Source organism: Syngnathoides biaculeatus, chromosome 7 (assembly GCF_019802595.1).
Source record: "Syngnathoides biaculeatus isolate LvHL_M chromosome 7, ASM1980259v1, whole genome shotgun sequence".
NCBI lineage: Eukaryota > Metazoa > Chordata > Actinopteri > Syngnathiformes > Syngnathidae > Syngnathoides > Syngnathoides biaculeatus.
Window position 1 is genome coordinate 23,817,589 of NC_084646.1, and position 288,358 is coordinate 24,105,946.

General features: G+C 41.1%; 4 protein-coding genes and 1 pseudogene across 13 annotated transcripts in view; 3 read left to right on the forward strand and 2 right to left on the reverse strand.

Moving 5' to 3' along the window:
* The first annotated feature begins 7,626 nt into the window (after window positions 1-7,626).
* On the forward strand, window positions 7,627-30,565 carry rx1 (retinal homeobox gene 1). 4 transcript variants are annotated; one of them, XM_061824501.1, is made up of 8 exons: window positions 7,627-8,888; window positions 12,983-13,018; window positions 15,418-15,605; window positions 16,880-17,198; window positions 23,178-23,422; window positions 24,374-24,480; window positions 24,596-24,707; window positions 26,694-30,565. In XM_061824501.1, the coding sequence occupies exons 4-8, from the start codon at window positions 16,895-16,897 to the stop codon at window positions 27,144-27,146; spliced, it is 1,221 nt and encodes a 406-aa protein (XP_061680485.1). In that variant the 5' UTR covers window positions 7,627-8,888; window positions 12,983-13,018; window positions 15,418-15,605; window positions 16,880-16,894; the 3' UTR covers window positions 27,147-30,565. The 4 variants fall into 4 exon arrangements, with proteins under 4 accessions (XP_061680485.1, XP_061680484.1, XP_061680487.1 ...); XM_061824500.1 differs by lacking the exon at window positions 12,983-13,018; XM_061824503.1 differs by lacking the exons at window positions 12,983-13,018; window positions 24,374-24,480; window positions 24,596-24,707.
* A 7,377-nt stretch (window positions 30,566-37,942) lies between these two features.
* Window positions 37,943-95,212, forward strand: jak1 (Janus kinase 1). Of its 4 annotated transcripts, none has more exons than XM_061824491.1 (26): window positions 37,943-38,244; window positions 38,817-38,972; window positions 56,566-56,777; window positions 57,706-57,829; window positions 59,766-59,919; window positions 60,802-60,965; window positions 63,571-63,839; window positions 66,454-66,569; window positions 68,846-69,019; window positions 71,575-71,732; window positions 73,869-73,983; window positions 74,260-74,458; window positions 78,547-78,656; window positions 80,738-80,884; window positions 81,035-81,122; window positions 81,215-81,342; window positions 81,447-81,585; window positions 83,744-83,895; window positions 84,014-84,164; window positions 84,867-84,955; window positions 85,310-85,502; window positions 86,207-86,331; window positions 87,150-87,322; window positions 89,745-89,862; window positions 92,255-92,365; window positions 94,002-95,212. In XM_061824491.1, the coding sequence occupies exons 3-26, from the start codon at window positions 56,573-56,575 to the stop codon at window positions 94,113-94,115; spliced, it is 3,516 nt and encodes a 1,171-aa protein (XP_061680475.1). In that variant the 5' UTR covers window positions 37,943-38,244; window positions 38,817-38,972; window positions 56,566-56,572; the 3' UTR covers window positions 94,116-95,212. The 4 variants fall into 4 exon arrangements, 3 of the variants coding, with proteins under 3 accessions (XP_061680475.1, XP_061680474.1, XP_061680477.1); XR_009795676.1 differs by lacking the exons at window positions 37,943-38,244; window positions 38,817-38,972 and adding an exon at window positions 48,908-49,169 and having other exon boundaries at window positions 94,002-94,203; window positions 94,249-95,211; XM_061824490.1 differs by lacking the exons at window positions 37,943-38,244; window positions 38,817-38,972 and adding an exon at window positions 48,908-49,169 and having other exon boundaries at window positions 94,002-95,211.
* On the reverse strand, window positions 94,704-177,769 carry raver2 (ribonucleoprotein, PTB-binding 2). 4 transcript variants are annotated; one of them, XM_061824497.1, is made up of 17 exons: window positions 177,279-177,769; window positions 155,004-155,070; window positions 122,750-123,057; window positions 122,381-122,545; window positions 116,538-116,729; window positions 109,791-109,911; window positions 107,827-107,909; window positions 107,653-107,751; window positions 104,666-104,777; window positions 103,366-103,709; window positions 102,399-102,507; window positions 102,125-102,306; window positions 101,695-101,799; window positions 101,435-101,533; window positions 100,303-100,521; window positions 98,310-98,473; window positions 94,704-97,982 (listed from the first exon to the last, which is right to left on the reverse strand). In XM_061824497.1, the coding sequence occupies exons 1-16, from the start codon at window positions 177,558-177,560 to the stop codon at window positions 98,333-98,335; spliced, it is 2,628 nt and encodes an 875-aa protein (XP_061680481.1). In that variant the 5' UTR covers window positions 177,561-177,769; the 3' UTR covers window positions 94,704-97,982; window positions 98,310-98,332. The 4 variants fall into 4 exon arrangements, with proteins under 4 accessions (XP_061680481.1, XP_061680480.1, XP_061680482.1 ...); XM_061824496.1 differs by having other exon boundaries at window positions 94,704-98,473; XM_061824498.1 differs by having other exon boundaries at window positions 94,704-98,473; window positions 100,303-100,503; window positions 177,279-177,768.
* LOC133504198 (5S ribosomal RNA) lies at window positions 111,404-111,522 on the forward strand (annotated as a pseudogene).
* Window positions 177,770-190,496: 12,727 nt separating the features above from the next.
* The window catches only part of cachd1 (cache domain containing 1), a 107,734-nt gene continuing 9,872 nt past the window's right edge, over window positions 190,497-288,358 (reverse strand). Inside the window, exons 2-27 of the mRNA XM_061824489.1 lie at window positions 250,087-250,149; window positions 240,175-240,323; window positions 230,462-230,568; window positions 224,175-224,301; window positions 221,533-221,677; window positions 219,606-219,822; window positions 219,357-219,506; window positions 215,610-215,876; window positions 214,653-214,802; window positions 212,014-212,137; window positions 211,810-211,927; window positions 210,225-210,393; window positions 209,968-210,110; window positions 209,258-209,439; window positions 208,897-209,007; window positions 208,106-208,228; window positions 207,283-207,382; window positions 206,928-207,044; window positions 206,571-206,731; window positions 206,355-206,441; window positions 206,128-206,244; window positions 201,511-201,662; window positions 201,018-201,179; window positions 199,711-199,788; window positions 199,089-199,190; window positions 190,497-193,315 (exon numbers count right to left, since the gene is read on the reverse strand). Coding sequence (XP_061680473.1) covers window positions 193,071-193,315; window positions 199,089-199,190; window positions 199,711-199,788; window positions 201,018-201,179; window positions 201,511-201,662; window positions 206,128-206,244; window positions 206,355-206,441; window positions 206,571-206,731; window positions 206,928-207,044; window positions 207,283-207,382; window positions 208,106-208,228; window positions 208,897-209,007; window positions 209,258-209,439; window positions 209,968-210,110; window positions 210,225-210,393; window positions 211,810-211,927; window positions 212,014-212,137; window positions 214,653-214,802; window positions 215,610-215,876; window positions 219,357-219,506; window positions 219,606-219,822; window positions 221,533-221,677; window positions 224,175-224,301; window positions 230,462-230,568; window positions 240,175-240,323; window positions 250,087-250,149 — 3,666 coding nt within the window. The 3' untranslated portion in view covers window positions 190,497-193,070. The remainder of the gene's footprint in view (window positions 193,316-199,088; window positions 199,191-199,710; window positions 199,789-201,017; window positions 201,180-201,510; window positions 201,663-206,127; window positions 206,245-206,354; window positions 206,442-206,570; window positions 206,732-206,927; window positions 207,045-207,282; window positions 207,383-208,105; window positions 208,229-208,896; window positions 209,008-209,257; window positions 209,440-209,967; window positions 210,111-210,224; window positions 210,394-211,809; window positions 211,928-212,013; window positions 212,138-214,652; window positions 214,803-215,609; window positions 215,877-219,356; window positions 219,507-219,605; window positions 219,823-221,532; window positions 221,678-224,174; window positions 224,302-230,461; window positions 230,569-240,174; window positions 240,324-250,086; window positions 250,150-288,358) is intronic.

Consider the following 288,358-nt stretch of genomic DNA (forward strand, 5'->3'; position numbering starts at 1 on the left):
GTTCGATTACGAGCCTAGTCAAACTTTTTCATCTGTTGACTATGCTACTGACTGAGTTAATCCCCATTGTTTAAATGCACTTGTAGAAAATCGAACCTGACTCACTTATAAAGACTACAATTACTCGTGATCTTTCCAAGTAAAAAGTACTCACCCTGCTTTACATGAGTAGTACGATTCCTCTGTTTTATCCTGTTGGATTTCAATATGAAGTTTGTGAGGCATCAAACTTTTTTGCATCGATCGCCAACATTTCGATGTAATTCTGACATTGCGTCCTGCTCTGTCCAAAATCTCAATATAGTGTACATATCCTTGTGTGAAATAGTTGAGACCTCTCTGTAGAACTTTTTGGACAAGTCTCATGCATTTGGCAAAAAACATACCGCAATATTATCTGGAGTACGCGATAAAGAATCGACTTCAAACCTGTTCTGTTCAGTCGCCATTTTGGAAGCTTGTGGGAGAAGGCAACTGTAGCTAAAGGGGCGGGGCTTAAGATCGCCAGTTGGAAAGGTCCATTGGGCAAGGCAGATGGGCACAGCACACTTGGGTCTGCTCCTCTGTTTCTTCCCCAGAGGGATTTTTTCGCTTGCCTCTGTTGCTAGTGCTCATATCGACTCCAGTCCGTCTTTTAATGAAAGAGGAATGTTTCTTTGACCTGCTCCATGTGTAAAGTGTATTCAGACAATGTTGCGATTTGGCCGCGGCACTATATAAATAATATTGAATTGAAGCTTCTCATTTCTACATTAAATGTATTTGGTCAGCTTTCTTTTTCTCTCATCTTCTTTCTTGCTATCTTCTAATCTATCTTTCTTTGCACCTTCCTGTCAATTATCCCATCTTTCTACGTTGAAATATTTCAAGATACCTTTCTGTCCATCTCGTTATCATTTTTCTAGGTATCTTTCATTCTTGCACAATGCCAAAATGTGAACAAAACAGGCCAAATTGTTGAAAGAAAAAAATGGTGTAAAACCGGTCTATTCTATAAAAGTAGAGAAATGTGACGGTGTGAGAGATTGGTCATCAGTTTTGATAACCTACTGTCTACGGTATGTTTACAAGACTTGGTTTAAGTGCATATGCCCCCCAGGCCGCTTTGTAGCCAAAATGTAATGAAATGTTATTTTACTGCTGGCCTACAACCAATTTCACTTGAGGAGTCAGCAAAAAATGAAGTCTCTTTTTCTGGATTGTTGTCACATCGGATGAGCACGTTGGGGAGATTTAAGTCGGTGTAAGCTCAGTATTTGTCTCTGTCCCACGAGACGCAAACCCAAATTGAGGCTTGATCCGTATCACCCATTGAACCAGCGTCCTGGAGCATTGCTTCAATCTGCTCAGTGTGAAGCTTTTTTTTTCCCTTTCTGTTTTTTGTTTTTCCTCTAGGCCCGTAATGGGATGAGCTGCAATGTTCCACACAAGGATTTACCACAAAACCAAATGTCAAAAATAATGATGTTGATAATAATAATAATAAAAGATTTGATGGGGTTGCATGAAGGATTTACTTTTGCTTGCTGTGTACTGGGTTATGTTGTTGTGTCACAGGACGCTTTTATTGCACTCGCCATATGTTAATGGGTGCATCTAATACCTTCTAAGGTGGGCTTTCTACCTTACTTTGACAGACAACAAGCTGTCTAATGACCTTTAAGTAATGGAGAGCAATGGAACCTATTCACTAGTACTTAATATCCCTCTATCTCAAAACTGCCTTTATTGGTAGCTTTAGCTTTTTATCAATCACTTACTGTACATTTTAAAGATGTATTTACACCTGTAATTGCTCGTTTTCAAGTATACTGGTCATTGTTATGAGGCTTGAACCTATTTATTAAATTTCACATTTTCAAATTACCATAAGCACTTATATGAATGATTTACTATCCACTGACTGTTTATGGGTGGCTTTTAATTGTTGCATTCGTGGAGTCATTTAGGTAATTAGAGTAAAGGAGTTACATTGATTACTTGTCAACTAACCACAATCCCGCTAAGAACTGTACGTTTAGCCCACAGTGCCTTTTTGTGCCAAATAGGCCAACGCTCAGAATTAAGACGCATGACCTGTATGGTGCTGAATTTATTGGGGACTAGCTCAATTTCTATTCAAATTTTTTTCCTTAAAAAAAAAAAAGTGATAATTTCAGCAGACTGGAGGGCATTTTTTTTAAATAATATACAACCAATAAAAAGATAAAAATTATGTACTTTAAAAGTTAGATACACTTTGATACACACTGTGGTACATGTTTACTAATAGTTAATTGTTTCCATTGATTTTCCATACTTATCATCATTAGACTCACAAGGAGGCTGGATCTTACTCCAGCTATCTTTGGCCAGGACGTGGTGTACACCCTGAACTGGTCGCTAACCAATAGGAGGGCACATAGAAATAACAATTCACATTCACAGCTTTGGGCAATTTACAGTTTTTAATTAACCTACCGTGCATGTTTTGGGATGTGGGAGGAAACCAGAATACCTGAAGAGAACTCACGAAGGCACGGAGAGAGCATGTAAAGTCCATACAGGCGAGACCAGATTTGAACCCGCGTCCTCAGAAATGTGAGGCAAATGCGCTCGCCAGTCAGTCTCACCATGCTGCCTCGCTTGTTAATAATATTTTAAATAAAAAAAGGAGATCTGACACCATCATTGTCTTAATATACCTTTACAATTTACAGTAAAACAGGTCAAACTAATCAAGAGAAGCTTCATCATGCAACAAGACAATGAGATGAAACACACTGCCAACACAACAAAGGACTTCATTAGGGAAAAAGGTTGAAGATCTTGGACTGGCCAAGTGAATAACCAGACCATAACCCAATAGAGTTTGCATTTTACCTCCTGGAAAGGGGCATGAAGGGAGAAACCCCCAGAAACAAACAAGAACCTAAGGTGGCTGAGGTCTGAATAGAATTTCAAATGAAGAATGCAACAAGTCAATGCATCACATGCTTGCTCCAGTTATTGCAAGTGTCAATGTTAAAGCTAAAAATTAAGAGATACTCATTTGACGTAGCGCATTTTTGACAACAATACAAGAATATAAAAAAGGAACCATCAGTCATAGTCTTAATTAGGATCAAACAAGTCATAGTGTCACAAGAATGACACATAGTCATTCGTAAAAAAAAGTCATAAAAAATAATTACCAACACAGTGGTATTATTATGAGAACATATGAATAAAAATTTATGAACAAAAAGATGCAATAACATAACACTTGTTGTAATTGTACAAACAGTACAACTACGAGAAAAAAAATTGCAATGTAAGAACAATGGTGTACAGGAATGTAAGGAAACTTGTTAAATGCAATGCAGTGTAATTATATGAACGGGTCCGGGTTACTTTGTAATGAAAATTTTGGGCCCTGAAGCCCCATTAGTGGCAAGCGCATGCAGCTCTGTGTTGGTGAGCTATTCCTGCACGTTCGCATCCATATCGAGCGCACTCGTGAATCACATGACTATCACCTTCACTACCTCACGCTTCCCACCTTTTTGTTCATCTGCTTGCCCCCACAGCCTGTCTGTCCAGCACTCGGGCTAAGCTGACACTGCGCATTTACATGTTAGCTGCTTTTACCTTTAATAGGATCAGGGCGACTTACAGTATGTTGTCATTTGATAAAACCAAGCAGCTTGAAAACTACACTGCTGCCCCCTTCACCAATGTATGCACGGGATCACAGGCAAACAGTTGACTGACAAAGATTTGGAGGAACAAAATTGGAATGGGATAATCGCTGCAATCTTATTAAGACTGAGGCAGTCTAAGTGTAACTTGCAACTATTGTTTTTTCCCCCCTTCTTGTTTTGCTTCCTTTTTCTTACTAGTGAAAGGATGCAGATACTATTTTAGATGTGAAATATTCCTTTTGTTACCACTCTTTCTCAAAAGACTTTGGTGTCAGTGAACTGATTTTTATTTTTTTGTCTTGAGTTTGCAAGCCAAAATTTTAGTAACGAGCACTGGATGGTAGCAGCGAATTTCAGAACAACCAACAGTGGAAATTCTGCTGTGTTAATGATAACGTGCATTGCAAAATGCCATAAACGGGCTAGTGAAACTAAGATCAATGTTACGATACTGTATTTATGACCCTTTATGTTAGGGATATTTTACCACAAAGCTTGCAGGCACATGTATTCTGGCCCCAACCGTGTTCACTGGAGCATTCAGAAGCTTAGCTATGCAGCTGTAACCTTTTGTTATGTTTTGCAACAATTAGTTTGTGATGGGCGGCACGGTGGAGAAACTGGTTACAACGTTAGCCTCACAGTTCTGAGGACCGGGTTTCAAATCACGGCCCCTCCCCGTGTCTGCGTGAGTTTTCTCCGCACACTCCAGTTTCCTCCAACATCCCAAAAACAAGTGAGGTGTGATTGTGAGTGCGACTGCTGTTTGTCTTTATGTGCCCTGTGATTGGGTGGCGACCAGTTCAGGGTGTACCCTGTCTCCTGCCCGATGATAGATGGATGGATAGTTTCCAATGATCTTGGGACGCCCCTCTGCTCTGAACCATGATGATGCCGTATCTCACCGAGGCACCAGGGGTGCAACAATTAACAACTAATCAATTATCCAATTAATCTATTTTGATAATTGATTGTTTGGAGAAATTGTTTAACCTTAAAATCTCCAAATCTTCTGAATTTCACCCTCTCAATAGTAAATCTTCCAGATTTCTGTAGTCGTCCATGAAAGAAAACTGATCATCTTTGTGTTTAATTAAAATGAAACACAATAATGAACTTTTTTTTCTCCATTTTCTGCATTGTTACAGACCAATCAGTAACGCAATCATAATCAGTTCATAATCAATTTGAAATAACTTCCTGTTTTTTTAATCAAGCTATTTAGTAAAGGTAATATATTTTAATTCATCAATGAAACAAAAAAAAAAGAATCAACAGATTAATCAATTAAATAAAAAAAAATATTTGTTAGTTGCAGCCCATCTAGATGCACCTGAGGCACACTAGCTCATTGTGTAACATCATGGGAAGGCCTAAAGAAGTCAGCCAAGATATCAGGAAGAAAATTGCGGACTTTCTGTCTGGTTCATGATTTGGTACAATTTCCAGACGCTTGAAGGTGTCAGGTCGTGTATACTGAAGTGTGCATGTCAACCCAATGACTGAAGCAAAAGACCTTGTGAAAATTACGGTGAAGCTGCTAAGAGTGTTACTATCCATGGTGAAACGAGTACTGGGGTGAAAGACAACTGTGCTAGGAAGGAATCATTACTCAAAAAGGAAACGTTAAAAATAAATTAATAAATACAGAGACAAAGACCTTAACTCTTGGAGACGTCCTGTGGTCGGACAAAACCAAAACTGAACACTGTGGTCATGAGGACCATTTTTATAAGCCTGAGAACATCATCCCAACGTTGCAAGAAGGACCGGCACACTACCCAAAATACACTCTACTGTATTGTCAAAAGTATTTGCTTATTTGCCCCGACTATCACGTGATGCTAACTTATATCTCATTCCAATTCCATATGGTTTAACATGTTGATCCAGTCCTGCAGGTATTAAAACTTCAACACTTGTGGGAAATTTTTAGGAGTGAGTTTCTAGGGATTTTGCCCATTCTTGCAGGATGTACACTAATGTTGGATGTCAAGACTCGAAATCAACACAATATTCCTGGCAACTGCTATGAGAAGTTTACGTAAGAATATCCATAATGTTTGACCCGTCATCAAGTTTAAGGCAATGGTACCAATTACTAATGAAACATATTTGAACTAGGGATCGCAACCGGTTACAAATAACCAGTTATAACCGGTTTTCGTTTTTTTAAAACCAAAACCGTAATCGGACTTTCGAAATCGGTTAAAATTTCCAATCATTTCTTCTGGTTCCGGTACTCCACATTGCGCTTTTTTTTCAACATCATTTCCACTTTTTTCAAGTTTCGCTGTTCGGGTAAAGTTGGACTCAAAAGAACATTCAGTTAAATCAAAGAAACATCAAACATGGCATCGAGGAAACGCTCCAAAGTATGGGAGTAAACTTGTTTTATTGGCAGACATCAAAACACTACTTGCATAACGGGGGGAACTCTTTGAACTCGTCACTCCGGAAGAGCAACAACAAAAACAGTCCGTCCCAACTCGAGGTCCCGCGGGTGAATTGAACCCTCTGTACAGGGCACTTAACCACGCCTCCAGAAGTTACGTCACCCCACGTGTGCTAACCTCAGACAAACAATTAGCAAAAATGGCCGCGCAGGAAGAAAAGACGAGAGCGAAATTGTCCGATTTACCAGCTGATTTCTCACTCGCATTCTTAGCGAATAGTGAAATATCGTTGAAGAGCAGACAGCAGGGCTTCAAGTATTTCAGCGAGGGGTATTTCAATGGTATTTACATGCATATCGACGGAGAAACCATCGATATTAGCGCGAGATCTTTCCGGAGTGAGAGGAAGACCGAGAAGCCACATAATATAATATATTATAACCCAAAGACGAATTCGTCATTGACAGTTTCCTATTTTCGTGTTACATATCACACTTGTGTGCAGAATCTGTATATGTATCTGTATAGCCGTTTGTGATCCGCCGTATGAAGGAAAAGAAGAAGGCGAGGCTTGATTTACGAGTTGTTTCTCTCGTTTTCTTTGTGTAATGTCACGCGCTCCCCTCAATAATTATTCTTGAATTAGTGCCGAACCTACGTAAGTCCCGACCGAGTACGACAATCACTACTTTATAGTGTCCTCAAACATCCTTCCTTCAGTCTTGGTGTCTCGGTGCACGTCGAAGGCTTTTAGGACTCGCTAGTCCGGTTTAGCTTAGCTCACTAGCCGCCAACAAAGAGAAACGTTTGTGCAGTCAGGTCCTCGCAAAGTATCGCTCAACACAGATCAAGTGTGTCAATCATTCACACGTAGTTATGTTATGCAAGCGAAAAACTGCTAATTCATTTATATGAGATATGTATTGAAAATCAAATATCAGGCTTACCTTCGCGCAAACATATGTGTTTCGGTTGATTTTAGATGGATTTAGTTGATGATGCGGTCTTCCACAAAGTTTGATCCATCGAAGACATTTTTCGTACTGGGTCTTCGGTTTTGGAAAGGGTACGAATTGAACTCCACCAACTAGCCTTTCAGGATACCTGTCGTCACTATTACAAAGTCCGTGACTACACCTCTTAACCATATCTATTGTTAAGGAACCCAAATACGTGATAAAACTCAAACAAAAGCTACACTGGACCATGCGACTTTGTCAGAGGTAATGGCGGATGCCAACATTTATGCAGATCTCTGGCCTTTGATTGGTCAGCGACACGGATGACGCAATTTCTACGGAGGGGTCAATTATGTAAACACCACTATGATACCGGTTTAAAACCGGTTAATCGTTTTTTTGCTACAGCTGTTCGGTTAAAACCGGTTATGAAAGTAAGTGGTTTTTTGCGATGCCTATATTTTTATATATATATATATATATATATATATATATATATATATATAAAGAAAATAAAAGTGAAACATCTTTAAAAATTTATGAATTTTCTCTTTAGTCAGGCATCTAGGAAATAGAAATAATGTTGATATTTAGAAGTGAGTACAAACTGGAATGGTTTAGTCAGATTTCATGTCAAAAGGTTTTAAAAATAATTTTTATATTGCGCAAGGAGCGTTAAAAACATCACAACAAGGGCCTCCCTAACAGACTCATTATGATTGTGAAATCACATCAATGTTCAATTCCTGCATATTTTTGCATCATTACCGAATGATAGATAGCTTGTGAATTTAGATGTCAAGGACACAAGTTTTTTAAACTAATGATTAAGTTTCTGTAAAAAGGGGATTGGTGACAAAAGAATGCTTTTGCAGTATACAATTTGAAGTTTTGCTGCTGATTTAAGCAAGAATCATGGAAGTTGATGCACATGATTTACTATCACGGACTGCATAAAATAATGTTGCAGGCTGATTCTGGTCCCTGGACATTGAGTTTGACACCTGGAAATACTGTATAGTGCAAGTAAATATCTGGTTTGGTACTGGTGAGCTAATCATAGCTGGTACGTAGTAATGACCGCTATATCTGTCTGTTTAATTTACCTGAAATCAATCAAGGAAACCGAGTATGTAGATGTTCCCATTGTACAAAACGCCTTTGATACAGCAAAGTAATCTCGAATGAGGTTCATAGAAAGAACATCACACACAGGTTGCATTTTACTCACTTGTAGGTGGAACAAAATACAGACGATCGCAATCACTTTCTTACCCACTTGGCACCATCCACAATTATTACTGTGACATTTGTTGGGCCAAGTAAAGGCCGCGACTGCAAATGTTCTCTCTTTAACGTTATCTTTAGATTTGTTTGAGGTCACAGGAAATCTCTTTAGTGTCTTTAGAGTCATGGCTGATTTCTAGGACACTAAGCCGCCATCAGCGTCTTCAACTCGATGTCCTCCCCTCGTTTAAAGCAGCTGCTTTTATTCATGGTTACCAAACACACATCCATGTGCACTAACACACACACACACACCTCAGGCACACATAGTCGGGGTGTCATTATCTTTTGTATTGTCGCATATGGACCTCGTGAAAATATAAATTACTGTTTATGTCGGTTTTCAAATCACTGCAGCAAAAACAATAATAAATATCATATAATTTCTAATACTCTAGGTCCAATGCTTGGCTCACCAGACTCCAATCCTGGTACCGTGGGTTCAGTCCCCACTAAGTGAAGACGTTAGAGTGACTGGTTGTTTGTTTCAGGGTCAAGGGTGAGCTGGAGTCCGTCAAGAAAGGAGGGTTGTCCCCTTGACTGGTCGCCAGTCACTCATCAGCTCATTCATGAAACGGAAAAAGGTAAGAACAATTGATGGATGGATGGATGGATGGATGGATATTACATAATATGTAATGGATTGTGATCAGTTTTTTGGACCCATAGACCCAAGGTAGGAAAACTTTAACATTGAAGGGCAATATTTAATTTGGAAAACAGATAGTTGGGCAATGTCATTCTTAGATGAGGAAAAACAAATAATGAAATCTATGTCAAATATTTAATTGAACATGACATTAATAATCAATCTTTTTTTAACTGTATAATAAAACTAATACTAAATTAGTGTGCCGTACAGTGGTGCGAAAAAGTATTGCCGCTCAATTTATTATATTTTTAGTTATAGTTACACCTAACAAATGTAAAGAAATAAACCAAAAACACTTCAAATTCAGCTTTAAATTTTTTTATTTACCAAGGGTAACAAATCTCCAAAGCTCCTTGTGAGAAAAACTATTTGCCCTCGTTGTTTAATCATGAATTAACAGTAGCTAATCACATTTTTGGGAAAGCTGAGTTCCTTTTCACTGACTACACCCAAGTCTCCAGACTTGCTCAATCAAAAAATTGCCTAAATAAAACCTGTTTGAAAAAAAAAAAATCATGTTGGCCAAAAGCTGCAAAAAAATAAAGCCACGATCCAAAGAAATTCAAGAAGAGAAGAGAAATAAAGTAGTTGACGTTAGTCAGTATGAAAAGCATTACAAAGCCATTTCTTAAGCCAACCATGGTGAGAGTCATTATCTTCACGTGGAGAACGCATGGACCAGTGGTGAACCTTTGCAGGAATGGCCAGCCTACAAAAATGACTCCAAAAACACCGCGATAACTCATTCTGATTCTGACAAAGGGCAGGACAACTGGACAGGACAGGACTTGCTTGCCTCAGTTAAGATTAGTTGTCGTACCAGGGCTGACAAATTCCTCGTGTGTTTTTACGTACTTGGCCATTAAACCTGATTCTTATTCTGATTCTTGGGGCTGCTTCAGTACTTCAGGACCTTGATGACATGCTGAGATCAATGAAAACATAAATTGTGCTCTTGACTAGAAAATCCTGAAGAGAATCTTCAGCCATCAGTTTGTGATTTCTAGCAGAAACGCACTTTGGTTCTGCAGAAAGATTTTGGATTGAAGATTGAAATGCTGTGGGATGACCTTAAAGGTCAAGTGTCATCCCTATAAACATTCTAAAATAGATATTGTAATGAAAAATAAATATAACATTATTCCCTTCAATGTCTATACGAAAAAATAAATATGAGCGGAGAGCGCGTCATCTATGCGCAAAGTTACGGAAGTGTCATTCGACGACATCCAAGTGGTCGCCATATTGGCCACATCTCCTGTCTGTGACGTCACCCCAGACATTCGCCACTGAAAACACACGGTGGAGCCTACTATGGGAGACGAACACGCCCCTTCTAACACGGAAGCTCTTTTGGAAGAAGAGAACATCACACAACCAAGTGAAGTTATTGGGGCAATTTTACCCTATTGTTTCGAGCCATATTCAGATCATATGCAATGAGGGCCAAACCGCCTCCCCATCCGATCCACTTCCACGGCATGGATGAACCATCGCCTTGTCAGCCGGGGTGACTCATTTTCACCGTCAAGGTGGCTTATCATGACGCCAAGCTGGGCCGCTTTACGGCTTTGTTGTCACTCGCAGCTGAGTGCACCATAAACAATTATCACTGCCGCCATCAGCGGCGGCTATGAACAACCCTGTCGGCGATGGCGCACTCAGCCGCGTGCGATGACAACACCGTAAAGCGGCCCAGCTCAGCGTCGTGATAAGCCATCTCGGCGCCAAAGATGAGTTACCCTAGCCGAAGCCGTGACTGGTGGACGCGGCACCACAGCCGTGACCGGCAGATGCGGCGCCGAAGCCAGCGAAGGCGGAAGCCGTCCGACGTGCACATCGACACATTTAGCACCCCTGTCATACGTACACAGAACTTTTGTTACATTATGATAGACCGATTACGTGGTCCGCCCCAAACTATTTTTTTTTTTTTAGTAGCTGTATACAAACCAACCGGTCATTTGAAACACACGAAGCTCTCGTCCTTTGCACTCGTGCAATCCATTTTTCACGACGAACCGGGTCACTTGCAAACTTATGAAGGGTAAATCCATCCTCCCGAGTGTTCAAGCAATGTCCACCAATGCAATGAGCCAACATTTTGGCTAACACAAAGGAATAACGAGCTACCTTCCAGGAGGTAAAACTAATGGAAACAAACGAGTCCACTTGAGGGCGGTCCCTTCCTGCTTCTTCTCGAAAACAAATCCCTCGAGAGGATTTTCATGGCGGGAGTTACAAAAAGCCATATACGTCAAAATCATGTTCTGTGATGAAAAAATGCATGGGTCCATGTCGGCTGCTTTTTTCCATTAATAACACACTAAAAATCATGCATTTCATGACAGTGGCTCAAAAAAAAGTTTATGCTCAAAAACCCATCCATTATGCACTTTATCCCTAAATAGGAGTCCTGTACTAGGATGTGTTTGAATACCAACACTGGTTGACAGAATCAGTAGTGAGACAGTTAGTGAGGCGAACCCTGTATATTGTCTTTTCTTTCTCTACCTCACATTATCTAGAGTTTAGGTTTGTTATATCTGTCTATCTATATTTGTTATCCATCCACTAGGCACAGTGGTGCGCTCTGAGAAATCATGATCATTATGAAGTGAAGACGTTCGTTAAATATCGCACGTCACTGAACGGCTTACATAGAAAATGCAGTCCTCCAGATTGAACCCTGAAAATCTCTCAGGTCGGATGCTTTAAGATTACCGGCTCTTCTCCGGGGTTTAAACTAAATATGGCCAAGCTGCCCTGAGCCACCGTGCTGCCCAAATTGGGAAGCGTGGCAAGGAAGGAAACACAATTGGTACAATTCAGCTGGCCGGCTGACTCTGGACAATATTGTATTTCATGTAGACTTGTGAAATAATTGCCCGAGTAATGCTCAACAGTCCTTGGAGTGTTTCAAAGATATGCATGTTTGTTGTGAGCTAAGATTTGCAATTAAAGCATTTAAAGTAATTAAATGAGTCAAAGTAAAGAAAATATGTGTTTGGTAGATGATTTCTTTGGTGTAGCGACGCTTCTTGGCAATAAATCTTACACCATTGTAAAGGCTTTTCATGAGGCTTTTAAATGTTACCACATTTATATGGAACGTGCATTTGTGGGATGAGGAACAGATGTGCCGGCGCATGTGGGTTCCACCCGTGAATATTCTCTGCCAATGCTAACATTTTACTTCGCTGTTGCCGCTGACTCTTGTTTGGCGCGCTTGATGATTGAAATTAGATCGTGGTGTGGGATGCGGCATCCCATTTAACCAGCGTTTGTCGCAAGTGTTGACCACGAGCAGCGTGTTCAATGCGCTTTAAGTCAAGACTGCTTTTCTTGATATGGTCAGCGGTAAATCGAAGGAAGCCAATTCTGATGGCGACCAAACGTGACCACCAACACGGTTCACGCATGCGGTCCAGCCATTTCCATCAATGTTGAAACACAGACACAATTCTCATGTTTTTGGCTCGAGACGCCACCATAATGGATTTCAAAAGAAAACCAACTGCAGGTTTTCCGCTTTAATGTCAGCCCCACACAGTGCAGATGGACAATGACCCAAAGCATGCTGTGAAAGAACCAAATAGAGGAACTTTAGGCCATAGCCAAGTCAGTCAGCTGACTTGAAACATGCATTTGAAGGGAATTGTGGCAAAATCAAGCAGGAACTAAAGAGAGTTGCAGTAGATGCCTGGTAGAACATCACCGGGGATAGAGTCCAATTTTTGGTGATGTCATTGCTTTCCAGACTTCAGCCTGTAATGGACTGCAAAGGATTTGCAACCAAGTATTAAAAAGTGAGGGTTTGATTTATGATCGTTAGTCAGCCAATTATTTTTGGTCCCTTAAAAAGTGGGAAGCACAATAGAAACTGTTTTAATTTATACACCATTCATCTGGTTTCGCTCTCTCAAATTAAAAATGAAAGTAAGCAGTTCAATCTTCTTTTAATTTTCTTTCTTCTTTTCCCCTTATCTTTATATTTCTTATCTCTTTTTGTTTTTTCTTTACCAGGTCAAATACATTGGGGTTGCGTTTAGAGCCAAAAAGGTGGGAATTTTGTTTAATGAATTATATTTCAATTTCTTATGTCTGCTCTCAGCCTATATAACGGTTGGCTATATGGATGCATTTTTTTTCTGATACATTCTCTATTTTACTGTATGTAAAGATAATTATGGCAAATTAAAAAAAAATGTTCGATGGTGCATTCACTATATCAAGCATTATGTGATACTGTAGCTGGTTGTGTAGAGGACATTTTAATATCAAAAAACAAAAGGTATGTAGGGCTGCCATACATTTAATCTTAAAGGTCAAGTGTCATCTCTATAAACATTCTAAAATAGATATTGTAATGAAAAATAGATGTAACATTGTTCACTTCAATGTCTATAAGAAAAAATACATATGAGCGGAGAGCGCGTCATCCATGCGCAATGTTGCGGAAGTGTCATTCGACATCCAAGTGGTTACCATATTGGCTGCGTCTCCTCCCCGTGCCGTCACCCCGGACATTCGCCATTGGAAACACGCTGTGGCCCATACCATGGGACACGCCCTTTCAGACACGCTTTTCGAAGAAGAGAACATCTCAGAACCGAGTGAAGTGGCCGGGGCAATATTACCTTATCGTTTCGAGCCATATTTAGATGATATGCGCATCACGGCCAAACCACCTCCCCGCCCCATCCACCTCCCCGTGGCAGTGATAAAAACAGCAGAGGCCGTCCGTCAGCAGCTGATGCACGAAGCCTTCCGATGTGCACATCGACACATTTAACACCCCCGATTTACAGATAACGCCCCCCCCAACTGTTTTTTTCTTTTTTTTTTAGTAGCTGTATACAGTCATTTGGAACCCACAAAGCTCTCGTCCTTTGCACTTGTGCAATCCATTTTTCAGGACAAACCAGATCTTTTGGAAAAGTATGTAGAGCGAATTCATCCTCCCGAGTTTTCGAGCAATATCCAGCAATGCAACGAGCCGGCATTTTGGCTAAAACGAAGGAACAACGAGCTACCTTCCCGCAGGTAAAACTAATATAAAGAAACAAGTCCACTTGAGCGCGTTACTGCCTCCAATGTCACTTCTTGCTTCTTATCGAAAACAAATCCCTCGAGAGGATTTTCATGGCGGGAGATACAAAAAGCCATACACTTCTAAATTATATTTTGTGGTGAAAAAATAGATGGGTTCACACAAGCTGCCGTTTTTTCATTAATAACATACTAAAAACCTTCCATTTCATGACACTTCACCTTTAAAGTCAATAACGGTGTACACCAGGGTTGTCAAACTCATTTTTGTAGGAGGCCACATTGTAGTTACAGTTTCCCTCAGAGGGCCGTCATGACTGTAAAACCATAAAAATATTTAACCGCCTCATCATATTTACACATGGATTTTGTGAACTAGTTTTGGAACCAGAAATTAAGGGTCATGAGCTTTTCAACTATCGTTGATGCTTGGTTACACAAAAGTGCTTGTCAAAAATCAGGTCAAATAGTTCGCCGCAGAGTCCAAAGCAAACATGGTGAAGCAGCATTTAACTATTATGCTGCACACAAATGGAATAAGTTGCCAAGAGAGGTGAGGTCAGCCCCTAGTGTGAATGTTTTTAAATCGAGGTTGAAAACTTGTTTTTTCTCATGCTTTTTAGAATATATCCACTTTTTGATCATATTACTTGTATTGTATACAGTTTCATTTGTCTTTTTTTTAATATTTTGTTTGTCATTTTTATTGTTTTATCCCGTTTTAAATGTTTTATCTCTTTGTTTTCAAATGCCTTTAATCATGTAAAGCACATGGAGTTACTTTGTGTATGAAATGCGCTATACAAATACATTTGTTTTTCTTTGCAATATCTTATCATCATCATTTATGATATGACAATTTGAAATTTTGGTACATATTTTAACAAAAAATCATGGAAGTTGGTACACGTGATTTGCCTTCACGGGCCACATAAAACCATGCGGTGGGTCCGGATCAGGCCCCCAGGCCTTCAGTTTGACACCAGCTGTCCACGCCTTTATTTTCCTCACATCCTTGTTGTGTTTCGCTGTTTAAGATCTGGGTGGCCCACCATGTAAGCGAGCTATATAGATGCTAACAATTGCCAACAAAGGCGGCGTCCCTGCAAATCACTCGTGTTCCAACTTTCAAGTGTTCTAATGTCAAAGGTTCCTCTCCCTTGCCGATCCACACGATGCACTGAGGGAAAATCTTCAGCGTATCCCAAAAGAAAGTTCTTGCGTTGGGCTTCATTAGGCGGGGCCTCCTCCCGTGGCCGCGAATGAAATTGACATTTAACACAATTAGTTGAGCAGAAAACAGCTGCCAATCACAGATTCCAATTAATAAAGGCTCCTCGTAATCCCCTTGTTTCACCTCCCCATCCCTCTCGCCTCCTCCCTCCTCTGGTTTACTCTCCTCTCTGCAGTGCACGCTGGCTGAACTCCACTCCCCAAAACTTTCTTCGCACAGCACCGCCTGCACTCTTTTGCGTGTTGTATGCGTCGACTTTTTCAAAAGGGATGCGAGGTGAGCACGGTCTGAGGGTCCCGGAGGAGTGAACGTGGACGAGGGGAGCGCCGGCGACTGAGCAAAACGTTGACTTGTAAGCAGCAGGTAGGCGGCCGCGGGCTTCATTTGTACTCTTGCTTCTTTTCACTCACGCAGGCCTCCAGAGTCCTACTCATCTTAGGTATGAGAAGGGAATAGCACTACAATGTCTACTTATTCAGTGTCCTTCCATTCTGATCACGTATTTAGTTGATTTTTTTTTTTTTTTTTTTACCAATTTTTGTTTGTGGTAAATTACCAGTATGAATAGGTGCAATATATTGTTTCATGTCTTTGCTTTTTTAAAAGCCTTCCTATCGATGTACTGTACTATATTGTACTGCAGGACCATTGGGATGAATATTTTATATCACTAAAATAATGAAAATTAATATTCACTTTCAAAATGTCTATTGAGCTTTTAAAAAGTATATTGATCAATGATATTAATGTAGAGTAAGCCAAAGTTTATTACACGTACAGAAAAGCTTTAGTATTATTTTGTTATGTTAAAATACAGTATTTTCAAAATTGTAGAAAAACAAGTTGAGAAAAGTTCAATGTAATCATGTAAACCAAAAGAGGGACTATCATGAAGCTCATTGGATTTATATTTCTTGGGGTGTTCATAATTTGTTTTAATACATAGAAGACTAAAAATGTTTTCAAAAGTTAGAACAGGAATGTCAAATAACACATTGTTATAGATAGGTTGATATACACAGTAGTTTGTATTCTACAATCAAAAAATGGTGTAAGAATTTGTAAGTATCAATAACAAAGTGAAGGAAACACTAACGATGTTTATTACACGTGAACATTTTGGGGGTAATTAATAGTTTGTATAGGAATATGAAATTGTTTAGTAAAATTTCTTTTTTGAAAAAGTATATCAAGTATGTCAAATATTAATAAAATATTTATGGACTGTAGAGTAATTAATGAACCATATCTACAGTATTAAAAAAAAGTTATGTAATTGCTTTACAGAGACAAAGTTATCTGAATGGCCTTAAGTCCAATTTAAGTCCCTGGGTGGATATTTGGGAAACAGTCCCCAGTCTGTCATGATACCACAGTATATGTTTGTAATTCTTGGTTCGTTGGGGTGATTTCAAGCTTTATGAATACTTAAGCGGGCAGAGTTGTGCTTGCAATAGGTCCAGTTTATAATCTGAGGTTTGAGTCCTCATCCCCAAACTTTGAGACTTGCGGATCGCCACAGTGCCCAGCTAAGCGGGTTTAGACGCGCGTCAGGCTTCCTCCGAGGTAACGAGGTGATCTCTGACCTCCGATTTGGGCAGCGCCGCTCAATTAGGCCTCCTCCCCTCTGGCTGCAGGAGCCACACGCCTGGATGCATTTATCACTGGATACCATGAGCATGGTGGACGACAGCTGCCTCTCGCCCAGCAACTTCCACGACTTGGCCAAAGGGGGAGGCATCACGGTGGGGGGCCACGTTCACAGCATCGACGTCATTCTGGGATTCAGCAAAGAGCAGGAATCCCTGCTTGGCCCCGCCGGCATCCCGGGGCCGCAGAAGGTGGCCGTCGAGGGCGCGGCGGAGTCCGGGAAGCAGCACGAGTCCCACCCGTCCTACAGCGGCCACCTCGGACCTCTTCAAGACGATAGCTCAGAGCAGCAGCGCCAGTATCAGGGTGAGTGACTCTTGGCAAAGTTGCTGAAAGACAGAAATTCACTCACTCATTTGTGTAGCCGCCTCTTGAACGGACAGATTTCACCACCTGTAGGAGGTGTTCTTGAATTCACAAAACAAATTTGGTTGTCCCAAGAACTTTCAACACTCTTGAGAACATGGAATAACAACATTAATCAACTTTCTCGGTTGTGATATGGTGATACACGTCTGGAGGGAATTTCCTTATGGCAGTGATGTTGTCAGTGGTGTAGGTGGTGACCATATCGAACACATGTAAGGTTTATTGTGACGTGGGAGGAGGCTTCTGTTGCTTTTCCTGGTCAAAGTATTCCGTGATGAAATCGCTGCATTTGTTTTGAGTAACCCTGTACTGTTAATCGAGACCTTTAGCGCATCAGTGTGGGACTAATATTAACCGTTGTGCACAGAAAGAATGTGAGTCCTTTAAAATGTCTGTCTACGTGTGTAACTGCACTATTTGTGTTCGGACCACTGCTTAAAGGCTCATTATAAACCTTTTTGTCACCAATGTCAAACATGTGTTTTGGGATAATAGGTTAGGAAAGGCCTTTCCTTTCCACTGTAAAATTCTGGCAAATAAATTTCAAATGCAAAGTTTCTATAGATTACATTTGAACAAAAATAATGTTCAAAATACAAAATAGTGTTCCATTGTGTTAAGTTAGATACACAGTAAATGCAACAATAGCTAAAAGATGGCGCAAAACAGAAGCTTGTCAAGTCAAGTGAAAATATATCCGCATTATCAAAAAGAAATTAATAGAATTATTGTTTTAGGGTGACTTTGTAATTATATGCACTTTGAACCTTTGAGTTTCTTTGAAAAATCTTCTCCCATTGCCATCAGTATTTGATTCAGTCTGCAATAAAATTTTCACATATTTGCGTTAGAAATGCAGTCCTTAACAAAACAAACATTGTTTTATTAAATATCCTCCATGTGAAATTAAAAAAAAAAAAAGTTTACTGCCGTGGCAACTCCTAACGGGACAAGCCAAAAGGAGAAGAAGAAGAAGAAGAAGAAGAAGAAGACTGTTGTAGATTTAGTTATGTTGATTAAACCAAAGGGTAATTTAAATTTCACTGATTAAACCTAAAAACAAACGAAAAAAAAAGTCATCTTCAATTCATGTTAGCAGTGGTGACATCGGACCGGATTTCAAATCAACATGTTTCGTGCCTCTGCCATGTTTAATGTGTTGTATTAAGTGAGATTGGGAGATAAATCGCAGAACAAGATGGTGCAGGGCGTTTATGCCCCCCAGCCCCCAAAAGCCAATCCCATCTCCTTGTGGAATTGCCCCCTAATCTTCTCTTCGACTGTGTTCCAGATTAGAATGCGCGGACGTTCATTCTGTTGTGGCCGTCATGTTATGCGGACGTTTAATCTCAAGATATCTTCACGTATGACAGCCGGTCGTTGACTTTGGCGCACAGACACGACAAATATTCATTTTCACGAATTTGGGAATAATGCATGAAGAATGATTATCAGCATTCTCATTCAGCCTTTAACCACACGTGTGTTTGGAAAAACAACATTTTCAGTAGTTTGATTTTCATAATTCAATCTACCACCCCAAAGCAGAAAATTCCCAATGAACAAGTCTGTATTCCTTGTTAGAAAACACTTTGTCTCCATGATACTGGCCCACTCCAGTCCTATGGGTGGCGCTAATGTAATTACAAAATGGGTGCCCACCCTACCGTACTGTAATTTACACCTTGGTCAGCGTATTTATCCAGATATACACTCATAATTGTTTTTTTTTAATAAATTTACTTGCGAGACAAAAGTCAAAAGTAACTGAGTATTTGTATGCCCCTTTAAAGGCAGGTCTGGTCTGTTAAGTGCTACGGAGATCAACATGAGGGCAAACGGTCGACCATCTATTAACATTTGTCACTATAGTGTTCAGATATGGCGTCATATGAGGCTCCTGACAGGTGTGCTAAGCATGCCCTTTTGAATATTGTGTTCTTTTCGTTTAATAATCTGATTGAAATAGTACCCACAGCTTTTCCCATCCTCCCTCTATCCATCTAAACCTCTAAACTAGATTTCAGATACATGTAACAAAGTGGAATTGTTATGCAGTACATTGAAAAAAAATGTGTGACAAACCAATTTGTATGCTTTAGATTTCAGCAAAATGTAACAAAACAATTTTTATGCAGTAGGCTCTGGACAAGTAACAAAACAACAAAGACAAATAAATATGAAGTCTCAGTGGATATATAATACAGTTCTCTTGTAGTTTTGGTAGGTAAAGCTCTTATTCACATGTGAGTAAAATAGCCCTAATTCTATAAACATCATGCGATTTTATAAAAAAAGATTTCTTCTCACGGACCCCATGCAAATACACCAAAGACCAGTGGGGTTCCAAGGACCCCTGATTGAAAAACATTGTTGTAATCTATCTCTGCTGAATTAAAAGTAGAATTAAAATCACCTCTCACTGGGGAACACAATTTTTGTTGATTTAGCTCTGACATCTGTTTTTAACACATTTTTGGGTGCAGAATCCAAAAGTGATCTTTGTTTGTCTATATCACATTACATTTTTTGAACAAAAGTGAGAACAAAGGACATACATAGTTATGTAAATAAAACACCAAGATGAAATACAGTAGTTAAAAGTTTTGAAAAATTAAAATTACAGCCCCACATGGAATCTGATTTGTGAGTAAAGGTTTCCACCTGACATTTAACCAAATGAATTCACCAAGAAACAAATACAAATGTTTTTCTTAAAAAAATGCACAAAATAAAGTCATGTCTCCTGCGGATATATCTCATCACATCTCATTGTGAAACCATTTTGTCTTTGGTAATTAAGTTTTCCAAACGATGTCACCCAAAATTACACATTCCAAATGGAGATGCCCTACAGAAAAATACATATTTTAAAAATAGTCAATGAGGCCATTTGCGATGGCTGTCCACCCACAGCAATGACATCAGTGCTTGGTACACAGTATGTAAATAACTGTCCAGGGAAGTCAGGCCACTATCCCTTGGATGAGCAACTTTTCCCAAGTTGGGTGTCACTCACCCCGCCCCACAAGTCCTTGTATCCCCTCCCTCGTGCGCTGGCCGGTAAACAGTGGGCACCCTTCAGACCGGTGGCTGTGATGGGCCGACAAGCACAAGAGCTGGTTGCTGAACCACACCCGACCTCGGGCCTTTGTCCCGGCCTGGCCTTTGTCATGGCTGCTTAATGAGGGCTCGATAAAGCAAGCTCCGCATCCAGCATTGTTGCCACCCGCGCCCCAGCTCGCCACTTGAAAAAGCACCACAACCCCTCCTTTATGTGCCACCGGTGTGTCTCATTCACACAAAACAAGCTGGCTGCTACATGGCCCACTCGTTTGCTTTTTCCAAACAATGATGTCATACAGGCTCCCAAGTGGAACGCTCGAAATGAATGCGATCAATTAACGGTTCATTTCTGACTAGTGAAAAAAAAATATTTGACTTGTAAGGCAGTGCTTCGTAACCTCTTTGTGCTCCCTCGTTATATCGCAGTTCACCTGCTGAAGATTCAGTGCTTGATGAATTTTTTTTTCACATTTATATTGCGCATAACTCCCCATATTGTGGGGGTTTCATTTTGTATCCTGGGTAAAACACAATAAAAGGAATAAAAATATACATCATGTAGAGTATTACTCTGCATTACATTAAAATCTGTTTAGGAGTATGAGCGTGTTTATGGGAGTATGGGAAGATTAATAAGAGTCTGGGGAGGTTCACAGCTTTCAAATATTTATAATTCAAAAACATCTTAAAATACTTCACAGATTTCACATACTGTGGTGTTGGTCTGGAACCTAACCCTGATATAAATGAGGGTTAGAGTGCACATGAGAAAAATTCCACGGCACACCACCACACAAAAATGTTACAAAAGTATTTTCAGTATACTGACATCATGATGAGCTTGAAATGTATTTATTTATTTACAAATCTGGGACTGTTTAGTAGTTTTTGTTGTCATCATGTTGTAGTACGTGAATAATATCGTTTTAGTCGTTTTGCGAATTAAGTGAAAATGGATCATTTCTCACAACCCAGCTTATGATCGGTCACGACACTAATGTGTCGGCCACCATGGTTGGGCATAAGTCATAAGGGATTGTGAAAAGCAATTTATTTAAAAAAAGATAAGAAAACTAACAAAGCACCAAGAAGAGTGAAGCTCTCAAATGAGGTTAAACGATTAACAAACGGGAAAAGGGTGAGGGAGCTACTTCTTTGTTCATGAAAAACGATATCGCACTTTCATTTTGCACATCATGGATGGTGATATTGACGCCATAGTGACCAAAATGAGAAACAAAACAACTATTTGCATCTTGATCCGAATCCTAACGAAACTTTGATGAATTCTCGCTTGGCCCATGAAAGGTTTCTCTTAGTCACTGCACGAAGAGAAGGAGCAAATAAGACTATACCATTTTCTTTGTGCGGCGGGGGCAAAGTCCCATAGTTTTTGTATGCTCTGATTCCTCATTTAAATACCATTTGTCCCAAAATAGCGGCCCATTCAACTGCCGATAGGGGAGCTGCATCTTTTGTGATATTTTCTTTGAATGTTACTGCAGGAAAAAAAAACATTTAAATCAACTCACAGATGTTTCAGAGTTGGGGTAACCCGAAAACTGTAAATCAATTTAGAATAAATAGTTACTCAAAAGATAACTATATTTAATAGCATCTCGTTGTTTTTACCAGCTTCATTTAGAATTCTAAAAAGGGACATACTCTAAATAGTATTTTAATCTATTAGAAATGTACTCTCATCGTGAATGATACCACAATAATCATGAAAGTATTTCTGGTCCGACATACTGTATAATCATTCTCCTTCCTATTCTTCTTCTCCTACCGCAGCGTTTCATTTCATCAGTTTTACTTCAGGAGAAGATAAAGAGTGGAAACAAGTTTAACAAATCCGATTAGGAGTGTTTACGAGCCTCATTGAGGTTGAGAGGATTGATGGCTTCACTCATCTACAGTAGCTTAATGATGCATGTGCTGCGTGTCTGGAATGTTCACGGAACATTCTTCACTTCTACTTGATATTCACTTTTGGAGCTCAGTGTTACTTTTTCTTTAGGGAAACCTGCGCAAACTAATGAGATCAAACGCGACAGTTGCATCCCAAATACTCGACAGACCTCCACTAGTATTACGTATGCCTGAATTTTGAATGTGAGATTCACACATTTAGTGATAAGTGGGCACGAAAAAAATTCTATTTTTTTTTTTTCTCCCCAATTCTGTTTACTGCATTCATAGATTTGCACCTGCATGCGGATCTTATGGTATTGCTTAGTTTTGATTGACACTCTCAGATGAGTATTATTGCAGAATATGTTAATTATTGTAGATGTTTGGAGTACAATTGTACTGATTTGAGCCGCGAATTGATCAATACACTTCTGAGGACCTCCACTTCTGTGACTCTTCTAGTTTCTCTGCATCTCTGTTGCAAGTTACTAATAGAACTCTAGTATAAACTCATAAGTAACTTATACGGTATTTGAAGTCAAACAGTAGCCATTGATGCAATGCATGAAATCATGATCCGTAAACCGTTTATTTCTTTAATTTCTGTGTTTATGTTATGAAAGTATGCTTTACAAAGTACAATAGCGAAGTGCTATTTTTCTTCACAAATGTTTTTGCTGCTGTACTTTTTTTTTTGGGGGGGGGGTTGGGCAGGCTGGAACGGATTAATAGCTTTCCCATTCATTTCAATGGAGAAAGATGATTTGAGATTCGAGATTGGCAATTGAACGAATTAAACCTGTAAATGAAGTCGCCATTGTATTGTAACATTAATACCACTTCAACTGTGCCAATTAAATCCTTTTTTCCCGATGCATCCTTCATATGTACATGTACAAATATGATTGAAATAATTATTCTCGTGTGTTTGCGCAGATGCTGACCTGTTTAGCAACAAGTGTGAGGAGGAACTGAGGAAGAGCATCGAGAGTGACGAAGGCAAGTCACCCGAGCCGTGCAAGGACGACCAGCCCAAGAAGAAGCACCGGCGCAACCGTACGACCTTCACCACCTACCAGCTGCACGAGCTGGAGCGTGCCTTCGAGAAGTCCCACTACCCTGACGTGTACAGCAGAGAGGAGCTCGCCATGAAGGTCAACCTCCCCGAAGTCCGAGTTCAGGTAGGGAAGGGGTCCTCAAATCAAACTTAGTCAGGTTGGCTGCAAAGCAATTTCTCCATGCATAACATGCATTATGATTCAGTCATAACTCATTACTTATTGTCAAATACAGTAAAAATATGTGCGTACTCCCTTTTTCCACAGTGCTTGTAATCATTTAGGGTCACATTTTAATGGCAGGGCACATACATAAATAGTTTTTCAAAAATTTGTCATTGGGATTTCCTGGATTTTTTTTTTTTTTTTTACTTCACTCAACTTTATAAGGGGGACAACTTGCACAATTGGTGGAGAACACAAGTTTATTACTAGGAATCAAAAAAGGTCTAAATAAGAACTGATCCGAGCTCTGAGTTAGTGAAATACCATTTTACAATCCCAGCTGCAGGCTAACGTGCGGTGCGCCTCGCTTGCCAAGTCAAGCGATTGCATCAGATCATTACGCGGGTGGCAGCCAGCATCTGTGTTTCCAAACAGAAGAAGCCCAAAGACTTTGCGCTGTCTCCAGTCAGTCACTATGATCCTATCACATCAAGACATCCCATCATGCCCAGTCAGCAGAGCGCTTGCCAGATTACTTCTGTCCACGGTTTTGCCTAAACAAGTAATACAAGGACGGTTGCCTACGATTTAATTATGCAACATCAATAGTTCCTAAGCCTGTTCCTCACAGTGATCTGAGGTCCAATTTTTGCGGAATAATTATAAGAATTAGCCATTCATACAGTGAATCCAGAAAGAATTCAGTGCTTCACTTTTTCCAAATGGTCTTATCCCAAAATGGATTCAATAAAAAAGAAAATCTACAAAATGTAATCAATCACAACCCTAAGTGATAATGGGAAAACCTCTCGGACACTTTTGCAAATATATTAAGGATATCACAAATACTCTCAGCCTTTACCATGAAGCTGATCATGTCCACTGATCTTCCGTGTGATTTTTCTCCAGCTTACAATGAGTTCACCTGCTTTCAATGCAGTTTTTTTGGAGACGCTTTGGAAAGTGGTCCTTTTTCCACTGACGGTGCATGTCCGAGAAAAAAACTCAGTGTCTAAGTAAGTGTCATGATCCTGCCGCTCCAGCCCGGGAAAGCGGGTGCCCGCGCGGTCGCGCTAATTGGGAGGCACACACCTGCGCCTCATGTGGGCTGATTATCCCCTGTATATGTAGGACCCTGATGACGACAGGTCCTCCGTTGAGGTTCATGCCCCGTTCCAGCACTCTCGTATCCCTTATCGTCAACCCGTGTGTACCGACCTTCGCCTGTTCTCCGACCGACCCCGTAAGCCTGACTCCTTTGATACTCCTGCCTGCTTTGATCGTTCTCCTGTGTACCGACTCCTGCCTGCCCGCTGACCTGCTCTCTACGGCCGACGTGCCAACTACCGCTGCTGCACATGACTGCCTGCCCGATACCCGACCTACTAATAATCAACGTTTTTCCCAAATTACACCTGCGCCTCCCGACTCTTGCATTTCGGTCCTACCTCCGTTCCGATAGGTTGTGACAGTAATTGTCTGTAGGCATCATATTCGATGAGACTTGATGATGTTGCTTCCACAGCTGCATCAACAAAGTATGAGCCATAGGCTCCCCTAATGTCACTTCCATTTTTGGGGGTAATAATTATCAGTGTTGTGGAACGATGGACCAGCTGTAGAGTGTTGGCCTCACAGTTCTGAGGTCCAGGGTTCGATTCCGGCCCTGCCTGTGGGGAGTTTGCATGTTCTCCCCGTGCCTGCGTGGGTTTTCTCTGGGCACTCCGGTTTCCTCCCGCATCCCAAACATGCAACATTAACTGGACACTCTAAATTGCCCCTAGGTATGATTGCGAGTGCGGTTGTTTGTCTCAATGTGCCTTGCGATTGGCAGGCAACCAGGTAAGGGTGTACCCCGCCTCCTGCCCGATGATAGCTGGGAAAGGTTCCAGTACTTCCCGCAACTCTTGTGAGGATAAGCTAAGAAAATGGATGGATGGATAATTATCATTGTCATGTTTGAATTACTGTATTGTAATGAGTGTGGAGCATTTTAGGGGAAAAATATGTATATATCATTCTCATTTACTGTTTTTCATTTCACTGTTTGAGTTTTATAGCTTAAAAGTGTTTCTTTTGTAAATAATTAAACAAAAGACCATGTGGCTACTTCACATCCAAATTGGGTTTAAAATGGCATTGCAGCAACAGTACACCATTGCAAATTGTTATAAAGAGGAATTTTTACGCACTAGTATTAAGTATTCATCGTACAAGCATGTTGCCGTTGCAACAGCATGAGTGTAACGCATTTTTGTTTTCCGCATTTCTGTACTACAGCATTAACGTGATCATTTCAATTTGTCGCCAATGCCTGGATTAGCATTAAATTTCATTTTTTGCACTTTTACTGTGAGCTTTTGACATTGCAATGTATGTGAAACGTTAAAAAGTACATTGTCATGTGAATATTTCAATTGTTTTGTGGAAAAGACTGGAATTCTTAGATTGGAAGGCTAAATGCAGCTCAGTTGTCACATTGTGCATGATAAAGTTGAAACAACGGACAAGAAAAGGAGACTTCCACTTTTGCTCCCGCTATGCATCTCCTCTTATTTTTTTATTCTTTGGTACGCTGGCCTTCAGTGAGGATTTGCACTTAATCCTAAAGTCCCGGCTATGTCCCCCCCACCCCACCCCACCCAAAATAAATAAATAAATAAATAAATAAATAAATAACATCTGAACCATTCATGTTCCATACTGCTTATCCTCACTAGGCCGGGTGTGCTGGAGCCTATCCCAGCTGACTTTGGATGAGCAGGAGGGTACACCATAGACTGGTCACCAGTTAAGCATAGGGTACGAATAAAGAAACAACCATCCGCACTCCCATTTACACCTATGGGCAGTTTAGAGATTTCAATCAACCCACCATGCATTTTTTGGTGGGATGTGGGAGGAAACCGGAGTACCCGGGGAAAACCCAGGCAGGCATGGGGGGAGCATGCAAACTCCATGCAGGCAGGGAGGGCTGGATTTGAACCCGGTCCTCAGAACTGTGAGACAGGTATGCTAATCAGTGCGGCCCTAACATGAGGTCGTGGATCAAAATCCGGCCCTTCCTGTGTGGTATCCACAGTGCTGTCCTTCTGAAACAGAACATCCACAGCACATACAAAGTGAAATTTGAAATTCCAACCTCCACACACACGTACTGGAAAGGATTCTATGAAGTGAAGAGAATAGCCCTTTGGGAATAAATGAATATAATGCCTTTAATCTCCAGGTGTGGTTTCAGAACCGAAGAGCGAAATGGAGGCGGCAGGAGAAAATGGACGCCGGCACCATGAAGCTCCACGACCCGCCGATGCTGTCCTTCAACCGCCCGGCACCGGTCCACAGCGCCATGGGCCCCATGAGCAACTCCCTCCCCTTGGACCCGTGGCTGACCTCCCCGTTGTCCAGCGCCACGCCAGTCCACACCATCCCAGGGTTCATGGGCCCGGCTCAAGGCCTCCAGCCCAACTATCCCGGCCACGGCTTCCTCAACTCCGGCCCTCATCCGTCCATGGGTCAGGGAATGCAGAGCGTGGCGCCGCCCCCTTACCAGTGTTCGGCGCCGTACCCCGACAAGTTCCCGATGGAGGACATGGACCAGCGCAGTTCCAGTATCGCTGCACTGAGGATGAAAGCCAAGGAGCACATCCAGTCCATGGATAAAACCTGGCTGCCCATGTGATTAACAACAGGGGACCGATCGCTCCACCCAGCGCCAACATGGTTGCCTGATGCCGGTTACGACGTTACCCACAATGCAAAGGAAAAAAAGGATTCCAAACTGAGGATTTAGACACTTTCCTTTTACATTTTTATGATTCCTTTCTTTTTTATAAATCTCAAGGACATGATGTGTTTTGAAACTGCCCTTTTTGAACGTGCGGCAATTTTCCCGTTCCCATTTTCGGCTCTTTTGCTTTCCTTTATTTGTCAATTGTGTTGTTGTCTTTTTTTTTTTTCCTTTACAAATTGCTTTCTAATGCGCCAATCAGAATGGAAAGTACAAAAGCGTGTTAGAGCTACACTGATTGGATTGACTTTGTTGAACTATTTTGGACATTAACGTTTAAAAAAATAATAATTCCAAACAAAAAATAGACTATTCTGTCTAATCTTGTACATGATAACTTTGTTTTTGTTAAGTTACCAATGTATGCTTTTTATCTCCACAATACATATTTCCCCCCCTGCCCAAAAAGTGATGAACCTTTTCCTCTGCATCCAATGGGTTTATTTTTCTAAAATTTCAACTTTAGTCTCTTAAGATTCTTCGAGTATTTTGACATTTGACAAAACTTTTTAACTCCCCAAACAACCCAAGACTATGCCTTCGTTCTCATGAAATGATTCCCTTTTCTTCCTGGAAAGAAAATACTTTTGTTCTTATACCATTCCAACTTGGGTTTTCAAAAATTATGAATATGTCCTTCTTAGCACTACCTAACTCCCCCACAATTTTTTTTCCTACATTAGTTTTATTCCAAAATTGTCAACTACGTTTTCAATAGAATGCATCTGCTTCTCTAAAAATGACTTTTTTTTTTTTGCGTGAGGGATTATGACTTCCTGATTTTATTTTCAGATGATTTATTTCCTCTCCCAGCCTCTCCCCCCTCCAAAAACAAGTGCCCTTTTCTTGTTGCACTACAACTTCATCCCCCCCCCGAAAATATTTTTCTGATTAAAAAAATATCAGGAAATTCTATTCTCATACCATAACAATTAATTTTTCATGAAATTTTGAATGTCATTTTTTTTCTCATGAATGTATGACTTTCTTTTAAAAATATTTTTTAAATATTGGGTTGTTTTTTTTATATGTATATGAAATTCTAACTTTATCCTCATAGGAGTACAGCTTGGGTTTTTTTTTTGTTAAAAAAAAGTTAGTTTTTTTCCTGTGAAAAATGAACTTCATATTTTCTCATATCACTACATCAACTTTTTTTCCCACCATCATATCATTAAACTTTTTTTTTTCAGTGTGCACTGATACTCCGATTTCGGTCGATCGCTGGACAAGTTCCTTAAAAGTTTTTTTTTTCCCCTTACCCTTCTACAATTAAGGAGCAATTTGTCTTTTGGTCGTTTGGACGGTACTTTTGCGTAAAATAATTAGTCCTGTGGTGGGTACATTAGTAGAGCTGGTACCTTTAGCGGTAGATCTAGAGTTCTAGTGTACCCCTATTCCTCACATTGTGGGTGCATTTATGCCTGCAGCTCACTGATGACAAAAAATATAGATATGTAAAAATAATAATTGCGCAGAGGCTGGCAAATTGTGAGGTAAAACGGCACCTTCTAAGTGGGAATATACCAAAAAAAAATAATAATGATGCACAGTTGCGTTGTTGGTGTGCTGTCATGCTTTAATGAGAGAGGGATGGAATGTAGTAAATTTAAAAAAATGAAGAAGAGGCCTGCAAGAAAAAAAAGACACCAATAGGTGTTTTGCTTAATTTCTTGTGCTTGAGTGGCTGTTGGAGGAGAAAGGCTGTTGGCAGCACAGTTTTGGGGGGCTGCGTGTACGTGCGGGGCAGTGCTGGGTGATGCGTCACCCTACATAGTTCAGCCTTTGTTCAGCACAATTGATCCAAGTGTTTTCTCTTTGTCTGCACTCTAGTGAGGGGTGGGGTGGGGGCGGTCTCAGGCAGCACTAAATAGACCCTTGTAACCATTTGTGTTTCCTTCTCAATCAAAAGAGGGGACACATCGATTGGAGCTGCTATGATCATCAGTGACACTACATTGGTCTTTTCCATCCATCTGTCCGAGTTTGGCTCCAGTTATTGCAAAATCACAAAGTTCACGTTTGGAATACTGTTACTATCAATCAGTTGCTTTTTTTTTTTTTTTTTTTGCATTGTATGCTGTTTTCTTTTATTGCGGGTTATTGCTTCTTGCTGTCTGGACATCTGATTGGACCTCCCAAAATCAGGATTACCTTGCACAAGTAGAGCTTCCTCCATATGTGATTTGGAACCATGAATAAGCCAAAGGTTACGGACAAAACTGCACTACATGTCTATGTTTTTTGTTTTGTTTTGTTTTTCTAAAACCGAAAACAGGGTTTCTCTTTTTTTTTAATCCCCTGTGATGGTGATTTGTTTGTAGAACAATGTGTTATAGTCATAGCATCCCTTTCTTTCCTTTTATCTGGAACATGGAAGTGGGTACTCTGGAAAGACGTGAATCAAGATCTACTGGAAATAAATATAGTTTGATAGAACATGTGTCACTGCTCTTTCACTTTCATGTTGACCCGCGTGCCCATTCCCACCATTTTTTCCCCTTCCTTTTAGCCCAGTAAATCTGGCGCAATCCAAGATTACAAGAGAATAATCGTTATCATCTGACATCCATGCACAGAGACATTTTTCTTTCTTTTCCTTGTGCTTGTCACTTGTGCTCCAACTCCCTCTCTGTGTGTCTCCCCTCTTTCATTTCCCCCCTCCCCCCCAATCTTCCATAGTTGGCTGGCAGGGTGCCAGCCCGTTAGGAAGATGAGACTCCAATCAATCAGGGCTTCCCAGAGGGGGCGGGGGGAGGGGGGGTTCTCCGACCACAGGGCCCGGCTCTCTAATTGCCCCCAAGCGAGCGAGCGGGCCGAGCCGGCGCAACACATGTTAACGGCGGTAGCACTGCATCACTTTCTTGGACAGATGGACAGACATATGCACATACAGCAGGCGCGTGGATAAACAACAAAAGGGCACTGTTTACATGTTTCTCTTGAGCAAAGATATCAGCTGCTGTATCACACTTCACAGGGGGTTGTCGCTTTGATTAGCTGCAGCACTTAAAAAAAAATATCCTAACTATTGTGCAGGAAAGGTATTTTTACTCCTAAACTACTCCATTGACAGATGTTGTGTCATAATTTTTTGTAGATAGGATCTTGATTGTTTTACCTCCAAAAGCGAATTTCTGTCATCTTATTTAAACTCACACCGTTTTCAGTGTCAATGTGCATTTTGGGCCCTGGCCTTTGATGGGTGACTTAATCCACCTCTTAAAAACACCATGATCATTTATCAATTAAAGAAACCATCAATGCTATCCATTCGTCCACCCATATTCTGTGGGCTACAGGCCTGCGATCTTCGAGTGAGAGGCTTGGTACACTCTGGACTGGTCACCAACCAATCGCAGGGCACATAGAGAAAAACAATCATTCACACTCACAATCACACCTCCGGGCATTTTAGAGTCTTCACTTACTATCATGCACGTTTTGGGGATGTGGGAAGAAACAGGAGAGCCCGGAGAAAACCGACACAAGCACCCAGGAGAACATGCAAACTCCACACAGGTGGGGATTTGAACCCTGGTCCTCAGAATTGTGAGGCGATGCACTAACCAGTGAAGTACAGCTTTGTAGGTCAATTAAATGCGCGATCCTAAAATGGGCCTTTTTCAGCCGTGCCAAAAAAAGAGGGATAAACTTTTGCTGCAATGATGATGAAGAGCAAGGAGGGCACACAATATGAGAAAGTCAGAGTGGAACGAATTGAAAACGGAAACATGAAACAGAAGATTAGGCCGGAGAAAAGTGTGGGAGAAAGAGGGAGGGATGGAGGAGGTGTGGAGAGGAAGGTGGTGTTGCTGGGGTGGGGGGGACCTGCTCATTGGAATTAATGATGGAGAAAATCCCCCAATTAGAGCGTTTTCCTGTGTTGCAGGATGAGTTCAGCGCGGGGTCCTTTGACAGCCCCGGGGATTAGTACCCAGCCAAACCAGGGCCGGACCTGAACGGGCACTGACCAGCCGGACAACTTGGCACCGCTCGGTCGGGCCCCGCTCGGGGCCGTGGTCCCAGACAGGGGCTGGGGTAGGCATGCGTTGAGCCGCAGTTAGTGGCACAAAGAAGAGATCAACACGGTAAAGCTTCACATTTAGCCCTTACATACTGTTCGGGTCAAAGTGGACCTCTTTTGCCATTTGAAAAAAATACTGTAATTCTGACCCAAAATACACACAAATTCAAATGTTAAAAATGTCATTCTTTTGTTCGTGTGTTTCATGTATATTCAAAGTTTGTGTTCATTGAGGTTGTTCTGGGTTCAATTTCACCTATGTCCACTAACATGGATTTGATAAGTACCCATTGTGTGTTAAATCAAGGAAAAACGGTTCAACGGAAGTAACAGTTCAGGTCAAGATCCCTAAGGTATTGGTAGTGGTATTTGGTCACTCAGTCAACATGAAAACATTTTTATAAGTGGCTAAATATTTGCACATATAGTGTGCCACAACAATTGTCAAGTCTTAAAATGTGTTTCCTTCATTTTATACTTGGTGACTTAGACGTCTCACACACTGTTCTGTTAACCACAGTGTGTGTTGTGCATAAGTGCATCCGGATGGGCTATATTTACCCTAACACGTTCAACAAGTTATATAATTTTGAGTTGAAGAAAATGAAAAGTTGCTTATGTCTAATAATATTAGTTCATCTTGAAGCCATTGGTAAATTGGGGACCAAAGTTGCTGCGTAGCCCATTGATAAACTAATGCCCTAGGCTATAAAGTGCCAGTATTTACTCATATATTATATATCATAGCTATCAGCCTGGTCTGCTACACTCACCTGACTTTAGTGCAGGTACTGTGGTTTCAGTTCCTACTCAGTGACAATTGTGACATGTCGGCCAGGACTGATTGGCGACCAGTTCAGGCTGTAGGGCGCCTATCTCTCAAAGTTGGCTAGGATAGGTTCCAGCTCTGCCATGACCTTAGTGAGGATAAGTGGCTTGGCTCATGGATGGATGGATGCTAATTTTACAGGCTGTTACTACCTTAGAGAACCCAAGACATCCAAATCCTCTTTTAAAATTGTGACCCCATGGGTTCTCTACAGTTAAAATGTTAGGAACAGAGCACCAGCCAGCCCAGCCCATCAAAGTCAGTTGCAATAGCACACCAACAATACTCCACATAAAGCCTTTAACTTCACAAAAGCAACCACCTGCATTACACCATCTTCCTGAAGTCTTTTTCAAGCATGAGCAATCCAATCACTACATCAATGAGCTAACTAGAGGCAGAAATTCATCTGCAGGCACCTGCCTCATGCACTTCTTTCCTTCTGTAACAAAATGCTACAGTGATCGAGTTTAACAAAACAAGCCTACTCAAATGTCCTCATGATTTACCTCGTCATTGTCTGAAAAAATAAACATACAGACTTTCAGTAATAGCAATATTAACGTCGCAGATTCGTTTACGAAGGAAATGTGCTTGTCTTCCATTGGTAACACCAGCAGGGTCGTGAAGCTTTTGACCAAAATGTGTGTGCGTGTGCAGGGTTGCAAAATCTGTTAGAAAATGAAATACAATATCCATCCATCCATTTTCTGAGCCGCTGATCTTCACGAGGGCTGTGGGAGTGCTGTAGCCTATCCCAGCTGTCAATGGGCAGGAGGCGGGGTACACCCTGAACCGGTTGCCAGCCAATCGCAGGTCACATGGAGACAAACAACAGTCGCACTCACATTCACACCTAGGGGCAATTTAGAATGTCCAATTAATGTTGCATGTTTTTGGGATGTGGGAGGAAACTGAAGTGCCCGGAGGAAAGCCACCCAGGCACGGGGAGAACATGCAAAGTCCACACAGGGAGGCCAGGATTGGAACCCTGGACTTCAGAACTGTGAGGCCAGTGCTCTACACCTGCCACCACCACAACCCTTATGGAGATATTGACAGTGGACATGCACCTACGATGAAAATTTCAGACCCCTGCATGATTTCTAAGTGGGAGAACCTGCAATATAGCAGGGTGTTCAAATACTTATTTTCTTCACTGCATATGAATGGCGTCAGCTAAAAGACATAACTTGCTTCCAGTTTGCCACATTGATTGATTCCATTTTCAATGTCTGCAGTCTTAATATAAAGTTGACGCCAATTAGTCTGTAACGGTGTTGACTAAAGTCCAACTAGGACAGCCACGAACGCCAACGACACAATGCACAACAGCCCTTGTGTCCATTAAGAACAACAGGGTCCCTAATTACTAATTGATTAATTGCGCAGTCCATTATTTCACTCCGTTGCCCGGGCAGATCTGAACAGGCCGCGGCTGGAGTTAACAGTCTTATTGGAAAGACGCGTTGCTCGCAGAGGATAATAAGGGAAAATAGCGGAATTAATTGGGTTTGATTAAGAGAGCTTTTCGATGGGACACGGCTTTTTCGCATGACATAATTAGAGGTCACTTGTGGGGTGATGATGAGGGGGGGGGGTTGCTGGTTGGCGCCACTGTTGCCTGGGTGTGTCTGCGAGTGAGACAGAGGAGGAGCAGCATCATTCACACTTTTAGGACTGTGTGCATGCTCTATAGGCTCACTCACCATAAAAAAAATATTTAGCATAGTTCATTGGGCTCCATTTTGGGGGTCATTGAGCAATTATTACCAAGCCACCATTAAACAAGCCACCAGTAAAGGTACAGTGACAGTATTGTACAGTATGCGTGTGTCACAGGTTGGTAATAACATAATACTCAACTACAGTTAAATAACTTTTTTAGATAAATTGTACTTGTCAGAGTAGATTGAATGCAACATAATATTTTACTTTACATATATATTTTTGTTAAAAAGACACTACTTTTACCACTTTTGTTTTCATCTATTGTTGATTGCCTGCACCCTCTATTTTTTTCGGTTCATCAGAGAGACTTGCGCCTCGAGCGCTGTCCCACGACTCAGTTTCACCAATCCAACGTAACCACTAGTGATGTTTGAGTCCTCTTCACAAGGCAGTCACATGACCGCACACCAAGTCTGCGGCCTTGCAGTGACTCATTCACTGTATGAATGAAGCATGGCGGGAGCACCAGAGTCCAATTTGCAGTGAGAAGAGGCAGAACGCCTGTGGCCTCACATTCAACATTTACAGTTAAGAACAGCTGCTGTATGTCATGTCCTGTCATCTGTCTGCCTAAAAATGTCCACATTTCAGCCTACAAGAATTCCATTTTATACAGGAGAAAACACAGCTGTTCGAGCTCCGTCTGGTGAACCTTTCACGAGTGTAAACTAAGATGGCAAATTTAAGACCATCTATTGTGGCCTCAATTATTGTTCATTTTACAAAGCCGACATGTATTCCTGTTTTAGTTATATGGGAGGTGTTTAAATCCAGTGTTATGAGCACTGGACCGCCCCCACCAAAAAATAAGAAGACAGGCAAAATGTGATGTAATCTGATTACAGGAAACGACTGCAAAAAAAAAGAAACGTGTGCTCGACTGAGTTTTAATTTTTAAATAATCTCACCAAGGTTAGCTACCGGTATTACATACAGTGTTATTAGGATTTGACATTATTTACCATTGCTGGGTAGTTTTTTTTAACTTAAGGATACACGCAATAGCCCTAAATTTGCATTTTTATTCTGGGGGCTTCTATTTCTGTGATGATTCTTCATTCTGTTCAGCTCTAGTAAGTTTCTTTCGGCTTGTCCCTGCCCCAGGTGGACAAGAGGGTAGCGTCCCTCTGCCTTCAGGTGGGGGGACAGGTCCTGACTGTTGTTTGTGCCAATGCACCGAACAGCAGTTCAGAGTACCCAGCTTTTTGGGAGTCCTTAGAGGGGAGTCTGAGTTCTCTGAGGAAGGCTCTCCTCTATCTCTGCGGACGAGGTTACCGATGTGGTTAAAAAGCTCGTTGGTGGCAAGGCTTCGGGGGTGGATGAGATTCTTAAAGGCTGTGGATGTCGTGGGGCTGTCATGGTTGACACGCCTCTTCAACATCTCATTGGGGTGGCGGTCCCTCTTTATATGAAGAGGGACCGGTTGTGTTTCACTTTCCTCTGCCTCCCTGGTAAGGTCTATTCAGGGGTGCTGGAGAGGAAGGTCCATCAGGAAGTTGAATCTCAGACTCAGTGAGTGCTGGAGCCTATCTCAGCTGTCAACAACCAGGAGGCAGGGTACACCCTGGGTACATGGAGACAGACAACAACAACAACAACAAGGCAATTTAGAGTGTTCAATGAATGTTGAATGTTTTTGAGATGTGAGAAGAAACCAGAGTGCCCGGAGAAAACCCAAGCAGGCACAGGGAGCACATGCAAACTCCACATAAGCGCGGCTGGGATTGAACCCTGGACCTCAGAACTGTGAGAGCAACGCTTTACAGCTGTGCCACCATGCCGCCGCCTTCAAACATATTCAATGTATTGAAACACACAAACACACACAATGACATTACCGGGTGTTTATGTGATTTTTTTTTTTTTAATTGAGCAAGTTCCATACTTGCAGGCTTAGTGAAAATTAACCCAAAAAAATTGCAATTTGTCACAGTTAATTCATCATCTAACATAGGGGACCAATATTTTTTAACACATGGCCAGGTTGCTTTTGAGTACTACAAAAACGTATTGTGTTTATTTGGGCTATCTTTGTCAGCAAGTCACTGACGTAGTGGTACACACGCCTGACTTTGTGGTATCCATTCCCACTCCGTGATGGTGTTGAAATGTGCCCTGCGACTGAGTGGCCAACAGTTCAGGGTACAGTCATCCTTTTGCCCAAAGTTAGCTGGGATAGCCTCAAACGATCCTGCGACACCTGTGAGGATAAGTAGCTTGGATTGATAGATATTTGTCAGACATTTACATTTGTTTTATGATGTTAAACCTTATGGTGGCACTCCGGATTCCTCCCACATCCCAAAAACATGCAATATTAATTGGACACTTTAAATTGCCCCTAAGTGTGATTGTGAGTGTGGCTGTTTGTCTCTATGTCCCCTCCAATTGGCTGGCGACCATTTCAGGGTGTACCCCGCCTCCTCCTCATTGACAGCTGGGATAGGCTCCAGCTTTCCCTGCTAAAAATTTTCAAAAGAAATTCTATAGAATTGTATGGAATTTGTACAGAACAACTTGTTTTATAGAACTTTGGCTGTGATTTTCTATACATTTTCAACAGAGCAATAGAATTTCTATAGAAATTCTATAGGACTTGGGTCCTAAAGTTCTATAGTTGTTTAGAAATTCTTTAGAAATGTTCTATAGAATTTTTTTTTAGCAAAACTCCCCACGGCCCTCGTGAGGATAAGCGGCAAATAAAATGGATGGATAGATGGATAAATAAATACATAAATAAATAGTCAGACCGATGAGTGAATTAGATTGTTGGGAATGGATAGACTTTCATGGAACAAATAGCGCAATTTCTATGTAAATGTTCGTCAAAGAGCTTTGGTGGGCCCCTTTTTGAAACCTGAATGATGGCAATAGTGAATTTGTGGCGCCCTCTCTCTCGGCAGTGTGCGTTTTCCTCCATAGATTCAAGAGCAGGAGCCTTTCATTGAACACAAACCCAAGCACGTACATGTCCCATGGCACCACCATGCGGTCAACTATCATTACTGTGCCGTCTTTCGTTTTTTCAGTGTTTGTACCGCAAACATGAATGTGGTTCTGTGCATTAAATAACAAGTTACCCATTGACGGAATTATAGTGACAATTATGTTCACTGAGAGTAAGTACGAAATTGGAGGCCATTTTCTGCGGTCTCAGTGAAATGTCGAATTATCCAATGAGATCATCCTTTTTTATGTTATTTGATATCAAATACAAAAGATCTATTTTAATTACAATTTTTGAAAAAAATGAGGTAGGGTCTTATTGATATGGCCTCCGTGAATTTAATAAAATATGTTTATGTGATATTTTTTTAATAGTTGTAATTATGCTCTAAAGCGACTTGTAGCAGGCCGACTAGGCAACGTGACTCCGTGGCGGCCATGTTGGAAAGGTCGACATACCCATAGAGGCAGTAAATGGAGATTGTAATTAAGTCGTAACCTTCTTTTTTTTCAACCAATTTTCATGAGGTTTACTTTGTTATCATCATGAAAGCGTTTGCTATTGTAAAAGTAAAAATCCGCAAATTATTTTTAACTTGTGAAAGGTCATTCCTAATTCCATTGACGTCGTTTTTACGGTGTTATACGCAACCGTACGCAGCACAATGTACCTCATTGTAAATTTTGTACCTCATTTGTAAATAGCTTGATTTGATTCTAAATTTTCCATATTTTTAATGATGGTGGCACGAAAGTGTGTCTCCCCGTGTCTTCGTGGCTTTCCATGGGCAGGTGTACACCGCCTTCTCTCCAGATAATGACTGGGATACTCTCCAGCAGCTAATAATTTTATGGAAAAAATTGTTTGTAAAAATATATATATTGCGAAGGGTAAATGAAAAGGTATTTTCTACCCCCCCCCCCCCCAAGTAAAAAAACAAAACAGTTCCTATATTGTCTGTCATTTCTGCAACGACCCGTGGTTTCAATGATTTCTACTGTGTGGACTTGTTCAATACATCAAATTTGGTCAGATTGCGATCCGCCACTTGTTGACAAAATTTCCAAGACGATATCCCATCGCTGGCATTTGATCCGGAGAGGCACACCCGCCTCTGGCGATCCCTTCCTCAACAGGAATGATATACTTGTGGTACTTGTTGCAAGCCGTGTAGCACCGTCGCTGAGCTGTCAAATATTGCGCACGCCTTCACTTCGTAAGCAGACAAATCCATAACAAGCCGGAGGAGGATCAACCTGCTTCCGGTTCATTTCAAACATTATTTTTCCCTTCCGCAATCGGAAGTCTATTTTTAAAACCATGATCATCTTGTCACATGGCTTTGGAGAATTCAATAACAACAAAAAAATGGCGACACTCACGTTGCTCCGTGTGGTCTTGCTGCGTCATTAAAAATATTCATGTAAACACGGGACACTGAAGGGGTGGAAAGCAGGTAAGCGAGCCAAATGATACTATTATTTACCGATGCTTCCGCGGTGTTCATAAAATGACGAGCTGATAATAGAATCTTCAAGCATTCTGTTTGTTTTTATTCAGAAAGGGGTGTGTGTGCCTCTGTGTGTGCGCGCAAGGTTGGGCGTCAACATTTGGCTGCGTATCATTATCGCACTTTTTTCCTTATGAAAAAAAACATACTGATCTCCATGAAAAAAAAAAAATTTGTGCAATACCATCAATGCTGTTGTTGGTTTGTGTGTTTGTTTAGTTTGTTAAAACTGACAACAAACAAGGCTCCCATGCTCAAACTCATGTTTTACCCGAAGGCACTTTACAAAACGTCGCAGCGTTCCAGTCTTCACAAAACTGTGTAAAATTAACTGAGGTTGGCGGTCATTGTGGGGGGGTTAACGGCGGAACCTTTTGACTGGTTGGAATATGGAGTTGGCGACAGCGATAGCGCATTTGGCCGTGTTTTTTGTTGACGCTTATCGCCGTACACGACACGCGTGAACGTTGCCTGGAAGTGGGTTGAGCTGCGGGGTTAACGGAGTTGTTTACATGAAGTGCAGAGGGGTTGGACTGAGGAGGAGGAGGAGGAGGAGGAGAGGAGGAGGAGGAGGAAGACGAGGAGGAGCCGCCACGCAAACAGACACCACCCGCTGGGGCGGAGCCTGCGAGGAGACTCATAACAAGTCTGACGTCACTCGCCCTTCGGAATCGGTATGAATAATAAATTTGTCTCTCCCATTCCATAATGAGATTAAGCATTGCAATGCTTTGATGAGAGCGAGCCTTCTGCCAAGGGGAAGAAAAATATTTTTTAAAAATTGGGGGGGAAATTCAGTACGTTTTATTTTTCTGCACAAGGAATAGCATTCTCACCAATTTGTGTTATTTACAACAAAATGACAAAACTGACTTTACTTCGTAAAATGCAGATATGTATACAAACAGATGCTTTGGTAAACCATGAGAAATTGGTAGCTTGATTTAGGAGTTCAATTCATTCAACAACCAAGCTCCTAATTGTATTGGCTCTTAGATCAAATCAATTCACTCCAATAAATTGAATTTATTTTACTAACCTGTGAAAAAAAACAGCACCAGAATTTTCATTAGTTGGTTTTTAATTAAGAAAAACAACAAAATATTTTATGAAAACATAATTAAGTAGAATGGGAAGAAATAATCAGGTTTTATCAAAAGTAACTGCACTTTGGGACAAGCTGGAAGTCAAAACAACTATGTGCCTAACGCTAACCTTTTAGCTTTTAGCCTTTAAAGGGGGCGTGGCTTCGTGAGTGACAGCAACACATTGGGTTAGGTCTGGTAATCAAAAAGACAATCGGCCTGTTTTTGTCTCAATCTTGACCAAGGACCCCCTCCTTGAGCCGTCACTTTATCGTGGTGGAGGTGTTTGTGTGTCCCGATGATCCCAGGAGCTAAGTTGTCAGGGGCTTCTTGCCCCTGGTAGGGTCACCCATGGCAAACAGGTCCTAGGTGAGGGACCAGACAAAGTACGACTCTACAACCCCTATGATGACTACAAAAATTGGATCTTGGTTTCCCTTGCCCTGACGCGGGTCACTGGGGACCCCTCTGGAGCCAGGCCTGGAGGTGGGGCTCGAAGGCGAACACCTGGTGGACGGGCCTGTACCCATGGGGCTCAGCCGGGCACAGCCTGAAAAGGTAACAGGTAACCCTTCCCATGGGCTCACCACCTGTGAGAGGGCCATAGAGGTCGGGTGCAATGTGAGCTGGGCGGTGGCCAAAGGCGGGGACCTTGGCGGTACGATCCCCAGCTACAGAAACTAGCTCTCGGGACATGGAATGTCACCTCTTTGGCAGGGAAGGATCCCAAGTTGGTGCGTGAGGTTGAGAAGTTCTGACTAGATATAGTCAAACTCGGCGCTACGCACCACTTGGGCTCTGGCATCACTCCTCTTGAGAGGGGTTGGACTCTGTTCCACTCTGGAGTTGCCCACTGTGAGAGACGCCGAACAGGTGTGGGTATACTTATTGCCCCCCGGCTCAGGGCATGTACGTTGGGGTTTACCCTGGTGGATGAGAGTGTAGCCTCCCTCTGCCTGCACATCGGGGGACGGGTCCTGACTGTTGTTTGTGCTTATGCACCAAACAGCTGTGCAGAGTACCCACCCTTTTTGGAGTCCTTAGAGAGAGTGCTGGAGAGCGCCCCCTCTGGCAACTCCATCATTCTACTGGGGGACTTCAATGCCCACGTAGTCAATGACAGTTAGACCTGAAAGGGCGTGATTGGGAAGAATGGCCCCCTCGATCAGAACCCGAGTGGTGTTCTGTTACTGGACTTCTGTGCTCATCACGGATTGTCCATAACAAACACAATGTTCAGGCATAAGGGTGTTCACATGTCCACTTGGCACCAGGACACCCTAGGTCGCAGTTCGATGATCGACTTTGTGGTCATGTCATGGATTTGCGACCACATGTCTTGGACACTCGGGTGAAGAGAGGGGCGGAGCATCAACTGATCACCACCTGGTGGTGAGTTGGCTCTGAAGGTGGGGGAAGATGCCAGTCCGACGTGGCAGGCCCCAACGTATTGTGAGGGAATGGGAATGGCTGGCAGATTCCCCTCTCAGAAGGAATTTCAACTCCCACCTCCAAAAGAACTTGCTTTGGAGCCTGTCGTGGCGGCAACCCACAAACACGTTGGCGGACACCAACCGTGAGGGATGCTGTCAAGCTGAAGAAGGAGTCCTATAAGGCATTTCTGGCCTGTGGTAGGTATCGGGTGGCCAAGCGGAATGTGGCTTTGGTGGTCGCTGAGGCAAAAACCCAGGTGTGGGGGGAGTTCGGTGAGGCCATGGAGAACGACTTCAGGACAGCTTCAAGGAAATTCTGGTCCTCCGTCCGGCGTCTCAGGAAAGGGAAGGAGTGCACCGTCAACACTGTGTATAGTGGGGACGGGGGACTGCTGAACTAAACTCGGTGGGGAGAATACTTCGAAGACCTCCTCAATTCCACCAACACGCCTTCCCACGAGGAAGCTGAGTCTGGGTGCTCTGAGGCGGGCTCTTCTATCTCTGGGGTTGAGGTCACCAAGGTGGTTAAAAAGCTCCTTGGTGGCAGGGCCCCAGGGGTGGATTAGATTCGCCCGGAATTCCTCAAGGCTCTGGATGTTGTGGGGCTGTCATGGTTGGCACGGCTCTGCAACATCACGTGGACATCGCGTGGACATTGGGGACAGTGCCTCTGGATTGGCAGACTAGGGTGGTGGTCCCCCTTTTCAAGAAGGGTGACCGGAAGGTGTGTTCCATCTATAGAGGGATTACACTGCTTAGCCTCCCTGGTAAGGTCTACTCAGGGGTACTGTAGAGGAGGGTCCGTCGGGAAGTTGAGTCTTGGATTCAGGAGGAGCAATATGGTTTTCGTACTGGCCGTGGAACAGTGGACCAGCTCTACACCCTCGGCAGGATCTTCGAGGGTGCATGCGAGTTTGCCCAACCAGTCTACATCTGTTTTTTGGACTTGGAGAAGGCATTCGACCTTGTCCCTCAGGGAGTCCTGTGGGGGGTTCTTTGGGAGTATGGGGTACCAAACCCCCTGATACAAGCTGTTCCGTCCCCGTACAACCACTGTCAGAGTTTGGTCCGCATTGCCGGCAATAACTCGGACTCGTTTCTGGTGAGAGTTGGACTCCGCTAAGGCTGCCCTTTGTCACCAATTTTGTTCATAACTTTTATGGACAGAATTTCTAGGCGCAGCTGAGGTGTAGAGGATGTCCGGTTTGGTGGCCTCAGCATCGCATCTCTGCTCTTTCCAGATGATGTGGTTTTGTTGACTTCCTCAAGCCGTGATCTCCAGCTCTCATTGAAACGATCCGCAGCCAAGTTTGACGTGGCTGGTATGAGAATGAACACGTCCAAATCCGAGACTATGGTCCTCAGTGGGAAAAGGGTTGCGTGCCCTCTCCAGGTCGGGGATGAGATCCTTCCCCAAGTGGAGAAGTTTAAGTATCTTGGGGTCTTGTTCACAAGTAACGGAAGAATGGAGCGGGAAATCGACAGACGGATCGGTGCATCATCTGCAGTGATGCGGACTTTGTATCGGTCCGTTGTGGTGAAGACGGACCTAACCCGGAAGACGAAGTTCTCAATTTACTACATTCCTACCCTCACCTATGGGCATGAGCTGTGACCCGTGACCAAAAGAACAAGAACCTGGATACAAGCGGCCGAAATGAATTTCCTCCACTGGGTGTCCGGGCTCCCGCTTAGAGATAGGGTGAGAAGCTTGGTCATCCGGGAGGGGCTCAGTGTCAAGCCGGTACTCCTCCGCATTGAGAGGAGCCAGATGAGGTGGCTGGGGCTTCTAATTCGGATGCCTCCTGGACGCGTCCCTGGTGAGGTGTTCCAGGCATGTCCCACCAGAAAGAGACCCTGAGGATGACCTAGGACACCCTGGAGAGACTATGTCTCTCGGCTGGCTTGGGAACACCTCGGGATTCCTCCGGAAGAGCTGGAAGAAGTGGCTGGGGAAAGGGAAGTATGGGTATCCCTGCTGAAGCTACTTCCCCTGCGACCCGACCCGGAAAAGCGGTACATAATGGATGAATGGATGAATTGACCAAGGACATCAAATGACAGACTATTTTACATTTTATAAATCTTTATGAGTCTTTTTTTTAATATTCATGTCATTCATTATTTTAATCCCCCCCAAAAATCTTTTGCGATATGAAAAATCCATATGTGTGTACCCAGCTTTAGTCACCGTGTGACGGTGGAGACATGCCATGAGTTCTGGCCTACCTTCCGTAGCAGCTCACAAATGTTCTCATGTTCTGTTTTTGCTGTTTAGGTACAGGCTGAATGTGCATCAGCAACAGTGACTGCTGTTTCCTCCTTCTGAAGCTCATTTGTAATTCAAATTTTGCCATCCAAAAAGAAAAATCTACCAAGTTATGCTCCTTACCACAAAACAAAACAAACCAACTTGCTTAACTCAATTGTGCTGCTGGACTAAATTGGGGTCCTGTGGAAAGTCCCCGAGGTGGGCCCCCTGGATCCTTTCTCAATCAAATAATCTGGAACAGGGGCCACCAACGCGGTGCCCGCAGGCGAATGGTAGCCGGCGAGGACCATATAAGGCGCCCGCGAGGTATGTTCTAAAAATACCATAGGCCACAAATTGTTACTATTATTTGTTCTTTAAATTCTGAATCTGACTTGCTTACGTGAAATAAAATTTTAAAATACCTGTAATGTCATTTACTACAATAAATTAAAACAAAAATATTTTATGTACGTCTAATGAACTGGCACTGAAATTTGGCTCGAACAGGTCACATAGCCCTTTGTACGATCGGTGCTCACAAAGTAGCCCTCAGCCTCAAAAAGGTTGCTGAGCCCTGATCTGGAAGGCATTATTTTTCAAGGGTAATGTAAAATAAGTTTGATGTTTAATGGTGTTCACCTGTTTTGAGAAAATGTTTTGGGGTATATGTAGACTTCAAACTATTAATACAGTATAGGTAGTTGGAAATCTTTTTTTTTTTTTTTTTTTTAGGGGTGGGGACGTGCATCAGTTCCTCACTATTCACATCAGGGTTTGATGTCAACAGTATTGCAATCCCAAATTCACTACATACAGATTGAAATATTTTACATTATAAATATTTTTAATCAATTGACGATTATATTGTCAGCAGCTGAATGAAAAATGGAAAGCCAGTTGGACTCGATGACATACCAGTGGAGGTATGGAAGCAATTTGGTAAGGTGGCTGTGAAGTTTTTGACCAACTTATTCAATAGATTACTAGCGGTAGAGAAGATGCCAGAAGAATGGAGGAAAAGTATGCTAGTCCCTGTTTTTAAGAACAAAGGAAAATGTTCAGAACCGTGGAAACTGCAGAGGAATAAAGATGATGAGTCACACCATGAAGTTTATGGGAAAGAGTAGTGGAGGCGAGACTCAGGACAGAAGTAAGTATCTGCGAGCAACAGTATGGTTTCATGCCTAGAAAGAGTACCACAGATGCATTATTTCCCTTGAGGATGCTCGTGGAAAAGTACAGAGAAGGTCAGAAGGAGCTACATTGTGTCTTTGTGGATCTAGAGAAAGCCTATGACAGAGTACCAAGAGAGGAACTGTGGTACTGCATGCGCAGGTCTGGTGTGGCGGAGAAATATGTTAGAATAGTACAAGACATGTATGAGGGCAGCAGAACAGCAGTGAGATGTGCCGTAGGTGTGTCAGAACAATTTAAGGTGGAGGTGGGACTGCATCAGGGTTCCGCGCTGAGCCCCTTCCTGTTTCCGGCAGTAATGGATAGGCTGACAGACGAGGTTAGACTGGAATCCCCTTTGACCATGATGTTCGCAGATGATATTGTGATCTGCAGTGAAAGCAGGGAGCAGGCGGAGGAACAATTAGATAGATGGAGGTACACACTGGAAAGGAGAGGAATGAAGATTAGCCGAAGTAAAACAGAATATATGTGCGTGAATGAGAAAAGTGGAGGGGGAAGAATGAGGCTACAGGGAGAAGAGATAGCGAAGGTGGACGACTTCAAATACTTGGGGTCAACAATACAGACCAATGGTGAGTGTGGTAAGAAAGTGAAGAAACAGGTCCAAGCGGGATGGAACAGTTGGCGGAAGGTGTCTGGTGTTCTATGTGACAGAAGAGTCTCCACTAGGATGAAGAGCAAAGTTTATAAAACAGTGGTGAGATCCGTCCATGATGTACAGATTAGAGAGGTTCTCGCTTGGTGTGAACAGGTTGGATAGGGTTAGAAACGAGCTCATTAGTCGGACAGCAAAAGTTGGATGTTTTGGAGACAAGGTTCGAGAGAGCAGACTTCGATGGTTTGGACATGTTCAGAGGCGAGAGAGTGAGTATATTAGTAGAAGGGTGCTGAGGATGGAGCTGCCATGCAAAAGAGCAAGAGGAAGACAAAGAAAAGGTTGATGGATATTGTGAGGGAAGATATGAGAACAGTAGGTGTTAGAGAGGAGGACGCACGAGATAGGCTTAGATGGAAAAAGATGACACGCTGTGGCGACCCCTAACGGGACAAGCCGACAGAAAAAGAAGATTGTCAGCAGCTACGACAGCATTTTTTTGGGATACATCTAATAAACAGCAATAAATAGCAAAACCTTTTTATGCACTTAAAGTCCAATGAATGAGCAAATTAATTCTACTTTAAGTGACTTGCCTGGTGATGAGGGTACCGTGAACAGCAAAACCCAAACTTTTGTGACTCATATTGTCGATGGAAATGAGCTTTCTCCTCAGGAACCAATATAAAAGAGTCACATGTACAGATTGGCCAAAGATCTCAAAATAAACTAAAGCAGTCATCTAGCAGCCACCAACCACTGCACAATGGAGTGCTTTGAGAAATCATCAGGTGTTATGGGAAATTATCCAATTTAACTGTAATATTTAGAAAATTATCGTTTATTTATTCTCTCTGTGTGTCTTCAATTCCCAAGAGTATACCATATTTACTATATACCATAATTGTGTTCACCTAAACACGTCCCAATTTCACCGATTAAAGGCCTGGTACACACATGAGGATTTTTCAAATCCAAAATATATATTTTTTTAAATCTGTGACCAACTCCACATATAAAGATAAAAAAAAAAAAAATCAACAGTTTTGGTGATACTGCGTGTGTTGTGTTGGTGTAAATAGTGAACATGTTCATAATTTAAAATTGTCCTCCTTGACGTGTTTCGGACCCTAAAATTGGTACAAATCCACTCTTAACACACCTCGGACATAAGAGCGATTTTATAGGCAAATATTATGAGACACTATACTGTCTGGTGTTTGATGTTTATGGTTAGGAAGGGACAGAATCGAGACAAAAAAAATGCCTGATTATATTTTTGTATGTCTCAGGCTTAAAAAAATGTGATTAATTGAAATAACATCATCATAATTTCAGTAAACCTTTTGTGACGTTTTTGTTTGGTAGTGTGCGGTGAGATTTTGAGATGTAGATTATGCGCCTTGGTTCAATAAAGGTTGGGAAACACTGAACTCTCTAGTTCAGTGTTCCGTCGTTACTTCATTACAACAATGATAAAACTCCTTTAGTTAAGAAAATGGCCGGAATTGATGAGCCATAAAATAACACAGCTTTTTAATCATACATCATACTTTGTCAACATTGTAAAATATGTATTATGGACGGTAGTACGGTGCATCAGCTGGAAAAGCGTTGGCCTCACAGTTCTAAGGTCCCGGGGTCAATCTGCGTGGAGTTTGCATGTTCTCCCTGTGCCTGCGTGGGTTTTCTCCAGGCACTTCGGTTTCCTCCCACATCCCAAAAACATGCAACATTAATTGGACACTCTAAATTGCCCCTGGGTGTGATTGTGAGTGCCGCTGTCTGTCTCCATGTGCCCAGGGATTGGCTGGCAACCAGTTCAGGGTGTACCCTGCCTCCTGCCCGTTGACACTTGGGATAGGCTCCAGCACTCCCCGAGACCCTTGTGAGGATAAGCGGAAAAGAAAATGGATGGATGGATGGAGTATGGATGACGGATTATTTGTATTGGGTTGACCTGCAAAACGGGCAAAATAAAACCGCTGTGAATCACCATCCTACAGATGATAGTTGTATGACGCATGGAGACTTCCAGACATGACAGGCTGCCCTGGTTCAGTTATCACAGTGCTGATGCTGTCCCCATCGAAGGTACAGTACTGTGATAACTGAAGGATGGCTGCCAACTTGACACTTGCAGCGGACCAAGGGGCATTTGGCCTTTTGGCACAAGGAGGAATGCGACTATGGAAACAAATTGTCTTGCACTCGTTTATGTGGTCAGGTCCCAATGTGATTAAGTCACTGTAGTAAAATGTGTCACATGGCTATATTAACTGTTTCTTCTCGCTTCTATAATAAATATATCTTGCAATTTATTCAAATGTGTATTTGCATCTTATTAACTGAACATATGTGTACTTACTGTCATCACATATGAAACATATTTTCACCAACAATATATTCATGAGCAGTTGTGGGAAGTAGAAAGGTAGAAATATATTGTTACAGTACTGAAGTAGATTTTCCCGGTACAGTATTTGTACTTTACTTCAGTGATTCCCAAACAGTGTGCCGGGGTACATTAGTGTGCTGTGAGCGCTCTTCAGTTGTGCCTTGGGAAGTTATCCAATTTTATGTAATTGCTAAAAAAAAAAATTTATTCCAAGAAATAATGTATCTTATTCATCTATTTATGCCAGTGAGGCACAACGACAGACAGAACAAAAAAAATCCTCTTCTATTACTAAATGGCAGCAAGTACAGGTACATACAGTAGTTAATTGATCCCTTTTTGGAAGCATTAAATTTTGTTGGTGTGCCGTGGGATTTTTCAATTGTAAAAAATATGCCTTGGCTCTATAAAGGTTGTAAATCACTGCTTTACTTGACTATTTGTCTGGCAACTTTTTACCACTACTAGGGTGTGTTGTCAAGGTTTCTTTTCTCCCAAAATGGGGTTTTGAGTATTTCCATACGTCACGTGGGGGATTAGATTCCGGGACGTTGTCAATCTTTGCCAGCTGCGGGCCTGTGAAACCCTTGAGATTCTATAAACCCCAACCTTCTGGCATTTAAAGGTTCTCCATCTAACCTGAAAACCCTACACAAGTAAGATGTATTTATTAGATCATTAGATCTATCATTTTTTTTGTTGTTGTTGGTTCACAATGTTAGCAAAGCAGTGGGGACATATTGTTTTGAGAACATAAAACCCTCAGTCAACACGAGCTAGATAGTTGTGAGGGGGGAAAAATGTTTTTCTCTGTTGTACCAAATTATCAAAATGATTATTGTATATCTATGACACAAAGGGTTATTCTTTTTTTCAGTTTTGTACTTCAGTACATTTAAGAGTGAATCAGTTGTTCACTTTTTACCACTCAATTGTGAGTGTGTACATTTGGTACCTCTGGTCACGTGTATTAGAAGTATTGAGGAAATCCTCAGCGAGCCTTCCTCGAGGGCAACACCGTTGTCTCACTCTTATCTCAGATTCCCAGCAGTTTGATAAATTCTTTCATTCATTTTTCACACCACTTGTCCTTACTACGATCACGGGCGTGCTTGGGCCTATCCCAGCTGACACTTGGCAAGAGGCACGACTGAACTGAACTGGTTGCCAGCTAATCAGGCGAAGGGCACATATAATAAACAACCGTGCACTCTCTTGTTTACACCTACAGGCAATTTAGAGTTTCCGTTCCTGTTTTCGGGACGTGGGAGGAAACAGGAGTACCGGAGAAAACCCATAACGGGGAGAATATGTAAATTCCACGCAGGCCAGCCCGGATTTGAACCCGAAACCTCAGGCCTGTGAGGAAGATGTGCTAACCAGTCTTCCACAACCAACCATTTTTCTAAAACTCGCCAAACAGACAATTAAAAAGGCCAGAAACTATCCAAGGCAATGCAACCCAATGGGGCGAGTAGAAACAACATGGCGCCCTCAAACCATGTGATGTACATTGAACCAATGAGGTGCAGTTCGGTGAGTTGCGGTGCTGTCCAGACTCAGGTTTTGTACCAAAAGTCTGTCGTGAGCGTGAGTGACGGCTCAACGACCCAATGAGCGCTCGTGCTCTCACGTGTGCTGCGTGGTTTTCGGGAAAGGGGACGCTTCTTCTCAGGAAGTCTGAGCCGGACATTCTAGTGGCTGTATCGCCTCGAAACTCTGGCAATAATATCGGGTCAAAACCCAGCGTTGTCGATTCCGGCTACGTGCCTTGGGATTTTTTTCGTGTCACATCACCGATTAGTGATTTTTTAAAAGCCTTAAAAACAGGACGTTCAGCGCGGTTTGGGCGTCAAATGTTCGGAAAGAAACGGAAGTAATCTGCCAGCTGTCTGGCTACGCTTCCCTGGTAAGTGACTGCATCACGCAATGTTTAAATCGAAAACGATGTCATTTTTTTTGTAGGTCACGTTCGGACACACGGCTATCATTTCCCACGTCTCGCCATATTCTATAGTGTAAGCTTGTTTGCTATGTTTACTGGCTGATGAAATATTCTAAATAATATCCGCCAAGCCTAGATAAGAACCCCCCTAGTTCATGTTTACGTGCCTGCTCGTGGAGGAAAATGAGGCCCTGATGTACAGATGAAGCCCTCCCTAACTAGATGACCACGATGCCACTGCATGACAGCAGCAAAACCCGAAACAAAAATATGAGTTGGGTTATGATTCAAACAATTGATTAATGACTTGGTTAATAAACCTATAATTTGACATTGCTATGCGGATGTGTTTACGGTACTGTACTCTTGAAATCGGCACATTTCTCTAACGAAGACGAACTGCAAAACCATTGATGATCAGACCTCTCATCATAGCATTAAATTGATGTGAGAGCTGTCGTCGTATGGAAACTGGGATGGTCGTGCATTTCGGTGCACATTGGCTAGCAGAATCAATATAGTTTGTTGCAAGTGTTCAGAGTGTACATGCAGAGATTGTCAATATGCAATGTTAGGTTGTCGAAGTAGTCGAACAGTACAGTGTAGTACCTTTCCTGCCGGGATGACCTGGACTAAAGAGTTGGCCCTGGTATTTTTGTTTTAGAACAGACTAGTAATTTATGTATGAGCTCCCTGAAAAATATACATTATGATTTAATTAATTTAAGTGACTATACTGATCATGTTGATGATTTGTCCCAATAAGTAGAATAATACATGATACAACAAGTTATTTCTTTAAATCTGTCAATTTTTAAATGATCTCTCTAGCAAAGCATGTTTATTTGTATAGCGCATTTCAGGTAACTCATTGCGCATACATAGCAAGAAATATAGTCAAAAGTGGAAGTACTCTAAAATGCAGTTTTCGACCTGCATTTAAAAACATTCACATGTGGGGCTGATGTCACTTTGGTTGGCAACTTATTCCATTTTTTGCATCATAATAGCTGAATGCTGCTTCACCATGTTCTACAACGTTCCTAGAAAATCACAATGTCCCATCACTGGTGAGCTGTTTTCAGAACAGCCTGCCAACTATGCATGTGGTTCTGGGGGCTTCCTGGTGCCCATGGGCACCACTTTAGTGACGCCCTCATCTAAACCATTCAAACACTATTATGTGTGACCACGCCCACTTTCCTACTGATGCTTGCCGTTCCATCTTAACCCTTTCTGGGTTGGGGTTGCAAATTTGCAATGGGTTTAATATAATTGAACGTTTTAAGTCCAGAGTATCATTTTCTGAAAGTATCAGATTTTTCTCTCTGCAAAATTTTATTTGGTCCAGAGAGGGTTAATATAAACATAAATGTTTCAAATAATTAAACCAATTTTAATGTCACTCATAGACAACCCAAGGAAATATAAAATGCAGTTTTCAAATGATAATTCAATTTATTAATGCACAAAAACGTTTCAAGACCCTCTGTGGAAAAAAATAATTAACTCACAAAGTCATTGTGACTAACCACAAATTTGGGAAAGGTGAGTTCAATTTCACAAGCCATACTCAAACCTGATTACCACCATACGCAGTCACTCACATTTGACGAGTGCTCGCGCACCTTCGTGCCTGCCAATCTGCACAGTCAAGCACGAGAAATCACGCGCGTAAAATTTGTTACATGTAGAAAAAAACATATTGAAAGACGTCGCTTATTTTGTGTAGTCTTGACATCAATCTACGTGTTTATTTCATAGACGTTAACTAAACAAGCTTGCTCCAAATCAACCAGTGTTCATCGGGAAACAGGAAATGCAAGTTAACTGTACTGAGCTTGTACGGAAGTTAGTCCAAAAGTGCATGTTCAGAGCTGCTTCACGTAGTGCAACCGCATATACGTCGAAAGTCATCAACATAATGAGCCATGTCAAAGGAAATTCAGTTACATCAGGGGTGCTCATTTCATCAATTGACCCCTCCGTACAGGGCACTTAACCACGCCTCCTGAAGTGACTTCACGCCACGTGCGCTGACGTAAGACAAACAGTAAAAATGGCAAATACAATACATTCTGAACTGAGACAGACTCCATGCTTCTGATTTCATTCAAATCAACGATATATTATAGATTCGAAATACAATACATTCTTAACTGAGAGAGATGCCATGCTTCTGATTTCATTCAATCATTCACACGTAGCAATGTTATGCTAGCGGAGAACGTCTCATTCATTTATACGAGACGTGTATTAAAAATCAAATTTAGGGCATATCTTTGTGCAAACACAGTCTGGTTAAGCTTCGGCCGCGAGCCAGCAAGAAATCAATACGTTTGTGCAGTCCGATCATCGCTAAATATCGCTCAACAAAGAATAAGTGTGTCAATCGTTCACACGTAGCGGTGTTATGCTAGCGGAGAACGTCTCATTCATTTATACGAGACGTGTATTAAAAATCAAATTTAGGGCATATCTTCGTGCAAACACAGTCTGGTTAAGCTTCGGCCGCGAGCCAGCAAGAAATCAATACGTTTGTGCAGTCCGATCATCGCTAAATATCGCTCAACAAAGAATAAGTGTGTCAATCGTTCACACGCAGCATTGTTATGCTAGCGAAGAACTTCGAATTCATTTATACGAGACATGTATTGAAAATCAAATATAGGGCATACCTTCCTGCAAACCTGTGTTCCGGTTGATATTAGATGGATTTAGTTGATGATGCGGTCTTCCACAAAGTTTGATCCATCGAAGGCATTTTTCGTAGTGGGTCTTCGGTTTTGGAAAGGGTACGAATCGAACTCCACCAACTAGCCTTCCAGGATACCTGTCGTCACTATTACAAAGTCCGTGACTACACCTCTTAACCATATTTTTTGTTAAATAACCCAAATACGCGATAAAACGCTAACTAAACCTATACTGGACCATGCAATGTTGTCTGAGAAAATGTCGGGAGCAAAAACGGGCTTTGGTTTATGCAGATCTCTGGCCTCTGATTGGTCAGTGACGCAGATTGCGCAATATCCATGGAGGGGTCAATTGTGAGGCAGTGTGATGGCGTGCCCCACCCCCCCCACCCAAAAAAAAAAAAGACGTTGGACTATCATCCACCTCGTCGCTTGATTCAAGTGTGGCCAGTACGTTGAGGGCACGTACATAAAGGCGCGTTCTAGCAAGGCGGCCTCCTATTTACGGCAGTCCCGCGATGCGTGCTTTCCCCCGCACAACAACACATCACGATTGCCTACAGTAATGTTTGTTACACTGTATCGCTAGCTTGTTGCCACTAATGCCGATTATGTTGAACAAAACTTTCAGCATCTTCATTACATTGCGGGTATAGACTGTTCATGTTTATTCTTTGACAGGCCAGTGCATTTAACTTATCTTCAGATAAAGTTTGTCAGATCAAGAATTTTTATTGATGAAAAATTATAAATACGGTTTTATATCATGTTCTACTAATAATCAGTTGAAATTGGAAATTATCATTTCTGAGTTTGAAATGTTAGTTTTGTATTGATGTATTTGTTTATTTTATTTTTAATTTACAGTTATGTTGTATTAATCCAATAAGGTCTTGAGATTCCATCCCTAATCACACCTGCAACTTTATCTGGGAGCATGACCGACCACACCCGTAGATTTTTCAAATGTGAGTGACTGCATACCTGATGAATCAAGAAATCACTTAAATAGAATATGTCAAAGAATGTAAAGTAGGCTTCAAGAACTCAAGAATCAATGCATCATGTCATGATCCAAAGAATGCCAAAAAAAAGTGATTAAAATCCATCAGTCTGGTAAAGGGTTATGTCTGGACTTTTGTTAAATGGCTGTAAGTAGATGCAGCAATTCATGTATCTACGTTTTGTTTGTTTTGTTTACTTGGTTTTTTTTTTTTTTTTGGTGTGCTGCAAAGTTTTTCACTTGTAAAGTTTCTGCCTTTTCTCTAAAAAGGTCCGTATTCACTGCTCTGGTCAATATCATGTGTTCGACCGAGCGACAGCATGTTTACACACAACCATGAGCGTTAGCACTAGCTTGCTGGCCTATATAAGGTTTTGTTGCCTGCTTGCGAGCTGTATCACATTAAAATTACGTGAACATACCTCAAGTACACCTTACACGAATGTCCTCCCCTGTCCTGAGTAGCACTGGAGACCACAAACACACCCCCATTTTCTTCTTATAATACAGTTGGTGCGACCCATTCGTGTTGTCATCCTGACAGTAACGAGTGTATCCGGTCGCATTTGAGTTAAATAGATGAAGCTGCAATGATCATCTAAAACAGGATGCAGTGGTGTCGGAATACAATGTTTTATTGCTGTAGTCTGACAGTGCAATCGTGAAAGAGCAAATTTATCTTGTAGTCTGATCTGAGCATTACGTGCTGCCTCAGTCGCGTTCTCTCGCCCATGCCACTGCCATTTATTTTTTTAATAACCTTAATGGCCGTTCGATAGTTACAGTACTCCATCAAATGACCCAGAAAAGAATATAAATATCTCAACCTAAAAATAAACACGCTTTTGGATTCAGATATACTGTGCATAACAGCAACGCGGAGTAAATCACAGCCGGTCAATGATCGGATCGGTGATCGAAGAAGAGAATGTCTCACAATTGAGTGAAGTGATCGAGGCTATATTACCCCATCGTTTCAAGCCATATTTAGATGATATGCGGATCACTTCTAACTAACAACAGACTCCCTGACAGTATGTAGCATACTCAGGAGGGCCCGTGGGGGGGGGGCTCCTTTCTCCTCCTGCACCCGGCCAAAACACCTCCCCGGCCGATCCACCTCCGCGGCGGCAATGACCGACAGCGACTGCGATGAACAACACCGGCGGCATCCCCCGCAAACTTTTTTTTTTTTCTTTTTTAAATAGCTGCATACACAACTACTTGTCATTTGGAACCCACACAGCTCGGGTCCTTATCACCTGTGCAATCCATTTTTCATGACGAACAGGATCTTTTGGAAACGTGTGAAGAGTGAATCTTTGGAAGTAAATATGTGCCACCAGGATTTGCATTAAAAATGCCACTGAAAATTTTATGTTGTAAAAATTCGGCATCTAAAAAAATTCTAGTCTGTCTGAAATTCACCGTTGGTGTTGGGTTCTGACTTGAAGTAAGCCTGCCTTCTTAACCCAGCTAATCCAGTTACACTTTCTTAGTACGTGACATCACGTGACTAAGAAAGTATAACTGGATTGGCTGGGTGTTGTGTTCCCACCTAAAGTAACCCTGCCTTCCTAACACTGAATTTAGACAGTGAATTTCAGACAGCGATTTGAAGCCAGTTGAATCTCAGGAGACTGAAAATATTGCGTTTTAATTTTAAAGGTGGAATTTTTTTATATGGTGAATTTGTTAACATTGAAAAGTTAAATTGAAATACAACTATTCAAAATGTGATCACTTTGAAATAATGTGAATTTTACAACATAAAATTTTCAGTGGCATTTTTAATTCAAATCCTGGTGGCACATATTTACTTCCATATGAATCCATCCTCCCGAGTGTTCGAGAAATATACAGCAATACAACGAGACGGCATTTTGGCGAACATGCAGGAAAAAAAAACGCTACTTTCCCACCAGTAAAACTGATATAAACACACGAAGCCGCCAGTGTGGGCATCTGGAAATAAACGTCACTTCCTGCATCTTCTCCAAAACGAATGTTTCGAGAGGATCTTCATGGCGGGAGAGACAAAAATCCAAATATGACATCATCATGACGTGTGGTGAAAAACGGATTGGTCCATTCCGGCTGCCTTTTTTTTTTTTTCTTTTTTAAATAGCTGCATACACAACTACTTGTCATTTGGAACCCACACAGCTCGGGTCCTTTCACCTGTGCAATCCATTTTTCATGACGAACAGGATCTTTTGGAAACGTGTGAAGAGTGAATCTTTGGAAGTAAATATGTGCCACCAGGATTTGCATTAAAAATGCCACTGAAAATTTTATGTTGTAAAAATTCGGCATCTAAAAAAATTCTAGTCTGTCTGAAATTCACCGTTGGTGTTGGGTTCTGACTTGAAGTAAGCCTGCCTTCTTAACCCAGCTAATCCAGTTACACTTTCTTAGTACGTGACATCACGTGACTAAGAAAGTATAACTGGATTGGCTGGGTGTTGTGTTCCCACCTAAAGTAACCCTGCCTTCCTAACACTGAATTTAGACAGTGAATTTCACACAGCGATTTGAAGCCAGTTGAATCTCAGGAGACTGAAAATATTGCGTTTTAATTTTAAAGGTGGAATTTTTTTATATGGTGAATTTGTTAACATTGAAAAGTTAAATTGAAATACAACTATTCAAAATGTGATCACTTTGAAATAATGTGAATTTTACAACATAAAATTTTCAGTGGCATTTTTAATTCAAATCCTGGTGGCACATATTTACTTCCATATGAATCCATCCTCCCGAGTGTTCGAGAAATATACAGCAATACAACGAGACGGCATTTTGGCGAACATGCAGGAAAAAAAAAACGCTACTTTCCCACCAGTAAAACTGATATAAACACACGAAGCCGCCAGTGTGGGCATCTGGAAATAAACGTCACTTCCTGCATCTTCTCCAAAACGAATGTTTCGAGAGGATCTTCATGGCGGGAGAGACAAAAATCCAAATATGACATCATCATGACGTGTGGTGAAAAACGGATTGGTCCATTCCGGCTGCCTTTTTTTTTTTTTTTCATAAAAAACGATAAAAATCATACTTTGTGTCAGGGGCACTTTAAGTAAAAGAGTGGATCAGTTGGCAAGAATTTTCCTGTGTTATGTTCAAAAGACTGTAGTCCCATGACCTGATTAAAAATGCTGGGTTGCATCAGCAAGGACATCCGGCTTTGCCCAACAAATTGTGTGAATGGCTTGTCGTGATGACTCCTAATGTAACAAGTCAAAATTCATAATCAAAAGACAGTCGAGGTTGTTACCCACTTGTCCAAAGTCAGCCATCTGTGACCCAAATGAACAATCTTTTGAAATAGTTGTCCAGTCATCCTTACACATCCTCTGAATGAAACCCTGAATTACTGATGAATATCTACTGTACTGAGCAGCCATCACACAAATGCGTGGATCATTTTCATACGCTGCACTAAGTTCTATTTCTGGTTCTCTGGTCATCATCAAAGTTGCCTCTTTGCCATCACTGGCACAAAGTCCAAATTGTATCACCTAATTTTTTCAATTTAGATTTTTTTTCCCCCACTGTTCATTCACTGGTGTGTACAAACTTTTTTTGAAAATAGGTTCTGGATACTATATGTTTTGTCCCATAGTAATTTAATGTATATTCTCATGCCCTAATCTAGTTTTTGAATGTCACATCATTGGCTGATGGAGTTGAGCAGGCTACTCTGTGGAAAAATGAAGCGATCCAACAGGAGGACCCAACTCCCCTCTTCTCCGTCTTCCTCTTGGGGCTTGGAGATCCACTTTTATTTACCAGATGTACATCAGCTGGAGTTCTTCAAAGGTTGCTACACTTCAGAGGATCTCTGTGTGGAGGCTGCCAAGAAATGCTGTAAGTGACTATTGTTGTACTTACAATAATAAGACCCTGTTCCTCTGATTTGGTTTTAGCCATCCTTTCTCAGCCATTATCAAAGAGATGTTGGGTGGTGTATGGCAAGTTGGTACACTCATCTTTAAATGTAGTGTATGTGAATAGTGAGACAAATTCCTTTATTTTGGTTGTACAATAAAAATATGTGGGTTTCACATTAAAATACATGTAGAAGTAGATCAACATTTTAGCCTTATTTTCAAGGTAGTATATTTGCATCTGGATCTGAAACACAAGTTTGAAGATGCACTCTGCGCCAAGTCTTTTAATGAACTTGCCAAGGTGCACATACGTGATTTCAATATCAATGAAAATAATTTTCATTTTTTTTCCCCCCGATTCTAACTTAATTTATTCAGAGTAGTTTGTCTACATACATTTGGTCTGTTATAGCAAGCCCAGGTAAAATTCTGACCTAGGGACAATTTAGAGTCTTTAAGTAACCTACGTATGTTTTTGGTGGGAGGAATGATGGTGCGGGTGGAACCCAGAGTCCCTGGCAAAAACCCACGCTAGGACGGGAAGAACATACAAACGCCACACGAGGGCCTGTATTTGGATCCATGACCTCAATGTGCGGGCAGCATGGTGGACGATTGGTTAGCACATCTGGCTCACAATTCTGAGGAATGCATACAATTCCAGGCTGGGGACACAGTGACAACATTCGCTCAGATCGGGATATGAACCGGCAACCTAGTTGCAGGGCTTACTCATATCGCCCACACCACGTCTCCCAGTCTAGTTAAGCAAATGATAAATTGGAAGCAAAAACATTCAGAATTTTGTTGAGTCAAAATGGGAATACATGAATGAAAATGTTCCATATGGGATGGATTTGACAACACGTATGATTTTGTTTTCCCATTTCTCTCCCTTTCATCAGCAATTTCTCCTTTGTGCCATAACCTCTTTGGCCTGTACAATGAGGTGACTGGCATGTGGTGCCCACCCAACTATGAGTTCAAGATCACAGATGAGACCAGTATTAAGTTACATTACCGCATGAGGTGAGATTGAGCTCCGTTCATTGGAATGTATTTGAGGTCAATATTTATTCAGTGGAACCTCAGGTCATGAATTTAATTCGTTCATTGACCCCTTTTGGAACCCAAAACGTTGTTAAACTGGGGTAATGTTTCCCATTGAAATGAATAGAAATGCAATTAATCCATTCCAGCCCCAAAATGAAGTTATATCGGTATTTAAAAAAAAAAAAATCAGTTTGGGGTTATAAATTAATGTAGTGCAATATAGAAATAAGTGAATACAGTGTTATAAAGAAATGAAAAAGTAGGCTATATACAATCTGGTTTTGAGGGCAGATCAACGAACAGTGAGTTTAAAGAGAAAAAATCACTAATTCGATCACCAGATAGAGCATAGTGTCTATTTAAATGACTTGTTCATTTACTCTATATACTTGTGTACTGTATCCTGAGTATCCGGAAAAGTATTCTCTAGCATTTTACACAAAAGGTAAAACTTGAATGACCTCTATGGGGCTTTCAAGGATTGGCCACTGACATCAGTTTAAGTTTTCAGCCACATCAAACTGACTCTAATGAAATCACTTTATTGTAATTAAATTACTTTACACACACCAGACATTTTGAGCATGATTTGAAAGAACACCATCATACAACTTTTAATGCTTACGAAGCTTCTAGAACGTTTTGTTGCCTGCTTGCGAGCTGTATCATGACGGTGACACGGAGAAGATTTCTTTTATGGAGCACCAACTGATTGACCGATTGATAAATTATGACATTAAAGCCAATCAGGCATAAAATGGTAGCTATCGGCCAATACCAATCAAGCCGATGAGATTGATGTAAAATCTATTAAAAAACACACAAAATCAATATGATCACAGTTGATTGATAATTAACTTTAACTAAGGAGGAAAAGTGGAGGAGGACTCCAGCTCCCCATTAGAGAACAGCTTTCTTCCTTAATAACATGGGGAAATTCAGATTCAGGTGTTTTTTTTTTTTTTTTTTTTTTTTGGTCTGTTAATTTTGTAATTCATTGGTTGATTTTTTTTTTTTTTTTTTTCACAACAAATTAGTCAGGGAAAAGTTGTCTTTTCTGTTCAAGAAAAAAAAAAACATTTCTGAGAAGGGGACATCATGTTGTCATTTAAAGGCTGAATTACCTAGTTTACTTGGTTACCCAATTTGCCATGCATTTCTTTTAATCAATTTGATAATTTTATGATTGTCATCTTTCAAATTTTGTGCATTGATTAGCATAGGCTTTGGCATTGCTGCAACAGAAACCCTCATGAAAATCAGTTGCGAAATGACAGACATTTGTTACAGAGCACTGGCATATTAGGCACAATGTACATATATATTTCTTTTTTACTCTTTAGTGTATTATAGCACCACAAGTCTGAGAGGAATGCAAGGTATGTTGCATTCAAAAAGAATGAATACATTATTGAAAGATATGTTGTATGTATATATATATATATATATATATATATATATATATATATATATGACAACAATTTTGTTTCATCCAGGCATCCTTGCCTGCAGCAGCTAATTATACTGCAGTGGGGGCATGTCCTGCTTATAACGCAAGTGGCATTCCTATCAATACAATAGGGTGATGCAGGGATTACATGTTGTCTGTTTGGGTCATCACAAAAAAGTCCCACACTATAGAGCCGTCACATAGTTACAGTACTGCATCACATCGGTACATGTTGGCGATTATAGAGTAAATGTCTTTTGCGGAGCTCATCAATTACGTCAGTGATCGGATTGGCGAATTATGACATTGAAATAAAGTAAAAATAATATATATAAATAAATAATAATTTCAATGCTATTTATCGGTCAATACCAATCAAGCCGATCCAGTCGTCATGATGTCTACTTTTAATGGACTTTTGCATTAAGTATTTGCCTTTAATAGTTTTACTTTGCCTGTCAGGTTTTATTTCAGGAATTGGCATGGCACCAATGAAGGGGAGTCTCCAGTTTGGAGGCATTGCATCAGTAAAATTAAAGGAGGCCTGAGCCAGCAGAAAACACCCGAAGGAACACCACTCTTGGACGCCGCCTCGCTAGACTACCTTTTTTATCAGGTATTTTATGTGTTCATGTTCTTGTGGGAGGTGATGTAAAGGGGTGCTCAATGCGTCGATCGATTGCGAGGCAGTTTCGGTCAATCACAATGGCTTTCCGAGAAAAATAGACATCAGCCATATATTTTTTTTAAACTTTACTCACCGCGCATGTGCAAACAACGACAGTATAGTTCCGCGGCTCTGAAAAGCCATGGCTGATGTGTGGAAGGACATCAGAGATTGTGTTTCTCACTGCAGTTGGACGAATCCACTGACGTGAGTGACACAGCCCAGGTGTGCATTTTCATTCGTATAGTGTTTAGTGATCATCAACATGATCTCAGATAGTTACAAAAAAATGTTTAAAGTTAATTATGTTGTATAATATTCGCTCATGCGGTTATGCAAGGCACACAAGCATACATTTACAAAGAATCCTCAAGATACTTTAAAATAAATATGTTTTGCATTTTTTTTACAAGGTTATTTCATTTCATCATTGGTCACTCTAGAAAAAAAAACATAAAAAACATCACCCCCCCTCAATCCCCCACTCACACTTCATGCAGAGTTCTGAGTATATTTTGAACATTTGAACAAAAACATTGAACATCTTGAACCACTACTAAACATTTTGTACATCTAGTACTTAGTAGTAATAAGAGTCTGAGGCTACAAAAGATTTGTTGTCTTAGCAATGTGCCCTAGTGAAGATAAGTGGCACAAAGAATGGATGGATGTAAATGATCCTGATTAGTACACCGCCGGGCACCATTAGCAACAAAGATCTCCAGGAATTGTTATACCATAGCAAAGCTAGAACCTCCAGATGGCTGAGTGACTTTCGGTCAAATGTTAAACCAGTACAAATTGATGGCTGATTTTGTCTTTGTCTTCTAGGGTCAGCACGATTTTCACACGGGTTTGGTACCCCTTCGAACATGCCTGTCTGAGGCAGAGCAGCATGAGATTGAAAATGAGTGCCTGGGAATGGCTGTACTAGCCATTACCCACTATGCCATGAGCACTGGTGTACCCCTGTCCACTGCTTCTCAAGAACTCAAGTAAGAGATCCACTTACATCCATGAATGCCTTCAAATAATTGATTTTCCCAATCTTTCATTTTCTATACTGCAATTTCTGTTGAACTCTTTGAAGAGCTATTGCTGATGACATTAATTGGAATTGTATGGAGAACGAGGACAGTATGAATCTGAAAATGACAAAAAAATGTAATTATAATGCTAATATAATCAGAACTGATTAAATGTTAAGAATCTAAAATTTGGTATGCTTCACTTTAGCATCTGTGCACATATAGCATAATGGCAACCAGAAATGCAAAAAAATATGAGGGTAGAAGGATTTAAAATTTTGGTCTATAGTCAGGTACTATTTCATCTCTGAAGAAATATAACTTTGAAGAGCTAACCAGTTACAGACCAGTGTCCAATATGTCCTTGATTTTTTTTTTTTTTCAGTAAAATGTTTGAGAAAATTATTCATGAATTAAAGAATTTTATGATGACTAAAAGACTGCACAAAACTTTTCAGTCAGGATTTTAAACAAATCACAGTACTGAGACAGCATTGTTTAATAACAATAACTTAGTGAAAACTGGACTTTCTGACTGAAAAGACAGTCAGTCTGCTTGTTTTTCTCATTGGTTCTCTCTCTCTCTCTGTCTCTCTCAAAACAGAGTAGCGCTAATGCACACTTTTATCGACATTTGCGTTGATTTATGTAATGCTCTCCTTTCTGGTCACCCCAAAAATAACAAAAGATATTAATTATACCTAGCAACTATTGCAGAATTCTGCACCTGGTCTGCTGATAAAGACCAGGGTTGATTTTAAGGCACTTTTTATTAGTTTTTAAAAACACTTGCTAGTCTTACCCCCTGTAATATAGAAGCACTTTTATCAAATCAACCTTCGAGGACCCTAAGGGCGTCCGGTACTGTCCTTTTCGTACTACCCGGAGTCAATTCTAAGACCCGTGGCTATGTGTCGTTACAAGTCTGCGGCTCTTGTGGTAGAGAGCATTATTTATAGAAGATGTTTCAATTGATTGAGTCGTTTGTTTTGTATCTAATACAGTATTTATCAATAGTTTGATACAACATTTTACGTGCCTTTAGGTTACTATAATTTCATATGTACAATAAACCCTCCAATGTGAAGTAATATTACATATATTTTGGACATTAATTGAAAAAAAAATTGAAAATAAAGAAGATTTTTCAAATCCAAGCAAAATCTGGATGTGTGCCAGCTTTCACAGCAGAACGGGGAAGAAACATCCTTGACTCTGCCCCTGACGTCGCTGGTGCTTAGCATTACAGACCATTCGTTCTAGCTAAGCCAAGATGCCGACGTGTTGTGCAACAAAACTGAGAAAACGCACCCAAATTTCATTGACATTCATTCCGTTGACAGCTAGGATAGGCTCCAGCATTCCTTCGACTATCGTGTAGTTAAGAAAATGGATGGATGGGCATATATATATGTGTATATATATATACATATACATATATATATATATATATATATATTATATATATATATATATATATATATATATATATATATGTGTGTGTGTGTGAGCACACAACATTTCTTGGATATTAATTACGGCGATGCACGCATGCAAACCCCCTGCCACCCTCTCCCGCCATCCCCGCCGCCGGTCGAACGCGAGAAGCTGAGTGCTTGAAAAGTACAACTTGGGGAAGGAAAAAAAAAAAAAGTCTGGCCACGCATCAAATCTCCACGGTCCATATAATGGGACTGTTATTGTTCGTCGTCAGCACCACGCTCCTCCCAACATGTCGACGTCCGCCTGGGTACATTCTGGCTCAAACACTTGAACATTGTACATTATTTTTGTTTTGTATGCTCAATGGCGGGAATAGTAATAGCACGGAGCATTGACTCACTGTTATACTCTCTTTGTTGGCTCTGAGCACACAACACTTCTTGGTTACTATTTACGGCAATCCACGCATGCAGATTACAGCTGTGGCTGTAAATAATGTTGAATATTTGGATCGGTCTTCGGACGGGAATGACAAGTGAGCTCCAGCTAAGGTACAAATCTGTATGGAAGTATTCCTCCCGGCTTCCCGATCAACCGATATTGCTATTTATTCATCAGATAAGGATAAATCTGAAAAATCAGCGCTGGGCATAATGGTGTCCCATGTAATCGAGCCTTTGGTCCGGCGCCGTATACGTCACATCCGCGCACGTAGGTCACGTGACTCGCCAAAATAGCGGTGCCCATGAAAATTCGCAATTGCTTATAAACATCTTCTCAAAACACCATTAAATGAGAGAGGATTAACATCACATTTTCAAGATACAGTTCATATGACATGACCTATTGGATACATTCTTAATCCAAACCACCGCAATTCCCCTTTTAAATTGGGAAACTGCAAAAATATATGAATTTGAGAATGTAGCCAATGCTTTTCCACAGCACTGTAGATAGATTTGTTACTTTTGTTGACTTCAAAACAAAGCACATCTTTCAGGATTTACACCTTAAACTACTAATTCATTAATGATACATAATATTTAGGAAAGTTTCAAATGAGGCTTAATACCCATCAGGTACTTAGAAATATCCCTGATTACTTTTTTGTCTGTCTTCATTCCTGCAGCTTTAAGAATTTCATTCCAGAGGCGCTGAACGCCAACATAAAGCAGCGTAACATTTTGACCCGCATCCGCATCAACAATGTCTTCAAGAAATTCCTCAGTGAGTTCAACCACCGAACCGTCAAGGTCAGCGACATCACTCTGTATGACTTGAAGATAAAGTATCTGGCCACTCTGGAGGGGCTGACCAATGCTCTGGGCTGTGAGTTAATGGAGCCAATTTCCCTCAGTGTAACACAAGATGGAGACGTCATGAATGGAGGACATTCTGGTGAGACTTAACAGTTCATTGTTTTTTTTTCTTGGACACTGCATGTCATAGTATATCTTTGTCCTGGTCTCGGTGTAGCTAGATGAAGTGGCTTAGGAGAGGGAAGTGTAGGCTTCTCTAGTTAAAGTTCGTGTATATTTTTCAATGATTTTTTTTCGAATATTTGTGATGTATTATTGTTTCTATTGTTCCTCAGTAAATGTGAAATAAGAATTGAAATCATCAACACATTCTGTTTTTCTGGCTCAAGGCCTGAAATCCGGCCATTCCAATTTCTCAAACTTATCTAAGTCACTAGCAAAGATCTCTGCCGACCTCTCTGCTCCCGAGCCAGCTCTGTCAACATTACAAACACATGTGCTCTCACATGTGAGTCTTCAAAAAGAAGGCAACCAATCAGAAGAAAGGTGTCTTAAGGGGGCACATCTGATAAACTCTCTTTGGCCCTTGAACCCCCAAAACACATTTTATTATCATTAATCTACAGAATTTTACATCTTTTTTTGTTTTGTTTTTTTAGGCCAATTTATGCATTCTTTGGATAATTCTAACATTGTTAAGACACTTCCTTTTTTTTCTGTAAATAGAGGGACTTTATGGTGGCTAATGGGGCCAGTAGAATTGGATCACACGACCTCTTGTAATGTTCACAGTACTCACACCCAAACAAAGGCTATTTTTGATCACCCTGGAGTTGCTCACAGGCTGACTATTTTCAATTCTGGCTAATCTTCAATTAATTTAAAAAGGAGTGTTCTGTTTTCTTCCACGTCGCTCTGGTTTTGCTTTGCAATTTAAAGTTATGGAGATCTTTTAATCTATCCCATAATTATCTGTACCTCATTTTATATTTTCCACTCTCTGACTCCAAACAATGTTTTAACCCTTTAATCTTCTGAACAGTGCCTCGAAAGAACACTTTTCTCAGTGTATAACATGGTGCTGGCTTCATCTTGGTGGTGTTGTTATTCTCAACACACTGTACAGTACTCTACAACAGTGATTCCCAACCTTTATTCAGCCAAGGCACATATCTTACAATGTTGGTAATACACTAAGACGTCATGGTTTGAAATCATTAATGGCACGGACATTTCCCCTGCTTGAACCAGCACGTCAAGGCCATCTTAAAGGTCAAGGGTCATCCCTTTAAACATTCTAAAATATATAATATAATATATAGTACATAGTGAAATGAAAAATACATATTATTCACTCCAATGTCTACACGAAAAAATAATTAAAAATAAAGTGGAGAGCGCGTTATGTACAAAGTTGCGGAAGTCTCATTCGACATCCAAGTGGTCGCCATATTGGCTGTATTTATGGTCCGTGACGTCACCCCGGACATTCGCTATTGAAAACAAGCTGTGGCTCCTACTATGTGACACGCCCCTTCACAGACGGAAGCTCTTTTCAAAGAAGAGAACGTCTCAAAATCGAGTCAAGTATCAGGATCAATATTATCCTATCATTTCGAGCCATATTTACATTAAATGCGGATCACTTTGAACTAACAACAGATTCCCCGACAGTATGTAGTGTACTCAGCTGTGAGCAATGACAACACCGTAAAGCGGCCTGGCTCGGCACCGTGATAAGCCACCTCAGCGCCGAAGATGAGCCACCCCAGCCGAAGCTGTGACCGGCGGACACGGCGCCAAAGCTGTGACTGGTGGATGCGGTGCCGAATCACATACCAAAAACATGCAACATTGATTGGACACTCCAAATTGCCCCTAGGCGTGATTATGAGTGCAGCAGTTTGTATCAATGTGCCCTGCGATTGGCTGGCAACCAGTTCAGGGTGCACCCTGCCTCCTACCTGTTGACAGCTGGGATTGGCTCCAGCACTCCCGCGACCCTTGTGAGGACAAGGGGCTAAGAAAATGGACAGATAGATGTTTTTATTGCATCAACCTTTTAATTGCAGACACAGGTATAGCCTGAATCAGAGGAAATGAAATTTCGACGTGCCTTTGTTAGAAATATGCCAATGGATTAAATCACCTTTACCAATTCTATTTTCAACCTTATTTTTTTTTTCTTTTAAAAGCATGTCTATGAATTTTGATCTCACTGATCTCACACAGGTGCATCTGCTTCAGGATAATACATGGAGTGGAGGTGGACTTTTTTGCTGTAATAAAAACAGTGAAAAATAATAAATCTTTAGGTCATAAATTATCGATTACAATTATAATTTAGTGATTATGTTGTTCAATTGAACAGTATGTAGTAATATTTTTATCCCATCACAAAACTGCAATATGTGACCCATGCTAGTGTTCTTAACATTTTGAAATTATGGAAAATTTTTTTTCAGGAAGTGAATTTCAAGAAGTTGGTAGCTCTATTTTTTTAGGAAACGTCAGTGTAATCAGTTAGAACCAATATACAAAAGTCACTATAAATACCTCATTGTAATACTCTGATTTCAGACTTGATGCGCAGGATACATTTGATTCTGCAATTTTGATAGTGATGGAGAACAAACTGTAAATCAACTGTCACTAACCTGCGTCATTAAATATTTAAATAAATGTAAACCATACAAGTAATTTCTTAGTTTTACGTGCTTTAAACTAAGCTTTAGTTATGTCTGTGTTTACAGGTTACTACAACCAGATCCAAGGACAGAGCCAAAAACAGAGCATGGACACTTGGCATGATGTGCAAGTATGTGTGTCTGGTACAACAGGCATTTCCTGGAGGAAGAAGCCACCCACAGTAAGTGAAACTCTTATCATAAGGACCTTACGTCCTTGTAGAATAAGTAACCAGGAGGAGGAGGAGTTTCTTTCAGCTTGTCCTTTTCGGGGTCGCCACAGCGTGCCATCTCAGATGAACACACATTTGTTTGGCACAATTTTTACGCCGGATGCCTTTCCTGACGCAGCCCTTCTCAGGGAGTGGAGGCCCCAATGGGATACGAACCCACAACCCCTGTTTTACCAAACCAATGCTCTAACCACTGAGCCTCCTAGAATAAGTAACCAGGGCTTGACATTAACTTTTTTTGCTCACCAGCCACTTCTGCAAGTGGTTTTCAGGGTTATTAGTCACCATTTTGTTGTTTGATAATTCTATTATGATATTTATTGTCTATTTCTAATGATATGTACTAGCTTTTGAAAAGTTCTATTTTCAGGCACTGGGTATTTGCAAGCAGCTCAAAAGTAAATAATAAAGAAAACAAAAGTGAAAAAAACAAGTTACAATTTATTTTCAATACTCCAAACATACATTTGGTTCTTTGACTTAATACAAGGGACTAAACTGAGTTTCAGGTAACGATGTAGATTGTCTACAGATGGGAATGTAAGTGTGAATGGTTGTTTGTTTGTGTACTCGAGTGTGTGGGCGACGCTAGTGAGCATAAGCAGTACTGCATGCAAAATGAATGATTGAATGAATGTAGCTGCTTTCAAAATGTGCACTGAATCAAATTATAATTTAAATGTTATAATGAGGACATTAACTTGTCAATTTATATGCCCTGTTAAATGCTGTATACCAGTATGTAGTGAAGTGGGATGCTCTAATGGGGTTTGACATTTCATAAAACGATTTGTTGCCGTATTAATGTTCATTTATGGACACCCCACATAGTTTGTTTTTATAGGTTTCACGCTGTAATATTGTGTCCTATAGTAAGGGAACGCAACATTCATCCACTGATATTCTTGTTTGTTCCTTGAACTTGACTCAAGTTGAACAACACAGCCGAGGCCAGGTGAATTGTAATGTCATTGTAAGCCTGGAAAGAGAGGTTTTTGCTTTCAAAATATAGATGATGTTTTAAGGCATTTAATGCATCAGCACTGCTGGTAAGCAAGCCAGCTAGCCCACACCTGCCTTTTAAACTCTAATAAGCCAGTAAACTCCTCCAGCAACAAGTCACACAGAGTTTCTCTTTACACACATTAACAAAGTTGCAACATTTTTCACAGGAATAAATCCAGAAGTTGTTTCCTCAAGTGATGTCATCTATAAATGTCTCAAAATTGCCAGTCTGCGCATGTGGATACTTGTTGTTGCTGGTTTACACCAACTTCAAAAATGGCCTTTAGTTTGTCTCTCATTTTTATTTAACTAGTTATAACAGATTGTCACATGCAGAGATTAGCTAACAGAACCATCTTTGTCTGTCCGTCAAACCTAATGTATCCTAATCTGATTAAAAAAAAAAAAAACATTTATATTATAAAGATGTCTAGAAAGCCCATACTCCTTCAAAGATGATTGTATCAAAAAACTAACTATCATTGCAGTAAAGTCCAATCATTTCAGTAGTCATGATGAGTGCACTTTCTGTTTGGGGCTATGATTTTAAACATGTAATTTGGCTTATTTAGCTAATAACTACATTGCAAAATACTACAAATAATTGTAAGCGGTCCTTTTATATGGTGCTGGCCACTCTGAGTCACACTATCAAAAGTAAAGCATTTGTTTTGTGTTGTCCTTTTTTAAAAATAAATAGTTTTTGTTCATCGTAATATATATATATATATATATATATATATATATATATTATTTTTTAATATAACTTGAGTCACTTAATGTTTATTTATGTATGTATGTATGTATGTATGTATGTATGGCGTGCTATGGTCATGCTGTACCGGGGGGGAAAAAAAAAACGGTGTGACCAAATCCTGTGCTTGTAGTGGATAACTTTTGTAGTGTAGGTGTGTGCGTATGGGCATAGTGAATGAGACAGAGGACAAGAGCAGCAGAATCTACACACGCTGCACAGTACAAAAAAGGGAATATGATTCAACATGGCAAAGTGGCTAGTGGGAGTAACTGCTACCTGCCAAGGTGGATGTCATCTCAAACTCAGCTTCATATATTATCGTAATAAGGTTGTGTTTGCATTATTCTGATTGCGTTTCATTTTATGTTAATGAACTTGGGAATTCTGGTGAAAATTGCATTGTATATCAAAGCATCATTAGTCGATTAAATAACAGCATAAAATGTTTGTTACTTCAAAATAGATCCTGGTGATTTCTAAAGAGAAAGGCCGTTCAAAGAAGAACAGGATAAATGGAAATCAGAGAAAAAAGGAAGCTGATGATGGCTGGAAGAGATTCTGCGACTTCCACGAGATCATGCACGTTGCCATTAAAGAGGCCACAGTCACAATTCACAGACAGGATCACAAGAAAATGGTGAGATACACACCACACCAGCACACTGATTGAGTCAGGGTTTAAACTCAAATCTGCCAATTGCAAGAAAATCTGCTTTTCAGTCCCCACGTGAACTTAAAGGTGAACTTACAATTATGTTTTTAAATAGCGATTTAATTTATTATGGGAAAAATATTGAGTTATCCACCCTTGTGTGAAAAAGTAATTCCCGCCCTGCTAAATCAATGAATGAATGGTGGCTAATCACAGTTTTGGGTTCATTTTCACTGATCACACCCAAGCCTGATTACCTCCAGACCTGTTCAATCAAGAAATCACTTAATCTTAATCCGTCCCGAGAAAATAAAGTCAAAATCAAAAGATCTTAAAGAGGAGGCAACAAAATGACAGTTCCAAAGAAAGCGCACAACAATCACGAAAAAAGTAATTGACATCCATCACTCTGGAATGGTTTTGGTCAAGGTTTAGGATTCCAATGGTTTATAGAGAGAGCCGTTGTCCTCTCATGGAGAAAACATGGAATGGTGTTGAGCCTACCCTGCAGTGACTGCTCTACAAAGATTCCCTCATGAGAACAGCAATGAATCATTCAGGAGGCCATAAAGGAGAACTGCTGAGAACTTCTGAGAACTGCAAACTTCCTTTGCTCAGGAAAAGTCAGTGTGCATGACAGAACAAATGAGGAACAAACTGGGAAAAAATGACACCAATGGCAGTGTTTCCAAGGTGAAAAAGACTGCTGACCCAAATAAATATAAAGGCTCACCTTACTGTTGCTGAGAAGAAAAAAAAAATCTGCAAAATCAGAAATGGACTATTGAGATGAACATTTTTGGAAGGTAGCAACCCATTTCAGAAAAAGAACATCATATGAACAGTCAAACATGGTGGTAGTCTTGGGCTGCTTAGTTCCTTCAGGTCCTGGACAATTTGCTGTGATTGATGGAACCGTGAATTCTGTTCTTTAACAGAAAATCATGAAGCCCAGTGTTCAGCCATCAGATTGACCTCGAGTTGAAATGTGCTTGGTTTCTGTAGTAGGATGACAATCCAAAACACAGCAGCAAGTCAACTTCTGAATGGCTGAAGAAAATAAAATGAATGCTTTGGAGTGGGTTCGTCAAAAGTCCTGAATGGAATCCAGTTGAAATACAATGGCATGACCTTAAAAAAGCCCTTTCATGCTAAGGAAACCCTCAATTTTTTTCAAAATTAAAACGAACAAAAAACAAAAACTCAGGAAGAATGGGCCAAAATATCTCAAAAGAAATGTGGAAGACCCATGGCGACCCTTGATTTCATTTGTTGCTGATGAAGACAGCCCAACCAGTTATCAGGCTTCGGGGGCAATAATTCTTTCACACAGGCTTAGGTAACTGAATAATATATTTTCCCCTTCTTAGATAAAATCATTAAAAATACAGCAAGTTCATATGGGTTATATTTCGCTGATATATACAATTGTTTGGTGAGCTTAAACGTTGAAGTTGGAAAACTGCAAACAAGAATTTGAGAAGGGGGCCAATGCTTTTCACAGCTCTGTAGGTAGAATGTAACCTTTTTTTTATCTGCTCTATTTCCTATGAAAGTACATAACGTTTTGTTTTTGTGTTCATGACCATTGTAACAAAACCTCTCAAGTATTCCTGCTTTTGGCCTGTTGTTGCCATAGTTCAATCATCTGCTGTGTTGGTAAAACAAAACTTGTCTACTTTCACATATGCATTTTGTGACACGATATAGAGCCATTTTTAGATGGTCTGCAGTTGTTCATTTGTCTGAATTCTCCACAGAAGACTGACATGTAGGTTTTGTGAAAGTGCTAGCCAGTTGGTAGCTGTCTTGGGCATTTCCATTAGCATCATGGGGCCACAAAAAACGTTTGGATGGAAAAGTTAGCTTAGTAGCTTAAATTTGTTTGGTGAGCTATCAATACAATGGCACTGCCCAATGGCGTCACTTCTAAGTGATGCCCAGTAGGTGATCTCCAATTCCCAAAGGACTGTTCAAGCTTCCTTCCATTTATTTATCTGACACAAGTTAAGTTAAAATGAATGCCGAAAGCTCATATGAAAATAATTTCCAAAGATGAAAACAAATGTTTGTTTTGCAAACATAAGATTTCATTAATTTTTTAAAATTCTCTTTTTTTATCTCATTTCATTTATGAAAGTTTTTTCAATTTCAGTTTATTTTGCTTTTTTTCTTTTACTGTAATAGCCTTGAAACCATTCATGTCAAGATATTGTCCATGTCAAACACCGCATCTAAATACTCTCCTCAAGCACACTTAAAGAATAGTGCTGCTCCTGCTCTGCAACAGAGGTTTTAGCAGCAAAGTTTTTACTAAGTATTCCTTTATAAAGCCATCAATCCCTAGCTATTATGCAACAAAACTGGGTTTGTTAGGGACTTTGATAGCTTATACAGCATGTTACTTTGCAAAGATCTGTCTCTTATTTCCGTTTATATTCACTTAACATTAAACCATCAGAATTGTTTGGAATTCTCTTGCTTGTGTGAACTCTAATAAACAAGAACAATAGTGATGTTCACCCACTCTGTTTAATCAGGAGCTACGTATGGCATCTTGGACTGAGGCTCTATCCTTTACAGCCCTTGTGGATGGATACTTCAGACTAACAGTGGATGCCCACCACTACCTGTGCAAGGAGGTGGCTCCTTCTTCAGTGGTGCACAACATCAAGAATGGCTGCCATGGCCCTATTTGGTTTGTTCTTACAGTTTCATTGGTGCAGTTTTTTTTGTTGTTGTTGTTCTTTGTACAGCATTTGACAGTTTGTAATAGTTGGCTCAATTCAGCCACACTGCAATTTTTGCAGTCTTAAGATGGGTTTGCAGTAGCAAGGGTTGTTTTTAAATGCCATCAAATTGCATGAGTTGACAGCCTGTGATTGAACACAAGTAATGTAGTTCTCATGATTTTCTTTAAATAACGAGAACTATGATTTCACTGCTCACTGAATGTTTGGCACTATTCCAACAGCCTTTCCTTATTGGGGCACTAAATTGTGTGTTCAGCCCTAACAGATTATGTGTGCTCTTGGTGGGCTTGTTGCATGTGATCTACTAAGATTACCTTTTACTCAGACCTTAAACAGTAGGTGCACTTTCTCATTCTAACAGATTGCGCCACACTGTCGGCAACAGGTGTAAAAGAAGTTGAGACGGCCGTATTTAAAAGAGGGTTTTGTGCTTTAGTATTAGTTGTAGCTGATTGTTTTTTCCGTTCCAAATTTGTCAGAGCACGGAAAAACCCAAATTAAGTTTAAGGTGATGGAATGGGAAGAGGCAAAGACATTGCAGACTTACAAGAAAGAATTCGACATCATTCTTATAATCGTGGGAAAGCCAGCAACTACAAAATAGACAGATTTTGTTTAATTTAATTCATGGGCCATGACATAACTGTCATCTGATTGTCTAACAGATATGGGCATTTCTTTAAAAATGTGTTTAAAGGCTTCCGCACACCGAGTGACGCCACCAAAACCGATTTAATGTCGCTGCAGATTAAGTGTTACCTCACGGGGAAAATACATTTTGGGTTTAGTGAAGGGCATCAATAAAAATGAATAAATAGTATATAAAACGTCAAATATTGTGTTTTACAACTATACTTAACTCTATTTGTAATGTGTACTGTACTTGCTGATGAAAAAGCAAAGCTTTTGGCCAGTGTGTACGCGAATATACATACATACATATATGCTGGGTATTTTCAAATGAAGGGAGCCAGTGAGCATTCTTTCCAATATCAACACGCTTGCTTTTATTCTCAGCAAAACCTTCTCTCTTTAGCAACCTCCTTCTTCCTTAACTATTTACCTCTGTTTTAAGGTATGTAGGTGATGGGATAAAATACAAGCTACTGCATACACATCATGAAACGCCTATACAAGCTCACCGGGCATTCACTTGTGAATCCATCATATGCGGGATTGTGTCAGCAATTTTAGGTGAATGGCCGGTCCAGTTAGGTTTGACCAAACTGCGCAGTGTGCAGCAGGCCTAAATCAGCTTTTCTGTGGTCAACTGAGGAGGTGTGGGGATTTTTTTCCATATTGTCAGAAAATGAAATCCAGCGGCATGGAAGGTGTGACAAGAAATGAACACATCACCTTTTTCTTGAGCTCGAGCCAATCCATCCCCACTTTGGATTGGTACTCGTTGTAATGGGAAAGCAACAGAGAATGTGTTAGGGCAAGCGAGGTGACGTTAGTCCCCAAAATCCATCAATAGTTGTATTAACGTTCTTATTCGATCTTATGTGTGGTTATTCCCACTCTACAGCTTTATTTGTGTGTCTTAACTATCTTATTATTATCTTGTGTTATCTGGGCACATAACCTGTCTAGCTGACTGTCTGGTCATTTGTCATGTGGAGTGGAAACTACTTCTGCAAAATCCTATGCAGTGTTAAAGCTAAACATTAGGGTCTGCCACAGTAATGTATAAATTACTAAACAACAAGTAAACCTTAGTATGACTATCTGACTTAATAAGGCATCACCACTAACATTTATTACATATAGAATTTTGGTAATTCAGGCCTTAAGCATTTTGGAAATAACGTCAACTCCAAAAGCTAATTGTCTCCCCCGACCAAATTTCTGACCCATTGGAAATGAATCTGATTCTGATGGCTGTTTGACCAGTTAAGAGCATTGAATATGTTGTGCCACTGTTGGACTTTTGTATTGGCTGACAGTTGATTTATTCTTTTTTTTTTTTTTTTTTTTTTTGGTCATTTACACAATCATTTATTATTTTTTTGTGTCATACCTCCTCCCATTACATTTGTCTTACTTTTAATTGATTGAACACTGTTTGTTCCCTACACCAGTACGGAGTATGCTATCCAAAAATTGCGTCAGGAGGGTAATGAGGAGGGTATGTACATTCTACGCTGGAGCTGCACTGACTACCAGTACATCATCATCACTGTGGTGTGCAATGAGGTATGGGGCATCATTCCATGTTTTCTCATAGTTTTCATTAGTTTGCTGTAGGTCTCAGATAAAACACCTGTTATCATTGCTACTTAGATGACACCCATCTCTAACTCTCCAACAAACCAAACTCTTACACACCCCAGCCTACCTTGCAGACTGTCTCACTGAATTAAATCCTGGTTTATCGCAAGACATCTTAAATGTTACAGCGGGAAAATGCTCGAGAGTAGCCATTGGTTTTTTATTATAGTCTCACTATTTTACTTACTCTACTCCATTTAGCTTGACTTGAAGGAATCGCGCCCTGTGCGCCAGTATAAAAACTTCCAGATTGAAGTGACTCCGGAGGAGTTCTGCCTTTATGGCACAGAAACTGCAAGGCCGACTCTGAGAGCGCTATTGGAGCACCTGCAGGGCCAGAGTCTTCGCTCTGACAATCTCCACTTCCGCCTACTGCGCTGCTGCCCTCCTCAACCTCGAGGTAAGACTTTCAAAATCTGCTCAAAGTAGACACACTATTTAGAAATAACCATTTTACTTATCTCTTGAAATTGTCAGGTTGCCCACCTAGATTAAAAAAACATGTTTAACAATGTTATATGATTCCTTGTTGATGTTTCATTTTGTGATTTATTAATTCTTCTTCCGTACCGCTGATCCTCACTAGGATCACGGCTGTGGTGTAGCCTTTTGTTAGGTTTATCACCTAACTTGCTGGAATAGTTGCACAAATAACTGACAAGAAGTCGTCTTTCTTCTGATCAGGAGCACATGAGAGACAGGCCAGTTACAGTCTCCAAACACGTTCTGAACCAGCCTCTCACTTACACTTTTTTTTTTTTTTTTTTTTTTTTTTTTTTTTTTTTTTAAATTAGAAAACACACGAGGTCAATTGGAGGGTTGAGCAGATGAAATGAACAAAGGTACAGTTTTGGTGATGATGTGGCACATTCTTTGGTTATGATGGAGTAGTCCTTGGCCACTTCTAGGAAGATACTGTTGCATCTGTGTGTAGGAGCTCGTCCTTTGAACAAGACTCTTCGAAGCAAGGATGATACTTTGGCTTTGTTGCAAGTCCATAATAAATATATTAACGATAACTAACATTTCCCCCCTGTTTATGATGTGATTGCACAAATTCTTATACCATCTTGCAACTTCTCCTAACGAATACATTTTTATGAAAATGAATACACGCACACGGAGAATAGACAATCATTATTGTCGTCACAGTCATTCTTCACCATATTCTCTGCCACCTGTTTTTTCGTGGGTGACGTAGCAGTGTTAATAAGTTTCACAATGAGAGCACGCAGACAAGGAATCCGACAACATCCACACAAGGTCAAAATTGCTGGAAAAACAGGATTTGATACCAAATTTGAGGACATTTTCCAAAGGCATTCATCCAGGTCTCTCACACTGAGGTGTCAATACTTGAACGAGTCGTTCAGGGTTCGAAGCCCCTCGGTGCCATGACTCCATAGCTGTTTGTTGGCCTTCAATGCGCAACATTGTTCTCCGAACATAGCACAGATTTCTCAGGTCTCAGCCAATATACATAATGGTGATTAACTTTTAGATGGAAAATATACACATGGGAAAGTACATAATGCAAAAAAATAGGGCCAGAACTAGTGCATATGCAATTATTCATATTTCACATGTGTGCATATACACCAGACACATCGGTGTCAGAGAGGAAGAGTTGTAAATGTGGGTTTCCGGAGCCAAACTAAAAGATTTGTTTACTTCACTGAAAGAGAGTTTGCACGTCATAGATTGTGTCAGCTTTTCATGTTTTGTGTTAAACATGAATGCCTGGAAGTCCTCTGGATTGTCACTTTATTTACATTATTATTTATCATAACATCTACTATTTGTCCATTATTTGTCTGATAACCACTTTTTTGGACAAGTAATTCTTTTTATAACTGAAACAACTCACACCTCCCTAAACCACTAGAACCATGTCTATGAAGGTATGGAATTTATGATTTATAATGAGGAAAAATATTCTGTTGGGTATTCTTTATTCCATATAAAATTATAAATGTATTGTATGAAACAGTGGTGAGGCCAGCCATGATGTACGGATTAGAGACAGTGGCACTGAAGAAACAACAGGAATCTGAACTGGAGGTGGCAGAAATGAAGATGTTGAGGTTCTCGCTCGGAGTGACCAGGTTGAATAGGATTAGAAATGAGCTCATTCGAGGGACAGCCAAAGTTGGATGTTTTGGAGACAAGATTCGAGAGAGCAGACTTCGATGGTTTGGACATGTTCAGAGGCGAGAGAGTGAGTATATTGGTAGAAGGATGCTGAGGATGGAGCTGCCAGGCAAAAGAGCGAGAGGAAGACCAAAGAGAAGGTTTATGGATGTGGTGAGGGAAGACATGAGGGCAGTTGGGGTTAGCGAGGAAGATGCAGGAGATAGGCTAAGATGGCAAAAGATGACACGCTGTGGCGACCCCTAACGGGACAAGCCGAAAGGAAAAGAAGAAGATGAAACGGTCATCTTCTGAGGGTGCAGCTTGAATCTCAGGTGACTAATTTGTAGGAATGTTCAGTACCACTTTTCATCAGACTGATACAAGTAAGATTATTCATTCTTGAGTACACACCGATCGCACATTGTGGCTATTTAGACCTCCATTGAGTGGACTCAGTATAAAAGTGTCAATTGCATTTTAGAAATACCTTGGTTTTGTTATGAGTGTCCAGAAAAGGCCCCTCTGACAGTATTTTCTGCTTGACTCAGTTTTGTATCTGCTCTGTCCATATTTGGCTAAGACTGCCCCCTGACCTCTGATAGGTTGCCTCCATGTAGAAGACCAACTTGTGTTGGCAAATGTGTTTATGTAGACAGCACTGGCTCATGAGGCGGGGAGACATCGTAACTAGTAACGTAAATAAGCTTGAGAAATTGCACTGATGTAATTTCAGACCTCTCGCCAGAAAGCCTGAAAATATCTGGAACTGAGTAGTGTGTAGACAATTTGAATATTTCTCGTTTACTGAGGCACCATAGAGCCAATATTACATCCCCAATACTACAAAAAAAATTGGTATGGGATCACACACACACACACACACACACGCATGTCACATAAGGCATCACTAACACAAAGACACAATTGTGAGCAGAGACCTTTATTTCTGACATACAAGATGATTTCTCAGTGTGTCAGCTTGCTGCTGTGTAGTGTTAACTACTGGCAAAGACTTAATGTCAGCTTTTTTTTTTTTTTTGCTTTAAATATGGGTGACTGCATTTGGTTGTATTCACAACTACACAATACCTTGAAATAAGGCTAATTTTGGTACTCTCTCATCCTTAGTAATTTTTTTTTTTTTTACTTTCAGGTTGCAGTGTAGTAATTGATAGAATGTGAACACTAACTGAAGATCAGATCAAGAATGTACTTGCAATCACATAAATGACAGACAAGTGCTTTTATACCGCAATAGTTAAAGGCTCATCCAGTGCCTTGTCTTCCTCCCATACTACATTGTGATTTTTTTTTTTTTCTCACAATCGCCCACGCATGTACCATTCCTGCAATGGCACTCACTTAAAGGGAAGTTAAAATGAAACTGAGCAACAGAGAGATGCAGAGCAAAAGATAGACAAAAAAAGATTGAGTAATTTTATGAAAAAAAGTTTCTCACATGAAAAAGTAGTTATTTGCAACCAATTTTATAAGCTAATTTAAATGAAATCAGGTAAAGTCGTTTTCCCCAATGAAATAAATAGAATTGCAAAAATCCTTTCCATAGACAATCTTTTTACGTCGTTATATCAATGGAACAAAACAGAAAAGAATCAGGTGGTTCGATGTAGCATAATCAAATCAAATTTTGCATACACATGCACGCACGCACACACACACACACACACACCCAAAACAGAATAAAACACAGACCTAATTTTAAATGTCCTGAGTAATTTCCTCAGAAGTTGGATCAGCCTGTGATTTTGCCAGTATGATTCTGAATCCAGACATCTGGCAGTTGATGTTTTTGTTTTACATTTACCATTCACAGCTGGCGGAAGGTGTCAGGTGTGTTATGTGACAGAAAATTCTCTGCCTTAGGATGAATTGCAAAGTTTATAAAACAGTGGTGACGCCAGCCGTGATTTACGGATTAGAGACTGTGGCACTGAAGTGACAACTGGAAGCAGAGCTGGAGGTGGCAGAAATGAAGATGTTGAGGTTCTCTCTAGGAGTGAGCAGGCTGGATGGGAATAGACATGAGCTCAATAGAGGGACAGCCAAAGTTAGATGTTTTGGAAACAAAGTTAGAGAGAGTAGACTTCAATGGTTTGGACACGTCCAAAGAGGAGGGAATTGTTACAATTACTTACGAACGTCTCTACTAACAAAAACTTCAGGTTACGAAAAGCCTTCTGGGAAAAAAATTCTCTCATTACGTAGGAAATTCAGCATACAAAAGGAAAAGAATGTCGCAGTACATACTTGTTTTTCTTTAACCAGATTGAATACTTTTCATAGGAAATCAAACTGTGAAGACTCCTTAATGATGTGCATGTATGTGCGTTGCAGAAATCTCCAATTTGTTGGTGGTCACGAATGACAGAGCGGCAATAACACAGACACCGATGCAGGACTGCCAGGTCATTATTCATCGCATACACAAGGAAGAAATTGAGCAGGTATACTTTCACTTCATTTGTCCAAATGTAATATCAGATTAATTGTTCAAGTAAAACAATGAATATTTATACTATAAACTCAATTTATAACGCTAGACAATAATGATTGGTTAATAAGGGTTTCTCCTGCTGCACGATAAGTACTTTTTTAGTGGGTAGCAATAACTTATGTCCTGCCCTTTTTTGGAGAATACAGTTAACTATTGTTATTTGACTTAAAGTAATCAATCAGACTGGACAAGGCAGTCACAGGACACCGCGCAAAGCCTTTGTGGATCAATAAAACTGATTCATTTCAGCTGAATGAGTGTTTGAACTTGTGCATTACAGAGCAAATGGTGGCGGTGCACTAAAATACACTTATGCCATAGTGATAAAGCCAATATAACAGTAATGCGTTAAGACATGACAGCTTCATAAAAGTTTTGAGAGTTGCACAATTTACAGGTGTAGTCCTTCAAACTCTGAGGATTTGAATGCTTAAATGATCCCAACCGGTGATTTGGCCAGCCGTATTTTCGGTAGGCTCAAGCCCAGCAAAAACTTGCTATAGCCCACCCTATGAATTTATCCTCAATTTATATCCTGTAATTTGCGGCCTATAAGCCGTGACTTTTTTCACACACCTTCAACCCTGCGGTTTATGGTGTGATGCAGCTAATTTGTGCATTTTTTGTAACGGCCGCAAGGGGGCACTCAAGCGGAAAAGTGAAGAGTGAGCGTAGTGGAATATATGTGTCGAGGAAGTTACTTTTACCCGTCTGGCCCTGTTAGCACTGCAGTAGCGTGTTACTGCTGTGTCTCAGTGATTTTTACCCGTATGTTTTTTTTTTTTTTTTTTTAACCGGTCCTGTTGGCGTCAGCGCGGCGGTGCTAGCGTTAGCATTAGCGCGGCGGCCCGAGCGTTAAACTCTCTGTGTACCGTCTTTCTTTGTAAATATCTCATGTTTCAATATCTGTTTCAATGTGGGCACTTGTAGCTTTTACACGGCTGCGGACTATGTATGTACCAAATGATATTTCCTTTACAAATGTTCTGGGTGAGGCTTATAATCAGGTACGCTCTGTAGGCTAGGAATTACGGTATAATGTACAACCTCGATTCTCAACCACAATCTGTTCCAGAAGGCGGTTCGACAAGTGATTTGTTCGAAATCTGAATCGATATTTCCCATTACAATTAATGCAAAGGAAATAATGAGTTCCAAGCCTAAAAAATAGGCTTTTTAAAGAATTATTTTGAGCTTTTGCTTGCTTTTCCTGATAATAAACTGCATAGTAGAAATAAATGTATAGTTTAAATACTTTATGTAATGAAATAATTTAAGAAATATATTTATTTTTTGCTTAAAATGTATGCTTTAGTAGTATACTTTTTTAGAGTAGGCTAGGCTAGGAGTGCATTGCCATATCTATAGCGACTTGGCAGACCTTTTAAACTTTTTTTAAACAACAAAAGTGCAGAATAACTTTAAACAAGCAATAATGAGGGGGAAAAAAGCAAAGAACAATTGTTTTTTATTTTTACAAAAACATTACCACGTAACTCGAGTTAACGAAATCTTTGAAACAAAATAAAAATGCAGAAATGCTGATGGAACAGAGCATTATTAAAGTTCACAAGAAAAAAAGCAATGCAAAACTATCAACTATCAAATCTCTTGGGGTTGACTCGACTCCTCGAAGTTCTTTTCTTTTCCCAAAGAACATATCTAGTGTCACTTTTTTGGAGCCATGATTTGGGGGTTAATAGTCCTCAATAGGAAGAAAAACACAGTCAGTAAATGTAGCTACCGGGACATGTCTGCGTACTGAGGCTGTGTCATATACAATAACAAAGCGAGTCGTGGGTCAGCTGGTCTAGCCGTCTGCATTATGTTGATTCTGGCTTTTTCCGGGGGCGTTGCAATTCACTAACAAAGCCAGTCGTGGGTCAGCTGGTCGAGCTGCGCGCGCATTGTGTTATTTCCGGCTTTTTTCAGGGGCATTCGAGTATCAAAATCAGAAGCAAAAAAAAATTATTTGAAAACCGATTTGTGAATGCTCATGCCCACTGTTGTGGTATTCCTGCTGTGTATTAGGAGGAGCATCTTGGTCTTGGCACAAGAACAAACATCTTCTCTGGAACGCTGAGGGTAAAAAGCGATACAGATGCGGGTTACGGATCCTTTCAAGAGTTTAAGGTGGTGCTCAAAGTCCTCGGTTCAGTACACAGAGACATATCCCTGGTGAGATTCACATTCAAATGGACAAAATGTTCTACACTTCTGCTTATGAGGTCCCCTCCAGTTACTGGGCGTACTGAAACCTACAATGTCATCCACAAAAAGGAATGTGTACACTTTTCCATTTCATCATATTTGTCTTATTGTTTGTAGGCCTTCTTTGAAACGGCAAGTATGATGCGGCAAGTTTCCCACAAGCACATTGTGCTGCTGTACGGCGTTTGTGTGCGCCATCTGGAGAGTAAGTGCATCTGTTGAGCTCTAGGAATAATAAGTTTGTGTTGTGGAAGGGTTCTGTGTAGCAAATGTTTTTTTTTTTTCCCTGTGTGTCAGATATAATTGTGGAAGAGTTTGTGGAGCAAGGACCACTAGATTTGTTCATGAGGAGACAACAAAACCCACTTAGCACAGTTTGGAAATTCCAGGTGGCCAAACAGCTGGCCTCAGCTCTCAGCTATTTGGTGAGATAGTCATGAACCCTCTTTTAAGCATGTTTCTGTCCTTGCACAATATACAGTATGCGTACAAAAATATACCAGTACCAATTTTTCATTTTAACATGCAGGAGGACAAAAAATTGGTCCATGGCTTTGTGTGTGCGAAGAACATTTTGTTGGCTCGAGATGGCCTAGACGCTGATCAAGGAGGACCCTTTATCAAGCTCAGTGACCCAGGAATACCAATCACTGTGCTCACCAGAGAAGGTGTTTTTGTCTTACAAATTATGAAACCAAAACGCTTTGTAAACACTTTTGCTATCTCTCTAGTTTAGACTGATGTAAGCAAAAGTAAATTCGTCAATTTGAACCAGTAAGTACGCAGGCACGTTTTGACTTATGACTGACACTGTTCTAGCTTCATCCAGATACATAAAAGTTCTTTTTAAGTTAAAATAACTTATTTTAATGAGGATCTTTTTTTTTAATACTCATTAATTTGACTTATGAACCACTAGCCGTAGTATGTAACCTTTGATATATTGTATATTCGGAAAAAATAACCATAATGCTTAAGAACAGGGGTGCCCAGACTTTTTTACCACAAGATCTACTTTTCAAGCAGCCAGCCTCTCGCGATCGATGGGGTGGCTGTCTTTTTTTTTTTTTGATATACAATGACCAATAATGAAATAGAACAACCAAGTCACAAAGCTCTACCCACTATAAAAATGCAAAACATATTTATTTTAAAGTATATTGAGAATTCTTTGTGTAAATGTATTTGTGTGCCTTGCATAACCGCATGAGCAAATATTGCACAACACAACATAATGAACCATAAACATTTTTTTTAACTATATGTGCACTAAGCGCCATATGAATGAAAATGCACACCTGGCCTGTGTCACTCACCTCAGTGGATTTGTCCAACTGCAGCGAGAAACACTCACAATCTCCGATGTCCTTCCACAGCAGGCATGGCTTCACAGCGCCATGTTTCTTTCGGCTTGTCCCTTTCGGGGTCGCCACAGCGTGTCATCTCAGATGAACGCACATATATGTTTGGCACAATTTTTATGCCGGATGCCCTTCCTGACGCAACCCTTCTTAGGGAGTGGAGGCCCCAGTGGGATACGAACCCACAACCCCTGGTTTACCAAACCAGTGCTCTAGTCACTGAGCTATGGAGCCTCCCTTCACAGCGCCATGTAATGTACTCTTTTACAGTTGCAGAGATTTTGCTGTCCGGCCAATTTGGATTTTAGTACGTTCACTTTTCTCATTCTCAGCTTGCTTTTCGGCAGAATATCGGTGTCGTATTTTCCATAAACCGTTTGAAAATGCCGCGACACATTTCACTACACTAGCAGATGAGGCAAACCGATTTCGATAATGAGATCGTTAAAAAGTTGTCCGCCTCCCATTCTGGATGAAAGTGATACATTTTTGTCTTCTTTACTGCAGCATCCATACTCATGTTTGATAAGATTTCTTAAGCGAGGGCTAAAAATAGGGGGAACTTCCCAACTCGCATATTTTCCTGTACTGTCGTTGTTTGCACATGCGTGGTGAGCTAAAGGTAAAAAAAAAAACAGCTCTTTTTTTTTTCTCCCTCTCGTGGCACGCCGTTGCGATCAACCAAAACTGCCAGTGGATTGCGATCGACGCATTGAGCCCCCCTGCTTTAGATGTTAATGTAATGTGAATAGACAGGGCACCTTGTGATGTGTGCTTTGTGTGCACACCAAGTTCCAAAATCTGTAAACAATGTTGTTTGATTACTCCAATGAAATATAACCTAATGTGGACATCATATTGCTAGCATGCACACTAGCCTGTGTTTCAGCATTCATGAAAGCTAGCATATGATAGCGTTCACGAGGCAGTGAAGAACAAATGCAATTTTACATTTGTAACCAGAGAGAAGCTTAAATTCACCCACACACTGACTGATTTTCTAGTTATGCTTTTCCTTTTTGCTGTGGTGGGATAAGTTTGCTATTCTTCCTCACTGCCTCCTAAGCCCCTCTCTGTGGTCACATACATGCATGCTAACTCATACACTAGTTTGCATGCATGCTATTTATGTAACCAGAATGTTTTGTTGTAAATTAATGAAGTAGTCACACAAAAAATATTTAGAGGTTACAACTTGGTGCACACATATGATATGCATTCCATTTTGGAGAAAATGTATGACGTTTAAGTGCATCTTATAGTTGCAAAAATACGCTACATAACATACATAGGCGTTTTAATACTGTGCCTATTATTTGCAGATTCGCAGGGGGCGGTGTATAGACCGTAACCCCCGGAAATACAGTGGGAACCCTGTATATCACTTTGGACATAAATATTTCTGGAGAGGACAGTGAGTCATTCATTTGTCTTATGATCCTGACTGTTTACTTTTGCTCTTCAGAGTGTGTCCATCGTATACCCTGGATTGCACCTGAGTGTGTGAAGAATGTGTCTTCCCTGAGTATTGCAGCTGATAAGTGGGGCTTTGGCACAACCCTATGGGAAATTTGCTATGATGGAGAGGAGCCTCTTAAAGAAAAGAAGCTCACTGAGGTAGGGGGAGTAGAAGTCCACAATTCACTGTCTCGTTTTTGTATTCTGTCTCAGACTGATTAAAAGAACTGTCTTCATTCACCTTATCATCCTTTCGTATTTATTTTGTGTTGAGTAGAAGGAAAGGTTTTATGAAACCGAATGCCAGCTTGCCACCCCTGAGTACAGAGAGTTAGCTGAACTGATGATCCACTGCATGAACTATGACCCAAAGAAGAGACCTTTCTTCAGGGCTGTTGTCAGAGACATTGACAAACTGGAAGAAAAAAGTAAGCCTATATTGTATAAGGGCTACAAGAAAGTGTTTCTACCAAAAGCCTCAAGATTTCAGCCATATCCAGTGACATGCATCTTGTGGTAGTTTATGGAAGTAAATACTGGATAACACCAGGATTTGAATGGAAAATGCCACTGAAATTTTCTTGTTGTGGAATTCACATTGTTATTTCAAAGTCATCACATTTCCAATAGCTGTATTTCAGTTTCACTTTTCAATGTTAACAAATTCGCCATATGAAAAAAATTCAACCTTTAAAATTCAAACAATATTTTCAGTCTCCTGCTTTTCAACTGGCTACAGTTCGCTGTCTGAAAATCACCATCTAACACTCAACCAATCCAGTTACGCTTTCTTAGTCACATGGCGTCACATACTGACAAGAAGTAACCCTGCCTTCTTAACACTGAATTTAGACAGTGAAGTTCAGGGCTGGCTGGAAAGGAAAATGGAAACGCTGGATTTACACTGCAATTCTTAGTGCCCAATTCCAATTTATTGCCACTTATGCTTTAAGAAAAATGTTAAAAACCTATATATCTAAGATCACTGTGTTTACAGTCACTTAATGTATGCAGGAATGCAAATACTTTGTGCTGAAATGTCACTCAGAAGAGAGTCAAGCTGTCAGGTTTTCTGCATGGTTAATTCCAGCCGTAGTGTAACCAGGACTGTTCTTCTTTTTCTCTCGTAGATCCATCCATCAAACCACAGCCTGCACCTGAAGTGGATCCAACTGTGTTTGAAAAGAGATTCTTGAAGAATATCAGGGATCTGGGACAGGTGATCACTTTATGCTGTTTTATCATGTCAACGGCAGTTTAGTTGCACACTTTTTGATCGAGTCAGATGAGCAAACCATTATTATGATTATTTCTATTGTGTAATCAACCATTTTGCCTTGACAAAGACAGTGCTGCTCAGTTTTACCACTGTCTGAGATGTATTCATGTAACATTAATATAGGTTGATTATTGAACTCTTCTTATTTTCACTTATTGTTGCACTATGATGTCTTACTTCTTTTGCTATGTATTATAATACTTTTATTTTTATTGCTATACTCAGTCCATCGTAGTTTGGCTTTGATATATTTTGTTGTATTATGATTAATTTCTTGACTCGATCTTTCTAAAGGGACACTTTGGAACGGTGGAGCTATGTCTCTATGATCCTAGGGGAGACCGAACTGGTGAATTAGTGGCAGTGAAGTCTTTAAAGCCCGAAAACGGACAGGAGAAAGGCAACAATCTCTCGAGTGAAATTAATATACTGAAGGCCCTCTACCATGAAAACATTGTCAAGTACAAGGGAATTTGCTTGGAGGAAGGTAAGCATGTATATCAACGGACAATACTGCGTTTCTTTTTATTTGAAGACCTGAGCTTGAAGGTCTTTACACTGGCTTCCTGTCCATCAGAGGATGGACTTCAAAGTTGTGATGCTGATCTATAAAGATCCCAGTGGTCTAGGACCAAAATACATCAGGTCGTCCTGACCCAGTATGGACCCTCTAGACCCCCCAGGTCATCTGGATGCATTTTTTTAATCAGTTCGCAGTTTCAGAACCAGACATGGAGAAGATGCATTCAGCTTTTATGCTCCACAAGTCTAGAACGAAGTCACAGAATGTCTCAGATCAGCTGAAACATTTCACCTATTGTATTTAAATCCAGGTTGAAGACAGCCCTTTTTTAGCTGCATTTTAATAAAGATCCAATCCTGAACCTAATCATATTTTAACACGTGATTTATGATTTTATCAGTTCTTTTCTTTTTTTGTTTTAGTCTTAAATTATGCTTGTATTTATGTTTTGATATCTTTGTAAAAGCACTTTGAATTACCGTGTTGTGGAATTGTGCTATACAAATAAACTTGCTTTGCCTTGATGACGAGTTGACAACAAGCAGTTAACTTAAGGGGAATATTTCACCTACTTTTAAGAAAGTCTGTCAGAATTAGATTTTCTCCTCAGATTTGAAGCTATTTTGTGCTCTAACTTTGTGTCTCCATCTTCATTTGTGTGTGAGCAGGTGGTCGGGCCACCAAGTTGATAATGGAGTTTCTTCCTCTGGGCAGTTTGAAAGATTACCTGCCTGGCAACAAAAGCAAGATCAGTCTCAGCACCCTGCTCACCTACTCCACTCAAATATGCCAAGTAGGTCACGGGTACCATTAGGTCTCTTGCTTCTTCAGTCATGATGAACTATTTTGCATTTTACTCAGTGGTAGAAAAGCAGCTGACAGACAAAGTAACAGTGTGCCTTACGTAGCTCAATCTTTTTTTTGCCAATCCTCCTTTTTATGATGTGCAATTTGACCAATCTAATGTTTATTCAACAAGGTTTAGTGAATAGTAGCGATGTCTTGAAGCAGAGGAGACAGACCTGGTAGATTTAATTAATCTGCAGCAAACAAAGAGGTCAGAGGCATATCAAGCCCAAGTAATTTGCAATTGGCCAAGGTTTGCTTCCACAACTTCACAACAGCACCATTGCATGGTAGTTGTAGTTCCTTTTCCCCATCAGGGCACTTGGTTTGGTCAGGAAAGAACTTGGCAATGAAACCAGTCTATCAATCCATTTTAAGAGCTGCAAGCAAATAGCCAAATAAATACCACAGGGATGTTTGACCGTAAACATCATGATGGTGATGTACCAGCAGGTAAAGAGCAAATGTAACCTGTCTTTCGAAACCCACTGTTTCGTTGACTGGTCCGGGGTCTGCCCTTTTTCGCCCAAAAATACTGTAGCTGTGTTAGTTAGGCTCCAGCTCCCTCACAACCCTAATAACGACAGCCGGTATGAAAAATGGATTAATTAATTTAGTCACCTCATTTTTGAACACAGAAAGAAACTGCGTGGAGGCACCCTCAGGCAGGATTCACTCCACAGTTTTGCAGTGGTGCAGTGTAAATCCAGTTTAGGAGAATTTTGTGTCTGAACTCTTTGAGATTTCAACACCAACTGTTTTTAGGGAATGGAGTACCTGGGATCTCGAAATTACATCCATCGTGACCTGGCTGCCCGAAACGTACTGGTGGAGAACGAGCAGACAGTGAAGATTGGAGATTTTGGCCTGACCAAAAGCATTAAGGACAATGAAGTCTATTACACAGTCAAGGATGACAGTGAGAGCCCTATTTACTGGTAAATACGAAAAGAAAAACACAAAGTGTTGTCTCGTGACTGTGACTGGAAGTTTCTCTATGTAATACGCCTTGTGTGTGTGAATATTCGTTCTTTGAAGGTAAATCCCTCCCATGCCCTCCCGATCATTTTAGCTCACCAGTCAATAAGGTTTTCCTTATAGCTTTAGTAATAAGCAAATGATCAACAAACAAACAATGTCTTGAATTTAAAGGTCCACTGTCATGAAATGCATGTATATTAATGAAAAAATGGCAGCGGTATGGACCCATCCGTTTTTTTCACCACAAGACATGATTTTCACGTATACGGTTTTTTGTAACTCCCACCATGAAAATCCTCTCGAGGGATTTGTTTTCGACAAGAAGCAGGAAGTGACGTACAGGGCAGTAGCGCACTCGAACGGTCTCATATGTTTATAACAGTTTTACCTGCTGAAAGGTAGCTTGTTGTTACTTCAAGTTAACTAAAATGCCGGGTCATTGTATTGCTGGATATTGCTCGAACACTCAGGAGGATGGAGTTACCCTTCATACTTTTAAAAAAAAAAAGACCCGGTTTGTCGAGAAAAATGGATTGCACAGGTGCAAGGGACGAGAGCTTCGTGGGTTCCAAATGACAGGTAGGTGTGTATAGAGCTACTAAAAAAAATAAAACAAAATAATAGTTGGGGTGGGGTGTAATCTGTAAATCAGGGGTGCTAAATGTGTCGATGTGCGCATCGGAAGGCTTCCTTGTAGCAGCCGTTGAAGGATGGCCTCCGCAGGCCTTGTGGATCGCCGCCAGCCTCGTCGACAAGGCCAAGCCGGCCTGGTGGATCGCCGCCGGCCTTGTCAACACGGCGTCGGCCGGGGTGGGTCATTGATTTGGCCGCAGCGTCGTCGTCGCTCGCGGGCAGCGTTGTTTTTATCACTACCGTGGAGGTGGATTGGGCAGGGAAGGCAGTTTGGCCACGCCATCGTCATCGCTCTCTGCCATGGGCTCCGTTACCACGGAGGGGAGGTGGTTTGGCCGCATGCAGTTTGGCCATGATCCGCATATCATCTAAATATGGCTTGAAACGATAGGGTAATATTGCCCCGGTCACTTCACTCTGTTGTAAGATGTTCTCTTCTTCGACAAGAGCTTCCGCGTCAAGGGGCATGTTCGTCTCCCATAGTAGGTGCTACAGTGTGTTTTCAATGGCAAATGTCTCAGTGTGACGTCACAGACAGAAGATGCAGCCTATATGGCTACCACTTGAATGTCGAATGAGACTTCCGCAACTTTGCGCATGGATGACGCGATCTCCGCTCATATGTATTTTTTCGTATAAACATTGAAGTGAATCATGCTACATGCATTCTTCATTACAATATTTATTTTGAAATGTTTATAGGCATGACACTTGGGCATTAATAATACAATGAGTTCAAATCTTGTGTGTATATACATACAACTAAGTTGCGAAAAAAACAACCTTTTTTATGCAAATACTGCATACCTGCCTTGACTCGGGTATGAGTTTAAGTAACAGCCCATTCTCAATCTATTGGGTTCAATATGATGTTGCTCCACAAACATCAGTTGTAACAGCTTTAGGTCTTACAGAAAGGCTTTCCACAAGTTTTAGGAGTGGGTTCATGCTAGTGTCTGATCATTTTTACAGAAGCGCGAGAAGTGTAGTGTGATCTTACAAATTGATGTTGGACAAGAAGGCCTGGCTCTCCGTCTGTGCTCTAATTAATCCAAAATTGTTCTATAGGGTTGAGGTCAGGTTAGTAAATTCATCCACATCAAACTCTATTTACATGTATATACTAACATTTGACTTTAGTCACACTCATGCTCAAATAGGAAGAGGCCATCTCCAAACCATTCCCGCAAAGTTGGAAACGTTCAAAATATTCGTCCCTTAGTTCTAATGAATTGGAACGCTGAATTGGTCAGCATACCAACAGATTATTGCCTATTCCATGCTCCCAATTTTGGGGGAACAGTTTGGGGCTGCCCCCTTCCTTTTCCAACATGAATGTGCACCAGTGGACAAAAACAAGGTCCAAAAGGACATGAATGCCAGAGTCCGGTGTGGATGAACTTGAATGGCCTGCACAGAATCCTGACAACCCTTTGGAACACCTCTGGGATGAATTTGAGTGCATAAAAACATTACTAAGGACATGTGTTCATGTTGTTGCTTAATGTATGCTAGCCAAACCTTGGCTTAAAGTCTCATGTCATTGAAACACAAGTTTCAAATTGCTACAGTCTATTTTTTTTTTTTTTTTTTTCCCCCTCTAAAGAAGGTTTGTAAATTCAGAACTATGGAATAAGTGCCAATGCTTACAGCATTTGGAGGGGTTCTTATGTGTCACATAGTGTGAATTGTATTTTTCTTCTGTCATAATAATTTGAGTCCCTGTTCTGTATTTGTGTGGCTCAGGTACGCTCCGGAATGCCTGACTCACTGTAAGTTCTACCTTGCATCGGATGTTTGGTCTTTTGGGGTGACCATGTATGAGCTCATCACCTACTGTGACACCAGCAAGACCCCTCCGCAGGTGCTCACAGTCACACACATTCTACCCATTTTCCAGATATGACATTGGAAGCTACGCGGTCGAGCCCAGTCCGTTATTGGTCAAAGCCTTCCATTTGATACAGTAGGAAATGATAAAGTACACAGAATTAATCCATTCCGCAGCCAATCTTTCATTATCAAAGCGTCTTTATTGCCGTAATTAATATTTTGCAATGCTCATGTAAACGAAAAGCAGTGAGATTGTGTAAAATCAAAATTGAGCCTTCAATGAGGGAGTCAGAAAGTCAAGCTGAAGCTTGCTGTGATTGGCCTTGCACTCACAACATTCTTAATTTTCACATAAGTGTAATAATGTTGACTAACAGTAAAATAGAAAAGCAGAAATCCGTCTTCACTTTGACAATTGTATGGCATCTTGAGTGAAGTCTTATTGCTTTGCTTCGCATAACTCATTCTTGCCATCAAAATTGAAACAACCATGCCGCCGACTTAGCTTTAGTGTGATGTTTTTCCCAAAAATAATCAATAGAAAATTGAAGATTCAAGAAGACTCAAAAGTTGTACACCACTGAACACTAAAGTAGCAATCACGATCATGTTGTTAAATCAATACTTCTCTGACAATATTAGTCATATTTGGTAAAGGCAACTTTTTAACAGTTCATCTTTCATTAAAGATAAGTTTATAATAATAATAAATAATAGTATAATAATACTATTACAGATAATAGTAAAGATGTTTTAAATGTAAGTGATGAGTACAGTGTTGCCCTGTGTATTTATTTTTGAGGGGGAAGTTATGCTTCATTACCTGCTGAAAAACTCACCGATTCGCTGCTTTTCGGCTATCTGAAACACATGGCGGCAAAACACTTAATAGCCATCAAATGCCACAAGATAGCGCCAAAAGCCCCACTGCAGGTCCCTCTCTAAGATATACGTGTATGCACATGCAGGTATGGAAAGTATTCAGATCCACTTCACATTTTCATTGTTTGTGACGTTGCAACAATTTGATGAAATAATTTTTCCGAATTAATGTACACTCGGCACACCATATTGAGAGGGGGGAAAAAAGGAATTGTAGAAATTCTTGCAGATTAAAAATCATAAACTGAAATATCACACAGCCACAATTATTCAGACCCTTTGCTCAGGATGAAGTAGTTTAGAAGTACCCTTTTGAGCGAAACAGCCTTTTTGGGAGTGACACAACAGGTTTTCCACACTTGGGTTTGGAGGTCATCTGCCATTCCTGCTTGCAGATCCTCCAGTACGAGCTTCTGAGCACTACGGAGAAGATTTTCATCCTTGTATTTGGCTACATTCAGCCTTCCATCGATTGCAACCAGTCGTCCTATCCATGCAACTGGAAGAAAAAAAACAAAAACAAACAAACCCATTGCATGATTCTGCCCCCGCTGTGCTTTCTGGTTGGGACTGTCTTGGACAGGTGATAAGTAGTGCCTGGTTTTTCTCCATACCACATACCTTACCTAACCAGAGCATTTTGGCCTTAATCTATCTTGTTCTCATCAGACCTGAGAATTTTATTTCTCGCCATCGTGGACTTCCTTTTTTTTTTTTTTTTTAGTGGGCTCTTGCGTCTTCCACTGAGAAGATGCTTCTGTGGTACCACTCTGCCATAAAGCCCCAAACGGTGTAGGGGGGACAACACATTTTCAAACTGCCCGCGTGAGTTGTGCTTGAGTCTAAAGGCAAACGACGGCGTGAGGTCGGTGCGGTCACCGCACGTGTGAAAATAAAGAGGCCTTTATGGCTGTGTGATATTTCAGATTTTCTTTTAATGAATCTCCCAAAATTGTTTGTTTTTTGTCTATCAATATGGGGTGATTTGTGTACATTGATGAGATAAAGTGAACTTAAAGGATTTTAGCAAATGGCCGCAATCTAAAAAAATGCAAGCAGTTCTGAATACTTTCCATACATACTGTAGGGACTGAGCCCTGCTGCGAATAGTTCATATTTATGAGTAAATGATGAGAGAATATAGAGAGGGAAGCTCTATATGAAGCTTCTCAACTCACTTCAACATACTTACCCGGTACAAAAATGCCACTAAATGGCACCAAACCAATCCTGTTCTTGACACTTGGGTTTGGCCTTCGTATAAAAAGAACAACAGGGGATCTTTTCAGCAATTAATGACTCTTTATGATTATGACTATTAATGATTCATGACAATTTCTATTGGGGCTGTCAATCACTTGCTTTTTTTTGTTTTGCAATTTGCAGCAGGACTTTGTCCTTATCCCCAGTCTATTGGGGCATTTTATTGTATATTGTTTTCCCTCCCCATCAAAATGTCAGGTTTGCCTTTGAAAAGAAGCTGTTATCTTGTTCACAACTTTGACCGGACTCTACTTGAGTAGCTTGTTTTCCTCTTGCAGCTGTTCTCCAAAATGCTTGATCCAGCTCAGGGTCAGATGGTCCTTGTTCGTCTGGTGGGTGTGCTGGAGGAGGGGAAGAGGTTACCACAACCTGATGGCTGCCCTGAACCTGTAAGACACTTTTTCTTTTTTTTTTTTTTCCCCCAGTTTTTCCTTCCAACAGCCAAATGATTGTTTTTTTTCTGTCATCATAATTTTAGACTTTCCCTTGGGAATACGATACTTAATAAGCATCTCAATCAAGTCAGTAGTGGATCATTTTGGCTTATAGAATTTGTCCAACCGCTACCACATTTGAACCATGTAGTGGGGATCCTCCGTTTATGGTGATGGACCATTCCTACACGTCGTACATAACCTGATTTCGTCTACAGGTTGGAAAATACATAGGAGCTGATTTGGTGAGGTGAAACTTGATAGATGTGGAAGCCGGTCCACTAACTGGACCCATACATGTGTGTGTAACAAACAATTCTTTTTGTTTGTCTATCTGAAGTGGAAAAATAGTGTCAGGGTGGACACAAATATGTAACAGTGATTGATTACATCGCGTCCTTACCTTCTGGTCTCCATCACTTTTTCACCTGTTGCCAATCGTGCTGCGATGGAGCACCGGAGCCTATCCTGGCGACCTATGGGCGAGAGGCGGGGTACACCCTGAACAGGCCACCAGCCAAATGCAGGGCATATACGAAAATACAAGTATTCGCCCTCGCATTCACATCTACGGGCAATTTGTAGTTTGCAATCAACATCCTGTCCATGCTTTTGGGATGTGGGAGAAACCAGAGTACTCGGAGCAAACCCACGTGGGCATGCAGGGAACTTGCAAACTCCACACAGGCAGGGCCGCGATTTGAATCCCAGCCCTGAGAACTGCAGCAGATGTGTGTGATGTCGGTCACGGTGCCATCGCCACGTACATTACATAAAGGTTGAAAAACGATCAATTAGCAGGGGCGTACCTTTCTCCTACTTCCAATGCTCTCCAACAAACAGCACGGCATTTTTGACCATTAGATAACGCCACGATTACTTTCCAACTGAATGACTTCCAGCCAACAACTCTGGTGGATTGACAAGGGCCTCCCCCCACCCTTTTGTCCATTCAAAAGAAACAGTCCACATGTGGTCTGGGACAGGCCTCTAAATTGGAGCATGAATGCATTGGTACCTCTACTTACAAAATGAATCTGTTCCGGATTTTGCGTAAGTAGCCGAACAAGTCGCCAGTCAACACTCCATCATCACCCACGGTGCCACACACGCACAAAATTATTCCACCACAGCAAACAGAACAGCACAACCAGCAGACAACAAAACAACCAAAACGATGAGCAAAGAAATAATTGACACAAGGCATGCGCTTCAAACGCTATTGACATACATGTTTATGTTTAGCACCACAAAGCATTATGCCAAATAGCGGAATTAGTCGTCAACTTGTCATCCATCGCTCCTACGCTAAGGTTTTCATTATTTGTGGGGGTGTAAAGAATGTACCTCCCTCAAATAGCGGGGGAACACTGTACTGTACTGATATACAATTGTGGTATTTATATTGTCGTTCAGTATGAGGCAAAACTGCGCCATTCATACTACTTGAACACAGCTGTCATAAAGACCACTTTTGCCCCACTAGTAACATGTCCTTTCTCTTACTACTGAGGACAAAGAGGCTGCTAGTGGCTTATGTGAATGTTTTTGCCGTGTTGATGAAGCCAAGCGTTTTATTGTGTCCTTGCAGGTGTATGAGGTGATGTGCAAGTGCTGGGAGCACGCCCCCGAGAAGAGAATCACCTTCAAGCAGCTCATCGACGAGCTGAGCAACATGCAGCAGCAGCTTGGCTCTCCTGAATGAACAGTCAGCTTGGCTCAACGCCTCCCTCACACGCTCGCTCACTCGCTCGTCCGTCCTCTGGACTCACCGCCAGTCTCCGCCCCGCCAGGCTCCGCCCCGCCAGGCTCCGCCCCGCCAGGCTCCGCCCCGCCAGGCTCCGCCCCGCCACGCGCTACTAACCTGTAGGATCTCACTTCCGCTAGGCACGCTCTTCTCCAATGTTTGCCAATCCGATAATCGGCAACGTCTTCACGATCCCAGCTCGCCGTCTGACCCCAAAGACGCCGTTTTGGGCAGTTGGATGTTTGTTCCTATTTGTATTTAACTCCAAGCGTCGCTCTTCTCTCAATGAAGCCTCCTGAGCCATGGGATCATGTGACACTTTAGGTGAAGATTGGGCCAGAAAATCACCACTGAGTCATCCTCTTCAGGATTACGCACACCCGACCTGAGCTGAGGATCTCGTCGTTGTCCGAAATTGATAGCTCTTTCATCCTGTTTGCTCTTGAGTGGCACGTCCACGGGCTGCACTTCTTGTATGTATATTCTCCTTTGCTAGCTTGAAATTTTAGGTCTGATGACAAATGACTAAAAGTTATTTTTTCAAAAAAAAAAAAAAAAAAAAAAAAGAAACAAAACAAAAGTTGCAGGACTGACGAGTCTCACGTTACTTGTTAGTTCATGTGGCATTCTCAGTTGCAATGTGTTTGAAACATTTATATCAGCAATTGTGTTTTCATTTTAATGTGTACATGAAAGGCTTTGTGCAAGACTTTTATCGGATCAACGTGACGCAGACGAAAAGGACACACTTGAGTCCACACTTTAATTAGGAATAAAAAGACAATTCCCTTGGGGGGGGAAAAAAATAAAACAAGTTTGACTCATGGAAGGTAAAATGTCCACAGTTACACAATTGAAAAATAAATAAAACCACTGTCTTCTTTGTCTTTCCAAATGTAATATTAACTTGTGAAGATATACACGATGTGTGTGTATGTATATGTACTGTATGTAACCAGTGGAGGATTCCCTGGAAATACTGCATTCACAGTCAAAACATTCAGTGATATAAAGTATAGCAACTTCTACAATCAATATATCTGATCCCAAATAAATAAAAGCCTTATGTTTACAAAGTGTGAAGCGCTTGCCCTATTGTAAGTCTGCACGGCCAGCCCCATCCAACGTGGGTACGGTACAGAGTACTGGTTGGTACCTTTGCAGCTTGATCCATTTAGTCAACTAAGACAATACAATTGTGGACTTGAAAATGAACACAAAAGCCATGTAAGATAAGAATACTGTAAGATATTTTCATGAACAGGAAAATACTTTGGGATCTATTCAGGGGGTACTGACTGTCTACATTGAGGAAAATCAAAGGGATTTAAAGGCCCAATTGCAACTCTATACAGCAGAGGCCGGGAACCTCTTGTTTTTGTTTCCTTTTTTTTTTTTTTAATGTCACATGAAAATATTAACAAAATATACCAGTCAAACATCTATTGCTTTATATACTAGGTGAGCCAAAAAGTAGGTATACACTTTAAATCAACTTGTTTTCATACTCGTACGATGACAAATGGAAATCATTTGAGTCAAGAACAAAAATCTTGACGGTTCTAGAGCAATATTGGACCTTTACTGACGGAAGAAAGGAAGGCTGAAAAGTACTTTGAAGCAAGGGAAGAAAGGCTGCTATTAAAAAAAACCCACCACAGTAGGTCTGAGCTAGAAGGAAGTATGGCAGGAAAAGAAAGATGGAAAGTATTTGGGACACCAAAACTGGAAGATGGTATAATCATACAGCTAATAAGTACACGAGTTGAGATAATGACACAGAAGCCAATATACTCTATGGCTACAATACAGTATCGGGAAACAAGTAACGACAGTCATGTTGTGTGAGAAATATTCACTAAGCATGACAGCATCGTAAGACTAAAGTAGTACTGTATACAAGAATTTGAAAATGAACACGTTGGGCCAGTGGCCCTCAAAAACTGTTAACGAGCTCATCTGCTATTGCTTTTCAGTGCTGCAATGGCCACGTAAGTACTGCACTGTACAATTATAGCAGCAGCAGAATTAAAAAAAAAAAGTATTTGGGCAACACTGAAAAGAACAAACAATAACTCAACAAGGATGAAATGTAAATTGTGCAAATCAAAGTTGTATGAAATGAAAGGCATTACAAAATTTCGCCGAATTTTGTGAAAATTGAATTATGTGACTGAAGTCATAGTTACAGGTATTAGATTAGAATTGTTGTGAAGTATGAGGAGAAATAATACAAAATTAATAACTCCTCCTCTCCAGAATAGTCATGCTCATTTTTTCAACATATTTCTCATATTTTTGGAGTCTTTTCAGTGTGGCCCAAATAGTCCTTGGTGAGTAAGATTGTTATAAAACATTACTAGAGGAGTAATTATAATACATTCAAAATTCTACAGCAGTATAAGCCTTAGTTATTGCCATAACAAGCAGTAATACTAAAGTAGCAAGCCCTCATTGATAATCAAACTTGAACGAAGGATTTTTTTTCTTTTACAGACAATTAAAATTGACAACACAAGTAAGAAAAAAAAATTTCAGACACCATAACAGATTTACACTTGTGTGCTTTTGTAGAAGGTCATTGGAACGTGAGCCCCGATTCCAATCAAATCTGCAGCAACATTTAATCAGTATTGTGTACAAAGTAGACACAACACTGAGTGGGTGTCACACAAGAGTACACACACACACACACACACGTTTCTTTTTCAAATGCATTCTGGAAGAGCCGCTGTCTATTCCTTTGACAAGTAACGTACTACTAGGAGAGAAAAAGAAAAAAAACCCCTCCAAAACGTTTCCTGGGTGACTATGCTAAACATTTGCAGATGCTCTACTTTAGCAGCGGATCGATACATCGTCGGGAAATATTCGGAGCAGCCCTGCCAATGGACTGTAGTCCCCACAAGAAATGCTAGATTAAATAAACACACAAAAACAATAGCCATTGGAAATCATTCAATGTCCGTGTTGGGTTCTACCTTGAAATAGCAGTTTGCCCTTAAAACAAAATAAATGTGACCATGACCTCGTTCTTCTCATGAAGAAGGTTAACTTGGAAATGAAAAATAGGCGACAAACGTTTTTTGGTCCTGTGTGACTTCGAAAAGGTTGCAAATATACAACAAACTGGATATTTTCATTCTTGTGATATAGTATGCTCACTACAGAGCTGACAGTTCACACAAAAGTTCTTAATACACAACTGCGTGTTACACATGGCTTGCTCGAATGTGTATAGTACACACGTACAGTATATCGCTTTTAATCATGTATGTCAACAGAGCTCTTATTGGTCCGTGCCCTTTTTCCTTTTGTCCTCCCGGTGTTGGGATTCCAAAATGGCTGACACTTCCTACAGATAGTTTAGGCGTGCGCACACACACAAACACACAAAGGGAGGCACGAGTAACAGCTGCCCGTATTTTAAAGAGGAAGAAAGAGCAGTCGAAAAGAATCGGACACACCATCACTTCCAAGTGTTCGTTCCTTTTCTTTTAGCAGACACGTTTATATCATATGAGTACACTGTAATATCAGTAGAGTTGACATTGATTGCGGGGGTGGGACATGGGGTGAGTTAAGGCTTGAACTGGACAAAAGCAACAGCGTTTTATTTAAGGTGACAATCATAATTGCAATTTGGCATCTGCAAATTCATTTGAAGATTTTGGGGGGGAACCCGTTTTTTTGCAATAGTCGGGCCAAAGCAGTAAAGGTACTAGTTTGACACCATCTTGTGGTATCTTTCTTCTCATGAACTTCGTTGACGTGATTTGAGGAGGTTGATTAGACACAAGCAGGCAAAAGGCCTCCTTGTGGCACCTGTGGGCAATCAAAAATGGGGAGGAGATATTCGATTATTGGTGGGTTTTCACGATTGATGGCAGCTGTCCTCCTGCATGAGGGCCGGGGGGGCTCAGTTTACAAGGGTCGTTACATGATATTTCGAGGTCACGCCAAAGACGTACGTCATCACACAGCACAAGAAGACACGCTTAGTAACTTCTTGTTTTCTATTAATGGCATGAGCTGTTTTTTGGGCTTGCCATCACCTCCGCAGGAACGGAACGCTGTCGTAAAGCGAGCCCCCACCCTCGTTGTACTCTACAATTAAGCAGTATTCAAAGATTAGAAGAAGCTGCGACCCACCCCAGCGAGCGCATCACTTGACTCTAGAGCCTCTTCCTTTTGAAATAGTCAGCATACTGTCCCCCAAGGCCTTGGGAGTGCTGGCCGACGTAGCCACCATCCGATGATGTCACTTCCTGCACCGCCAACTGGGGATACTCCCTCTTGTGACCCCGTGTCTGGTTCTAAAGAAGATGGGGGGCGGGGGGAGGACAAATCACAGTTTTTTGTTAACTTGGTACCTCATCTCTCACCTGCAAAGTGCTGTAGAAAATAAATGGACAATAATTCACCCCCCCCCCCACCTCTCCAAAAAGAGAAGAATTTGGTTTCCACATTAGTGACGAGGTTCTTCTGTGAAAGGCTCACAAAGGATGTTTGGCTTCCGCGCAAAGTAGCTTGACAAAGTTGCGTGAAAATGAACTCGACAATAATGCAAACATGCTGTGTTTGTGTGTGTTTTAGGATGAGAGCAGGCTAGCGGGGTTTAGCTGTCTGAGAGGGGGCCACAAAAGGCAGTCTGTCCAAACAATGGCAAATCTCTGTGGAGACGGAGCTTCGGAGCTCAGACTTCCACATCCTGTCTCTTAATAGCATCAGCCAGCGCGCTCTATCCGAAAAGCTTCTCCTGTCAGCTGCTTCTACATGAAACATTAAATGGACGTGACATTAGCGACAAGTAGCATCATCGTCAGGTCAGCTAATGGACCCTGAAGAATCGGAACGGCAAAATCATTATGTTGTTACTACACTGCTTTCATAAAGTAATTAGTCTTGTCTTTGTATGCTCTACTGTGTGTTTAAAAAAAGGTTAGGGTTAGATATCATTTCAATATTATTCCAAGACAGTTACACTTGTGGCTCATCAACTTGTTTAGTCACAGAGCAAAGGAACAATTTCCATGTCCTCATCTTTTCTGGCTTAATTGTGCTCACTTTTACTATTTACAAGTCCTCCCCCCCCCCCCCGCGCCCCCACACGGGACGGTGTTTGTAACCCAAACACGTTGCCCAGATAATGCGGCGCGCTGAGATGGGTTAGCGAGTGTCGCGGCACAGTATCAAGAGGAGATAGCGGGCCAGAATGACCAGTGTCAAATTTTAGCCATCATTTATCGTAAAGTAAGTAAAACTGAGCGGTGGTTTTCTTTGCCATCATTGGAACACAAACACACACAAAAAGAAGAAAAAAACAAATCACACTTTTGAAGTTCATTCTTTTGATGTACATGGCGCTGATGATTTCTGTGCAATGTATTATCCCCCAAACTTTTTTTTAAATGCCAAATTAAACGACTTTGGAGGCTCCAATATCATATTTGGCATTTCGTGTTTATTTGCAAGTCCTTCCTATTCCGAGGGCTCGGCCACTTCATAATAAGGACTGCGAAGAGAAGACTTTCTGTGACACAAGCTAATTCATGTTCAGCCACTTGTTTTTCAGTGAGGAGCAAAATCCCAATTAGAAGCTACAATGGCACTTGAGTACAAGCACAAGTGATCATCATTTAGCAAATTATGCTCCCGTAGAAGGCCAGAATCCCTGAATGCTGGCATTAAGACTGACGCATGCTTTACAGACATCTCAAATAAAAAGTGACACTCTGCAGCAGACTTTGCAAAATCATGCTTGTAACAAACTGGTCATAGACTGCCAGAGTCTCTAGTTTAGGATCTGAGTAGCTTCATTTCGAAGCAAATGGCCATGAAAGTACAATGTGCCTGAAATACAAGTGTGTTAGTCGCCTATTCCATGATTTTGTCACAGAGGTCGCGTTTTCCCAATTGTCAACAAATAATAATGTGTCACTAACAGAAGTCCAATTGCAGGGCGAACCCAGCAGCCGCGGCCGCAAGATGAAATGTTTGGATTTTGTTATTTCACCTCTATTAAGGTCTCTTGAGTTGAGCCCTCATTTCAAAATGGATTCATGTGCCGAAAAATAAACAAAGCGTTTCCCGAGTCACACGCCAGCTTTTAAATTGGACGATAAAAAAGACATTTTCTGCTCACATAATAATAGGCGTTCCAGTCGGCGGTGGCGGCTTGCGCATGTACGACAGGATTTGGCGTGGCCGCTATCGGGTGCGGGCCCCCGAGGAAAGCGGGCATCAGAGGCAGGCTGCTGTAGGCTGGAAGCACGGCGGCGGTCGGTAGAACGGCCGGGGGGGGAGCCACGCCATTGTTGACGGCATGAAGGGCCGCGCCTAGAGGCTTACACACATCCACTTCCTGTTTAAAAACACTCAAAGTATATCACCAGTCTTCAAGAGAGCTCGATCATATTAACACCTTGAATTAACTTGTATTGTAAAATATCGGGAAAGGCGAGTACCAGTGCCAGGTATCGATATCAGCAGGTATTGGGTTTTCGTGAAGGCTGCCGATACTGGCCGGCGATACTTAAGGCAAAAAATTTAAAAGCAAAATGTGACATCAAATGAGTCTTCCTTGCCAGTAGTTGCTGCTAAACTCCAGGGTTTGACAGATTAGCGACCTATCATGTGCACCACAAAGTTTTTTGTCTGCAATCCGTTTGTCTTTACATGTATCGCATCAAATTTGTGTAAATTAATGATAGAGAGTAAGTATATTTAAATTTTTTAAAATTTGTCATGCAATTAATCCTACTTATGTTTGTAAGCATAGCGTACACAGGAAATTGACTATGCCACGTCAACTGAAATGTTATGTATCAAAGTAGTACTGGTATTGGTACTCACTAATATCAGTTACAATGCAAGGGTAAATACTTGTACTAGTATCGGCCTGGGAAAAAAAATGGTATCGATCATTTTTATAATATACAATGTGCCAGTGTAATGCAGAAGTATGCTAAATGCTACTTTTAGTGTCCTTTTGGGTTGTCATGACAATAACATTACACACAATTCAAAGGTAACAAAGAAGATCTGTAAAAATGCATCTTTACAATGAATTTAGTTTGAGGTACAGCATTGCGCTCATCCATCTCGAGCCTCCCTTATCCCAGGTGACTTGGGGAGTACCTGCAAACTCCACACAGGCCCACAGCCAAGTTTCAAACCCAGAACCTGAGAATTCTTTCGGCAAATGTGCTGCCCAGAAGTGCATTCATTGGACAGAAAAAAAGCAAATACTGCTCGATGCGCACTGCATACGGTACCTTGCTGCCGTAAGCGTGAGTAGCTGTGGACTGGTTGTAGTACTGAGTGACTGTCTGCATGTAGGAACTGTAATCGCTATAGGAAGAAACTGGTGGAACCTGAAACCACAATAAATAGACCTTATACTGTATTCAGTTTGAACACAAAAGTCTCCACATATTTCATGTAACCCGATTGCGTGTTCGCTCAACTTTGCTCTGCTTTGGAAACACGTTTTGAAGCACTTACACTAGAAAAAAAATAGCACACTTTTTATTACCTGTGTGTGATCCTTGGTGTAATCCGGAGCTGTGTTGTCCTGTGGTGCAGCTGAGTTGTACCCTTGTGCTGTTTGGTAGTGCTGGTACCACTGTTGCATGGCCTCCTACAGGACACACACACACACACACACACCACACACACACACACACACACACACAAGCACATCACGCAATTAAAACTAAGATTGGCTGGAATCCACATTTTTGTTATCCTGCACAGAACGCTGCCCTGTAAAGAGTATCCGGGAAGGAACAAAAAGAAAGGAAAAGATAAATAATGAAAAAGAGCAGCGTAAACATGAAACAGCAGGAACATAGAAAAATTAAGAAGGAAGCCAATAATAATCCTAATAATACAGTGCATAAAAATAGAAATGATGAAATCCAGGGTGCATCACAACTTTCCACGTTGAATCCATGCCACAGTACCTGCGTGGGGGCATGGTTGTACTGGCTGAAGTCGGAGGAAGTGTCAGTATTGTACGAGGTGGTGCTGGGAGGAGTTGCGTTGTGGGAGAAGGAGCCGCCCCCCATGGACACAACGGGGGTCGAGGAGCTGCCGTAGAGGCCCGAGGTTGGCTGCCCTGCCGGAGATTTACTGCCCAGTGACCCTGCAGAAAGGCGCAGGCGCCCGTGGAGGAGACACGATAAAGAGAAAGACCAGCAATTGCAAACGTGACAAAATTCAAAGTTGAAAGTCCACCTTGCAGGACAACTCCTGGCATTACACTGGCCAGATTCAGGTACGGGTTGGAGGGGAGTCTGACATCTTTGGGGGGCTCTCCCAGCAGAGAACTCTGGCCATTGTTGACCTCAAGAGAAGACATTTGAATGAAATCGCTAGTTGCTGCATCAATTCAGATCTGGCGATTGCCGCTGTCCACTTTTCTACAGGAATTCAAGTAACCTCAATTGAGCAACATCCTGACGTTAACTCAGAGTCACGATGACTTGGTTGAACCTTAGGAGGCTTGTGGACCTGAGAGGACTGTGCTTGCTGTTAATTACATTTTCCCTTCATTAAAAAAAAGGCTAGAGAGGAGACTGCCCTGGGATCTGGCTCGGTTCCCCGAAGAACTTGAATCACAATGGATGAGGATATGAACAGTCTCTACATTTTGCAAAGGAACAGGCAATACAGCTATCATGCGTGTTTGTGTACATGAAACAGAGAAGAAACAAGTGATATGCAACATGCCAACAAGAAAACTGTTAAAGTGAAAATATGGCCACCAGCCACGCATCCATTATCTGAGCTGCTTATCCTCACGAGGATCATGAGCATCTAGAGCCTATCCCCGCTATCTTTGGGAGAGAGGCGAGGTACACCCAAGACTGGTCGCCAGCCAATCACTGAGCACATTAAGACAAACAAAAATTCCAACACACATGTATACCGATGGGCAATTAAGAGTCTTCATTCAATGGTGAAAATAGCATCAAATAATTTAAAAGCAATCCAATTTTTTGCTCCAAATTGCTAATATTTCACATGTATATATAATTTTTGATTCATTCACTTTGAGCAGCAAACGTACAACTCCCTGGGTTCATCACGGGGTTGACTGGTAGAAATAAAATGGAGTTTCTGACGGGAATATTTTCACAAGTTGCTCTGAGACAAGACAAGACAGTCACAGTTTTGTCACAAAGTTGTTGTCTTTGCTCACCATGTTGGTCGGCAAGGAACCATCTGAACTGTTATGATGCCCTGCGGATGTGTACACTCCTGTTGGGGGTTTAGGCGGAAGTCCACACAGGCCCGAGTTACTTAGTCCCAAAGAGTAGTTCTGTCCCTGCGTCATGCTCCCCGAAGTGACAGCCTGCCTGTCACCAGAGCCGGAGGAGGAAGACGGGACGGAGGAAGAGGAGGCGGCTTGGGCCGTGCAGATGGACTGGATGCTATTTTGTTCTCCTGCACCAGGTCGGGGCTGCAGGTAGGGCATCACACCCGCTACTGACACCACTACTGCGGCATTGTGGCCTGACGCTGGCGCAGGCTCGTGGCAAAATTCTGTCAGTGAAAGGGAAACAACAAAGGGGGCAAAAAATATTGAAGGGATTGGAAAGTGAACATCAAAGGAGTGCAAGTCCATTGGTGCGTCTGTCCCCTGTAGCTTGGCTGCCTGGTCTGATTAGGAAATGTTGTTTTTTTTAACCACATACATTATCACTTACCTGTTTTTTGTCGCATTAACACACTGTGCTCACTCTCAATAGCCCCACTTAACTTCATGTACACACACTGCAATTATAAGTGTGTGCAAACAAATTTAGAGACCTGAGAGTCTCACCAAAATAAATAAATCAATAAATCTCCAGTAGTCCAATATCAGTGATACAAATGACATTCTGAGATCCAACAACCCTAATGTGAACCAACCTTTGCGGATGTGATGTCATAAACTTAATGAATAATCAATAAAACAATGAAACTTACTGAAACTGAATTACAAACCTGTACAATATCTTAATCCTACTTAGACTCTCAAAAATGAGAATTAAAAAACTATATATGAATACAAGTATACCTTTAGGTTCACTGAAAAGTGATCTCACCGTATAAAAAGTATACATTTTTTTAATTTTAGCTTTTGAAAATGCAATTCTGTATTGCATCACTCTGAATGGATTTGTAGCACAACATCTGATACAGATATTCCCAAAAAATGCCAACATTAATTTCTCTATATAAGGCATCAAAGACCAACTCAAAATTGTCACTGATTGTACAGAATTATACAATTATCTCAATGAAAACTTCTCATAGTTTTATGATCCTAAAGAGAAACAATAGCAATAATAGCTACTCTGGGGCGATCAAAAGAGAAATAGAATTCAGAAAAATATAATCAATAAAGGCAGCTTGAAGAAAATCTCAAAGAGACACGTATTTACCGCATGTCCACATGCTGTAATTTGTTTGTATTGATTACACTTGGAGTTTACATGTACAGGCGGTCTACTGACCTGAGGGGGGCTCTCCCAGGAGGCCTTTCCCAAGTGCGATGAGGCCTGGAGCCCGCAGAGGTAACGTTTTCTGCATAAGCAACCTGGATGGATCTCCCAACAGGCTGGAGGCCTGCGGAGGTGGAAGGAAAACGTTATTAGATCTGACATGTAAAAACTTTGGAAACCAGCAACACCATCAACCCATCTGACAATTACGTTGTTTCTGTTTCAGGTTTCAGTGAACAGCCCATAAAAACTGCTTCATGGATGACTAATTTGGTGTGAGTGTTGTTCTGTCTCCATGTGCCCGTCCTGTCATTCACCTCTGATCAGTTCAGGATTGAGAGTTGTATCGCAGTTCTGACCCATACTTATTTGGGATACACACCAGCTAAAACAAGATCCATTGGGACTCCGAACAGGATACATAGTAGTAGTCTATTGGCCGTTGCAGTGATCAAAGGTAGTATTGCATAGGCTTTACATTACACGATCAGGGGTTTTGGGGCTGATCACCCATGAGCGAGTTAAAAAAAAAAAAAACTTTTTGTGATATTCTTGTTTGTTTGAGTGTCGTGGGATTTTTTCAATTGTACAGTATGTGCCTTGACTCCAAAAAGGTTTTAATTCGCTGCTCTGGTCAATATCATGTGTTCTACAGAGCACCAGCATGTTTACACACAACCACTAGCACTAGCTTGCTGGACTACTTAACGATTTGTTGCCCGCTTGCAAGCTGTGTAGTATTGAAAGTACATGAAAATAGCTCTGCGCCTGTCCTGAGCACTAGTGACCACCAACAGACATTTTTCCCCTCCATTTTCTTATAATACAGTCGGAGCAATGCAGTCGTGTTGTTATCCCCACGGTCACGAGTGTATCCGGTCGCATTTGAGTTGACAACATAAAAGCTCCCTGATCGTAAAAAACGAGATGCGGTGGTATCCGAATACAAGATTTTATTGCTGTAGTCTGACATAGTGCAATCATGAAAGAGCAAATTTGTCTTGTCGTCTGAGGCATTAAGAGTCATCTCTTCCAGCAGTCTCCTTTCTCTCGTGCCGCTGACATCTTTTTTTTTTTTTTGGTAATAATTTTATTGGATGTCAGATATTTACAGTACTGTAATATATCAAAAAACACAAAAAGAATAAATAATAATAAAGAAAAAATACTACTCCATAAAAATAAATAGTTTTTGGTTTTAGATATACTGCGCACGATGGCGATACTGTCATGATCCTGCCGCTCCAGCCTGGGTTGTGCGGGTGCCCGCGCGCTCGCGCTAATTGGGAGGCACACACCTGCGCCTCATGCGGGTTGATTATCCCGTGTATATATAGGACCCCGATGACGACTGGTGCTCCGCCAGATCGTTGAGGTTCATGTCCCGTTCCAGCACTCCCGTATCCCTGATCGTCAACCCGTGTGTACCGACCTTCGCCTGTTCTCCGACCGACCCCGTAAGACTGACTCCTTTGATACTCCTGCCTGCTTTGATCGTTCTCCTGTGTACCGACTCCTGCCTGCCCGCTCACCTGCTCTCTACACCCGACGTCTCAACTACCGCTGCTGCACCTGACTGCCTGCTCGATCCCCAACCATTTAATAATAAAGTTTTTCTCCGAACTACCTTGCATCTCCCGAATCCTGCATTTGGGTCCTACCTCCGTTCCGATGGGTCGTGACAGAACGATCTGGCCAAAACAGGACCCAGCAGGAAAGACCCGGCATCGCCGGGACCGACACATGGTCGACCGACTGCCGGAGGACCAAGCCTGTCCCATCCGGGTAGTCTCCATGACGTCCTCCGCTTCCGTGTCATATGCTCCGCCGGCGAGCTATGAATATGTCCCGACCACGACCCGTCCGGCACCGCATATTCTTCTGGACTCTGATTTTTCGGACTATGAGGAGGACCTTGATTTGTATGACCGGCTGCCTGAGTACGACTCCGATTATTTCGATTACGAATCTCTTCGCCCGATCTTCAATCCCGGCCAGTTTGTTTCACCTCCCCGCGTTTCCAGCACCCGAGCGTCTTCGCCCGGTGGGTACGAGTACACCAACGACGACTGGTGCTCCGCCAGATAGTTGAGGTTCCAGCACTCTCGTATCCCTGATCGTCAACCCGTGTGTACCGACCTTCGCCTGTTCTCCGAGCGACCCCGTAAGACTGACTCCTTTGACACTTCTGCCTGCCTTGATCAATCTCCCGTGTACTGACTCCTGCCTCCCCGCTCACCTGTTCTCTTCGCCAGACGTCCCAAATACCGCTGCTGCACCTGACTGCCTGCTCGATCCCCGACCCATTAATAATAAACGTTTTTCTCCAAACTACCTTGCATCTCCCCAATCCTGCATTTGGGTCCTACCTCTGCTCCGATGGGTCGTGACAGATACAGAGTAAATGTCTTTATCAGAGCCGATCAATGACGTCATTGACCGGACCGGCGACATCAAGACCGATCAGCAAAAAATGTCATTTAACGGCCGATCCGATCAGGCCGATCAAATCAGTGTAGACTCCAGTTTACATCAGATTGCGATACTCTGATTCTAGTTTGCAACATGAGGAAGATAAATCAGGACACATTCTGCCAATTTTAGGAACAGTTCAGATTTTTTGTTTTGCATATAATTCTTCTGCATTTTGGCTTCATTTTCAAATATTTTAGTTGTCCAGCTGAGGTTGTATGTAACTAATTTTAAGAGATGTTTTTTTAAATTATTATTGTTATTACTATGTCTTGACATAAAAGTTAATACTTTTACAAAGTGTGCTTTCTTGTTCACTGTAAGTAATACAAACTTGAGGTCATGTAAAAACATGATTCCACGAATTCACTTGGGTACTGATCAAACATGGGAGATTCGAAACAGGGAGGAGATCAGAACTCATCTTATGGGCTTGGGCTTGAGTGATTTTATGTGCTGTAGATGAAGATAAAAATGTAGCTAATATTGCAAAATCACGCACACAAAGACTAACACAGGTGTCTTACACTGCTGATGCACTTGTCCTTTATGTGTAAAAGCTGCTGCTGAGCGAGCTGCATCTGCAGCAGGTTCTGAAAAACGAGTCCGTTGCCGAACATGGCCCTCTGCAAGCAAAACAAGAGCCAAAGTTTTAGCATTATGTCAGCACACACGCTCACACAGGTTGGTACGGTTGTGACCTGATGAGCTTTTCCAAGTGTAAGAAGAGCTGTGGTGAGGGGGGGTCTGAGGAATGGCAAGTTGCTATGACGCCCGTACTTCCCTGAAATAAAAAAGAAGCAGACAATCAAAAATAAGCTATGACTTCTTTTACAGTGGAACAGTTTGTTCTGGTCTCTTTTTCAAAATTCAGCATGTGTGACACACCTCTTGCACTGCAGCATGTTAAGATTATACAGGTGCAATTGTTGATTGCCCTAAGGACAAATGTTCCGACGCAGTAATTTCCCTCTTTGGTGATTGCCTGTCTGCCTACTGTTTCCGAGTAAGTGAGAAAAGCACTTTCTGCAATCTGGTGTTGATGATGCGACTTTAGGTAAACAACATGCCACCTCATAATAAGGCTTCAAAGCTAATGGCAGCTTCCTTCAGAATAGGTAGAGAAAGTTTAATATTTAATCACGGTCCTTATTTTAGAATTGAATTGTGCATGCTCTTCTTCAAAGAGAGATCCTCCACCTCTCATCCTCGCTTCTTCCGGCTCTCATTTGTCCCGTTAATGTCACACAATTTCATGTTAATACCTGATTAACTATTAATCAAATAACGAACCCCCCTCCAAAGCGCGCACACTCTTCAGGGAGTCTTTGATTGTCTTCCGAGCAGCTTGAAGCAAAAGTATCGCTTAGTATTAAAAAATGAGCTCAGGAAAGACCCCAACTGTCACAATTAGAAGATTATTCATGTTTTGCGTGCACAGCTGTCATTTCCACACTGACAAGGGAGTTCCTTTCGGCAATGCTGTGATGCTCAAAACAAATGAATCCTTAGGAGACTCAAACAGCCTAATTAGTGCATTAAAGTAATTGCTTGATCAAGAAAAATCTGGATTTAATTGTCTACCTCTGGAATTGTAAATATTGCACAGTTCTAATAGTGCGTAGCTCATAAGAGACCAGAAACCTTTTCAGTAGTTCCACTATTTTTTTTTTTTGTGAAACTGAAAAATTGCTTGTGAAGGAGGGTATTCCTTCATTTTATCACCAAATATTATATTTCCTCTGTGTTCTCATGCATTTTTTTGCGGGTTTCAGTTCAACAACTATAGTACCACAGACCTTTTTTAAAATATATGATTTGGGTACTTTAGCTAAAAAGAAAAAACAAATCAAAACTTTAGTATGCTAAAATGCAGGGCCATAATAAGATTTGTTATTCTTGCAATAGTCAGTGTATAATGTAACAATGTCTCACACCTTTTAATTGAGTCACACAACAACAACAACATAATCATAATAGGCTGTATTTAAGTGGTAAGTATTTTGTGTGGCACAAAACGTTCATAATTCCAACTGAACAGGTACCTCGGAACCATTCTTAAAATGTTGCACAACAAAATTCACCGGTAAAACATGCAGCTGCGGGAAAAACTAAACTAACTGGGGAACAATAGAGTCACGGTGAGCTACCCCAGCTGACTTTGGGCAAGAGGAAAGCCAGCCAATCACAGGGCACATAAACTCAAACACATTCACACCTACGGACAATTTAAGTCTTCAAAATGGCCCTTGCATGCATGAATTTGGACTGTGCATGTTACAGACACCCTCCCCTCTGAACCCTAAATTTGAACGGAATCCTTTTTAGATCCATCCATTTTCCAAGCCGCTTATCCTCACAAGAGTCGGGGAAGTCCTGGTTCCTATCCCAGCCATTGCCAGACCCTGAAGTGTTTTTTTTTTAATTGTATGTCCAAAAAAGCACCAAAATCTAACAAATTAATTCCAGGAATCCCTACAAAATGGCACCGGATGAAGACATGGATTTGCAAATGGCAACTTTGGTCTGGTCCTGTCGGGTTAGAATGCATCGTGCAGTGTGGGGCAGTTTTTAGAATGTTTAGACAGGAAATTATCAGAATTATCAATTGGAAACAATGATTTTTTTTCTATTAGACCAACTTCGGGAGTCCACTCGATCTCACCTCCTCTTTTCCCATTGTGATAAGGTCTCATGAGGATCTGTAAGGCTGCAGGGTTGGTCATACTGGCCAGCAGCTGAGCTACGTTTGGTTCTGGCAGCAGCCCTTTCCTGTTACTTAGAATCTGCAGGAAGATATTAAAATAAACAAATTATACAAAGACGCATGAGATTAAGAGAAGTGTGTGCAAGTCAAATCAAACTATGCTGCTGGTTTGATCTCGTCATGAAGTTGCTTGTGGTGGGTGTTGTCACGATTGCTCTCATTTACATCATCAGGATGTTTTTGGCATGTAAGCGCAGTTAATTTGGGCCACATAAAGAAAGAAAAGGACAAACTGAATGGATAAAGACAAAGCTGCAGGCAAACAGGATAAACTAGGAGGTAAATGTATATATAAAAAAAAACAGTAGGCGTTGCAAAAAAAAAAAAAAAAACTCGGTAACGGATTTATAAATTGATTTTAATTATTGTCACTGTCCTAGATTGACTGTTTGTATTTAATAATTTTCTGTGACAAAAAAAAAAACTTGGTACTGCAGGAAAAACTGTAGTGCAATAGGACAGAAATACTGTACGCAGAGGCCAAGCAATGGAAATCTTGGAAAATAAATTGCTGAGTGAGGAGCCTCAGGTACTCCTACCCAAATATCTTATTATTCTGCTTACACACCTTTTGTCCACAAAAAAAAAATCCACATCTTCATAAACTCTCCATGGTGTGCTGCTTGGCCATCATCATTGCTTGTCCGCCTCTATTCAAACCCAGCCTCTCTTTCTAGGAGTCTGATTTTATATGATGTAGTATACCTGGATAAGGGGTTAGCAAGAATATTTTAGGAGGGGCAAAATCTTGAATTTGTCAACTTTTGTAGTGACCAATCATTTTTGGTTTTGTAATTTCCATAGTTGCTATTGTCTAGTTGCTAAGATTACACGAGATGCTAAATTTGACGGCGATAGGACAGCAACATTTATAATCCGCTGATTCCTTTAATTATTAATTATTCACGTGAGGTCTTTACATAACGTCAATGCAAACAAGCAATAGGAACAAATTTGCGGCGGACAACACAAAAGGCATTTGAACCACTGCAAGTCTGGCAAATCAGAATTTTTTTTCTTGGCCAATTCACTCGATTTGGAGAATTTCTACTCGAGCCAACAATTTATATAATATCAAGAGTTGAGGAAACCTACTGTCCATCGGCATCAAGGATTTGCGGAAACAATGGAAAATTAAATTAGCATTGCCACTTGTGGACACCCAGAATGTTTTGATAACTCTTGCTAGCAATACCTGGAATTAACAAAAAAAGGAGGAGGCCTAGAGAATGGTGATTGAGGAACTTGCTGTATATGGTAAGTACAGTGAAGAAAACAAGTATTTGAACACCCTGCAATATTGCAAGTTCTCCCACTTAGAAATCATGGAGGGGTCTGAATTTTTCATCGTAGGTGCATGTCCAATGTGAGAGAGATAATCTAAAAAGAAAAATCCAGAAATCACAAGGTATTATTTTTTTAATGATTTGTGTGATACAGATACAAATAAGTATTTGAAAACCTGAGAAAACCAATGTTAACATTTGCCACAGTAGCCTTTGTTTGCAATGGCTTACGGCCACGCTACCCTGAGAACGCCAGATCTCTTCAGATCTCAGAAGCTAAGTGGGTTTGGCCCTGGTTAGGACTTGGATGGGAATCCGCCTGGGCATACCAGGTGCTGTAAGCTTCTCTCCCTGGCTAAAATGCAGAGGGGTTGCGTCAGGAAGGGCATCTGGCCTAAAACTGTGCCAAACAAATATGCGTTCATCTGAGATGACACGCTGTGGCGTCCCCTAACGGGACATCCTGGAAGGAAAAGAAGAAGTAGAGTCTTTGTTTGCAATTACAGATATTCAAGGTTTCCTGTAATTGTTCACCAGGTTTGCACACACTGCAGGAGGGATTTTGGCCCACTCTTCCACTCAGATGTTCTTGAGATCAGGCAGGTTTCTGGGCTGTCGCTGAGAAACACAGAGTTTCAGCTCGCTCCAAAGATTTTTTTATTGGGTTTAGGTCTGGAATCTGGCTAGGCCACGCCAGAACCCTGATATGCTTCTTACGGAACCACTCCTTGGTTTTCCTGGCTGTGTGCTTCGGGTCATTGTCATGTTGAAAGACCCGGCCATGACCCATCTTCAATGCTCTGACTGACGGAAAGAGTTTGTTCCCCAAAATCTCACAATACATGGTTGCAGTCATCTTCTCCTTAATACAGTGCAGTCATCCTGTCTCATGTGCAGAAAAACACCCCCAAACCATGATGCTACCATCCCAATGCTTCACAGTAGGGGTGGTGTTCTTGGGATGGAACTCATCATTCGTCTTCTTCCAAACACGGTGAGTGGAATTATGACCAAAATGTTCAATTTTGGTCTCTTCTGAGCACAAAACTTCCTCCCATGACACCTCTGTATCATCCAAATGGCCATTGGCAAACTTAAGAAGGGCGTTAACATGTGCTGGTTTAAGCAGGGCAACCTTCCGTGCCATGCATGATTTCAAACCATGACGTCTTAGTGTATTACCAACAGTCACCTTGGAAACGGTGGTCCCAGCTCTTTTTAGATCATTGACCAAGTCCTGTCGTGTAGTCCTGGGCTGATTCCTCACCTTTCTAAGGATCATAGCGACTAGGTGATATCTTGCATGGGGCTCCACTCCAATTGAGATTGACCGTCATGTTGAGTTTCTTACATTTTCTAATGATTACTCCAACAGTGGACCTTTTTTCACCAAGCTACTTGGCAATTTCTCCGTATCCCTTTCCAGCCTTGTGGTTTCTGGTGTCTTTGGACAGCTCTTTGGTCTTGGCCATGTTACAAGTTTGAGTCTTACTGATTGTATGGGGTGGGCAGGTGTCTTTATGCAGCTACCGACCTCACACAAGTGCATCTGATTCAGGATAATACATGGAGTGGAGGTGGACTTTTAATGTGCTGGTTTAAGCAGGGGAACCTTTCGTGCCTTGCATGATTTCAACCCTGACGCCTTAGTGTACTACCAACAGTCACCTTGGAAACGGTGGTCTCAGCTTTTTCAGGTCATTGACCAAGTCCTGTCGTGTAGTTCTGGGCTGATTCCTCAACTTTCTAAGGATCATTGAGACCCCACGAGGTGATATCTAGCATGGGGCTCCACTCCGATTGTGATTGACCGTCATGTTTAGCTTCTTCCATTTTCTAATGATTGCTCCAAGAAAGGATCTTTTTTCACCAAGCTGCTTGGCAATTTCCCCGTAACCCTTTCAAGCTGTGCGGAGTTGTACAATTTTGTCTCTGGTGTCTTTGGCCATGTTACAAGTTTGAGTCTTACTGATTGTATGGAGTGGACAGTTGTCTTTATGCACCTACCGACCTCACACAGGTGCATCTGATTCAGGATAATACATGGAGTGGAGGTGGAGTTTTAAAGGCGGACCAACAGGTCTTTGAGGGTCAGAATTCTAGCTGATAGACAGGTGTTCAAATACTTACTTGCAGCTGTATCACACAAATCATACATTGTGATTTCTGGATTTTTCTTTTTAGATTATCTCTCTCACAGTGGACATGCACCAACAATGAAAATTTCAGACCCCTCCATGATTTCTAAGTGGGAGAACTTGCAATATAGCAGGGTGTTCAAATACTAGTTTTCTTCACTGTATATTTATGTACATTTTTCACCACTGTCAGTTGGACTTTCCTGTAAAGCTGTTACACGTGGAATAAATGAAGCAAATTCAATGTGTAAAGAACTCAAAACTCAAAATTGCAAAAGTAAGGCAAAGTTTGCTTTGGATCCAGTGTAAACGCAGTTTACAGCACACTTTAACATCCACTAATGGAAATCACTCAATTTGGGGAGGTGGGAGGAGTCTTGTCCAAATGAGCCGCACCTCACCCCTCTTGCTTTCATTTTCCATGATGACTGGAAGAGGAGCTAGGTCGCCGCGACGAAACAAGTGCCTTGTCACGACGGTCATTTTTACTCGTGGAGGGAGGACTTCATTAACAAGCAACCAAATTACCCCTGTTAATAAGTGAATTAGCGAGCAAAGGACAGATGGCTAAACATGAATGCACTCCGCCCCACTTCGATAACTTTACATTGCAGATGATCAGAGGCTGACACTTATGACGCCGTTGGGGAGCATTTATATGCACTAACCCTGCACGTTTGTCTTTGATCTAAGCAGGATTTTGTGTCATCACTTGACAACTTCTGATCACCAGGTCATGGGTGAAAAAAGTGAATCTCCATTGTGAGCAATCCCGTTTTGTCAAATAATAGGATGACTATTGGTTCACATCTTGTTCAACAATGACTTCAAACTACTCCTGATTGAAGGATTATGCAAAAATCGTTGGGAAAAGATGACTGGAAATCGGACAGCGAGACATTTAGGAACAAAGCAGAAGCCGCCAATGGAAATTTGAAAAAAAAAAAAGAGAAAGAAAAATTCCTTTTTAGCATATGCAGGAATTGAATTCATAGAGCTGCAATGAAATCTTCCTGAATTCAATTCGACATACTCTTCTTCTTCATTGAGTGTGCAACGTCAATGCTGGATGTTTGGATTGCTATTTAAAATAACATTAGTTGCAGAGTTCTATTTCTCTTTTGATTGCCTTTGGCCCAAGTCAACCTCATTCCCAAACTCTGTTAAATCAGCAAGAGCAAGCAACACTGACAGGGATGCAGTGGGTTTAACTCCAACCTGTCAGAGGGGGAAGAAGAGTCTGCAGCACACAATGTGTACTGCCTATTTGCATGCGTCCAACAGCATGCGTGCGTGTGTGTGTGTGTGCATGTGTGTGTGTGTGTGTGGTGTGTGTGTGTGTGTGGGCGTGTGGATGGAGTTTTTGCCAGTAGCCAAACAGATTGATGCATGCTGACATTTTTTTTTCTAAATGAAGGAATAGCAATGAGAGAATGTTTTTGTCCTTCTCCTCTTTTCCCTTGTAGGATGCTTTCTCCCATTCACACACACACACACACACACGCATACACACACACACTTTCACATGCCGGAGAGGTAAGAAAGCTGCGAAGAATGAAAGGCGAGAAGCACCACATAGGGAGGCGGCGGCAGCCATCTGGTCCCTGCATTCTCAATCACGTTGACCAAGGTGAGAAATCAGAGGAGAGCTCGAGCTCGGGCTGGATTCGTCTCTCTTTCTCAATGTTAGATGTTTGTTTTGCCTTTGTACATGTTCACTAAAATAAACCTGATGTGGCCTTGGGGTACTTCAGTGAAGCCAAGCCTCTCACAATCTGTGGTGCTCATGACTGCTGATTCCATAATCCCCCTTGTATGCTCTGACATTTCCGCAAACTGGAAGTAATACATATTGTATGTTTGGGCATCTTGAAAAAAATAAATGCTTCCATTATGTTCGCATCGACATGGTCATGAGGGGCCGATGTGAAGTTAAAAAAAAAACTGACGGGCACTAATGTTGTGTATTCAATTTATATGGAAAAGCTTTTTTTTTTTTTTTTTTTCCAAAATTGACAATGTCTAATTATGTTCAATGTCCCAGTGATCTTTTGTGGGCAGAGCCTTGGAAACAATGCAAACTTTAACCCTCTCTGGACCAAATAAAATTTTGCAGAGAGAAAAATCTGATACTTCAGAAAATGATACTCTGGACTTGAAATTTTCGATTATATTAAACCAGTTGCAAATGTGCAACCCCTGCCCGGCTTCCATATGCACATTGTATTACTTGAATCGTTCTCCAGACTTTTGTATTTGTATTTAGGAAATTAAAAAACATTGAAATCTAAAATGTGTTGCAGGGTTTCCCTCTCTACTTTTTAATACGCTGTCCCTGTCACTACGTGCTTTTTTACTAACATGGATCATTACCCACGTTTTCAACCCTTTCTACTGTTGTATACGTGATCAAGTCTGTTGATTTAGGTTTAAAGTGTGTTGTCTCGGATTGGCACAGACTGTGACAGGAGGTTTATTTAGAATGGCTGGAGACAACTGTGGAGGCTAATCAAATGACAGAGCTCTAATTATCATGTCAAGACTTCACCGTCACATTCTTGTGTTTGAGGGGATACCACAGCTAAAATGACTTTCTCAGCCGTGAAGGTTTCTTGCATCTGTATCGTGTCAAGACTCAGTAGACCTGAACACTGACTGTGTGCTCACCAAATGGCAATGGAGACACATTTAAAAGTAGCTGTGACAGTGTCGGCACGTGCTGAGTCCACAAAAAGATTTGAATAGATTTTGAACTTTGAAGTTCTGAATTTGTTGCTCTATATTTATAGAGATCTGCTCTAATGAGGAGTTGTTTTCTCTTCCTATTTTATTCTCTATCCCAATGGTGAGTACAGATGCTGAAGAATGTAAAAAACACGATAAATATTCAAACTTGCTGCTAAAAAGCTGTATACAATAAAATTCATATAAAAACTGAATTTGCAATGTCAAGGCAAAGGCATTTCTTGTCAAACATAGTTCCATTACCACCATCCAGGTCTGTAACCCAATTCAAAAATAATATAATTTTAAAAAAAATCGTTTTGGAGGAACAAAGGGAATTAGGTGGGTGAGTCACTCACTCACTCACTCACTCACTGATGACCCTTGATGTTTCTTTTATGGTCTTCATGATTTGTCAGCACATTTGTCACTTCGGGGCTTTACTTTGAAAATGGAAAACTCCTGTTAATTAGTTTCTGAGTGCTCGTCTTACTCACCATACCCTGGGCGGCGATGAGTGCAGCCAGGGTGCTTCTTCCTGCGGTGCCAGGGGTACAGAGTGACAGACGAACCTCCTGTCCTCCCACCAGTTTTCTGTCCATCTCAATCAGCACAGACTCTGCCTGCTCAGCACACTCATACTCCACCACGCCGAACCCTCGTACCGGACTTCCCTCATCCTGAGCAAGCTGGGAACATAACGTAAATAATTTTACTATACCAATACCATGAATGAGATTTTGCAGCTTTGATTTTGAGGACCAATTCAGCAAGCTGCTTCGGTGGACAGACATCATTTGCGTTAAAGTAAATTTTGATGTGGTGAGTGATCTTTTAAATGAGAAAAATATAAACACAGTTTCTGCAATTGGCTTAGTGTGTACCCTGCTGCTCACCCGAAGCTGGGATGGGCAAGAGCACATCCACAACCCTATTGAGAATATGTGGAATTGAAGATGGATGGATTAATGGATGGATGGATGGATGGATAAAACAATTTTCTGATAGCATTCCTGGAGAATAGCTTATCCCACACTGTAGAATAATTTAAGACACATATCATCATGTGCTTACCTCACCGTACAAAGGAGCAGGTGATGACACAAGATACTTGTTTAGGTGAATACTTCTTTTTGAACAGTTCCCCAGTTATCCAGTATATAGTATGACCGTTTGTCTTTATTTGGGATGGATTTTTAGTCTTTATCATAGTAGTGGTCAATGGATGGCATTCGCAAGCTCAGAGCTCAGTGCTGACCAATGACTTTGCTTTAGTTTCCAGGAAGTAGTATTTTCCATCTTGCACAAGGCAGCTAAATAATTCAGGGAAGCTAATGGCTACTAATAGAAAATAATTGTTGACGACAACTCAATGTTAAAATGTCACACAACCTTTTTTGTGGCCGATGGCTATATTCAACCGCTCATTGTCTCAGAATGCATCCATTCCATTCATTATATTATTAACAGTTGATTTTAGCGGATTCCAAGTAACATTTACACAAAATATTATATTTTTGTGTTGCAATGATCAGTTTGAATAAATATCCGAGTAGATATACTGAGCATGAAAGCTAATGACTGAGCACCAGTAGCACCAATCTATCAAGTAGACCAAAATTTTAACTTCCCGCTTTACATCTACTCATTTGGCTTTTGGTGCCTCCGGTCTGAACAGACGATGCATCAAGGAAATAACAGGAAACATGGATGTATGTGGCAAGAAGTGGGTCGATTGGCCATTATCATCAGCATGGAAATGATATCAATCACTCTTCCACTTCAGGGAGAGATGGATGGATGGATGTAGAAAGAATGGAAGTGAAGGCGGGGGATGACGAGAAGAAAAAAAGATGGGTTGAGGATTAAGTGGGAAAGTAAACCAAATAAAAATGTCCCCATCATTATTCTTAATAAAATACGTATTCCATCAACATTTATTCAATAAACGAGCAACAAGCAAATTGTATGTGGAAATCAACTTTGTGTCCACATGCAATACAAAAACTGAGTGAGCAATCTGCAATGTAATGGTTTAGAAGCTGTTCTACCATACCAGGCTGGAAAAAATAATTGGAAAAATTCAGTGCTGGTGCAAACATGAATATCTCGACGATGCCTAAATGCAGTGGCAGATCTGTGAAGTGACAAAGAGTGTTAGCTGCCACCTCAGTTACCACCTCGATTGTCGGCAATGAACCTGTCCATCCACCCAGCCATTAGTTATCCAAACTGCTTATCCTCACAAGGGTCACATGAGAGTTGGAGCCTATCCCAGCTTGCTTCAGGTGAAAGGCGGACTAGACCCTGAACTGGTCGCCAATCAGTAGCACGGCAGATACAACACCATCACTGAGGGGGAATCAATCCCACGCTGCCCCCACCCAAGTCAGCCGTATGTACCACTACAGCATCAGTGACTAACCTGTCAATAATAAATTACCAAATTAAAATCTGATAGATGTATGTGGTATTTTCTCATTAGTTTATATAAATGTTCTAATAAGAATTCCCTCCCCTTAAATTGAAAAAAGGACAGCGCTTAACGTGTTACATAACACACCAGACACCTTCCGCCAGCTGTTCCAACCTGCTTGGACCCGTTTCTTCACTTCCTTACCACATTCACCATTGCTCTGGATTGTTGACCCTAAATATTTGAAGTCCTCCACCCTCGCTATCTCTTCTCCCTGTAGCCTCACCCCCTTCCCCCTCCACCTTTCTCATTCACGCACATATATTCTGTTTTACTTTGGCTAATCTTTATTCCTCTCCTTTCCAGTGCATGTCTCCATATTTCTAATTGTTCCTCTGCATGCTCCCTGCTTTCACTGCATATCACAATATCATCTGCGAACATCATGGTCCAAGGGGATTCCAGTCTATCTTCATCTGTCAGCCTATCCATTACCACTGCAAACAGGAAGGGGCTCAGAGCTGATCCCTGATGCAGTCCCACCTCCACCTTAAATTCTTTTGTCACACCTAAAGCACACCTCACCATTGTTCTGCTGCCATCATACATGTCCTGTACTATTTTAACATACTTCTCTGCCACACCAGACTGACGCATGCAGTACCACAGTTCCTCTCTTAGTACTCTGTCATAGGCTTTCTCTCGATCCACAAAGACACAATGTAGCTCCTTCTGACCTTCTCTGTACTTTTCCACTGGCATCCTCAAGGCAAATAATGCATCTGTGGTACTCTTTCTAGGCATGAAACCAGACTGTTGCTCGCAGATACTTACTTCTGTCCTGAGTCTAGTACATTTTTCATTCTTTGTACTGCATTTCTGACTTCCCCTTCACTAATCATTGCCACTTCCTGGTCCTTCACACTTGCCTCTTCAACTCTTCCTTCTCTCTCATTTTCTTCATTCATCAACTTCTCAAAGTATTCTTTCCATCTATTTAGCACACTACTGGCACCAGTCAACACATTTCCATCTCTATCCTTAATCACGCTTACCTGCTGCACATCCTTCCAATCTCTATCCCTCTGTCTGGCCAACCTGTAGAGATCCTTTTCTCCTTCTTTCATGTCCAACCTGTTGTACATGTCTTCATATGCCTCTTGTTTAGCCTTTGCCACCTCTACCTTTTCCCTACGTCGCATCTCGATGTACTCCTTTCACCTCTCCTCAGTCCTCTCAGTGTCCCACTTATTTTTCTTTGCTAATCTCTTTCTCTTCAGTAATATTGTAACTTTTTTTTCTTTTACATTCTGCTCTCTCTTTTCCAAGATGACTGAAGCTAAATTGATGTCTGGAGGGCTTATTCCTGGATAGCTGATTTATCGCTCTCAGAGTCAAGACTGAAGGTTAAGTGCACTCTGATCAGAAAAAAAGAATCTGTCCAACAAATACGTAGAAAGGAGAAAAGGCTTGGATAGTCAGACATTGTTATAAAATAGGACAAATAAATATTGCGAAAAAATACACATGCCCTATATAACTCGTCCTGAAGGAGCAAGAAAAAACTGTATAACATAAAAGCAACTTTAAAAAAAAAAAGTGCCTACCCGCAAGAGCAGGGGTGCTCAATGTGTCGATCGACAGTTTTGGTTGATCACGTGACGGCGTATCCAAAAAAAAAAGAAAAAGACGTCAGCGTATCATCCATCTCATTGCTTGCTTCAGGTGTGGCAGATACGTTGTTCTCATGCACATCAAGGCGCATTCGGGCAAGCTGGCCTCCTATTTCTGGTCTCTCTTTTGCTTTCTCCACTGCAGTTGCACCGATGCACATGTGCACCCCCTCGGTAGATCACGAGGGACTGGCTGCTTGAAAAGTAGATCTTGGGATGAAAAAGTCCGGGCACCCATGCCCAAGCGAATCACAGTCTGGTGCTTGCACTGGCACAGTTGCTCTTAACGAAGCAACATATATTATACATACATCATCTTCTGCAGCTGTTATTACTCCATTGCACCTTGGCATATTGTTGATGGTGATGTTATGTAAGAATAACAGCTTCCAATCCAGTAGGTGTTTTTTTTCTCATTTGCCTTGAGTCTTAATTGTTTAATCATTTGGGCTAAAGTATTGTGGTTGTGTTACTACCCTTTTGAATACCTGACATGTTTTACTTGTGCTAGCGTGTTTGTGAGCATGCTTTCATAGGATTTGAAAACTAAGTAATGTGCAGTAATATACATAAATGCATCGTATGTTATAAAAAGAATCACAAAGCCATAGGTGAAAGCCTGCTGGCTATGTAACAGTAAAACAACATGAGCTCAACGCCTACAAGGTACCACGGGACTAGAATGGTGGGGGTGTATTGATTTGTACGTGGCAGAGGCCAGAGGGGTGGAGCTAAAACTGGAAAAGCATTAGATGACATGGAGTACCCAGTGATGTCGAACCAGGTACGTGGGAGTGAAGTGGATGAAACAGAGCAAGTGATGTGGAGTGGAGCTGAAGTGAACAAGTTAGAAAAGAAGAACGCGCATACAGTAGAAGTCAGGGTGGATATCACAGCGGCCACGCCTCACCATAGAAACCGTTGCTTAGTGATGCTGTGGTTGGGGCCAAGAAGGACACTGACCCCTTAAATGTCACATCAACAATTTGCAGCTGAACAAATTAAAGATTTAAGGGGATAGGGTTTCTATCCATCCGTCCATTTTTTGTTAATGTTATCCTCACGAGGGTTGCGGGAGTGCTGGAGCCTATCCCATCTATTTTCGGGCGAGAGGCGGTGCTGGTCGCCAGTCAATCGTAGGGCACATACAGTATATCGAAACAATGTTTTGCACTCACAATCACACCCACGCACAAATTAGGGTCTTTAATTGACCTATCCTGGATGTTTTGAGTATGTGGGAGGAAACCGAAGTACCCAAAGAAAACTCAGCCAGGTACAGTGACAACATGCAAACGGCGCACAGGCGGGGCCAGATTTGAAGTCAGGTCCTCAGAACTGTCAGGTAGATTGCACTAACCAGCTGACCACCATGCCGCGAATACATTACTATGAATAATAACATTAAAAGTCAAATAAGAACAATAGAGTAAGAATTAGGTTAAGGTATTAATTTAACCATTCATTCAGAGTTTATTACGGAGAAAATAAACAGCAGCATATTTGATAATTTTTTTTATTGTATCTCATTATGGTAGCCAACCATGAATTTATGTCTGGAGGGACAAAATGTATGAGATTAAAAAATTTAAATTGACTCATAAATTCACTTGGCAATTAATCCAAAGCAACTCCAATTGATCCCCAATCCATTTGGAAAAGTCATATATCACATATTGTACATAATATTATTTATCTGTTCCTATATTTGAATAGAATCACAGCTAAATTTACAGTTTTGTCACCAATAATTCTAACACTTCCCCTGATGGCAGCTCATCAGGCCCTTTTTGACTGGTAGAAAGCTGTAGTGTGTCAGCACTTCCAACCGTAGTAGAGGATAAATGAAAACGGTTGGGTTTCCCACATCACTTCCTGTGTCAGTGAACATTTGTATCCATATAAGTGAAGATAACTTTCTGATACTCTAGTTAGGTGGATAACATATTCAGTTTATTTGGCAAAAAAATACTTAGATCAAACCAAGGGATTTACTGTCATCTGTGTTTTAGTTTGGATTTAGATTCAGATACCTTAGATTATTCTTAGTATTTCTTCATCTAACTTCATCTTTGGACTTTGTTAATATAGCATTTCTGCCATGATCCTGGTTTACCATCTTTATTTTTTAAATTAAACGGGTTCTCCACACCACAAAAAAAAACACCCTTGACATTTACAGTATTCTCGTCGCATAACCATTTTACTTTAAAAGGCCACGATATGCACATTATGTGCCAGTGCTTTTTACCTGGCAGAAGACCGGTTTGTAGGTTTCTGAGAAGATTTGAGTCATCTCATCAGAGTCACAGAGGTCAAGAGGCAGTCGGTCCACACACACACATTTGGAGTGCAGGTTCTCTTCCTGGCTCAACTGATTCACATCCATCCATTGCACCATCAATGAGCGATTACCCTGCAAAATTGCAGCAAAATCCTCAACTCTTCTCAGAACTTTGTCACATAAGTCCTTGGGAATACAGTATACTGTACAGTACTTGTAAGCATGTCATGCTTCCACCAATCAAAATTTTCCATACACTTTACTGACACCTTTAGGTTTTGGATTGTGAGAGGAAGCCTTCAATCAGCAAATATAAGTGCAATGCGCTTAACGTACCAGCGGCCGGCCCAGCAACTCAGAACGGGCCCGCGAAGCAGAGTCTTTCTTCATGTATTCAACAAATCCGTAGCCTTTGGAGTGTCCCGTCAGGTCGCTATACACCAGAAAGGAGCGCTCGATGTTTCCGTAGGAACGGACCAGCTCCTCAAACTGTTGGGCAGTGAAGGTGTGGGGCAGGTTGGTGAGGCAGAGCAGGGAGTCTGTAGGCTGCAGGGTGACATTGATCAGGCGTCCCCGGACAGTGCTGTGATGGAGGGAGCGGATGGCATCCTGAGCCTGGTCCCCGTTCAGCAAAGTCACAAAGGCTGGAGGAGTTGACATTATGGAGACAGCCACGAAGGAAAAAGACAGACAAGAGCCAACACAAAGAAATGAACAGAGACCAAAACAGATGTGTGAGAGACACACATACAGTCAAAGCAGACATTTGAAGGAAGTTGCCAGGAATTTTACAAAGAAGGTGAACATGGAAATTAAATCAATGACAGCTCAAATGCGGAGGAATATGACGAAAATGTGTGCAACGTGCGACCAACGTCCCAGACAGTCATAACGACAGACAGACAGTTACAGAGAGAAAGACAACACATTAGCGGTAAATCCAAAAGGGAGCCAAAATGTATGGGGAATACATGTGTGACACAAACATACACACTTAATCAATCATGGAGTAGTACCATCAAAGTGCAAAGAAATGCACAATTTCACTGTTGCCACACTATTTTTAGTTTCCTTGTTGTTGATTCTTGTTACTTTTTAATTTATACATTAAGTATAAAGTTTAACTGGCATGTTAAACATGGACTCTAATGGGGTTATGTAATTATTCATAAAGTCATGGAGGGTAAAGACTGACTCAGTGAAGGACTTAGAATACGTACTTATCTTAAATAATATTTACAATGAAACGTGAGACCTGTCAACTTTGTCTGGAATCCTACTTTGACCCGCTGCATGGCTGACATCATGCAGTAAGAAAAAAAAGTTATTTTGCTCTTCACATTGGAATTCCAGTGGTGGGAGCAATAGTTTGTGTGTGTCACTCACTGTCACGTTTACAGTATACAAACACACACGGACAAAAGAACGTACACTCGCAGTTGCCCTCATGCACTGTTGTCATGTCATGTCCGAACTAAGTAGTTGATTTAATGTGGCAACTAATATTTATCAATTCGTGTTGATGACATCATTCTGCAACTTGTGAGGCTTACATTACCAAGTGATGGGTACAGTTAAACTAATGCTTTTTTTTGTACTGTGGATAAGTGCTAGTCCTGCCACATGGAAGTTACTGAACGTACCTAAATACGTACGTTTTTGTAACTGTAAATATTGAAGGAAAAAAAAGTGGGTATTGAAGTAACTTTTAATCTCAATCAGTAAACTAACTGTGCAAACACTGGGTGCCGGGGGTGGACTGAACAACAACTATCAATTTTTTTAAGGTTATGTTTTGTTTAATGATAATGGTTTTCTGAAATGCTTGACATTTCAATCCACTTAAAGTCAAATTAAATGTTGTATTTGGCCCTTCATGCTTTCTTTAAAGAATTGTATCCATCTTACAATTTCTACCTGGGTAATCAAACCTATGAGCACAACTGTGTGTTTTTTCATTTACTAAATAGTAGGGGTATGAATTTAAAAATAAAAGCATGTACCATATTTTCCAGACTATAAGTCGCTCTGGAGTACAAGTCGCACCAGGCATAAAATGCAAAGAAAAAACATATATAGTCGCACTTGTCATGAACCAGCGGCAGGGGGTTGACCAAAATGCAGGACTTCCAGACAACGGCATAATGTTCACTGTGGCTTTATTACAAACATGTCAATACAAGGAGAATCTGTCCTACAAGGCAGAGGCACACAAACGTAAGACTCGAGGCGAGATCCATAAGCATGAAACGGGGTCCGATGACTATGGGGCAAACTAAGGAACACCCAGAGCAGTGGCCAGGCCTTGCTCATGACAGCACTGGAGTATAAATTGCATTTTTGGGGGAAATTTATTTGATAAAATCCAACACCAAGAACAGACATGTCATTCAAAATTTAAATGACAAACTTCTTCTTCTTCTTTTCCTTTCGGTTTGTCCCGTAAGGGGTCGCCACAGCGTGTCATCTTTTTCCATCTCAGCCTATCTCGTGCATCTTCCTCGCGAACACCCACTGTCCTCATGTCATCCCTCACAACATCCATTACCTTTTCTTTGGTCTTCCTCTCACTCGTTTGCCTGGCAGCTCCATCCTCAGCACCCTTGCACCAATATACTCACACTCTCGCCTCTGGACATGTCCAAACCATCGAAGTCTATTCTCTCCAACCTCGTCTCCAAAACATCCAACTTTGGCTGTCCCTCTAATTAGCTCAACCCTAACCCTAACCCTAACCTCAACATCTTCATTTCTGCCACCTCTTGTCTTTTCAGTGCTCCAGTCTCTAATCCGTACATCATGGCCGGCCTCACCACTGTTTTATAAATGTTGTACTTCATCCTAGCAGAGACTCTTTTGACACATAACACACCAGACACCTTCCACCAGCTGTTCCAACCTGCTTGGACCCTTTTCTTCACTTCCTTACCACACTCACCTTTGCTCTGGATTGTTGACCCCAAGTATTTGAAGTCGTCCACCCTCACTATCTCTTCTCCCTGTAGCCTCACTCTTCCCCCTCCACCCCTCTCATTCACGCACATATATTCTCTTTTACTTCGGTTAATATTCATTAAAATTTAAATGATGAACAATTTAAAATAAAAATAGAATAGAGGCAACAACAGGCTGAACAGTATGCTTATGTTACATGACACAACTGAGAACGTGCCTGGTATGTTAACATAACATATTAAGAGTTATTCCTGTAACTATAGCATAAATAACATCCCAAGAAGTTTACCAAAACCATCGATGTCACTTCAAATTCCCGGTAACTAAAATCCAATGAAATCTTCATCCCGTGTGTCACTTTTCATCAACTCCGGTAACTCCGGAGGTAGAAGATGCAGCGCTTCCCCTTCTAGGTTTCTTACGTCAGACTCATCGTCAGTTGCAGTTCTAATTATTCCAGCCTTTCTGAATCCTGACCGAATGGTTTTGGTTGTCACCGAAGCCCATACTTTGTCGAGCCATCTAATGACTTCCCGGAAAGTTGCATGGCGGATTCACCCGGAAGCTGTGCTCTCCATCCGTCATCCACTGCTCCCACAGGTTACGCAAGACTGCTTTAAAGCTGCGATTCATTGAGATATCAAATGGTTGGAGTATTTTCGTTGAAGCCTCCAAGGGATGATACCAAGTATGACGTTGAAAACATTTAATTTAATTTTGAACTGTGGCGTGCTGTCCGATGTAATAATGTGTTAATAATTTCACATATTAGTTGCTCTGGAAAATAAGTCGCACCCCTGGCCAAACTGTGAAAAAAATTGCGACTTATAGTCCAAAAAATACTTTGAATACAAATAAATTATTACATGTTCAAATAAATCCAGAACTTTAAATTTCTTTGAAAAAAAACAACAAATATATATAAATAATGCATGTTTTGATCATATGGGTAAAAGAAAAATCATTCATTATACAAATGCCTGACAAGTGCTGGGCATCAAATTAAATGATATTCTGGTATTCTGTATGCCCAGGTCAAAATAGCCATGAAAAGAGTTATTTTTATTCAGTTGACAAAGAGTAACTGAAAAGATGAAGTAATAAACGTAGTCTTGAAAAAAAACAAAACTATTGGAGGCAATCTGTACAGTAGATTTGATGCAAGATGAAGACGGAAAGACTTGCACACAGAACATCTCCACTTCACGACCTTGCCTTTAGAAGGCAGTCAGGGCCTGTACAAGGGCTTCACACCACTGTTTCACCCAAAGATGCATGGGAGCTCTTTATCACTGATGATATAATCCAAGAGGTGATGAAGTGGTCAGACTTGGAAGGATGTAGGGTAGCAACAGCTAGAGGAAAAGAATGAAAAAATGTCACCAAAGATGAATTCCTGGCTTTCATTGGATTGACCCTGATTGCAGGGAGTGAGAAGAACTGGGATGTATCCATCTGTGAGTTGTTCGGAAGTCCTCTACATAGTCCCATGTACAAGGCCACTATGGCTGTTGGAAGATTTGAAGACATTCGCTGTACCTTGCGCTTTGACAATAAGAGGACGAGAATTTTCTCTCTGCAAACAGATCATATGGCAGCAGTCCGCTATGTACGTACCTGTTCCTGGTTAACTGCAGACAGCGATTCATCCCCAGTGATTGTGTCATGGAAAAGTGTAGGGTCCAGTCACTCATGCATCTAAGGGTTAAGTTGTTATAATGCGGGCCTTTGTGACATTGTTTCCTTTCATACTTTTAAGTCCTTATCATGTGACACGATTTCCTCTAACGCTCTTGGGTCGCGAAAGTCTGGAATGTTTGGAGGAGTACCTATACAAGGACGAGAAAGACGGACAACAGGGCTTCTTCTTATGACTTTACTGCTGCTCTGGGAAACTATGCTACTTGGAACACTAACTACACGGATGCCTGCTGCCTTTCGTTTTTGGACCGGCTGGAACCTTTGCTAACTTGGAATACCCGCTGGGACGAACATTTGCTTGTTTGGGAACATTCATTCAACCTTGGTGACTTTTCACCGTTGTGGTTCAACTACTCTGTTCTTGAACGCCCATTTAGTGAGCTATTTCATCGTGTTTGTGTTGTGTTGATGTGTGTGAGATTAAATTGTCAGAAACGCAATACAACTGCCTTGCCGCATTTTGCTGGTTTGAACAAAGGGGACGTAGGTCTAAATTCACACGTAACAAAATTGGGGGCTCGTCCGGGATCAAATTCATTTGACATTTGAGACATCTGATTAACAACGTTTATTAATATTTTGGCATATTTGCAACTTAAACTGTGAAGCCAGCAAAATGGAGTTTAATCTTGAGCACTTTATTAGGTCCCCAACCCCTGAATCAGTCTGTGATTTGCGCAAGTCCAATCTCTTACAACTTGCTGGTCATTTCTGACTTGATGCCAAACCTGCTATGAGGAAATTCCAAATTTTTTAAATTGTTCTGAATCATTACATTGATGAAGTTTTTGTTCCTGATGTTTTGGCCTTGGTAAAAGAGGAAACATCAGCCATTTTGGAAGTTAAGAACTTAATAATTAATAATACTTACTCTACTTTGAGAAAGTTGCTAAAAACCTCAAGTGGCCTAAAGAGTCATGGACTATGCTACTGCAAATCGTCTTAAAGGGAAAAGCTCAGGATACGTATTTGACCCTTTCTGTTGAGCAAAGTTCTGACTGATTTTGTCAAAAAGACCCGACTATGAGTTAGTGTCCGAAGCGGCAGCATCAGAAATTTAGAAGTACTCAAAAAAAGGGACAACGAGAGATTTGTAGTTTGCGAGGGAAAAGGAAACTTTGTTTGATAGGTGGTATAGTTCAAAGAGGGTTTGGGATTGGCAGAGTTTGAGGTAGTTGGTTTTGATGGAGAAATTTAAGCAGTGTGTTCATTGCGATCTCAGGACTTATTTGGATGAACAAAATGTTAAAACCTTACACGATGCAGTGGTGTTAGCAGATAATTACTTTTTGACTCACAAGAGTTTTTTTTCAGTCTCCTGGCAATTCCCAGTATTTTCGCCAAAAGACTGTTTCTCATACAGAGTCAAGTGATAAGGCAGGTTCAAATTCAAATTCTCAGGTTCAAGGACCTGTCTGTGCCTATTGTAAGAAGCCTGGTCACTTGATATCTGTTTGCAAAAAGCTCATACAAAAATCAGTCCACTATTTCCCCAAAATGGCTGTGCATATATCACACCTCAGCCTTCCTTGCTAGTTGATACTGAGGAGAGTTTTGGTTCTGACAATGAACTTTCAGATTCTGAAGTTCCGGTGTAGTTTTCGCCTTTTATTCACAATGGTTCGGTTTCACTTATGGAAGATAATTGTACCCCAAGGCCCGTTAATATTCTGAGGGGCACTGGACCTTTGCATTTTCTGATTTCTTTTTTTGTTTTGCCTTTTTCTGTAGTCTTCAGGTAACTCAGATATTATTAAGGGTATAAGAGGCTGTTCTCTTGCTCCTATGCATACTATGAATTTGACCTCAGATGTGGTTTCTGACACCATCGAGGTTGGTGTTCTCGACTCTTCGAGTTCCAGGTGGTGATTTGTTGATCGGCAACGATCTTAAGGGGGCACAAGTTAGCGCTGATCCTATTGTCACAGTTTTCGTCCAATCCAGAGCAATTAAAGTATGACATTCCGGGTATTTTTCCGTCTTATGCAGTGACTCCTTCAATGTCAAAAGACATTTTTTCCAAGACTTCTTTGCTGAATGATTCAATTTTTGATCCATCAGATACAGTTATGGTTCATTCTTTGGCATGAGAGGCTGATGACTTATCTACAAACTCCTCAGGTCCTACTGATAAGTCCGAAAATATGTTAAAGAAGAAAGATTGCAACAACACTCTCCTCCCCAGTTACTGATTGTACAGTTGATGATGATGCAAGTGTCAATGACAATGTTGATAGCGATGTAAAGTTTGATTATCTGAGTGATAATGGTTCACCAAAGTTGTGCAATTCCGATGTGTTAGCTCACAATGATGAGAAAGTGACACATTTGTCAACTGACCAGAAACCTGAAATGTCACAATTGCTTCTCGAGTTTTCAGATATACCTGCCTGTACATGCCTAGGTAGTCATTATATAGATGTGGGTGATGCTGTGCCTGTGGAGCAACACCCACCACCAACCACCACAACCACTCTGAGGCACCAGTGCACTAGTTGAACTCTACTGACTGTCACTGGTGTCATGATCCTGCTGGTGCAGCCCTGGCTGCGTGGGTCGCGCTGATTTGGAGGCACACACCTGCGCCTCATGCTGGCTGATTGGCCCGGGTGTATATAGGACCAGGGGGACGACTGGTCCGGCGCCAGATCGTTGTGGTTCATGCCCCATTCCAGCACTCCCGTATTCCTGATCGTATTCTCGTGTGTACCGACCTCCGCCTGTTCTCCGACCGACTCCGTAAGCCTGACTCCTTGAATACTCCTGCCTGCCTGCTTTGATCGATTTCCCGTGTACCGACTCCTGCCCGCCCGCTGACCTGCTCTCTACGCCCGACGTCCCGACTACTGCTGCTGCACCTGTCTGCATCCCCAATTCCCGACCTTGGAATAATAAACGTTTTTCCTGAATTACCTCTGCGTCTCCCGTGTACTCCTGCATTTGGGTCCTACCTCCGTCTCGATGGGTCTTGACAACTGGGTTCAATTATGTCATTGGGTTCAATAATGTCATTGTAGCATGTACTGCAGCTCCTTCCGCAGAACCTCACTCTTCACAGGATTCACTCACGGTTTCCTCTAATGCTCTCGGGTCCTTTGTTACGCGAAAGTCTGGAATGTTTCAAGGAGTACCTTTTATAAGGATGAGAAAGATGGACAACAGGGCTTCTTCTTACGATTTTACTGCTGCTCTGGGAAACTGTGCTGCTTGGAACACTAACTACACGGACGCCTGCTGCATTTCGTTTTTGGACCGGCTGGAACTTTTGCTAACTTGGAATACCTGCTGGGATGGACATTTGCTTGTTTGGGAACACTCGTTCAACCTTGGTGACTATTTGCCGTTGTGGCTCAACTACTCTGTTCTTGAATGAGTAGTTATGAGATTGAATTGTCCGAAACCCAATACTTATGTGTTTGCCTTGTCACATTTTGCTGGTTTTAACAAAGGGGAGACGACGTTGATCTAAATTCACACGTAACATTTGTTACTTTTTGTGAAAATGAAAAAAATGTTTTGCTTCTTTCCCCCTCATTATTGTTTGTTTAAAGCCCAGGTGTCATCCCTATGAACATAATAATAAATAATTGTAATTGGAATGAAAAATAAATATAACATTATTCACTTCAATGTCTACACGAAAAAATGAATGTGAGCGGAGAGCGCGTCATCCATGCGCAAAGTTGCAGAAGTGTCATTCTACGATATCCAAGTGGTCGCCATATTGGCTGCTCCGTCCGTGACGTCACCCAGACATTCGCCAATGAAAACATGCGGTGCACCCTAACTATGGGAGACAAACGCGCCCCGTCTAAGACGGAAGCTCTTTTCGAAAAGGAGAACACCACACAACCAAGTGACGTTACCGGGGCAATATTACACTATTGTTTCGAGCCCTCAGGGCAATATTACACTATTGTTTCGAGCCATATTCAGATGATATGCAATCACGGCCAAACCTCATCCCCATCCGATCAACTTCCGCAACGGAGGTGAGCCACCGCAGCTCATCGCAGCCAGGCGGTGTGGCTTATGTCGGAGCCGACCCGGCCTGCTTTAGGGGGGTGTTCACAGACGCCGCAGTACTGAGCAACACAGTTGAGCCGGGGCGCTTTATGCGCGCACGCGGCTGAGTTCTTCAGAGCCGCCCTGTCCCCAAAGCCCGACGCGCAGCCTTCGCAGAAGCAGTGACGAACGTGTCGCCTCAGCTGGTGTGGCTGATTTTCTGCGCCGTGGTGGCATATAATGGAGCCGAGCCATGCTGCTTTTAAGTGTGTTTTTAAGCATGTTCTTAGCCTCCGCACTACTTGTTGAACACCGTCGAGCCGGGGCGCATTACTGCCTACCTGCTATTTGGAACCCACGAAGCTCTCGTCCTCTGCCCATTTTTCACAACGAACCGGCTCTTGCAAACTTATGAAGGCTAAATCCATTCTCCCGAGAGTTCAAGCAATGTCCAGCAATGCAATGAGCCGGCATTTTGGCTAACACGAAGGAACAACGAGCTACCTTCCCGGAGGTAAAACTAATGGAAACAAACAAGTCCACTAGGGGGCGCCTCTGTCCTGTACGTCACTTCCTGCTTCTTCTCGAAAACAAATCCCTGACAGGATTTTCATGGTGGCAGTTACAAAAAGCTGTATACGTCAAAATCATGTTTTGTGGTGAAAAAACACATGGGACCATATTGGCTGTGGGTTTTTCATTAATAATGTACCAAAAATCATCCATTTCATGACAGTCACACTTTTAAGTTATTCTGCACTTTTGCTAATAAAAAAAAAAGTTTACAAGGCTGGGGGCCGAGTTACTACAGATAGGGCAACGCACTCCCATCATAGTCTACTACTAAAGCATACATTTTAAGCAAAAAATATATTTCTTAAATTATTTTATTGTGTAAAATATTTAAACTATACATGTATTTCTACTGTGCAGTTTATTATCAGAAAAAGCTAAAAAATGCTTTAAAAAGCCCAATTTTTAAGGCTTGGAACACATTATTTTTTTTCGATTAATTGTAAAGGGAAATATCTATTCAGTTTTTGAACAAATCACTTCTCGAACTGCCTTCTGGAACGGATTATGGTCAAGAACAGAGGTTGTACTGTAATTCTTTCTCATTTCTTATCCCACACCACGTCGAAGGACCTATTGATACCTTAAGACTCTGACTAAATCAATTACCTCAAGCCTCATCTAGGAAACATGCATAGACTCAGGACTGGATGTTTTTAAACTAAAGGTCCAATCTTCTTTAGAATTAAAGTATCAGGAACCGTTTTTGTTCTCGTTCTCGTTTAACTGTAATGAAAATGTGACATGAGATGTGTGGGCTGGTGTAAATTTCTGCACAATACTTTCACCAGCAGTGAAAGGGGGTCGTCATACTACAAAAATATCTTGAAAATAACGTTATGAATAATAGGATTACAATTAGTGTGTAGGCAGTAAGGGAAAATTGCAAAACTTGAGAAGAAAAAACTTCACGGGAGCGTCATCATGTTAATGATGGGCTTTTGCTATTGTTTGAGTGAGGACTGCTTCATCAATGCAGTGGGAAAGTAAGGATGTCAACTAGAGTATTAAATCCTCTTAAGGTGTCATTTCTTAAAGTTACACGATGTTCCCAGTTGAAGAAGTTAATCAAAATCAGAGGGGCTTTAAACAATATGTCAGTCCCCTCAAGCCGAGAGGACACCATTCCTGTTTTATGCATGGTGGCTCTAATGACGATTATCCTTTATGTTGGACCAAATTACGGCATCATGTGGTTTCAGGAATTTTATTGGCATAACAACATATTGAGCTAATAAGATAGTAAACAGAGCTTGCATCTTGCAATAATAAGGACCGAGGGAAAACTTGAGGCTTCTTCCAGTAACAGCAGAATGAGAAATGTAGAGGATGAGACAGTGAAGTTCAGGCAGTGGAGTCGATTAATAACGGCGAGCCTCTAACTACTATAAATAGATTTCCTGTGACACCGCGAAACTCTGGAGGTGGCCGCCATTTTGGTGGTCGGCGCATTGTTTGAATAGAAAAAATTGATTGATTGAAAATGGTGACTTCCAGTGTTTGGCTGTAACAATAGAGGTGGGAGGGACAAAAGTATAATTTCACGAATTACTGATGCCTTTGAAAACAGGGCGTGAAGACTGCACATTAACCGAAGTTAACCGATTCAAGATTGGTCCATCTGGGGTAAATGTAGTCAAATATGGTGGCGACAGTGTGATGTTCTAGGGCTGTTTTCCCCCTTCAATTCCTGGACAACTGGTTGTGATTGATGGAACCATGAATTCAGCTCTTTGAAAGAAAATCCTGAAGGACAATGTTCAGCCATCGGTTTGTGACCTCAACCTGAAGTGCACCCAGTTTCTACATCAGGATAATGATCTAAAACACACCAGCAAGTCAACTCTCATGGTCTACATTTTGGTTGGGTTGGTTTTGCTTAATGTTTTCCTGTGTTCCATGTTTTCCATGTGTGCTCGTGTTGTTAGCTGTGTCCACCTATTCTTGTTAAACTCCTTCCTTAGTTTGACCAATCACCTCCCTCCAGCCATTCCTGTCTTGCCCGAGTGTTCCTCATTCTTTCGGCAATCTGTGTGTATTTAACTCCCTGGTTTCTTTCAGTTCTTATTAGTCCATTGTCGATGTCATTGTTTGTTCCGGAAAGTCTCTGTCCATGCCCACCCCAGTGTCCCTTTTTCTAATTATGTTTCATGTCAAGTGCTGGGTTTAATCAATGATTTCTTTGTTACTCTCGTTTTTGGTTGTGGGATCTTGTGTATTTTGGCCATTTCTTGGAAATTAAATGTATTTTTTGAGACTCCTGCACTCCTTCCTGCCTTGCTTCCCTGCACTTGGATCCTCTAGGATTTGCCTGGTCTTCCTCGGATCCTTAAACTCGAACAGTGACAAATAGGACCGACCACAACAGGACCCAGACGGAAGAGTGCGACGTCACCTGTCACGCTGACAGTTTGATTCCCCTCAACCTGCCATCAATGCCTCCATTCCTCCAGTAAGCCCTGTCATTCTGTTTTCTGTCCTTTTCAGCTGTGTCCCGCCACTCATGTTTTTGTCCAGTCTCCATTTTTCCAGCCTCTGTGAGACCAAGTCTGAGTCTTTTCCCTCTGATCTGTACTTGGCCACGCGTTTGGCCATCTATCATGGACCACATCTAACAAAGGCCCCCAAGTAGAGGTTGAATATTGTCCTCCCATCCCTCCATTCCTAAGTCACTTTTTTCTCCAGTGTCCTCAGCTTGTCCTACGTCTGTCACATCAATCAAATCCAGCCCCTGAGTTACCTCATTCCGTGCCATTTTTGTCTTCTCGTTCGGTATCACCTGTTTTCCCAGTTCACCTTCCCAAGTCCCTGTTGTTGGATTAATTGAATATAAAGTTAGCTCATATTTGCTCTCTTGGTTGTTTTTAATGCTTCTTTGCTTAATGTAATGCAATCAAGAGGCACATTGGGTGCCATGGAAACTTTTGCTATGATGTGCTTAAACAATGTGATGCAATCAAGTTACATTGAAACACCAGACAGTGAGGTGCCGTGGAAACAAAAGAGAGTGATGCAGCAGACAACATAAAGACTGACGATCTCGAGACCATGGTGAAGACATTGCAAAGACTCACATTGGCTACTTTTGTCACGGTTGCTATTTTGTCACATTTGCTTTGTTGTGTTGCGGGCCGTGCTAAGGAATAAAAATGAGGATTCGTGGAGATGTGGGGAGAATGGGATGGAGATTGTGAAAGAGACACATCCCAATTTCCCATAACCAAGAAGTTCCTCTTGTCTTCCTTCCTTGAGAAATTGTACTTTAAATGTCCTGGGTTGCATGAGCCTGGCTATCACCGGATGCTATATCACCGAACATGTCACTGACCATGTCCCTGAAGAAGCTGCCCCTGACCAAGCAAAAGGCTGCGTAAAGCTGACACCTGTGCAATCTTGTCATTCTCGTACCCACTCCTCCCAAACCTCAAAGGCACCAGAGTGAGGAAGCGACTGCAGACCCTGTTCCTGTTAGTCAGCAGCTGCAGCAGCCTACCGTTCTTGCTCCTCGGCAGCTGGGGCAGGCTCCCATTGTGGATCTTTTGCTGCTGCGGCAGGCTCCCGATGTGGCTCTGGCAGCTCCAGCAGGCTTCCATTCCGGCTCCTCAGCAGATGCGACAGGCTCCCGTCCCGGCTACCTGTTAGCTGAGCCAGGCTCCAGTTCCTGCTTCCCAGCAGCTGCGCCAGGCTCCCATCCTGCCGGCACTTAACCTGTGGCCGCCGCCAGTCCTGGTGGAGATTGACTGCAGCTGCCACCAGTCCCAGCGGCGCTCAACCTTCACCTGCACCTGTTCCTGTGGCCCATGACCTGTGGCCGCCACCTGTTCCGGCGGCGCTCGACTAATAGCCGCCACCTGTTCCAGCGGCGCTCGACTAACAGCCGCCACCTGTCCCTATTGTCTAGCCCCTGCTTTGCCAGTGGGTTTATCATCATGGACGTCCACATGAATGTCTCCATAAAGACCCTTGTTGGTGTCCTGACCGACCTCCTAAACTGCTCAGTCAAGCACTTCACGTTGGGTGGCGTGGCTAGACTTCTCATTATTGAAAACGCCAGATTTGCAAGAAAGAGGTTGTTCGGTATTCCTGCTTTCCTCTTTGTCACAGCTGTACCATCAACCTTCCTGCAATACCGTGAGATTTCACACAAAATCGCGATAATTAGTGTATCCTGAGAGGAATGGTACGATAGAATCAAACCGTGACATATACGATAGAAAACATTTGAGTGCACTTGACCAAACAGGGCAAGTTAAAGTTTCCCAAGGCCAAATTTTTTTCAGGAAAACTTAACTTCGAGCCCTGATTTGTCAAGGAAAAGTCATAGATTGTGGATTTTTTTTCCAAATCAGCATAAGTGATTTAAAACATCAACTTCAAGCCCCAGCTAGTTGCCCTCCTTTCTGGTAGAATACTTGCGAAAGTGTGAGGATATAGTGTACTGTATGAGGCTCAGAGCTGTTTCTTAGCATTTCAGTGCTTGACAAGACCCTCATCTTGTTTGTCTTCTGTGCACATTTACTGTACGTATCACTCAGCCATACTTCACTGCAGTAAGTGCACATGTAAACACTTGAGATGCACTGTATCCTCCTCTACTCTCTCCTCCCCTCAACCTCAGAGCCTTTTGTCTCATTATGACAGATCTCCCACATTCTTTTTTTTTTTTTTAAATCACCAGCACTTTCTCTCGATTTTGTTCACACTTGTTTGCACCATTGCTATCAATCAGTCACTACTGAGACGTGTAGTTTGGAGTCACATCTATCAGATTCCTTTATCCATTGGAAACATTCATACAATGAGAAAAATCTGTCGTCGAACACTTTGCGATTATGCAAGTTCTTCCACTTTGAAAACATGGAGGGGTCTGAAATTTTCATTTTAGGTGGATATCCACTTTGCATTTTAAAATCGTTACGTAGCATGTTTGTTGCTACTCCACCAAAGATAAGAAACGATTGCCCGTGAGTTTTGTTTTAACTTAAACCAAGACAAAAAATGTCAACTACAATGGCAAGTTGTGCAGCTGCTTTTAAAAGAAATGTCATCACTCGTGCCATGACGCCGCCAACCCGGAAGTTGTGCCGCAGTCCGAAACAACGATAGCTCGCCTCAGTGGCTTCAGGTGGGTATAAAAACAAGATGAGCTCTAACTGCGAATACGAGCGTTATGAGCATATTAAACAACGGGAGACTGCACACAATTGAAATGGTCGCTTTTTTAAGAAAAAATGTGCCCATTATGCTTGTTTCTATGTAGCCTGAGCTCACGTTGTTTTGATAGCCACCTGACGCCATAGCTTTCCTATGGCGTCAGGTGGGCGAGAGGCTGCACTGCAGAACCAAAACTCTTCCCCACAAAAACCATGGGTGGCACAGATGACATGCTGTGGCAGCAAAATAGGATCATTATTCATGAATTCAGGAGGCACCAGAACTGGACCAAGTCACCAAAGGTAGCTACGATGGATATTTTTCAGATTGGAGATGAGCCACATGTTGCTTTTGATGTCTTGGCCAAGGATGTGTAATGTAGAGGATAAACTGCACTATGCACAAACGTTTTATGCACAAATATTTTATGCAATTTAATGCAGCGTTAAATATTTAAGACTGTAATATGTGTTATCATCAGTATTAATAAAATGTTATGCCATCATTGAACATTTATTTTAGTTGGTTGAGGGATTCTGTTCTGATAATTACAGGGACCAGGACAAACGTGTCCTGTGGTCTGTCCCAAGTTATACATTACCGCTACATCTGCACATGCACAATAATTATTATTAATGACTGTTGTATGGACAGTTTTCTGAAAAAAATACAAGTACAAACCTAACGAAATATAAATACAGATAATTCCCAATATTCTGAGCATATGGGTAGCACCAAATTGGTGGTGCGTATTGTACATTGGTGGAAGGGTTTTCCTGATTTTTTTTTAAGTCAACTCTGAGGGTGCGCATTATACTTCAGGACCCATTATACTCGAGAAATTACAGTAATTAATATTTTCTCCAGCCTGTTTAAGGTGCATAACGTCACCTTTGTACAAGATGAGTATGGAAGAACATGAGAAACCTGCTCTGAACCCCATTGAAGACCTTTGGGATGCACCAGAATAGAACAGAACGAGTATGGAATCCATCAAGCTGCTGAATATTGGCAGAAATTGGAACACTCAATTGTATGAACCAATTCCAAGCATTCCAAACATGCCAATAGCAATTCCACAAGTATACTGGTCATGAACAACTGAGATGTTTTAAACTTTCAGGAATTGTGCACAAACTTGCAAAATTGGGCAATGCATTATCATGGTGAAACATGAGGTGATGGGCAAGCATAATTGAGTGACCAACTCTAGGCAATGGAAATGTGTTGGACCAAAGCATTGGAGACAACCTTAGTGCGCTTTTCATTTTTTATACACACTTGCATTTGCACAAAGTTTAAAATCATGATATATAGTTTGAAAGTATACTTCAAATGTTAGGATTATAGGCTCATGACCAAAACATGGCATTCGTAAAGACAAGATAGGGCGCAACAATACCCCAAATTAAGTGTACAGTGGTGCCTCGGTTCTCGACCACAATCTGTTCCAGAATGCTGGTTGAAAAGTGAAACGTTCGAAAAACGAAGCACGTTTTCCCATTTTAATGAATGGAAAATTAAATAATGCGTTCTAAGCCTGAAAAAATGTTTTTTAAAGCGTTTTTTTTAGCTTCTCCTGATAAGAAATTGCATAGTAGAAGCACATGTATAGTTTAAATACTTCATATAATTAAATCATTTAAGAAATGTATTGATTTTTTTCTCAAAATGTATGTATAAAATGTATCTGTAGCGACTCGGCCCCCAGCCTTGTAAACCTTTTTTTATTAACAAAAGTACAGAATAACTTTAAACAAACAATAATGAGAGTGAAAAAAAACAGACAAATAGTTTTTTATTTGCACAGAAAGTACATAACGTACAAAAAATTTTACTTGCAACTAGAGGTTGGGTTAATGGAACAAAAGAAAAAAAATTGATGGAAAACAACTGTTTCAAATGTCTTCAGTGTGCGTGACTCGCCCCTTTTAACAAAGAAATAATCTAATGTAGACTGTTTCTGGCGTCTTTTGAGCACCTTCCTGAAGTGGCTCATAACAACGTCATAGAAATTTTGCAGTGCTCTGCAACATCACATGCTTTGAGAGCATCCTTGTGTTTCAGAATACTGCTGATCGTCGATTTCGCCATGCCATACATCTTCGATAGCTCAGAAACATGCACACCAGATTAGTATTCGGCTATCAAATCCTTCTTGAAGTCGACAGTTTTATGCACCACTTTCCTTTTATCAGCACCAGCAGTTCCACTTGCCGTCTTTGGAACCATGATCGGGGGTTAATATTGCTCAATTGGAAAAAAAAAGTCACTACCGGGACACGTGGAGTGTGTGGGTCAACTGGTTGCGCGCATTACGTCGTTTCCGTTTTTTTCGAGGGTCCGTTCGAAAGCACAATAACAAATTGTCGTGGGTCAGCTGGTCGGGGCCTTTGAACACCGATTTTCGTTCCACAACTAAAGCAAAAAAAAATCTCGATTTGTATGAAAATAGAAACGTTCGAAAACCGAGGTACCACTGTATATGAAACTGATAGTCCTTTCATTTTTAAAAAGTTCGTGACTCCTGGTGTAGAGTATCATAACAAACTAACATAAAGTTGGTTGATACCATTACAAATACTTGATAAAAGGAACAAATACACTAATAAGTAAGCTCTGTGCATTGTGAATAGTGTCGTTTATGATCAAGTACGTTACAGAATAATGAAATAATGGTCCAAATTGTTGAATAAAGGCAAGACTTTGCAATGGGAAAAAAAGTCACCATCATCAGGGGGATTTTTTTTTAGTGCATTTTCGTGTGTGTGTGTGTGTGTGGTGTGTGTGTGTGGTGGGGGTGCTGCTAGATGAGATTGGGTTTTATAAAAAAAAAAAAGTTAAAGAAGAGTCAAGAGTGTTCTTTTTTTGTCAGACATTTCACCTTTACTCCAAAACGATTCTTGAGCTCTAAATTTTAGGTATAGTGTATATATATATAGTGCTCAATGTGTCGAGGCAGTCTTGGCCGATCGCGGGGCGGCGTGCCCCCCCCAAATAAATAAATAAATAGATAATCTGCGCACGTATGCAATTGTTCACCGCTGATAAAGTCTCTTCGCAGATATTCTGTCAGAGTATGTGAATAATCGAAGAAAAAGTGGTTAAACTGGACGAGATTTTCTCTTTTCGAGTGGGAAAGGTCTGGTCTGAAGCCAAAGTAGAAAGTGCAGGATGAGATGGTGTGTAATTTTAAAATTCCACGTTAGCACAGCCTGATCCAGGATGAAAACACAGACAATACAGTGCACAAAAAGCTAATTCTGTATTTTAAATATATATATATATATATATATATATATGTACAATCATTAGTACATTCCTAACTTTTTTCGTTTATCTTTAATCAAGATGTTATCTTATACCTGTTATAGAAGATGCATTAAGTATTTTGAGTGCATTAGTTTAAGCAAGGCGGCATGGTGGATCAGCTGGTAAAGCATTGGCCTCACAGTTCTGAGGTTCCGGGTTCAATCACGGACCCGCCTGGAGTTTGCGTGTTCTCCCCGTGCCTGCGTGAGTTTCCTCCAGGCACTCCGGTTTCCTCCCACATCCCAAAAACATACAATATTAATTGGACACTCTAAATTGCCTCTAGGTGTGATTGTGAGTGGGGCTGTCTGTCTCCATCTGCCCTGCGATTGGCTGGCAACCACTTCAGGGTGTACCCTGCCTCCTGCCCGTTAACAGCTGGGATAGGCTCCAGCATTCCCCGTGACCTTCGTGAGGATAAGTGGAAAAGAAAATGGATGGATAGATAGTTTAAGCAAAACATGGGGTAAACCTGGTTTGTTACCTCAATAATGCCATGGCTCTCCCCTTGCCACAACTGTAATCTGTTGTGGCATGCATTTATTCATCACATTCTGAAGAAAGATACAGTATATGCAGCCTCATTAATAATTTTCAAACAAAAGTATATACTTAATCTCTGGGCTGTCCCATGTGTATTTTTTGATGGGTTATAAATTACTGTAACATTGGTGCCAATTTTAATAGCAAGTCCAACTAGGTCCCTGTGCTCTACTTCACGCTTCATCTACTGCTGCTTCAGTGCATTGTGAATATTTTTCATCCCCCATGCCCCAAAAAAAGCCAAATCGACATACAGGACGTACTATGTTACGGGAAGGAGCATTGATACAAGGCAACATCCCCAGCGCAACATGGACCAATGAAGGAAAAAAAAAAAAAAAAGAAGCCAGATCAGCTTTTGGGAGCTGATTGGCTGCTGTTTGCCACGGTTGCTTTGTTTATTGACTCTTGTTTGCTTTGTTTATCACATTTTCTGTGTTTGTTACGTTTTGGACCGCCTTAAGGTAATAAAAAAAGAGGATTCGTTGAGAAGTGGCAAGAACCGGCTGGAGATAGAGAGAGAGACACATCCTGCGTTCTCCTCGTGAGCAAAAGTTCCTCTTGCCGGATGAGGGGACACCACATTGGCGAAACGGAAATGGCGTCACATTGGTGAAACGGAAGAGACTGAGACGGAGGTGACGTCACAATGGTGTATCGGGAACATTCTGCGCTCTACAGGACAAGATATCACACATATACTTTGTTCGTCACTTTCTATACTGCAATAAAAATGTTATTGTTTTATTGTTAGTGATTCACTCCTCACTTGTACTGTTATAATTTTTGTCTCAAGTATGTAAAGTACAAATGCTCTACTGTTGATTAAACATTCTGGTACCCACACAGCGCTTCGAGCAGAAGTCTCCGAGTGATGAATGGTAACTATACAGTAATATAATACAGTAAGTGTTTTATAATTTATATTATACATTTATAATACTATATATATTATATTTATAAGGTTTATTATTAAAGATTTAACTAAATACCTCTTTGTCTCAAATATGCAAAGTACAAATACTGTTTACTTATTTTAAACATTCTGGTGCCCACATAAACATACGTACATCCCCCACTACTTTGTGGTTTTTCACCTTTCGCGTGTGGTTCTGGTCCTAATTAACCATGAAAAACATGGAATTACTGTACTGCAGACACGTCCATTTCACTGATGATCCTTAAGCGATATATTTCGCAGCCCTAGTGTACCCCCGAGTGTGAGTGTGTTTTTGTTGGCAGGTCTAGTGAATGAAATGAGCATCCTGCATACCAATCAGACATTCACTTGCCGTGGTAAAACAGCATGTTTATTATTGCTCTATGACATTCAATAGGCAGAAGATTGGTGATCTCTAAAGACTTTATACTTGTGCGTGCGGGCATCACGCTGATGTCACTGCGGGTCTCCTGCGCTTAGTTTGCTTTTCTACTCGAGCGCAACCCATGTGCTCAATTTTTTTTTTTACCTGTGCATGGCGGGTTAAGCACAAGCTACGCAGAGATGCTGCACAGGGCAATGCGTAGGTCATGTGATGGCCGCACGATCACAGGTGTATAAAGTACTCATTACTCCCAAGTGACATAACTGCGGGACTATGTGTAGAATAAGAAGAATACCTTAATGGCCTGTAGAAGAGGACGAAGCTACCTATAACGTGGAGAAGACGGCGCGTGTTTTTGGTGCCCTCAAAGCAGAATGAAGCATGACACGCACGCATTAAACGTGTAATATATACTTTTAATTCAAATAATTTTAAATCTTTAACAAATATTGGCCACAAGCGAAGGTCTTCCTTTTGTGAGGTCTGCCAGTGGATTATAAACGCGTGTAGGAGAATGCAAGAATCTACTATCACCAAGAGATTAAAAGGCTGGACAGCTAAGTGAGGAGAACAGCACAACTTCAGGAATAGCTCGAGATGAAAATGACATTGACTCTTGACACTCTTCAACTCCAAAACTGAAGAAGACAACTTTAGTGGTTTCAGTGAACAGCAAGAGAATAAATTGAAACAATGACAAATCTGTTATGCTTTATCCGTTTTACTGCTATGTCACAGTCACTGTTTGGAAACAAGATGTGTAAATAAAAATTTACAAAGTATTTCTGTGTGAATATCTAATTTCATAATGTACCAGTACATACAGTATATATCCGCAGTGTATGGTCAAGCGCGGCTCATGTATGGGTGGGGGGCAAACTACACAGAGTAGGCACGGCTTAATATCTGGTGCACACTATCGTCCGGAAAATACAGTACTCTGTTTTAGTGTTGTAACAGACACGGTCTCCAGAGAGAAATAGAGACCAGAATCAGAAGGTCTCGATCTCTCCTTGGACAAGACAGACCCGGGATTTCTCTTCGAGACCAGCTGTCATGAACCTCCGATGAGGGGGCGGACGCAAATGCAGGACATTGAGGCAGAGGCATAATGTTCAATGTGGTTTATTCGGGAAACTGGGTAGCGGTCCGACAAAACTCCAACTTAAATAGTTGGTCTAATCACAGTGCCTCATGTGAAATAGCTGTGACCGGCAACAGGTGTCAGCGATGACACCGCCTGGAGCGGTGGCCAGGCCACGCCCCTCTTGGTCTTGGTCCAGCCTTGCTCATGACACCAGCATTAATCTGCTATTCTTCAACTTCATTAATGTGATAAGGAGAAACACTTGATAAAACATCTTTCATTCATGTGTTACTAATCATCACCAGTCCTGTAATGATTCCAACCTTGTAAGAATTTTATTGAAAAATATGCTTAAGATTTGAAATTTGTGCATGTTGTGCTTTGAAAGAGTTGGAGACCCTGTGTTTTGGGGTGTCAACTATTTACAAGAAAATTTCAAAGTTGGAATGCGCTGTAACTGCTCAACATTGTCATTGTTTTAAAGTGCAACAATACTCATATGCTCTGCAGAAAATGTATAAAGACAGAACAATATCATATTGAATTCTTCAGCTATATCTTAAGGCTAGATTTTCGGGGTGGCTTATGAAGTCTATACTTTCTACCAGGACCCCTCCCCCACTATATAAACACCGAGCAGTGGCCATTTGGCACATCGTCATTTCTTTTAACCTGAACCATTACTATAGCGTATTATGTGTAATTGACCAGGAAATTATGCCCACAACTCGGACGAAATCTTCCCTGAAGTGTAATGTATTTTGTCTTAGTTGCGCTACAGTGTCTTGCCATCTGGCCCTGAGTGTGTTGCGTTGCAAGGCAGCGGCAAACCAGATGAGATTCGCAGCTCCATGGTCCATTGCTAGCACGACAGCAGTTAGACAAACTGCTGGTGGTCTTAACAGCTGTTAGGGGTTTTATTCTCACACTTGCCGGCTGCATGTTGTGGGGCAACTAGGAAGGAGGGGGGGAAAATGTATCCATGAGGATTGGTGCTATTCGCGAGGCTATGGCCGCTCATGGCACACCCTTCGGCAGCCACAGAAGCCCCACTAAATTTCAAACAAGGGAAAATTGTCTTGGCAGAACGGGCTTAAAGTCACTATGCCAGCTCAGAGGCAGGTTCTCTGCAGCTCATGAGAGCCAGTCCAATGTGAGTCGCTTGGAATTCTCTCTCTGCTTAGGAGCCGTGAGAGAAGGAACGTATTTGATTGACAGCTGGAAGGTTCAAGGAGGCAGGGTTTCAAGAGCATTCAGCGAGATGACCACAGCGTCTGGAATGTGAAAGAACGTCTCAATTCGTGACCATTTTGAATCCTGATTTCACACACTTTGCAATTTTTTTCTTCATTTATTCACTTTATGGCTTGTTAACAACTTTTTTTTCATGATGTGTCAAATTTACAAGCACTTTTATTAGTTTGTTTTTTTCTGCTTTTGGTTTTGTCTCGGTCTTAGCGTGTCTCTGTTTTTGTCTTGACACTGTCTCGAGTCCCATAAATCTTGGTTTTGGCTTGGTCCTGGTAAATTCGGGTTCACCCGATTGTTGGTTTTGGATAGTGAGGTCTTGAGGATACCACGGCAGTTTGTTTGGGGTTTTTTTGTAACATTTGGAATAGTAAACTAGAGTTTTGAGCCATATGGCTATGTTAATAATATTTTCAATTGATATATGAAGATGGAGATGAATGTGGATTAATTTAATATTACAAAAAACAAAGGAACTATTTTTTTGGGGGGGGTTATAAAGTCTGCACTTTGATTATACTGTAGTATGTGCACGTCAGCATGTTAATCAAAGGGAATATGAGGACTTATTGTGCATGTGTGGAATGTGTACCGAAGTGAAGCTTGAAATGTAGCAAGAATATAACTGTGTACGCATCTGCAGCACATAGTGGTTTGAGAATCCACACAAGGTAAACTATGTAAGCGTCAAAAAGAGGGTCACTTTCAATCACATTATTTAATACATTGCCTGTGTTGGAGGAAGCATTGAAATGTATAGACTAACACAAACAAGACCAAAGGCAATTCTAAATCTGATATGCTGGGGAAAAGAAGGTTTGATATTCATATTCTAAAAGCCCTGTGTCAGCCGCATCTTCAAAACAGGTCCCCTTGATTACCCTCTTGATCTTGGGAAAAAAGAAGGGAAAAACAAAATCGCACAGAGCTTGGTGAATTGGAGATTGCTCCAACATGGCAAATTTCTGAGTCAGCCAGTTGCTACAAAATTAGGACATTCTGAGCAGGCTTGTAGGGGTTAAGCAATCCCAAATTGTTCTACAACAATTCTTGTCTCTCACACTGAATGGAGAAAATGCGTCATGATTTCTTTGTAGGCGCCTTGGTCCATCATCTGACCCACATTGAAGTGTGTGTGTGTGTGTGTGGTGTGTGTGTGTGTGTGTGTGTGTGTTGTGGGGGGGGTCGTAGTTTTGGGTTTGAAATATACCTTTTGACCCCAGTCCTAGAACGTTTCTGACATGCTTTGTATATACAGTATATTTGTGTACACACATATATACACAACAACTTATAATTGAAGAGACATTTACATGTTACAGAATAGCAACACTAAATAGCAGACAAAAAGATTGAATGACAATCAAAAATAACAGAAAAGATAGATAGATAGATAGATAGATAGATAGATAGATAGATAGATACATAGATACATAGATAGATAGATAGATAGATAGATAGATAGATAGATAGATAGATAGATAGATAGATAGATAGAGATAGATAGATAGATAGATAGATAGATAGATAGATAGATAGATAGATAGATAGAACTTCATCAAAAAAACTTTTTTTTGGGGGGGTGACAGTCTTCATCAGTGAATAGCGTGGTGACAAACACAAAAGCTTCTATTCAAATGCTGGGACTCCCAGGATCACCCTCACTATTGTACTCTCACATCTGCAATTCCATCAACTCGTTTTTGGAAATGCCAACGCATGCCTCTGCACTTGTGCTGGGCTGTGGCAAGTGACTCACATTCTGGGGTGGGTGTGTCACATGAACAGGCTGGTGATTGACCTCCATTTTCCAATGTGGGACTGAAAACGTAAATGTGTGTATGTCCATCATCATCAACTAGTGGTGTTACTACTGATTGTAGTTTAGGGGCCACATAAAGCCTAATGTAATGTCAAAAGGGCAGGACCACTACAATTTTGTCATCCATCCATGCATTCAATTTCCGAGCCGCTTATGTTCACGAGGGTCACGGGAATGCTGTATCTTATCTAAGCTGTCATCGGGCATGAGGCAGGGTACAGTCTGAACTGGTTCCCAGCTAATCCCAGGGCACATAGACATAGACAGCAGTCGGATTCACAATCACACCTCACGGCAATTTAGAGTCCCCAATTATTGCATGTTTTTGGGATATGTTCTGTTTTTCTCACTGTTTAGTTACTTTCTAACTTCTTCCTTGCTAAAAATTGCTACTTCCTGGTCCACAACATGATCCATTTGTACTTTTCCTTATCCCTCATTTTCATTAGTTAATTATCCTATCCAACCCACTAATGGCACCGGTCAAAACATTTCCATCCTCTATCTTTTCAAACTGGGCGGTCCGCCCCTTAGGGCCAACCATGAACACTTTCCGTTATTAAGTGGGAGCTCATTTTACGACCAAGCACACAAGCCCACACCTGCCACTGAAATAACAATAAATGAAATGATGAAAGTTGTTACATTTTGGCATTTGCAAATTGAGCTTTTTGTTTATTCTTGGTGGCTTGATAAACTCGCCAGTGTAATTTTTCAACCGTAAAAGTGAACACTGCAGTGACTTTTGATTATTGTAAAGTAAGCCTTTAGATATTTATAGAAAACCTGTGTGTGTTTCATCTCCAAAAGAGGGGACTGCTGCAAAAAATGTTGGGAACCACTGATCTACCCTGCATGTATCCTTCCCATCGCTATCTCTCCAACTGCCCTAGATGTGTAGCTACTTCTCTGCCTCTTTACAACCTGTCTTACTAGTTAACAGATACTGCATCCTGTGTTTTGGCCTTTGCCTTATCCACTGTACCTTGACTTTACAGTGCATCTTCCCTCATGGTGTATCTCCCTGTATTCTTGTCTTCTACCCCCAGTCCTCTCAATCTCCTATTCTTAGCTATCCTCTTTGATAATTAGAAATGAATAATTAAAACTTGTTATATTAAGGTTCGATGTGTATTTGCACCATACAGCAGTCTGAACAATACATTGGCTAGATTTTCACTTAAAGGTTGCCATCAAAAAAGCCATTAGAAACTGTCAAAAAGCAACATTCATGTCATCAAATTCCGGCGACTCATATTGCACAACAAAAAATATATATATTTGCTTATGGTGTGAAAACAGTGGAAAGAACAAATATGAGAACAATAGCAGTTAAGATACTGGTTGATGGATAAAAAAATAAAGTAAAGACTTTAAAGAAGAATAATATGCAAAGAAAGTTTTCATGTAAAATCAGTGAGCTGAAAGCATTAACACATAGAAAGAAGAATATTGCAGACAAAACAGTTGTACCACTGATAGTCGTGCGTGTATTAGGATGGTGGGTGATGCAATGCAGCCACAAGAGCCTCGAGCACAACCACAAATGGAAACGTGGGGATATGAACATATGCACAGCATGGCATACTGAAACATGCACATTAGCACTGAAAGGCGCACTGCAGGACACTTTAAAAAGGACAGACATAAACACTCCCATCATTATGGCCTAATAAGTCCAACCGCAGAGGCTGATCATGAACAGATATGGTCATGAGGTGAAGAACCATCCCAAAGCTTCTGTGAGAACTCCATTTCAGTGAGATTAAATATTTGCTCACTGGTTTAACTGCAAGCAGACTGAAATAAAAAGATTTATGCTTCAATGTGAAGGGGTTAAAAAAAAAAAATATATATATATATATATATATATTTGATTAAAAAAAAAGATTAAAGTGCCAGCTGGCTTTGGACGAGAAGAGGGCACTAACTGGAATTGTGACCAATTAATGACACCACTCGTAAATTATAGAGACTATCAATACTCAGACACACACTTAACCTAATGCCTAGATTAGATTACAAAACAAATTTGGTCTTTCACAATTGCACTGTGTCAAACAACTGCGTTAAAATGCAGAGATGAGACTATGCAGAGTTCTCAGTTTAAGACGGTCTCGACCTAAGACGTTTCGACTTTACGACACCCGAGTCTTGTCCGCCACTATGGTCCCAGCACCATAGTGTTTCTGCTTAGCTCATGCATATGGCTTATCTGTGTTTGTGCGCTGGGAGTTTATTTGCCCTTTTTGCCCACCTTTTTACACATTATGGCCCAAAAGAAAAAAGATCGGGGGTTTTGACTGTGGAACCGAAGCACATCATTAAAAAAAAAAGATGGAGAAAGGATTTACACCGACAGACATGACGTACACAAAGACCGTGGCAATTATTATTAATGACAAAGCCCGTATTTTAGAGAAGGGTTTCACCCCTATGAGGGATACAGAGATCACGAAGCAATTTTTTTGTCAAGAAAAAAAAAACGAAGCAACGTTCTTCGATCATTGCCGAGAAGGTAAGATTACTTACATTATGGATCGAGGATCAGCATCAACATAGGCTTAATATCAGCCTCATGTTCATTAAGGGAAAAGGCACGGAGGAATTTACCGCAAGCAATGGCTACCTGCCCTTGCTTACTTAGCAATAGCTGAGTGCAGCCTGACTTCATTTCTCACCATTCCAGCCTCCCTTCCCTAATACTAAGTGACACTTCTTATATAGTTTTTTATTTTAATGTATTTTAGTTTTTTTACATGAAGTACCAATACTCATCCATTTCTGAGTCACTCATCCTTACGAGGTTCACGGGAATGCAGAAGCCAATCCCAGCGGTCATTGAAAATTTTTACCTTGACGGTGAAATCCGACTTAAAGTGGGCCTGTTATGAAATTGATGATTTTTGGTATATTCTTAATGAAAAACCCACAGCTCATATGATCCCATGTGTTTTTTCACCACAAAACATGATTTTGACGTACACAGCTTTTTGTAACTCACGCCATGAAAATCCTCTCAGGGATTTGTTTTCGAGAAGAAGCAGGAAGTTTTACCTCCGGGAAGGTAGCTTAGTGTTCCTTTGTGTTAGCCAAAATGCCGGCTCGTTGCATTGCTCGACATTGTTTGAACACTCGGGAGGATGGTATTTACCCTTCATAAGTTTGCAAGAGAACCGGTTCGTCGTGAAAAATGGATTGCATGGGTGCAGAGGACGAGAGCTCCGTGGGTTCCAAATAGCAGGTAGGTGTGTACACAGCTACTAAAAAAAATAATAGTTTGGGGCGGACCACGTAATCGGTCTCTCTCATAACATAACAAAAGATCCGCGTATGAAATTTGTCGATGTGCGCGTCGTCCAGCCAACAATGTCTCACTTCGCCTCGTCTTGATTGTGTTCATCGCGTACTGCGGTGGCTTTGAACATACCCCTAAAACCAGCATGGTCTCGGCTCCACCTCCTCCTCATATGCCACCACGGCGCCGAAAATCACCCGCACCGGCTGAGCCGCCGCGTTCGGCGGTCACAGCTTCTGCGAAGGCTGCGCGTCGGGGGCGGCTCTGAAGAACCCAGCCGAGAATGCGTTACTCATTCGCGTGCGCGCATAAAGCGCCCCGGCTTGACTGTGTTGCTCAGTACTGCGGTATCTGTGAGCACCCACCTAAAGCAGCACCGCTCGGCTCTGTCATAAGCCACACCGGCCGGATGCGATGACCCGCGGAAGTGGATCGGACGGGGATGCGGTTTGGCCGTGATCGCATATCATCTGAATATGGCTCGAAACAATAGTGTAATATTGCCCCAGTAACTTCACTCGGTTGTGTGGTGTTGTCCTTTTCGAAAAGAGCTTCGGTGTCAGAAGGGGCGTCGGAAAAATCCAAATATCTCTGTTGTTCGGCTTCCATAGTAGCAGGCACTGCGCGTTTTCAACGGCAGAAGTGACGTTGACATCAAGGACAGAGGATGCGACTAATATGGCGACCACTTGGATGACGAGGGACACTCAATTGCGCAACTTTGCGCTCACATTTATTTTTTCGTATAGACATTGAAGTGAATACTGTTATATGTATTTTTCATTACAATATGTATTTTAGAATGTTTATAGGGATGACAGCCCCACTTTAAGTCGAAATTCAAGTTAAGTCGCGACTGTGGGAACAGATCTCAGTCGTAGACCGAGGACTCCCAGTATCTGTAATTCTCACTGATAACACCCAAGGCTGATTCCCTCCTGAGCGCTTCAGTAAAATAAATAAAACATTTAAAAATCACTTACAAATAATCCCTCCTTACAGAAGCATATTACTGCCACACCCAAAAAAAAAAAAAAAAAAAAGCTACGGCTATATGCTTCCATTCCTCCTAACAAAATGAAGTCATACGTAAGATCTATAAAAAAATAAAATAAAACTGAAAAACAACAAACTGACACGATCCAAAGAAATTCGAGAACAGTTGAGCAATAGTTATTGATATCAGTCTGAAAAGGGTTATCAAAGTTATTTCTGTAGCTTTATGATCCCAGCAAACGTTAGGGAGAGCCATTGTCCTTACAGGGAAACGTGATGAATCTCTCCAGGAGTGGCCGGCCTAGAAAGATTACATCAAAAGAACAGTAATGACTAATCCAGGAGGTCTTCCCCCTCCACTCTGCCTGTCTCCCTGGATTTTAAATGCACCACACACACACTCATCCGCCCTTTTTTAATGCAATACATACAACCATCTCTGTGGGGTTAGCAGTTAGGCAGTCGTGCCTGGCAGCCCTACTTCCCCCCTGCTTTCCTTCATTCGGCTCACTGGCCATCCAGATTTTAAATACACCACAACACTGGGAGGGCACTGATTCACGGCCAATGACCGCCAGTTGGGGACCTGGCAGTATTGTAACGTTTTAACTTAGTTGCATGGCTGGTATCCTGAGGCTTCCTTGTGTTTCCCCCCTTTTATACTCCTGTTTTTTCGATTTCTATAATTTACTTAGTTGCCACCACACTTCAGTTGTATAGCCAGGGTCATGACTGTTGTCCTGCATGGTTCTCCTATCCTTGTCCTATCCTTCCATCACAGGGTATAGCGCCACAGTCTCATGCACCATCCTTATTTTATGTTCCCTTGTTGTAGATCCATCCTGTTAACAAATCGCGCTGGCCTCTCTCTCCCCACTCTAAAATTCTGTTCTGTTGAATTGATGGACTCTGATTCTCAGTTAACTTCAATTATAATACTAAGAAAACATAAAGAAAGCTTATTAAATCAACTGTTCCGGCATGAAGGAGATGCAGATTCTCCATTCTACTTCATCTTGGAGCCAAACAGGACAAACAGAAAAAAAAAAAAGGAAAACCACTCAATATGTAGAAAGTGAAGGTCTTGTTTTTTTGAGCTCATCATAGCAAAACCACATCCTTGCTTTAATGTATGATTATTGTAGGAATTATATTTTTACCCAGTGGCTCATGACAGAACCCTCCGATTTTCTCATTCTCATATAAACCGCTTTCACACTGCATTCCTGCAAAATTGTCACAACAGAGGTATGACAATCAAGTCGGGATTTATTCAACTTTCCCGTTCTAACTCAAATTGCCGAAGTGCAGGTTCATTGTGACATGTCCCATTATGATCGTGAGATGTGTGGTGATGTCGGTGCGAAAGCGACAAATGCTTTCAACCCAGGGCAATGTGGCCGGTAAGTGTTGCGTGTTGAACTCTGGTAGCAACTGGTAACGTTCTGCCTTGGTTTCGTCTCTGATACGGTGTCAGTAACTTACAAATTTCTAGGTCAATGTCAAACCCCTATCCCACAGGACATTGTGTATGGAAAAAGATGGAATGAAATATAGATGGCCAGTGTGTTAGGAGCCACAGAGATCCAATGATGTTCTCAAATGTTTTCTGCAATGAAGGTCCTTGATTTGAATTGAGTGGCGCTTCATTGAAGTAAAACAAGAGGGGAAAAGAAACTAAAGTAAATTCAGGACAAGAAGTTTTTTTGTTTTAAGGAAATAAATATAATAATTATTAAGCCACTACCTTCCACCACCAAAAGATCCAAACCAGCACCAGTAACTCAACCGAACGAGCTGGTGTTTATTCATTAGGCATTGTGACGACAACTCAGATCTTTATTTATCTCCTATTATAAGTGTTGTCATAGTGCTGTGGTGGCTAAAAATAGTTGCTCTAAGAATTCCCTGGAAGGGAAAACTCTTTTTAAGGGCAACGAGTCTGTGAGTGTTCATGCGTGTGTGTCAAACCATTACAGGAAAATGGAAAATCCCAGCCAGAAACACTTTGATTTAGTGATTTTTTTTTTTTAAATAAAATACAATATCCTAATTGATTGGAAATGATGGAATTGTGTGACTGTAAGCAAACTTTGCTCCTTTTTACTTCTTATTTTCTGTCTGACAGAATGTAATCCTCTGATAATGAAACATAATGGCACATTTATGTATGAAATTGACAGTTTAATACAATATATACTGAATGAATTTTTTTTTATAGCAGCACTTGGAAAATGGTCCAACTTTTCCTTCTCAGGCATTCCCATAGGTTTTGTGATTATAAGCGAGAGTCATGGAGATGTGTAAAGTGAGTGCATACACGGCTCCACATACTAAATTAACAATTTGGTGATGTCCCTTCTCCACAAAATAGAACCAGCCAGGGGTGGTGGTGCACAAACATTTTGTTTGCATGGGTGAGTATCTCTTGTTCTGACCACAAGTTGTGCCAAGCTCCCCACAAATGTCTAGTTACAACAGATAAAGTCAAAGTTGCGCATGATCCTCATCTGCAAAGAATACGACAGTTATGATTTCCCTCTCCCTTTACTCCCAGCATGTTTTTCATTGCAGTACGGGTACCCGAAAAAATGAAGTCAAGGCAGCCGCAGCATGTTCTGTTCACAGTTTCTTACTGTGAAATGCTAACTCTCCGGCAACATGCTGAGAGGTCCAACTTCAAAATGAAAGCTGCATGTATTACTTAATTGGAGTTAGGTGGGATAGGCTCCAGCACTCCCATGACCCTTGTGAGGATAAGCGACTATGGAAAATGGATGGATGTCAGTGCCAGGACTTAATGAACCCTTAAAGCCCAAGTGGCATCCCTAAAAACATTCTAAAATAGATATTGTCATGAAAACTACATATAACATTATTCACTTCTATACGAAAAAATAAATGTGAGCGGAGAGCGCGTCATCCACGCGCAAAGTTGCAGAAGTGTCATTCTACGATATCCAAGTGGTCGCCATATTGGCTGCATCCTCCATCCGTGACGTCACCCGGACATTCGCCAATGAAAACCCGCGGTGCACCCTAACTATGGGAGACAAATGCGCCCCCTTCTGACAAGGAAGCTCTTTTCGAAAAGGAGAACACCACACAACCAAGCGAAGTTACCGGGGCAATATTATACTATTGTTTCGAGCCCTCGGGGCAATATTACACTATTTGTTTCGAGCCATATTCAGATGATATGCAATCGCGGCCAAACCGCATCCCCGTCCGATCCACTTCCGCAGCGGAGATGAGCCATCGCGGATGAGCTGGCCGGTGTGGCTTATGACAGAGCCGAGCCGTCCTGCTTTAGGGAGGTGTTCACAGACGCCGCAGTACTGAACAACACAGTCGAGCCGGGGCGCTTTATGCGCAAACGCGGCTGAGTGAGGCATTCTCGGCTGGGTTCTTCAGAGCCGCCCCCGTCCACAAAGCACGACGGGCAGCCTTCGCAGAAGCAGTGACCGCCCTCAGCCGGTGTGGCTGATTTTCAGCGCCGTGGTGGCATATAATGGAGCCGAGCCGTGCTGCTTTTAGGGGGATGTTCACTTGTTGAACACCGTCGAGCCGAGGAGCATTACTGCCTACCTGTTATTTGGAATCCACGAGGTCTTGTCCTCTGCACCCGTGCAATCCATTTTTCACAACGAACCGGGTCTCTTGCAAACTTATGAAAGGTAAATCCATCCTCCTGAATGTTAAAGCATTATCTAGCAATGCAATGAGCCGGCATTTTGGCTAACACGAAGGAACAACGAGCTACCTTCCCGGAGGTAAAACTAATGGAAACAAACGAGTCCACTTGGGGGCACCGCTGTCCTTTACGTCACTTCCTGCTTCTTCTCGAAAACAAATTCCTCGAGAGGATTTTCATGGCGGGAGTTACAAAAAGCTGTATACGTCAAAATCATGTTTTGTGGTGAAAAAACGCATGGGCCCATATTGGCTGACGTTTTTTCATTAATAAAATACTAAAAATCATCCATTTCATGACAGGAGTCCGTTTATGATGCCTGCGCCCCTGGCGGCTGGCTGACTAGGTTGCTGACACTCCTGCAAATGAAGCACTTCCATATGCAGCGTCCGTATTTTAGATGTAAAATATTGCCGACGATCCGTCTCATTTTATCATGGCAGCCAAAATTGTGATCATGATTAAAATTTGAACGATTGTGCAGCCCTGAAATATGGCAACAAATTGGGAAGTTGGCCAACCACACTTGCTTTAAGACTGAGCTTGAGCACACTCCACTGAATAATTATAAATCCTAAAGATAATTTTGGCAGAAACGTACATGATGCATACACGCAACAAAATGATGGATTGAATACTTTGTTTTATGTTCAAATACAAGTGGTAAAACAAGTAAATAAATGATGCAAAAAAGGCCTGTCAAATTTTAATTCATGTTTGTGGATGTTTGTTGGTGTATTAAATATTTTAATACATTGAAATGGAGCAATATAAAATTCCAATGCTAATAGTTTTATGCTACAAATATGCTGTAAGTTGTAAATGTACATTTTTGTAAGTAATAAATACAGATGAGTACATTGTGTGTGAGTTTTACCTGTGCCTTTATTGCGATCAACAAAGCAGTACTTAAGTTCATATTCTTTCAGGATTTCATGGACCTCCTGAAACAGGAGAGAGGAAACATTAGCCACAACCTCATGAACCAAGCAATAAAAAAAAAAGTTTTCAATTAAAATATAATTAGGTGTTTAAAAAAATTAAACACTGCTTGGACGGATAAAGAAAGGTACTTGTTAAAACTGCCAATGAATACACAGGCTCAAATGTATTGCAATATTCTATATCTTGCAAAAAAGGTTTTGCAGATATTGCAACTGTAATTGTAATTATATTAAAAGACTAAAAAGAAGGTTGCCATCACAACAGTGCTTCATTAAATTAATACGTTACATTCTTCTTACAGATATAGATGTATTGCTGGTCGCAGTAGAGCAAAAAACACAAAATGACCATCAGACATATATGGTAGTCATTACAATTGTTTCATAATATTCTTCTGTGTTGTCACGCACTGAAACCTAACCTTTTGGATTGGTGGCTGATTGCCAGTGTGTAACTGGGCTTCACTTCAAAATCAGAGAGAAAGAAATGAAATCTGCAACATAAAAAAAACCTGATATAGTTGCTTTAATGAAAGCAACAATTACACTGTTATGCAGTATATCACTTACATTGACACAAAACAATTGCTTTACACCATTTGAGATTTTTCTAATACGTTTCTGTTTTCAAGCCCAATAACCACAATCCGGCCCACTCACAGCAAAACAAGCATGTTCCAAATCAGGAATGGCCATGTAAGGCAGCCCAGAAAGACCAGCTCAGTGACCCTTGAAAATCAAGCAAAAATGTAACTGAGAAAAGGAGAAGGTATGATCTTTCTATTCAGTGTTGACTGACATGTACTGTCACAAATTTCTAAAAAAAAATGATTTGATTAATTTAGTAAGGTTTCTGTTCAAAGTTTCAAATTCAATTTGTAGTGCATTAAAATATGAATAAATTACAATAAATTGATATAATAAAGGCATGCTTTTACACAAAGTTTTGAGTAGATGAGTTTTGGCCCATTAGGAACTCCATCAATTTGGATTTTAAAATATCAAATACTATTCACTTATGCTATCTTATCTTGTGCTTAAGCGACAACATAGATGAGAGGGATTCAGGCAGCTGCTAGCCAAAAACTCAGCACACAAGTCACTACGGCACTTGGTCATTTTCCATCACACGTCTCTCTTCAGGTAGCTTTAGTTTTTTTCAGCACCTCCTTTGCGACACAAAACTCTTACATGCAAGTCTGGTTTACACTGTACTGCATCTACATTAGTTTTACGATGCAGAAGACACACACAAAAAAAAAACAATACAGTTTAAACATAATATAATGCACATAGTTAACCTTGGATTTTTTTCTGCAGTCAGACTATTTTATTTTATTTTTTTCAACACCCAAAGCAAAAAAACTTGGCACTTCTTTCCTTCTTTTTTTTTTTTCTTTCTTTCATTTCAGTGACAAGATAAAATAGCAGAGATGTGGACTTGAGTCACATATTTGATGACTTTGCAGGTAGACTTGACAATATAAGCTAAGTGACTGGTAACTTGACTTCAACTTGAACACCAATGACTCATGACTTCACTTGGACTTGAAGCCACTGCCTTGAAAAGACTTGCTACTTTTGAGCGACGTTGAGCTACTTTGAACTACAATGAAGAACAACTGTCAACATATACAGAAACAACAAGGACATTTAACATAACAATAAGGATGCTAATTATTGAAAAAAAATCCATATTGTATTGCGGGAATCGTTAAGCTTGATGTCATGTATGCTCGCTTTTGTAAGCATGAGCTTTGTGAGCAGTAATGTAATCAGTTACACAGGAGGCCGGGTGTGTGCTGTTGGACTTCCTATACATAACAGTCTGGTTTAGTCTGAAGTATTCTCAAGAACCAGTTGTACTGTATTTATTTATTGACTTTACTTATCAATCTGAATACAGCTACTAGCATTTACTCAACATGAAACTGCAATCTTCTTTGTGTCCTTATTTTCGGCTCTTTATCACATTCTATTTTATCCCTAGTGTTCCGACTGAGATTCTACAGTTGGAAAAAATTGTACCTTTACTAAAAGATAAACGTGTGTTGGGCTTTTTAAAAAATAATTCCTTATCTGTTTGATACTCACAAAAAATTAAACCAAAATGTATTTAATTTTCTGTTTGAAATCGAAAATGCAATTTCCTGATATATGCACAATGTGAGTTTAAGAAAAATACTATCTAAAATAGGAAACAAATTAGTCAGTCATCCATCCATCCATTTTCTTTGCCACTTATCCTCACGGAGGTCGCGGGGAGTGCTGGAGCCTATCCCAGCTGTGAACGGACAGGAGGCAGGGTACACCCTGAACTGGTTGCCAGCCAATCGCAGGGCATATAGAAATAAACAGCGGCACTCACAATCACACCGAGGCGGAATTTAGTCTACAATGAATGCATGTTTTGGGATGTGGGAGGAAACCAGAGAGCCTGGAGAAAACCCATGCAGGCATGGGAAGAACATGCGGACTCCACACAGACTGTGAGGCCAATGCTTTTCCAGCTGATCCCCCGTGCCGCCTGGTCAGTCATTATTAGGTGAAATGTTTTATTTTCTCGTCTATTCATAGTTGCTCTCATTTCAAGCACACTGTATATTTTGTCTGTATACTTCATCATTCCAATAGAATTGTCAGGGAAATACTAAAACTACTAATTGCATGATAACAGGATGCAAATACTGTACTGAGTTATGACATGTCAGTTTAATCACTTAAGACGTAAAAGTGAGATAAATTAGGTCAAAGCAGAGCCTTTTCATACAAGCTCAATGAAGTTGGGATGTTGTGTTGGACAAACGAAAACAAAATACAATGATTTGCAAATCATGTTCAACCTATATATAATTTAATACACTACAAAGATATTTCATGTTCAAACTTTTGTTTTTAGCAAATAATCATAACATTGAGTTTTATGGCTGCAACGTGTTCCAAAATAGCTGGGAGACGTGGCAAAAAAGACAGAGTTGAGAAATGCTCATCAAACACCTGTTTGGAACTTCCCACAGATGAACAGGCTCATTGGGAACAGGTGGGTACCATGATTGGGTAAAAAAGAAGCTTTCCTGAATTTCTGAGTCATTCGCAAGCAAAGATGGGGTGAGGTTTAACTCTTTACAAACAAGTGCATGAGAAAATAGTAAAACAATTCACGGACCATGTCCCTCAATGTACAATTGCAAGAAATTTAGGGATTTCATCATCTGTTTTCCATAATACAGTGGTACCCCTACTAAGCGCTTTTTACATGTAAATAGCTTAATCCATTCCAAGCACCCCACCACTCACCACCGGCCAAAAACAAAAGTACATAGTGCAAAGAATAATGTCAATTATGTTCATTTACCTTTGGCTTTGGGGAACTTTGCAAAAAGGGTGAGTGACAAGCAAAAGGTATCATGGGGGACAGAGGAGGAGGCAAACATTTGACTGCCGAGAGTAAACATACGTACGAATGTACGCATGCACACAACTTAATTCCACTAAAAATTCTTGGGGCTCATGGTGACGAAAGATGAAAAAATTTGCAAAAACAAACAAAAAAAAAACTAAAAAGTTTTACTTTTCCAATGTGCAACAGCTTGTGATTCGGTGACACTTGAGCGTCCAAGGAACACGAAAAGCATCATGGGTAAAGATTGACATCCTTCCTAGCCAAAGGGATGCCACGAAGATGCTGCAGCGATAGCCAATGGGAGAGCAGCTGTATCCTGCAACACATACCAAGATACAGGATGTGCATCATGGGTAAAGGCTGACATTCCTCCTAGCCAATGGGATGCCTAGAAGATGCTATGGTAGAGTGACATAGAAAACAATATACAGGATGTTTATGTTCGGTGGAATTAGGGGGTTACAGCACCAACCTTTTCCTTTCATATCCTGAAATTTCTTTGCCGAGTAGGCATTTCGTAACCTGAATTTTTTGTTATAAGAGACATTCGTAAGTAGAGTACACTGTACCACAAACTATCCGGAGTGGACGCAAAGTTCAAAACCCAGAATCTGTGATGGTATGGAGCTGTGTTAGTGCCAACGGCATGGGTCACTTACACATCTGTGAAGGTACCGTTAATGCATACAGGTTTTGGAGAAATATATGCTGCCATACAAGCAATGTCCTTTTCATGGACACCCCTGCTTATTACAGCAAGAAAATGCCAAACCACAATCTGCACGTGTTACAGCAGAGTGGCTTTGCAGTAAAAGAGTGTAGGTACTAGACAGGGCTGCCTGCAGTCCAGACCTGTCTCCCATTTACAATGTGTGGTGAATTATGAAATGTAAAATACGACAACGGAGGGCCCAGACTGTTGAACACCTGAAGCTTCAAAGGTTCAACAATTATCCTCCCCATTTCACAAACGTTTATTGAATGTTGTTAAAAGAAAAGATGATGTAACACAGTGATAAACATGACCCTGTCCCAGCTTTATTGGAATGCGTTGCAGCCATAAAAGTTCATGATTATTTGCAAAGGCAATAAAGTTCATCCGTTTGAACATTAAACATTTTGTCTTTGCAGTATTTTCAATTAAATATAGGTTGAACATGATTTACAAATCATTGTATTCTGTTTTTATGTTTAACACAAAGTCCCAACGTCATTGGAATTGAGTTTGTAGAATATTTAAAAACCTACAATCTGTCAATAAAAAGTGTTTAAAATTTTAGAGAAACACAAAAGATAGACTCGTGACGAATACAACATAAGAAATATGACTCACAGCAACAGACTGCAAACCACAATGATTTGACAAGGATTGAAAGAAATGAGGAAACTGGATACAAGCAAACAAACGACAACAAACAACACCTGGACAAGACACGAGTGGCTGGAGGGAACTGACACAACATTAATGAGGTGATGAGAAAGGGGGAAGACATAACCCAAACGAGCAGACAAGACATGAACATGTAACGGGAAAAATTGACAAAACATGACAAACTAAATCTATCCATCCATCCATCATTTCAGAAACTTATCCTCACAAGGGTTGTGGGAATGCAAGGAAAGTCTATCGAAACTATCTTTGGGCAGGTGGTAGGGTACAGCTTGAACTGGTTGCCAGTCAATTGCAGAGCAACAAACTAAATCAGAACATATCATGACATTAACGAATTCATGCTAATCATGAAGTCCTCAAAGTCTCAGATTACTTATATCATTGGTTTTCAGATGTTGTCTCCTTGGGATTTGCATTTTCCTGTTGTTACAAAGTCCAAATAGCCAAAATGGGTGCCCGACCCACTTTTGGGTCCCGACCCAACAGTGAAGTAACACTGATATTGAATGTTATGGCGATTACTGTGGAACTCCAAGACGTGCAACACACAGTACTTAAAGTGTATGGAATGTCTAATTTCTAACGCAAATGAACTTATCTAGACAAAAATATATGTTCAACTGTACCGTAAAATGCTTAACCTTTTTGATGTTTTTACCACAAAATATTAGTGTTTATGAATTAAAGTCCGCAAACTTTGACCTAGTTTCCCATGTCTGGAAAAAATGTGTGTGGCTGACCTCTGACATCACTACAGGTAAACACATCATAATGCAGATAGTTTCTCATACAAGCACGGGCAGATCCATCGCACTGTACAATGAACGGCCGGGTGGTCACGTACCTATTTACTAAATACACGGCGTTTACATAATTTTAAAACAAGACTGAAAACTTTGGTTATACATTTAGGATATCAAAGCCTTTACTCTTTGTCACTTTAAGACTAACTAAACCAAACAAGAAATTCACAAATGCTTACCAGCCTCCAACACGAGGCATATCCTGCTCCCTGCGTGCTCGGCACTTTCTTCATGGTCAGCAATTTCGTCAGCATTCGAACGTATATGCTGTCAAACTGGCTCAAATTGATAACCTTTAACGTCTTTATAAAGCTCGTATTCTTCCCCATCTTCGCGGGACCCTTCAGAAAAGTGTTCATCGCTCGAAATATCGGAAAATTCATCATCGTTTTTACAATGTATTCCAATACTCGGCATTGTTGTCACCGGTTCTGACATCACATTCCAACTCTGCTGTTTGTGCTTCGTTTTTATGGCAAATCCAGTAATGTGGGATAATTTTTTTGTCGATAATCAAAAAATGAAAATATTTCCAGATTTCAGATTTGAATTCTACATAAAAAACTGTGTAATATTAGCAAAAAGGTGCATTGAGGACCTTCCATACACTGTAACGGCCCACATTAAGACAATAGTCGTTTAATTTTTATTCCATGGTATTACGGTACGGTATTATTCAGAATACTGTAGTATTTTGAATAGTTCTGGCAGAATATATTCTTTGTGAATTATTTTGGGGTTTAGTTTTTCCTTAAAGCAAGGCTGCTATGTGGCCATCAGTGGGCCACCAGGAGGCATGAGAACATACACCCGTATGTGGGGGGAGGGCAGGGTCGGGCTGGGGAGGACACTCGGGCAAGTGTCCCGGCATGCTGGCCTGCGCTCTGGCCTGCCATCCCTTTCTCCCACGAATTTTTAATGCATTAAACACTGTCCTTTCACACAATTTTAGGGTCCGCTAGTTGACCTCGGTGAGGGTGAAGATTGTGTGTTAGTATTGCCCTGTGACTGTCTCGCCTCACCCCCACCATTTTCTCCAATTTTAATCCGTGACACTCCACCAAAAACAATCACGGTACAGGGATAATGAGCCCCAGTTGGGGACCTGGTCACCATAGTAATAATGTAGGTGGTGGGTTTTTACATTTCTCTTGGCTTGCCTCCTGGGGCCTGCACCCTCCCCTTCTGGTTGTCAGGCCCCTCTCTCTCCTCTCTTGGTGCCCTTACCCATCCTTGCTCACGACGGGCACTTGACTATGATCGATTTTAGGTGGTTGCTGGCTCCTCCGTTGGGCCCTGTCAGTGGGCGGGGCCCTATTGCTTTCCGAGGGTGATTGAGACAATAACAGTGGGGGTGCTTCCTGGGTGTGGGTGTGGTCATTTTCCAGTGATTGTGCTCCTCCTTTTGGGACTGGTCGCGCACTTTGGTCGGGCTCAGGACCTTCCCGTGTCCTGGTGGGGTGTGGGATGGGGTCGGTGGCGTCCCCCTGGTTGGGTACCTGCTTGACTGGCTCATTTCCTCGCTCCTCTCTTTGTGGGTGGGGTTGGGGGGGTAAGCCTTCCTCGATGTGCCGCCTCAGCAACAACATAAACCATTTGACTAACATGCATATAATGTGGTTTTCATTCACTAATAAGTTCAATAGACACACTACAGGCTTTAATTGTTTTACGATCAAAAACAACAACACGTTACACTAACATAACTCACAGGTTCTTACAGGTGCTTACACAATACCTACCGCACCACTTGTTAATAGCACTGCCTCGATCATTTTCCCCTTTTTCTGTCCTCTTGGTTAGTTACTGCATATCCTCACACCCCCAATCTACAAATAACTGTTATAATGTTATCCATCCATCCATCCATTTTCTGAGCCACTTATCCTCACAAGAGTCGCAGGCATCCTGGAGCCTATCCCAGCTGTCATTGGGTACACCCTGAACTGGTTGTCTGTCAATCACAGGAGACATGGACATAGACAACAACACTTGGGCCCAATTTAGAGTCTCCAATCAATGCATGTTTCTGGGATGTGGGAGGAAAACGGAGTGCCCAGAGAAAACCCACACAAAAACCCAGAACTTGCAAACTCCACATAGGCAGTGCCGGGATTTGAGCCCAGTCCTCAGAACTATGAGGTCACTAGCGCTAGTGTGCCGCCTGTTGTAATGTTACTTGTGTTCAAATATCTAGACACTATTGTTGTGCTGTGGTTCTCACCCCTAATCACCTTCTTCCCACTTTCCCTCTGTCTGTCCCCTCAAAGCCTTTTCTGTCTAGGTACATTTTCAATAAACATTATTTATTAAAAAAAAAAGTTACTGTTGTTGTAGTGCTATATTCACCTGACTTTGAGGCAGCCAGCGTGGGTTCAGTTCCCACTCAGTGACGGCATATATATGTGCCCTATGACTGGCAACCAGTTCAGGGTGTAAGCAGAGTGGAAGAAAGAAATCCCTGATTGTTACACACTGTTTTTTACACCGTGAGGCCTCGTAGCCAAACCTTTACCAGCAGACCTAATAGCTGTGTTGTACCCCTTTCTTGCAAACAAAGCTATTTTGACATTCCTCCCATTTTCCATAACGTATGTCTGTGAGGTGAGCTTTTCAAGCATGACTACTATAAAATGTCAAACCAGAGAGAGACAAAGCTGTTGAGGAAAAGCTTCATGGATGTCTTTCATCGATTCCTGCTAGAATATCAGCTCTTTGTTCATCCAAAAAAGCCCAGGTGTCTCACTGAGTGAATAAAATATGATTATTAAATGTATTTTGTTTGTGTTTGTTTAATATCTATTCACTGTGCTTTAGTGAGAAGGACTGTATATTGCTAATATAAGCAACAGATTCATTTTTACATTTTTTTGCTGGTGGTGTGCCGTGGGATTTTTTTGAATGAAAAAAAGCGTGCCTTGGCTCAAAAAAGGTTGAAAAACACTGTACTGTACTAGGGTAGAAATAGCCATTCGCCTGCTGGATTGTAAAGAGAGCAGGACTTTAAATTAAACAGTGCTTATTTGGTGCAGTGTTTAATTGGGAAACAAAATGAGGTGGTTCACCGATAAGAACCTTTTAAGAATAACCTTTCAATATACAGTAAAAGATGTGAAAAAACTGAGCAAACTGGCAGTGAAGCTTTCAACCATTAAAGTTAAGTAGCCTCTTGTCGTGGTTCATGATGAAACACCAAAGCAGCGAGTGGAGCTTAATATACATCAATAAGTACAGTTCACCATCCATTAGAACCATTTTTATAAGATTGGTGGTATATAACGGTCACACAAACCATTAAACACATTACTAAAATTTCAGATTAAGTGTTCTTCTCTTAGAAATGGCCACTTGCATAAACGGATTGAAAACATGATAAAACAATGTTGCAAAAGCAGTTCCTGTAGCTATAAACAATTTTTTATGATAAATGGTTCCGTGGTTATAGGTTTTTAGAAGTGTTGTCCCAATTTTAAAATTTTTATGCAGGATAACCAGATGCACCCAAGTGCCATGTACTGAGGTACCAGTTACAGTAAAGCAAACAAAACGTGACTTTTATATGGTCGCTGGATTCAGCAATTTATTGGTACTATATATATGTAACTAAGTAATCTTTTTGGAGCAATGTGTAAAGTGCCCACAATTCTAGTGGAATTTTCTAAAAAAAAAAAAAAAAAAGAGAGAGAGAAATAATAAAATATGGGGCGGCAGGGTAGATCAGTTAGAAAGCGTTGGCCTCACAGTTTTGAGGTCCAGGGTTCAAACCCGGACCCGCCTGTGTGCAATTTGGATGTTGTCCCCGTGCCTGCGTGGGTTTTCTCAGAGGCTCCCACATCCCAAAAATATGCAACATTAATTGGACACTCTGTGATTGTGAGAGCTGCTGTTGGTCTCGATGTGCCCTGCAATTGGCTGACAACCAGTTCAGGGTGTACCTTGCCTCCTGTCCGATGACAGCTGGGATAGGCTCCAGCACGCCCCGCGACCCTTGTGAGGATAAGCAACTAAGAAAATATGGAACACCACAGCTGTACAGCATTGGCCTCACAGTTCTGAAGACTGAAGTTCAAATCCCCCCCCCATACATGACCCTCGTGAACAAGCAGCTCAGAAAATGGATGGATGAAAAGAAAATATGGAAGAAGCTCTACAAATTCCTTCTCCATGACAAACAAATTCACGAACCAAATAATTGACCACACCGGCCTTCTCCCAAATAATGTTCCATTTGAGCTATTTAAGTCAAGCTTTTAGGGCAAGTGAAACTGACTGAAATTCATTCATTCATTTTCTAAGCCGCTTATCCTAACGAGGGTCGCAGGAGTGCTGAATTTATTTTTCCCATCCTGTTTACAATTAGTGCTTTGTCTTCTGTCTATGTTTCTCTCTGCCCTCTAAAAACCTTATTCTGTTCGAATGACTGATTCTGATTGTCAATAAACATCAATTATAATAGTAAGAAACCAAGGCAGCACATTAAAATCTCCACTGTAACACAGTAAAACTGTTCCGGTATAAAAGGGATACAGATTCTCCATTCTGCCTGATTTAACAGCTGAAGAGGACAAAAAAAAAAAGAAAGAGAATTTGTTCCCTAAGTAGCAAACGAAATGAGAAGGTTGAGGGTGCCTGTAGACTTCCATGCAAGGATGACGACGATGTCAGAAAATGGGGCCTCTCGGGGTAAGTATTTGACATTCCTCCTCAATTTAGTTCTGGAGATTCAGCCACTTAATATTGAAAAAGTTTTGCGTCAATGAGTTTTATGGTAATTATTCAACACAGAAACTTGTGATTTTGCAAGCAGATGTGACTTTCACCGTCAGCAGAGTCCTATTCAGTACAGTCTGGAGGGGACAATACGCACTTCCGGACGAAGGGTTTTCGGTATGTGATTTACTTTGCATTGATGCTGTCTGTGTGCGTGCCTGTTGAGCGCTCACCCACTCACTGCTGTAAGTTGTTATGCCTTCAAAGTGTCACTCATGGACGTGCTAAAACATAAGACCACTTACGCGGGTGGAGCATTTAAAAGGACGAACATTTGAAGAAATCTGTTGTGTTGATTAATATTGGTTGCACCATTAAATATAACTGAGAAAGTAAAAATTACAAATATTTTAGTTGAAACATCTCATACTTTTGAAGGAAATAAAAACAATTTGACCAAGCTTTTCCTGTGCTCATCTTTGATATTTCATCTAAAACTCTCTCAGCTTCTGTATTTATTGTATCATGACCTGATGGGTGAACTGTTCTTTCAATAACAGATGAGAATTTCTTCTTCTTCTTTCCTTTCGGCTTGTCTCGTTAGGGGTTGCTACAGCGTGTCAACTCAGATGAACGCATATTTGTTTGGCACAGTTCTACGCCGGTTCCACCCCCTCTAAATTTAGCCGGGGAGAGAAGCTTACAGCACCTGGTATTCCCACTCACAATCACACCTAAGGGCAATTTATTGTCTCCAATTCATCTTCCTAAAAATATGATGAAAAATTGAAATCAGCAATGGCGAGATATGCTGAGAGCAAATGAGGTTATACTTTTTTAGTCTAATTTGAAAGCCGCGCTGACCAGATTTTATACAGACGATATCACACAAACGCTTACGCCAATAAGACACAAAGCTATTTCTCGAAAATCCACATTTCTAAATTTTGGGTGTATAGCTCTCAGGTTGAAGTATCATTTTGTGGAAATCTTGTCACTGCCAATTCCATCACTTCTTCAGTTTGCACTGTTCTCCCAAACGTTTCATGGTGAAACCCCGCTTTTAAATACAGTGATGTCCACCACTTTACACCTGTTACCAACAGCATAAACAAGAATGCAGCCCTATGGGGGCACAAACCAGTGCAATCTGTAGGCCGGTCCCAAGCCCGGATAAATGCAGAGGGTTGCGTCAGGAAGGGCATCCGGCGTAAAAACTGTGCCAAACAAATATGAGCGTTCATCTAAAGAATCCCATACCGGATCGGTCGTGGCCCGGGTTAACAACGCCCGCCCCCGGCACTGCTAACCTGCAGGGCGTCGGTGGAAATTCAGCTACTGTGGGTCGAAGACAAAGAAGAGGAGGAAACCGGATCCAGCGTCAGAAGAAAAAAAGGAATGCACAGAGCCTACAACTGAGTGTAGGGACTTTGAATGTTGGGACTATGACAGGAAAAGCTCAGGAGTTGGTTGACATGATGATTAGGAGAAAGGTTGATATTCTGTGCATCCAAGAGAGCAGGTGGAAAGGTAGTAAGGCTAGAAGTTTGGGAGCAGGGTTTAAATTATTCTACCACGGAGTAGATGGGAAGAGAAATGGAGTAGGGGTTATTTTAAAGGAAGAGCTGGCTAAGAATGTCTTGGAGGTGAAAAGAGTATCAGATCGAGTGATGAGACTAAAATTTGAAATTGAGGGTGTTATGTATAATGTGGTTAGCGGCTATGCACCACAGGTAGGATGTGACCTAGAGTTGAAAGAGAAATTCTGGAAGGAACTAGATGAAGTAGTTCTGAGCATCCCAGACAGCGAGAGAGTTGTGATTGGTGCAGATTGTAATGGACATATTGGTAAAGGAAACAGGGGCGATGAAGAAGTGATGGGTAAGTACGGCATCCAGGAAAGGAACTTTGAAGGGCAGATGGTGGTGGACTTTGCAAAAAGGATGGAGATGGCTGTAGTGAACACTTATTTCCAAAAGAGGGAGGAACATATAGTGACCTACAAGAGCGGCGGTAGAACCACGCAGGTAGATTATATTTTGTGCAGACGATGTAATCTGAAGGAGGTTACTGACTGTAAAGTAGTGGTAGGGGAGAGTGTAGCGCGACAGCATAGGATGGTAGTATGTAGGATGATTCTGGTGGTGGGTAGGAAGATTAAGAAGACAAAGGTAGAGCAGAGAACCATGTGGTGGAAGCTGAGAAAGGAAGAATGTTGTGCGGCCTTCCGGAAAGAGGTGAGACAGGCTCTCGATGGACAACCGAAGCTCCTGGAAGACTGGACGACGACAGCCAAGATGATCAGAGAGACAGGCAGGAGAGTACTTGGTGTGTCATCTGGTAGGAAAGGGGAGAAGGAGACTTGGTGGTGGAACCCCAAAATACAGGGAGTCATACAAGGAAAGAGATTAGCGAAGAAGAAGTGGGATACTGAGAGGACTGAGGAGAGGCGAAAGGAGTACATCGAGATGCGACGTAGGGAAAAGGTAGAGGTGGCAAAGGCTAAACAAGAGGCATATGAAGACATGTACACCAGGTTGGACACGAAAGAAGGAGAAAAGGATCTCTACAGGTTGGCCAGACAGAGGGATAGAGATGGGAAGGATGTGCAGCAGGTTAGGCTGATTAAGGATAGAGATGGAAATGTGTTGACTGGTGCCGGTAGTGTGCTAAATAGATGGAAAGAATACTTTGAGAAGTTGATGAATGAAGAAAATGAGAGAGAAGGAAGAGTTGAAGAGGCAAGAGTGAAGGACCAGGAAGTGGAAATGATTACTAAGGGGGAAGTCAGAAAGGCATTACAAAGGATGAAAAATGGGAAGGCAGTTGGTCCTGATGACATACCGGTAGAGGTATGGAAGCAATTTGGAGAGATGGCTGTGGAGTTTTTGACCAACTTATTCAACAGAATACTAGCGGGCGAAAAGATGCCTGATGAATGGAGGAAAAGTGTTCTAGTTCCCATTTTTAAGAACAAAGGGGATGTTCAGAGCTGTTGGAACTATAGAGGAATAAAGTTGATGAGCCACACAATGAAGTTATGGGAAAGAGTAGTGGAGGCTAGACTCAGGTCAGAAGTAAGTATCTGCGAGCAACAGTATGGTTTCATGCCTAGAAAGAGTACCACAGATGCATTATTTGCCTTGAGGATGCTCGTGGAAAAGTACAGAGAAGGTCAGAAGGAGCTACATTGTGTCTTTATGGATCTAGAGAAAGCCTATGACAGAGTACCAAGAGAGGAACTGTGGTACTGCATGCGTAAGTCTGGTGTGGCAGAGAAGTATGTTAAAATAGTACAGGACATGTATGATGGCAGCAGAACAATGGTGAGGTGTGCCTTAGGTGTGACAGAGGAATTTAAGGTGGAGGTGGGACTGCATCAGGGATCAGCTCTGAGCCCCTTCCTGTTTGCAGTGGTAATGGATAGGCTGACAGATGAGGTTAGACTGGAATCCCCTTGGACCATGATGTTCGCAGATGATATTGTCATATGCAGTGAAAGCAGGGAGCATGCAGAGGAACAATTGGAAAGATGGAGACATGCACTGGAAAGGAGAGGAATGAAGATTAGCCGAAGTAAAACAGAATATATGTGCGTGAATGAGAAAAGTAGAGGGGGAAGAGTGAGGCTACAGGGAGAAGAGATAGCGAGGGTGGATGACTTCAAATACTTGGGGTCAACAATACAGAGCAATGGAGAGTGTGGTCAGGAAGTGAAGAAACGGGTCCAAGCAGGTTGGAACAGCTGGCGAAAGGTGTCTGGTGTGTTATGTGACAGAAGAGTGTCTGCTAGGATGAAGGGCAAAGTTTACAAAACAGTGGTGAGGCCGGCCATGATGTACGGATTAGAGACAGTGGCACTGAAGAAACAACAGGAATCTGAACTGGAGGTGGCAGAAATGAAGATGTTGAGGTTCTCGCTCGGAGTGACCAGGTTGGATAGGATTAGAAATGAGCTCATTAGAGGGACAGCCAAAGCTGGATGTTTTGGAGACAAGATTCGAGAGAGCAGACTTCGATGGTTTGGACATGTTCAGAGGCGAGAGAGTGAGTATATTGGTAGAAGGATGCTGAGGATGGAGCTCCCAGGCAAAAGAGCGAGAGGAAGACCAAAGAGAAGGTTTATGGATGTGGTGAGGGAAGACATGAGGGCAGTTGGGGTTAGAGAGGAAGATGCAGGAGATAGGCTAAGATGGCAAAAGATGACACGCTGTGGCGACCCCTAACGGGACAAGCCGAAAGGAAAAGAAGAAGACCAACAGCATAAACAATCTATTACAGTTTTGGGCCCGTTATTTGGCAGTATCTGTAGACAACTTCAGTGTCTCAGGTAGTGCAGATCCTGCAGAATACCATATTTGTATACGAGGATGGACCAGCGTACGGGAAGACCAGGGATATCCCCAGTGGGACTGGGGATGGATATTAAGACAGACCAGAGTTGAGATTGACAAGAAATGAAAAGGTGGTGGTGGGAAGTTGAAGGAGAAAAAAAAAAAGAAAAGAGAAATTCCTTGAGGAAAGTGGGAGTCATCAGAAGCTTATTTGGCGGTTGTTGGAGTTTGGCCACCGCCACACAGGAGACAGTTGCCAGCACAAGCCGCGGTGAGTCTGCCCCTCAAAAGCTGAATATCACCAAACACCAAAACATCTAGGGATATAACAGTAAGTTATATTTGAAACTTTGTGTTGGTTTAGGTAAAAAAAAAATATTTGGCTAACATTACTTTTCTTGCTAATGGCACCCAGTGCCTACTATAACCTCCTTGTGTTGGCCTTCATTTGACAGAGTTCGAAATTAGCATCGTTCAATAACCAGAAATGTTCTATGATTGTCAGCCTGCTTACTGATAGCTATTTTCTGGTTGAAATCAAGCTTTCACACTCCTTGAGCTGACTCTGCCTCTAAATGAATATAATTGAATATTCCATTTATCTTAAGTCAGGCTGTCTTGGAAATAAAGTTAGTGTGCATGATGTGAATATCTCTTGAAGATGGATATTTGATAAATTCTGTGGCATTATTGTGGATGTGTCTACCTTAAAACCAAAGTGTCATCCCTATAAACATTCTAAAATTGATATTGTAATGAAAAATACATATAACATTATTCAGTTTAATGTCTATACGAAAAAATAAATGTGAGCGGAGAGCGAGTCATCCATGCGCAAAGTTGTAGTAGTGTCATTCTATGATATCTAAGTAGTCGCCATATTGGCTGCATCCTCTGTCGGTGACGTCACCCGGACATTCGCCAATGAAAACACGTGATGCACCCTAACTATGGGAGACGAACACGCCCCTTCTGACACCGAACCTCTTTTAGAAAAGGAGAACACCACACAGCCGAGTGAAGTTACCGAGGCAATATTACACTATTGTTTCGAGCCCTCGGGGCAAAATTACACTATTGTTTCGAGCCATATTCAGATGATATGCAATCGCGCCCAAACCGCATCCCCGTCCGATCCACTTCCGCAGCGGAGATGAGCCATCGCGGATGAGCTGGCCGGTGTGGCTTATGACAGAGCCGAGCCATCCTGCTTTAGGGAGGTGTTCACAGACGCCGCAGTACTGAGCAACACAGTCGAGCCGGGGCGTTTTATGCGCGCAAGCGAATGTGTAACGCATTCTCGGCTGGGTTCTTCAGAGCCGCCCCCGACACGCAGCCTTTGCAGAAGCTGTGACCGCCGAACGCGGCGCCTCAGCCGGTGCGGCTGATTTTCGCCGTCGTGGTGGCATATAAGGAGGAGGTGGAGCCGAGACCATGCTGGTTTTAGGGGTATGTTCAAATCCACAGCAGTACCCGATCAACACAATCAAGACGAGGCTGAGCGAGACATTGTTGGCTGGGCGACGCGCACATCAACACATTTCATACGCGGATCATCCGTGGCGGAGATGAGCCATCGCGGCTCATCGCAGCCGGCCGGTGTGGCTTATGACGGATCCGAGCCGTCCTGCTTTAGGGGGTTGTTCACAGCCGCCGCAGTACGCGATGAACAACACTGTCAAGCCAGGGCGCTTTACTGCATTGTGGTCGCAGGCGGCTGAGTGAGGCAGAGCCGGGCCGTGCTGCTTTAGGGGGTTGTTCATAGACGCCGCAGTACACGATGAACAACACCGTCGAGCCGGGGCGCTTTACTGCGCGCACACAGCTGAGTGAGGCATTCTCGGATGGGTTCTTCAGAGCCGCCGCCATCCGCAAAGCCCAACGCCCAGCCTTCGCATAAGCTGTGCCCGCCAAACCCGGCGCCTCAGCCAGTGTGGCTCATTTTTGGCGCCATTGTGGCGTATAATGGAGCCAATCCATGCTGCTTTAGGGGGTTGTTTATAGCCACTGCAGTACACGATGAACAACACCGTCGAGATGGGGCGCTTTACTGCGCGCACGCGGCTGAGAGAGGCATTCTTGGCTGGGTTCTTCAGAGCCGCCGCCATCCGTGAGCCCGAAGCGCAGCACGACGCCGTCCAACGCGCACATCGACATATTTCGTACACGGATCCTTTGTTACGTTATGAGAGACCGATTACGTGGTCCACCCCAAACTATTTTTTTTAGTAACTGTATACACACCTACCTGTTATTTGGAACCCACAAAGCTCTTGTCCTCTGCACCCGTGCAATCCATTTTTCACGACGAACTGGGTCTCTTGCAAAACTTATGAAGGATAAATCCATCCTCCCGAGTGTTCAAGCAATGTCCAGCAATGCAACGACCCGGCATTTTGACTAACACGAAGGAACAACGAGCTACCTTCCCGGAGGTAAAACTAATGGAAACAAAAAAGTCCACTTGAGGGCGGTCCTGCCATGTACGTCACTTCCTGCTTCTTCTCGAAAACAAATCCCTCGAGAAGATTTTCACGTTTTGTGGTGAAAAAACGCACTGGCCCATATTGGCTGCCGTTTTTTCATTAATAACATTCTAAAAATCACCCATTTCATGACAGTAGCCCTTTAAGGAAGTCAAATATCCTTAAGCCATCATACTGTACTACAGCTAATCTTTTAATGTTGTTTCACTAGTTAAATATATATTTACCAATACTAATTAGGGCTGAACATTCCATTTTCCAAGCCGACAATTTTGAATAATAATCCAATTGCATTTTTTATTCTTCAGTATTGTAATTTTAAAAATTTAATATTGAAAAAAATTTGCAAGGTCCTCTTCCTGTGTATTTTTTAATATATGTTAAGCAATAAATTCATCTGTATTACAAGAAACTACCAAATTTATTATACATAAATCGTTTGGTCTTCTAGGTTTGACTTACACAAAAATAAAGGAAAATGTATCATGAATCAATTAGACTCGTTAACTGACTAAACGCTGACATTAAGGCGTTCACTATGACAGCTTTGCAAAATTCTACCAAACAAGTGTAGCCTAAACATACTGTAAGCCAGTCAAACAACAACAATGCAAAAAAAATCAAAAAGTGGCTTATGACGTTGACATGACTCAAATTTTCATATTTCATGAAACAAAATGTAAATATGGACTGCTTGAGCATTGAACTTGTACTAGCACTAATATCAAATACTCACATCTTTTATATTCATCATATTATATTAGTAGTATTAATGCAGTTTGTGAATTCCTTACATACTACTTATTTTATATACTGTATTGTAGTCTGAAGATTATCCTGGAGACACTGGAAGACAAGCCCAGGATATCAGTACTCATAATTTAGTCATTATTTCTGCCAGGATGTCATGTTAGTAAAATTTCTATAACGTGAATATCCATATTTCGTTGTCATATGTCGATCGTCATGTTCATTCCTCTTCTGTACTATTCAGTGATTGTCAAAGTGTGGTTTGTGTACCACCAGTATTACACCGGCTCCCTCTATTGGTACAGTATGTGAAAATCTGACTTCAATGTTCAAAATATTAAACTATGTTACAGTGGCATAAACATTTTTTAAAAATGTAATCCAGTACAGTATATTTGTTAAGTCTAGGTCGGTTTTATATAAAATTTAAGTTCATTACAGTTTAATTTAAGAATGCTTTCCAAATATTTAGGTACGCTTAATTTTTGTGTTCAAATATTTTTATCGAATTCATGTACATGTGATGGTATTTTAAAAAAAAAACACTGTTAATGTTCAATCTGTGTATAATGTTACAGTTACGTATTGAATCTACTCTCTAAGGAAGAAATGTCTGCCTTGTTGATGAACACAGACTTTGATGTGACTGTATTGTAACGTTGGGCATTCTGGTGGTACTTTGAGATCCAAGGACTGTATTTTTGGAGGTAACACTTTGTTCAAACATTTGAGAAGCACTAATCAACATCAACCACTTCAACTCAGCCTCCTCCATTTAAAAGCAATACAATGGGAAGTACTTGAGATTGAGTGAGTGAGTGAGTGAGTGAGTGAGTGAGTGAGAGTGAGTGAGTGAGTGAGTGAGTGAGTGGGTGAGTGGGTGAGTGAGTGAGTGAGTGAGTGAGTGAGGAGTGAGTGAGTGAGTGAGTGAGTGAGTGAGTGAGTGAGTGAGTGAGTGAGTGGGTGAGTGAGTGAGTGAGTGAGTGAGTGAGTGAGTGAGTGAGTGTTGTCATTCAGTCACTGCAAGACAACAAGCAAACACAGAGAGAGAATAAGAAGCAACTGAGCACGATTGCCATGGTGTTCATAAATGTTTTTTTATGCATTTTGACATACACTTCATCACAGTTTTGTGATTGTGGCTCATCGCTTGAAGTTGAACTTCAGGTGTGGACTTATGCCTTATGCTGCCTTATGACTTCATTCTTCTTGGTGTGAAAATGGTAGTCCTTACTCTGTTCCTTTCATTTTTGTTTATATCTGTAGTTTTAATTTTTTGAGAGGTTATTCATTAATGCATGAATTATGGTACAAAAGAGGATCAAATGTGTTTACTTTTTTTATTTATTTATTCATTCATTCTAATCATGGGGTAACATGAATTGTTTGGCTCCCCACAGCGTACATGAACTGGGGCGGTCTGTCCATGACTCCAGGGCCACTTTTTCCGAGTCTGCCCCGCTTATATGTGCCATGGCCAGAAGGTTTGCTCCCAGCACTGCGTCCTAACTATGTCGGAGATACCAAGAGTCCATCCATCCATCAATTTACTTCACCGCTTATCCTCACGAGGGTCGCGGGGGAATGCTGGAGCCTATCCCAGCTGTCAACAGGCAGGAGCCGAGGTATACCCTTAACTGGTTGCCAGCTAATCACAGGGCACATTGAGACAAACAGCCGCATTCACAATCACACTTAGGGACAATTTAGAGTGTCCAATTAATGTTGCATGTTTTTGGGATGTGGGAGGAAACTGGAGTGCTCAGAGGAAACCCACACAAGCACAGGGAGAACATGCAAACTCCACACAGGCAGGTCCGGGATTGAACCCAGGACCTCAGAACTGTGAGGCCAACACTTTCCCAGCTGAGCCACCGTGCCGCCATACCAAGAGTCAGGTGAGTATATCAGAGGGGGCCTTTAGGAGGACAACAGCCTGGCAACATCAATGCTATCTTCTGTTTTGTGCAGAAAGACCAGAACCACTCGGGCACATATTCCTGCCCAACGTGTAATCTCGACACGTGCTCACGGTCTGGTACACTAACATTCTTCATTAGTGTCTTGTTCACTTAAGAGAGGATAGCAGGTTCACAGTCATCACGTGACAGATGTGAGGCTCCGGAGAAAGTTCTGCTCGTGTAAACATTACTGTCTGTAATTTAACACCAGTACTCATGAGTACCTCACAGGGTTGCACATGATCAACATAATGTCTGTAACAGCATTTAAAATAAATAAATGGCACTGGGATAATGCGCTCATTGTAACGCTAATGTGCCCGTCAGATACAATCTCAAGGAAGTTTACCAATATTGTGGTGAATATCTAAGACACAATATAATTTAGATGTTATCATAACATATATACTGCATTGCTTGTATCACCGATGGGCCCCTCTAAATATATTCACTGCACTGTTGGTCGTCATGCCTATTCCCAAAATGCTTCCTGTGATGTGGATAGTCACAGGACAATCTTGGGGAGGGAAGGGGAGTCAATCCCAAATACATGTACAGTAAATGCAATGAAACATTCACAAATGGGGCAGCAGGTATCAGTGAAGACCAGAAAGAAGATGCTCACTCCATCAGAGAACATATCATAAGTATTCGACCGAGATGACATCCATCCATAGATCAATAAACTCATGGAGGATTTTGTTAATCATGCTGCTGTTCTTCTTCTACGTACAACTAAATCAAGTCTCGTCCGTCATGATGTTGAATTTTATTGATGCTAGTGGAATGTTTTCGTTTTGTTTTTGCACATACATACACTACACACCAATGGAACTGACGAGCTCACTACCCTGTACTGTCCCGTCCAGTTCTGCCTTGTTGCATCCCTTCACAGGCTGCCAGGCCACACAAAACACAATCCATTTCTCACGCAATATTGACATTTTCACATAATTCTAACTTGTACTGTTACTGTTGTTTTTTTTTTCCTCTGTTCTGTCTTTTCTCTGTCTGTCCCCTCTCAAACCTTGTCCTTAGCAAATACATTTCCAATACAGTACATACCTACTACAATACAAATAGAGTAAGTATAAAACTTTAAATTTCCAAACAGTCCATACAGAGAGATGGTGAGAGAAAGCAAGTCTGAGCCAATTAAGAGAACTGCAGTCAGTCAGTAAGTCAAGTCAAAAACGGGCCTACTCCTTTAAATATTTGGAAAGATACAGTATCCAGTATTTGCACATTCAGCAGGGCAGACATCATGCCGCTCTGCTCAGGCTGTCGACACATAGAGTACAGCATTAAAATGGTTCTGACACACTGACATAGTGGAGACCACAGAGAAAGAAATTCTACTACATCTAATCCCTGGGTTTTATTGGAACGCTTTTTCTTCTCATGCACTTGAAACAAAAACTACATGGATCGGCACAAATCCCACTCTATTATTACAGTGAGGTTTGCATGCTGACATGCAACTGAAAGACCATTTCATTTCATGTAATGTGTGCAACAACAAATATGTGAGCGCAGATGTGAGTAATTGTTCCATGCAGACATATTAGAAGAATTTTTTGACATTCATTTCACATCAAGAGTGTGAAGCAAAAGCAAAGCATGGCTCAGGGGCCACATACGCCCCACTGAGCATTTATATTTGTAGTATTAGAGTCCTACAGTATTTACTGCATTAACTTTGCTATGTTTTGTACGAAAATTGTTTAATTAATTCATTTGTATTTATTCAATATGCTAACTAATTAAACTGATTTCTTTTAAATATAGTAATTAGCTCATTGTATGTGGGGAGGTAGGCAATTTTAAACTTGAGCTAATTTGATCAGACAATTGGGTCGTTAAACTTGACAAAAAGGAATTACAATTAGTAGTCTATCATTTTATATACATAATACCATTTTAAAACCATAAATTAACTTTTTTTCTTTTTAACCTTATTTGACATTGACCTGGCCCATTTGTCCATTTTCATGATCAAATGTGGCCAATCTACCCACTCGTGAGCTAAAGGCTCAGTTCACCTTAGTTGGATTTGTTGTTTTAAAAAGGACAAAAGGAATGGAAACCGAATTAATGTACATTAATGCGATCGGTGTCTGCAAGGTGGTTGTACGGTCAAGTTACAATTTTGGAGGAACAGTCTTATCAGTGAAGCGCTTCTCGGTGTCAAGCAAACATCCCACGCAACAAAATCTCAGCGTGTACATTTGTACGACACAGATGGAGACTGAGAGCGTAAAGTAAAAGTATTCCGCGGACGGCCAAACATACTGTTGGGATAACTTAAAGCGCCGGGCTCCCCTTTGACTTTGACTTTGGAGGATGCAAAGTTTCCAAAGTAACGCACCTGGTTGGTCGCGTCGGGCGGGAGGTTCTTCATGAGGATTTTGCGCCTGTTGCTGAGCTCCTGGCGAGTTTTCGCCAGCCTCTCCTCGATCACCTCCGGCTCCAGTTCCGGCAAGTCGCGGAGGCTTGTCCATGGCTCCGAGGGCTGCGCTCCCCCCGCCGCTGCCGCATCTTCTTTCGCCGCCTGCTGGCTTTCGGGGCTATTCATCTCCGGGGAAAGGGCACTCTCCCGGGTTAGACAGGAGTGGACACTCGGCGGCTGGATGGATGACGCTGCCGCCATTTTGGATGTGTGAGAGCAGAGTGAGGTGGACAAGCGAGAAGCGGAGAGCAGGTGGGAAGTGTGAGCGTGAGTGAGTGAGACACACCAACCAAACAGCCTCGACTAACTTGAGAAACATGCATGCCCAAATTGTAAAGCTCCACAGCAAACTTTAAAATGGCACCTCCAAAAATTCTTTGTCGTCTCTCCAAGTAACATGACAAGAAAAAACATGAAAATAGAGTAGCAGTGTTGGAGAGCATTTTGAAATGATTAAATGCAAATGTAATACACTGAAAACGTGAACAGTAATGAAATGTACTGTACCCCATTGAAAAAAAAAAACAAAAGGCTCTGTAATATTTTGCAGTTTCAGCATTTAATTGAGTAAGTAATTCTTTAATTTCCCAAAAGTCTGTGTAACCACAAGTGGTACTCATACCAAACTTTGAGAACTTACACATGATGTAGATGCAATAACAAATGCCATACTTCACAAATGGAGGGTAAAGAAAGGTTGTACAATTTCATTTCAGGTACATTTTGATGAACAAGCATTTATTGGTTCTGGTACATTGACTTGTGCGTTTCATTCATTATGTGGCCCAAATTCTTCACTCATATTTCTCACATCAAGTCACACGACCCTGTTGAAATGAAATGAATTGAAATGCTATTAATCTGTTCCAGCCTCATCCAACCATCAGTTCTCAACAGCGCTTATCCTGTTCAGGGTCACAGGGTGCTGGAGCGTATCCCAGGTGACTTCAGGTGAAACCCGGAGTACACCCTGAACTGCTCGCCACTCAGTCGCAGGGCACATATACAGTGTAGACATACAACCATTCGCACTCACATTCACACCATCACAGAGTGGGAAGTGAACGCACGCTCCCCGCACCAAAGTCAAGCAAGTCCGCCGTCACTGTTCCCTGTTCCCGCACAGCAAAATAACATTTGTGCTGCATGTTTTGAGGAAAATGGTACTACAGTGTAGATAAGAAATGGAAAAACATAATAAAATAAACTTTTTAGACAAAATTCTCCCACACTAGAGAGTGACTTGTCCCTCATCTGAACACAGACAAAAAAAAAGTATGCAATTTTCAATGACAATTAAAATGTGGTAAACTGATGTAATTCCTCCTTCCCTAAAAAATGCAATGCATGTTAATTTAACACAATTGAACCATGTGCAACCAATGTACAGAACCCAATCACATACAATGAAGTTGGGACTACACTGAAGATGGGACTTTGTGTAATACATACATACAGACATACAGAATGTAATCCATCCATTTTTTTTGCTATTTATCCTCACAAGGGTCGTGGGAGTGCTGGAGCGTATCCCAGCTGACAACGGGCAGGAAGGAGGGTACACCCTAAACTGGTTGCCAGCCAATCGCAGGGCACATGGAGATAAACAGCCACACTCCCAATAACACCTAGGGGCAATTTCGAGTGTCCAATTAATATTGCATGTTTTTGGGATGTGGGAGGAAACCGGAGTGCCTGGGGAAAAAAAAACCAACACAGGGAGAACATCCAAACTCCACACAGGCGGGGTCGGGATCAAACCGGGGTCCTCAGAACTGTGAGACCAACGCTTTACCAGCTGAGCCACCGTGCCTACAGAATGAATAGACACCAAAAACAAGATATTTCGTATTCAAACAGAGAAACGTTTTGTTTTCGCAAATATTCACTCATTTGGCTTGCCAGCAGTCTCGACCAGTCTCCCATTAAAATGTCCGGCGCATTATGAAGTGAAAGTACCCCAACTGAGACCCCAGACTGTTGAGTAACTGAAGTTATACATCAAGCAATAATGGGAAGGAATGTCACTAATAAAGCTTCAACAGTAATTACATTAAATTAAATTTAAAAGGAAAGGTGATGTAACTGTGGTAAGCATGCGCCTGTCCGAGCACCCCCGTGACCTTAGTGAGAATAAGGATCATAGAAAATGGATGGCTGCTTTTAGCCCTTTTCATGTGCTTTAAACACATTGAAATCTGTCATTATCCAAACAGTATTTATTTTTCCATTTAAACATATTAAAACATGTAAACATAAAATATCCCTCCATTTTCTAAACCACGTATCCTCACAAGTCTCACGGGAGTGCTGGAACCTATCCCAGCGAACCCTGAACTGGTTGCCAGTCAAACCGTTCATGCTCACATTCACACTTATGGGCAATTTAGAGTCATCAGTGACCAGACTATGCATGTTTTTGGGATGTTGGAGGAAACTGGAGTACCTGGAGAAAACCCACGCAACACATGCAAAATCCAGACAAGTGGAGCCAGGATTTGAACCCTGATGCTCAGAACTGTGAGGTAAATGCGATAACCAGTCACCCATCGCGCCACTGAATTAAGACCTTATATTTTACAACTAGGGTTAGGGTTAGCTAACCTAACCTCATATTGTCTTGCTGAAATTAAAAAAAAAAAAAAAAAAAAGTCAAAACTGTCTTAAAATAAGCGCAGTAAGATGTTTTCACTTGAAATAAAAAAAATTCACCCGGTAAAACTTTGCCTTTTTTGAACTGATTACAAACGGAAAGTGAAACAATTCACATGTCCAAATACACAAATGGTACATAAATGATTGAGCAAGTAAACTCGACACTGACGCACAATATGCAAGTGACTTGCCAGTTTCCCATCTTGAAGCACATCTCTGACACCCCCAAGTTCCCTTAAGAATTTTTTGCAGGCAGGCCCCTCACTCTTACATATCCCCATTTTCGCATTGCTGTATCATATTTTGTCTATGTGCGCACGTGTGTGTAACTGGAGCCTATTTAAACAGAGACAAAGTCTTCTTATGGTGGCCTGTAAGTGCAAAGCAAAACACTTACAGGCCACCGTATCTTCTTAATCCTTGGACCAATCTACAGTTAAGTGCACATTTTATACAACGTTGGAGACACAAAATATCATTGAAGTCTAATTGACAGATTTGTCCTAGTAAAGGCACTGCCTGTTTGCCTCTATGGATAATGCAACTCTGAATGGTTATAAGCTTCCCTCCTCTCTATCCATGTCATCAAGTGAATGCCAAGCGAGCGTGGCTGCCCACGGAGGGTGAAAAGCTGCTCCTGGCAAACAGTGGGAACACGGCTTCCCTGCAGAGTCCTCACAATGCCCGTATAGCTTCTGCAGACTGCATGAGCATCTGACAGACACACACACACACACACACAAAAACAGTGTAATCATACATTCACATTCACATGCGCGCTAACATGTCAGGAAACACAAGTCAACCCATTCCGAAAAGTCCCCAGCGCGAAGATACCCTGCTCTATTACAAGATATAGAAACCAAAGCCCATCTTCCAACCTCCATGTTCTCCCTTGCCATCTGTGTGCAGTGTTTCTTGGCAGATATAGGGCCAGACAATCACATTTGTCAGTGGGTGAAAATGATCCCGTGTTGCCAACTAACTGAACTGTGTTTGGGTTTTTTGTATGAGGGACTGGAAGCGTGTGTGTGTGTGTGTGTGGGGGGGGGGGGGGGGGGATAGTCCAGTCCAGCAAGCAATAATTAACTTACAGAGATATCAGAAGGCATTTCAGCCATGTTTCTACAAGGACATACAAAGAAATTTGGATCACCATCGTAACACTGATTTTGTATTGGTTTCCATAGCATGCATGACAGAATACAACACACTAATAAACAAAGAAAAAGAGAAATGTGATAATTACACATGCTGAGTTAAGAATCACAATGCCACTTTTTTTTTTTTTTTGCCCCCCTATGGCACTATTACATATCATTGCAACAAAAAAAGGGAGTATTCAGTTTCAACGGATGACACAGTATTTGGCCCCACACTACGCTAGTGTACCTAAGTCCAAGGATGCTGAAAATTGTGTTAGTAGTGGCATGATATTTTGGGACTTTTGACAATGGAAAAAGAAGAAGAAATAGAATATCCTATTGTCCAATTTACACAATCGTGCATCTTCAGTGGCCTCTTCTGAGTTTCACGAGCACTTTCACCGACTTCTGCCTACAAAACCCAATGCAAGGTGACATAATGTGAAAAATATGAACTAAAATTGTCTATGCATTTCTGAGTTCCAGCAAGGATTTTTCTGGATCCTCGTATGAGGTGCTTTTTGAAATGAAATTGACACTTTTATTCTACATCCATGTTCACTCTATGGAGGTCTAAATAACCAAAATATAAGATGTTTAACAAGAATCATACACTGTATTCTACAGTCACATCTAAAAAGGATATTAAACACCTCTGTGGGTGCTGACAGATTGGGGGACATGAATCATTGAATAAATGTTCTGACAAGAAAGCAAGGACGTGTCTGTCACACAGCGTGATTTTGAAATGCATGAATCCCTCCTTTCAGTGTTGAGCATAATTCCGATGAGACAAACATTGTTGATTTCTCACTTTCCCTTGGGCACACAAGCACACACGTATGCACACACAGCAATAAAATAGCTCACATTTTCTCCGGGCACTGCGGTTTCTTCCCACATCCCAAAAATCATGCCCTAAATTGCTTGTTTGTGTGATTGTGAGTGCGACTGTTGTCTGTCTCTTTGTGCCTTGCGATTGTCTGGCAACCAGTTCAGTGTGTACCCTGCCTTTTGCTTGAGGATAGCTGGTATAGCTCCAGCATGCCCGCAACCCTAGTGAGGATAAGCGAAACAGATGATGAATATATACACATCCATCCATTCATTTTCTGAGCTGTTAGAAACAAACAACCATTTGCAATCACACCGAAGCAATTTAGAGTCTGCAATTTTATACATACACACGCACACACACACTGTAACGGGCTTATGCTTTACAAATGAAGTAGAAAAGCAATGCTAGTCCCTCACCAATTTTATAAACCAGAACCCTGTCGGTTTTTGAGCCCGTCAGCCATTGATTCATAGTGTTTCCAAACGGGTGGGCGTTCAGAGAAAAATGCTCGCTGGGACCGTGAGTGTGAAGGCGTGGGTGAGCAGAGTGGCGGAGTGGCACCTGGTGTGCGCTCGGTGGGCGTCGGAGGGGAGGGGGGAGAAGAGGAGGGAAAGAGCCCAGGGTGAATTCTGAGTGGCACCGTGGTTCTTCCATGTAGGAGTTGATGGCTAACGTATTCCAGCATTTACTTCCACTGCATTTCTGCCGATATGCGAGCAGAAATCTCACGCTGGGGTCCAAAGTGGGTTTGTCTGTGCTCCCTAGTTTTGTAGCATTGCTATTACTTCATTTAAAGAAGATGCAGGGACTTGTGACCTATTAAAAATAGCTGACCAGAACACATGGGGAAGATAATACAGAGGGTTCCCAGTCCAATCGATGCCCTGATTGTGGTCATCAGTGCACAGCAAAACCTGAAGGGCACGGATAGTTTTGTCATCGGCCCAGCATGTAAATCATAAAGCCTTTTTTTCTCTACTATCTATCAAAATTTTATCCATCACTTTTTTTCTGTCCACTTCAAGTAGTATTAATTGATCTTTATGTTCAATATGCAAATCCGTGTGCGAGTCAAAAGTACTCACCCTCTGCACTTGAGTGGAAGTACAGATACTTGTGTAAAAACAAGTTTGGTTTAAAAAGTAAACTTCTGTACTTAAAGTAAAAAAAAAAAAAAGTACAAAAATACAAAGATGAAAAGTACAAATGCCAGTAAAAATGGGGGGGACACACTTTACTTCTAAATGTACTTTTTTCAGATTAGTATTACTAGACAACAGAAGCTCGTGGTTTTTAACACAGTTGCCATAAATCATTGTTATAAACAACATTATCAAATCAGGACCCAGATGGGCAATATCTTGCTTCATCATGAATGTCTCCCTTGTTCCTTCATGTTATTGCCGTCTCTGTTTTCCCACGTAAGAAGATCCCAATCAAGATCTTTGGCTTTTGCCATCTCTACATTTTTAATACTATGTCAGAATCCAAAAAGTTCTATTTTGATTTAGTACGGAGTAGAAATGTAGAATTTCAAAAGTAGGGAGTAAAAGTCTTCTTCTTTTTCTTCTTTTACTTTTGGCTTGTCCTGTGGGTCCCCACAGCGTGTCATCTTTTTCCATTGTAGACTATCTCCTGCATCGTCCTCTCGAACACCCCATCTGCCCTCATGTCTCCCCTCACAACATCCATCAACCTTCTCTTTGGTCTTCCTCTCGCTCTTTTCCCTGGCAGCTCCATCCTCAGCACCCTTCTACCAATATACTCACTCTCTCGCCTCTGAACATGTCCAAACCAGTCTGCTCTCTGGAATCCTGTCTCCAAAACATCTAACTTTGGCTGTCCCTCTAATGAGCTCACTTCTAATGCTCATTTTGGTCTGAAAAATTCGGAAATCCTCAGATTGGCGGAAAATTCTCATCCCTTTGTTTCTTCAGTGCCACCGTCTCTAATCCGTACATCATGGCGGGCCTCACCACTGTTTTGTAAACTTTGCCCTTCATCCTAGCAGAGACTCTTCTGTCACATAACACACCAGACACCTTTCGCCAGCTGTTCCAACCTGCTTGGACCCGTTTCTTCACTTCCTTACCACATTCACCATTGCTCTGGATTGTTGACCCTAAATATTTGAAGTCCTCCACCCTCGCTATCTCTTCTCCCTGTAGCCTCACCCCCTTCCCCCTCCACCCCTCTCATTCACGCACATATATTCAGTTTTACTTCAGCTAATCTTGATTCCGCGTCTTTCCAGTGCATGTCTCCATCTTTCTAATTGTTCCTCTGCATGCTCCCTGCTTTCACTGCATATCACAATATCATCTGCAAACATCATGGTCGAAGGGGATCCGAGTCTAACCTCATCTGTCAGCCTATCCATTACTACTGCAAACAGGAAGGGGCTCAGAGCTGATCCCTGATGCAGTCCCACCTCCACCTTAAATACTTTTGACACGCCAACGGCACACCTCACCATTGTTCTGCTGCCATCATACATGTCCTGTACTATTCTAAGATACTTCTCTGCCACACCAGACTTACGCATGCAGTACCACAGTTCCTCTCTTGGTACTCTGTCATAGGCTTTCTCTAGATCCACAAAGACACAATGTAGCTCCTTCTGACCTTCTCTGTACTTTTCCACTAGCATCCTCAAGGCAAATAATGCATATGTGGTACTCTTTCTAGGCATGAAACCATACTGTTGCTCGCCGATACTTCTGTCCTGAGTCTAGCCTCCACTACTCTTTCCCATAACGTCATTGTGTGGCTCATCAACTTTATTCCTCTATAATTCCCACAGCTCTGAACATCGCCTTTGTTCTTAAAAATGGGAACTAGAACACTTTTCCTCCATTCTTCAGGCATCTTTTCGCCCGCTAGTATTCTGTTGAATAAGTTGGTCAAAAACTCCACAGCCATCTCTCCAAATTGCTTCCATACCTCCACCAGTATGTCATCAGGACCAACTGCCTTTCCATTTTTCATCCTTTGTAGTAAAAAAAAGTAAAAGTAAAATGTAATTAAAGCAAAAACAATAAAAATTACACATGTACAGATCCCTTTCAAAACTTCAAAGATCCCCTTCCATCAAAACTGCATTTTTTTTTAATTTCTGATTATCTTTAATGTCCTATCAGGTTTGCAAGGTCATTTAAGTTGAAAATGTCAAGAATGTTGTTTTTTAAGTGATTCTACTTGCTCTTTTATGCTTCACATCACACCATTGCATTGATTTTTGACATGTAAATAATCTTTGCTCTGATTGGATCACTCATTTTAACCAAACATCGACTAGACAGAGGCTGTTAGCGATACCTTAGCAGCCAAGCGTTCACAGCCGTCTTGTGTTTGGATCATTCGACGTGGATTGTTACTTTTGTTGTGAAGTAGAAATCAAGGTTTGGATCGTTTGCCCACTACTCAAAACCTCCAGGGGGTTGGGGGGGGCTTATTTTTCATGATTTTCAAGCCCAATTTCACATATACATGGTGATTTTTTTTAAAACAAACATTTATCGTGGAAAAATAGATTTCCTAAAAATGACATCATGAGAGGCCTAGTGAATACAGAACAATTCTGGTTCTGAAATACTTGGGAATTTCCTCCTAAATTAATTGTAGGCATTTATTCCTCAAATTGTCTGTTTGGCAGGTGACGGACATTATACTTGGCACAAGACAGCCATTTTATCATTCAGCAAGTTTGCCCGAGAAGAGTGTGCATGCGTGTGTGTGTGTGTGTGTGTGTGTGTGTGTGCAAGTACTTGAATAATTGGCAACTTTGAACGTCACAAATAAACAGAAATCGATCTTGTTGCTTGCTTATGTCTTTTTTGCTTTTAATCAAAAAAATGTACAGAAATTTCAAACTTAAACCGGATCACCAACTCATTTTGATCTATGCTATGCACAAAACAGGAGAACAAAAAAAGAGGAATTTTCATGGAACGGGACCTTTAAGTACAGTTACTTCCCACGTCTGAGCCTAATGGTCATCATCGAGCTCGTACTCTAGTTCTTGTCAGCAGTTGTTAGCAATGTGAAGTGGAATGAAATAAAGTGCTCATGAATGCGCAAGCAAGGCTGTTGGCATGATCACCCGAGGCAGACGCCTTTAGAAAAGTAGGGCTCGGAAATATGCTGTGAGTGCACGCCTGCTGTATTTGCTGGCAGGGCAGAGAGTGAAACGACCCAAGGGTTCTTGGACACTGAGCTCTGTGCTCTAATTTACTGGGTTCGCTTGGCAAAGTCAAGCAGGAGACTAGTGACAGTAGAGGAGGAGTAGAGAACATTGTTTTTTATGGATGGGTCCGTGAGGATGACGGTTTTACTGTGGGATTATTGTGCACTCGCCAGTTTGATCCTGATAGGCGCTATTTTGAAGATTACGACTGTATCTGATTTACAATGGGATGATAAGGGGCCTTTTACACAAGGCTACTTTCAAATAAAGAGATCAAAACTGGGCAGTTTTGTCTGCTTGTTTACATAACAGTAAATCTATTTCCACATTTTTGCCAGACCCCCAGGCATGAAGTCTGGCCACGCAGAGCCCAAAAGGGTAATGCAGCATCCGCTTTCACATGAGCTCATCTCAGTACTGGAGTGCTGGAGAGCGCTCCTGCTGGGGACTCCATCGTTCTGCTGGGGGACTTCACTGCTCACGTGGACAATGACACCAAGATCTAGAAGGGAATGACTGGGAGGAAAGGCACCCCCGATTCGAAACAGAGCGTTGTTCTGTTATTGTACTTCTGTGCTCCTCACGGATTGTCCACAGCGAACACTGACGACTTGTTTCCACATGTCTTGGACACGCAGCATTCCACTACCACCACCTAGTGGTCAGTTGGCTCTCATGGTGGGGGAAGATGCCAGTACGAACTAGGAGGCTCAAAAGTAATGAGGTTCTGCTGGGATCATCTGGCAGAATCCCCTGTCAGAAGGAGTTTCAACTCCCACCTCTAACAGAACTCTCATATGGGTCATGTTTCACACCTCCATTGTTGAGGCAGCCAACTGTATTTGTGGCCATAGGGTGGTCTGTGCCTATTATGGCAGCAATTCCTGAACCCGTTGTTGGACACCAACAGTGAGCAATCCTGTAAAACTGAAGAATGAGTGTTTTTGGGGTTATTTTGACCTGTAAGACTCCTGAGGCATACTGGCTGTTCAGTCCCCACACGACCGGTTATCAGCGTTTGGTCCGAATTGACGGCAGTAAATTGAACTCTTATCCGGTGAAGGTTGAACTCCGCCAAGACTGCTCTTTGTCACATATTCTGTTCCTAAATTTTATGGAGAGAATTTCTAGGTTCTCATGAGTAATAAAGGGGGTCACATTTGGTGGCCTCAGTATTGCATCGCTGCTTATTAAAGATGATATGGTTCTGCTAGCTACATCAGGCAGTGATCTCCAACTCTCACTGGAGTGATTCGCAACAGAGTGTGAAGCGGCTTGGATGAGAATCATGATCTCCAAATCTGAGACCAAGGTCCTCAGTTGGAAAAATATGGCGTGGTCTCTCCCGGCCGGGGATAAGCTCCTGGCCCAAGTGGAGGAGTTCAAGTATCTTGGGCTCCTGTTCACGAGTGAGGGAAGAATGGAGCAGAAGATTGACAGGCTGATCGATGCAACATCAGCAGTAATGCAGACTTTGTATGGGTCGGTTGTGATTAAGAGCCGAAAAGCGAAGCTCTCAATTTACTGGTCTATCTACATTCCTCCACTCACTTAGGATCACTAATCTGTGGGTTATGAGTGAAAGAACAAGTCAAAATGAGTTTCATCCGCAGAGTGTCCAGGCTCTCCCTTAGAGATAGGATGAGAACCTCGGTCAATGAGGAAAGGCTCAGTGTCAAGCCGCTGCTCCTCCTCATTGAGAGGAGCCAGATGAGGTGGCTGCGGCATCTGAATCAGATGCATCCTTCCCACCCGGAGGGGACCCCAGGGATGGACCAGAACATGCGTCTGAGTCTATGTGTCTCAACTGGGCTGGAAACATCTCCGGATCCCTTTGAAAGAGCTGGATTGTGTGGCTGGGGACAGGGAAGTCTAAGCATTCCTGCTAAAGCTACTGCCCCCGTGGTCATACCTCTGATAATCGGTAGAAAATAGATGGATGGTAGATGGATCTGTACATGAAACACACACTCTGAAATTGGTTCACTGCTCGCATATTGAATTCATCTTCCCTGTCAAAAATAAGAAGAGAGTGAATCAAATGTATTTCAAGTACTGCACAGGTAATATTTAGAAATTAGTTGACAGGCAGTGTTGCACCCTGCAGTCGCCAGATCTTGAATCGATTCAGAATCAATTTTGAATTGAGGAGAGGAATGTTGCGTTGTGACGATTAATCGGTATTCTTAGGCACCCCTATTTTGAATTGTATTGTTAATGAGATCACAGGTTGAATTTTGAATAACTCATCAAGGGTCTACTTACATAGCTTTGTCTTCTTCGACTATCACCGTATTTAGTGCAATTGGAGAGCTTCTTCAAAAAAGGGGACGTAGCCAAGTAATGAAACTACAATATATCAAAAAATATCAGCAGACCTATTTAAGTTAAAGGTTTCTTGATAGTTGATTTGCATGGCCCAAAACCCATTCTGCACAATATGCCGCGACAAACTTTCAAATGAGGCAGAAGAAACCATCAAAACTGTTCCACTAAATGGAACCGAAGGACCTGAAATTCTTTTTTATTTTTTTTAAAGGAAGAAAAAAAAAAGATTACACCAAGATGCTACCACCGCATGAAGAAAGAGAAGAATGTATACTTATCATTTTGTCCCGTTTTTGGGCCAGTGTGAGAAAATATATTTGAGCTATCGCACCCATATCAAGTGTATTGTGTTGATTTTACTCCCACCTACTGCCAGAACCCCAAACACGGCAGCAAATTTAAAGTGCCACTAAGCGGGCCAAGCAAAGGATTGGAAATTCTACACACCGGAGAAGAGTAACATTAACAACCGTGTCAAATTTGAATGAATGAAAGAAATTACTTGGGGGAGAAAAAAAAAAAAAAAAAAAAAAAGGACTTCAAAATTTCTGCTGTCACACATTGTGGGGGTGTGGAATGGAGGGGGCAAAAGAAAAAAGGGTGGGATAGCTCGTATGATGTAAAGGTACAAGGTAAACTTTTATTGCCAATTCTACAATATTCATAGCATATACAGCGGCTTAAAATGATGGTTCTCAAGGGCCCACTGTGCTACAAAAGATGGTAGAAATAAGCATCAATATGACAAAGGTAAATAAAACAATGGAATGAACAGTAGAAAAAGTACAAATTAAATGTACAAATGAAAAGATTAGAAGACATGCAAACACACAAGTCAAAGTCTGAGCACCAAGGCACGATCGGAGTTGGGGTCTTGAACCCAGGTCCCTCATGGTGGCAGGCGACGATCGTCTGAATACTTTTCATACCGACTGTAGTTCTGCCCATCAAGCAGAAACCTCCGACTGTATCTGTGCCTTGGGATATGAAAATGGATTCAAACATACGACAAAAAGACACAAAAACACCATTCAGCTGGCACTTGAGCCCCCTGGCTCGAGAATGGGGCCCCAGTGACCTGAGTTCAGGCAAGACAAACCTCACTCCATTCAGGTTTTTCCATCACCATTTCGCTGTAGTTTGTCTGGCCCTCACATTGGACCTGTTTGCCACGGTTGATCTAACCAGGGACGTGAGGCCCCAGACAACTTAGCCCCGAGGATCAGTAGGACATACAAACCCCTCCACCATGGCAGCTTCCAGGAGGATTGTGTTATATCGGTGTATGTCGTTTTGTTTTGTGTTTTCAATGAAAAGTAGAATGTTTGTAATATGTTCCAGCATCAAAGTGTCCTCGTCACTTCTGTACATGCAACACGTTCAAACGACAACTCAGAAGCTCAAAATTCTTTGAGCATCCAACAAATCAGACCATGAGCAACCTCGCTTCTCACCCAACTTTGGTCTGTGTGACTGTTTTCCCCTTTGCAAAGCTCACGGTGGTCATCTGTGGGCCCATTTTGAAAAGTGGAGAAGGCTGGGAGAGTACATTCAACACAAGGGGTTGGGGGGTGTACTTTGATGGGGGACAAAATACCTTTTATGACACCAAACCTGAAACATCAGTTTTCCCTTGTGTGAAGTGTAAATACCTGTAATTCAATTGCAGTACAATCACCCCCCCCCCCCCCACACACACACACACAAAAGGACAGTACTTACCTTCACAATGAATCTGGAAAGTGAGGTCACTCTCTTCAGTCTTCAACTTGGCCAATCTTCCAGTATGCATTCTATTGTTCTTTTATGAAAGATGCTGACTTATCACTTTATACTTACCATAAACGCGTGCTCTACACCACGCCACGCTCTCTTACTTTCTACTTTGGACGTTATAGTGTATTTACATAAGGTACAAATATTCGTGTGAACACAGAAAAAATGTAAAATGAATTTTATCACATTCACATTGCAGTAAATCTCAAGTTGATAAATTTTTATGACACAGTACATTGGGGAGTGATGCACATCCTTCAGTACATGATTTAATGTTATGTCTGTAGACTCGCACACAGGACATATAAACAGCTGGTAAAAAATTAAAACTGACACTTTCCAGGGGAAAAAATGCCCAAAGACAAGAGTTTAAAATGATTTGGAAACAAAAAAACAGAATTTTCCAATACATCTGCCTGGACTGGAACTATGACTTAAGTAAACTGCAGCCAAAGCATTCAATGAGCAAGAATAGTCTAATATTCAGGAAGAAACGGGTAGCTATTATTACGAGAGTACAAAGATGTACTAGGGGGACTGTTATGAGAATAATCATCATATTAAGAGACAAGTGTTTGTGTGTAACAAAGAAAAGTCTAATATCATGAGGGAAAAGTTGTAATTTAATGTGTGCAGGTATCAGTTCATGCTCTTAATATTGCGACTATACTCATAAAATTACCATTTTTCTTCATTTTCTTGCATCTCACTTTAGAGATGATTTTAAATACAATGCTATTATCATGAAAATCACAAACTGTGTGATTCAGTCTTGCAGTATTTTTTTTTTTTTTTTGGTTTCTCATTGGTGTGATACTAATCGACCTCCTTGCTGGTTTGACGGATTCGCATTGTGTTTCTAATTCTGGAAGCACACTACAGTAATGAAAATTAATGTAGCATGTCGGGCTTGCATTGCTCATTGCTTTAGTTCTTGGTCTGCGTAAAAATGTACCGCTCTCCACAATAAGCTTTTGTAGCTCTGACAAAACACCTTAAAACTTTTGAAAACCTCATATGAAAAAGAAATCTTCCATGTAATAACTTCCATCCAATATGGACCTAAACAAAAATGAACCCTAAAACATTATTAACAAGGCATCCAAAATATAGCAAGACACCGTGAACACACACTTCCATATCGACCTGATTATCAGAAGATCGTTTGAGGATTACTTGGCAACAACAAAAAAATGCCATGGTAGCTAGTTATGACTCTCCCTTTACACTTCATAAAGTATCTCTGTACCAAAAAGTCAAAGTTCGATCGCACAAACAATCGAGGCCACTGAGCGCAGATTGGGTTGTGTGACTTCATCAGGAGGAAAAAAAAATCGAAGTGGATTAATCAACTATTTTCTCTACCTTGAGGAAAAATACAATCAAAATGCACGCACGCTAACAAAAAGTAAACAAAAGCTCTTGCCGTCATTCTTCTTGTGTGTATCAGCAACCACATAAAGAGAAACGTCCACAAAAAAAAAAAAAAAAAACACATTTGAGTGGTTAACCACAGAAGAGCTGGCAGACGGGCCTCTCCTCAGTAAAACAGCAGCAAATCCCCTCCCATTCTTCTTCAACAACAATTTTCAACTTGGGGCATTTCTGAATTTCTAAGACCGGTAAAATTCTGCACACACACCAAAAGTCTCCCCAGGTGTCAGAAAACAGTGAAAACCCACCAGCGTTTGGTTCTGCTGAACTTGTACCGGCTATGGTAGTGACACTGCAAAGGCTGCCAACTTTCTTGTTGTGAGAGAACACGGAAAGAATGTCCCATCCAGAAAAAAGTTCCAGTTGAAGTACGGAAAGTCGTTTGAGCATTTATTCGCTATCCTTGATAGCCATCTTTAAGTCCATGTACTAGTACATAGTTTGTCCTCACTAGTAGACAACACCGACACCATTGGTAATTTCTCACCAGTAGCACACATTTGTCAACGTGTGTACAGGTTTGTCTATCCAGTAACATCTGGTTGCTCTACAAAGTATGCAGTTGTAGAGAAGGAAAAAAAAAAACTACCTGTAAAACTACTAGTGTACTGAATATTCTTAAGAGGGAAGACAAAGAGTGGATTAGTACATGGAATTTTAAAATGGATATCTAATACATGCTCAAATGGCTTGCAATCACACAGAACCAGATTAGGGCTCATTGTTTACATACCAATGAGACCCCAAAATGTGTGTGCGTGTGTGTGTGTGTGTGTGTGTGTGTATAGATGGGGGTGTAGATAAATATCACATCATGACTGCACGCAGGTCTTTCATCTGTCTGGCAATCATGAATAAATACTTTTTTTTATCTTTAACTGATTTTTTTCTTGGTCTGTAAATGAGTGAAATATATTTTTTCCATTGTAAAATGGATGAATATGGATGAGATTATACAGTCAGAGGTGATAAGAGGTGGTCCTGTCAACCAGCAGTGATGGCAGCTAAGAACTTTGTGGCTCAGTTTCAGATAAATCCGCTGCTTCGTGTCCATGTTGTCCCTCCACGGGGAAATTAAGCTTCACGAGTTTTTAGCCAGCGGATGATCCGACGAACATCCCCGGAAATGTGCTTTATTTGTTTTTTAAGATTTCTCTTAAACGAGTCCAGAAGCCCCGATTCCTTCAAAAAAACAAAGTAAAAAAGAACGCTTGCTAATTTTCACTTTGTGTAAAACACACGTTGCGTTCAGGTCTGTGGGGTAGGGAGGGGAGGAGTTACTGGCAACGGCGACGAGCTTGTTGTGGAGTGTCTAAATAATGTTTCTGAAATTCCATCCCAATGGCGGATCAGCACTCCGCATCCACACTGTGAACGGTGACCGCCGCTTGGAGGTGGTGCGTGTGCAGCGGGTGATGGTGTGTGTGGGTGTGCCGGTAAGGGTAGAATTTGTGGCTAAGTAAGGCTGCCGTCTGAGGGGGGGTGTCCAGCTCCAGGTCGTCGTCGTGGATACCGACATCGACGCCGGCCGAAAGCGGGTCGTTGTTGCCCGATGGATTTTCGCTGTCCTCTTGAGGACTCATGGTGCTGTAGCCTGGCGAGAGCACATGAACATTTCAATTAATATGCCAAGTGGTCCAGTTTATACTCTTCTGCCGCTACATTGTGCTTCATCTTTTGCATTCGCTTTCGCTACATCAGGAATATTTCAGCAATCTTTTTTTCAGCGTAGCACTTTGTGCCGCAATGCACCTGGGAGCGGGAATATGCTGCTCCTTTGAAGGCAAGTAATACACTTTTGTAGTGTTGTAATTACAGTAAATATAGATGAAAAACATTTCTAGGTCATAAAACAATCAAATAAAAAACAGTAAACACAGCATGCCTTCATAAAAATCAAAATTTGATGTCAGAATGGCTTTAAAATAAAGACGACCTTGTTTAGTCAACTGTTGAGAGTTGAGAATTTTGTCTGTGTTCTGGAAATGATGTTGATTTTTCACATTTCAAAACAAATCAGGCAAAATGGGTCATTGCCGCCTTAAGAAAACTGTTGTCAGCTAAGCGTTTTCACGGTTGTAAAAATATTGTATAAAGTAAAAAGGGGACTGCGCCCTCCCAACAATAGCAAAAATATGTGGTCTTTAATCCTCCCGTCACATAAAAATGTTGACAGTTGCTCATAGATTTCACAAGATGGGAGCAAATCGCTACTTTTGTCTACATGAAACTTCTCAGATAACTTCAATATATTTCTGTGACACCAAGACGCCACAAACTGTGGCAAATTAATACTTATTATTATTACTTTGGTCTGAGCAAAATAAAGAGCAAATAGGTGAGTTTTTAAAATAACCATCAAATATATTTTATGAAATGCCATGCACGGATGATAAAAAAAAATTGTCAAAATGCGAGCTCCAGCAGGTGCGATGGTGGTAGTTGCATCAGATGTGTAAATAGTTCACAAAATGCACAAAATATGCCAGTGATTGATGTGTGGACATTACCTGGAAGACTGCGTATTCATCTTCTCACTGTTCTATTTCACATATTTTAATAAACTAATGATTTTTGTTTTCTTCTTACTGATCAAAAAATGCCCTATTTATTGTAATAACATAAAACAGGGGATCTCTTAAAAATTAGAAAAAAAAGACAATAAGCAAACACTCTTCATTGGCACCCAAATAAAGTAAAGACGGCTATTTTCCACCTTATGTTGTCACACAGCAATAAAATGCTAAAGATATCCATTTTTCATGATTTTTTCAGTTTCTTGAGCACACGTCCAGCCTGAGCTCACCCGCAGAAGGTTTGCCAGCATGTCAGTGACAGTAACTGGGCCAGTGGGACAATGGATGGATCCGTAAGAATGATTGACAGGTCCCTTTTAAACAATCAGTGACCGTCATTTTCTGAACTCTGCACGAGCCGCGATTCTTTACCCACAAACAAAGAGAGTCCGTGTTTACTTTAAGCCTCTGAATTGCGAGTGTATAGTCCTGCTTACATCCGATTCGGAAATATGGTGCTTCGATCTGCCTGGGGAATGTGTAATGGAGACGAGCACTATCCAGAGAGATGACTGGGAGAATATATCTGATGCGCTTTCCCACCCCAAAGCGTATTTTAGATAAATGGAAACGGTGGATTAAGGCTTGTGGCCGACCTCACGAGCAGTTGAACCTATCGAAGATATATCAGCAAAAAAAGCAGTCTGTTCCAGCGTAAGCTATTCAATTAGTCGGTGTAACACCAATAGAGGAAGGAGGAAGCTCTACCTGAGTCGGGCGAAACTCAGAGCTTCCAGCTGCACCTCGACTCGGCTCTCAAGCGTTCTCATCTATGATTATACAAATATTTTGGGCCTACATTTACATGTACAGTACGTACGTTCAGACCGATAGAGGACACGCATACTGCCATAATTTATGTAAATTAATTATCCACTCTGAACGGAGATACCATTTCGAATCGACATGTTTATGTAGCGTAAAAATGCAAACTTTACCCTGCTTTGCATGAACAATAGGCATCAGAAATCTTATCGCATTCGATGTCCAACATGGACGCACGCATGGACGTACGGACAACACATTGCAGAAACTTTAACTGGCGTTCCCGTTTGGGAAACCTTGACATTATGAATATATCCCTGTTGAAAGTAATTCAGGCCTTTCTGGACACTCTTTGTTGATATTTCTGATTCCATGGGCAGAAAGGAAACAGAAATTCGCTCGAATGAATTGCTCATAGCACGCTGCGGCTCCACTGTGTCTGCCATTTTGATCAGTAGCTTGGGGTGCATAACAACAGCATCTAAGCAGACATGGCTTAGGTGCCGTGTGCAGATATATCCATTGGTGGGCCACAGGAGAAGTATGATGATGATGATGATGATGATGTGAAACAATAATACTAACCCTAACCTACAAGATCACAGCACAAAAATGCACAAAAGAAGCTGACACAAAACCTACAATTTTTACAAGTGACAAAGATTATTTATCCTATCGTTAAATGCAAAACGTTACGTACCAGAAGTTCAGAATGCGGACCCATTTTCACTTGGTTGTTCAATTTCACACTTGATGGCTCGGCAGGCACTCCAGACAGCCAACTATTTGTCTACGTGCCATTAAAAACTCAAATTTACCCTTTCAATTAAATTGATACAAATTAAGGCTGTAACATTAAGAGAGTAACGACTATATAAACAAGGATGCTATGTAGAATAAAAACTAACGTGTGCTTTTTAAGACTTTGTAGGAGTGTTCCGAGCAGCTCAGTGCAAGGCAATAGTTTGAGTGGCCAGGTGTAGGAGGACACCTTTGAACCAGAACAGAGAAGCAGCTGATTTAGAGTGTCTACTTAGTAATGCATTTGCTTTTATTCCCTGATGGACTAACACCCACTCTCTCACCCACTCTATTATTTTCTACCTCATCTTTCTTGGAGCCATCGCATTGCACTCAAATGTCGCATCTTTCGTCATTTTTGCACGTTGGGGCAGCGGTGAGTGGAATTACCCTTGAGTGAGCCACTGAATTACTGTGACATATTCTACTCTTGATTCCCTCCATGTGGAGCAGTATGAATAGCACAGAAGGCATAGGGAGCATATACTCGTACCAAAGAGAGACTTGCTATAGGAATGTAAGCCATGCACTGACTCATTTGGCTTCCACTAAAGATGATCTCATCCTCTCTTACACAACACGTTTATCTCTTTGTCATCCTCGCACATTGCTGCTTTTTCTTAAACCCCGCACAAGATTCGCTTAGCCCACTCTTCATCTTTATCATCTGTTCTCTGTCATCATCGATTATGCAACAACGAGCAGAGACGCTCTGGAGCGATGCCTGATGTGGGCATGATGAGCCCACGTCAATGGAACTGTCCATCCACCCACATTCGGTGAATGTGAGAGCCTGACTGCTAACACACAATAGGACATGTTTAGAAACAAGTTCCCCCACGAAGGTCGACTGTTTCCTGTACAGTGGAAGCTCCAAAGTAAAGCAGTAAAATGGGCCACTAAGGTCCATCCATCCAATGCCCATAGTGCTTACCCTCAGGGTTGCGGATGAGCTGGAACCTAGCCGAGCTGACTTTGGGCAATATGTCAATATGCACTGGTTGCCACCCAATTGTAGGGCACCTATGGCTAAAGAACCATTAAAGCTAATGGCAGTGGACAATGATGTGTCTTCAATTAGCCCAACCTTCATGTTTTTGGAATGTGGGAAGAAACTGGTGATACCCCACGCAGGCACGGACGGGCACACCATCCAAACTCCACACAAAATTTAAACTAGAACCTCAAAACTATGTGGCAGGCCAGTCATCCACCAAAACAAGAAAAATGATAAACAGCAAATGGAACATGGAAAAAAGCTATACATATGCCTGTACACAGGACACCTGTCCTTGATCCATCCTGCTATACCAATTATCTGGTTCACGAGTCTCTCCCTGCCAGGGCCATTTAGTCTTCAATTAACCTAACAGAAGGCACTGTGGGAGGACTCCTGCTGCGAGCCAGCGGTGCTCAACATTCACAGACTCGGCATGCACTGCAGTCCCATCATTACACCTACAAGAAGTGAAAAAGTGAAAAATAACAGGCCAAAAAAACAGAGTTGCGCTCCATTCTAAGCATCTGTGGCTCTCCTTGAAAAACTACAAGGTTGAGGGTCTATTTTTCAAGAACATTTGCAAGTTCACTGATTTTGGACAAGAGGGCACAAAATGTCTTGACAAGATAACTAGTTAAGGTTTAGGGGGAATTAAGCGGTCTAGTCCAATGAAACAAATTAATTCAGTGATTTAGAGATGTGTCCCTCCACCTTTGTGGTTGCTGAAGCAAAAACTCGGGCATGGGAGGAGTTCAGTGAGTCCATGGAGAAAAACGTCCAGAAAGCTTTGAGGACATTCTGGTCCACCATCTGGCGTCTCAAAAGGGAAAAGCAGGGCACCGTCAACACTGTACAGTGAGCTAAGGGCACTGCTGATCTCAACTCGGGACGTTGTGATTCAGTGGGGAGAATACATGGAAGACCTGCTCCACCAACACGTCTTTTCATGAGGAAGCAGAGTCTGGCTTCTTTGAGGTGGGCTCTCCTATCTCTGGGGTTGAGGTCACCAAGGTAGGCCCCAAGGGTAGGTGGGATACAGCCGGCGTTCCTACAGGCTCTGGATGTTGTAAGTCTGTCCACGTTGACACACCTCTGCAACATCGCATGGAAATTGGGGACAGTGCCTCTAGATTGGAAGACTGGGGTGGTGGCCCCCTTTTTAGGAAGGGGGTCCGGAGAGTGTCTTCCAATTACAGGGGGAATTAAACTCCTCGACCTCCCTGGTAAATGAATATTCAGGGGTGCAGGAGAGGAAGGTCCATTGAGAAGTCGAATTTCAGATTCAGGGGTGCTGGAGAGGAGGGTCCATTGAGAGGTCGAATTTCAGATTCAGAAGGAGCAATGTGGTTTTCGTCCTATCCGTAGATCAGTGGGCCAGATCTACACCCTCGGCAGAGTCCTCGAGGGTGTATGGGAGTTTGCCCAACCAGTCTAGATGTGTTTTGTGGGCTTGGAGAAGGCGTTCAACCATGTCCGTCAGAGAGTCCTGTGACTGGTGTCAGAGGAGTTTGGGCCACATTCACGGCAGTAAGTCGGACTTGTTTCTGGTGAGAGACTGCACTTTGTGAGCTAATTTGTTCTTAACTTTTGTGAACAGAGGTTAGGTTAGAGATCGACAGATAGATTGATACAGTATCTTTCTTCAGTGATGCGGACTTTGTATTGCTCCGTCGTGCTAAAGAAGGAGCTAAGCCTAAAGGCAAATCTATGTCCCTGCCCTCAGCTTTGGTCACAAGCTGTGGGTCATTAACCAAAAGGGTGTCCAGGCTCTCCCTTAAGAGATAGGGCGTCAACTGGGAAGAGCTTGCAGTAGTGCCATTGCTATTCCAAGTGACAAGCTTGGTCATTCCGGAGGGTCTCAGTGTCGACCTGCCGCTGTTCCTCCGCATCAAGCGGAGCCAGATGAGGTGCTTAGGGCATCTGATTCGGATACCTCCTGGACGCTTCCCTGGTAAGGTGATCCGGACATATCTCACCAGACGTAGACCCCGGAAACAACCCAGGACACGCTGGAGAGACTATGTCTCTCGACTGGCTTAGAAACGCCTCAGGATCCTCCCAGAAGAGCTGGATGAAGTGACTGGGGAAAGGGAAGTCTGGGTGTCCCTGCTAAAGCTACTGCCCCCGCGACCTGACCTCAGATAAGTGGTAGAAGATGGATAAATGGATTAAGAGATGTGTCCCTGTACCTTCGTGCTAGTAGGAGATAATATAAGGTGTCTTACCATGGTCACTCTCTGTGCCAGATCTGCCCCAGTACCTCCGTCGACGTTCTGGAGTGTGGGTGTGCCTCTCGATCACCGCAGCAATAAATCGAGTATTACTTACTGAAAGGAAGGAGACCATAGATGATTTATAGGGGACACATTGTGAAAAACTGAATTTCCAGAATTTTCAAGTGATGTTACAAAAAAAAAATCTCGCTAGATTTATTGCCTTTGACTTCTTTGAAAAATAGTCAGCAGGGGGATCTGCAAAATCACAATATTGAGTGGCTTTCCTTTCATCGCAATGTCATAGCGCTGTCAACTGTCGTCAAGGGGGGCGCCTGTGGATCTGTTGTTTGTACGCGTAAACAGCCAGTACCAGCACCATGATGCATTCCATTTACATGTGACAGAGACTTTCAACCACAGTGAGACTTGTGGATATTAAATGTGCTGTAATCTTTTATCTGATGTGTATTTTAACCGAAAACAAAAATGTCAAAGACCTTTTATTAAGACACTTGGGAACTGTTTTAAATTATTTTTCAAAAATGCTTGACGTCTATCCTTCAATAAGCTCTCTTCACACACTTTTTAATAACCAACATAACCAACGAGCGATAGGGCAAGCACAACTTACTTATGCCTCGGTCCTCATGGCTGTCATCATCCCTCTCATCTCTGTCATTATCCAGGTTGGACATTCTCACTGACATTTCTGGTGCAACAAGGGTTTAAAAAAAGTTCGGTCAGAATGAAAAATGATTCTATGTTAACCTGAAAATATGTGAAGCATCACACTGTATAAAACCTAGGAATCATATTTTTAAAATTTTTCTCACATCACAGACAACAATTAAATATTTTTAAAATGAAATCTAGTTGGGGCGGGATGGTGGCTCAGCTGGTAAAGCATTGGCCTCACAGTTCTGAGGTCCCGGTTTCAATTCAGGACCCGCCTGTGTGGAGTTTGCATTTTTCCCCGTGCCTGCGTGGGTTTCCTCCGGGCACTTCAGTTTCCTCCCACATTCCAAAAACATGCTACATTAATGGGACACTCTAAAGTTCCCGTACGTATGATTGTGAGTGCGGTGTTTGTCTTAATGTGTCCTGTGATTGGCTGGCAACCAGTTCAGGGTATACCCCGCCTCCTGCCCGTTGACAGCTTGGATAGGCTGCAGCACTCCCCGTGACCCTCGTGAGAATAAGCGGCTAAGAAGATGGATGGATGGAAATCTATCAAACATTTGAAAACAATGCTTCAGCAAATGCACGTGTTAATGCAAACAAAAACGATCTGATCATCTGATTTTGTCTCGCCAGGCAGTGGATATTTTAGAGGCTGAGAATTGTGCATAAAGGTTGAACTCAGGTTGAACTTACTTCCACGACAAAATTGTAGGCAGTTATAGTTCAGTATAGTTAACCCCCATATATTTGGGGCTTGGCAATTGCAAATTCTCATTCTCACAGATTTCTTTTTTTTTTTATTCACAAAACTAAAAAAAACACATTCACACATTTGCTGTTTTTGTGGAAGTGTGTTAAAGTGAGTTGAGTCTGATTTAGACAAAAGTATTGAATTGTCATGATCTTGTAGCATCTTAGTGCCAAGGAACTGTATTGAAGTGAGATTCATTCAGACAGAAAAGTATTGCTTTGCCACCCTCTTGTAGTATTGTGGTGCCAAGCAAGTAAATTGTTGTGAGTTGAGGAGCTTCATTTAGGTAAAAGTAGTGTTTTACTGTCACTTTGCCACAATGTTGTGGTATTGTGGTGCCAAGCATTAAATTGTTGTGAGTTGAGGAGCTTCATTTAGGCAAAAGTAGTGTTTTACTGTCGTCTAATGGCTCTAATCGGGGCAGGGCTTGGTCCCTCCTCAATTCCCCGTGAATGGTAGCCTTCACTGTATATTTGTCCAAGACGCAGGTGATGCTCATATCATACCTTGTGCCGCCAGTGGCGACATGTGCTGGTGAGAGCGCCTGTGGATCTGATGTCTGTACGCATAAACAGCCAGTACCAGCACCATGATGCATCCCATAATACCCCCAGCAACTGGACCCACAGGGGCACTCTTGATCATGTTCAGAGATGTCACCTCTTCATCTGAAGAAGAGATAGAGAAAAAGAGGCGGTGATCAGAATTTAGTTAGAAAGACACCTTAAACACCCGATGTGACAATAAGCCAGAATCATACAGAACAATGGCTGTCGAGCTACAGGTACACTTTGTATTCTCATTTTTTTTTCTCACTAAAAAACATCTAAATGCTGGCAGGTACCAAAGACATTTCTGATGGGAAGAAAAAATCATTTATTGCATTTCTGTGGTCTACAAACACATTTGTGCAGCTCCATGAAAAAGGATGGTGTTATTTATTGATACTGTGTAGAGAGCTACAGAAATCCCTAACTAGGTGGGCATTAACTGACTCACCAAGGAGGCCCATGGTGTCGACATAAGGACTCTTTGCACCGACAATACCCCCAAAGCACTCCTTCTGTAGGGCACAGTATGGCTTGTCTAGATGGGTCTTTCCATCGCTGTCCACCATGCACCACTCACAGTCCAAAACACCAAAGCAGTCGCTGAAATGACATGCACATAAAATGATCAATTCCTCAACATATTGCAATATTTCCCCCCACAATTCAATAGATTACGAAAATGCTCTGAATTGATTCTCTCTGTGACCAGTGAGAAGCACTTTGTGTATAATTCATGTCGGATGAATGGAAAGTGCACTCAACCAAGACATCGACAAAATGGCAACTTAAGCAAGCAGCAGCGTGAAGCCAGTGACTTGTACTTTAAATTGCCCTGAAAGAGGCCCAAAAATATGTTGTGTAAAACCGACACGACACAGAAAACATAGTCCACAAACCACACAATGAATGAATTGATTTTTTTTTAATTGAAAAGTATGTGAAATCAGCTTTCAAAATGGTCAAGAATTGAGACATTCTTTGAGGTTCCAAATGGTTTAGGCGTTTTGCTGTTCACTCTCAAAGTCTAACCACCTCCAGCTGTCCTACTGTCTTTTATCGCGGATTCGCTGTCCCTTGTTTGTAAGTAGTGCGAGAGAGGGGCAATACACAGCGCACGCTTTTTCAGGCCCCAGAGTCATTCTGCCCCTTTGTTTCCATTGAAACGCAGCAGGCTTTTAGTCGATGGAGCGACTTTCTCAGCCATGACGGGTCGCAAGGAGGGGAGGCAGTAATCATCTGTGGTACACGCAGTGATGTGGGTATATGGCCGCCGAGTTGCAGCCTTCGCCGGCCGCGGACGGACTTTTTTTGTCCCCCCTCCTACTCGCCTCCGATGCGAGTGGCTGAGCATTGATCGCTGGCATGCAGGCAGGGGCGGGGCCACTGTGTGGCGGATGCTGTAGGGTTTGCCCATGCCTCGCTATGCAACAATTTGTGGGGAGACGCCAGAGACACTGTTGCCAAAATAACTCAGCAAACATTACACTTCAGATATGTGTTATTTTGACTTGTGGACATACTTTGATGGCGAACTGCACATTATACTGGTAGAACTGGGTTGGGTCTATTATGAATGAGGAAGTGGCAATTCCGCCAATTGGCCACTGCATGGATTAAAGATGTGTTTATATACATAAATCATAAGCCTAAACCTCAACATTACGAGGATAGTTTATTGCCCATTATGCAAAATCAGAGCAATATCAAAAGGTGAAAAAGAGCTTTAATCTATATCTCAACAAGTAGTATATTGTTCTCAATCTTTGCACATTTTCAGCACTTATCACAAAACATAATAAAACTAAAGAAGGATTTCAATTTTAGGGTGTTTAAAATGTGATTTTCGGGGTTAGTTTGGATTCCTCTGTAAATCGAGAACACAGGAATTGGACAGAAGACACTTGAACCACAATACGGAATTCTAACACGAAAACCAGAAGTCACTGTTTCAAACCTGTACAGATTTAAGCCGTTTTGGAGCTCTTTAATTGGGCAGAAAGAGCGACTGACCCCTATATACGTCACTACTATGTACTTCTCCTCAAATTCATTTCTAAGAAGTCGGAATTTGTGTCCATCGTTTTGGAGCCTAGATCCCTGCAACATAAGCCACACAGGTGGCAAAAGAGCAAACTTGTTGACAAAAGCAACATATATTAATGGCGTTTGATGAAGAAAGTCCTGACAATTGTCACATGTTACTTATCCATCCATCCATCCATCCATCCTTCCATCCATCCATCCATTTTCTTTCCTTTATGCACAAGCACAGCATTCACAAGGCAAATGATGCGTCTGTGGTACTCTTTCTAGGTATGAAATCATACTGTTGCTCGCAGATACTAGCCTCCACTACTCTTTCCCATAACTTCATTGTGTGGCTCATCATCTTTATTCCTCTATAGTTTCCACAATTCTGAACATCGCCTTTTTTCTTAAAAAATGGAACTTTTCCTCCATTCTTCTGGCATCTTCTCTCACGCTAGTATTCTATCAAATGAGTTGGTCAAAAACTCCACAGCTACCTCACCAAATTGCTTCCATACCTCCACTCGTCTGTCATCAGGACCAACTGTCTTTCCATTTATCATCCTTTTCAGTGCCTTTCTAACTCCCCCCTTACTAATCATTGCCACATCCTGGTCATCCTTCCTCTCCGTCTAGTCTCTCGCTCACCTCTTTCCGAAAGCCCTCACAACATTCCTCCTTTCTCATCTTCTACCACCTGATTCCCTGGTCTACCTTTGCCTTCTTAATCTTTCTACCCGCTACCAGAGTCATCCTACATACCACCATCCTAAACTATCGAGCTGCACTCTCCCCCACCACTACCTTACAGTCAGTAACTTCCTTCAAATTACATCATCTGCACAAAATATGATCCACCTTCGTGCTTCTACCTCCGCTCTAGTAGGTTACTCTATGTTCCTCTCTCTTCTGGAAAAAAGTGTTCACCAGTGCCAATTCCATCCTTTTTGCGAAGTCCACCACCATCTGACCTTCAAAGTTCCTTTGCCGAATGCCGTACTTACCCATCACTTCTTCATCACCCCTGTTTCCTTCGCCAACATGTCCATTGAAATCTGCACTAATCACAATTCTCTCTCTGACTGGGATGCTCAGGACTACTTCGTCTAGTTTCTTCCAGAATTTCTCTTTCAACTCAAGGTCACATCCAACCTGTGGGGCATGGCCGCTAATCACATTATACATAATACCCTAATATTCATATCAATAATATAATGTCAAATTTCATCCTCATCCCTTCATCTGATACTCTTTTCACCTCCAATACATTCTTAGCTAGCTCTTCCTTAAGAATAACCCCGACTCCATTTCTCTTCCCATCTACTCAACTACTGGTAAAATACTTTAAACCCTGCTCCTAAACTTCTAACCTTACTCCCTTTCTACTTGGTCTCATGGATGCACAATAAATCAACCTTTCTCCTAATCATCATGTCAACTAACTCCAGAGCTCTTCCTGTAATAATCACAACATTCAAAGCCCCTACACACAGCTGTAGGGTCTGTGCATTCCTCTTCTTCTTATTCTTCTGCCGACTAAGCCGCTTTCCTTCTCTTTTTTGCCTTCGACCTACATTATCTGAATTTCTACCTACGCCTTGCAGATTAACAGTGCCAGGGCGGTCGGATTAAGCCCGTGCCATGACCTATTCATGATGGAATTCGTTTGATAAACGCTCATATATGTTTGCCACAGTTTTATGCCGGATGTCCTTCCTGACACAACCCTCTGCATTTATCCGGACTTGGGACCACACAATATTGGGCTGCAGATAGTCAAAAAAGCAATCACATAAACTAAGTCAACACATAAGGTAAACAATTCACATACAAACTAATCTAGAATTCAAGTTAAAACTCCAAATAGAAGCAGTCAAATAAACAAAGTCAGCACATAAGTAACACAATTCACATTCTACCTAGTCTATTTTAGAATGAAGTTACATTTAAAAGGGTATGTGGGTAAGAAGGTTCGAGTATGAAAAATGTAAAGGATATGACGATTTAAAGGATATGGGGATGAAAGAGATTCAAACCAATGGCTCTCACTCACTCCAGGAGTTGCAGGTTGAGTTGTCCTAACGATCCTCTTTGTACACGTCGTGTAGTTGAACAAGATTATGCAGTTACTCACGTTCGATGCTTCTTCAACAACAACGGTTTGATCACAAGTGCGTCTCATTGTTAGCCAGCGAAGCAAAGGTAGTCTGGGCCGAGGGGCAAGTTTAAGACGGCCTTTGTACTTGTCCAACCTCCTCACTACTTGTACTCAAGGACCTCGTTGTGTATGATACGTAGATATCGCAGGTCGCGTCGGTACTAGCGAATGATGTTTTCCTCCTCGGCAAATATTTGATTACTGATGCGTCTTGTTGTTAGCAAGCTAGGCTAAGCTAAGATAGGCTGCGCTGCTTCAAAGGCGAATGAATATGGCTCCTATTTAAGTACTAAGAGTTCACAAATGATGATTCTTAGTCCACTGAATTCGTCACCAGGGGCGTCCCACGTCAAGTATTCACAACATTCAGTCCCAATTTAGCGGGATTTATTTATTGTACGATCAGGTTTACCGGAGCCTCCTCATTTTCGCTGCCACTAGGTCAGTGACCAGAAGCAGACCTTATGATTGGTTGGTATTATACTATAATGCAGGGGTCACCAATGCAGTGCCCGTGGGTGCATGGTTGCCCACGAAGACCAATTAGGGTGCCCCCAAGCTATGTTCTAAAAATAGCACAGGTCACATATTGTTACTATTATTATGATGATTTGTGCTTTAAATTTTGAACTTGAGTTATTTACATTACTGTTTAAAAAAAAAAAAACAGAAAGTATTTGTAAAGTATAAAGAGTTTTTTATTTTGGAAATTTGCTGCAAACAGGTCATGTAGCCCTTCATACAATCGGCAGTCACGAAGTACGCCTCAGCCTCAAAAAGGTTGGTGACCCCTGAATTGTCATGCATCTACTAAAATCAACTAGAATCCAATAACTAGATGATTATGTGCATGTATTCTAATGAAGAGTGCATGTTCACCTGCTACTGTATCTCTGGCTGCAGCGGGTGTTGATACATTGAGGGAGTGTGTCCTGAAGACTGGGATCGATCACATTCAAACTGATTGGTTCCTGATGAACCTCACAGCTAGGATTTCTGTCAAATGCAATACAGGAAATATATTTGGTGTCTAATTTTATATACAACACTCAAAAAGATTTACAAGAAAAGCACTAGGAGATGTAGTGTGCATCAGCACTTCTCACCGGTTTTCAGCATTGGTAAGGTTACCAGTACACTCATTCACCTCCAGAGGGCACTCACATGGGCACTCACACTCATTCTGCTCCATTCTAAAATGTAAAAAAAAAGATAGAGCTTGAGGGAAGGAAACACGGACTTTTTAATATTTTTTCTTACGGAATTTTTCATAAATATGCCCTTCTAAATTGGACTGAGGTAAGGGTCATGTGATACTGTACCTGTGGCAGTTGAGACAAAGGCGATCCACTGTGCTGCAGGCGCAGAAAGCTAAAGAATCACAAGTCTCATTGACAATACCGGCAAAGGCGTTGGTGCCAGGTATTCGGGTCAAACGATACTTAGAGCAATGGCTGCCGTGGACAAGGTTGGTCAAATCCCCCTGAGTGAAGACAGGAGAAGTTAATGTAAATATGACAGGCATTAATTTGGATCAATTTAATGACTAGGCCCTGTCAAATAAAGGTCAGATAAAGGATATCTAATAGTCATAGTCAATAGTCATCGGTTCTTCCACCAGACATTATGACCACGCGATGGCAGCATTACATCATGTCAGAAATGCATTCCTTTCTTACCATGATGCTAGTGTTGAACTTGTAGAAGCGCTGCACAGTGCGATCACTGAAGCTGTTGCATAGGTTTTTCTTCACAAAGTTGGGATGGTTCAGTATGTCATTGGCAACCAAAGGCTCCTGATAAAAACAACAGCATGTTTCTATTTTTCTTTTTAATCCATAAAAATGTGTACAAAGTTAGTGGGGCATACAAATTGGGTATGTGCAGCATATTTTGGTTCGGCAATACAATGCAATACTTTAGTCAAAATGACATATTTCTTGCCATTTTGTGATGGTGTTTATGATTTCAGTATCCATTTGTACAGTATTATAAGTGTACATATAAGCTTTGTCTTCCTTTGGGTTCCTTTACCTTGTGTGTGATGTGCTGTTGCTCAGCAGGGGCATGGCCTTTTGGGTCGATGAGAGTGGGATGGGCCACCAGATAACCTCTGTCCTCCATTATAAAGCACCTACAAGACACACACACACACACACACACATATACATATACATATATATATATATATACACACACACACACGCACACACACACGCGCACACACACAAACATGCTCACGCACGCATGTATACATGTGCACACACACACACACACACACACACACACACACACACACACACACATGCATACATATATTTTTTTTTCCGTTATCATATTCAGCTAAAAAAAAACATGGTATGTTGTTTTATCCCCCCCTCTTCTTTGGACCCAGCACCTAAGTGCACTTATTCTGCCAAATCCGGCTTCTCAATACCAAAGCCTTTCTCACTTAATCCCGTTTTATATGGCCTCTGAACGAAAACTGAAAGGAGGTGAAAGGAGTTGTGGCTGGGGGTAGTAGAAAGACAGGGAGTGGTAGGATGAGGAGGAGGGAGCAAAAGAATCAGATAAAGTAAAAAAAAAAAAAAGAGAGAGAAACCCCAAAGAAAGTATGTGGGGCCGATGATGCAGAAAGGCTCATCTTCAACATAAATGGAAAGATAATCATCTTATCCTCTCTTCCCACTTTTTATTTTCTTGGTCTTATGAATTCATTTATTCAAAAAACAGAAGAAACTGAGAAATTTGATAAGAAGTGATGGTAAAGCAAAAAAACGGGAAGAGAATCAACAATGCACACAAGGAGGAAGAAAGGAAGCATCTAAATCTTCCACCTAGGTCATAGTCTACCTACCTGATCTTGTTTCCCTTGTCCTGGTTGCAAATGGGAAGAAGATCCAATAGAACTTTATAGAAGTAGCGTAGGGTAAAATCTATACCCATCACTGCAACTGCATAGCCAGGGGACATCTGAGAGCTAGTGAGAGAATATGAAAGACAACCAAAGACATAAACAAGTAAAAACATCTTCATTCCATTAGAATACAATTATTTAGCCTCAAAGTCCATCACATTACCATTCTGGAAACTAGGTTTACACTAACTACATCTTGATAGTCAAAACACGATTCACTAATCCAGATTTATCAAACCATCTGATACTGTCAATGTATGTCCTAGTAAATAGTTTTCTACACAGTTTTAAGTGGCGCTATGCCTATCACACATTTAGGCGCACTGAAATGGAAAAGTAAACAGGCTAACCTAAGCTGCAATTTCATGCCTTTCAAAAGCTGCAGCTACAAAAGCCTGTGTTGAAAGGTTTGTGCGGTTATTGCTACAGCATCTTGGCAAAGGGTGTGGGTACCGGTTGCATTCAAACAAGGCATTTGTGGAAAAACACCATGTCCTGTTTTGTTCATTTATGGTTTCATTTATGGTATCCTACCTACAAGACACCTTTGGATTTTCTTAAACATTCAATTTAGCAAGCAGACAAAAACATGAAATTGTAGCTGCTGTACCTTATAGGGAAGTTGGTACCCAATTTTTAAATGGAGCTTAATCAATCAGGGAAGACATCTGAAATCCTTTCAAGGGCAACTGTTGTTTGTAGTTAATAAAATAAACCATCCACCTTCTTACCTTGAGGTATGGATAGTGTGGCTGATGGTAACAACATAGCCGGCGCCACCCACATCCAAGTAAGGCCCAGTGAAGGTGATGAGGCCCGGGTTAGCAACAGCATGCTGGTACCTGGTCCACAAAACAGCATGTAAGAGAGAGAGTTCACATTTATGGCACAGAATATAGAAGAAATACTAGGATTTAGCACGGGAGCATTTTTTTATAGGAGCTGTAGAACAGCTTTATTAATTTAAATCTGTCTGTAGCAGTGCCCAAGTATATAATAATTAAAAACATCTTGACTCAACAATGACACACACACACACACACACACACACGCACACACACGCCCCTTCACTCCATCCAAAATAAGCCTCACCATTGTCTGCGGGTCGGGTCAAAGGCTTTGTCCATCAATGATCCTGGGTAAATCCGAAGCACCCCACTGGGCGTTGCTATGTAACGCCTCACAATGTAGCAGTTGAGGCTACTCATTTCCATTAGTGTCATCCACTCATCCGTGACGTGACTGGTTGCCATAACCTCGTTCCTGACAGAGGACTGTGGTAGGGCACAGGAGGGATTGTGAGAGTCGAGGCAAGAAGGTGAGCACGAGGGACTTACATTTGAGGAAACAGTAGGAACATAAAATGAGAGCATGAAATTTCAGGTTTGTCAAAAACAGGTCAGCTGTCCATCATATAACCTTTCCTTGAGGGCAACAAAAAAAAAATTGCATCACTTTATTGTTTCAGAGAGTCTAAAAGGGGTGATATGGTCACTTGAGGGGTCCTTCAAGACGTGCCTGGGCAACAGAGCAGGTAGTGCGGTTGAGTTCAAAACCCTTACCCCACCCACCCCCACACTAAGAATGCAAACAGCCTGCCAAAACCACATGGGGGTTTTGTCTACTCCTTGAGGATGCAGAACTTCATTGTATAGTACAGATTTGAACGGTGGAACACTCAACTAAAACCCCCGCTCTTTTGAGACACATCTTCATTAGTTGTTAGTGATTCAGTCATATTTGTATTACAAACAACATTAATGAAGGCATCTTTTCCATGTGTGTTTCCTTTAGACGTGTACCTTGAGGCCCGGGTTGGCGATGAGCCTAGTGTTATCACTCAGGTAGGCCGTGTAGTGCTCCACCATGCGCTTTGTTTCTGGCTGACTGAGGTGCTCATAGGGAGATGAGAAGCTACCAGCTGCCAGCATCACTGTGGGGGATTCTGAGAAAGGCAAAGAAAGGGACAGAGGGACTGAATGTGAGATGAACGGGTTTCAGAGCTGGCATACAAAAAACAACAACATTTGGAGCTTTGAGGAATTAAGCTTCCTCTTACCAACACTTGCAAGCTGTTTAAAATGGAGGCAAGAGCTGGGCTGACCCAATAGGTCTAAACGATGGTACAGGAGCTTGGAGCTGGGAGCGGTGTTGAGGTTTTTGAGGTGTTTCACTGGAATCTCTGGCTGCACGTACACTATGCACAAGATGAACGACGTGTCCTGAACCTACAAGGCAAGAGATTCATATTTAACAGATAGGTGTTTAGGATTGATTGCATATTGAACAGATGCTTAAGACCCTCCTTACATGATTAGGGTTAGGGTTTTTCAGTCATTGTAAAAATAAATTATCACCTCATTAATTTGCAAAGCTGATGAATAATGTTGTAGTATGCATGCCAGACTGAAAATTCATATTTTTTATTATTTAAAAAAGATATTGAAAATGTAGCTCTTCACCCTCGACAGGGTCCTCGAGAGTGCGTGGGAGTTTGCACAACCACTCTACATGCATTTTGTGGCCTTGGAGAAGGCTTTTGACCGTGTCCCTCGGGGAGTTCTGTGGGGGGGTGTCTTTTGAGAGTATGGGGAACCGAACCTCCTGATACAGGCTGTTGGGTCCCTGTACGACCGATGTCAGAGTTTGGTCCACATTGCCGGGAGTAAGTCGGACTCGTTTCCTGTGAAAGTTGGACTCCACAAAGGCTTCCCTTTGTCACCGATTCTGATCATAACTTTTATGGACAGAATCTCTAGGTGCAGCCAAGACATAGAGGCGATCCGGTTGGTGGCCTCAGTTTTGCATCTCTTGCTTTTTCCAGAAGATGTGGTTCCGTTGGCTTCATCAAGCCATGATATCCAACGCTCACTGGAGCGGTTCACAGGGATGAGAATAAGCACCTCCATATCTTAGACCACGGTTCTCAGTCGGAAAAGGGTGGCATCCCCTCTCCAGGTCGGTGATGAGATGCTGCCCCAAGTGGAGGAGTTCAAGTATCTAGACAGATTGGTGCTGCGTGTGCAGTAATGCAGACTTTGTATCCGTTTTAGTAAAGAGAGAGCTAAGATGAAAGGCGAAGCTCTCAATTTACCAGTCGATTTACGTTCCTGCCCTCACTTATAGTCACAAGATCCCCGATACAAGCGGCCGAAATGAGTTTCCTCCACAGGGTGTCCAAGCTCTCCCTTAGAAATAGTGTGAGAAGCTCAGTCATCTGGGAGGGGCTCAGTGTCCACCCGCTGCTCCTCCGCATTGAGAGGAGATCGATGAGGCGGCTAGGGCATTTGGTTCAGATGCCTCTGGACGTCTCCTGAGTGAGGTGTTCTGGGCACGTCGCCACCAGAAAGACATCCCGGGGTCGACCCGGAACACGCTATTTCTCTCAGCTGGTCTGGGAACGCCTCAGTACCCTTCCGGAAGAGCTGGATGAAGTGGCTGGGGAAAAGGAAGACTAGGCATCCCTACTAAAGTTACTGCCCCTGCAACCCAACCCGGAATAGTGGTAGAAGATGGATGGATATTGAAAATGTAATATACGCAATTGTTTCAGAAGGCCTGACTTGCATAGTAATGCACAAAATGTTTGACTGCACTCAGAAGTTGGTAAAAAAAAAAAACAAAACAACTCTCACGTTACCTACCAACTTCCAAGCGTAGCTGACATTGTACGCAAATTTGCTGTTGTCTCGGAGTCGGTTAGTGTGCCAGGACAAAGATGAATTGACTGGAACAGCGATGACCTGGCTGCCCAGTGGGAGGCTACCAGAAATAAACAGCATTTGTAAATAACAGAACTGGTGGAGGGTCATTTTTTTTTCCATTTCAAGTTCCACAGCGATTCTCACTTGAGGATGTTCCTTCGTACAACATGGAATCCAGGAATATTCTCATAGTGGATAATGTCTGTGTGAAGAGGAGGCTCAGTCATCAGGTAAGGCCGCGTCAATGATGGGTGCATCAGGGTATAACCTGGAAAAAGTAAAGCTCCCCATTAAAATATGCTTACGCAACACACACACAGAAAAGACTACAAACTAGACATTTTTATTTCCTGACTAATTGCATGTGAATGATGACATGCTCTCCAAGGTAATTCAGAAATAATTTGTTTTTATTACATCACACAGCATATCAAAGTGCAACCACCATGTAAATACGATCTCTCGAAGCTAGCAGCTGTAATGGGAGAATGAAACACTGATTGGAAGATATTTCACCATTGCTCTTCAAGGAGTGAACGTCAGACAGTAAATCTTTTGGGCAATGGTGCTGCTATAAATTTAAGAAAACACTGAATCCCCTTGCCATTCACACAAAGCATTGGATGGTGTGACAGTCAGTACATGGAAGTGTGGAAGCTGTTTTAAAAGCATGCCGCAAACTGACTTTTCTTTTTCTTTCTTTTTTTTTTTTTTTTTTTTTTTTTAAATCGTGCTTAATAACAGGGATACAAATCTAAACTCAAATCCAATTAAAATATGCCATAAGCAAAGAGAGTTTACAAACAGAGGTTACAAACAATTTAGTATAATCTAGACTGTAATAATTCTGGAACAAAGAAGGCCACGAAGGACAATGCAGCTAAATGTTAAAAGAGGTTTTACAGCATGTGATTTTCGTTAGGTGTAACACACTACAAATATTTATAGTCAATCAGACTTTTTTTTTTTCTTTAGTATCCGGGCCTTATCAGAAAAAATGAGGACAGAGATCTGGCAAAAAAAAAAAAAAATCCACATAAATAGCTCTTTTAAAAACTCTCCTATAGCTATATTCAACTTTTCCCAGTATTGTCATTACTTAAAGCCCGACTGACATTAAATGCATAATTTTTTGTACGTTATTAATTAAAAAAAAAAAAGGCAGCCGGAATGGACCCATCTGTTTTTTTCCTCACCACAAAACATGATTTTGTCGTATATAGCTTTTTGTAACTCCCGCCGTGAAAATCCTCTCGAGGGATTTGCTTTGGAGAAGAAGCAGGAAAGTGACGTTAACAGTATATACTAGTTTTACCTGCTGGAAGGTAGCTCTTTGTTCCTTCGTGTTAGCCAAATTGCCAGCTCGTTGTATTGCTGGATATTGTTCGAACACTCGGGAGGATGGATTTACTATTCATACTTTTCACAAAAACCCGGTTTGTTGTGAAAAATGGATTGCACAGGTGCAAAGGACGTGAGCTCCCTGGGTTCCAAATGACAGGTAGGTGTGTATAGAGCTACTAAAAAAATAATTTTTGGGGACGGACGGGACGGACATAATCCTCTGAGAATGTAACAAAAGATTCGTGTACGTAAGTTAGCCGTTCTAAATGTGTTGATGTGCACGTCGGTGCTACGTCTGCTGATCACGGCGTCGACGCTACGATGAGCCACCCCAGCCAAAGCCGTGATGCTCATCGAGACAGCAAGCCGGGCTGCTTTACGGCGTTCTCATCACTCGCGGCTGAGTGTGCTATTGTCAGCGGCATTGTTCATCACCGACGGCGTCACGCCCGGGCGATGAACGCCGCCGATGGCCGCGTACTCAGCCGGGAGTGACGACAGCACTGTAAAGAGGCACGGCTCAGAGCTGATGAGCCACCCCGGCCGAAGCCGTGATCGGCTCGTCGCAGCCAGGCCGCGGTGGCTCATTGCGCCTGAGCCTCGGCATTGTCGTCGCTCGCGGCTGAGTACGCTACATACTGTCATGGAGTCTGTTGTCAGAAGTGATCTGCATATCATCTAAATATGGCTCGAAACGATCACTTCACTTGATTAGGAGATGTTCTCTTCTTTGAAAAGAGCTTCCTTGTCAGAAGGGGTGTCGGAAAAATCCGAAATCCTCCCATAGCAGGTGCCACTCCATGTTTTCAATGGCAAATTTCCCAGTGTGACGTCTGCTGATGACGTTGCAGGCAATATGGCTACCATTTGGATGTCGAGTGAGACATCCGCAACTTTGCGCATGAATGACACGCTCTCCACTCATATTTTTTTTTCGTATAGACATTGAAGTGAATAATGTTATTTGTATTTTTAATTACAATATCTCTTTTAGAATGTTTATAGGCCTGTCACTGGGGCCTTAAATATCTTCCTTCTAAGAATATATGTGTAGTGTGGAGTATTTTCCAAAAATGTACAGTGATATTTTAATGCAAGCTAATAACTCACGGATAAAGCTATATTTACTGAGCTGTTGCACTAATAAGCTAATTTGGTATTCACATGTAATTTGATGGAATTGTATTTTAAAGAGGAGGGAAGACTGGGGAAAAAACAACAACTGGGGGAGCGATGTTTAAATTCTGCAGCCAAAAAGTGATACAATTATGAATAACAATTAAACGTTCTGAGGACTAATGCAATTTGCAGTACCAATGCAACAGGTTTTGCCTTTGACAGTTCATTCCCACCAAAACATTCTGCAGGAGCTCTAAATATTATGGCATTAAGAATAATTTATTTAAATGTAAGTGTTAGAAGACTTTGTTAGGAAGGACCTTTGTTGTCGATGAGGAATGTGTATGAAGCCAGAGAGTCTTGATAATACGTGACATCCTCCAAAATGTAGGCAAGGTTTACATCCACTCCGACCACACCAAGGAGCAGGTTCCCGAAATAACAGGGCCGACTCACAGTCATAATAAAACCTAGAGAAAGCGAACGCACATTACATGCAGCATTTCAAATCTGCCACAAATCTTATCTTGTGGTTAAGTTTATCTGCAACCACTGTCATTCTAAACAAAAAACACACAGTAAAATTGGGAAGCCTGTTCTCACCAGACTTAACCAGGGTTACTTGTAAAATGGAATGTACAAAAAAGTCAAGTCAAAGTACATGCATTTTGCATTATTGTGAAGCATTTCCCACCACACTTGTGCTAGGTGCAATATTGAACTCACTAAATTATAAACTAAAAACTATAGAATTCTACTGTTTTGTTTTTTTTTAAGGACTGTTGCAGGTCGTCAACACGTTTCTTTATGTGAATCATAAGCCTAAAATACAACAACCACATTCAAATGCATCATTATAGTGACTTTAAATGCACTTTTATGCTATAGTTGTCAATACAAAGCATAATTTTTGTTGTTGCATGAATTGAACTACTCCAACGTAAGGATAAACAGTAATATTAATAACCATGTGCTGATGTAAATTCAATGTTTTAAAATGAAGACAATGGGATAGATAGATAGATGGAATTATTTAACTGAAACAAACCACAAAATGTTGTTGTAATCTTCATGCAAATAAAAAAAAATTCCTTTTTTAGTAGTCTTTATTTAACTTGAGTTTTAACAAAATAATACCAAGGTTTTTGAGATGTTTGTAGCGTAAATGTTGTGAACTTTTTTGGCTATCAAAGTACAATTTAAAGTGTTAGCAATAAGGGTAATATATTCTGTCATATTGTCAGGCTTCAGAGTTCATTCAGGTCTTGAGTACGCACCGTCTCCCATTGGGTCAACATAAGGCAGACTGAACCGGACGAGGTCGATCATACGGTTGGGCAAGTTGATGTAGAAGCGGCCCACTGAGGTCTCCAGGTTGCTAAGCTGGTTGAGGACCATCATGCTGCCCTTCACAACAGGCATCATGGGAGCTGCGGCTGATCCAGATGAGGAAGCCACAGGAAAGCGGTCAACGCCATACTTCACTGAATTCTGCTCTGCGAGGTCTCGTAGGAAGGCCAGCTCCTTCAGACCTGTTATTCCCTCTGGAATGAGAGGGCAAGACATGGCAGTGGCAGCATGCTATGATGTTATACCTAAATTAATGTATATAAATGCAGATCTGGAAATACCAGTGCCGTAAAAAAGTACTGGCCCTTTTTTCCCCCACTTAAATGTTTCAGATCATCAAACAAATGCAGATGGACAAATATAACCTTACATGGTAACTTGAATTACAGCTTTTAATGGGTGATTTTAATTGGACCTGTGTGAAAAAGTAATTACTAGCCACCTCTTGTCAAATCATGAATTACTTGTGGCTACCCACAATTTTTGGTTAATTTTCACTGATTAGAACAAATCTTGAGTACCTTAAATCACTTAAAAAGTTTCTGTCCCAAAAAAATTAAGTCAAACAAAATATCTCAAAAAAAAAAAAAAAAAAAAAAAAAGCTATAACAAAATGACACGAACCAAAGAAGTTCCATAACAGTTGAGAAATAAATATGAGTCTGGAAAGGGTTAAAAAAAAATGCCATTTCTAAAGCTTTAGTATTCCAGCAAACCATAGGAAGTGCCATTATTCTGACATGGAAAAAACATGGAATAGTGTTTTTTAGGAATGGGCAGCCTACAAATGTTACCCCAAGAAAACAGCAATGACTCATCAACGAGGCCACAAAGGAACTTAAGACAACTTGTAAAACATTCAAGCCTTCCTTGCCTCATTAAGGTTAGTGTTCATGACACCACAATAAGGAAGAGACTGGGTAAAAATGGTAACAATGGCAGAGGTCCAAAGTGAAAATCACTGCTGAACAAAAGAAAATTAAGAAGGCTTGTCTTACTTTTGAAAAACAACATCTGAATGATTCCCAAGACTTTTATAAGATCATATCAATCAATTATATTTACCGATGAGATTAAAGTTGAATTTTTTGAAAGGTGATTGTCTTGTTCCATCTGACGTAAATGTAGCACAGCATTTCAAGAAAAGAACAGTCAAACATGTGATGGTTGTTTAACTATGTCACGGTCAGGGCTAGTGAAGGGCGAGGAAGGCACGGCAAGGCGTGGAGGACCCAAATGCAGGCAGCCAAGGCAGGAATAGAGGAATCTGAAAAATCTTTAATTCTAAAAACTATAACGTCAAAAATAATCAAAGCAAAAGTATTACTTAACTAGGAACAAAAACTGAGAACATGACAAACTATTTCAGGTCCTGGATAGGTCGCCGTGATTGATTGAACCAAGAATTCTGCTGTTTAATGGCAAATCTTGAGGGAGATTGTTCAGACATCAGTTTGTGACCTCAAGATGAGGCACACAGGATAACAATCCAAAACACACCAACAAGTCAACTTCTGACTGGCCTAAGAAAACAAATTACATTTTGGAGTGCCCTCACCGAGAGTACGCTTGAAGACTTGAATTTGATCGAAATTAACTAATATGACCTCATTAAGGCCGTTCATGTTTGAAAACCCTCAATTTTTTTTGCTGAACTCAAACAATTCAGCAAGGAAGAATTGGCCAAAATATCTCCACAGAAATGTGAATCCATTCCCTGTGATAGAAAAAGTTTGATTTCAGTTGTTGCTGCTGAGGATGCCCCAACTATTAGAGGACCATTACGTTTTAATACAGGGCCAATGTAGCTTTCATATTTCATATCTATTTTTAATAAGAAATGAAATCGTTTAAAAACAGCCCTTTAAGTTCATTCGGGTTATATTTGTCTGACATTTACATTTGTCTGATAATCTTTGACATTAAAGTGGCAAAACTATTGAAAAACATGAGAAATTGAGAAGGGAGCCAATACTTTTTTACGACACCGTACTGTATGAGTTGGCTGTCACTGAAAATAAGTAGCGTTAAAGAGTACAAAACTGACATGTATGTGTTAATGTCCAGTAGAGTTGAGCATTATTTCACGCCTTGAATAGTCATTTAAAGGCAAAACCTGAATCTTGAAACAGTTGGACAGGGCACAGAATGTCTGCTACAATCCCATCACTGTCTGGATTACCAAAGAATCCCTAATTAATGTCAAGGCTCATCTGTGACATGCTAACATGAGGCAAAGTCATCACGGGTGGCAATGTCAAATGAACACAAAGCGGACACTTGCTGACAGCACAGCTTCCCTTCAATGAACACAGAAGGCAAAAATTGGGCTCAACATTAGAAAATAGCAGATTACCTTCTCTACTTTAGCACCTGATGTTTTTAGCCAGCTCACCGAACATATTGAATTGAGACCCTCAGAACTAATGAGCAGGACATGCAACTCGGGAGATGATAGATATTTCCTTCCTTTTCATCATGGAGCTCTTTAAATTGGCCAGGTCCTCTGTCAGTCACACACATGCACAATGAGCTATTCATCCTTTGAAGTCCCATTCGCGCCCCTCTTAGATGTACCTGATTTACATTCCCCGGGTGCAAAAATTATTTGTTTGCTAATGCATGCAGTGTATGTGTGTGTTGCAGAGAGGGGAGGCACTTACAAGGGGCACGTGGACAGACAAGGACAATAAAATAGGGGAAAGAATCATGCACAAACAAAATAGAGGCCTTTGAGGTTTTGAGCACTTCTCTTTCCTCCAGTCTTCTCTTTACAGTACACGCAAGAAGCACATATAAAATAGCCTGTTAATACTGCTACGTCTACATCATGAAGAAGAAAGATGTACAGGTGCAACTCAGGACAGTTTATCAAACAACCATGTTGTTATGTTTCAATTATTCTACTTGAAGAATACATGCATCCATCCATTATCCAACCCGCTTATCCTAACAAAGGTCACAAGAGAGCCGGAGCCCATTCCAGCTACCTTCGGGCGAAAGGCGGACTATACCCTGAACTGGTCGCCAGCCACTTGCAGGGCAGATATCGACACCATCACTGAGGGGGAATCGAGCCCAGGCAGCCTGGACCATCGTCAGGCGTGTGTACCACTACACCATCAGTGACTCTACTAGAAGAATACATTAGTCTTAATTTATCCTAGTAAATACCTGCCACATTGTGTTTTAGCAAACCTGCAACAGCACTGTGGCAACAACATGAAAGAATTTATCAGTTGATCCCTGCCTATTCACAGTGGGGCACCCGTAAACTCACCTATTCTCAGTTTTTCTTTTTTGTTTATCCCTAAGATGGAGGAGAGGCCTACTAGGTGACATCAGGAGCTCTGATTCCAGCCCCACCTGGCCGTTGATGCAGTAGTAGCGTCACCCCTTTTGTTTTGTATGTGTTTGGCTGCTTGTCCCATTCATTCAAGAGATGGTTGGATGTCCATCAGCTAAGCTTTCTCATAAACCGAATTTTGGCTTGAAACAGGAAAAGGTATAGTTCATGCATTAAACTAGCATAATAATGCCTGAAAGCTTAAAGTTCAGCTAGAGAGTGAAGCAATTAAGGGAATACACTACAAGCCGATTGCGATTTCCCTTTTGTATTGAAAACAATAATACTTATTAAACCCATATTTTTTTTCCAAAGCTTAGGAATTTACCATTCATGAGTGCATACGTGAGGATCATGACGGAGTTGTTGAAGTGTCTGTTCTCTTCTTTGACCACACTGAGGGTTGCTTTCTTTTCCTGCTCTGATGACTCTCGAGATGTAATCCCAGAGGACAGGTAGATGATAACAATGTCTGTGCCTTGTGGAGGACAAGAACACAAAAGTCATATAAAGAAGCCAGTTTGTTACGTGAAAAATCCCTTGGTGTTTACATCATCATATGCATTAATTATCTTACTGGTGCTCTGCTTGCTGAGGGTGCTGGTGTTTCTAAGAAGCTGAAAAGCCCTTTGGAACCCTGCTGCATGTTGTGTTGTCCCATCAGAGGATTTGATGTTTGAGATGAAGGTGCTCATCTTCCTCTTTGTCTCACTGGTGGCTGGAGAAAGAAGACTCTTATAGCACTGGTCCAGAGAGCAGGAGCGGACCATTTCTGCCACTGACAGAACGGCAATCTAGACAGGAATGATAACGGTATCATTAAAGGAGTATTTTGCACTTTTAAAACTGCTAGCAATACTTGAACGTACTCTCATTTCAGTCAGCATTGAGTCTCTGGCCCAAAAAATGCCCCCAGCTCACCAACTTGGACAACAAAGATGAACCAGCAAAAGACCGGTTCATCGCACTCACCAGCTTGCCTAAGAGTGCTCAATTGTCAACGAGCATTGACAGCTCACTGGAATTGTGCTGGAGAAAGGGACTGCTCCATCCCGCTTGCCTGTGACCACCTCGTAATGCGACTCGAGTCCGGCAGTGAGCACACAACATTACACGAAATGTTACCAGTTTGATGTTGTATTTTTTGGGGAATGTACAGTCAATTGTAAATATATGAGAGGTGATCGATTCACTTGACGACTCGGTGAAAATGGTGACGTGATGTATGCAATGGTGTGACCTGCTCGCCTGTGACCACCTCAGAATATGACCTGGCTTCAGCAGTGAGCACGCAACATTACACGAAATGTTACCAGATGTATTTTTTGGAATGTATAGTCAATTGCAAATTTATGAAAGGGGAGTGATTCACCCGATGACTCCGTGAAAACGGTGACATGATGTGTGCAATAGTTTTCAACCATTTGGCGGTCCGTGTATATTATATACAAACATTATATATCTCGACCATTGTTTGAAGAAGAGCCGTGTCCAATTCCGTTTTTAGAACTTTTGTTGCTAACTGTACTTAAATAACCTGGCCAAGATACTGTAGTAGTCTACTCTGCAAGAGGCTTTGTATGTCCCCATGAATCTCTGTGTGCCTTGTAAGCGTGTGCATCTGATTGACAGACTTAAGTAATACCTCCTGTTTCTGCACTCTCTGATTGGGTATTCTTGTTCCACTGTGTGCAGTTGTGAAATAATGACAAATAAATTAAAAGCCATTAGATGGGACCAAAGAGTATTTTGGGTATTTTTCAAAACAGAAATTTAAGAATATTTTTCCTTGATTTAACAGATCCCAACTTAATGGACTTGATAGATAGAAAACCGTGTCCAGTTGGAACTCCAAATCACTGCTTTTTTGCACTAGTAAGTTAAGGTTTGACAAACACAAAAATTCTTCAATTTAAAATTTAATTTTAATATATATTTAGAAAAATGTTGACTTAAACTGTTTTTAGCCCAAGGAAAAAAATACCAAATAATTTTATACTGTAACGGTGTTTTTACACTTACAGTATAAAATTGTTTAAAATTGCTTCAATTAAAAGTAAACTCAAAAACTTTGCAACCTTCTAAAGCATTTTAATATTTATTTATAAAAATGTTGAATTGTGCTGTTTTTAGCCTATGAAATACAAAATTTATACTGTAATGGCTTTATTAGGCAAATACATTATAAACTTTAATATTGCTTCAATTTGAAAATGTTATTTAATGGATGTACCCTCCCTCAATTAGTCCATTGAATCAAGGTTCCACTGTACTGTATCTGATTTCATTTTTAACTGCACTTAAAGGAAGGAGAGTGGTAATGGAACAACATCATTATGATGCATAATAATAATAATCAATGATAAGAATAATGATTCATACGTATGGTGCCTTCCAAAAAACCCAAGGGAGCTTTACACATCTAATCAATGTTTTGTTATATGAAAAGATGCAATATTCATACAGTAGTATAGTATATTTGAATAAAGGGTTGCTTTTCGTACCTTGTCATGTTCATCTATTGCGTTCAGGATAACCAACGCTGAGTCTCTGGCAATTTGAAGTTGAGTTTCAGTAACAGATGCGCCGTGATCCACCATCACAACAACTTGTTTAGATTGCGGTCGTACTGCAGAAACATACACGGGTCTGCGGAAAATACACACAAATGCAATGTAAATGTATTGATTCAATACTCATTGATTCAGAAATTCAGGAAAATAATTTCTATTAAAGGAATACTCCACTGAACAATGAAAAGCCTAAATCCGATAGGTCATGTCATCTGTACTGTACCTTGAAAATTTTAGGTTAATCCGATATCATTTAAAAAGTGTTTTGAGAAGATTTTTTTATTTATATTGATTACGAATTTTCATGGGCGCCGCCATTTTGGTGAGTCACATGACTTAAAAAACAGGAAATGACGTATCCCGTGTGTAAACAAAGTAATACAAAATCAGGGACAGCGCTGATTTCTTGGATTTATCCTCATCTGATGAAGAAATAGCAGTATCGGTTGATTGGGAAGACGGAGAAATACGTCCATACAGATTTTAACCTGTGGCTGTAAATAATGGTGAATATTTGGATCAATCTTCGGATGGGACTGACGTGGAGTCTGACGAGCTAACTAATCACAGGCGCAGAATGGTCGAACACAGATCGTGTCGGAACAACTAATTATGGAAACTTTTGACAAGGGTCGCTCAAAGAAAAAAAAATGAAGAGGACCAAAGTTTTCGAAAAGAATGGATAGCCTTTGTGGAGAGGGAGGGTTCTGCTGTGTGTTTAAATTCACAGATGGGGAGTATGCCAAAGCATTCGTACTCGACACTGCCAATCAACATTTTGCGAACTTCGCATGAAGACAAGATAATCAAACGAATAAAAGACATGCCTTTGTCAGCAAGAACTGTTCACCATCGTACCATTATGATGCAAAACAAATTGAATTACATTCACGATAAACAGATGGAAGTCTTAACGCCTGCATGACGTATGAAAGCACAAGAAGTCGCATTAATGGTAAGACATACTTTTGTCATCATTGATTAGCAACATCATAACAATGTTATTTCAAAGAATTTAGAGACTTATTGTACTCTAAAAGTGTTGGTTTTAATGCAGTGATACACCTGTACTTATGTCGTATGGCTCAGGGCGACCACACTTCGCTAGCCAATGGGTCCTGAAATGTTTATTTTTCTTACTGGGCGGAATATGCCACTGAGCCTTCCTCGGATTATTTCTATCCAAATTGTGGCAAAATTTCACAATAAAGGAGTGCATTTTCACGTGTCCGATGGTAGTGGTACTGCATGTGATTAATCTACAAATCGGTCACGATTTCTTTGTTTATGCACAGAATATGTCACTTCTACGCAAGTAGGTCATTTGACTCGCCAAAATGGCGGCGGCCATGAAAATTCGTAATTGCTGACAAAAATCTTCTCAAAACACCAATGAATGATATTGGATTACCCTCAAATTTTCAAGGTACAGTACATACGACATGACCTATCGGATTAAGGCTTTCCAATGTTCAGTGGACTATTCCTGTACGGTAAAATGGGTATTGATTTAGCAGAAAAAAGGGAATTTTTATGGTACCTCTATGGCTTTTTCTTAATAACAACATATTACAAATTAGAACACAAATCTCTAAATAATTCCAATAGCCATATGTTGGCAGAATAATGTAATTTTGAGGCAATTGTATTGATATAAAATACCTGCTGGGTAATCCCTTTATTATTAATAGTCTTTGTTAACTTCACAGTTACATTTTTGTCCTATTTATTATGGGTTTTTATTCAGTGTTTTTCTGGATGAGGTACAAGGAATCCCAAAGGCTTGAGGGTGGGGGAGCATCAGTGTGTGTGGTCTTTTTGGACAATAACACAAGGTGAGGTGGAGTAATGTACTGACAAAAGCTCACTCACACTCAGAGCAAGACAAGGAATATGTGCCAGTTTACTACCTCAAACAAAAACAAAATACATTAAAAATTAATTAATTAAGATTAAAAATTGGCAGAGCGATGTTTTTACCAAGTATGCAAAAACAAAGGTAAAGGACGCAATTGAAAGAGATGTCTTTCAGTGGTAGTCAAATGTGTGAAATTCCACTAGGGCTCAGTATTACCAAGCCACATTCCTGCAAATGCTATGTGTGGTCAAGAAGCATGCTGCCAAAATGCCGCCTCGGGCCCTCACAGCAGCTGGCATAGAGGTGAATGGGTGATGAAGAGGAGCAGGGATGAAGCATATTGCAAGGAGAAGAGTAGGAGAGGGTGAAACCGGATGGGTAAGAGGAGAGAGTGTGAGGAAGAGAGGCAGTGCATGGTGGCACAGAATCAGGAATTTGAGTCATAATAATAGAGGGTGAGGGAGTGGAGGATTGAGCATGACAAGGTGATCGATAGTCGTCAGAGTCGTAGGAATGAGGATGCCTGTCGGTGAGGATGATGAGGAGAGGGGATATCAGGTTGCAGAGGGTGAGGAAGAAATTCAATTTGATTGAGAGAGACGTAAGGAGTGCAGAGTGTGAGCATTAGGTAGGCTAATATGGCTGAACGAGTGTCAAAATGATACTACATACAAAATATTCATGGAGGGAAAAGTTAAGCAAAATTGTGTTTTACCTGCTGCGATGTTCATAACTTCCTTTACAATGGAATTTGTGGGCCGGGAACACAGTGAAGATGCCCTCCTCGGAGCTGAAATACTGCCACTTGATCCCTGGGTTGGATTTCAGGTTGTCTGCCAACACTGCAGAAAGAAAAACAAAGGTGACAAAAACTGAATTTACAGGGCTGATGATTCAAGGCAGTTATTCTGAACTGACTTATTCTCAAAAATGCATTATTGAATAAATAAACTGCAAAATTTAATGCACAATTGATAGTAAGATCTAGGAACATACATCTTTACATACACTTTGTGCTACTGATGAGACGAAAAAGGATAAAACATTTTTTTTTTTTTAAATGTGAATATATATAAATTGAGGAGTAAAGACAAAACCTCTGTGCAAGTTGGTGACAATAGTTGTTGCTGACAATTGGTCACAGACTTGATCTTTTTTTTAAGTACAAGATAGATTTGTAATTAATATTAATTGTTACAGTATTCACTTTAATGTATTTTGAGTTGATCGGTATTTAAGTCAATATTTTACTGGCCTAAAAAAGTGGACACTAATAATGCATACACAAAACATGACATTTAAATAAAGATCACCAATGTGGTGTCCGCAGCCATCAGGTAGCCCCCAAGGACCGCATGAGGAGCCTGTTGTAATAACAGCTACTTTTCTAAAGAAATTAAAAAATAAGAAATACTGCACTTGTCAGTGAACAAATCCAATAAGAGCCAATAAAAGAGCTCTATAATAGATTCTGCCTTTGTGAAGAACACTGGATTACAAAAAAAAATTCTCAGTCTGGTTTTTGGAACTGACAATTTTGGATCACTGAAATTGTTACAAAATTTGCTCACTGGAAATGGACAATTACACAATGCCAAACATGAGTACCTGTAAATTAAATACATGCAGATGTAGACTTTACACTGATTTGATCACCCTGATCGGATCGGCTGATAATTGGCATTTTTTTTTTTTTGCTTATCGGCAGATCGGTTTTGATGTCATAATTCGATGATTCGTTAAATGATTGGCTCCAAGAAAGACATTTACACTGTTGCCGTCGTGCACAGTATATCTGAATCCATTTTATATAGTATTTTTTTCAAGCCAAGACACATACTTTATTATTGAAAAATCTCACAAACAAAAATGTCACAAAAGGTAGATACATTATTTTGTGTATCTACAAACTGCTCTAATAGAAGACCATTAATTTGTTCAGTCTGTCAGGCAAGAGCATTTCACGGAAACGATCGTTTCGTTACGGTGTCGTTACCCAGCCTGAGAAAACACGGAACCAAAAGTCTGTTTCCCAGATCTCTGGGCTTACTTTTAATAAAATTCGCCCATGTGTGGAATGTAAAACAAGTTCTGTATAAAACGAACCTACATGAACCTCTTTATTTTTAATGATTAAAACGCCCAGCTTTGTCAGTGTGGTTTACAAACAGCACCGGTTTCCGCTTCTGTGCTACGCATGGTTTGTTTTTTAAACTCGCTGATGGGTCCCAAAAATCCTGATTGTGTAAAGCCAGTGAACATGTAAAAAAAAACATGTGGCCATTGTTGAAAAAGTTGACCTGACTGAGCAAAATCAGTGATATTTGGATTCAGCACATCAAAATTGCCCAAATCAGCCAAACATTCTTAGACAATAAATTTGCTCTTCACCAAGGTAACACTCAGTTTGACTAACCCTGTCAGAGAACGTATTGTAATTGTATTTTGCAATACGAAAGAAATGTATCACTATCTGCTAGCTAGAGCGTGTAGCATAGTACAGTATTTTACAAAGAAGTAAAATAGTAGAAAGCAGGATGGGGTGCAGTTTTACACCAGTATAAACTGGAACTACCGTACTATAAAAAATAATACTACACAAATATACTGAAAAATTTTCAGTACATCTTCCAAATGTACTAAGCTAAATGTATATTGTAATCACTTTATGAATTCAAATTCAGACAATGACCTCTTATAAATTCCTAACACAGAACAACAATTATTTATTGATTGACTTATTTATTTACAAGCAACAATCACCGCAAGCTGAGAACAAAAGCAGTCCAGCTATTAGTAGCTAGTAGTTTATCTACAGCACTTACTGTAGATTTGAAAAGGATACTTCACACACAACACCCATCAACGTCATCATTATTTTGTCATTGTTATTGTTTTTTTTTCCCCACAGTTTTAAACGTTTTATTCCTGTATTCAAATCCTTTTAATTATGTAAAACACATTGAGTTACCTTGTGTTACCTTGCACTATATAAATGAGTTTCCTTTGCTTTGCTTTGGTTACTAGACAAGTGGGGACATCTAAGCTATTTTTAACTGCTGCTATGAACACACAAGCGTAACTTAAGTGTTGACATACAGTACAATCCACATACCAAAACAATGAATGAGGATTGAGAATAAGATGGTAGAGGGAATATACAGTGCATGCAAGTGAAAAAACAGTTTTAATCGTAGTCTTCTTTTAATGTGCTACAATTGTATCTGTATTAATGTGTTTTTTCGACTTTTTTTTTTATGGTATCTTCATTCATGGTTCGCATTATCTTCATCAATCCTGCCATCCCCCTATAGAAGATTGCTTATACTGGTCTGAGACAACTAGGCAAGAGGCGTTAGGGTAAATTGAATGTCGCGTGGGAGATTTATAATAAAAACCCAACCCTGCTAATGGTGGTGGTCTCTGAATGATTACATGGGAGAAGAGCAGTCTTGTATGTCTGGGAAAAATATGGAGCAATGCAGGAGAGGAGAAACGTGCGACAAAATGTGACAAAAATGGGAACAAGGGGGTTTACCACCAAAACAGACTCTGTGGTTGCAGAGCTCAAAGCTTTACAATGGTACTAAGTTCCTAACCCCATCATTAAAATTATTTTAACTACAGTGGAATCTTCAGGGGAGGCCCCATAGCTCAGTGGTTAGAGCACTAGTTTGGTAAACCTGGGGTTGTGGGTTGTATCCCACTGGGGTCTCCACTCCCTGAGAAGGGTTGCGTCAGGAAGGGCATCCGGCGTAAAAATTGTGCCAAACATATATGTGTGTTCATCTGAGATGACACGCTGTGGCGACCCCAAAAGGGACAAGCCGAAAGAAACACAGTGGAATCTTAAAACAGGACATACAATTTGCAAAACAACACTTTCAAGGGAAGTTTCAAACGTCAAACAGAAATCACTGAATCACTGTCATAGATATGTGAGGCCACCAACTTCAATTTAACAACCACCTTATGAAGAGGTGTCAAACATACAGCCCAAGGACCAAAATCGGTCCGCTAAGGGATACATTTCAGCCCATAGGATGAAGTTGAAGATAAAAAAAATTATATTCATACTAATTCTTGAATTATTATGCACCAGTAAAAATGGAATTATAATAATTCCTACATTTTGACTTGATTCATTATTTAAGTGCTATAGAGTTTGTCCATGTGACGTCACCATTTTCAAGGCACCATATTTCCGGTCAGTCAAAAAAAGCTGCTCGACAGTGTGGGGGATATTGAACCGGAGCAGAATATTCATAATGCCCGAGACTTGTTGTGCTGTGGGTTGTTACAACAGATGAGACAGATATTCAAAGAGATCATTCAATGGAATATCAGCAGAAAAAAACGATAAAAGATCGATGGATTTCGGCAATTAAATGTAACGGTAAATACACATGACTGTGTAGCGATCACTTCACTTCAGGTAGGAATTATTCTTCTCAATCTCCAATTCCCAATAACTATTTATAATGCCAAGTTGGCTCAACTGAGAACAAAACGCTAAAAAAAAAAAAAAAAAACAAAAACAGGGAGTCGTCTCCAACATACACGAATCATGTTGCAGCCACACGTTAATCTTCGGTAAACCTCTCCCCAACAGACTTTTTTTTCCCCCAATATGCATTGTTCTCAAATGAGTCCAATGTGTATTTAAATAAAGAAAATAAACCGTCGGTCACACAGAGGTTTACCGAAGTTCAATGTGTGGCGGCAACACGCTTCCGAGAATGGGGGCTGAAGCCTATCCCAGCGGTTTATTTTCTTTTTTTTAAAACGCATTGGACTCATTTGAGAACAAAGCATATATTTAAAAAAAAAAAAAAAAAGTCTATCATGGAGAAGTTTACCAAAAGTTTAACGTGTGGGCCCAACACGCTTCGTTTACGGAGGAGCCGACTCACTGTCTTTTTTTTTTATTTTTTTAAACACATTGGACTCATTTGAGAACTATGCATATTTAAAAAAACAAGTCTATCATAGAGAAGTTTACCAAAGTTTAATGTGTGGCCGCAACGCGCTTTGTGTATGGTAGAGCTGACTCGGTGTCTCCCCCCCCCCCTCAATCATAGTCAATGAATGAGAGTTTGTGTAATACCAGGGGTCATATATTTAAATATTGGTATTTGTATTGACAAAAATCTGAGTGGCACCATCACTATGTGGGATTTATTCTTGATTGAGAACAGATCCAGCAACTGAGTATTTGTATGTGTTCTGACTTTTATACGCTTTCAAACTTTTCTGTGTAAAACTCAACAATTTACTCCCCAGATACATGCGTACATCCAGTTGTCAAAGTCAAGCAGAAGCTGGTTAATAGCCCAATTACTTATCGGCGAAAACATCGACTTCGGCATTAAATATGCATCCTTTATGTCAAGTGTCTCATTTTTCTACGTATCGTCGTTTATTATCACCTTCTAAATGTTTAACGATATTGGACAAAACTCTGGGCGTCGTGCTATATGACATATTTTTGCGTAGTCTCCAACCGACTTATCATTGAAGAATGGTTTGTTTGACCGGCACTTCTGGCCAGTGACGTGATTTGATGACTTGGGTGCACAAGCTCCATACCCTAGTTTTCTGTTCCAAACACCTGTGATTTCCAGTCTGGTGCTTTAAAATACAATGATAGTGATCAATGATTGTGCACAATGTAGATTAACTATAGTAAAATATTCAAGAAATTTTAGGTTTGTAAAAAGATGAAAAAAATATCTCATTAAATATAAAGATTTTCCTCATGTATTAAAAAAGTGGAAAAACTTATTATTTTAAGAATGGTAAAATTTGGCGGCACGGTGGTTCAGCAGGTAAAGCGTTGGCCTCACAGTTCTGAGGACCTGGGTCCAATCCTGGCCCCACCTGTGTGGAGTTTGCATGTTCTCCCCGCGCCTGCGTGGGTTTTCTCCGAGTACTCTGGTTTCCTCCCACATACCAAAAACATGCAACATGAATTGGACACTCTAAATTGCCCCTGGGTGTGATTGTGAGTGTGGCTCTTTGTCTCTATGTACCCTGTGATTGACTGGCAACCAGTTCAGGGTGTACCCTGCCTCGTGCCCGTTGATAGCTGGGATAGGCTCCAGCACTCCCCACAACCCTTGTGAGCATAAGCGGCAAAGACAATGGATGGATGGATGGTAAAATTTTTGTAGTCTGGCCCTTTTAACATCAAATTAGACGGATTATAATAAATATATTACTAATACTAAGACTGATTGGACTAGCAGTATGTGAGGGTGTGCCCCAACAATGGGACATGGGAGAAAATACTAAGTTCGCGGATCAAGAATTTAATTACTTAATTGCCAGAGGGACAAAAAACTGTTTGAATGTCTGCTAGTTTTGACTTGCATTGATCGGTAGTGTTTACCTGATGGAAGGAGGGCCGTAAGACATGATCAACACTAAAATTTTATTTTATTTTTTTTAAACAGCAGCTTTGAGTAACATTTTGAAATGTTTTCCTGGATGAGGAGCCAAAGGAGAGTTTTTGTTCGTTCACAGGTAAAAGGGGCCTTATGTAGAATACATAGGTAAAAATTATGTCTTAAAAATGGCACAACAACCTGCATGTCTGGCAATACTGTTATCCATTTCATAATCAGACTTTTTGTAAAAATGATAATCACCAGCTTCCGCATTTAATCTGTGAATTCACATTTCAGTGAGGACACAGACAATGGACAGAGAGACATTAACAACAGTTGGCACAAATCATTAGCATCTGCATCTGGTCATAGGCAAAGAATGTGTGTTTGATGTCTGGCTGTTTAAAAAAAAAAAAGTGTATCCAAGTGTGTAGAACAGGAGAAGAAATTGGAACCTATTCAAACATCCTCTCTGACACACAAAGCTGATTTTTTTTTTTAATTCAGAAAATTTGCACATATCCTTAAATGAAAGAAAAGTCATCTTGTTAAGAACCACCTCTGCAAAGGCCAGTGCAAGAAAACAAGTCAGAAGCATGTGCAACAAACACACCTGAGTTGAGGTCTCTTCCGGGGTTGAAAGCTCGGCTGTTCACTGTTGGCGAGAGTCTGTCACAGCAGATGGTCTTGGATACATTGGTGTTGAAATTTCCATCAAATCTAAAAGAGGGACAAACAGGCACAACATTTAAGGCTTTATGGAAGCCGTCCAAAGTGGAGGTGCAACTCTGGCTTCTCTCTCAGCACAAACAGGTTTACTGCTGTATGTAGACTTGCATCGAATAAAACTCAACTCACAGATATTGCATGCACCCCCGACTGGGTGCTAATGTGCACGTGTTGGGGTTTCAACATTGCTATTGGCTTCAATCATAAGAATTGTGAATTAAATTAAATTAAAGAAAACATCTGGTGAAAAGTTATACCCTGGGTTTTTTCCATTTAAACTACATTCATCTGTTACCCAGACCTCTTATTAAAGTCGGATTTATGACTTGTCGGGAATAACATTTTCCAAATTTCCCAAAATGTGTTTTCCCCAACAAAGCGATGTTTCTAGAACACATCGTCAGAAGGTGTATATATATATATATATATATATATATATATATATATATATATATGAAAGAATTGAAACCTAATTCTCCATATTGACAATGTTTTTTTTTAATAACTGCCTGTTGATAGTGCACTAGTAATGCAATGTGATAGATTCTATTTGGAAATTGATTATCCAATAAAGGATTACGATAATAATGTAATGATATATCGTAATTTCTCATGTACAATACACTCGCATATAACAAGCAGCCTCCAAATTGACTCCAAAACTCAGGAAATAACTTTTTCCAATTTATTACGCGCACCTAGGTTTTCAAATCAATTTATATATTGATGTGCAATAAATATATGTATTGTCTGATCGACTAACAGACTTAAAATCAGCATTTTAACAACTAGACAACAGTACTAGGCACGCTAGGACATCCTCTGTTTGCAAGCCGAAATGATCACATTAACCGACATCGGCTCACTGTCAGGGGATGTCTGATCCCATCACTATTAGAGCCAGCACGCATGGGGTCTGGCTGGGAATAACCTGAAAAGGTACAGTGGGGAAAGTAAGTATTTGAACACCCTGCAATATTGCAAGTTCTCCCACTTAGAAATCATGGAGGGGTCTGAAATTTTCATCGTCGGTGCATGTCCACTGTGAGAGAGATAATCTAAAAACATAAATCCAGAAATCAAAATGTATGATGTTTTAATGATTTATTTGTGTGAAACAGCTGCAAATAAGTATTTGAGCACCTGAGAAAACCAATGTTAATATTTGGTACAGTACCCTTTGTTTGCAATTTCAGAGGTCAAACTTTTCCTGTAGTAGTTCACCAGGTTTGCACACACTGCAGGAGGGATTTTGGCCCACTCCTCCACACAGATCTCTAGATCGGACAGGTTTAAGTGCTGTAGTTGAGAAACACGGATTTTCAGCTCCCTCCAAAGATTTTCTATTGGGTTTAGGTTTGGAGACTGGCTAGGACACACAAGAACCTTGATATGCTTCTTACAGAGCCACTCCTTAGTTTTCCTGGCTGTGTCCATCGGGTCAATGTCATGTTGAAAGACACAGCTACGACCCATCTTCAATGGTCTGACTGAGGGAAAGTGGCTGTTCCCCAAATTCTCACATCTCTTACATGGGCCTGGTCATCCTCTCCTTAACACAGTGCAGTCGTCCTGTCCCATGTGCAGAAAAACACCTCCAAAGTATGATGCTACCACTCCCATGATTCACAGTAGGGATAGTGTTCTTGGGATGCAACTCATCATTCATCTTCCTCCAAACATGGTTAGTGGAAAAAAAAAAAGTTCCATTTTGGTCTCATTTGACCACAAAACTTTCTCCCATGACTCCTCTGTATCATCCAAATGGTCATTGGCAAACTTAAGATGAGCCTCGATGTGCTGGTTTAAGCAGGGAAACCTTCCGTGACATGCATGATTTCAAACTATAATGTCTTAGTGTATTAACAACAGTCACCTTGGAAACTGTGATCCGAGTCCTTTTCAGGTCATTGACCAAGTCCTGTCGTGTAGTCCTGGGCTGATTCCTCACCTTTCTAAGGATCATTGAGACTCAACGATTAGGTATTGGTTTGGACATGTTCAGAGGCGTGTGAGTGAGTATATTGGTAGAAGGGTGCTGAGGATGGAGCTCCCAGGCAAAAGAGCGAGAGGAAGACCAAAGAGAAGGTTGATGGATGTGGTGAGGGAAGACACGAGGGCAGTTGGGGTTAGAGAGGAAGATGCAGGAGATGGGCTAAGATGGAAAAAGATGAAACGCTGTGGCGACCCCTGCTGGGACAAGCCGAAAGGAAAAGAAGAAGAACGTTGAGACCCCACAAGGTGATATCTGGCATGGGTTGCACGATTGAGATTGAGCGTCATGTTTAGCTTCTTCCATTTTCTAATGATTGTTCCAACAGTGGACTTTTTTTTCACCAAGCTGCTTGGCAATTTCTCTGTCGCCCTTTCCAGTCGTGTGGAGTTGTACAATTTTGTCTCTGGTGTCTTTGGAGAGCTCTTTGGTCTTGACCACGTTCCAAGTTTGAGTCTTACTGATTGTATGGGGGGGACAGGTGTCTTTCTGCAGCGAACAACCTCACACAGGTGCATCTGATTCAGGAAAATACATGGAGCGGAGGTGGACTTTTAAAGGCAGACTAACAGGTCAGATAGACAGGTGTTCAAATACTTATTTGACGCTGTATCACACAAATAAATTGTAAAAAAAACATACATTGTGATTTCTGGATTTTTCTTTTTAGATTATTTCTCTCACAGTGGACATGCACCTACGATGAACATTTCAGTGGTTAGGGTCAAGTGGGAGAACTTGCAATATAGCAGGGGGTGTTCAAATACTTATTTTCTTCACTGTAACATGGGTCCCCCTTCTTGTGGGCTCACTGCCTGTGGGAGGAGCCAGAGGGGTTAGGTTCAGTATGAGCTGGGTGGGGGACTTGAGGATTCCAATCCCCGGCAGAAACCGGCTCGGGGGGATTGGAATGTCACCTGCCTGGCAGGGTATGAGCCTGTGCTAGTGTATGAGGTCAACAAGTTTCGACTAGATAAACTTGGGCTTGTCTTTACACAATGCTTGGGCTCTGGTACCAGTTAATTAAGAGCGGTTGGACTCTACCACTCTCAAGTTACTTAGGGTGAGAGCAGCTGAGCAAGTGTGGGTATTCTGATTTCCACCTGGTCAGCACCTGTACATCACAGTTATCCCGGTGGATGAGAAGGGAGCCTCCCTCTGCCTTCGGGTGGGGGGACAGGTCCTGATTGTTGTTTGTGTGGATCCACCCAAAAGCAGTTCAGAGTAACAACTCTTCTTGGAGACCTTGGAGAGGATGCTGCAGAGCGTTCCTGCTGGGGACTCCATCGTTCTGCTGAGCGACTTCAATGCTCATGTGGGCAATGAGAGAACTGACAAGGGTGTGAATGGAAGGAAAAGCTCCCCTCGATCATAACCCGAGTGGTGTTCTGCTATTGGACTTCTCTGCTCACCACGTATTGTCCAGAATGAACACCATGTTTAAACATTAGCGTGTCCACACATGCATACAATTGGCTTTGGGAGGACCCAGATGAGGTGGCTCAGGCCTCTGTTTACAAATGAGGTGCTCTGGGCACGTCCCACCGGTAGGAGACACCGGGGACAACACGGGACACGCTGGAAGGACTACAGCTCTCGGCTTGCCTGGGAACACGTCGGGATCCCCATGGAAGAGTTGGTGGAAGTGGCTGGGGAGAGGGAAGTTGGGGCTTCCCTGCTATAGCTACTTTGTCTGCGACCCAACCTCGGTTAAACAGAAGAAAATGGATGGATGGATGGATGGATGGATGGATGGATGGATGGACACTGAAATTAAACAAATAATCTACAGTTGTTTCAACTATAGTAGTGATCTCACAGAGGCAGACTGTCATGACTTGTGAGTAGGGCACAACTACAGTGACTTAGCTTTAACCTGTCTTTCCTAGAGAAATAAGAATTAGGGGACAAGGAACCTAAAGAAACATTGACAGAGGGACAGAGGGGGGTCATTAGTGCAGACACAACAGTAGGCAAGGTAGTACTCAACCTATGAACTTATCCACACCTAAGATGCACCTAAGATTTGATAATAATGTGTTGTTGTTGTTGTGTTGTTCTTTAAATACACTTAAAAGTAAACCCCTTTATGCATTGTTTATCCTAATTCTAAGCATTAAGCTCCAATAAATATGCACTCTTCAGATTATTTTTGTCTTTTTTGTATGTGTTCACACACAAAAAAGTGCTTTCTACTGCACATATCTCTGGAATTAAGGACTGACAAAGGGGGAGGTATGCAGCGATGCTTCCTGTTCTGCACTGCACCAAGACTGAAAGCTTTGATCCTTCCATCGCTTCAGTCTGACTCAAACTCCCCCGCCCCCAGCTCAGCAATACACACATGTACACATAAAACACACCCGCTACACACTTATTGGCTCCCTCTGCTAGGCGACCTAGCCCTGGCCCAGTTTGATTGGCAGGTGCTGTGATGTACAGCATGCGTTTGTACTTCACTCATTTAGTGTCCCATAAGGCCAAAGTCATTACTATTCTTCTTAAATCCGGTTTGCATAGAAGGGGTGGGCAGGACGCTCAGCAAAATGTGCAGCAGATAAAAAATACATTTGCAGCTGCTTTGAATTCAACATCAAGAGCGAGTGAGAGAAAGCAAACGAGAGAGACGGAGAGAGAGAGAGCCAAGGAGAGCGAGAGAGAGAGAGAGAGAGAGAGAGAGAGAGAAAGAGAGAGAGAGAGAGAGAGAAAGAAAGAGCGAGAGAGAGAGAGAGTCTTCCATTCTTAACAGGAATCTTAATGACAGCAAAAAGCAAATATCTATTTTTGCCTCACCAAGGTGACTGAAACATTCCAGCAGTTTTCTTTGCAAAATATGGAATTTAATTGTTAAATTGGTGTTCAACTGCAATGTTCGGAATCCTTGTATTTTTTTTTTTATTGGTTTAGCATGTAAATGTAAAATTTTCATGTGAAATCCTGACTTGATTACCATACACCTGCCCTTAAGAGGAATGTTCTCAAATCACTAACTAGATATAGGCCTGAAGCTGTACAAGGTAGCAAGCACCAGTGACAGACTGGCACATTTATTTAAGAATTCCGACTGACTGCATCTTTTTTCAGGGGACTAAATGATATTACAGCAAGCGAGTACATTTTTCAAGCGGAATCTTTCCCCCCAACTACCCCCCCAAAAAAAAATCAGGTGTCTGTGTGATACCAAAACAGAATGCAACAGTCAAATTCAGGTGTTACATTTCCTCCACACTGTATAATCTATTAGATTGAACTAACCCACGCAAGGGACTATCAAAAATCGCTGGAAGCAAATTTATTTTGAAGAGGCACACAGTTGAGCCAGAGCCCAGATCAAAATGAGTGTGGATTTTCAATCCTTCAAAGCACAGCAGTGGCTTAGTCAAAGGAGGAGGTTTGTGGAAACTGCTACAATACATACAATACATTCGACAGAACAGGATTAAGTGAATTTTTATTTGGGAAATTACACAACTGCAGCTTGGAATAAGGACCCATCTCAGAAAATGTGATTTGAGAATGTTTTTTTTAAAAGATTATTATAGCAATATTACTTTAGGGTTTTAAGAATGGAAAGTCAGTCCAATATAATGTCCCCTATAATCATACCAACAATGAATTGAACTTCTTTTTTTAGTTTCCCATTAAAATAATCCATGAGACACGTATCCTCAAGGTTCGCGGGATAAAATAATATCTATTTCATAAATATAATAGCTTGGGTGGCACGGTGGAACAACTTGTTAGAGCGTTTGCCTCAGTTACGAGGACCAGTCTGTATAGCTCAAATCTCGGCCCCGCCTGTGTAGTGTTTTTGAATGTTCTTCCTGTGCCTGTGTGGGTTTTCTCTGGGCACTCCGGTTTCCTCCTACATCCCAAAAAAATGCATTAATTGAAGACTGTAAGTTGTCCTTAGGTGTGATTGTGAGTGTAACGGTTGTCTGTCTCAATGTGCCCTGCAATTGGCTGGCAAACAGTTTAGGGTGTAGCCTGCTGCCCGATGACAGCTGGAATTGGCTCCAGCGTTCCCCCCTTGTGGGGATAAGAAGCTCAGAATATGGATGGATGGATAATGGCTTGTAAAAACTTAAGTCTGTTTTACAATTGGATAACATCCTTTATAATTGTAGGAATGGTTTTAAAAATCTGTTTGAATATATTTTGTACATCATTGATATTAAACAAAATTAAACAGAATTTTGTGCATTATTAGAACTTTGTTGGAATGTTCATGTTGAAGTGGTCTACTTGTCAATTTCCGATGACAGTGTTTCTTAGTTATTTATAATGGGTTGAAGGCAAAATTCTGACAATCAAAATGATGGATTCAATTTCAGCTCTTATAATTACAAAAGACAATAAGTGCTGCCCGGGCTGCTTCAAAGCACATTTCTATTCAAATGTCAGTAAAACAAAACACTTGGAGACAGCATTTTATAAGAAACACATCGGTTTGTATTTTCTGGTGCAACCAATTATAAAGTGAAGGCAGTGATTGTTGCATACTATGCTGAAAGTTGAGTACTGACCTAAATGGTCTTCATCTAAAATTATAGCCTGCTAGACAACTGATACACACACATTGAATCTACCACTTAAACTCATCTGAGACTCCCCAGACACAGAAGCTTAACACGGAAAGAGTGTCACCTTCTTTAGCCCACACCATGCCAACTCCCACCCAACACCAAAAGCTGGGAGAGCTCTTTCAAGGATCACCTATGAATAAATTAAATGTGCAATTATTTTATCGAGTTACACAGAAATAACCATCACTCATAAATCCCCAGCAATATTTAAAATGTATGTCGTATTCTTAAATCGCTATTAAAATCATAATCCACCAGATAGCGATAGTGTGAATATCATTTGCATAACTGCCTCCACCCAAAAAAAATGAAGAAAAAAAAGCGTGATGCAAATTATGAATCTTCTCTGATCTGCAAAACTAAGGAAGTGAGCTCACACATATCCCATATCTCAGCAATCCGGCAGACATCAGGAAAAATTTAAGTGTTTGGCCTTTTTCTTACCCTACGGATGCTGCTTTGAAGTTTTTGGACCTATCACACACTTTGCGTCATCCTGCAATGTCCAACCTACCCCGCTGGCGACTGAGCTCCCACATTAATCCTACCCAGGCCCTCCTCCATTTACTGCTACTATTTTTTCAGCGTGACCGTCTGCAAAACAATGTAAATCCACGGCTTAGGGAGTGGACACAGAGCTACACATATAAAACTCAGGAGCAGGTGTGTGCATTATGACACGTGCACAGTTTTGCTACAGGTGGCCATTCGGTCCTGTGCCAGGTAGCCTCCCGAATACAAGTCTAAGATAACCTTGCAGCAAGTCAAGTTTGCACTGCAAAACCAAAGATTCAGACAGCAATAACTGCTTACGGGGCGACGAGGGAAGTAGACAGTAAGAGAGATTGAGAGGGTTGAAAGCAGGAGGCAGCTGCACCACTGTAGATTACATGTGAAAGCAGTATTCCTCCTTTGCTTGATTTACAATTTGGTTTTAGCCCCCTGGAATAAGTGATTGGCTGAAATCATCTTCAATGTAACTGTACCCTGGGGCAAATTACTAGGAGTGTTAGTGCTATAACGCTAAAAGCAGATATATTCAGACAGCACTTTTTCTGTTCTTGAAATAATCCCCATTTTCACAAGCCATCAAAGACGACGCAAACATATGCACGTCAGGCAAGTTGTTGGCGATGCGCAAGCCTAATGAAACATTTCATGCATGCAAACCAACAACCATGAATGAAACAACAGCCCTTCATTTTGGCATTTGCACTGTGAGTGAGTGGCTGACAACAGTGATACACATACTCTACAATTATAGGGCAATTAAAAGTTGATATTCTGAAAGCTTTTAGGTATGCATCCTATAGCAGATTTTCAATGACCGATTTCAGAATGCCATGTATAGTAAACAGTCCTTTAGTTGTTAATGTTGAAAATGAAAGTAGTATATACTGTGAAGAAACTGAGTATTTGAACACCCTGCTATATTGCAGGTTCTCCCACCTAGAAAACATGGAGCAGTCTTAAATTTTCATCGTAGGTGCATGTCCACTGTGAGAGAGATAATCTAAAAAGAAGAATCCAGAACTCACAATGCATGATTTTTTAACAATTTGTGTGATACAGCTGCAAATAAGTATTCACACACCTTTCTATCAGGTAGAATTCTGTCCCTCAAAGACCTGTTAGTCCGCCTTTAAAAGTCCACCTCCACTCCATGTATTATCCTGAATCAGATGCACCTGTGTGAGGTCGGTAGCTGCATAAAGACACCTGTCCACCCCATACAATCAGTAAGACTCAAACTTGTAACATGGCCAAGACCAAAGAGCTGTCCAAAGACACCAGAAACCACAAGGCTGGAAAGGGATACGGAGAAATTGCCAAGTAGCTTGGTGAAAAAAGGTCCACTGTTGGAGTAATCATTAGAAAATGGAAGAAACTCAACATGACGGTCAATCTCAATCGGAGTGGAGCCCCATGCAAGATATCACCTTGTGGGGTATAAATGATCCTTAGAAAGGTGAGGAATCAGCCCAGGACTACACGACAGGACTTGGTCAATGAGCTGAAAAGAGCTGGGACCATTTCCAAGGTGACTGTTGGTAATACACTAAGACGTCATGGTTTGAAATCATGCATGACACGGAAGGTTCCACTGCTTAAACCAGCTCATGTCAATGCCCATCTTAAGTTTCCCAATGACCATTTGCATGATACAGAGGAGTCATGGGAGAAGGTTTTGTGGTTAGATGGGACCAAACTGGAACTTTTTGGTCATAATTCCACTAACAGTGTTTGGAGGAAGACGAATGATGAGTTCCATCGCAAAAACATCATCCCTACTGTGAAGCATGGGAGTGATAGCATCATGCTTTGGGGGTGTTTTTCTGCACATGGGACAGGACGACTGCACTGTATTAAAGAGAATGACCACGGCCATGTAAGAGATGTGAGATTTTGGGGAACAACGACTTTCCCTCAGTCAGAGCATTGAAGATGGGTCGTGGCTGGGTTTTTCAACATGACAATGACCCGAAGCACACAGCCAAGAAAACTAAGGAGTGGCTCCGTAAGAGGCATATCAAGATTCTGGCGTGGCATAGCCAGTCTCCAGACCTAAACCCAATAGAAAATCTTTGGGGGGAGCTTAAACTCTGTGTTTGTCAGTGACAGCCCAGAAACCTGTCTGATCTCGAGAAGATCTGTGTGGAGAAATGGGCCAAAATCCCTCCTGCAGTGTGTGCAAACCTGGTGAACAACTGCAGGAAACGTTTGATCTCTGTAATTGCAAACAAAGGCTACTGTACCAAATATTAACATTGGTTTTCTCAGGTGTTCAAATACTTATTTGCAGCTGTATCACACAAATATATCGCTTAAAAAAAAAAAAAAAAATCATACATTGTGATTTCTGGATTTTTCTTTTTAGATTATTTCTCTCACAGTGGACATGCACCTGAGATGAAAATTTCAGAAGCAACTTTGCAGACAAAACACATTTTGGAGAACTACTCAAGTGGGAGAACATCATGACAGATAAGGCAAGATAGCGAAATAATTATGACTCACTCCATCATAGATGTTGGTATGGCGCAGCAGTCCTGTATTGCAGTGAGAGGAGAGGTGAGGTGAGCCGTGTACGAGGCCTCCACCACCTGTTTGTTCCTGTTCACCACATCAAGGTAGCGGTTAAACTTCTCCCGAATCTTCTTGGCTAGCTGGACAAAGGGAACACAGTCATGTTACAACCAAAACAGGGTTCAACAAAGACTTGCCAGCTTTTGAGTTGGACTAGAGAGTCTTGCATATATTAAAAACACAGGGCCCTAGAAAAGCTAACATTTTATATTGACACATATGTTGCATAATCAAAGTTAATGGTGGAGGCCGTTTAGTTGCTTACAATTTTTACAATGAAGCAGTAAATTTTTTATAGACCTCCATCACAGTTAAAAATGTTTAAAACTGTTGCTTTAACTAGACCCACCCTCAGCAAACATTGTTTTCTCCTCCCTTAATGAAGACGTTCATCCTAAGGAAAACTGATTTTTGAAAATGGGAAAAATGCATGTCTCCAAAATGGCATGCCTATGGAATGTACCATCACCATACAATAGGCAACTTAGGTGTAATGCATTCTTACTATGCATATAGTGGTGAACTTAGTACAATATTATCAGCATTAAGCATGTTAAAATAACTAAAACACCATGTACAGGTATAAAGGGTTTATGATGATGACATGATTCTAGAACCATTTCATCCATCCATCTATCTATCTATCTATCTATCTATCTATCTATCTATCTATCTATCTATCTATCTATCTATCTATCTATCTATCTATCTATCTATCTATCTATCTATCCATCCATCTATCTATCCATCCTTCCACATCCATTCTCTATTTGCTTATCCACAGTAGAGTTGCAGGAGTGCTGGAGCCTATAACAGGTTACTTTGGCGAGAGGAGTGTGTAGGACTGTCACGATCAACTCTTTTGAGAATCGATTATCCTATAGTCAATGTTGATTGACTGAGTAATCTCTCCCCCACAAAAAAAAAATCTCATTTCTCATTTCTCAGATTTGAAAATATATTCCTTTAACTGCATGTGTCATTGTCTGAAGCCAAACAGTAAAGGCCAACAGTACATTCTAACTGAGAAAGGTAGGGTTACAGTACATTCTAAGTTCTAACTGGTAATTATTGGGTACATTACATTGGCTAATAAGTATTAAAAGAACAGGTTACGTTAGTATGTTGCAAAGCTTGTCCAGCCTGCATGAGAATGTCCTATCCCGAGATGATGTGGTAGGTCATTTCCCCATTTGCAATAATTGCTACCACTTGATTTTTGGCATTTTTGTTATAAAGTTCTTCTAAAACTTGGACATTCTCTTTTTAGAGTAGTGTATTTCAGTACTGGTCCTAAGCTTCCAACTACAGATATGACGGTTAGATATGCCAGCACCCGAGAGCAACTCAACTGTCATGCCTATGGTAGCCATTTTAAGGAGGCCCCATAGCTCAGTGGTTAGAGGATTGGTTTGGTAAACCAGGGGTTGTGGGTTCATATCCCACTGGGGCCTCCACTCCCTGAGAAGCGTTGCGTCAGGAAGGCCATGCGGCATAAAAATTGTGCCAAACATATATGTGCGTTCATCTGAGATGACACGCTGTGGCGACCCTGAAAGGGACAAGCCGAAAGAAACACACATGATGCAGTGTTGATCTGAAACACATGTAGATACATAAACACGATTGGCACTACCCAAACATGTTTCCAGGCGGCGGAATTTTGTTCCTGGCAGTCCACATTTTTGCATCAACTATTTTTTGGGGTCGACTTAGCGGATTTTTTTTTTTGTGGACTGAAAAAGTGTTTCCTGACTTTTTGCAGTTTGTCACACTTAAATGTTTCCCATTATCAAACAAATTAAAATGTGTAAAATACTTTTGAAATGAAGTTTTTCATTATTAAGGGAGGAAAAACCTACATGGCCCTATGTGTAAAAGTGATTGCCCCCTAAACCTAATAACTGGTTGGGCCAACCTGAGCAGCAAAAACATGAATAAAGCATTTGTGATAGCTTGCAATACTGTAAATCTCTTAGAGCGCTGTGGAAGAATTTTGGCCCACTCATCTTTTGGATAATTGTTGTAATCAGCCAAATTTGACACTTTTCAAGCATGTACTGCTTTTTCAACATTATGCCACAGAATCTCAATGGGATTTTGATCAGGAGTTCAAATAACCCAATTAAAAGACTTATTTTTGTTTTTCTTCAACCATTCAAATGTGGACTTGCTGGTGTGTTTTGTATTCTTGTCGTGGTGCAGTACCCAAATTCATTTCAGCTTGAGGTCACAAACTGGACTTCTCAGGACTTTTTGGTACACAGCAGAATACATAATTCCGTTTATTACAGCAAGTCTTCCAGGTTATGAAGTAGCAAAACTGCGCAGCAGTTGTGTTCATCTTGGACTTCTGCCATGCAGGCCATTTTTACCCAATTTCTTTCTTATGGTGGAGTCATGAACACTGATTGTAACTGAGGCAGGTGAGACCAGCAGTTCTTTGGATGCTGTTGGGGCTCTTTTGTGACCTCTTGGATGTGTTGTTGCTATGCTCTTGGGGGAACATAATTTCTTGTGTATAATATGCACCCGTGTATAATGCGCATGCCAAAATTCAACCTAACCTATCCCAGTTATCTTTGGTTGAGAGGTGGGATATTCCTTGAACTGGTTGCCAGCCAATCGGCGGGCACAACTCAACTAACAACCATTTTCACACATACACACACCTACGGGCAATTCAGAGTCTTCAATCAACCCATCATGCATGTTTTTGGCATGTGGGAGAAAACCCACGCAGATACAGGGAGAACATTCAAACTCTACACAGGCAAGGTTGGGATTTGAACCCCAGTCCATAGAACTGTGAGGCAGATGTGCGATCCAGTCTTCCAACTAACCACCTGGTGTGACTATGAATTAGGTTCAAAATCAAATTGTTTTGGAAAAAAAAACACTTTGTGGCTGCAGTGGGTCAACCAAATAATTTTAAAGATACAACTTTTATATAATTTCATATGGATATTTTTCAAACCTTTGGTGGGAAAAAATCTTAAAATTAATTTATTATTCTTAAAAGCACGGTGTACAATACATATAATTAAGGGGCTAATCCTCCAGTTGAGCGAAAGACCAAGAGTGTGAAATAGCATTAAATAACCCTTAGTTCTACAGTAACTAAAGCCATTTGTTTGAATCCAATAATCAAATGCCAGTAAAAGTTCTGTGAGTGCTCTGATTTGAAAGAGGAACTGGACACTGCTATGCAACACACTGACCACTTGCTCACCTAATCAGGCCACTATTAAATTCTGTCAGGGCTTTAACAGGAACCTCGTGCTCAGCCTACAATTACTTGCACAGTAGAACACATTCATACATACAGTTCCTAAGATGTGCACTCAAAAATACTGTAGACAACAAAGTTAACAAAAACATATGTGCTTACGTACATCTGTGGCTGCATACCAATTAGAGGCAATAAAATTACTATAGAAAGGGAAAAATTGGCCAGTGTTCAGTTGGGAAGAGTTTCCATGGTTGGGGGGGAGGGACTGACTAGTAAAAAGTATAAGCTCCAGTTTTAACAGACTGACTTAAACCAGACACTTTGAGTGTGTGAGCTAGAACTTGGGTTACAGGTGGCCTTAGCGCAGACAAAGAAATCCATTCCAAACTCCGCTCTTCACTTTGACCACATTGTCACAAACACAGGGCTCATCTTTCCTCATACTCACCGACCCAACCAGTTTAAGGGATTATGAAACCCGGGGTACGTTGCAGCGAGACACTGGTGTGGCGTGCACTGTGAAGTCTCACACTGAGAATTTTGATGACTACCAGACAGCATTCAACCACAACCACTGGCAACAGTGTTATGGCGACACTGACTCTTATTTTTGAGAGCATGAATGAGGTTAATTTCAGGATGTTCAGGGGTGTGATGATAACCGCATGACCTCAATACCACAGCAAGGAGCAGTGCCACCAGAGTGGCTGACAGAATCAACCAAAGTCAATATGGGATTTTTGACTACCAACAACAAAACAAAATGGAGGGGGCGGGGGTCTGCATATTTTTCTAAATGGTGGATTATGGCGCATTATGAAAAAAGACATCAGATCTGAATTACGAAGCATGTGAAAGGGTGGGGAACATTCTGAGGGGAAACACATTTTCACTTTTAATCCACCACCGAAAACATGCATTGAGTCAAGAATGAGGCAACGGTATATGTAGTGATTTGACTTCCTTTCATTAAAGATTTCTATCCATCTAAAAGATGTTGACATCATCCCAAACGAGATTACTTTTTTTCCTCTTAGGATTTCTTCATTTTCTCAGCATGGTGTCTAGGTCAGGAGATAGTTGAAACTGTGCTTTTAAATTACATTAATATTTGAATAACAACTATGTTCCTTTTGTAAAACCCACTGCGTTCCTTGTTCCATGTCAATGTGTTCCACTAGTATAAGAAGAATAATTCCAGTGAAGTTGGGACGTTGTTTTAAATAAAAACACAATACATCCATCAATTATCCAACCTGCTTATCCTCACAAGGGCCGCTGGAGTCCCAGAGCCCATCCCTGCTTGCAAATCTTGTTCAACCTATCCATTCATTTCCTTACCCGCTTATTCTCATGAGGGTTGCGGCAGTGCTGGAGCCTAACCCAGCTGTCAACGGGCAGTAGGCAGGGTACACCCTGAACTGGTTGCCAGCCAATCGCAGGGCATATAGAAACAAAAAGCCACACTCACAAACACACCTAGGGGCAGTTTAGAGTGTCCAATTAATGTTGCATGTTTTGGGGATATCGGAGGAAACCAGAGTGCCTGGAGAAAACCCACGCAGGCACAGAGAGATCATGCAAACTCCACACAGGCGGGTCCAGGATTAAACCCAGGACCTCAGAACTGTGAGGCCAACGCTTTCCAGCTGCGCCACCATGCAGCCCATGTTCAACCTATATTTAATAAAATATAATACAAAGACAATTAATTCTCAAATTGATAAACTTTTGTTTTTGCCAAATAACAATTAATGTGAAATTCTATGGCTTCAAAACGTTCCAAAAAACCTAGGACAGGGTCATGTTTACCATGATGTTACATCATATAGGTTGAATTTGATTTGCAAATCATTGTATTGTGCTTTTATTCATGTTTAACATAACATCCCAACTTTGTTGGAATTGGGTTTGTACATTATTGGAGCATTGTAGATTTTGGGGGAAATGTTTGTACAAGCACTGAACACAAGCTTTCAAGAGAAATCTAAGTGTGATGTGTCCAAAACACACACAATATGAAAAATGTTCTGGGTCATCCACTATTGATCATAGAGGACCAAAGCAGGCTGTATGACAAGATGTCAAATGTATGGCCTGTTTGTTGTAGCCAAGGGGCACTGTTGTGCCCGTCATGCAAGGTTTTGTTCATTTATATATATATAAAGACTCTCATGCTTTTTTTACTTTGACACTAACACCAAAGAACCGGAAGTGCTGAGTCTCATGATCATCGGCGGAACATGCCTCCATTATACCAACGGGTGTGAAAATGTTTGTACAGTATATTTCTGATTTGTGAAATTGGATGTGTAAATGAAAACACTAGAAATTTCACTAGTTTTTGTGATGTCATTTGAGATTGCTTATACGATTTGAAAATGATTTATGACAAGATAATCAATAAATTTGACTATTTTCCTAAATGTAGTTGAAATTATATGCACAAAAAAATTGTAAGGAATATAATTGTCAGTGTATCATATGCGTCTACAGCAGTCGCTCACATTTGAAAAATATACAGGTGTGGTTAGTCATCCCCGCAGATATAAAGTTATGGGTGTGGTCCACCAATCATGCCCACAGATATAAAGTTGCGGGTGTGTGTTGTTTGTAATTATGAGAGCACCCCTTTAAGAGTGGACGGGAGCGGTGTCAGATAAACCAGAAAGTAGAAGTAGGCTGCGCAGCAGCTCGTTGCTATAGACGGTGTGCTTCTATGTTTAAAAAAAAAAAAAAAAAAAAAAAAAAAAAAAAAAAGACGTCAAGTTGTGCTTCACTGCGCTGCATCGGTTTTCATGTGCGCTGAGTATGTGCGAGAAGTGCACAATAGCGCAGCTTAGAGGGAACATTGGTCAAGACTACACAAAATAAGCGACGTCTTTCAATATTTATGTATTTCTACTCGGAACAAATTTTACACGCGTGATTTTTTGTGCTCGACTGTAGATTTGCGAGTGCAATGGCACGCGGGCGCATATGCGCCTGTCAAATCACAGTGACTGCTACGGATATGCTGGTCTGGCCCACATGAGCTCAAATTCTGTTGAATGTGATACACCAAGTAAAATGAGGACATACTTTTAAAATATGTACTGTATTTTCTACTACAATATTTTTTTTATCATCTCATTATCCTGTGACCCTCCGTGAGGATAACCGGCTGAGAAAATAGATGGATTGATGGATGGATGACCTCATAGTGCAGTATGTACATGCAAATAAATGTACAACCCAATTTACAAACAGTGTGCACTGCACTGAGGACTGTGTATTTCAAATGTGCATAATAGCCCTCATCCAGGTAGAATGTTTGTTTCAATGAATATGCAAAATGCAAGATTTACACACTATTTGGGACAATACTGTGAGAAGAAAAAGTAAATAAAGTAGCACACAATACGTTTTAATTAAAGACTCAAAGTTAAAGAAATCAACATTTATTAGACAAAAACATGTCATTTTCAACACAGAAAAGCGATTAATCAACAAAATACTCAGTCTGTTTTATTTCTGCTATGCTAATTTTCTGTTCCGATGCAGTGCGTATGTGCACTAAATTAGACGCACTTTCAAACATCCCGTTCTATATGCATTATTTTATAATAGTAGAAAAGGTCATGAATTTCAATGGGAACACTGTTTTTTGCTGGTCTCTTTTTTTGCCAGTCCATCAAAGTCTGGAGTTAGTTTTCCTGTGGCAATTCTCAGGATAGAGCTGAGGTTTTCATGTAGAGGTTCATAATGCTGAAAGTCTGGTCACACACACCTAGGTCGAGCCAAAGAACACCATTTTCTGTGCCATCCTCCGGAAGTTTGAAAACATGGATTTGTTGAGTGAAGCTAAAGTCATTCAGTTTAAGAGACCTTGAATGCCAGCAAAAAACTTGCCTTGGTACTTTACTCTTGAATTGTGGTTTGTCGGTGAAAAAATTCTGCTGAGTCTGTAAATTAGCCACCAACCTCTGTGCAGTAACGGCCCGTTCTTGCATTGACTATTTGCTAGCATAATTTGCATCCTTCATTGCAAAGTGATGGCTGATATTGTACTCTTTAAAAACCACAACAGCTTCTTGGCATATGAGACACATTGCCGTTGATCGGAGTTCAGTGAAAAAACATGTTGTTGTCCACTCTATTAAATACTCGGCACTCACTGTCCACTTTTCATTTCTTTTGTCCGCTTATTTTTACAGAAGGGATCAAACGGCAACAGGAAAATGAGTGAAATCAAGAGTACATTGCACTCCAATAAAGGTCCACCAATGTAAAATGTATCATCTATTGGGGAACACTGGCCTTGCAGGGACAAGATGAAATGAATGATGTTAATTTTTTTAAGTGGATAAGCTTGTCGGGCCGTATCGAAAAGACTAACAGGCCGTAGTATGCCCATGTACCGTTTAAACTGGGGATAATAATCCACACCTCCCTCCCCCCAAACAAAGCATGCCCCAAAAAATTGAAAGCATTTGCCTTAACTACAGCAAAGCTTGGTACAGTATTATTCTATTCAATACTTAATAACACTCATTCAGAGTGAGTCCTGCACTCCTTTTAAAATATAGGACTAGTAAAAATAAAAACTCAATTAATCAAGCACTTATTTTGCCTTCCAATGTTGTTTCCCGTAAGATAATGGCTTGTACATCGGTTTATTAGGTAAAACTGTACCCCTTGAAGAAGCCATAAAGTCTTAAATAGATCTGAAAAGAACACATTTGCCAAACACTCACAGTGTGGAGGGAAAAAAATCATGTAAATAAAACTTTCCGCCAGCAGTTTTATGTTCATAACATCCACTCTGGAAGAGTATACGAAGGAAGCCAAACAGAGTCAAAAGAAAGAAAGAAACCCAAAAGCCGATAGGGGGGACAAATGTCTGCATATAAACCCAAATATTCTTTTCTAGGCGATAACACTCAAAGATGTCAGATGCGCATGTGTACGGCTATTTTGCTGCATATCCACTTCTAACTGAATCTCACCCTGGCAGAAGCACAGAGTCCCTGTGCCCAGGAGAAGACAAGCCAACTATGCGAGAGAAGCCATCTGAGGTAGCAGCTTTTGACTTCAAAAATGTTTATGGATAAAATATGGCCACGAACTGAGATAGCCAAACTAATAAAGTTAGCCCTGCTGAAAAGAAATGAGCCAATGCCGTTGGGACTAATTATTATTTATACAGGAACCGACATTTTCTCAAGAGAATTTTGAAAGGGATGTTTACAGCAACATCAAAGTCTCTGCACCTGTGTGAGCTCTGAGCACATGTGCACACCTCCATAATGACGCACTCAAAAAACAGACGAATACTACTGCAACACTAAATAAATTTAACTGACATGTTGAATGGTATGTATATATAAGATATGAGGGCATAATACTGTTTTTCCTACCATGACTTAGAAACCTGGATACACCATGTCAAACAAACACATCCACAAGGCAACAAATTATTATGCAGAAATATTATACAATGGTACAATTGAGCACAAGGGCCACATTTAAAAGAAAATTAAATTGGTAGTATAATGAACTTAAAAAATCCTCAATCTTGTCTGAAAAAAAAAAAAACCCTCAGCAGCAGTCAGTATGAAACACTTAACTGATAAATTTTAATCAAATCTGCGACTTAGTATTTTCCTTCATCCAGCCATCCATTTTCTGACTCGCTTATCCTCACGAAGATCGTGGGAGTGCTGGACCCTCTCCCAGCAGTCATCGGGCAGGAGGCAGAGTACACCCTGGACTGGTTGCCAGCCAATTGCAGGTTAGCAGGTTACTTTAGTGTAATAATCGGTGACAATTTTGCAAATGGTGCAGTTATATCTCGAGCACAAGAGAGGTAGGTATTGGTCAACAACAAATCTGCAAATAGTGTACAGTGATGAGACTACAACAGTGAGTACACAATGTTTAAGTGGCCCGACAGAAATAAAAAGACGTTCTTTTTAAGTCTTATATTACACTGCGTTCTATATATGACAATACGATATTAGCTTATTATTTTAATTATATATTATATGAATTAAAAAGGCAATGTATCATACAACCATGATAGAAAGTACAATTATATGCAATACAATACACACACCCTGCAGTCACAGCAGAAATACAAACATCAAGCTGTTTATTCTTGCTGGTGGCTGTTTACCCTTTTTCTCACTTTTCTGAGATCCCACATTAACATAATTATTATTCATTTACGCTTTCATTTATTCATGTAGAAATTCTTGCAGTTTTCCCATCCACACTCTCAATGTTACTTTCGTCAAATGTCCTTAGTTCTGATGCCATACTATTACTCACCTACATGAAAGTCATTGCTCTCTTTAAGTCATCAGACTGAGGACAGCTCGAACCTTGTATTGTAAGCAGTGGGAGACGACAACAGGAGAGTCGAAAAAAAGGCACGCCAAAGCCAATGAGCCAGAAGCATCAGAATTGTAACACCTTTCAAAATCACCCCGTCTCCGCTTGAACCGGACTGATAACGAGACTATGAATGGGCGTGTGTGTCTTCCTTTGAATTAAACTGCCCGAAGCAAGACCAACACACCATTTGTGTCACAAACACAGAGGGAATGAGTAGGACCTTTTTTGCTCACCTGTTGGACTTCTGTCTCCCCGTTTGATGTCTTCTCGGTGTACACAAAGGAGTTGAAAATCCTCTGGAGAGAGTGAGACAGAGAGATAGGGAACAAAAGAGGAAGGATCGATCAATATTTGGATCCTATTTCCCAAAACCTCATTGCATGCTGGCTCAAATATCTATTGACCTACGGTGTCAAAAAACATTCTGATTTGATTTGGATTATCTTGGGTTCATGCAAAGCAAAAAGAATATTAGTGTTGTAGAAATGAACTTAATTTTATTTTTGTTTTAGATAACACTGTGTGTGTAGGTATTTAGGGATGTACTGCAGTTCATAAGTATTTAACAGGTAACCATTTTCAAAGGTGCTATTTACATGAAAATTTCACTAGATGTCAGGAACAACCCAAATAATTCAAACAAAAAAATAGAACAAATAATCTCAGAAATTAGGTTGTGTGTATAAGTGGCTTGGAAAATGGACAGATGAATGTGAAATGAAACGGAAAAAGTGCTGAACACGCCAACTCGTATTTATTTAATAAATTTGGATCCAGAATTATTCTTTGTCTGCAATGGCAGCTTCAAGACGCCTCCTATATGGGGAAACAAGTCGCATGCATTGCTCTGATGTGATTTTGGCCCATTCCTCTTTCACACAAGCAGTCTTCAAATCTTCCGTGGACTTCCTTTATTGATCTTGAGTTTCAGTTCTTCCTATAGATTTTTAATTGGATTCAAGTCAGGTCATTGGCTGGGCCATTCTAACAGCTTTTATTTTTTTCTTTGAAACCTATTGAGAGTTTCCTTGGTAGTATGTTTTGGATCATTATCCCGCTGAAATGTCGACCCTTGTTTCATTTTCATCATCCTCGTAGATGGCAGGAGACTTGTCAAGAATGTCGGAACAATTGCTTATTAATCCTTCCTTCAACAATGTGAGCTTTAGCAGTACTATTTGCCAAAAAGCAGCCACAAACCATGTTCCCATCTCTGAACTTCACTTTGGGTGATGTGCAATGCCATTTGTTCTCCAAACATGGTGTGCATTATGACAGTTCAATTCTGCTCTCATCTGAACATCTCATATTCTCCCAGTATTTAACTGGCTTGCCCAAATGGTAGTCAGCAAACTTTAAATGAGCGTTGACTCACCCCACCCCACCCCCAGCAATGTGAATGTGGAGAAAGACCATGGCGGTGGAGTTCATTACTCACTGTATTCTTTGTGACAAAATTAACTGCTAATTCCAGGTCTTTTGAAGCTCTCCACGGGTGGTCCTTGGCTCTTGGACCACTCTCCTGATTATTCTTTCCACCCCTCTGTCACAAATCCTGCAAAAAGGACCTGATCGAGGCAAATTTATGGTTGTATAATTGGCTTTCCGCTTGGCCCCAACCATGCTCACTGGAACGTTCAGAATCTTAGATATGTGCCTGTAACCAATGCCATTATAATGTTTCGCAACAATTAAGTTGCGACGATCTTAAGACAGCTATCTGGTCTTCCTCATCATGAGATGTGTCTTAACTCACACATTGGCAATGAGTCCTAATCAATTGGGACTGAAAATGCTGATATTCATGTGCACTGACGAGGGGGTGGACTATTTGATTATTGATAGATTTGAGGAGTTTTGTGGCTTTCCGTGCCTTTTGCAGACATTTTTTCTACTTTCTTTGTATGTATGTAACATCAGGTGACATTTTCACATCAATAGCACCTTTGGAAGTGTATTTAGTGAGAAAAATGGTGACGTGTTAAATATTTCAGCCACTGTATGTATGCATTTCGGATAGCACTTCTCACTGAATACTGTATTTTTTTTAATAGTGAAGGGGTAGTAGGTAGCAGTAGTGTAGCACTTCTCACTGAATACTGTATTTTTTTTAATAGTGAAGGGGTAGTAGGTAGCAGTAGTGTGCCATGGGCTGATTTCAGTTTATCAATAATGTCAAGAAGTAGACTGTCAGGTAACTAAACAAACACCAATGTTTGTTCCACAGTAACAGTTGTCCGATGGTTTAAAATGACCAAAATAGCAATGTGAATATCTCTTTGCCCATCTATTGCATTTCCAATTGTACATTAGTCCAAAAATGACTGAACTACTGTATGCTCGACTAAACACAATGGCTGCCAGTAATTTTGTATTTGAAGTACTTTGAATTACTATTCATGACAAACAAACAAACCGCATGAAACAAGAATGGTCCCTCAATTGGTGAATACTTAGCTATCTGCTGGGGAAAATATATTCTGTACTCAGAGGGCAGAATAAATGCAAGTTGTGCCACAACAAAAATAATGTCATGTTAGGAGCATGCTAAGGGGTGTGCTTGAGAAGAGCACATCTGAATACTGTTATGAATCACTGACACATAAGATCATGAAGTCAATGTGTGTCAATGTATTTGATTTAAATATGTGAGCACTTAACTCCAACATAGAGCAAATAAAAATAAACAGTAAATTTTGTTGAAATGAAGGGTCGATCTGAATAGGCAAGAACACACAGCTCCAGCAATAGGGAACACACTTGGCCATTAAAGCGCATTCTGATTTGCAAATTAATTGCATCACTGTTAAACCCATGTGTTAATAAAAAATAATAATAATAAAAAAGTGGTTTATGGTGCAAATTTGATCATAGTATGAAATTTGCAGGGTAATTCAGACATATGTCTTCCTACTAACCCTAGTATTATTGACTTTTGTGCATTTGTAGCTAATATTTGCATGATTATTGCAATTAATTTTATCCAACCAACTATTAATCTATGAACAAACAGCCCCAGGGATGCCAATGTTTTTAGTCAGAACTCACTCACATTTGAAAAATGTACGGGTGTTGTCAGTCATGCTTGCAGATAAAGTTGAGGGTGTGATTAGGGATGGAATCTCAAGACCTTAAAATAAGTTACTGGATAAATATAATTTAACATAATTGTAAATTAAAAATAAAATTAACAAATACATAACTGAAACAGAAAAAAATTTAAAACTCAGAAATGATCATTTCCAATTTCAATTGATATTGACATGATATAAAAATGGTATTTAACATTTTTCATCAATAAAAATTCTTGATCTGACCAACTTTATCTGAAGAAAAGTTAAATGCACTGGCCTGTCAAGAAACAAACGGTCTATATGCGCAATATTTTGAAAATGCTGAAAGTTTAGTTCAACATAATCGGCATTAGTGGCAACAAGCTAGCGATACATTGTAAAAAACATCCCATTCGGCAATCGTGATATATTGTTATAATCTAGCGTAATTTACAGTGGTATCTATTGTCAATCCATTGATGAAAGCTAGCAGGAGATGATATATATCTTCCTAAAGCATGTAGAGGGGAAAAGTTTTCAACTTCAAGATAACGCGTACCACGGAAAAATGACCGTTAGAACTCAGATCAAGTCAAAGTAAATTACAATCTCATACTTATTATAGTTACCGGTGCAGAGAGGAGGGGGGAGTGCACGCGCGCATTGCCGTGGCTGCCATAAATAGGAGGCCGGCTTGCTCGAATGCCCCTTTATGTGCATGCACTCGACATATTGGCCACATCTGAATGAAAAGGTGAGGTGAATGACAATCTAATGTCTTTTTTTTTGGGGGGGGGGCACCGTCACATGATCACCCAAAACTGCCTCACGAGCGACGCATTGAGCACCCCTGGTATAATTGAATTTCCTTTGACATGGCTCATTATGTCGATGACTTTCAACATAAATGGGCTCGCAGTACATGAAGAAGCTTTGAACATGCGCGTTTGGCATCACTTACGGCCGTGCTCTGCACGGTTAAGTTGCATTTCCTGTTTCAGGGTGAATACTGATTGTGTAGGTGCAGGCTCGTTTAGTTAAGAACGTTTATGAAATAAACACGTAAATTGATGTCAAGACTACACAAAATAAGCGACGTCTTTCAATATCTATTTTTTCGACTAGTAACAAATTTTACACGTGTGATTTTTTTGTGCTCGACTGTGCAGATTTGCAAGAGCGAAGGTGCGCAAGCGCGGTCGCGCTCATCAAATGTGAGTGACTGCAGAACTATATGAAGAGACACCCTTTTTTCCCCTGACTTCCTGACATCAAATCAGACTAAGCAATTCTCATTTTATTTCATTTATCATTACCAAAATTATTTTACATTTCTAAAGGCGAGAATAAAAATGTCTTAAGACAAATATATTTAATTTGTAGAATAAATAAATAATTTACTTCAGTGGTTGTCAATTTAAGGCTTTAGGACCCACCATCTCTCCTTGTATAGAGAAGCCACGACCCAAATTCCAAAATCTTAATTGAATGAAAAGATGCTGCAGGTTGAACCTGACATATCACAAAACAGGACAGTGTGCCAAGAAATAAAATTTAAAGATAATTAAAAATCGTAGTGATAATGGAAGAATATATTCGCAATAAAACTCAAGTGGCTGAAATTTTGTTAAAAATTTAATGTTGAGGATACAGTGAAACTTAACTTAATCTAACTTCAGTAACATTACACAAACATGAAATAAAGATCCAGCAGTTTGCAATCATCCATCTATCCATTTTACAATCTGCTTAACCACAAAAGGGTCACGGGAGTGCTGGACCTAACCCAGCTAAATTTGGTCGAAAAGCAGACTACACCCTGAACTGGTCGCCAAATTCCAAATATTAATAAATGTGACATTCAAGTACACAAAATACAATTCAAGTGGAACAATATCTACTGTCATTTAAAAGACATATAATTTTCATTTTATCCATCATGAATTGATCAAGCATCTGTCTCACCATATCTGTGGCTAAAGTTAAAAAAAATATATATATATATATATATATATATATTCTGCTATTCTCTATGGCTTCTTCAACTTGGCAATACAATGTGCCCCTTCGTAAGACGTATAGAGTGCCTGTTCCTGTTTCTCGCATAAGATATAAAGAAACTTTGGTGACCTCCTCAGGTCTTTATGTCTTCTTTGAAAGCGTTCAACAGTTTTGTCTTGATGAGATGGTTGTTTGGTTACCAAATACCTTGAGCTTTGATGACTTCGTGCTTTCTTTTGCCAGTACTTCACTGCACAAAACACACTGAGACCATTAGCCATTTTTATCCTTAACACAACCCCAATTTCAATGAAGTTGGGACATTGTGTTAAATAAATACAGAATACAATGATTTGCAAATCATTGTTCAACCTGTATTTTATTTAATGCACTACAAAGACAAGATATTTCATGCTGAAACACAAACTTTTGAGCAAATCATCATCATAGAATTTTATGGCTACAACACATTCCAAAAAAGCTGGGACACGGGCATATTTATCAGTGTGTTATATCACATTTTTCTTTAACAAGATGTTTGCGGTAGTAATGGATAGACTGACAGATGAGGCTAGACTGGAATCCCCTCAGACTATGATGTTCACAGATGATATAGTGAGGGACCAGGCGGAGGAACAATGAGAAAGATGGAGGCACGCACTGGAAAAGGAGAGGAATGAAGATTAGCCGAAGTAAAACAGAATATATGTGCATTAATGTGAGGGGCAGAGGAGGAGGAGTGAAGCTCCAGGGAGAAGAGATAAGGGTGGATGACTTCAAATACTTGGGGTCAACACTACAGAGCAATGGAGAGTGTGGTAAAGAATTGAAGAAACGGGTCCACGCGGGGTGGAACAGTTGGCGGAAGGAGTCTGGTGTTCTATGCGATAGAAGAGTCTCCACTAGGATGAAGGGCAAAGTTTATAAAACAGTGGTGAGGCCGGCCATGATGTACGGATTAGAGACGGTGGCACTGAAGAAACAACAGGAAGCAGAACTGTTGGTAGCAGAAATGAAGATGCTGAGGTTCTCACTTGAAGTGAAAAGGGAGGACATGAGGACAGTGTGTGTGTGTTAGAGAAGAAGATGCACGAGATAGGCTTAGATGGTAAAAGATGGCATGCTGTGGCGACCCCTAACGGGACAAGCCGAAAGGAAAAGAAGAAGATGATTAAACATTTGGGAATTGAGGACATTAACTGTAGTAGCTTTGAATGTGGAATTCTTTCTATTCTTGCTCTATGTAGAGCATCATTTGTTGAATAGTCCGTGGTCTCCATTGTCATATTTTACACTTATTAATGTGCCACACATTTTCGAATGGGAGACAGGTCTGGATTGCAGGCAGGCCTGTCTAATACCCGCATTCTTTTACTACAAACCCACAATTTTCTAACATGCAGAATGTGGTTTGGCATTGTCTTGCTGAAGTAAGCATGGGTGTCCATGAAAAAGATGTTGCTTGGATTACAGCATATGTTTCTCCAAAACTTACATGTACCTTTCAGCATTCACAGAAGTTACCCATGCCATTGGCACCAACACAGCCCCATAATGTTTCTGGGTGTTGTTGATAAATGTCTTTGGCAATGTCCCAATTGGAATTGGGGTTGTATAAAAATTAATCCATATTTTGAAATAAAATCTGTCGTACCGCCATTTTCCATTGTCCATAGTAATTAGCATGTTGGGAACAAACCATAGCTCTTCTATCGGTAACTCGATCGGAGTCCATTAGATTACAAGGCATGAGTGCCAGCTAACTTTAGGGATATGAATAGCAGGTATTCCAAGCCATTAAAAATTAAACCACTGTCATTTACATGTACTTTTGCCCGCCAGTAAAAGTCTGCCAACACATTGCAAACATGTTCCACCATCTGAGAACCACTGCTTGAGTTTGTAACTGACCATGTAGCTGCCACTTGTTTATTTTATATAAGACTAACCTGTATCTGATCAATAAAACAACCAGGTCCTAATTATGTTAACAATAATTTCCCTTGAGATTATTGACTAATTCGGAAATGCTGCAGGCAAAAGATAATGCAATTAATTGTTGGAGACATGCTTACTATTGTAAAACTGCCCCTCAGAATGACAAAACCTGTTTAGGGATGCAGTTACTGTTTGATTGCCCCATCACTTTGACAACATTTCTTATGTTTCTGCATGTGTGTTGAATGTTTTTCTATGTGGTTTGCATTAAAAAAACTACAGAGTTGAAAATTTAATTTCTCCTTGAGGACCATGGGCCAATACCATCTGATTTGGGGTGAGAGGTCAGGTTGGAGTGGTCAACATTCTATTGTATGGCAGATACAGAAACAACATTTCACACTCACATTTTCACTTATGGGCAAATTAGCAGCTAAATTTTTCTGTGGAGGTAGGAAGGTTTGGGAGGTAGGAAAGGCAAAACCTTCAAAATGCACACAGCCCAGATTTAAATCAAATGTTGCATAATGTTTTTTTATTTTTAAATTACATCTGAGGTCGCACGATGGAGCACTGCTGACCACATCTACCTCACAGTTCTGAGGACCCGGCTTAAAATCCAGTCTCACCTGTGTGGAGGTCGGATGGTCTCACTATGCGGTTAATATACTAGATAAGTGATTCCCATCCAGTGTCCATGAGATATTATCCTCTTGTATGGGTAATTATGCAATTTGACTTGGTTAAAAAAAAATGCTTACTATAAATTTATTCTTTTATCTAGCTATACCACCATTGTATAGAGACAGGGAGAACAATTAAATGATGTTCCACTCAATAATAGGCACACATTTAACCCGTGTGTCCATATTTTGTGACATTTTTCTATGGTTGTTGTGGAATGACATTTTTCCAATGAAATGAGTCCCTTAGTTCAACAAAGGTTGTGACTACTGAGATTACTAACCCACTGATTTCTCTGGTGGGATAAAATTATTAACCCATGAATAAAAATATCTTATTCAATGGGCAGTTGTGTGACAACACCAATACAGTGCAATAAAACCCATTCACAAATTCATCAAATAAGGTGGTCTTTTCCTACCTCGCATCAACACTCCATTACTATACACGCACACAAACACTAATTAATTATAAGAGTGTACCTAACACTAACACTGTGATTTGATGGCCGTGTACGCGCCCGCGCGCCATCGCACTTGCAAATCTGCACAGTCGAGCACAAAAAATCAAGTGCGTAAAATTTGTTACGAGTAGAAATACATGGATATTGAAAGACATCGCTTATTTTGTGTAGTCTTGACAAATGTTCCCTCTGAGATGTGCCACTGTGCAATTGTTGCACACTCAGTGCACATGAAAACCAATCCATCACAGTGAACAACTGGCTCTCGCCTTTTTTTTCTTTTTTCTTAACACGGAAGCACATGGTCCCTAGCAAGCTGATGATCAGCCTACTTCTACTTTATAGTTTAGGTGACACCGCCCCCTCTGCTCTTAAAGGGGTACACTCATAATTAAAAAACAGAACACACACCAGCAACTTTATATCTGCAGGCATGACTAACCACACCCATACAATTTTCAAATGTGAGTGACTGCACTTCCTAAAGATAGCACTAATGTTAATGCACGGGGAATAAAGTAAGCAGGTGCTTAACTGTAAGGAGCACCACTGCACAACGACTACAATTTCCTAGTTCTATACTGCACCCTGTTCCTGCTGCCTGTTACAGTAACAGAACAGTTATTACACCGTCACGGTCAATGTCTAACAAACTTGATTTCTTTCACATTGTTATCATTGGCCATGAACTTTCTCACCTCTGAGTTAAAAGCAATGATAACGAATGGATGTCATCTGCTGCAGCTCCAGATTATTTTCTAAACATCATCTGAATTTGAAGCATTGCTTTCACAAGCTCTCATCAGGAAAAGTGTGCCAACGTTGTGAAACAGTGTACTGTTCTTCGCAGGCTTCATGGAATTAAAAAAAAGAAGAAAAAAAAACAAGGACATGGGTTTTACAATGTCAGATAATCAGGAAAAAGTAAACACAAACGAGTGTAGAACTGAACTAAGTGAGAAAAACTCCTGCTGTTGATTAGCACTCTTTTCACTCCAGTGCCTCCACTGTTTGTTGTTGGAGCTGCAATGTGGTTTTCACAGCTATGGAGAAGTCAGAGAGGAATGTGTGCCTCCAAAAATTGAGAAAGTTGAAATTGCCTTGACCCACAATCCAACGCTGACTTGTCCACTGCACAAACATTCAAAGAAATATGGATACTTAAGACCGACCCATAACTTCCTGCTGACTGCACAATACGGAGAAGAAAAAAAAAACATTAATTTTGTTTATGTCTCAAATTTAAAGAATAAGTGTAAATGTTAAACAGGAAAAAAATGTCATGTGATGCTAAATGGTAAAAACCTGAATTCCTGAGGTTACTCAAGCTTGCTACACACAAAGACAATGAACATGTTATTGTGCTAACCCTAACCATTTTGCACATTCCCAAACAAGCATGTCAAACAGCAGACAATCTTAAGTCCTACAATATTATCCTCTAAGATTGTCCGAAGATCTGATACATTTTAATGTGTGGATTTGTCTCGATTTTAGGGTCTGAAACAGGTCGGATGACGAAAAGTCTGTGTGTGTGGGGAAGAGCAGACTTCTTCCAAGTTAGGACGCGCTGTAAATTGGGATGTGGAAAGGAATCTGGCCAATCCAGAGGCACCCTGAATCAAAAAAGGAAAGGACTGTAAATAAAAATAAGCATGTATTCCGTGACACCGAAGGGGGTGGAGGGGTTAATAGAAAAGCAGGCTTTTCTGATTACAAGAAATATTTTACAAAGTAAGTCTATTTTTTGTGGACAATAGGCTTTATGGCAATTTTATCAGCCTGATTAGTATCGGCTGATAGTTAGCATTTTATGCTGATTGGCTTTAAAGTAATAATTCACTCATTTGATCAATGACGTCATTCGGCCCCACAATAGACATTTACTCCACGTTGCCATTGTGGACAGTATATCCATCCATCCATTATGTCAGCCTTTTATATTGCTTATATTTTTTATTTTATATTTAGTTTTCTATTGTGTATCTTTTGACATAGTATTGTAGACAGCCAATGAAGTTATCGTTTAAAAAAAAAAAAAAAAAAAAAGACAACACGTGTCAGACAAACAACACATGATGCCCAGATCACACCTGAAGATAAACTTGCTCTTTCACGATTGCACTATGTCAGATTACTGCAATAAAATCTTGTGTTCCGATATCACTATATTACATATTTTATAATTTTTAGGCTATATCTTGTCAACTCAAATGCGACCGGATACACTCGTTACTGTGGCGACAGCAAGAAGTGTGGATCGCAACGACTGTATTATGAGGCCATATGCAGAAAAACGTGCGTTGGTGGTCACCGGTCCTGAGGAGAGGACTTTAATTCAAGGCTTGCTTAAGGTATGTTCACGTACTTTTAAGACAATACGGCTCCCAAAAAGGCACAAAAAAAAAAAAAAAAAAAAAAGCCTGATATAGCCTAGCAAGCTAGTCCTAGCACTAATGGTTGTGTGTAAACATGCTGGCATTCTGTCACATCATGACCTAAAGTTTCAGTGTGGGTGATATAATTTCATAAGTAATTAAGTAATGTAATTATGGTATGTTAGCACCCATTACTGGTCATTATCTAATGTTGATTTGACCTGACTGAGTAGAATACATGATCTGACAAGAGCAGTAAATACCAACCTTTTTGAACCCAAGGCACATATTTTACAATGAAAAATTTCATGGCACACCAACAAACAAAAAAAATAAAAATAAAAATAAAAAAAAAATCACAAAAAGTAGATAAATTAATTAGCTGTGTCGTCTATGCCTCAGTGGCATAAATAGGTGAACAAAGATAAATATTTTATTGTAAACATTTTTTGAGCAATTAAGGACACAAGTATACAAAGTAAATGAATAGTCATTTAAAATAACATTTCTCAATCTTGTGATCAGATCAGTGATCGGTTATCACTTTTTTCAAACTCCAGAGATTTTAAGTTCACCGTTGAACAGAATGTGTGTGTGGGGTTCTGTGTTACCACCGTACACCACACACACACACACACACACACAGTATGACCAGATTTTTTTTAATCACTGTGTGTCGTGTCAGACACATTAAAAAAGTGTGTGTACCAGGCCTTATTAAGCAATTCCCTACGTAGCAATCAATTCGCATGATATATTACTTTCACTCAATTATGTCAGCATAGCTTTTTATGAAGTTCAATATGAAAGGGAGCGAAATTCATGATGTACTTTTGAGACAATGGCTCCAGATAGTGAGCTTTTTAAAATTAAGCCACCAGGGAAGCAATGCAATCATTCTTCTCTCTTGATGACAGGGCTTTTGTGTCAGTAGACCAGTTCTTAAATCCCTCCAACTAGGGGTTAATCAAACCACAGTTGATTGGCTCAGAGGAATTCTCAATTTAAGTAAGTAAGTTTCTTTCGGCTTGTACCGTGAGGGGACACCACAGCGTGACAGGACAGATGAACGGTCATATTTGTTTGGCACTGTTTTTATGCCCGATGCCCTTCCTGAACCCCTCTCGGGGAGTGGAGGCCCTATGGGATACAAACTCACGACGCCTGGTTTACCAAACCAATCCTCTAACCACTGAGCTATGGGGCAGGAATTCTCAATTTGATTCAAGTCACACTACACAATACAAAAATATTTTTAAAAATCTACCTTGTTTCACTCATTCATGTGTCTGAAATGTGGGCTTTTTGTTTTATTCCAAAGGGGTCAAACATGCAATTGAAACAAGGAAACCAGTCTTTCAGATGGAATCCTTTTATTATTTTTGTGTAGAATATCCAGTCATCCATTTTCGTAGCCGATTATCCTCACAGGGGTCGTGGGAGTGCTGAACCCTATGCCAACTATTTACGGGTAGGAGCCGGAGTAATTTCTGAACTTGTTTCCAGCCAATCACAGGGCACACAGAGACAAACAACCATTCACACGAACAATCACACCTAAGGGGAATTTACACTCTCCAATGAATGCATGTTTTTTGGATGTGAAAGAAACCCTTGCCGCCATGGGAAGAACATGTAAACTCCAAACAGGCGGAGCTGGGATTTGAACCCCAGGCCTGATAACTGTGAGACAAACATTCTGTTTAATTCAGTCTAATTTCTCTGGTGCAAGATTCTCAAGGGGATAGCAGAAGAGATTACTTGACTTTTCAGTGGTTATTTTTTTCTTATTTTTGTGTATCTGGAATTCAGTCTACAGGTGATATTGGTCAAAAAGTAAGAATCATGACGGGACTAGAGGCAAAGAAAAGAAGGCAACTACTGCAATGGTCCATGAGAAATAAAAGGGACATACTGTAACAGAGTATCTCTTAGTGGCACATGATTTTGGAGTTGTGCTCAAACATTAATCCTCTTTTAAGAGTATCAAAAAGCCATTTTTTTGTGTGAACACACAAGAGACCACAATGGGTTTATCTAAATGAATGTTATTCATATTTCTATGGAGAGTGAACCCATCATGTAGCCTCAGTCATGTAAACCTAAGCCTGATCATTTACTCTTTTACCACTTTACTGTTAACAACTAAGATTCTGTATATTTCCCATCACATACTTGGACAAAATGTACATTTTGTTGATTCAAATTCAATTAGTAGATAAAACCTTCAAACTCATGGGACATTAACTGCTCCTTCCTCCATGTTGCTTGTTTAGAACTCAGCCTTTTTCCTTCAGTGCATGGCTTTTCCTTTAAACCTTCTTCCCTACCTCCCTCCCCCGAGTCAACTCTCCACTCATTGCACCACAAATAGATGAAGTCTGGAATGCAGCATCAAAGCCTTGCCTCAGATGTGTGTGCAATACTCCCCTTGTCTACAACCCTGTGTCAGGACCTTCTCCCTAACTTTACTTTCCCAAATTAATTTCCCCCTACAAAAGCTACAAAGACAAGAATCTGACAGTAGAGAAAATGTATCTCTTTGTTCTTCGCAAAGCAAACAAGTTTTTTGCAGCATCACAATACAGATCTGAGGGAAAAAAAAGGGCAAATAACTTTTTGTTGTGTTAAGAAAAGCTACGAGGATGCAACCCAGGAAAAAAAGTTCATTTTTTTACATTTAGACTAACTGTACCTTAATTGAAAATTTGGCCAATGTGACCACCACACACTTGGTAAATTTAATGTTCAATCTCTGGTTCCCCCTCTTTACTGTCATCACCTTTGAGCAAGCTACTGAATACCACTTTGTTCCTAAAATTGCAACAGAGCTGATCCCTTTGTGTGGAGGGGGAAATTAAATTACAGTACCATTAAGGTAAATAAATGCAGCTTTTTCCACATGAACTACAAATGATGCAAAGTTATCAGATCAAAGGTTAGGTGCCATTGAAAGAACGTAAGAAAGATGATTGGTTAAGAAAATAGGGATGTTTGAAGTAGCTCTCTAAATGGCACTATGATCACAATGAAACCATTTAATTAATGAATCAATTCGTCTCCACTTGCTCGAGGGCAAGCTCCTAGTTGCCAAGCTGTACTCTTATAGCCCGACCAGGCACAGCCCAAAAGTATAATGTGGGTCACCCTTCCCCTGTGCTCACCACATTTGGGAGGGATGATAGGGGAAGGTTGCAGTGTGAGCTGGGCGGTGGCCGGATGCAGGGACATTGGTGATCTGATCTCTGGTTATAGAAGCTGGCTCTAGGGACATGGAATTGCTTTGCCTCTGGTACCATTGCTCTTGAGTGGAGTTGGACTCTCTTCCACTCTGGAGTTGCCCACAGTTTGAGGGCACCTTTGGGTATTTACTTATTCCCCTACCCCGCGCTCAGCGCCTGTAAGTTGGGGTTCACCCTGGTGGACAAGAGGGCAGCCACCCTCCGTCTTCAGATGGGGGGCCAGGTCCGAACTGTTGTGTGTATCTATGCACCAAATGGCAGGTCAACGTACCCACAAGTTGTGGGTCGTGATCCAAAGAACATGATCCGGGAAACAAGCGGCTGAAATGAGTTTCCTCCGCAGCGTGTCCAGCATTGCCCTTAGAGATAGGATAAGAAGATCGGTCATCCAGGTGAAACTCAGAGTAGAGCAGCTACCTACCTCTCTGGTGAGATCTTCTGGGCACATCTCCCCAAGAAGAGGCCCCAGAGATGACCCAGAACACACTGAAGAGACTGTGTCTCTTGGCAAGTTTGGGAACGCCTTGGGATCCCCCCTGGAAGAGTTGGATTAAGTGGCGAGGGAGAGAGAAGTATGGGCGTCCCTGCTAAAGCTACTGCCCCCGCAACCTAATCTCAAATGTTACTACTGGGGAATGGTAGTCTGGATCAGAAAAAAAGAGAAATTTGCACGCATTTCCGTGACTGCCGTACATAGGAGGCGGGCTTGGTAGAATGCGCCTTTATGTGCATGTGCTTGAAGTATTGGCAACACCTGAATCAAGCGACGAGGTGGATGATAGTCTAACATCTTTTTCTTTTTTTTTTTTTTTTTGGGCCACACAGTCATACAATGAACCAAAACTGCCTCGTGATCGATGCATTGAGCACCCCTGGTGTAACTGAATTTCCTTTGACATGGCTCATGGTGTTGATGACTTTCGACGTAAATTCGCTCGCAGTACGTGACGCAGTTTGGAACATGTGTTTTTGGCATCACTTCCGAACGTGCTCAGTACGGTTAACTTGCATTTCCTGTTTCTAGGTGAATACTGATTGTTTAGGAGCAGGCTTGTTTTGTTAACATTTATGAAATAAACACGTAAATTAATGTCAAGACTACACAAAATAAGCAACGTTTTTCAATATCTATTTTTTTCTACTCGTAAGAAATTTTATGCACGTGATTTTTCGTGCTCGACTGTGCAGATTTGCGAGTGCGATGGCGCACAGGCACGAACACATTCATCAAATGTGGGTGACTGAAGATACAGATGGCACTAATGGTTCTATGTAAACACGTCAGCGTTCTGTCAAATCATGTTCTAAAGTAGGAGTACCCAAACCTTTCCCCCCAAGATCTGGTGCGCAAGAGTTTTTCGTCACCGCGACTGCCGTGAAAAAAGCAAGAGACATAGGGTGGTAAATAGGAGACTAACATGCCAGTTCGCACGTTTTTCGGGACAAGCGCAGTGACATGTCACAAAACTCTAGAATTGGTCAAACAGACTCTCAGTCAATTGACGCATTGGCCACACCTGAGTCTGGTGACGGGATGGATTACGGGCTGCCATCTTTTTGGGGATTTTTTTTTTTTTTTTTTTTTTTTAGTACCCGGTCACACAATCGACCAAAACTGCCTCAATTGACCGATCTATGCATTGAGCAGCACTCCTTTAATGTTTCAGTGTGTGAAGTAATTTATTTACAACAAAGACCCAAGTAAGTTAGCACTCATTATTTCTGTCATGTAATGTTCTTTTGACCAGAAAGATGAGAATACATGACATGACCAGAGCAGTGATTTCCAAGCTTTACAGAGCTAAGGCACATAATTTACAATTGAAAAATATCACGACACCAACAATCAATGTCGCAAAAACTGGATAGATTCATTACTCTATGTACTTCCTGCAATCTAATAGAATACCATTAATTTGTTTTAAATGCAGCCCTATGGGGGCACGAGCCAGTGCAATCTGTAGGCCGGTCCCAAACCGGATAAATGCAGAGGGTTGTGTCAGGAAGGGCATCCGGCATAAAAACTGTGCCAAACAAATATGAGCGTTCATCTAAAGAATCCCATACCGGATCGGTCGTGGCCCGGGTTAACAACGTCCGCCCCCGGCACTGCTAACCTGCAGGGCGTCTGTGGAAATTCAGCTCCTGTGGGTCGAAGACAAAGAAGAGGAGGAAACAGGAGGCGTTGTCAGAAGAAAAAGAGGAATGCACAGAGCCTACAATTGAGTGTAGTGACTTTGAAAGTTGGGAGTATGACAGGAAAAGCTCAGGAGCTGGTTGAAATGATGATTAGGAGAAAGGTTGATGTAGTGTGAACCCAAGAGAGCAGGTGGAAAGGTAGTCAGGCTAGAAGTTTGGGAGCAAGGTTTAAATTATTCTACCACGGAGTAGATGGGAAGAGAAATGGAGTAGGGGTTATTTTAAAGGAAGAGCTGGCTAAGAATGTCTTGGAGGTGAAAAGAGTATCAGATGGAGTGATGAGACTTAAATTTGAAATTGAGGGTTATATGTATAATGTGGTTAGCGGCTATGCCCCACAGCTAGGATGTGACCTGGAGTTGAAATTGAAATTCTGGAAGGAACTAGATGAAGTAGTTCTGAGCATCCCAAACAGCGAGAGAGTTGTGATTGGTGCAAATTGTAATGGACATGTTGGTGAAGGAAATAGGAACAATGAAGAAGTGATGGGTAAGTACGGCATCCAGGAAAGGAACTTTGAGGGACAGATGGTGGTGGACATTGCAAAAAAGATGGAGATGGCTGTAGTGAACACTTATTTTCAGAAGAGGGAGGAACAAATAGTGACATACAAGAGCGGAGGTAGAAGCACGCAGGTGGATTATATTTTGTGCAGATGATGTAATCTGAAGGAGATTACTGACTGTAAAGTAGTGGTAGGGGAGAGTGTATCTTGACAGCATAGGATGGTGGTGTGTAGGATGACTCTGATGGTGGGTAGGAAGATTAAGAAGACAAAGGTAGAGCAGAGAACCAGGTGGTGGAAGCGAAGAAAGGAAGAATGTTGTGCGGCCTTTCGGAAACAGGTGAGACAGGCTCTCGATGGACAGCAGAATCTCCCGGAAGACTGGACTACGACAGCCGTGGTAATCAGAGAGACAAGCAGGAGAGTACTTGGTGTGTCTTCTGGTAGGAAAGGGGATATGGAGACTTGGTGGTGGAACCCCAAAATCATACAAGTCATAGAAGGAAAGAGAGAAAGAGATTAGCAAAGAAGAAGTGGGACACTGAGAGGACTGAGGAGAGGCGGAAGGAGTACATTGAGATGCTTTAGTGTGCTAAATAGATGGAAAGAATACTTTGAGAAGTTGATGAATGAAAAAATGAGAGAGAAGGAAGCTTTGAAGAGGCAAGTGTGAAGGACCACGACGTGGCAATGATTAGTAAGGGGGAAGTCAGAAAGGCACTACAAAGGATGAAAAATGGAAAGGCAGTTGGTCCTGATGACATGCTGGTGGAGGTATGGAAGCAATTTGGAGAGATGGCTGTGGAGTTTTTGACTACCTTATTCAACAGAATATTAGCGGGCGAAAAGATGCCTGCATAATGGAGGGAAAGTGTTCTAGTTCCTATTTTTAAGAACAAAGGCGATGTTCAGAGCTGTGGGAATTATAGAGGAATAAAGTTGATGAGCCACACAATGAAGTTATGGGAAAGAGTAGTGGAGGCTAGACTCAGGACAGAAGTAAGTATCTGCGCACAACAGTATAGTTTCATGCCGAGAAAGAGTACCACAGATGCATTATTTGCCTTGAGAATGCTAGTGGAAAAGTACAGAGAAGGTCAGAAGGAGCTACATTGTGACCTTGTTGATCTAGAAAAAGCCTATGACAGAGTACCAAGAGAGGAACTGTGGTACTGCATGTGTAAGTCTGGTGTGGCAGAGAAGTATGTTAAAATAGTACAGGACATGTATGATGGCAGCAGAACAATGGTGAGGTGTGCCTTAGTTGTGACAGAAGAATTTAAGGTGGAGGTGGGAGTGCATCAGGGATAAGGTCTGAGCCCCTTCCTGTTTGCAGTGGTAATGGATAGGCTGACAGATGAGGTTAGACTGGAATCCCCTTGGACTATGATGTTCGCAGATGATATTGTGATATGCAGTGAAAGGAGGAAGCATGCAGAGGAACAATTAGAAAGATGGAGACATGCACTGGAAAGGAGAGGAATGAAGATTACCCGGAGTAAAACAGAATATATGTGCATGAATGAAAAAGGTGGAGGGGAAAGAGTGAGACTACAGAGAGAAGAGATGGCGAGGGTGGACGACTTCAAATATTTAGGGTCAACAATCCAGAGTGACGGTGAGTGTGGTAAGGAAGTGAAGAAACGGGTCCAAGCAGGTTGGAACAGCTGGCGGAAAGTGTCTGGTGTGTTATGTGACAGAAGTGTCTCTGCTAGGAGGAAGGACAAAGTTTACAAAACAGTGGTGAGGCCGGCCATGATGTATGTATTAGAGACGGTGGCACTGAAGAAACAACAGGAAGCAGAACTAGAGGTAGGAGAAATGAAGATATTGAGGTTCTCGCTCGGAGTGAGCAGGTTGGATAGGAATAGGAATGAGCTCATTAGAGGGACAGCCAAAGTTAGATGTTTTGGAGACAAGGTTCGAGTGAGCAGACTTCGATGGTTTGGACATGTTCAAAGGCGAGAGAGTGAGTATATTGGTGCAAGGGTGCTGAGGATGGAGCTGGCAGGAAAAAGAGCTAGAAGAAGACCAAAGAGAAGGTATATGGATGTGGTGAGGGAAGACATGAGGGCAGTCGGGGTTGGAGAGGAAGAGACAGGAGATAGGCTAAAATGGAAAAAGATGACACGCTGTGGCGACCCCTAACGGGACAAGCCAAAAGGAAAAGAAGAATTTGTTCTGTCCATCAGTACGTCTCTGGCATAAATCATTGAACAAAGATACATAAGTTATTGTAATTGTCATTTTCTCATGACAGACCTGAAGATGGCTCAAAGGACACCATGTGCCACAGCACAATGGTTGAGAATCACTGGACTTGAGCTGACTTTGAAGATACTCTGTATATAGTACAAGTCGACACGGTCAATGAACAAGTTATTTATACAGACACATTAATCTATCTTACAATTGGATCGGTGATCAGCCTCAAAAATGGTGATCGTGGGGTGGCTAACCAGTCAGAGATGAAGAGCCACATTTTTTTTACTGTGAGCCGCATTATACACATCAAGGAGCTCAAGAGCCACATCATACAGATGAAGCTCATTCCCTCTGACACACATACGTTTTCTCAGCCAGATTTATTGTAAATGGCACACATTAATGTGATCACAAGAAAAATTGACTCCTACAGAGTACTAATACCACAGTCTTTTCTTGCATGTCACAATTCTCATCAAAGGCAACACTAAAATACTCACATGATTGGAAATCTGATTTCAACTGTGTATCAGGAGCCATGCTAATGTCTGATATTCTCTGTCCAACAGTGTAGCGGGACAGTTGGTCTGATACCATTTGCAGTCACAGTGATTTGAGGAGCACTGTCGCGTCCACACACCATCACACTCGCAAATCTGCAGTCGAGCACGAAAAATCACGTGCGTAAAATTTGTTACGAGTAGAAATACATAGACAATCTCAGCGCACATCAAAACTATTCCAGCGCAGTGAACCACAGCATGATTTTTTTTTTTTTTTTTTTAAACACAGAAGCACACAGTCTCCTGCTAGTTTACCTGACTCTGCCCCTCTCTGGCTCTTAAAGAGGTACACGCATGAATAAAAACACGATTCACCCACCAGTGCTCGACATAGCAACGCAGTCTGGGCAACGTAGAGCAAAGAGAGTTGGACATGCTGCTTGTGTTTACCCTAAGAAATAATGGCAAAAGTAAAAAAAAAAAAAAAAAAAAAAAAAAAAAAAAAAAAGTGCTGTTGCTTTAATGCATGTCAGGGTATGAGAATAATAGAAGAAAAAGTGGTGAAACTGGATGAGATTTTCTCTTTTTTTGAGTAAAAAAGGTCTGATCTGAAGCCAAAGTAGAAAGTACAGGATGAGATGGTGTATGTTAAAATTCCACCTTGGCACAGCCTGATTGAGGATGAAAGCACAGACAATACAATGCACAAAAAGCTAATTCTGTATTTTAAATATAGGAGGCAACATAATATTAACCTTAAAACTGTTTGGGAGCTTTCAACATGCATTGCTACAGATGTTCTACGAGCATTAATTCAGTTTTAGACCAAGAAAAACAGACAGGGATTGCATTGTGGGTTGAAAAAAAATATTTGCAAGCGACCTTTCAAATTTATAGTTCATAGTTGGCTTGGTTTAGTTAGCAATGTATTGTTTTGTTTGTTGACATTTTCATTGTAAGTTTGCAAAAACACAAAATTGTTCTTAAAAATATTCTGATGGGAGGGTAAATGCTATAATCTGAATCTTTGAATGAGCAACTGTGCTCTGATCTGACCACAGTGCATATGTCTGATGTTGCTCACAGTGGTCAAAGGGGGCGCTCACAGGCTTAGTGTGTTTGCTCAGATGTAAAAAATTAGAGGGAACATTGGTCTTAACATTAATTTAGTGTTTATTTCATTAACGTTGGTCACAAAAGAAGCCTGATCCTAAACAATCAGTATTCACTCGGAAACAGGAAATGCAAGTTAACCGTACTGTGCATGTTTGGAAGTGATGCTAAAAGCACACGTTTTGAGATACTTCACGTACTGCAAGTGCATTTATGTCAAAAGTCATTAACATCATGAGCCATGTCAAAGGAAATTTAGTTACACTGAAAACATTTCTGGGATATAACACAGGTATTGTTGGCAATAATTCTGACTCGTTTCCGGTAAAGAGTTGGACTCCGCCAAGGCTGCCCTATGTCACCGATTTTGTTCATAACTTTTATGGACAGAATTTCTAGGCGCAGTTTGGTGGCCTTAGCATCGCATTTCTGCTCTTTACGGATGATGTGGTTCTGTTGGCTTCATCAATCCGTGTTCTCCAGCTCTAACTGGAGCGATTCGCAGCTGAGTGTGAAGCGGGTGGGATGAGAATCAGCACCTCCAAATCCGAGACTATGGTCCTCAGTCGGAAAAGGGTGGCATGCCCTCTCCAGATCAGGGATGAGATCCTCCCCCAAGTGAAGGAGTTCAAGTATCTTGGGGTCTTATTCACGAGTGAGGGAAGAATGGAGCGGGAGATCGACAGACGGATCGGTGGAGCGTCTGCAGTGATGCAGACTTTGTATCAGTCCGTTGTGGTAAAGAGAGAACTAAGTCGAAAGGCGAAGCTCTCAATTTACTCGTCGATCTACGTTCCTACCCTCATCTATGGGCATGAGCTGTGGGTTGTGACCGAAAGAACAAGATCCCAGATACAAGCGGCCGAAATGAGTTTCCTCCACAGGGTATCCGGGCTCTCCCTGAGAGATAGGGTGAGAAGCTGGGTCATCCGGGAGGTGATCAGTGTCGAGCCGCTACTCCTCCACATTGAGAGGAGTCAGATGAGGTGGCTGGGGCATCAGATTCGGATGCTTCCTGGACGCCTCCCTGGTGAGGTGTTCAGGGCATATTCCACCCAAAAGAGACCCCAAGGACAACCTAGGACTGGCTTGGCAACGCCTCGGGATCCCACCGGAAGAGCTGGAAGAGGTGGCTGGGGAAAGGAAAGTCTGGGTATCCCTGCTGAAGCTACTTCCCCTGCGACACGATCCGGAAAAACGGTAGATAATGGATGGATGGATGAACACAGGTAATGTTTCAGTATCTAACTATAATAAATATAAAAATGTGATTTACTTTGACTTGATCTAAGTTCTAACATTAGACTAGTCTGTCCACATATATAAATGTGAACGGTCATTTTCTCCAGTACTGCATTATCTTGAAGTTGAAAACTTTTCTCCTCTACATGCTTTAGGAAGATATAGATCATCTAACTGCTAGTTTTCAACCATGGCTTGACAATAGATACCGTCGTAAATTACACTAGATTATAACAATACATCATGATCAAATAAAATGATTTGATTATATGAATACTTAGTTTTAAAATTTAATGTCTAGTGACCTCTTTAAAAATGTCTGTCTTAGTGCAATGACGAGAAATTTTGATTATGGTATTGGATAACAACTACAAACTCAGGTATAACAACTCAGTAAGTTATTTTAAGGTCTTGAGGTTCCATTCCTAATCACACCCGCAACTTTATATCTGCAGGCTTGACTGGTGGACAACACCGTAACTTTATATCGCCAGGCATGACTGACCACACCCGTACATTTTTCAAATGTGAGTGGCTGCATTTGTTTAAGTTTTGTTTTCAGAACACAAGATTTTAGCGACATCACCAAGGTATTTTTTTACACAGAGGCGTTGCGTCAGGAAGGGCATCCAGCATTAAAACTGTGCCAAACAAATATGAGCGTTCATCTGAGATGACACGTTGTGGCGACCCCAAATGGGACAAGCCGAAAGAAATACATACCCTTCATTGTAAGGCTTTTTGGCCCTTGCATCGTTCCAAGCCTCTTGATATGATGCAAGCATTCGTCCCTCGATGCTTCAATATTAAGAAAAAAAGAAAAACGATATTTTCTGTGATTTTTCAAAGTGGAATTTGTGACTGGAAAGTTTCGTCCTTATGGGAAATTCCAGGTTGATGTTAGAGTGCAGTGTGATGAAGTGAAGGTTTGAAGCTGTGAAATGCGATAGATGTCTGACACAAAAGGCTGAGTGGTTTGTGTCAAGGTCGTCCTGCTCGGGGTTAAATCTTCCTTTTCTTGATACACTGCTACTACTTTTTTCCGGTCGCCGTCGCGCTTTTTTTCCCTTCTCACCCTCCCGCTGGACACACTGACCAGCCCCATCTCACTCACACAGCGACGCACAATGCACACACACGCACTTAACTTGTTATCACAATACACGAAAATGTAATACACTGAAACAAACCGTGCATGCAAATATCATAATGCAAGCAACGCTTGCTCGCAACTACTGTAATTAACTCTTGCACGCACATGATCAGAGCTTCGATATGCTTTCATGTCTTCACAAGAGCTGCATGAAAGGAGGCAGAGAGGCGCATGCAGCTTGAGAGCCGCGGCTTGGCCATCCCTGTTAGAGCCTTCTGGATATGTTTTACCTTATTTATTTTCATCTTTTACTCATTTTATTATGTATTCTATTTGAAATATGACTGATTTAAAAAATATAGAAAAGGAAATTGACAGTAATTTCATATTATTTCAGGAAGAAGGAAAAAAACATGTATGTGTGTATGTATGTATATATATATATATATATATATATATATATATATATATATACATACATATATATCCCTCTGTTTTTCTTGGTGTAAAACTGAATTAATGCTCGCAAAACATCTGTAGCAATGCATGTTGAAAGCTGAATGACGCTCCCAAACAGTTTTAAGGTTAATGTTATGTTGCCTCCTATATTTAAAATACAGAATTAACTTTTTGTGCATTGTATTGTCTGTGCTTTCTATATATATATATATATATACACACACACACACCACACACACACATATACCGTAATTTCTCGAGTATAATATGTCCTGAAGTATAATGTGCACCCCCAAAGTTAACGTAAAAGTGCCAGGAAAACCCTTCTACCAATGTACAATGCGCACCACCAATTTTCTGCTATCCATACGCTCAACATATTAGGAATTATCTATTTCTAATTTGCTAAATTTGTACTTTTATTGTTTGTACCTGTTTTGTTTTTCAAAAAATAAAAGTACAACAATCATTAATAATCTTTGTGCATGTACTGATGTGTGTGTTTCTTTCGGGTTGTCCCTTTCGGGGTCGCCACAGCGTGTCATCTCAGATGAACGCATATATATGTTTGGCACAATTTTTACGCCGGATGCCCTTCCTGACGCAACCCTTCTCAGGGAGTGGAGGCCCCAGTGGGATACGAACCCACAACCTCTGGTTTACCAAACCAGTGCTCTAACCACTGAGCTACGGGTGATGCAGTGGTAATATATATCTCGGGACAGGCCACAGGACACGCTTGTCCTGGTCCCTGAAATTGTCAAAACAGAATCACTCAACCAACTAGAATAAATACTCAACGATGGCATAACATTTTATTAACCCTATTGATGACATACTAGAGTCTTAAATACATAAATTAACACTGTTTGACTTAAACATTTTTTTTTGCATTAAATATTTGTGCATAAAACATTTGTGCAGTTTATTCACTACATTACGCATCCTTGGCCAAGACTTCAAAAGAAGCATTTGACTCATCTCCAATCTGAAAAATATCCATCGTGGCTGCCTTTTTGCATCACTGTCAAACTCATCATTCATGAATGGGTCTAGTTTTGGTGTTTCCTGCATTCATCAACGGTGATCCCATCTTGTCATTGTCTATGCCATCCATAACGTGTGTGAGGAAACATTTTTGGAATCCTAAGAGTCTTGGTTCCCTTTATTTCTCATCATTGTCAGCGCTTTTAGGGGAAGGTCCACCGTGCTAACAGTGGAGCCTCTTGCCCCCGTTTAGCTGCAATCTGTACCAGCTCTTCATAGCGACAGGTCGCGATCAAAACGAAAACTCAAACTATGTAGAAATGAGCATAATGGGCACTTTTTAAAAAAGCGAGCATTTCAATTGTGTGCGCTATCCCTTTTTTTGAAAACCTCGTACGATCGTACTACGTAGTTTCAGCTCACGTTGTTTTGCTTCCAGTTTAGTCACGTCATCGGTCGGAGAGGTGATACATTTCTTTTAAAAGTGGCTGCACAACTAGCCCTTGTAGTCAACATTTTTTTTGTCTTCGTTAAAGTTAAAAGAACCATACGGGCAGGCGCTTCTGATGTCTGGTATAGTAGCAACAAATGTGCTACCCTAACGATCGTTAATTGCAAAGCCCCCCCCCCCCAAGGAGGTCAGAGTTCAGGTTGAAGGCGCACAGTACTGTAATAATTATAAATGTCTAACATGAGACATCGAATATATCGAAATTTATATGTATACTTTTTTTAACCACTCTATGTTCCTATATATGACTATACAATGTGATTGTATTTTTTATTTGTCATCCATACCTAAATATAATGCGGTCTATTGACTTTGAAAATATTTTTGAAAAAAATTGTGCATTATTTTTGAGAAATTACGGTGTATATATCAAATCATCAAAATCAGTTATCCTCATCTATTCATCATGGAGTGTACAGTAGTATAGTACATAATGCCCGTAATGGATCTTTTTTTTTTCCCAACAACCCCCCCCCCCAAAAAAAAAACAAAAAAAAAAAAAACTTTCATTTCATGTCTTTCACAGAGGGGCTGATCCAATTAAAAGGCAGGGGGATGGTTGAGGCTTTTCAACGATCCGGTGCTATGGTTCTGAAATAACAAGAACCTTTTTGTCTAAACAGTGTTAAGGCCAGGAAGTGTCACCACCATGCAGCACCAGCCTGAGAGGCTCCCAGTCTCATCCGGGGATATTTGCTCGCCCTCTCCATCAGACAGGACATAATGCTTTCCACATGTTTAGGGAGGGGGACAGAAGGAACAGGAGCTGGAGAAAATATAGAAAAGTGGGGGTAGGTCAGATGAGAAGTGGAAAAAGGAACAGAAACTTCAAACTGTATATTAGAAGATATGGCCCCAAAGAAAGAAGGGGGCTGATCCAAAGACGTAAGATATAAAAGTGATGCACTAAGAGCACATTTGTCATGATATTTCATCCACACTTTACACTTTAGAATATTGCTTTGATCAAATAGCAGTGCTCAAGGACAGCTGAACTTGTGTTTAAATCCATTTCGAGTGAATTGTTTGTTACAAAATACCCGTCATTTTGTTTAGATTTTTATTGTCCAACCGCATGATTGGTTGTGTAGCTAGCTTGCAAGGTAGAGTATGGGTACAAGTAAAAAAACAAAACGAAAATTGTTTTTCTCTTCCTTGGTTAAAGGAACAATCAAGTTCCAGGACCTATGATAACTCTGTACCGTTTAACTACAGGGAACAGAAGAGGGTCACAAGTGGAATGTTGGGTGATAAAACCAAAGTACCATACTGCGAATTGTAAATTGAAATATCATAAATAAATGATAAAAATATATCCCTTGGCAATCAAAGTGCAAAGTGAGCGTGGAGGTTACAAATCCTCTCCAAGATGTAACAATACCACAAGTCCGGCACTCGAAATTATTTACTTGTTATTAATCATTATTGGCTTTCAGCAGCAAGGTTTTAGTTGGAAAATCAGCAAAAAACAAGTATTCCACTTAGTGCAGGGTCGCGGTGCATCTTGGGAGTCACAACTTGTTGCTAAAGTAGAGCCAACGTGAAAACGTTCCAAAGGAAGATCAAGGCTGCATACCTGAGCCCATCCATTATGATGATAAAATCTCAGAGTGAAAGAGGACCAAGACAACCCTTTCAGTGGCCACTGTGGTTCAACACAGGCATGCAAGATAATGAGAGAATTCTGTTTTCAGTTCAGTTTATATATTCCACCAAAACTTAAATGATGGTGTGTGTGTGTGTGTTGTGTGTGTGTGTGTGTGTGTGTGTGTGTGGTGTGTGTGTGTGTGTGTGTGTGGTGTGTGTGTGTGTGAAGAAATCTTCGGAGTTTTGAACACATGTAAAAACTTTTTTAAAAAATTACTCGTTATGTATTTTTCAGTGAATGAAAGTCCAGCACCTGTGCAGACGAACGGGGCTGAATATATCCCGCATTATGTGCTTACTTGGTGAAATACTATGCGCTATTAGAGCAAAAAACGCCTTGTTCAGAAAGGTGTTTTATTTTGCCTTTTCTCTGGCAGTAGGTTTGACTTTTTGGGGTTGAACTTGATCTTAGTTGATCAGTGGCTCAAGAGATTTGCATCTCTCAGAGCCAAGACCTCAAAAGAAAATGACAACCCTCAGTGGCCAGACCGCATGTCTCTGTTCCTACATCCCAGTTACATTCACTTTACAATGGACAAAAAAAGAAGAATGCTATTAATGACACCAAATAAAAAATATTTGACTTCACTGGCTGTTAAAAAAAATAAAAAAAAAAAAAAAAAAAAAAAGACTACAAACACTATCACAGGTAAAAGCTCAGACACTGGCACTGTGTGCACAAAATACCATAATTTCCGGACTATAAGCCGTGACTTTTGCCAGATGCTTTAAACCCTGCGGCTTATCCAATGATGCGGCTTATTTACGCATTTTTTTCTAAAGGCCGCCAGTGGCGCTCGAGCAGAAAAGGTAAGAGTGAGACAGGTGGAAGATATGTGTCGAGGAAGACGAAAGTTTAATGTAACTTCGCCCTTTGTGCATGAATAAAATTAGCATGAATAGATACTCATCATGGAAAATGCAAGAAGAAATGCATATGACACAGCTTTCAAGTTAAAAGCAATATCTGACGCTATTCCAATCTGACACTGAGGAAGAAGACTTCCATGGTTTCAGTGCACAGGAGGAAGATGAAGACAACGCTCAGTGACTTTTACCGGAATGTTTTTTACACATCTCTGTTAGTGCGGTTACTACCGTATTGCTGCTGTGTTACTGCCGCATTACATGCACTGTTTGGAAAGAACAGCTAACGCATATTATTAAAACTTTGAAAACTCTTTCTGTGTCCCGTCTTTGTTTGTAAGTATCTCATGTTTCAATGTGGGCACCTGCGGCTTATAGACAGGTGCGGCTTATGTATGTACAAAATGTTTTTTCCTTTAAAAATGTAATGTGTGAGGCTTATAATCAGCTCTATAGTCCAGAAATTACAGTATGTTTGATTAGCTTCACATTTCTAACAACTCAAAACATTGAAACGCTTTTCTTTCACTCTACAGAGCATGGAATGCTCTTCAGATGCCCACATGATCAATGCCAGTAAATTAAATAGAGGGACATTCACCAACTTCAGTACACATATTTCATGATACTGAAATGTTTGGATCAACCTGTACAACTGCATATACTGACTGTGGTTAAATGCACAAATTAATCACCTTACTGAGATACAGCATTTCCCATTTTTAATACTTCTCTCTGCATACCTAGTTCAGTTCATATCTACTGGCTCCAAAGCAATTTGTGGTAAAACTAGAATGGTAGGTGCTACACTGGTGGCACTGAAGGTCTTTTCCGTTTGTGTTGTGGTGGGGCCTCAACGAGGCAGAGTAGCTTGTTGCTACTTTGTATAGTACTTGTTAACTGTTTTAAGTTGAGTGGTTAAAGAGATAACTTTACAGATCTGTATATTTCATAAATGGAGATGCACAGATTTTTTTTCAAATTTTACCTTCACACATTAAGACACTACAAAATTGAATGCAATAAAACTACAAAACACCCTTGATTGCAGTAAGAAGAGAGCCGTGGCAAAACAGGACAAAACACAGAACTCCACATTCGTATTGTGACTGCTAATTTCCTCTCTCGTTTTTCCATAAAAAAGTTTTCTTACTCTGTGATATGGATCCCCTTGGGTCTGAAACAAAGAATAAAGAGCACCAGACTAGGTTGGTTTATATGGAGCCTACTATTCCAATTATCCCTTAAGAAGCCCAAACTGAATAAAAATGCTCCATATAAACTTCAACTGGAATAAAAAGCCGAATCCGAATGGAATTTCATTTGGTTTCACACGGGTACAATATTCTTCTGGCCAAACTGATAAAAGTAAATTTTAGTCATGCATACAGTTATTTGGTGTCAGGCCAGGAAATGTTCTGTCTGTGCATGCTTCGTCTCAATGTGACATCATCTGAATAGCCGCTCCCGGCAGAGCTCATATGCAACAAAGCTCTTTTTTTTAACTAACATAATTTCTTGTGTATAACATGCATTTTTCCCCCAGCCGTTAGTGTGTGACCTCAAGTTGATGGTATTTTGGTTCTGCAGCAGGATAACGATCCAAAAGATACTTGAAAAGGGAAAAAAATTAATGACGATCTGAAGTGGCCCAGTCAAACTCTGGACTTGAAACCGATTTAAATGCTGTGGTCTGGCTTAAAAAATGGTTGTCATTCTATAAAATTTTCCAGTGTTGCTGTTTTAAAGCAATTCTGCAAGAAAGACTGGGCCAAAATATTTCTACAGAGATGTGAAACACTCACAAAGAAAGAAAATGCTTTATTCCTGTTGTTGACAATGAGGGTGGCCAACCCAGTTATTAGGCTTAGAGTGCAATTAATTTTCACACAGGGCCAGGTAAAGATTAGTGATTTTTTTTTTTACCTAACTAAAAAATATCAATATTTCAAAATTGCATTTTATGTTTACTTGAGTTATCCATCCATCCATCCATCCATTTTTGAGCCACTTATCCTCACAAGAGTTGCGGGAATGCTGGAGCCAAACCCAGCTATCTTCAGGCAAGAGGGCTATACTCTAAACTGGTTGTTTGTTTGATGAGCCTAAAAACTTAAGTGGGGAAACTGCAAAAAATAAATAAAGAAAGAAAAATTCAAAGAAAAAAAATCTCACATTACTGTAGTGAATCTGAGTTTCATTTTTTGAATTGCGCTACTCTAACCCTTCCAACCCGCTTACCCTCACAAGGGTTGCAGCAGCACCTGAGCCTATTCCAGCTAACTTTGGTTGAAAGGCAGACTACATCCTGAACTGGTCGCCAGTCAGTTATGGGGCACATTTAAAGTGATCAAGAATTAATTTATTTCCCTATCCACCAAACACACCACCCACAGTTTTTGTCTTCCTTCTATCCATCCATTTTCTGTAAAACATATCTTTACGAGAGTCACGGGCATATTGGAGCCACATATACGGGCACATATAAACAACCAGTCACACTTGCATTCACAACTATGAGCAATTTAGACTCTTCCATCAAACTATTACGACGTATTTTTGGGGGCATGTGGGAGGAAACCGGAGTGCCCAGTGAAAACCCACAGAGGCACAGAGAGAACATAAAAACTCTCACTGTGTCTCTGCCAGAGAGCTAGCTGCAATGTTCAATTTGGCTGTGGTACATTTATCCCATGTTGACAAAAGTCCAATACGGTAAAATTGTTGTTTACTACCATTTTAAAAGTCTGTTTTCAATTGATTTAATACAAAAGTTTAGTTTTCTTTCAAGCATTCAAACATACTGACTAAATCTCAGCAAGAAACAGAGGTAGAAATTATTTAACACTTTAAAATCACAAATAGCAACACAAATAAAAATTCCCAAAGTAGACTATTGTTAGGCGGCACGGTGGGTTCAGATGGAAAGCGTTGGCTTTACAGTTCTGAGGTCCTGGGTTGAATCCCGGACTCGCATGTGTGGAGGTTGCATGTTCTCCCCATGCCTGCATGGGTTTTCTCCGGGCACTCCGGTATCCTTCCACATCCCAAAAACATGCAATATTGTGAGTGCAGCTGTTTGTCTCTATGTGCCCTGCAATTGGCTGGCAACCAGATCAGGGTGTACCCCGCCTCCTGCCCATTGACAACTGCGATTGGCTACAGCACTCCCCGCGACCTTAGTGAGGATAAGGGGCTAAGAAAATGGATGGATGGATGGATGGATATTGTTAGCACAAAATTGCTGTGAGTTGCTGTGTAATAAAATGGGGGTCCGTATAGTTGAGCAAACTGTCACAGTAATCGTTATGACATGAGATGATTAATTGGCTTTAGAATTTGTGTTGGCTGCACAGTGTAACAGGGGAAGGGAACCTTGGAGCTATGGTGAGTTAAGGAAAATATAGGCAGAACTCAAACTGTACACATGCATTGCTATATAGACTTGGATTGACAGATACACGCTCATACAAATGCTTCCCAAAAGCAACGAACTAAGCTTTGAAAACTGAAATGATATAACCGGGTTGTATTTTTTATGTTGACACATCACATAAGTACAAACACACATGCACACTTGCACACCCTTGCCAGTTTAAAAGGAAAACACTCCATGGGTTGTGTCCCGAACTTGCAGCAGGAAGCCTCAAAGCCAACTCAAACAACGAAAATAAATTCACACTGCACAAATATATTGCTCTGTGCTGAATACCTTTTTTGTAAATCAAACATCGTGAGCTTGGAGTACAAGGAAGAAACTGGTTAAAAATAGAAATTAATTCATAACTGAGATACTGCTTGACTGTAACTATTTCCCTTACATGAAAACACAGATGAAGAGTACAGTAAAGTCAAAGGCTTCAAAAGTCATAAATATTGGAGTTCAACAAAAATTTTTAGGAAAATGGCTTCAAAGATGAACAAAAACATGAATGTCACATTCTCATCATCAATAAATTTTGTAAGACTATTAAGTTTTGTGATTTTTCAGGTTCATCAATACGGTATGTAAACCCTTGTTTATTCTATGATTTTCTTTTTACCTTTGAAACACAACACAAATCTTTTGTGCTGTATCACTCCATCACTGTATATTCAAGCGTATTTACATTGTAAAGCCACCCATATAAAGATGAGTGAATAAACCAGTAAGCTTTATTATAAATATACAGCGTCCCATTAGAGATAGAAATGCCAAAGTAGGGAGAAAGCAAGGATCGGCCTCTGATCCAAAACATTGAAGTAGGGCAATGTCATGGCTTCTGCTTGCATGGCTGCCTCTCTAACAGACTCACTAGTCTTTATTGATGATGTAATTCATGATGATAGCTAACTTGTACTAGCGTCGTTTATATATTGAATAGCATGCATGGCTATTTTTTGCAATAGTGTTACACATGGCCAATCATAAACTGCTTAATGTTTGTTTTAAAAAAAAAATCCATATTTTCCACACTATAAGGCGCACCTAGAAGCCTTTAATTTTCTCAAAAGCTGACAGTGTGCGTTATAATCCGGTGCGCCTTGTATATGGATCAATATTGAGCCTTTAGTGAGGCTCCATCTAATGGATCATAACGTAAAGCCAGTCTCTACTGTAGCGTCTATTCTATGCCCCTTACATATGAAAAAGTTTTCGAATAGGCCATTCATTGAAGGTGTACCTTATAATGCGGTGCGCACCTTATAGTGCGGAAAATACGGTACTCAAAGTGAAGGGTAAAGCTTTCTTTTTTAGGGGTACATTTTACCAACATTTTGCATGTATATTTATGCAATGATCAATGGTAAAATATATGATTTCACCAAATCAAAAGGAACGCAGCTGGACGGACAGATTTACCATTAAATCTAAGTAAATTACTTAGATTTCATGCTTGCATCTCTGAAGAAACTTTCCCTAAGACCATTAAGATCATTATGAAGTGGAAACAAACAAACATACTCTAGTGTGTTGCTTTATTGTGAAAGACTTTTCTAGAAGACATTGTTTCCACTGTAACACTTAAGTAAGCCGGCCAATTCTTTATTGTCTGTATATCACTCAACTCTATCCCACACACCTGCAGAAGAATGTAAACAGACACTTTAATATCACACGCACAAGAACACGGTGGTGAACACACACACACACTTCTAGCATTGCTGCAGAGCTCAGTATGAGGAAGGTTCTTTTACTCATTGACGTTTGCAGAAGAGGTAAACCCATGTGGCCTATTGACGTGTTGACCTAAGGAACACGTTCACTAGCAGACTGGAGATGGTTGAGCCACTGTAATTGTGGAAGAGGAAGCGGCACGTCGTCCACCGCTGGAGTTGGTGGCATTGTCTATAAGTGTCACAGAGGATGAAGATTTTATTGGATTTGTTGATTTGGAGTGACACTGATGGTTTGATAAGCTTGTTAGCATGTTCTTTATGCGATAGTTATCTGAATAACTGTTATTACGTTAACGTAGCAGGCACATTCTCGGTTCGTTGTTTCTGCGTCATACAGCGTCAGCATAGCTGTACACCTATTCAGCCAGTTCCCTATTTTTATTTTAAATTTCATTTCAAGACGGAATGCCTGTTCTTAAGTGTTGGGTTTTATCAAATAAAGTTTCCCTCAAAAATGTGACATACTCCTGTGCGACTTGTATGTTTTTTCGTTCATTATCATCCATTTTTTTGGCTGGTGCAACTTTAACTCCGGCGCGACATATAGTTCTGAGCCGTGTGTGTGTATATACAGTATGCGCGAGTGTGTTCATATATATATATATATATATATATATAATATATATATGGAGAGAGAGAGAGAGAGAGAGAGAGAGAGAGAGAGAGAGACATTCATATGAGCTTTTGACTGTGTGAATCTTGACTACTCATTGTGCATTGTAAATCCATGAAACTGCCCCTTCCATATAAATTCACACCAAACCGGTGAGACAGAAGGTGCAGCACATGCAAAGCTTGCTGTTGCAACATGGTAAATGCCTTAACTGTACCTCTAATCAAAGCTCCTCCACCATCCTTCATATCTGGCTTTTGAAACTACTTTAGTTTTCGCATTAAGTATGACCCTGACAGCTAGTGCACCACCGACAGAAGAACAACAGTTCATCACAGAATACTAGGATACACATCGGTGGAAATAACACAAACATAAATTTTATCGTATAATTAGACAAACACAAGTACATATGCTACAAACAAAAACAGGGCAGTCCACAGTTCAAAATGCACAGAAGAAAATCAGTCAGTAAAGAACCAAATTTTTTTAATACATTATTAAATTTTCCATCAATCTTCTTCTGCTTATCCAAGGTATTGCTGCTCTACAACATAATTTTATGTACCATTTAGCCCCTAATAAATATACATTAAACTGATTATTGTTGCTGTCATTTTCCTTAAAGTCCCACTGACACGAAAAGCATGATTTTTAGTATATTTTAAATTTAAAAAAAACACAATCAGAATAACCCATCCATTTTTTCACAACAAAACATTTTGACATACAGTATCTGGCTTTTTGTAACTCCCGCCATGAAAATCCTATCGAGGGATTTGTTTTGGAGAAGAAGCAGGAAGTGACGTTATTCGCAGACGCCCACTCAGGCAGCTTCGTGTGTTTATACCAGTTTTACCTACAGGAAGGTAGCTCTTTGTTCCTTCGTGTTAGCCAAAATGCCAGCTTGTTGTTTTGCTGCATATTGCTTGAACATTTGGGAGGATGGATACACTCTTCAGACTTTTCCAAAACACCCGGTTCGTCGTGAAAAATGGCTTGCACAGGTGGAAAGGATGAGCGATTCATGGGTTCCAAATAACAGTAGGTGTGTATAAAAAGCTATTTAAAAAAAAAAATAATAGTTTGGGGGGCAGGGGGGACATAATCCTTCTTTCAACATGTGATAACAACGCTCACGGCTGAGTACGCTACATACCGTCATACATACTTACTGTCGAGGATTCTGTTGTTAGTTAGAAGTGACCCGCATATCATCTAAATATGGCTCGAAACGATAAGGTAATGTTGCCCCGGTCACTTCACTCAATTGTGAGATGTTCTCTTCTTCAAAAAGGGCTTCCATGTCAGAAGGGGCGTCGGAAAAATCCGAAAATCTCTGTTGTACCTCTCCCATAGCAGGTGCCACTATGTGTTTTCAATGGCGAATGTTTCAGTGTGACGTTTGCAAATGACGTTGCAGGCAATATGGCTACCACTTGAATGTCGAGTGAGACTTCCGCAACTTTGCGCATGGATGACACGCTCTCTGCTCATATTTATTTATTCATATAGATGTTGAAGTCAATATTGTTATATGTATTTTTCATTGCAATATATATATATTTTTGAATGTTTATAGGCATGTGAGTGGGACTTTAAACTTTTGGCCATGGATAGTTTAGAGATTGTCATGATCCTGCCGCTCCAGCCTGGGGTGTGCGGGTGTCTGCGCGGTTGCTCTGATTGGGAGGTGCACACCTGCGCCTCATCCAGCCTTATTATGCTGTGTATTTATATCACCCCGATGACGACTGCTGGCTGCCAGTTCGTTGAGCTTCATGTCCCTGATCGACAACCCGTGTGTACCGACCTTCGCCTGTTCGCCGACCACCCTTGTGAGCCTGACTCCTTTGATACTTCTGCCTGCCTTGATCGTTCTCCTGTGTACCGACTCCTGCCTGCCCACTCACCTGCTCTCTTCGCCCGACGTCCCAACTACCGCTGCTGCACCGGACTGCCTGCTCGATCCCCGACCTCGGCATATAATAAACGTTTCTCCTTGAACTGCCCTGCATCGTCCTAGTCCTGCATTTGGGTCCTACTCCCGCTCCGATGGGACGTGACAGATTTAATTGTTGTGGCGCACTTGAGTGTAAAAGGCAGTGCAAATGTGAGATTTTACAAAAACTTTGAAATGTTTTGATAAGGACAATTTGAATTTATGAGTTTAAGAGTTTTGTAAAAGAAAAAGGGGGGGAAAGGGCACTAATGTGTGTGCATAATTACCTGATGGGGGAATTTTTACTGTTGTTGCTTAGCATCGTTGTAGACCAATATGTATTTCGTAATTAATATGAATTTATATTATACATAATTTATTATAAGTATATTAATTAAATTAATATTAATTTAACTTTACTTTCACTGTTCCCTCAACAACAAAAAATATTCATCTTAAATTCATTTCATGGTAGTGCATGTTACAGAAAGCTGAATTGTGGAAGCAACTATAAAATTGATTGAAGTGTACAGAGACTTGTCTCTGGTTCACAGCTGCTAAGCAATGCCAACAGAAACCCCAGCTACCAGATGGTGCAAATGCCTGGTCTAGACAAGACGAAGAAAAAAACTGGCAAAACTTTCTGGAAAAAAAAAATTCCGCTCATATTGCTTTATCATTGAATCGTGAACCGTTGCGTCCTTATTGGTATGACAAAAAAGTCAACTTGCCTGTGTATAATCTCCGTGACCAAAGTCATCGCACTCAACAAAAGGGAAATGGACTACTTGATTGTTGAAACCAATCGTGTTTATATCTTCTCAGGAGTGATTTGAATTCACTGTAGGACACACCCTCCCCCCAAAAAAAGGAATGGATAGCAAAAACATAGAAAGTAGCCAGAAGACATCTTCATTTTTTGCCGCAAAAAAATGCAGCAGCACAACAGAGCCCCTGGATGTTTTTAAATCTTGGTGAACGAAAACAAGTAACAAAATGAACACATGCTATTTACTCCCTTTTTTTTTTTTTTTTTTTTAAGCATTCTGTTTTTCTCTCACACCCAGAAAATAAAACCAAACAAAACATGTGCCAGCCAAAAAAAAAATTAAAAAAAGGGAAAGAAGCTGGATAGGAAAATCAAAAGAAAATAAGTTTCCTACAGGAGAGTCCGAGATATGAAAATGGGGTGGAAGAAGATTTCAATGTGGTCCTATTAAACAACAATGTGCTGTTTACAAGTCTGTGAGTCAGGCATGAGACATTATGGATCATTCATATGCTCAGTTATGTGCAGACTAAATAAGGTCTCTTATTCAGTGGTTGTGGTTTTGACATACAAAAGCAAAAGGAAGTGTCTACTTTACTACTGAACTGATATTTATGTAGCAATCTCCTAATTCAATAAAATAAATTTGGACTAAGAATTTAAAAAGGCATTTAAAGGTTGTATTTGAAGTTTCTTAAAAAATTATGTTAAAATTATTATCTGGGAGTAAAATATTACTAAAATTATATTTATTTATTATTATATTTATTATAATTATTATTTTGAAAAATACTCTCTCTGGACTCATTTCATTCCTCAAAGTTAATTTTAATTATTATTTTACATTGGTTAAAGTGTGACAAGAATAGCCAATCAGAGACTGTAGAGACATTAAGTGTGACAGGAGATATGTCATTCATTTGGATTTCACATATGCAGCCTCGTGGGGAAGCACCATAGCGTCTCGCAAACTTCATTGTGGTTTCTTGGGCAGATTTCTTTTTTTTTAACTTTAGTGAACAAGAAAACGGTTAAAAAGAAGGAATTGGATAGCTGGACTGTTTGATGCGCTTGTGTGATTTTGTGAAACATCCTTGAGCGTTGTTGCTTTCATGTATCTTTATTTCTCACCCTTAGTGATCTTCCAAGTGGTGCATGGTATTTAAAACTGTAACAATACTCTAAGTTTGACACATTTCAAATGAAACAAACAATGTGGCATTGCATCCTCACTGTCAAAAATTCTATGCACTCCCTCAACTACACACACTTCTAAAGTAATGGAACACTTCCTAATTACGGTAAACAGGCATGTGAACAGATACAATGGTGACACTTGCTCATCATGAAAATACACAAAATGGCCTTTACAACTAATTTATCCAAATTAAGAATTTTCTGTACAGTTTACATACATTTATTTATTTAAATTAGGTCATATATAAAGGTTAAGAGGAAACTTTGCAATTCAGGTTTTGGGGGTTGACTGGCATTCAAGACAAAAGTTTCATCATAACTGGTGTTCATCAGGCATTCAGTTCATGATTTACTATAGTTTACCCATGGGTTCTTATAAAAATTCATCCTGTATAGAATATCCATCCATTTTCTTAGCCGCTTATCCTCACATAGGTCGCGGGGAGTGTTGGAGCCTATCCCAACTGTCAATGGGCAAGAGGCGAGGTACACCCTGAACTGGTTGCCAGCCAATCGCAGGGCAGAGACAAAGAGTTGCACTCACAATCACACCTAGGGGCAATTTAGAGTGTCCAATTAATGTTGCATGTTTTTGGGATATGGAAGGAAACCGGAGTGCCCGGAGAAAACCCACGCAGGCACGGGGAGAACATGCAAACTCCACACAGACAGGTTCGGGATTGAACCTGAGACTTCAGAACTGTGAGGCCAACGCTTTCCAGATGAACCACTGGTCCACCCTTCATAGAATATAATTGACCTCTACGGTCAGCCATTGCTTGTTGCAGGCAAACTTCTTGTTCCCACGGAAATATTTTGCAAATATTACAACTCATGTCACTGTCACTTTACTTCACAAAACTACAGTATAGCAAGCAAGACAACTAATCATCAGCATGCATGACCTTGTTGCACCTCCCAAAAAAATGGTGTGACCAAATCATGCCCTTGAGCGACCAACTGAGAAAGTTGATCAGACCAGTGCTCCAGTCAGAAGTTAGAAAGTTAGTGTCGAGCCCTGTTAAGCTATATTTTCAGGAAAAGGTCCAAACAGTAGGTTCCCCTGACTTGTGTTATGAGTTAGTCAGTTAAAAAAATTAACTGTTGGCCCATTTTTCATTTTGCATTCACACCCTGGCACTCCTGCTTCGAAGTTAATCAGTAAGAAATAATGCACTACAGTAACATTTTCAGCGAGAGAATAAAAGCACTGTATCTCTTTTGATCTTAAAGACACATGCAAAAAGTCAAAAGCTCATCTTGCTAACTCAAGTCACTCCAAGATTCATCTCCAGAAAAAACTATCACACGAAACAGAAAGACATGATGACACAAACCTAAGGGTCTTCCCTTTGTCAAACTTAAGACCTTAATGCGAGATAGATTGGGGTTCACCCCGGTTGAGGAAAGGGTACCTTCCCTCCACCTTCGGATGGGGTGACGGGTCCTGACTGTTGTTTGTGCCTATGCTCCAAACAACAGTTCAGCATACCCACCTTTTTTGGAGTCCTTAGAGGGAATGCTGGAGAGCAGGCCCTTTCGGGGCTCCATCATTCTGTTGGGGGATTGGGGATTTCAATGCTCACGTAGGTAAAGATACGGAGACCTGTGTATGTGACGTCACATGACTAAAAAAAGCATAACTGGATTAGCTGGGTGTTGGGTTCTGACCTGAAGTAACCCTGCCTTCTTAACACTGAATTTAGACGGTGAATTTCAGACGGCGAATTGTAG

Coding starts and splice junctions, on each gene's coding strand:
- rx1 (XM_061824501.1), top strand. CDS start 16,895: ATGCATTTATCACTGGATACCATGAGCATGGTGGACGACAGCTGCCTC. Junction 23,423..24,373: donor TCCCCGAAGTCCGAGTTCAG/GTAGGGAAGGGG, acceptor ATTTTTCTCCAG/CTTACAATGAGTTCACCTGC. Junction 24,708..26,693: donor CCTGTTCTCCGACCGACCCC/GTAAGCCTGACT, acceptor TTTAATCTCCAG/GTGTGGTTTCAGAACCGAAG.
- jak1 (XM_061824491.1), top strand. CDS start 56,573: ATGTCACATCATTGGCTGATGGAGTTGAGCAGGCTACTCTGTGGAAAA. Junction 59,920..60,801: donor TAGACTACCTTTTTTATCAG/GTATTTTATGTG, acceptor TTTGTCTTCTAG/GGTCAGCACGATTTTCACAC. Junction 87,323..89,744: donor AGTGAGAGCCCTATTTACTG/GTAAATACGAAA, acceptor TGTGTGGCTCAG/GTACGCTCCGGAATGCCTGA.
- raver2 (XM_061824497.1), bottom strand. CDS start 177,560: ATGGCGGCAGCGTCATCCATCCAGCCGCCGAGTGTCCACTCCTGTCTA. Junction 102,307..102,398: donor GCCAGGAGTTGTCCTGCAAG/GTGGACTTTCAA, acceptor GCCTTTCTGCAG/GGTCACTGGGCAGTAAATCT. Junction 101,534..101,694: donor ACACCAAGGATCACACACAG/GTAATAAAAAGT, acceptor TTGTGGTTTCAG/GTTCCACCAGTTTCTTCCTA.